At 49.3% G+C, this 286,114-nt stretch overlaps 5 protein-coding genes and 1 long non-coding RNA gene across 14 annotated transcripts; 3 read left to right on the top strand and 3 right to left on the bottom strand.

The window, feature by feature from the left end:
- The first annotated feature begins 23,492 nt into the window (after nucleotides 1–23,492).
- Nucleotides 23,493–35,276, top strand: Tcp11 (t-complex 11). 2 transcript variants are annotated; one of them, XM_037199898.1, is made up of 10 exons: nucleotides 23,493–23,516; nucleotides 24,985–25,113; nucleotides 27,633–27,705; nucleotides 29,460–29,580; nucleotides 31,179–31,399; nucleotides 32,091–32,227; nucleotides 32,552–32,766; nucleotides 32,853–33,034; nucleotides 34,132–34,295; nucleotides 34,859–35,085. In XM_037199898.1, the coding sequence occupies exons 2-10, from the start codon at nucleotides 25,002–25,004 to the stop codon at nucleotides 35,083–35,085; spliced, it is 1,452 nt and encodes a 483-aa protein (XP_037055793.1). In that variant the 5' UTR covers nucleotides 23,493–23,516; nucleotides 24,985–25,001. The 2 variants fall into 2 exon arrangements, with proteins under 2 accessions (XP_037055793.1, XP_028744236.1); XM_028888403.2 differs by lacking the exon at nucleotides 23,493–23,516 and adding an exon at nucleotides 24,629–24,736 and having other exon boundaries at nucleotides 34,859–35,276.
- A 10,139-nt stretch (nucleotides 35,277–45,415) lies between these two features.
- Nucleotides 45,416–206,847, bottom strand: Anks1a (ankyrin repeat and sterile alpha motif domain containing 1A). 7 transcript variants are annotated; one of them, XM_028888431.2, is made up of 26 exons: nucleotides 206,510–206,817; nucleotides 144,075–144,155; nucleotides 142,263–142,419; nucleotides 140,021–140,083; nucleotides 132,893–133,189; nucleotides 132,113–132,188; nucleotides 131,802–131,903; nucleotides 131,602–131,703; nucleotides 126,094–126,290; nucleotides 123,523–123,615; nucleotides 118,806–118,926; nucleotides 107,642–108,216; nucleotides 73,176–73,242; nucleotides 68,367–68,473; nucleotides 58,862–58,960; nucleotides 57,578–57,730; nucleotides 57,393–57,500; nucleotides 56,258–56,422; nucleotides 55,005–55,130; nucleotides 54,653–54,724; nucleotides 54,195–54,281; nucleotides 50,957–51,094; nucleotides 49,710–49,880; nucleotides 49,344–49,442; nucleotides 48,813–48,910; nucleotides 45,416–47,647 (listed from the first exon to the last, which is right to left on the bottom strand). In XM_028888431.2, exons 1-26 carry the CDS (start codon nucleotides 206,692–206,694, stop codon nucleotides 47,644–47,646), a joined length of 3,543 nt encoding a protein of 1,180 aa, XP_028744264.1. In that variant the 5' UTR covers nucleotides 206,695–206,817; the 3' UTR covers nucleotides 45,416–47,643. The 7 variants fall into 7 exon arrangements, with proteins under 7 accessions (XP_028744264.1, XP_028744263.1, XP_028744265.1 ...); XM_028888430.2 differs by having other exon boundaries at nucleotides 45,416–48,910; XM_028888432.2 differs by having other exon boundaries at nucleotides 45,416–48,910; nucleotides 50,957–51,046.
- An 802-nt stretch (nucleotides 206,848–207,649) lies between these two features.
- Nucleotides 207,650–214,793, top strand: Taf11 (TATA-box binding protein associated factor 11). Its single transcript, XM_028888351.2, has 5 exons — nucleotides 207,650–208,603; nucleotides 210,624–210,772; nucleotides 212,934–213,021; nucleotides 213,443–213,539; nucleotides 214,262–214,793. The coding sequence occupies exons 1-5, from the start codon at nucleotides 208,433–208,435 to the stop codon at nucleotides 214,390–214,392; spliced, it is 636 nt and encodes a 211-aa protein (XP_028744184.1). The 5' UTR covers nucleotides 207,650–208,432; the 3' UTR covers nucleotides 214,393–214,793.
- A 918-nt stretch (nucleotides 214,794–215,711) lies between these two features.
- Nucleotides 215,712–262,551, bottom strand: Uhrf1bp1 (UHRF1 binding protein 1). 2 transcript variants are annotated; one of them, XR_005090176.1, is made up of 22 exons: nucleotides 262,329–262,551; nucleotides 244,158–244,320; nucleotides 244,027–244,065; nucleotides 243,565–243,656; nucleotides 240,658–240,847; nucleotides 240,256–240,396; nucleotides 239,733–239,903; nucleotides 238,699–238,891; nucleotides 236,146–236,232; nucleotides 235,509–235,679; nucleotides 235,035–235,174; nucleotides 234,396–234,537; nucleotides 233,153–233,346; nucleotides 231,535–232,985; nucleotides 226,684–226,880; nucleotides 224,250–224,401; nucleotides 224,007–224,157; nucleotides 221,434–221,696; nucleotides 220,258–220,366; nucleotides 220,039–220,139; nucleotides 216,448–219,738; nucleotides 215,712–216,407 (listed from the first exon to the last, which is right to left on the bottom strand). XR_005090176.1 is itself a non-coding variant. In XM_028888349.2 (21 exons), exons 1-21 carry the CDS (start codon nucleotides 262,370–262,372, stop codon nucleotides 219,613–219,615), a joined length of 4,317 nt encoding a protein of 1,438 aa, XP_028744182.1. In that variant the 5' UTR covers nucleotides 262,373–262,551; the 3' UTR covers nucleotides 215,712–219,612. The 2 variants fall into 2 exon arrangements, 1 of the variants encoding a protein (XP_028744182.1); XM_028888349.2 differs by having other exon boundaries at nucleotides 215,712–219,738.
- LOC114706114 lies at nucleotides 261,686–264,161 on the top strand. The gene is made up of 3 exons (XR_003736490.2): nucleotides 261,686–262,028; nucleotides 263,557–263,645; nucleotides 264,016–264,161. It is a non-coding gene; the product is annotated as an uncharacterized LOC114706114 (long non-coding RNA).
- A 5,055-nt stretch (nucleotides 264,162–269,216) lies between these two features.
- On the bottom strand, nucleotides 269,217–282,186 carry Snrpc (small nuclear ribonucleoprotein polypeptide C). The gene is made up of 6 exons (XM_028888423.2): nucleotides 282,096–282,186; nucleotides 281,764–281,806; nucleotides 279,888–279,996; nucleotides 277,528–277,617; nucleotides 274,707–274,811; nucleotides 269,217–269,538 (listed from the first exon to the last, which is right to left on the bottom strand). The coding sequence occupies exons 1-6, from the start codon at nucleotides 282,101–282,103 to the stop codon at nucleotides 269,414–269,416; spliced, it is 480 nt and encodes a 159-aa protein (XP_028744256.1). The 5' UTR covers nucleotides 282,104–282,186; the 3' UTR covers nucleotides 269,217–269,413.
- Nucleotides 282,187–286,114: the final 3,928 nt, after the last annotated feature.

Genomic DNA, 286,114 nt, shown 5'->3' with positions numbered 1-286,114 from the left:
GTCTGATACGGGCATGATTGCTGTTAGCTGTGTTTCTGATGCAAATTCCACACAACCCTACCTGACCCTGGGTGACCATGACACTGTAACCTGCCCAGGCCCTCTGTATAGGTGACAAGAAGGCCTTGAGATCTGGGCTCTCTGACCCTCGAGTCTGGGTCCAGTTCCAGTTCGGCTCCTTGTGCATGTACATTATTACCAGACGACGTGCCAGGAGCCAGGTGGGGGGAGCCAGGATGGATGGAGCCGAGGGAGCTCCGCCCAGGTCTCAGTCGGGCTCCTGCAGCAGGCGCTGGGCTCCGCACAGTTAATCTCCAGCCATCCTTTCTGGCTTCACCTGGCTCATTAAAGCCAGACACGTTTTGAGTTTACTTAGCATCTGCGAAGAGCGTCTTTCATCTTCAAAGGCTTCCCGAAGCACCAACCAATTAATCCTTACAACTGCCTCATCTTGTAGACAAATATTTATCCTCATTTCGTACCCAGGAAAGCTAAGGTGGCGCGAGAGAAAGACCAGACTGTGTGGGAAGAGGAAGAGTGGTCCCTGACCACTTAGCTTCCCAGTCCGTTGGATGCTGGGAAATTGTTCCTGTAATACTCTCTCACGTTCCCTCCCTCCCCCATGCCTCCCTCCCTCCCTCCCTCTCTAAATGGAAACTTTTGCGAGTTCAGATAAATCGCATGTTTTTAATAGTAACCTGAAGGAAACACATTAAAATCATATTCTATCAGTTACAAATCTTCATGTCACCAGCCAAGGATGAGGGAAATAATGCCGGGCCCCGAAACACATCTAGTCAGCAGCTCCTGCACAGGGGCAGGGACGATTTATAGAGTGTGGACTCCGGCCCACTGGAACAGGCCCGGAGCTCAGCAGAATGGAAGCCGGGCTGCTCTCAGATGAGGTGAGGGGGCAGAGGCCGCCGAGGGCGGCTTGGATTTAATCGTTGTTTCTCATTTTTTTTCCACGTAAATTGCCTTTTCCACCCAATGCTATAAGTCAGGTTGAGATTGGTCTCGAAAAGATTGCCTTCATTATCTGAGTTTGTCAAGGGTGGTTTGAAAGTTATCAGCCCCCCCCCCAAGAAATGGTCCCCCCACATGCACATACCGATCCCCACAATGGCAATCAACTCCGAAAGGGGCCATCGAGCAATGAATTGGTTGGGAATCTGGATAGTGTGTAGACAAAATATTTGTATAATTAATATGACTTTATTTCTTCTAACAGTAGGGATTTTTCTTTGCCTTAAAATACCAAAATAAAGCTGGGCAGTGGCACGTGCCTTTAATCCCAGCAGATGTGAATGGATCTGTAAGTTTGAGTCCAGTCTGCTCTACACACTGAGTTTCAGGACAGTCAGGGTTATGTAGAGACCCTGTCCCAGAGAGAAAAACAGTACCGTGTAGCTTAGTGAATCATGGGAAGATAGTCTAGTTCCTGTTGTTGTATGTTTTTGATGCAAGGTTTCATGCATCCCAGGCCGGCCTCACACTCCCTCCGGAGCTGAGGATGACCTTGAATTCAGACTCCTCCTGCCTCAATTAGTGCTGGGACTGCAAATGTGCACCATTATGCCTGCTTTTACCTGCTGCTCAGGATCAGACTTAAGGCCCTGAGTGCTAGACAAGTGCTCTACCTCCTGAGCCACACTCCCAGCTCCCCAGTGGTCTTTTTTGTTTGTTTTTGTTTTCTGAGACAGGGTTTCTCTGTGTAGCCCTGGCTGTCCTGGAACTTACTCTGTAGATCAGGCTGGCCTGGAACTCAGAGATCCAGCTGCCTCTGCCTCCTGAGTGCTGGGATGAGGGGTGTGTGCCACCACCACCTACACAGAAATTTTGAATAGCATGTTCCAGCCAGTCTGAGGACCCGAAGGGCAATAAAGCCCTTTCAGCTTGTCTGGGATTAGCAAGGTAGCATGGACTGTGGCACTAGAGTCTCTGGGACAGTCCTTGGCATGGTGCGACAAGTTGTTCACCCAGCTGGGCTGTGTCTGTGTAGCTGATACTATGACCTTAACTGGTTCATGGGCCCTCATCCAGGAGGGGATGAAAGCGAGAAAGGCGCATGCTCAGCACACATAAGGTCTTGGGTTCCATCTTCAGCATCAAAAAGAAAAGTGAATTAAAAGGGGGGGGGGCACTGAGCCTGGTGTAGTGGAGCACACCTTTAATCCCAGCACTTGGGAGGCAGAGGCAGGTGGGTCTCTGTGACTCTGGGTAAAGGCATTTGCCACCATGTCTGAGGACCAGAGTTTGACCCCAGGTCCCTACACGGTACAGGGAGAGAACAGACTCCTGAAGGTTGTCCTCCAACCTCCAACCACACACACACACACACACACACACACACACACACACACACACACCTTTTTTAAGAAGAGGAAGAAAGACTAGGGACTCAGGCTGTATGAACTGACTTGGAGAACAGTTATTGAAATAATCACATTTTGAGAAATAAGATTCCGATGCCTTTGGCAGCCCTGAGAGTTGAGCCTAGGGCCTCCTGTGTGAGAAGTACCTACCAATGAGCTGTCATTTCAACCCGTCCAAATCTTAGTTGAGCCTATAAGGTAAGAATGCTAGAGCAAGGCAGTGGTGGCGCATGCCTTTAATCCCAACACTCCACTCCGGAGGCAGAAGCAGACGGATCTCTGAGTTCAAGGCCAGCCTGGGCTACAGAGAGAGTTCCAGGACAACCAAGGCTGCACAGAGAAACTCTTTCTCCAGAAAAAGAAAAATAATGTGAGATTAGAATCATTTTTAGAGAGGGAAAACAGGCACAGCGTTCTACATTTTCTTTGAGGCCAAGAGAATAGACCCCAGAAAAGCTTTAGCTTAGCAACCTATGTGGACACTGTTCCCCAAGTTCTTCTCTGGTTGTGAGCTTGGGCTGGCTGCCAGCCCTCGAGGTCTCCCTATTTAATTTTGGGGGGAACGAGGCTGGAACCTTCCTAAATTTGATTCCAAGGACCTCGCTCTTGGCAGGGAACCTCAGCGGGGTCAAGGGAGGATGGGGGCTTGGGAGCGAGGGCGCGGGATGGTCTTCCCCCTCCACCCCCGACAGCGGTGGCTTCTGGGGCAGCGCTCAGACTGCTTCATAAAGAACAGCCCCGACTCGGTGCAGCTGGCCTGCTGCGTGCTGGGAGGACCCTGTGTGTCTGGAATCAGAGCTGGAACCGCTCAGCGCAGGAGCCTGGCTGGCTTTTCAAGCCTGCCCTTCTCTCTCTCTCTCTCTCTCTCTCTCTCTCTCTCTCTCTCTCTCTCTCTCTCTCTCTCTGCTTTAACTGCTTTTTTCTGGCCCCAGGGGATCCCTCGCAAGTTAATAAAACTTACTACATCAAAGGGCGCCACAACCATTACCCAATTAAAACCTACCAGGGCTCCTGAAGCAGGGGGAGCATGATTAACCCCATTTCACGGATGGGGAAACTGAGGTTAAGTGGCTTGAACACCGCCCCCCCACCAAGGAAATGAGGTCCTAGCTGTGTTAGGGATTTATGGCTTGTTCTCCTGGAGGTGGGGGTCGGGGGCTGTTTCTGCGGCACACTGATTTTTATTTTTCAAAAGTACCTTGATTCTTAGAAATTTCTCCCCCCTCCCCCCCCACCCCCCTCCTGCAGGAAATGATTCCTCCGGCCGGGGCTGTGCTGGGCCCCTGAAGAAGGTCACTGATGCTGGCTGTCGCCTGGCTGCAGCTCCTGCCTGCAGTCTAGAGAGGTACCATAAAAACAGATGAAAGCCAGAGGTTCTGGGCAGCAATTTAGGAAACAACCTGGGCCTTTCAGAAATTAATGTTATTTAAAGGTGCAGATCCATCCCCCCACAAACCCCCCCCCCAGCCCTTCTGGGAGCTCAGTCAGCTTCTTTTCTGGCCCCTAATCCTCTGACTTGTGGCGCAGCTCAACCTCCTGGAGGGAAATCAGCAACAAGAATAAACCTAGCCCAACCTGCCCTGTGCCAGCCACCCCTCCTCCTTCCCAAAGCGCATAAAATTCCTAATCCTGTTTATTCTCAGCAGGGCATTAAACTCAGCTTCCAGCAGACGGTGGGTCCCACGGGGGTCTCCACGCGCCCCCCCCCACCCCCACCCTTGTGTCCTCTCTGCTGTGGATGCAGCCAAGGCGATTGGGATCTTTCCTTCCTTCCCGTCCACGGAGCCCTCCAAACCGTGGTGATGCTGGGTGTAAGTTTGCCCCGGCCTGCTGAAGGAGATTATATATTTTGGTTTGGATAACTGCTGTGAGCCACGAGGAAGATTTTAGAGACTCTCGGAGTTTTCCAAAAAGTCTCCAGTGCCGTCCCAACCAATTATAACCCACCGAGGCAGGATGCCGTGTTTATATAAATAATTACCAGATTTCGGGTGGCCAGACGTGTTTCGGCACCCAAGAGGCAAGCCCATAAATTAATTTGGGAAATTAAGGGTCAGATTGATTTTATCTCTGCAAAGTGGGCCAGATTCCGGCAAGCTCCAGGGACATCCGGTCGGCTGAGCCTTAGGAAGTGTGGGCCCAGGAACCAGCGGGCTGGGGGGGGGATGCTGCTTCTCACTACCTGTTCTGCTTCTTCCTGCTCCCCCACCCCCTACTACCCAGATCCTGGGAGGGTGGGTTAGGAAGAGAATTGCCCCGACTTGCTCTCTGCTTACCCTACAGAGGAGGGGTGTGGGAGAGGGGCGTGGACACCAGTCCCCGGTCTGTTTTCTTCGTGGACCACATGTCAACCAGTAGATGAGCCACAGGACGAGCTCTGTGGGGGTCTTCTCCTCACGGGCCGCGTCTCCATATTTTTATTCGGCCAACACACGGGGTGCTGGAGCCCGAGGCAGAGCACTTGCTAGCCTGGGGGCGCTGGGCATCGCGGCTGTGGCCCAGGAACCAGCATGCCTGAGCCTGAATTCTGGCTTCGCTAGCTCTTCTACGAAAGTGACCTAGTCCTCCCGGCCTCGAATTTCTTGTCTGGAAATTGGGATAATGACAATACAGTACCCCTGGGAATGGACAAGGAGTAAAGGGAGCCTTTTTTTTTTTTAAAGGAGAGTTCTGTGGAATTTCATCCTCTGTTGCATGGTCATTACCTTTGTTTGTTTTTGAGACAGGGTTTCTCTGTGTATATTCCTGGCTGTCCTGGAACTCGCTCTGTAGACCAGGCTGTCCTTGAACTCATGGAGATCTACCTGCTTCTGCCTCCCTAGTGCTGGGATTAAAGTCATGCCCCACCACTGCCTGGCTCAGAACTTTTTTTTTTTTTTCTTTTTTTCATTAACCATTTTTTTTTAAAGACCAGACTGGCATTGAACTTGCTATGTAGCTGAGCATGACCTTGGAGCCCTGATCCTCCTACCTTCAGTGCTGGGATTACAAGCGGGCACAAGTTTATATGGTGGTGGGGAATGAAATTAGGGCTTGGTATGCGCTCACCATATCCTGGCTGGCCATGACCATCTTAACCAGAGCAGCCATGATTACCAGCACAAGACTCCAATAAGATCAGGAATGTTGAGGGGGTGGGAAGAGTCCTGGACCCTCACCTGAGATTCCTGCAGGTTCATCCTCTTCTGCACACCCCATCCTTCCCAGCTGCCTGTGGTCTCGGGTGCCTGAGTGGTTAGAGTGTAACTATGCATGCCGCTCAGGCTCTCCACCACACTGGGGGTGCGGGGTGGGGTTTCCTGTGAAGATGCTGTCTGGGGATCACCCCTGCTCCTGTAAACGCGTTGGCACACTCATCTGAACTCGGTAGCACTATTCCTTTGGTGCCTTTTCTGGGGTGACTGGATCTTTGTCTCCATCTCCCCGGCACAGTTCTCACGGAGGTCTTAGGAGAGATCCGGGCACATAGGAAGCATATGGCAGGAACTGGTTGGTTGTGATTACTGTGGCATCTGCAGACCTCACCTCTGAGGGTGGTGATGACCTGGTGGGTGGGGTCGTCACCTGGGGACCCAGAAAGGAAAGGTGGTTCTTGTGAGGAGATGGCCTGAAGGAAGTCAGGCTTAAACCGGCCTTGGCAGGTGGTTAGCCATTTTGTAAAGTGTCTCCGTTTTGGTTAAACAGTGACAAGTCCCAAAACTAAAGCAGTTTTGTTCCCGGCGCTAAAGCACCTTAATTTTCCAGATTCTTCCCTCCTTGCCCTCTTGACCCCAAGTAATGGCTGACCATGAGAGATGTTTATCGTCACTTGGCATTCTTCTCTTTTTCCCCCAGCCTCAGCCAACTGCCGACCCAAAGGGGAGACTTTCCCTCCCCTCCCCCTTTTTCTGCCCTGTAACTGCCCCTGGCTTGTAAGTGGACCCTCGGGGTCCCTTCCGCTGGCCCTCTCCAGAGTAAACTCCATGTCGAGTTCTTCAACAGACCTCAAGATGACGTGCATGGTTGGCCACCAGATGGGGGTCAGGGAGCTTAAGAAAGGCCTCAGGATGCTAGAAGATGGAGGAGGGCATCAGCAGAGTCCGCAGCCTTCACATGAAGAAGCAGCCCAATCCTGTCAAGGCTCACGAGTCAGGGCTGCCCTTTCTGGGAGAGAGAGGAGGAGTTCTGAGTAGAGAGAGCTCACTGAACAGGCGTGGAGCTCACCACTATAGAGAGCATAGCGGCTGGCCAGTGACTCGGGGGATCCGCCCGTCTCCTTCCTGCCCCACCCCACCAGTGCCGGGGTTACAGGGGTGCACCACCACACCTGTCTCCTGTGGGTGCTGGAGATCTGAACCTGGGGTCCCCTGCTTCTGCAGGAGGCGCTTTCCTGACTCAGCCATCTCCCCCAATGGCTCCTAAGCCATCCTTTGAATACGTCCTGAGCTGGGGATGACACTCAATGTGGTTTCTTCTCTGGGTGTGGCAGGCTCTGCCTCCCCTTTCTTTTTTTTAAAAAGATTTATTTATTTATTATGTATACAGCATGTATGACTGCAGGCCAGAAGAGGGCACCAGATCTCATTACAGGTGGTTGTGAGCCACCATGTGGTTGCTGGGAATTGAACTCAGGACCTCCGGAAGAACAGTCAGTGCTCTTAACCTCTGAGCCATCTCTCCAGCCCTATGCCTGTCCTTTCTATAAGTCAGAAAATAGTGAAGGGCTAGGGATGTGGCTCAGGTGGAGGTGGAGTATTTGCCAAGTGCTGGTCAGTTTTTGTCAACTTGACACAAGCCAGGGATACCTGGGAAAAGGAACCCAAGTGGAGGAACTGCCTCTGGCAGATTCATCTATGGGGATGTTTTCTTTGCTTCTCTCTCTCTCTCTCTCTCTCTCTCTCTCTCTCTCTCTCTCTCTCTCTCTCTTTGATACAGGATTTCTCTGTGTAGTCCTGGCTGTCCTGAAACTCTCTTTGTAGACCAGGCTGGCCTCAAACTCACAGAGATCCGCCTGCCTCTGCCTCCCGAGTGCTGGGATTAAAGGTGTGCGCCACTACCGCCCAGCCGCTTTTCTTTATTTATTTTTTTTAATTATGTACAAGTGTTTTGCGGGCATGCATGTCTGTGTACTGTGAGAATACCTGCAGAGGCCAGAAGAGGGCGTCAAATCCCCCAGAACTAGAGTTACAGGTGGTTAGGAGCTGCCCAAAGTAGCAGTTAATTGTTCTCAACACTGAGCATCTCAGTGGGGCATCTTCTTAGTTGCTGATTGATTGTAGGAGGACCCAGGCCGTCCTGGGCGCTACAATCCCTGACCTCCGCTGTATAAGAACGTTGGCAGAGCAAGCCAGCAGGCTGGGCTCCTCCGTGGTTCCTGCTTCCGTTCCTGCCCTGACTTCCCTCAGTGATAGTGATTGCAACCTGGAAGATGGAAGAAATGAATGCTTTCTCCCTAAGGTGACGAACTTTCTCTGGTGTTTTGTCACAGCAACAGAGAAGCCATCTAGGACACCAGCATGCACCAGACCCTGACACCCCCCCCCCAGCACCTCGAAAAACAGGGGGGGGGGTGTTGATGGCTCACACCTGTAGTTCCAGCACTTTGGAAGTGGAGGCAGGGGGATTAGGAATTCAGGGCCATCTCTAGCTATATGCCAAGTTTGTGGCCAGTCTGGGCTACACTAGAACTCTGTCTCAAAAGAAAAAAAAAAAAAAAAAAAAAAAAAAAAATCTGTCCTCAGCACAGATGAGGTTGACCACAGGAAGACTGACCCGAGATCCAGAGGAACAGACATGGCAAGTCCAGACCTGCACGCCTGGAGATACTCCCGCTTCCACTTGGAAGATGGGATAAATATTGCTTGTAATCTTACTGTGTGAATAAATGAGTGTTATACCAAGTCCGAATCAAGAGTGATTATTCCTCCCCCGTAACCGGGGTGTGTGCTTGCCACAGAAATATAAGAATTTATTGTTAACTTTTAAAAAATTATCCTTGCTGGGCAGTGGTGACACAGCAATACTCCCAGCACTCAGGAGGCCGAGGCAGGCAGATCCCTGAGTTCGAAGCCAGCCTGGTCTACACAGAGAGTTCCAGGACAGTCAGGGTTACACAGAGAAACCCTGTCTGAAGGGGGGAAGTGGCCCTAGTCATCCATCTAAAATGGAATTTCTGAAGAAACTTTTGCTTGGATAGCATACCACTTACAAAGATAAATCAACTCAGGAGACAGTCAGCAAATCTGCCAGCCATGGGCCTGGCTTTGCCGTGGTTTCTACAAAAGATAAGAAGGAATCTGAAAAGAAACAAGGATTTTTTTGCTTCCAACTAAAGTGGCACAATGGTGAATGTATTTAGTCTCCTGTCTGGTGAGTGAGAGGGAGGGGGAAGTGGGGAGGGGAGGGGAGGGGAGGGGAGGGGAGGGGAGGGGAGGGGAGGGAGGGGAGGGAGGAAGAAGACAAAGAGGAGGCTGGAGAGCCGGCTCAGTGGTTAAGAGCACTAGCTGCTCTTCCAGAGGACAGGGGTTGGGGTCCCAGCACCCACAAGGCGGTTCACAACTGTCTTTAACTCCAGTTCCTGGGGATCTGACCCTCTTCTGGCCCCTGATGGCAGTGCACTGATGTAGAGCTTGTCTAGACAAATTAACATATACACATAACTAAAAAAATAAGATTATGTTTTTAAAAAGAAAAGAAGATATGATGGAGGAAGGAAAGGAAGAAAGGTAGGAATAAAGAAACCATTGTTTTCTAGAATTTACCAGCGATGGAAAAGCCTTGCTGAGAGGTGGAAAATAAAACATGATCTAGCATCACTCCAGCTGTTTGGAACTCAAAACCTTGCCTTGGCCTCCAATCTATTAACTGCTGTGTGCCACCATACCCAGTAACGAATTGTAAATCTAAATCCAGTAAAACATCACGTGGGTTATGGGATGGCTCAGTGGGTAAGGGAGCTCGGCAGCCTGAGCTCAGTCCCCAGGACCCACATGATAGAGGGACAGAGGACTCCTACAAGCTGTCCTCTGACCTACACGCGCACACACACACACACACACACACACACACACACACACACACTCAACACTTATACACACACGTACACACATGTACATGTATGACACACATGCGTGCACACACAGAGGCCAGTGAGCATGTACATGTTTGCTGCACACATATGCAAAATAAATAAAAATGTAAAAAAGAAATCTTTAAGAATAAAAGTATAATAGCAACCTTTTCAGACATACAAAAGTTGGAGGAATCTGTCAGCAGCAGAACTGCATTGTAGAAAATTGTTAAAATCCCCCAGACAGAGGCAAACGATGCCAGATGGACTGCGGCTCTGCTCAGAAGAACAGGGCAAAGCCACAGGATTTGAAGCAATGGTTTATATCTTTTTCAAAGATAATTGACTACTTAAACCAAAAATTCATGTTGTATTGTGTGGTTTAAAACATGTATATGCAAAACGTATAACAATAAAAGCCAAAAGGTCAGGAGGAGAAATGAATTCATATTGTAGGAAGATTCTTTTATGTGAAATGGGGAAGACAATAGTGATAAGATATATTATATATATATATATATATATATATATATACATCATTTTATATGTCAATAATTATATATGTAGATATATAGATATGGAGTCTGGAGAGAGTGCTCGCTGCTCTTACAGAGGACCAAGTGTGGCTCCCAGAAACCAAGTTGGGCAGCTTAGAAATGACTATAACTCCAGCCCCAGAGGAATCTGACGCCCTCTTCTGGCCTTCTTGGATACCTGCACTCATATACACACACATAGGCACATAAATGAAAAATAAAAACTCGTATTTTTTTAAAGGGATTGGGGGCTGGAGAGATGGCTCAGCAGTTAAGAGCACTGGCTGCTCTTCCAGAGGACCAGGTTCAATTCCCAGCACCCACATGGCAGCTTGTAGCTATACATAACTTCTGTTCCAGAGGATCTGACACCCTCATAGAAACATACCTGCAGGCAAACACCAATGTACACAAAACAAGAATAAATTATAAAAAGAGTTTGGGTATCTTGGCGCACACCTTTGATCCCAGCACTCAGGAGGCAGAGGCGGGTGGATCTCTGTGACTTTGAGGCCAACCTGGTCTACAGAGTGAGATCCAAGACAGCCAGGGCTATATATATATGCACCATATAAATATCAATATATATGTGATTAAACCCTGTAAAAAGCCACTAAAATAGCAGAAGAAAAATAATAGTAACCAAGACAGAGGACAGAATGGAGTCATGGAAACGAACAGAGAAGAAATGGAAGGTAGACTCTGCCTTAGTCTGCAGATAATAACCCTGAAGGTTAATAGTCATGCCAGGCACAGCAGCTTGCGTGTGGCCCGGCTGTTAGGGAGGTCGGCCTGTGCAGTGAGAATCCTTGGTGGAAGAGACCGCAAAGCGCTCAGGCCCGTGCTTTACACAGTGTGAGGAATGAGGGGAGATGCTTGGTCAGTGAGAGGCCATAATCCCAGCACCGGGGAGGGGAGGGGGAGGCTGCCAGATCCCTGGGGATCCTCGGTCGGCCAGCCCAGCCCAGCCCACGTGGTGAGTTCTGGATCAGGAGACCCCACAAGTTTCAGGTTGAATGAAAAAGACCAAAGGACGAGTTAAAGAGCAAGACACAGCTAAGATAAAATCTAAGGCTAGGGCTGGGGGACGCTCAGGGGTAAAGGTCACGAGCCCGGTTATGAGTTCATCCCAGGACCCACACAAGGGAAGGAGAGAACCAGCTCCTACATGTCCTCTCTCCCCATGAGTGCTGTGACGCGTGTGTGCCGCCCACCACCTCCCTAACAAATATAATAGAAGTGTAATACACTTTTTTAAATTGAAGAATAGAGATCCACCATGGCAATCCTCCTCACAGGACGGCGCTGGTGATGATCGCAGCACCTTGAGTTCCTGTGACCCCATCTCACCTGGGGAATTAAGCAGGGGCAGGCTTTGTTAGTACTTGGACGGGAGAAATACAGAAGTGACTTTATTAATATCAAAGATTTCGCCAGGTGGTAGTAGCGCAAGCCTTTAATCCCAGCACTCAGGAGGCAGAGGCAGGTGGATCTCTGTGAGTTCGAGGCCAGCCTGGTCTACAGAGCGAGTTCCAGGACAGGCACCAAAGCTACATAGAGAAAACCTGTCTCAAAAAAACAAACAAACAAACAAAATCAAAGATTTCAGAGCAAAGAATGTTGTTGTATGTTAAGAAAATACTTGGGAGGCAGAGGCAGGCAGATCTCTGAATTGGAGGCCAGCCTGATCTACAGAGTGAGTTCCAGGGCAGCCAGGATTACACAGAGAAACCCTGTCTCGAAAAAACAAAACAAAAAGAACAACAAAAACCTTTAATAATGATAGTCAACCCACTAGAATTATTTTGCTCTGTGCTTGCTTCCTTGTTTCCAGGCTTCATGTAGCCAGTCTGGCTTCCAACTCAGTCTGTAGGCAGGTGTGACCTCGAACTTCTGATCATCCCATGCTGTGCTCACCTCCCCAGTGCTGGGGTCACAGGAGTCACCATCATGCTCTGTTGGAGTGGTGCCGGGGATCAAACCTGCGGCTTTGTGCATGCTTGACAAGCGCTCTGCCCACATCCCGAGCCTCAATTCATCCAAAGTCTAAATGTGTGTGCACCTAATAACAGAACATGAAAGTATATGAGGCAAAAACGGGCAGAACTACAAATATAACAATCACGGCAGATGGCTCACTATTCCGCAATTACTTATGTGGAAAATAAAGAAGGCTATGGAAGACTTGAGCAACACCACCAACCTGACCTCTGTGACCTCCTGGGTCGTCCCATCCAACAGCAGCAGAACACAAATACTTTTCAGACTCCCAGAGAACAGTTACCAAAATAGGCCATATTCTTTCAATAAGGCAAGTCTCAGTATATTTAAAAAGATTCAAGCAATAAAAAAAAAATGTTTTCTCACCACAATGGAATTAAATTAGAAGCTAATAATAAAGATCCTTGGAAAAATCCCCAAATATTCGGGAACTTTGCTTCTAAATAACTATGGGTCGGAGGAGAACGCAAAGAGGAACGCCAATGCATTTTGCGTGGGACTGGAACGCGAGCATGAAGATGTGTTGGCGTCACCAGGCCAGTCCAGGGAGGCTCCTGTTTTAAGTCTCATTTCTCCTGTGATAAAAGCACTCTGACAGAAAGCGGCTGAGGGAGAAAGGTTGATTTTAGCTCACAGTTCCAAGTCACGTACTGTCCGTCTCCCGGGCCAGTCAAGGTGATGGGACTTAACCCATCACATCATCACCACGGACAAGCACAGAGAGAAACGAGCACACCTGTGCTTCCGGTACTCGGCTCTCTCCACCCCTTATACAGCCTAGGATCCCAAGCCTAGGGAATTGTGCCACCCGCCGTGGACTGGGTCCTCCCACACCAGTCAAGGCAATCCTCCATAGACATAGCCACAGGCCAAGCTGATCTAGATGGTCCCTCGTTGAGACTCTGGTCTACATAGCAAGTTCCAGGAAAGCCAGGGATACATAGAAAGATCCTGTCTCCAAAAAGAAAAATAAAATTGAAACTAGAAACAAGATGTGGTAGTGCAGACTTTTAATCCCAGCGCTTGGGAGGCAGAGGCCAGTGGGTCTCTGGGGGTTCGAAGCCAGCCTGGTCTACAGAGTGAGATCCAGGACAGCCAGGGCTACACAGTAAAGAGCCTGCCAAAAACAATAAGAAAAGAAAATTAAAACCAATAACTTAAGCTTTCACCTGAAAGCATTAGGAAAACAAAAACAAACAAGCAAAAAGACTTGTTGACTCGGGCTTAGGATCCCAGCTACTCAGAAGGCTGAGGCAGGAGGATCACAAGTTTAAGATGGACATACTGTTTCAGTGGTGAGAATTACCCAGTATAATATTTCCAAAATTCAGCTTTAAGTGATGGCCCACACCTGTAATCCCAGCACACAGGAGGCAAAGGCAGGCGGATCTCTGTGAGTTCGAGGTCAGCCTGGGCTACATAGTTAGACTATCTCTTAAACCAACAAAAAACAAGAAAGCAGTCGTGGGACTTCTTCCGTGCCTCATTCACCCAACCTGTGTCATGTGCTCAGGGTCCAAAATTTAGTGTAGCTGGAATAAATTAACTTAACTTACCCTCAATAAACTGACACATGGGTTTGAGGCAGCTGGTAACCCCTTAGCAGCTTCCGGAAGCACTGAGTGCAAACACTGGTTCCAACCATAAGGAACCTTATTACAGAGGGACCAGCACCTGCACACTGAAGAGAGGGGGGAGGAGGGAAGAAAGGAGGGAGGGGATGAGAGGGAGGAGGGAGGGGAGGAGGGAGGAGGGAGGGGATGAGAGGGAGGAGGGAGGGGAGGAGGGAGGAGGGAGGGGAGGAGGGGGAGGAGGAGGGGGAGGAGGGAGGGGGAGGAGGGAGGGGAGGAAGGAAAGATCATGTGGGGTGTAGACTGGCTCAGGAGTCACTTGCTGCTCTTTCAGAGGACCTGACCTGGGTTCCCAGCACCTAAGTCAGGAGACTCACAGTCCCTGTAACCTGACACCCTCTTCTGGCCTCCTTGCACACTCACACAGACACAGACACAGACACACACACACACACACCATCTTAAAAAGAATTCCAGATGCCAGAGAGCCCCACTTCCCCTCTTCTCCCCGCAAATTCTCAGAGTTGGGGGGGCACATCATGTGGTCTTGCCCAGCAGAAATGAAGGCTTCTGTCCAGGCACCCCCATTCTGAAATCCAGGGCTTGCTGTCTGACCTGTGGCCTCCTGGCGGGGGGGGGGGGGGGCAGGCTGGCAGTGCTGGACCTGGGGAGGGGTCTGTAGGAAGCCCTAAACAGTTCTTAGAGAAGAGGCCTCCCTTAGACCGAGGTGAGGGTGGGGTCGGAGGCCGATGGCTGAGAGGGTCCAGATGTTGAGCAAAACTGAAGCTGGAGATCAGGAGTCCTCCTGGGCGCCTCTGTGGGCACCAGTGGGCACAGGAGATGGAGATCCTGCGGGGGCCGGAGGTGGCTCAGCTGTGATTTTCTATTTGATTTGTGACTGGGCTGGGAGTGAGCCTGGGCCTGGCTTGTTAGTCAGCACCGTACGGTGGGCTACATTCCCAGCTTTTGCCCCCCAGCCCTCCTTTGCACTCGTGTGTGTGTGTATGTGTGTGTGTGTGTGTGTGTGTGTGTGTGTGTGTGTGTGTGTGAAGGTGCGCACAAGTCCATATACTTGGAGGCTAGAGGTCCACCTCCGGCATCTTCTCATTGCTCATCGGTTTCTGTTAGAGGAGATGTTTACTGACCTTGGAGGCCTTGGTTTGGTCAGGGAACTCCAAGGGTCCTCCGGTCTCTGCCTCCACAGGGCCGGTACTACAGACTCACAGTCACGCTTCACTTTATGTGGGTGCTGGCGTCTGAACTCAGGACACACACACACACACACACACACACACACACCTACACCTACACCTTTTGAGGGAGTTATTGAGACAGGGCCTTGCTGTATACTCCAGGCTGTTCGGCCAGATCTCACAACCCAGGCTGGTCCCATGTTTGCGGCAACCCTCTTGCCTCTGCCTTAGCATCTCAAAGGGGAAATTCCATAGCATGGAGTTCGAGGGTTCCCAGGGAGGCCTCCAAGTCTCTTCCTGTGTCCCCACCTCTTTAGCCCTGTAAATCACAATATAACTGCAAGAACATGGGGCTACACGTGGCCTTGGACCACCAGCTCAGCCTCCAGCCCACCCTGTTCTTGCTCCCTCGGACCATCAGGGTCAGAACATTCTTGCCATTCCTCGGCTAGCAGCAGAGACTCAGCCGCAGTGACCTCCTTTTGTTCTGAGGGCTGCAGACCCTCAGCAAGGTTAAACCTCTCTCCAGCCATCCCCAGTGAGAACAAGCTTGCAGACTGTACTGTACGTGGGGACAGGAATGGGGAGGGGCACTGGGAAGAATCCAGAAGGGAGAAAGAAAAGGGGTGTGTGTGTGTGTGTGTGTGTGTGTGTGTGTGTGTGTGTGTGTGTGTGTGACAGAGAGAGAGAGAGAGAGAGAGAGAGAGAGAGAGAGACAGACAGACAGACAGACAGACAGACAGAGAGAGAGGAGAGAAAGAGAGAGAGAGGAGAGGAGAGAGAGAGGAAAGGAGAGAGGGGAGAGGAGAGAGAGAGAGAGAGGAGAGAGAGGAGAGGAGAGAGAGGGAAGCTCTCTCTCCACTCCCCATTCTCTTGTTGTGGGGAGGGAAAAAGGCCCAAGAGACCCTGGTGTATGAGACTTCTCTCCTATTAGAGATGAAGGCAGGAGAGAGACTGCCTGGTCTGGGAGGAACGCCCGGATGGGGAGCCATTGTCCAGAGGGCACAGAGCTTTTGTTGAGGATGAGAGAAAGGCTTGGGTATAGATAAGTAATGATGTTACCCAACACTGTAATTTTAATTTATTTAACGTCCCTGAATTGTCCCTGTAGGAACGGGTAAAGTGATAAATATTACACTACTCTACCACAATTAAGAACCCCTACAGCCATGTCCCCCGAAACGGCTCAGACATTTCTTTTGAGATTAACTTCAAATAGACTGGCCCTCGAATGCCTCGTCCTTTGTCAGGCCATTATCTTCCGCTCTCAGCACAGATAATTACAGAGGACATGACTGATTGAAACTGATTTATTTCTCCAGCCGGCTTGTGATGCCTTCATGCCTGTCCAGTCCTGGGTGTCCAGTGACTGCTCGCCTTCACCCAAGTCGGGAAAAATAAAACGCAGGCCCCCACCTCAAGGGGGCCCTCATTTAAGGAAATGGCTTATGTGAAATCCAAAGATTTCGAAAACAAAATTGGTGGCTGGTCATTTGCCTTACAAAAGACCGCCTCGCTCAACAAAGGGTTTGCTCACATCTTCCTTCAAGAAGGGAGCCCCCTGGAGCATTTAATGATATTATTGGATTAAAATGAAATCCCGTGGACCATTCAAGGACACCGAGTTGGAAGTATATGAATGCATTGTACTGTGTTGAGAGCGGTCAGGGTTCTTGACAAATGGACCATTTGGGCCCGAAGTAACTAACACAAGAAAAAAACAAAAACAGAACGCGTTTTCTTGGTCTAAAATCCCGGTGGCTTTCTGGAAAGGCTTTGGCAGTTTTCTAAGTGATTTATTTAAGGCCAGTTAGGCCCGAGGCCTGCGATGTGTCCATTTTATGAGAAGGGGCTGGTGTCATATTTAGGGTCAGAGTCACGACTCCTGCTGACCCCTGTCATCCGCCCTAATCAAAACGGGTTCCTGGGACCTGAGCTCAGCGTTGCCCGGCCAAGGCAGAGAGAAAAAAAAAAAAAAAAAAAAAAAAAAAAAACTCTCTCCGCTGCCAGAAAGCAGAAATGAGGCATTATTTATGTCTGCGTATAGGTACATTCTGGGGCCCATAAAGGTTTAATTGTCCCTCCAACTCATTTTTTTTTTTAAACCCACAAAGAGGCTGCCAGCTTTCCCCAGAGTTGAGAACCAACTGAATATGGTTCTTTGGGAGCAGCTTAAGTGTGTAACTCACGCCGTGTCCCAGGCACAAGGAGCAATTGTTTTGGGGACACAAGCTAAGAGAACTTCTCAAGTTGGTGTTTGTGGCTGCTGCCGAGCCTGAGTCACTGGGGAGAGGGGAGGGGAGGGGGAGGGGGAGGAAGGGAGAGGACCGGGGAGGGAGGGAGGGAAGGAGGGAGGGAGGTCTCAAGTTCTCGGGTGACATTCTCGCTGCCCTCTGCTGCCCCCTTCTGGTCGAGGGGACCCCAGTGTCGCAGGGCCCTCCGCGCTCCCCCCCACCCCGTCACCCCTCCCACTCCGCGACCCCCCCATTTCAATAAAGGTTCATGGTAGGATCAAACCTGTGCCTGCAAGTTTCACGACTGCTCTAGACGGAATCTAGCAGCAGGCCCCGGGGTTTCCGAGGAACTGAGGCTGGTAAGCCACGTCCTCAGGGTGAGGGAGCTGGGAAGAGGCCCTGGGGTGGGGACAGCAAAGCCTCTTGAATGATGGTGAAGTCAGGCAGTCACTTCCAGAACCTTCTTTGTCTTCTTTGTCCCCTGCCCTGAGCCTCCTCCCCAGGCCCTGTCACGGTGTCACGGTTACCCGCTCATCACGCTTTCAGGGACCACCTCCAGGCCATCCCCAGATTTCCTCAGCCTTTCTCGTAACCTTGGGGGGGGTCTGTGGAAAGAAGCACATTTGTCAAGAGACTAAAGCAAATAGTTTTGACGTGCGGTTCTGGGTGGAAGAGGGGCCTTGGTGGAGTGGTCCCGGTTTACACTACTCCAACTGGTTCCATTTAAATGTCCCGCCCTGTATTTACGCGTCCCCACCACTTCAGTGGACTGTTTATCTCCCCGTGGCCTTGACTGGCTTGGCCTTCATTTAACTTCAGCCTTTACTTTTTCCATCCCAGGGCCTATCATTTACATTTTTTTCCTTCAGAAATGTAAATATTTATTTACAGTATTAGCATTTACTCTTGCAAAGCTCTATACATCACACGGTAAACAGACTCGGCTATGGGCTTTTCTCTCAAATTTTCCATAAACTGGTGGTGACCTTAACCCAGTCCATTCACCCTCCCGACTCAGGACGACTTTGGTAAAATTAGATGGTTTCTGCCTTTGTTTGGTTTTATCTTCCCCAGCCGCACTGGGGATTTCTTTGAAAATTTGAACTTCTGTGTGCCTGGGGCCACGTAGGACCATTTCCTGAACGTCCTTGCTTTGTATCCAAATGTTCTTTTCAGAACATCCTTGTGCACACGGCCAACCTTCAGTATAATTTGTTTCTGAGAGGTAATGCACACAAAATTTTACCAACGAGAGCAGCACATACTCTTGGGCTGACATTCAGCCTGAGACATGTGGGGACCGTTGAGACACAGGGGGATTGAAGCTGCCAAGGCCTGACATTGGTTTTTTGCTTTGTTTGTCCATTTCTTCCTCCGCCCCCAGCTCCTCTGTCCCTCCCTCTCTCGTTCTTTCTGCAACAGGTTCTCATGTAGCCCAGGCTGGCCTCACTCTCTACATAGTCAAAGATGACCTTGAACTTTTAATCCTCCTGCTTCTACTTCCCAAGTGCTGCTGGGATTGCAGGTGTGAACCATCAGGCTGGGCTTGGACCGAAATATCTGTAGCCTGTTTTCCAGAGTGGGATGAGGGACGCAGGGAGACACAGGCATTCAAATTAGTACAGGTAAGCCTTCCTTCTAGGACAGGAATTCTCAGATAATTGACGAGGAGAGTCGGGTTTGAGTGTTGGAGCAGATGTGGAAGGCAGGTGTGGTGTTGCACACCTGTAACCTAGCACTTGGGAGGCAGACGTATGAGGAAGCCTGGGCTCCATAGCCTGTATGAGGCCAGCCAGGGCTACAGAGTGAGACTCAGCCTCAACAAGTAGATACTATGACCAGAAGATAAAAGTAGAGTGGTGTCGTAGTATAAAAAGTGAACCCTTGGGCTGGAGAGATGGCTCAGAGGTTAAGAGCACTGACTGCTCTTCCAAAGGTCCTGAGTTCAATACCCAGCAACCACATGGTGGCTCACAACCATCTGTAATGAGATACAGGCAGAACACTGTATACATAATAAATAAATAAATCTTTAAAAAAAAAAAGTGAACCCTGAAGTCAGGAGAAACGGTATGTGCATGGCTGTAGTCCCAAGTACTCAGAGGCTGAGGCAGGAGGATCACAGGTTTGAGGTCAGCCTGGGCTATATCCAGAGAGTTCCATCTGAGCCTGAACTACGAAGGAGACCCTACCTGAGTCAGGTGAGCTTTGGGCCGGACCGCTGTGGGCACACCTCAGCGTGAGGACAAGCAAGGCTTACCTCCCACCGTAGGCTGCTTGTGTGTGCAGACACCCCCATCTCTGAGGTTTATTATGCACAGGGTTACGGTGTCAGGGGAGTGAGGAGAGACCATCCTGCTCCCTGGTAGACATATGGAGAATCCCGTCACCACTAGAGTTTAATGGCGGCCTGAGGTGGAGGGCGAGCTAGGCAGACAGCTCCAAAGACAGAGGGCTGTACAGGAAACAGTACATGCTTGGGATCCTGGATAAAGGCTGAAGTTGACCCCATCCTTTCTCTGACCTGCCCTCCTCTTGTACCCCATTGCAGAGTCCACCAGGCCACTGTGAGCTAGACCTCCTTGTATGTAGACAGCTTCTCAACCAGAGTCAGGCAGTCGGTGTGAATTCATGAGAAGCGTATGATCGAGAGTCAAGACCTCGCTGGGCAGGGGTGGCAGCGCACACCTTTAATCTCAGTGCTCAGGAGGCAGAGGCAGGTGGATCTCTCTGAGTTTGAGGCCAGCCTGGTCTACAGAGTGAGTTCCAGGACAGCCAGGGCCAGAAAAAGCCTGTCTCAAAAACAAAAACAGAGTCAAGACCTTGCCCACCAGTGCCTTTGGTTACCCCTGGAAATCACTCTCATCTTGCCTCTTACCTGGGGTCAGTCCAACATGATGCCCACTTTTGCCTACTTGCACGGGTAGGGCGGTGTGGCGGGCGTACGCGTTTGGAATGTAAAAGCACCGAGTAAACCATTAATGGACAAGTCAGCTATTAACGGAGACCCGGAGGCAAGGAGCGCCTATCTCATCTCGTAGCTCTAGCCCCTCGACTCCGACGCTTGCCTGGTTGGTTCTGATAGCTATTAATGATACGGATCGTGGAGTCTGCACCGCGCCTGACCCTGGGAAAACACTTCTTAGTCTCTCTCTGCTGCCCCCATCGTCCCCTCTTCTTCAGCCCCCCCAGCAGCCCCCCACTGCCCGCTCCGCTTCCTCCCACAACCCTCCAAGAGACGTTAGATCTTTCTTTTTTTAGAAGCATAAATATTTATTTGTAACAAAGGAGTTTGTGTACAGTGTTGAAAACCTACAACTTCTTGTTAAATTCACATTTGCACTTCTCCCTTTTAAACAAACATTTATAGTCATTATTTTATACAGATATAGATGTGTAAATACAACATCAACTTCAGCGGACCTTCAGCGTTTTCCACTTAAATGGTTTTTTTTTTCCTTTCTTTTTTTTTTTTTTTTTTTTTTTTTAAATTTTGGAGCTGAGGATCGAACCCAGGGCCTTGCACTTGCTAGGCAAGCGCTCTACCACTGAGCTAAATCCCCAACCCCGGTCTTTTTCTTTAACATAAAAAAAGTTATAATTCTAAAGTCCAGAATTATTTGAAACTGGAAAATATTTTCTCTGTAGAAAATAGTGAAAATGATAACATTTCCCAATAAGCCCTTTTAAGCCAAATAATACATTCTGGGATACAGAAGAGACCTATCTTCATCTGTTCAGAGAGCTATGTTTTACTTAAGTTGTGTGAGATTCCTATTCATCTTCCCCTTCACTGGGCATCTTGATTTATGGCAGACATTTTTCTATAGGCTAATCCATAATCTAAAAAGATTTTAGCCTCCCCTTCTGAAAGTACAGCCAGCATATCCTTTCATCAGCTTGATACGGTACAAATTCTTTTTTTTTTTTGTATTTTATAATTAATTTAATTTTACATATCAACCACAAATTCCTTGTTCTCCCCCCTCCCACCCCCCCACCCCACCCCCGTACAAATTCTTATCCTAATAGTGAAATGTTTCATTGAGGCTTGCCCAGTGATTGGGCAAAACAAAAACTTATTATAAGCCACAGTCATCCTAGGGTCCTCTCTGCTAGGTAGCCTCCCTGGTTCTGTGGGCTGCAGTCTAATTGTCCTTTGCTTTATATCTCGTATCCACTTATGAGTGAGTACATACCATGTCCATCCTTCTGGATTTGGGTTACCTCGCTCAGGATGATATTTTCTAGTTCCATCCATTTGCCTGCAAATTTCATGCTGTCATTGTTTTTCTCTGCCCAGTAATACTCCATTGTGTATATGTACCACATTTTCTTAATCCATTCTTCAGTTGACGGGCATCTAGGTTGTTTCCAGGTTCTGGCTATTATGAAAAGTACTGCTCTGAACATAGTTGAGCATGTTTCTTTGTGGTATGATTGAGCACTCCTTGGGTATATGCCCAAGAACAGTAGGGCTGGGTCTTGAGGTAGATCGATTCCTAATTTTCTGAGAAACCACCATACTGATTTCCACAGTGGTTGTACAAGTTTACATTCCCACCAACAGTGGAGGAGTGTTCCCTTTGTTCCACATCCTCTCCAACATTGACTGTCATTAGTGTTTTTGATCGTAGCCATTCTGACAGGTGTAAGGTGGTATCTCAGAGTCATTTTGATTTGCATTTCTCTGATGATTAAGGATGTTGAGCAATTTCTTAAATATCTTTCAGCCATTTACACTACCAAGTTCAGTGTAACTGGATTTATGTTGATGTCTTTGATCCACTTGGACTTGAGTTTTGTGCATGGTGACAGATGTGGATCTATTTGCAATCTTCTATATTGACATCCAATTATGCCAGCACCATTTGTTGAAGATACTTTTTTCCATTGTGTAGTTTTGGCTTCTTTGTCAGAATCAGGTGTTCATCTGTGTGTGGATTAATGTCAGGGTCTTCAATTCGATTCCATTCATCCGTATGTCGGTTTTTATGCCAGTACCAAGCTGTTTTTATTACTATATCTCTATAGTAGAGCTTGAGGTCAGGGATGGTGATGCCTCCAGAGGTTGCTTTATTATACAGGATTCTTTTAGCTATCCTGGGTTTTTTGCTTTTCCATATGAAGTTGAGTATTGGTTGTTGCAAGTCTGTGAAGAATTGTGTTGGGATTTTGATGGGGATGGCATTAAATTTGTAGATTGCTTTTGGTAAGATTGCAATTTTGTTTTGTTTTGTTTTTTCAAGACAGGGTTTCTCTGTGTAGCTTTCTGCCTTTCCTGGAACTCACTTGGTAGCCCAGGCTGGCCTCAAACTCACAGGGATTCACCTGGCTCTGCCTCCCGAGTGCTGGGACTAAAGGCGTGCGCCACTGCCACCTAGCCTCTAGGGAGATCTTTATAGCAATGCTATTTTTATAGGGGAAAATGTGCTATTATTAAAAAGAAAAAAAACTTTTTTCTCCCAGACATTAAAATGCCCAAACAGCTGTTATGTAGAACTGAATAGTATTGTAAAATAAAATAAAAAAAAAATGCCCAAAGAGAATTGTGGATTTTTCTTTTAAAGATTTCTTTTCTGACTGGTGTGGCGGCGCACGCCTTTAATCCCAACGCCGGGGAGGCAGAAGCAGGCAGATCTCTGAGAGTTTGAGACCAGCCTGGGCTACAGAGTGAGTTCCAGGACAGCTGGGGCTACACAGAGAAACCCTATCTGAAAAATAACAAAACAAAAACAAAAAATATTTTAATTTAAAAATGTTATTTTTTGTGTGTTTTGCCTGCATATGTGTGTATATGTATGTATGTACATCATGTATATGCCTAATGCTCGGAGAGGCCAGAAGGTGGTACTGGCTAACCTGGCACTGGAGTTACAGATGTTTGTAAGCCACCATGTAAGTGGTGGGAACTCAGTGCTGGTCCACTGCAAGAGCAGCAGGCGTCTTAACAGTTGAAATATCTCTATGTGTTTATGTGTGTGTGTGTGTGTGTGTGTGTGTGTGTGTGTGTGTGTGTGTGTGTGCCATGTGCATGCAGGAGCCCTTAGAGGCATAAGAGGGCATCAGGTTTTGACCTGCCGTTTGGGTGGCCTCTTTCCAGGCCTTGCATGTTCCTTTTAAAGGAGAGATCAACAGCAGTCTAAATACGTCGTTATACGACAATGAGACAGTGTGACATCACAGTGCAGCTTCTGTCCACTTTTGAAGGAGAGGCTGCTTCACTTTGACACTGGAGGGGAGCGTCACGGAGCAGGAGGGGGCGGAAGGTTTAGCGTGGTTAATTTGGATGGGTGGTGATGCTTTCTGGATAGCTCTCGCTCTCTTGTTCTTGATGAGCTTTTAGAGTAAAACCTCCGTCTTTTTCACAGTTTTCTGCTTCAAAACTGAGTTGTTCATGAAATTCACACTCTGCATTCACAAGGCAAGAACCCCAGGCAGAGGTTCTTAGAGCTGATGATACAAAGTCTAAGGAAGAAAGGTGTGTTCAGCGCCCTGCCCGGGACTGAGAGCTGGCCAGTGACCAGAGCGCTCTCTCTCTCCTTTCCATCCTTTTAAGTAAGTTCATTTCTCTTTTTGGGAGACATATAGAGTCTCATTTATCCCATGCTGCCTGGGAACTCATGGACTGCCTTCTAATTCTCCTGCTTCCACATCCTGACTACTGGGATTACAGGCACCTGTCGCCAGGCCTGGAGTAAGCAGTGCCGGGAAGCGAACCCAGGGCTACCAACCAAGCTACAGCCCTAATTCATTATTATTATTATTTTATTATTATTATTATTATTATTATTATTATTATTATTATTATTATTATCATCATCTAAGCCGTGGAGGCAGTGACATGTGCCTTTAATCCCAGCACTCTGGAAGCAGAGGCAGGAAAATCTCTGAGTTCCAGGACAGCCTGGTCTACAGAGCGAGTTCCAGGACAGTCAGGACTACACAAAGAAACTCTGTCTCCAAAATCAAAACCAAACCAAACCAAGAAAAAGAAAAAAAAAAGTTGTAATTTCTGTGTATGGGTGTTTGCTTGCATATATATGTAAGCACACCACGTGCCTGCAGTGCCCCAGGAGACCAGAAGAGGGCGTCGGATGCCCTGACACCGGAGTCCCAAACAGAGCCCTTCGTGGGTGATGGGTCTCGAACTGTGGTCCTCTGGAAGAACACCAGTGCTTCTAACCGCCGAGCCATCACTCCAGCCCCTAACGAGGGCTCTGAGGGCTGGGGACTGAGTTCGGCCAGTGGGGACCTAAGGTCCCTTCCATCCCCAGCACATGAGCCCTTCACGGGGGTTCCCACCGGTGACCCCAGCACACAGGCGGAGGCAGGAGGGTTAGACGTTCCAGGCCCGCCCCCGTCCTCCGTGCTCCGCAGGCTACCCCTGAGCCCCAGCCCCTGACCCCGGGAACTCAGGAGGGCTGACGGCAAGCGGCTCGGTGCAGCCCCGGTCCCGCCCCGGTCCCGCCCCGGTCCCGCCCCGATCGGCGGCGGCAGGTGGTCGGCGGCCGGTGGAGGGGGCGGGCTGCGCGCGTGCCGCGTTGCCGGGGCACCCGGGCGGTTTGTTTTCGAATCCCGGGCGCTCCCACTCGGGCCCGGGCCGCGGGGTGGGGTCGGGGGTCCGGGGTTGCGTGACGGCCCAACGAGTCGGCTCAGTGGCTCCGCCCAGCTCCCCGGCCCCGCCCCCGGCCCCGCCCCCAGGTGGTTTAACCGGAGCCGCCTACCCGCCCCGCGCCGGAGAGCCAGCCAGAGTGGGCGGGCCGGCGGAGGAGGAGGTGAGGGGAGGGGAGCACGAAACGGGGAGGGGAGGAGGAGGGGGAGAAGGGGAAGGGGAAGCGGAGGGGAGGGGGAGTGGTGAGGACCGGGTGGGGTGAAGGGCAGGGGGGCGTGGGCCCGGGAAGGCGCCTGGCGGTGGAGGGTAGGTGGGCTCGGCGGCCTCAGTTTCCTCCCTGCGCCAGCGCTGGTCCCTCTGGCCCCGACCGGCCTCCCGCATCTGTCGTCCCCCCATCCACCCCGCACCCAGATACCAGCACCACCGAGATGCCAAACGTGAAGGAGAGGTCGGCCCGGAAGGAAGCCCGAACGGCCGAGGGCGCCTCCCGTGAGCCCCACACGGGACACCCCCGGGAGAGCGCGAGCAGCCACCGATCACGTAGGTTCAACTGTCGCCTGGCCTCCGCCGCCCTCACCCCGGACGTGTGGCCCTTAACCCCGGGCTCGAGGAGCGGCCCGAGGCGGGGTCGGCGGGGCCCCGGACGCCCAGGCTCCCCGCGCGCGCGGGGACCGCGCACCCGCACCGCCCCGGTTCCCGCGCGCCCAGGTTGCCATGGAGCGCCTTGGACGCTCCACAGTTGGGTCTCTGTCCGTGCGGCCACGCGGGGTCGCTGCTGGTCCACGGGAGGACGGGACGGCCCGGGCCCCCGGGGGTCGGGGTTTGTCCCTCCGAACCCTGGGGCGGGTGGCGCGCGCGAGGGTCAGGGTTTGGAAGCCTGGTCTGGAGGCGGTGACGTCCGCAGGAGAAATAACTCCGGGCGGTGTGATCGGTGTGATTCCCGTTTTAAGAGTTCGTGTATTAGGGTTGCTTGGTTTTGCAGTTTTCTGTTTGGGGGCCGTTTGGACTTTTAAGAAGTGTGTTTCTGTCACACTTTGCCCCTCCTTGTCCTGGAGCGCGTTCGCGTTGAACTTCTGGCCGCTTTGTGGCAGTTGGCGCGTTTTAGTGTTTCCCGCAGTTTTTCGAGACGCCTCGCCACTGTCGCTCAGCCCCGCGTTGAAGGCTTCCTTTAACCCTCACGTAGTGCTGTGAGTTAACAGTGGGTCTGCTTACGTCGTGGGCTGTGTGGTACCAGCCACCTTGGCCGGGATGATTCCCAGGGGCGGAAGAGAGGAGCAGCCGCGACAGTTCACCTTGTTTTTGTAAAAGGACATTTAATCTTGTATGCGTGTGCACATGCGTGCTCAGGGCCAGGAGAGGGCGTCAGATCCCCTGCGACTGGACGTGGAAACCGGGAAAGGCAGCCAGTGGGCTTAACCGCCCAGTCACCTCTCTAGTTTGCCTTCTTATAACCCAGACAAGGACTCCGAATTTTCTGTGAAAATCCACAATCACCTTATGTTGAGATAGTTCAGATTTGTTGCAAAGTAAAATCCAGTGACTCCGCATTGTATGTTTTCTTCTTTACTGTCTGAAGGCTACAGTCATGACTTTAAAATTATTCTGAGAGAGCGTTATCCTATGTAATCTGCTCTACAGTTATTTCTTATTTTATTTTTTGGTTTTTTGAGACAGGGTTTCTCTGTGTCGTTTTGGTGCCTGTCCTGGATCTCACTCTGTAGCCCAGGCTGGCCTCGAACTCACAGAGATCTGCCTGGCTCTGCCTCCCGAGTGCTGGGACTAAAAGCGTGTGCCACTGCCACCCGGCTAGTTATTTATTTTTTACATTTTTAATCTCTTACTATAGAAAAGTTCCACTTCTCTGGGCCTGTGAGACTCCTCAGCAGTTGAGCATTCCACACAGGTCTCAGTGGATCCCAGGCACCACAGTAAAGGTGGGAAGCGAGACCCAACCCCACCAGACTGTCCTCTGGCCTTCACACATGCCTGTGCTGTGCAATAGTAACCATTTAAAAAGACACATATTTACAAAGTAGTATGGCCAGCGTCCTGAGTCCCTGTTTACCGGTCCCCTGCTTCATTTGTTACAGACCTAGGTCTGGGTGATCCCAGAGTAGAATTTTTTTTTTGCTTGTCCATACTTCACAACACAAAGAATTGGCAAGTTGTGATTTTTTAAAAATTTTTTAAAATTTATTTATCTATTATGTATACAGTGTTCTGCCTGCACACCAGAAGAGGGCGCCAGATCTCATTACAGATGGTTGTGAGCCACCATGTGGTCACTGGGAATTGAACTCAGGACCTCTGGAAGAGCAGCACAGTGCTTTTAACCTCTGAGCCATCTCTCCAGCCCTGAAAGTTGTGATCTTTAACCTTAAAATCTTCTTGGAAATTTCACTAGTCCGTGAAATCCTAAAATCGGGGAACTGCTGTTTTGGAAAACCAAATAATGTTGGCACTCCACACGGATGTCTGTTAGAGAGAGAGCCCGCTTTGTGGGGCAGCAGAGGCACAGGGAGAACCCTGGCTCAGTTAACAAGTGTGTGTTTGTTTTTGCAAACCATAAGTTGTTTGTTTGTAGCTTTGTGGGTTTGTTTTTGTTTTTAAATTTTCAAGACAGGCTTTCTCTGTGCAGCCCTGCCTGTCCTGAACTTGATCTGTAGACCAGGCTGGCCCCGAACTCAGAGACCCACCTACTTTGTGTTTTTTTTTTAAACTAGTCAGCTTCACCTCACGCTTTCCTGACCTTTCACCTTCCCCATGTTGGACTCCAAGTGTTTCTAGCACTTTCATGGGGAATACAATTGTCTGCTGTCCTTGAGTGGACTCTGACAGCCGTGAGGCCTACAGATGAGTGACCGAATAGTTTCAGATGTATGTGGGTTGATCAGTGTCCACCAGAAGTTCCCTGTGTAGCCCTGGCTGTCCTGGAACTTCCTCTGTAGCCCAGGCTGGCCTCAAACTCACAGAGATCCTCCTGCCTCTGCCTCCCGAGTGCTGGATTAAAGGTGTGCGTCACCTCCGCTCGGCTTCACCAGAAGTTCTTTCAATTTCAGGCCTGACGGAGAGGGCTCATGACACTTCCAAGCTTGATGCTCACTCGGAAGAGAAGACCTTATCTTCAAGCAGGTGTTGGCTTTTATAGTTTTCTCTGTTTGACTTCCTGACATCATTACTTAGTGTTGAGGGGTTCCGTGACTCAGTGGGCAGAGACATTTGCTGCTAAGCCCGACAGCCTGAGCTTAATTCCTGGGACCCACATGTGCCCCTCCCCAATCAATAAATAAGTGAATATCACTGTCTTAGTTATGGTTTCTATTGGTGTGAAGAGGCACCATGACCACGGGAAACTCTTATAAAGGAAAACATTTAATTGGGGTGGCTTACATTTTCAGAGGTTTATCTATTATCATCATGGTGCGACATGGTGGCGTGCAGGCAGATGTGGCTTGCCAGCCTAGCTGAGAGTCCTACATCTTTGATCTGCAGCCTACGGGAAGTGGTCTGAGTGTCACACTGAGTAAAGCTTGAGCAAAGAAGACTTAAAGCCCGCCCCGAGTGACACTTCCTCCAGCAGGCCACCCTCCCTTCAGGGGCCATTTTCTCTCAAACTATTACAGTTATTAAAAATAAACTCAGTGTTGTGTGATGGTACACACACACACACACACACACACACACACACACACACACACACACCCCTGTAATCCTAGGAGGTTGGGAGGCAGATCTGTGAGTTCAAGGCTACCTGGGTCTACACACAGAGTTGCGGCCAGTCAGGGCTACACAGGGAGACCCAACTCTAACAAGCAAAACAACCCAAATTGTTGTTGCCTTGGCAAAGTGTGTTGATTGGAATAGTTCCTGCTTTGATTAATCTATTGAGGGTAGTTATAATGGTTTAGTGTGCACAGTCCAAAAATATGATCCTTTTGTCCACGTAATTTAAATTCAGTTCTCCACATGTGATGTTTAGTAATTCTAACAGCATTTGTTGAAAAGATTCTCTGAGCCAGGCGGTGGTGGCGTACACCTTTAACCCAGCACTCGGGAGACAGAAGCAGGTAGATCTCAGTGAGTTCGAGGCCAGCCTGGTCCACAGAGTGAGATCCAGGACAGCCCGAATGTTACACAGTGAAACCTTGTCTTGAAAAACCAAAAATAAATAAATACATAAAGAAAAGAAAAAAGAAAAAAAATTTCCTTTCTATATTAAATTGCCTCTGTATTTTTTTAGTTTAGACAGGGTCTCATGTAGCCCAGGCTGGTTGGTCCTTCTGCCTCTGCCTCCTGAGTGTGGACATTATTTTAATTTTTTAAAGTTATAACAAAGAACAATAACAAAACGTAGCCTTCCTGACTGGATAGATAATGCTCTCAGAATAGGAATATATGAGGAAGAGGTGGGTGGGGGTAGTCTTTTTTTTTTTGAGATAATTGTGTGTGTGTGTGTGTGTGTGTGTGTGTGTGTGTAGCCCTGGCTGGCCTGGAACTCACAGAGATCCCCCTGCGTCTGCCTCCTGAGGGCTGGGATGCCGTCACACTGGGCTGAGCCAATTTATTTTAAGCCTGACTGATCTGGAGGTGTCTCTGACTTTTGAGTATTGTCAAAAAAAGGAGAATATTTTCCTAGATTTTAGGAGTGAAAGAAAGTGATGAAAAACCTGCTCGATGCAGCAGTGTGTAACCACACACGGTGAGGCCCACAGGGAAGACTCACTGCTACACTCAGGCTTGCTTCTGCTGTTGAAGTCACACCTAGCCTTCAGTGACGGCCCGCTGCGCCCGCCCGTCTGTCGCTCCTGGTGGTGTCTCTGGGGCTCAGATTCTGAGCGAACAGTTTCTCATGCCGGGAGTAACCTGTGTGTTTGACCTTCTTGTAGCCTGGAAAGTAAGGGCAAGGAGACGATGCCCAGTGACTTCTGGGACCACCTGAAAGAGCAGCTGTCCTCTGTGCCCCCCGACTTCAGCTGTGCCCTTGAACTTCTGAAAGAGGTCAGGGAGGTGAGTGCACATCTTCACTTGTAGCTTGGAGGTTCCAAGGCCTGTCTCGACAGGCACCAGTGGGTGGTGGCCGCAAGTCCTAATTGCCAAGGTGACTAGACAGCCCAACCACTGAGTAACTTCAGTGGGGAAGAGGTCCTGTCAATGGCTGCAGCGGACGGGAAAAGGGGGCCATGGCTAAAGACGGAGACTTCTGAAGAACTCCGGAGCGTCCGTCGCTACAAATGTGCTGAGTGAGTTACAGCATCGAGCTGTGTTGGTGTATCCTGCCTTGAAAGTCAAAATCCGGTGAATAATGGGCTCTATTTGGGGTGAGTGATGGGTCTGTCAGAGGCACAGAGACCTGCCTTTTATCTTCGGGGATGACCAGCTTCCTTCAGAGAGCGGGGCAGTGAAGGAGGCCCTTCCTCGTGTAGGATATTTAGCGCCCTGCAGACTACAGAGAGAGCTTGTTGCAACCCCAACAGAGAAACATGGGGGAGCGGGGGAGACGGTGTCAGCCTCTGCTTCCCAGGGCAGGGACCCCGAAGGGCAGATTTGAAACAAAGCAGCTCTGAGTTAGTAACTTTGAAAGCTTGCCGACTGAAATAGGTAACATGAAGCAGTCTTCTGTGTACCACATGGAGCTGGTAACTGGATTCTGCTGAGACAATTTGTATTTGATTACCCTAAATAGGCATGGGTGTGTCCTCCAGCTCCACGTGTTGGGTGTCTTAAGGAGACACAGGGATAAATAAATAAGAGTCAGTTACCAGGAGCTCACGTTTGGGCATCAGAGACCCCATTACAACTCTTCTGATCTGTCTTCTCCCTCTGAAATAATTTAAGAAATAAATAACTGCCCTTCTTAAATTCAGAGCACATTTTCTGGTTCTTTTTCAATTAAGATTTATTTTTAGTCCCAGCACTCGGGAGGCAGAGGCAAACAGATCTCTGAGTTTGAGGCCAGCCTGGTCTACAAAATGAGTTCCAGGACAGCCAGGACTACACAGTTCTCTGTCTTGAAAAACCACAGATAAGGGGTTGGAGAGACGGCTCCGAGGTTAAGAGCATCAACTGCTCTTCCAGAGGACCCGGGTTCAATTTGTAGCAACCACATGGCAGCTCACAACTGTCTGTAACTCCAGTTCCAGGGGATCAACACCCTCACACAGACATACATGCAGGTAAACACTAATGTCCATAAGATAAAAATAAATAAAGTTTTAAAAAACACAAATTGAGTATTTTTATCTTGCGTGTATGGTGTTTTGCCCACATGTGTGACTGTGCATCATGTACATGCAGTGCCCAGGCAGGCCAGAAGAGGGCGCTAGAGCCCCCGTCTAGAGTTATAGATGGCTGTGAGCGCCACGTGGGTGCTGAGAACTGAACCCAAGTGCTTCTAGCCCAGCTCTGTCTGTGTCCTGTGTGCTTTGTGTGGTCCTTGGCCTTATTAAACTCTATCTCACTCTGACCCATTTATCACTAGCTAAGATAAACTCAGTGGAGCATGTCTGCAGCAACTTCCTGATCCTGAAAAGACAGGCTGGTGTGTGTGAAGGCGTGAACATGGGGAATGTGGGACTCAGCAGTGTCTCTTCTGACCTGCCTGGCAGATTCTGTTGTCGCTGTTGTTACCACGCCAGAACCGCTTAAGAAGTGAGATCGAAGAGGCCTTGGACATGGACTTCCTCCATCAGCAAGCTGAGCGTGGGGACTTGGATGTCACCTACCTCTCTAAGTACATTCTCAACATGATGGTCTTGCTGTGTGCACCAGTGCGAGACGAAGCCGTGCAGAAACTGGAGAGCATCACGGATCCTGTCCGGCTGCTGAGGTGGGACACTTGTGGTTAGTCACCTAACCTGCTCCAGGGCCTGAGCTGGGGAGGGCTGGCCGACTCCGGGACAGCCGTTGTCTCGACTCTCTTCCTGCTGGAGGCGACTTGACGCCCTGCTCCTCTCTGGCCTGTTCACATTTCCAAAGTGGACCTTTGGGTCATCCTTAGCTTGACAGGACCTTTGTGTATGACACTGTGGTAGACGGAATTCCAAGGCGTGACAGATATCCTGTCCTAAGTTTTCTCTGGTCTCAGTTCACACACTGTAAGGGACACGGCATGTCTCCTCCTGATGTACGGCATGGCTGTGTGGCATTTAGGAGGTGTGTTCAGGGAGTTAAAATTCAAAAGCCACCCCCACCCCTGGCCTGAGTGGAGAGGAGAAGGCTGCCTTCTGGGCCGAGCTGGTGCGCTGCTTCTCCAGGGCACCCTGGAGCCCTTGCAGGACTTGAACTCATAGACTTCTCTCTTGAGGCCTTGCTGCGCTCCACCCAGCTCAGCAGAGAGAGGGCATGGTGAAAGTGACTTGGCTCACCGTGGGCCTCGGTCTCGGCTGCCTGTCCTTCCATGGATGGAGGACAGAGCTACCGCTAAGCTCCTTCCCGGCGCTAGAGTGCGGGCCTCAGTCACCCTATGGCTGCCCTCCGCTTGGGTCCTCTTGTAGCACGGTTCCTCTCTCCTGCGCTAGGGGCATCTTCCAAGTGCTGGGGCAGATGAAAATGGACATGGTGAACTACACGATCCAGAGCCTCCAGCCCCCCCTGCAGGAACACTCCATCCAGTTTGAGCGGGCCGAGTTCCAGGAGCGCCTCAACAAGGAGCCCAGTATGTGTGACGTGAGGACAGGGGCGGGCGGGCCACGGCTCACACCTGACGCTCTTCACACAGTGAGTGGGAGGGAGAAGGCAGATTAACCAGCATACACTTTTTACATTTTGATTTAGTGATTATTTTAGTGTTTTGAGATAAGGTCTCACTCTTTAGCCTTGGCTATTCTGAAACTCATTGTGTAGCTCAGGCTGGCCCCAAACTCATGGCAGGGCTCCCACCTCAGCTCCACCACGCTCCACAGGAACAGTAGTAGCCGCAGAGAACTGTGGCCTGAAGCTGCAGCGGTAAAGATGCTTACACACTCCTCCTCTGTTGCAGACCTCCTCGATCACACCACCAAGTGGCTGACCCAGGCGGCCGCGGACCTCACCGGGTCTTCTGCAACTTGCCCCGACACCCGGGACTCCTCCAGCTCGCCTGGCTCCTCTTCCAGGGACGCGGCTGCCCCGGAACCTCTCAGTTCTACAATGGTGCTGTCCCAGGGCTTCCTGAACCTCCTCATCTGGGACCCTGAGAATGAAGAGTTTCCCGAGGTGGGAATGGGGGCATTGCCTTGTTTTGGGGTTTGAGCTCGGGCCGGGTCCTCCTGATGCGCCCCCCACCCCCACCCCCTCCTCAGACCCTGCTGATGGACAGAGGCCGGCTGCAGGAGCTGGAGCTGCAGCAGAAACAGCTGACCATCCTTGCCTCCGTCATGCTGGTGGCCAGTAGCTTCTCTGGCAGTGTTCTGTTTGGCTCACCCCAGTTTGTGGACAAACTGAAACGCATAACCAAGTCCCTGGTGGAGGAATTTAACTCCAGGTGAGCTGCAGACATCTTTTTTAAAGGACTAGGAGTGGGGCTGGAGAGATGGCTCAGAGGTTAAGAGCACTGCTCTTAAGAGGACTGCTCTTCCAGAGGTTCTGAGTTCAATTCCCAGCAACCACATGGAGGCTCACAACCATCTGTAATGAGCTACACAGAGAAGCCCTGTCTCTAAAAGGACAAACAGGAAGAAGCCAGACAGGGAGCAGATGTCTGTAACTCCAGCACGTGAGGGGGGTGGGTTGAGGGTCAGCCAGCCTAGTCCACTGGTGAGCTGACTGGGTTCAGTGAGAAAGAAGGTAGGGAGCCACTGAGGAAGAAGCCTGCTGCCAGCCTTAGCCTGTGGTACCGGCATGTGGGCGGGGCGGGCACAGACAGAGGAGTAGGTGGTACAAGGGTCTCAGATACCGGCAGGGCATGAGCTCTTCACCACAAACACAGAGAGAGGCCCTCTAGAACCAGCCACAGTGTTAGTTTATTTCTGTAGTGATACTGGGGCTTGTGGCGGGCGGGAGAGAACTTTCCAGAAAGGGTGTTGTGAGACCTTGAGCTGCTACCAGGCCCATCTCTCACTGGGCGGGCCTGAACATGTGCTGAGCTGTAGTCGATGATGACTGAGGAGATGGAAGAGCCAGATTTGGGCTGGGGATGTAGTTGAGGGTTTCAGCACTTGTTTGGTATGTTCAAGACCCCAGGCTTGATCCTCAGCTCCCCAAAGAAAACAAACAGCAGGCCAGGTTTGTGCTTGGGGGTGGGGTGGGGACATGACCAGGGGCGATGCTTGGGAAGAGTCTCTGTCCTTACAAAGTGCATTGGCCACAGACACCTGCATCCTGGGGAGAGCCAAGCTGTTCTTCGGTCTTGAGAGTGTTTTTACGGTTCAGGACACAGCACCATTTACAGAGGTCGCTGGTGTTCAGAGGGAATCATGAGGACGTGGAACCTATCTGTCGGGCTTTGGTGCTGGGCAGCTGGGATGGGGGACAGGAGTTCCCCAAGTCCCTAACCTCTTAACTTCTGCCTGAGGCTTTGTGGTGTCTGTGCCTCTGCCGAGGCCACCTGCTAGGTGCCAGCTCACCTCTGTTGTGGTCTAGGCCGGAGGAGACCATGCAGACCGTGAGTGAGCAGGTGACCCAGGAAATCCACCAGGGTCTCAAGAGCATGGGCCTCGCCCCTCTGACCAGTGACAACACAGCGTCTCTCATAGCACAGTTCCAGAACATTGCCAAGAAGGAGAACTGTGTCCGCAACGTCATTGGTGAGCGTGCCCACCTGTGGGCAGTGTGGATGCTGGAGGGAGGGGCCCCAGCCATGGGTGTGGGCGAGTTTCCAGGTTCCAGTCAAAGATGAGACGGTCCTCAGGAGGTCTGCACACAGAAATCCTGTCCACCCAACCCAGTTAAGTCACTCAGGAGTCTCACCGTGTGACATCCACACCCACCCACCAGCAAGCAGCCAGCCGACTTGGTTTAGAGACATTTCTCCGTAATACAGACCCCAGCCCCATTTGGAGGAATCAGTTGAAGATGTCTTCTCTAATGTCAAATCCTAGGCCTAACCTTGCAGCCCAGGTCGGCCTGGACACAATATGGACCCTAGGCTGGCCTTACTCGTGGTATTCCCCCTGCCTCTGCCTCCGGGTTCTGGGATTACAGGTGTGAGCCACACCCTGATACTCAGCGGTCTTGAGTACTTGGGCTCAGTGACACCCGGTCCCCGTGAGCTGCTGTTCCCTCCTCTGGAGCATGTGACTCAGACGGCCGTCCAGCGGCCGGACCCCAGGTGCTCAGGGGTTCGGTTGCCTTTTCCTTCTGCTCACAGACCAGCGGATCCACTTGTTCCTCAAATGCTGCTTCGTTCTCGGTGTGCAGCGCTCGCTGTTGGACCTTCCTGGAGGACTCGCTCTCGTCGAAGCCGAGCTGGCGGAACTGGGCCAGAACTTTGTTACCCTGACACATCACAACCAGCAGGTGTTTGGCCCTTACTACACTGAGATCTTAAAACCCATCATCTCCCCAGGCCAGAAATCGAAAGTGGAGTCTGTCTGAGCATGGGCTCAGAGCCCTGGCACCTTGGACCCAGGGGGAAGGTCCACCCTCCTGGCGTGACATCACCAGTGACCAGCAGAGCAGTGAGTCCCCTCCGCACCCCCACAGCCAGCACAGCTGGCTGTAGGGATCAAGTATGTAAACACCAGCTGGCCCAAATCCGCTCCCTAATAAACTATGAACTGCAAGTAGCCGGCCATTCTTCCTGTGACTCAGCAGAGGCCAGGCCCTGTGACTGGGCAGCGCCCTCCGCTCTCAGGCGGTGTGCCCTGTGGTGTCACAGATGTCTGGGGGCTCCCCTCAGGAGGCTCTGAGGAGAAGCGCTTTCCGGAGCCTTCATGTTGCCCAGCCAGCCAGGAGAGGACGTGGAAAGCCAATTAAGTCAGAACTAGAGTCCCCTCGAGGTTCCAAGAGCCCCCCAGGAGGTCGGGACAGCAGGAGCCCCGGCCGGCCCCAATCAGAGCAGCCGCTGCAGGAAAATGATGGTGACCCAAGCAGCCCCCCCAGTCAGCGGGCCCCGGGGTTCTCAGCTCTCACTCCCTCAGGTTATCTAGAGTTCAGGCTGGGACAGGTAGAGTCTGCCTGGTCCAGGCTTCTGTGGCCTCAGCCCTAAGTTCAGTGCGCCCACTCCTCGTGACAGAGGCAGACGTGCGTTCAGATGGGAGCAGACTCCATCTCTCCCTGCTCTGCCAGTGTGGGTGGTTGTGGTGTGAGTGCCCCAACACCACGTGGGACTGTGGGAAAGACCCGGGTCACACTCACTGGTGGCAACTGGCTCCATGAGGAAGTGTCCCATTCAGATCTGGTCCTTTTGTAACAGACAATGTGGGGATTGACTTGTGTGTGTCCTCAAGACAACATAAAGAAAAATGACCCCTTTGAGAAGCTGGGAAAGCTGTCAACACAAGCTGGTGTCTGAGTTCTGTTGGCCTGGGATGGGCCTTTTTTTTTTTTTTTTTCTTTTTTTGGTCTTTCAAGACAGGGTTTCTCTGTGTAGTTTTGGTGCCTGTCCTGGATCTCGCTCTGTAGTCAGGCTGGCCTTGAACTCACAGAGATCCGCCTGGCCCTGCCTCCCGAGTGCTGGGATTAAAGGCGTGCACCACCACAGCCTGGCTGGGATGTGCTTCTAACTGGCAGCCTTTTTAGATAGGTGACATTGTGGTCAACAAAGTTTCCAGGCATAGCTCACTCAAAGTCCTGTCTTGTAACTGTATCGCCTCACTTGGGGCAGCCCAGGAAAAGATATGCGCAAATAAATAGGCTTGGGTGCTTAGAGCTCTGAGTGCAGTTACTTGGTTCAGTTTCCAGAAGTCCACATCTGGGAAGTGCTGGGGGCCCTGTGAACACTGCCTGGGCAGTGGGTTCAGGCACTGGGCTGATGAGAGCCTTGCTTTATGTCATAATTAAAGTCTGGAGTAACCAACACAGTAGATGTTTTGAAATGTTTTTCTTGTTCTTCTATGTGGAGGAGACAGGAACTCTATTTTATATTTACATTTATAATTGAGTCTTGCCCATGGATTTGCGCTGAGAAATAATCCTCTTGTACACTGTAAAGGTCTGTCATTCCAACTGGTTTAATAAAATGCTGATTGGTCAGTAGTCAGGAAGTATAGGCAGGGCGACCAAACAAAGGATGATGGGAAGGAGAATGAGGACAGAGTCAGGAGTCGCCAGCCAGGTGCAGAGAGGGAGCAAAAGAAGACCCTGCCATGCTAATAAAGGTGGCACTATGTGATAGAGCGTAACTTAGGAATATGGGTTAATTAAAATGTAAGAGTTAGCTAGTAACAAGCCTGAGCTACCGACCAAGAATTTATAATTCATATTCAGCCTCTGAGTCGGTTATTTGGGACTGGGCAGTCGGGACAGGAAAAGTGCCATTTACAGGTTTGAGGACGTTGTTGTTGTTGTTTCAAGACAGGATCTCACTATGTAGTCCTGGCTGTCTTGAAACTTACTTGGTAGACCAGGCTGGCCTTGAACTCAGAGAGATCTGCCTGCCTCTGCCTCCCCAGTGCTGGGATTAAAGGTGTGTGCTATGCTATGCCCCTATGCCTGGCTTCAGGGCATTTTTAATTTTTTTGGTTATATTTTAAGTTGTAATAAATACAAAGTTTTCCATTAGTGATTAGAATTTCATTCTTAATGTCATACAAGTATCATGACCTCCCATCCAGTGCCATCACCATAGAAGGAAATACCAGTGACCAGTCATCTCTATCAGCTCCCTTTAACCCGGGTAACCATCACTCTGGGGTGTGTGTGTGTGTGTGTGTGTGTGTGTGTGTGTGTGTGTGTGTATCCTGCAGTGCCCACAGCAGCCAGAAGAGGGCAGTGGCCCTCTAGAAGTGGGAGTTACCGGTGGTTGTGAGCTGCCACGTAGTTGCTGGAGTCTCTGTGGATGGAGCGCCGTGAATAATGTGCATCTCACTCTACTTCTTCACCTGATTTCAGTGGCCTCAAACTGACATCCAGGAGAGCTGCCGTCACATGGCAAGGCCGTGATTTGGTCTTTGTTTTTATGGGGTTTTGTTATTGTTGTTTGGTTGTTTGTTTTGGTTTTGGTTTTTGAAGACAGGGTTTCTCTGTACATAGCCCTGGCTGTCCTGGAACTTGCTCCGTAGACCATGCTGGCCTCAAACTCAGAGATCTGCCTGTCTCTGCCTCCCGAGTGCTGGGATTTGAAGGCGTTCCCCACCATCACCCGGCTCCACGTTTAACTCCTAAAGGATGTAAAGTTTGTACTGTCTGAGGACCGGATGTTATGGAGCAGGGTTATTCTCCTGTGTGGATACAACGTTCTCAGCGCTTCTGCTGGAGGCACTGTCGGGTTCCCATCCATGCTGTCGGTTCCTGGTCAAAAGAGAACTCCCCGGTGGGTGCTGTACTGTAGCTGTTGCCCTAGCTCTTTGGAAGACTGAGGCAGGAGAATCACTTAAGGCCAAGAACAGCTTGGGCAATGTATTAAGACCCCATCTCAAAAGAAAATACTGTATAGGTAAGCGTTCATTTTTGGCGTTTCTAGTCCATTGCTCTATATGTCTTTCCTTAAGCCAGTAAACTAATGTTTTAATTACTATAGTTTTGTAATTAACTTTTGAAATTGGGAGGTATGAGTCTTCAATTTAGCCTGTTTTTAGGATTGATCATTATTTTTTTTTTTCAAGACATCAGGGTTGATTATTGTGGCTACCTCCTGCATTTGGATACAATTTTTAGTATCCAATTTTTAGCCTGTTCATTTCTGCTACAGGGAGTTGGGAAATTAAAAATTTTATGTACATGGATGTTTTACCTGTATGTATGTACATGGATGTTTTACCTGTATGTATGTATGTATGTATGTATGTATGTATACCACGTGTGTGTGCATTGTTGGAGGAAGTGGGAAGAGGACCTCAGATCCCTTGGAACTGGGGTCATTGACAGTTGGGAGCCACCATGTGGGTGCTGGCGATTGAACCCAGGTCCTCTACAGGAGCAGCCGGTGCTCTTAACCTCGGAGCCACCTCTCCAGCCCCTCTTTGATATTTTTCTTCACGGGTTCATGTGGACATCTGGAATAAAAAGTTTATGTTTTCCTTTCCAGTTTCACTGTTTTCTTGCCTAGTTGGTCTGGTTAGGACTCGTAGTGCAGTGTTAAGAAGTGTTAAGAAGTGCTGGGATAGCCAGGCGGTGGTGGCGCACGCCTTTAATCCCAGCACTTGGGAGGCAGAGGCAGGGGGATCTCTGTGAGTTCGAAGCCAACCTGGGCTACAGAGTGAGTTCCAGGAAAAGGCGCAAAGCTACACAGAGATACCCTGCCTCGAACATCCTTTGCTTATTCCTAATGGGGGCTTTTAGGGTTTTTTGCTATTGAGTTTGAGTGCTGGCTAGTTTTACATAACTTGTCACAGTTAGTCATTTGGGAAGAGGGAACCTCAGGTGAGATAATGCCTCCACCAGATTGGCCTGTGGGCATCTTCTCTTCTCTTTTTCTTCTCTCTCTCTCTCTCTCTCTCTCTCTCTCTCTCTCTCTCTCTCTCTCTCTCTTGGTTTTTCAAGACAGGGTTTCTCTGTGTCACTCTGGCCATCCTGGAACTCACTTGGTAGCCCAGGCTGGCCTCGAACTCACAGAGATCTGCTTGCTTCTGCCTCCTGAGTGCTGGGATTAAAGGCGTGCTCCACCGCTGCCCAGCTAGTGGGGCATTTTCTTGATTGATGATTGGTGTGGTATGCCTGGCTTTGGTCACTGGTTTGTTACATGTGCCTGTGAATTGTGCACAGTATATGAAGCTCTCCCTTCGAGGGCTGCAGCCAGTTCATTTCTGTTACTGGTTATCAGGATTTGAATGATGTTCTCAAAGGCCCATGGTTAATGGCTTGGTGCCCGCTCATGGTACTGCTGAGAGGTCATAGGTCATCAGGGGCATGCCTCGGAGGGCCATGGGTGGCTCCGTTCTTTGTGTGAGCGGCTCGCCCCACCTCACTTTGGGAGGAGTGCCGGAGGACAGCTGCTGAGTCGCTGGCTATCCCTCTTTTCTCCTCAGATTTGCTGCAGGTTTTGACCACTGTGTTGAACTTTCTGGAAGACAGCTGTGTGTGTGTGGCTTTAAAATTTCTCGATTTTGGTTTCACTGTCCTCTGACATCTTGCTTTGGGCTTGTTTGTACATCAAGACTCCTCTGTCCCAGTGTGCAGTTAATGCTACAACCCACTCTCCAGCAGCTGCTACCACCCCACCCCCCAGCTCCCCCTTGGCTCCCCCACCCCCACCCCTTGGTGCCCCCACTCTCCCCACCCCCCAGATCCCCCACTCCTGGCTGGTTTTCAGTTCTCTGGAAACTTCTCTCTGCCCCGGCTCATTACCCACTTTAAAGGCTGTCCTGACATTTTGAGAGTGAGATTTCCCTGTCAGGCTGAACACATTCTACACAATTTAAAATCTTCTAAATTTGTGAAGGCTTATTTTGTGGCCCCAGAATCCATTCTCTTTTGGTATGTGGCTCATGGGACACTCAGGACAGGATGCATATTCTGCCCCTGTTGGTTGGAGTGTTGGCTTAGGACAGAGACAGCGTGGTAATTGGTAGTCCATTAGTTTGCAATACCTTGCTTACACCCTACTTTGATCTGTGGCTGATAAAGGGATGTGGAAGTCTCTAGCTATATAATTGTCCTCTAATATTGACAAGAGACTCCAGGGACCCCTTGCAAATAACAAAACCCACAAGTTTGCACAAGCTCACATGTGAAATGGATAGGAACTACATACAACCTACATACATCCTTCTGTGTGCTTTGAACAGTTGTTACATACAGTAACCTATTGGTAAATGTTATGTAAATAATTGTACTGCATTTCTTAGGGAATGGCACAAGTCTGTGTGTTTAGTATAATTTAATAAGGGTTGGACAGGGCTCAGAGGTTGAGAGCTCTGTGCTCTTCCAGAGGACTGAGTTTGATTCCCAGCGCCCATACAATGCTCAAAACCTTTTTTAAACTCCAGTTTCAGGGGATCTGACCTCCTCATCTGTCCTCTGCAGACACCAGGCATGCACATGGTTCACAGACACACATGCAGGCAAAATGCCCATACACGTAGATAAACAAATTAAAAAAATTATTTTCAGGGGCTGGAGAGACAGCTCAACAGTTAAAGGTGCTTGTTGCTCTTCCAGAGGACCTGGGTCTGGCTCCTGGCACCCGTGTTTGGGGGGCTTACAGCCATCTGTAACTCCGGACCCAATGCCTGCTTTTGGCCTCTGCAGACACATGGCATTCACACACACACACACACACACTCTCTCTCTCTCTCTCTCTCTCTCTCTCTCTCTCTCTCTCTCTCTCTCTCATCCACATGTACAGGAATCAAAATTCAATTCACAGTTGTGGGAGCCCACAGCAGATAAGAAGGGAGGGTTCTCACTGTATTATTTTGTATTATTTGCTGTAAATACACAGACCAGGTGAAACAACAGAAGTTTATTTCTCACTTTCTGGAGGCAGGGAAAGTATGGGCAGAGGCCAGGAAGAGTCTGTGGTGAGGGCTCTTTTCCGGGTCATAGTTGGCCACCTTCTCTTGTCTCGGGGAACTCTTCCCTTGGTGGGGGGAGTTGCATGTTTGCGCACATAGGGTGGGAAGGAAAGATGGAGAGAGGCCGTGGTCCAGAGGCATCTTCTATGAAGCACAAAACCCAGGGATGCGGACTTTGAGTCGTCTCTAAAAACCCCACCTTACCATAGCTGCCTCATGAAAACGGCATGGGGATCACGTCGGAGGGCTGGATGTCAGCGCAGTCTGGGTGGGGTTCAGTCCTGGGCATTCATGGACGCTTTGTATTTTTTCTTCAGTCAGTTTTTATTCCATATAGGTCAGGGTTACACTGGGTGGTTCATACACATTTAATGTCCTTATAATCTTCATGTTGTGACCTTTTGTCATTTTGTAATGTGATTCTGTCTTGTAATTGGTTCTGAAGTCTACCTTAGGAGCTACTTCCTTTATATGAATATTTTCTCTACCTTTAGGGTGTTTGTTTTTTGAGACATGGTTTCTTTGTGTAATCTTGGCTGTCCTAGAGCTCGCTTTGTAGACCAGGCTGGCCTTAAACTCAGAGATCCACCTGCCTCTGCCTCCTGAGTGCTGGGATTAAAGATGTGTGCCACCACAGGACAGCGACCTTTAGGATTATTTATTGTGTAGGTATATGTGTAGGCGCACACGTGGTTTCTTGTGAAGAAAGGTCAAAGGACAACTTGTAACAGTCCATTCTCTCCTGGCATTTGGGTTCCAGGGATTGAACCCAGATTGTCAGTCTTGGCGGCAAGAACTTTTATCCCCTGACCCTCCTTAAGTAGCCTCCTCTTTTTACTTTGCCTCAAATGCTACTTGATATGAGTTCCTTGGGGACATATGGTAGATCCTATGCCCATCCTAACCTAACCCAGGCCTTGTGCATGCACGCAGGCAAGGGCCCTTCTATCCAACTGCACTCCTAGCCTTGGCTCACAAGTATCTTTGAAAAGGTTGTTTGTTTAATGTAGAGTGTTTGCCTCATTTAAGTGTGCCATGTGTATGCAGTGCCCAAGGACTCCAGAAGAGGGTGTTGGATCCCCAAGAGCTGGAGTTTAGTTGGCTGTGAGCTGCCCTATGGGTGCTGGGAACCGAACCTGGGTTTCTGCAAGAACAGCTAGTGTTCTTAACCATTGAGCCATCTCTCCAGCCTCTCTGGATCGTATTTTAAAATCTGCTCCACTGATCTTGTATTCCCCTTCTTAGCTGTTTCAAAACAGTGTCAGTATATTGTTGTGTGTATTTTGAATTTAAGACTTCCTCAAGCTGGTCTCAAACTTGATGTGTAGTCTCGAATGGCCTTAAATTCCTGACCCTTGTGTGGGGATTACAGGTGTGTGCTACCACATCTGGCTCATCAGTCTTCTAATTGGTATTTGAAAACAATTTACATTTAATATTATTATGGTTGGATATGAAGCATTTCCCAAAAGGTTCTTGTGTCGAAGGCTTGGACCACAGTTTGGGGATTTGATCAAGTTATCTGGAGGTTGACTAAATCATGAGGGGTATGACCTAACCACTGCTTACCCCACAGAGTGGTTCATGATTTGATGGTTTTGCTGGGAGGGATTGGGATTTCTGCAGGTGAGGCCTGTGGCTGTAGGAAGCAGGCAACTGGACCAGACCTTCTCCTCGGCGCTTTCCTGGCCTCACGAAGCAAGCAGCCCTGCTGAAGCACAGGCTTCCACCTGCTCAGTTCCCCCCAGGCCCCGGAGCAGTGGAGCCCACAGCCAGGACAGCAGGATTTCTTTGTCAGAACACAGATGCTGGGCAGGAAAGTGACCATTAGGGAGGAGGTCTGCTGTTGTTTTTCTAGTGATTGGATTCCCCCCCCCCCCAGAGTTATCTGACTTTTGAGATGGGGTCTTGGTGTTGCACAGGCTAGCCTTGAATTTGTGATCCAAGTGCTGGATTACAGGCACTCACTGCCACACTCTGCACTCACCACATTGTTAAACTCTGATTTTATCCATAGGGTCTTTCCGTAGCTTTTTAAAAAGTAGTTTTGAATTTGTATATAACTTGTCACAGTCATCTTCTACCAGTTCAAGTAGCAGAAACTTTGCCTCCCAGTATTCCCTGCTCTGTACCTGCATCACTGCCTCCTTGGTGAGACGGCGGACCTGGTAGAGGTGCTTGGCACTAAGCCTGGCGGCCTGAGGTTAATTTCTGGTGACAAAGTTCCTGTTTCTTTTCACCCCCAAATGCCCTTATTCTTGTTCATTCCTGAAGAATACTGACGTCTTAAATGAGGTAGGATTGTTGAGGAATATTTGTTTAACTTTGCAAAGGTGTGTTGCATTTGTTTAACTATGTGAAGATGTGTTGCTGTTTTACCTCTGCCTGCCTGAGGCACCTGACTGGTCTAATAAAGAGCTGAACGGCCAATAGTGAGGGAGGAGGTGTAGGTGGGACTTCTGGGCAGGGAGGGTAAGGAGGAGGAGGAATTTAGGCTGGGGATGAAAGAAAAAGAGACGCCAGGGGCCAGACAGACACGGAGGAAGCAGCAAAGTAGGACTTGCAGGATGAAGGAAAGGTAAAAAGCTCAGGTAAAATGTAGATAACCAGAAACAGTTAAGTTAAAAGAGCTAGTGGGACAAGCCTAAGCTAAGGCTGGGCATTCTAAGTCTCTGTGTCTTTATTTGGAAGCTGGTTGGCTAACTGCATAGGATTCTGGTTTGTCCACTCCTCCCATCCAGTCTTCTTCTGAGGTGTAGGGCCTTCCTCTACTCCAGAAACATACTGGAGCTCACGACACAACCCAGAGCAACCTCCTGCCTCAGCTTCCCAAGTTTTGGGGACACATGTGCCACCGTGTGCAGCTGTGTGGACTGAAGACAAGTCCCATGTCATTCAAATTGCTTTTCTTGTGGCGGCAGTGCACACCTTTAATCCCAGCATTGGGAGGCAGAAGCAGGCAGACCTCTGAGTTTGAGGCCAGCCTGGGCTACAGAGGGAGTTCCAGGACAGAGAAGCCCTGTCTCAACACCCCCTCCCCCAAAATGATCTTTCCTTCAGAAATCTGACTGTGCCGTCCTAGTTAGTGTCTTGGCAAGGATTTTTGTGGGCTTATCCGTTTTCAGGTTTGCTCAGCTATCAGCAGGCTTCTGTCTCTTGCCAAAATTGGGATTAAGGCATTTATTTATTAAGCAGTAATTTTCCTTTTTGAAACAGTCCACCAGGGAGTCTGGCTGGCCCACTCATGACCATCCTGCCCTCGCCTCCTGAAAGCTGGGGCTGTAGGCTTGAGGCACCACACAGGACTGACAAGGGTTTTCCTTCTGGAATTTGGACTTGTTAATATCATTTAAAGCTGTTTAGCTGCTGCTGTTTGCCACTGCCCTGCTAGCAAAGGGATGGCATGACTTCCTTGCAGCCATGTTGGGCAGAAATCCAGATCCCTCAGGAATCCTTTGGCCTCAGCCAACACCTGAGGTGAGTGCTCCTCACTGCTGGGCGGGAGCACTCCCCAGTCCTCAGGAAGAGCCTGCTGCTGCTGGGGCATCACACAGCCTGGAGTGGACGGCCAGGCTCCCCTCTGGCAACTGGCTAAAGTAGAGCACAGGCTAGCACTGTCTTCCTTTTGAGGCTGCCTCTTCCCTGGTGCTCATCTAGAAGGCTTTGCTTGCCTTTTTTTCCTGTCCAGTGGGTGTCTCCATTGTTAATTTATCCCTGGTTTAAATTGTACTAGAAAAGGGAAGCAGATGTTCTCTGTTACTTGTGACAACTATTATCAAGCCATCCTTTGTTTCATGTGGTACAAACATTAATTCCAGTTGTTCCTTTTTATGAATGATTGTGCTCTGCTATGCAGAGATGTTTGGCTTTATATACAGCTGAGCACATGAAAATGAATCCAGAGTTTTACAGCATGCTTGAAAGGGCTTTTCACAGCCAGACCCTGCGACAGAGGCTTTGGGCTTGTCCAGCACTAACCTGTGGCCCAGCCAGGCAGCTGGGGTGGAGCGGTTCTTTCAGCTTTAGAGAGACCCTCAGTGGACATCTGTGGGTGAGCCTGGCCCAAGGCGGCTCATTTGTGGCCTGCATCCCTTCTCTGTTCAGTCCTGTCCCTAGGATCCTGCTTCAGACAGGGTTGACTGTTAGGGCTACCTTGGCATCTACCTGCCGAAGACCACGAGTCAGAATTCCAAACCGTTATCCATGCCAAGCAGAGGACACGTGTCCCTGACCTGCAGTGGCATCTAGCCTGTGTCCACACACAACCCCAGAAGAGAAGCTTTCGGATTCAGAGACTCCCAAGCTAAGGCTGGTTTCCAGGCTCTCCTTTATTAGCTCAGTCTGTCCTAAGCTGTACAGCCACGACAATTACAACTGAGCTGGAAGACCAGGGTATGCACACGCTGTAGTGAGGTCAGTCTATGCTGCTGCACAGGTTGGTTACGTTTGGTACCACAAGGTGTTTATAATTCAAAAATCAGACAGATTAACAATTTTATGTACAGGAAAACAAAAGGGAAGTCATTCAAGTATCAAAATACGGAAACAAAGATTAAATAACATTTTCTTATAGTCCAGTCCCACCGTCCGCCATGAGCAACAACTCCCGTGACCTGCAGTATAGGCCCAGGCACCTCACGAGCTGACTGTGAATCATCTTGACGATTGCAGCCATGCCTTCCGAGTGCTCAAACCCGAGGCTTCTCGAGAACTTCCTAAGGGGCAACCTCAGGGGCAGAGCCCAGAGTACCCCGTTGGGATGCAGAGCCTGCTGGTCGGGGCCTCCTGCTCAGGGCAGCCTGCGGCCACGGCGCTGAGGACACCGGGCACATTTTACCACCCTCATCGGAACGGCTCCTTCCCAGCCAGGCACAGCCTTGGTTTTGTCAGAGGACATGACCCTTCCACTTGGCACCTGTCCTGAAGGGAGAGACCCGCCCCGAGGAGAAGAAGAGGAATTTCTTGAATGTCCCCAAACCAATCTTGAAACGAGACCCAGAGCAGCCAAGCCGAAGACTTTCTGGTAGAAACACCCTGAATAAATAAGACGTAGCAGCGTCAAGGGAAGAAGTGCCTGCCTGTGGTTTTAGAACAAAACGCAGCTTGAACTTCTCGTAGTGTCTACAGTGTCCCCAGGCTTTGCACCCACCACTGAGCTCACCAGCTCACCACTGGGAGCAGGGAGGGGTTCAGCACAACCGGTCCAGGAACCAAGGGGAGCTTTCGAGGGCTGAGAGCGCGAGGCAGGGAAAGGAAGTACTTCCGCCAGTACCGGGCAGTGGGGGAGCACTAGCTTCCTCCCAGAGAGGAGCTGTACCTCAGCACACAGCAGACAGCAAGCCCCAGGTCTAGCAGAGGTCAACCCTGCTTCCCACTGACCAGCCACAAGGTGAAGGTGCCCAGGAGCACTCCACACACACGCCCAGGACTGCAGTTCACAGACCGTTCAAGCCTGGCCCACTGTCCCCAGGAAAAGCTGCCAGGAAAGCCTGAAGCCTGCTACTGTCCCCATGGGCTCAGTGCATCTCTTCCGTTTTGCTCTCTCCTCCAGAAACCCTGGGGAGCGCCGGCCTGACTTGGTCCCTTTCGCCTAGCACTCTGCTCCTCATTGTTCCTTAAGCCCAGGAGGAGGACCACCACCCAAGTCACTTTAAAAAGCAAAGCAAGCTGCAGAAGAGGTTAAGGAGCACCAGCCTGTCCTTAAGACCATAGTGGGCAAGTACACCTGACCTAGCCTTTTCCACATCTGGAACAGATGTGTCCAGCACAGAGGATTCAACAGTCAAAAAGCACTAGCGTGAGGTTGGACAGACAAGTCCCCAGCTGGCCAGCCGCAGTCTTAGCGGACATTCCCATTAATGCTCCAAACCAAGTCCCTTCTCCCTTCTGACCTGGCTGCCGCAGCCTGTCAGCAACATGGACAGCTGCCTCGGGCAGTGCTAACGTGCACAGGGGAGTACCAAGGAGTTCCCCACACCAGAAACTACTTGCTCATCCCCATTTGGGACCCCAGAAACTTCTGCTCTGGCCCAAGTGCCATCGGCCCAGCTCTAAAGCAGCTGGGGACCAAAGACTGAAGTCTCAACTCCGGCCAAGCCACTGCCAGGCCGAGACCCCATCCTGAAGGCAGGGGCTGTCCAGGCGAGGCTTCTGCTGGTCTTCCTCTGTCTTCTTGACTGGCAGCTTCACCCAGAAGCTGGAGCCAAGTGTTAAAATTTTATAAAAAAGATTGCTTTTTCCTATGAAAAACACATGTCCTGGACAGGCCACTCCTGGGCCACCCAAAGTTATGGTCCCCTCGGCTAGATGCCTGGTGTCGTCTCTGCCTCCATGGCTGGGTTTGTCCTGCAGGTGGTGGCAGGCCCAGGCCAAGCAGCGGAGAGGAGATCCTGCGGCGGGGCTGGGCCTGGGTCTTCAGCGCTGCAGGTGAGGCTCTCCGCGGCGCTGGGGCACAGGGGCACCGGGGCACCGGGGCACAGGAACCTGTGCCCCCCACCTCCGCGTTTCCGCAGCACAGTGTGGCTGGCTCCTCAGTGGCTCAGCTTGGCAGAAGCAAACAACGGGGGAGGAAAGAGTTAACCAAAGAGCCTGCGCAAAGTGGAGGAAACAGGAAGGACAGAGCAGAACAAAAGGTCCCTGCCTCCCCTGCGCGCCCTCCACAGCCTACAGCCCACGCTGCTCCTGGCCCATCTGCTCAGGAAGGCACACGGAGAGGCAGGCCGCGAGGTGGGCCGGCCCTGCCGGACAGCTCGGGTGCTGACTGCCCCTCTTGCACTGTACTACACTGCTGGCTGGACGGCCACAGCCACCAGATCTTCTGTGTCCTGCCATCTAGACTGGTCTTCCCACGCCAGGACATGCGGGGCTGTCTCCAAGACCCAGCTCCGTGATGCTAGCTGCTGGGGACGGCTGGATGACGGCTGCCTCAGGTCCCCACCACCGTAGGGAGGGTGAGAATGTTGCCAGACACCAGAGAAGCTGCTCGGTCTCCGCCCTGTGCGCGGGCAGCTCCACTTGGAGAAGGAAGAAGGCGCACTTGTGTGCAGGGCGCACCTCGGTGAGCTGGACTCCGGAACCAGGCCCACAGCACAGAAGGGGGCCAGGCACACACAGGTCCCTCAGGAGCCCACTGTTTGGATGTGCCAGGGCATGGCTGGTACCAACCTTGGCCCTTACAGAAAGTCTGTCCCTGGTGAAGCCACTTCACGGGGCCTGACCAGGTGAGGAAGCAGCACCTGAGGGCGGGCGGCTGTGTGCAGGACATCCTGGCACCGGGTAGTCACAGTGGTGGGGGCTCAGGAAAGGTGAAAACTGGTAGCTTTTGGCATCCAGCTGTGACCCAGGAGAGGACAGGAGAGGAGAGCAACCTCGGAGGGGGCTACTGGGGTCCCGCTAGAAGCTACCCCCGCCCCTCGCCTCACAGTGCCTGTTGCAGACTTTGGGGGCCTCAGAGCCCCTCTGGTGCCCCCTTCAAAGGCCAGTCACCCCCCAGCTGTCCTCAGCCCAGGGGAGGATTCACAGTGTTGGGTGGTGTGAGCAGGAGCTGTGTGTGGACAGTGTCTGAGCTGCTGCCGCGAGAGCAGGGCCCACGGAGGTGGGGCCTGGTGGCGCAGCTGTTAGGAGAGTTGAGACAGCAGAAGGGTCGGGTGGTAAAGGCACAGTGGGGTGGTGGAGACAGGGTGGCTTTAGAAGATAGTGGTCTCATACTTGGTGCTGAGGCTCCTCTTAGAGTCTGGCTTTGGGTCCACAATCCAGGAAACACTAGCGTGGGATGGGGCCTCCTGGTCCGAATCAGGCGGTTCCAGCTGCCAAACAAGGAGACAGCGTTAGGACTCAGAGTGGCCTCGCCAAGCAGGACCCAGCACACCTGCCCCTCCTTGAAGGTGAAGGGTGGACACCTCCAGGAACTCTTGGGGACTACTCAGAGGATCCTTGCCCCCCTGGAGTTCACACTCGGAGCTCCAGTCGCGTGGGCAGGAAGGGGACGAACGCTCAGCAGCCCCAGCCCTTGGGCCCCTCTAGTGGGCAGAGAGCTCAGCCTGAGGACGGGCACTGCACTCCTCCAGGCCTTTGCAGAAGACGACAACGACGACACAGGGCAGAGACACAGGGCAGAGCACACAGGGAGGGAAAGAGTGTCACACAGGCAGAGCACGAGGCCGCCGGGACAGGAGACAGACAGCTCACGGGCACCGCAGAGCCTGACACACAGAGCGGGCGGGCGGGAGGCGGAAAGACCTTGACTCCAGGACTAACAGACGGCAGCGGAAGGTAGGAAGGACGGTGGGTGGTGCAGGTGTGACAGTGACAACAGCCAGTGTCGGGGGGCGTCGGCACCTGGGGCGCAGAGCAAAGCAGACAGACGGCGGGGGTCACGGGGCTGGCCGCAGCCATGCACGGCAGCCCCAGGACCATCTTGCCCTGGGCTGGGCCTGACAGGGGAAGACAGCTGCCCTCTCCTGCCCGAGGATCCCAGGGCTGCAGGGAGGGAGCCAAAGGACAGGGCTGCTCTCCTGGGGCAACTGGCAAGCAGTGAGAAGACATTCGGTGTGCCCAGCTCCACCCGGGCCCTGGGGTGCCTTGTGGGTGGGGGAGGGCACATACCGCAGACTTCCTCACGCCGACCCGAGGCTTAGGCACCGGTTTGGAAGATTTTGTCTCAATCATCGCAGCTGCAGAGGCCCCCATGGTCCTGGACTTCTGGGCCTGGAGGGCCAGCTGATAGGCTACCTCAAATGCCTGCCCCAGGGTCAGGATGATCTCATAGGTGAGGTTCTGGGAAGAAGCAGAGTGTGCCCGCTGAGCAGCGCAGATTCCTGCAGACCCCACACTCCTCACAGGGAGTGGGAAACTCTCTCTTTTTGAAAACACAAATTTAAGCCCGGCAGTGGTGACACCCCTTCAATCCTAGTACCCAGAGGCAGGGACTTTAATCTCAGGAGGCAGAGGCAGGTGGATCTCTGTGAGTTCGAGGCCAGTCTGGTCTACAGAGTGAGTTCCAGGACGGCCAGAGATAGACAGAGAAACCCTGTCTTGAAAAAACAACCCCCACTAAATTTGTTTCAAAGTGGTTTCAAGTGAGGCATTTTAGCACATTTAGTTTCCTTAGGCTTCAAACACTAGGTGACTGCCAAACCAGCTAAACCATTCACATCCCAAGAGGAGACACCTGCAGCCCATCCCTAGCATCTCAGGGACATGTCCTCTCCAAGGCTTCTCTGGCTTGCCAGCTAGCCATGGTCTCTTCCCAAGGTGGAGCGCCAGTGACCGGAGGTGCATAAGTGTAGAGTGTGCCCTCAACCCCACGGGCCTAGACACCCCGTGGTCCACTGGACTGTGCGCTATGCAGCAGTGGTGGGTTAGGAGCAGGTGTGCCTCCATGAGCACAGGTGAGGAGCTAACACCACGTCATCTTCAGTACAGCCCAGAAGGGGAACAGGGAACATTTCTAGGTCACCGAGCTACCAGAGGTAAAACTGGGCAGAGAGCTGGACGCAGGAGACTTCCTGCGGGGTGAGCAGGAGAAAGGAAGGAGAATCAAGATCAGAGTGTACTGCTACCAGCAGCTGGGGGAGCTGGGGCAGCGGGCTGACCAAGGACCTGTCCATCCCAGGAAACGTGTAGCTACAAAACCAAGGTGTCACTGACAGCCGGGCCTAGGGTGCTTCTCTCTGAGCTGCCGCTCACGGCTGTGAGAAAGACTGCACTGCATGCCGCCGGCTTCATTCATAGCCAGCCCCCTGCCGGCTAGGGCTAGGCCAGCACCAGTGCCCATCGATGATAGGCCCTCCATGGCCACGGTCACTTCTGCCTTCTCGGACAGAGCCTGCTGCTGTCACGGGGACACTCACCACGTCCACGGTGCTGAAAACGTGGCAGTAGTGGTGACCGGTCTGCAGGTCCTTGGTAATGTAGGCAAATGTACACAGGTCCTCCGGGTCCTGTGCAGCGCAAGAAATGTTCCGGATCTCATGCTCAGCAATGACATTCTGCCAGGAAAAATGTGTTCTGGAACTCACAGTCCCCGGGCATGCCTCTAGGATTGCCGCCCTAGCCTTCTACTAGCCTGGAACTCCACACCCTCCCCCCGCTTTCCTCACTCCTGACCATGGCCAACAGGCAGTGAAAGGTTCCCAGTGCATGCTCCACCTATCCCTACAGGAGGGCAGAGAGCGCTCTGAGGAGGTGGATCCCGGAGCAGTCGGTGGTTCACTGAAGGAACCACCAAGGCCAGGCTGAGGACGAGAGAAGCAACTGTCACTACAGCTGAGACGAACTGGATTCCAGGACAAGGACCAGCAAACCGGAAGGAAGAGTCCCGGGAACCTGACAGTGAGGTGGCTCTGCCCACTGCTGCCCTTTGGACAGGAAGTGCTTCAAAGACTCATGTACTGGACACTTGTTCCCCAGCCTTTGGCAATGTTCTAGAAGGTGCTGGAAACTAAGAGGCGGGCACAGGAAGTGGATTAGTGAGAACATGCTGTGGAAAGTTACACCTGCCTGGGCCCCTCACTGTTTCCTGTCCACCATGAGCAAGCTTCCACTTCTGAAACCATGAGGCACAAACCCTCTGTGCTCTGCCGGTCACGGCCGTGAAAAGGTGACATGGAAGTGAGGCCACCGCAGTGCCTAACCTGCCTGCGGAGATGTCTGTGGAGGAATCTGGAAGTGTGGGACAGACGGAGTGGGAGCTACTGTGCTCATGAGGTCTGGTGGGAGAAGTATCTCCGGGGGACTCGCGTTACACTGTGATGAAGAACTTGGCTGCGTTCTGTCCCTGCCCCGGACTGAAGGTGACAGACAGCTGGTGAGCCCAGGGGAGGAGGTCGCAGGGATGCACTGGGGGGGACTACGGCTCCTGGCTGTTCCAGTCAGGCTTACAGGGAGAACCAGGAACAACAACCAAGGCAGAAAGGTGTGAAAAACATGAAGTTTGGTCAGAAAAACCTGATGAAGCTGGCCCAAGGACAAAATGGTTTCTGAAGAGAGCAGCAGCATAAAAAGGAGTCAAATATTTGCATTAGAGTGATAGGAAAATGACTCTGGAGACAGCTGGGCAGTGGGCAGAGCCTGCCCCAACAAACTCAAGACCATGGAAGAGAACTCTTGTAGAGTGCTCTGCCTGTGCAGGGCCACCTAGAAAGGTGTTTCCCTGGAATTCATTAGACCATGCTCAACCCTGTGGAATATTCCTTTACACTGTGTGAATATATGTCACAGTGATTGGTTTAATAAAGAAGCTGACTGGCCAACAACTGAACAGGATAAGGTTAGGCGGGAGAGCCAAACTGAGAATGCTGGGAGGAAAAAGGGCAGAGTTGGAGGAGTCTGAGAGAAGCAAGATAGGCATGTTGCACTGAGAAAAGGTACCAACCACATGACAAAGCATAGATAAGAAATAGGGGTTAATTTAAATCTCAGAGTTAGCTAGTAACAAGCCTAGGCAATTGGCCAAGCATTTATAATTAATATTAAGCCCCTGTGTGTTTATTTGGGAGCTGCTGGTGGGACAGAAACTTCTGCCTACACGCCACAGCCATGGTCTAAGGGCCCAGCCTCTTCGTTAGTGGATGGCAGACCCTGGCATCACCTATGTGATGCTAGTTTTGCTGGCATGAAGAATGCAGAAGTTACAGTGTCCTAGAGGCTTGCACTCCAATTTCAAAGGAAGGCCTGGGGTCAGGGTGTGTGTGGGGAGTTTGAGAAGCTGTAAAGGGAGAGCAGTAGAGAGACTGACGGTACCAGGAATGTGATGTTTCCAGAGAACAGCTGGGAGCAGTGACCAGAGCCAGCTGAGACTAAAGAGAGGTAAGGGCCGAAACAGCAGGGCTTCCCAAGGCCTCACAGTACCACACCATATGCCCAGATGCCAGACATGGCGCCATGGGCATCGTTGACTTTGCTGGGCTCTGTTTGCTTTGGTCTGATCTTTCTTTGCTATTAATTTCTCCCTTTTAGTGGGAAAATTTTTATTCTGTGCTATTTGTTACCTTGTGAGCATGTAATTTGTTTTCTGATTTTTACTATTTCAAAACTTTATTTATAAAATACTTATTTTATGTGTATGGAGTTTTGCCTGCATGTATGTCTGTGTACCACATGTGTGCCGGATGCTTGTGGAGGCCAGAAGAGGGTATCAGATTTCCCTAGAAGTGGAATTACAAATGGTTTTGTGCCACCATGTGGATATTAAAATTGAACCTGGGACCTCTGGGAGAGTAGTCAATGCTCTTACCCACTTAGCATCTCTCCAGCCCTGGTTTCTGATTTCTTACATTTTTTATTTTATGTGCATTAGTGTTTTTTGCCATGGGTATCAAGTCGCCTGGAACTGGAGTTACAGACAGTTGTGAGCTGCCATGTAGGTGCTGGGAACTGAACCCGGGTCCTCTGGAAGAGCAGTCAATGCTCTTAACCTTTGAGCCATCTTTCCAGCCCCTGGTCTCTGATTTTTATAGGGGCCCACAGTTAACAGTTTGCTTTGAAGCTGGGCATGGTGGAACATGCTTTTAATCCCAGGACTTGGGAGGCAGAGGCAGGCAGATTTCTAGGCCAGCCTGGCCTTTACAGTGAGTTCCAGGACAGCCAAGACTACAGAGTAAGACACCGTCAAAAAAAAAAAAATTGCTTTGAATCTCTGAGGAGACTTTGAACTTGTACTTGTGAAAAGTGCTAGAAGTGTAAGGACTTGGAGGACGCTTGGACGTGGACTAGATGCATCTGTATTATTAGATGGTCATGAGCCATTTGGGGCCAGGGGCAGAATATTATAGTTAAGAAATGAGGTGTCCCCCAAAAGGATCATGTATTGAAGGCTGGTCTTGGCTGGTAAGTGCTATTTTGGGAGGTTCTCGAGGCTCGAGGCTTGTCCCTGGCCTTTCCTGTCTCTGCTTCTTGAGCACCAGGAGGTGAGCAGCCTCTACCATGTGTGTGCCCTCCCCCGGCTGGTGCACTGCCACATCACAGGCCCAGAAACATGGAGGAGGGTGACCCCGGACCAGCCCATCTGAACCCTAGGCTGTTTCCTCTCAGGTGTCTGGTCCCAGGGACAGAGTCTAACACCTGCCAGCAGTCCTCACCAGAGCGTACCTTGTTGGAAGCGTCAATGAACTTGACCCCTTTGTATGTGATGGACAGGATGATGGTGGGGACCTTCTTCATGTGCTCGGTAGATTTCTGTAAGAAAGATGGGGTGAGCTGAGAGTGCCTTCTCTGATTTTACAGCCCTCCCCAGCCCTCCATGGCATGGCCTGGGTAGTTGTGACTGGCATTCCCACTTGCTATTCTAGGCGGCACCTCCCACCTCCCCACATTTTTCCCTTTCCATTTTCATGTCGTGTATACGGTTGTTTTGCCTGTGTACATGCCAGCACACCACATGCCTGCCTGATGCCCATGGAGGCAAGAAGAGGGCATTGGATTCTCCTGGAACTGGAGTTACAGACAGTTGTGAGCTGCCATGTGGGCCCTGGGAATTGAACCTGGGTCCTTGGGAAGGGCAGACAGTGCTCTTAACTGCTGAGCTGTCTGTCTCTCTAACTCCTTACCCGCATTTTGGCACAGGCATCTTGTGTAGATTCTGTCCCTCGAAGATCTTTGATCAGCATAGAGCCCAGATACTGTGGGGATGGGCAGGGGATGGGTTTAGGAACATCTGTGCTGTCGCATAGGTTGACCGAGCCAATGTGGGACCCCCCTGCTGCTAGAGGGTCACCTTTCCCAACACGCTCTTCTCCTGCCCCTTCCCTGTCTTATTCTCGGGCTAGTGTCCCTCCCCTTAGCACAGCAGAGGTTGGCCTGTAGGTCCTGGGTCCAGCCTTGTCAACAGTCTGAGGGCCTGAAGAGGCCCGGGAAGGAAGGGAGGGCGGTGGCCATCTCAGAAGGGGGGGAGTGACTCACATTGGCCTCATAACCACAGGATTCAAAGATGAGTTTTTCCGGCTGGTGCTGCCAGCTCTGTACAGGAGCACAGGGAGCAGCCAGGCTGGGTGGACGGAGGGTCAGCTTGGTCTCACCGGGCTCCTCCTGCAGAACACACACGGCCGGACACTGTTCACCTGCTCCAGAGAGCTCACACACTCACTGTCTGGCTCTAGCACACCCAAGAGTGGGGAAGCCCGTGACCTCAGCAAGGGCAGGGTCAGGTGCAGTGGACAAACAGGCACCTGAGCAGCACTGGGGCCAAGGGACGCGCTCCGGGACAAGTGCAGCCAGAAGAGCTGTGGCGCCGAGACAGGAGCATGCACAGCACCGTGTGTGGGAGACACAAGAACAAGGCTAAAGCTGTGCAACTGAGTCCTTGGCTTCCTCAGCTCCTGGGCAAAGGATGCCTTTTTAAATGGACCCTCGCTGGCAACTGCGTGGTAGGAGGCCACCACAGCTGAGGAGAGTCAATGTGGGGATGGAGGCACAGGCTTCTGCTTCCACCATGTGCAGTCTCCACAGAGGACTGAACACTGGGCAGTGTTCTTCAAGTCTGTAAAATTCTCAGCTGTGCTGTGGGAAGGAGAGGGAATGTGGAGGGGACAGGGAGACAGCTAGTGACCTGGAGTGTGTGCAGGGTGTCAGAGCAGGTGGCAGTGAGGCATCAGCTTTCCCAGAGGGGAAGGGACACCTGCCAGTCTGGGGTCCAGAAGGCTACTTGCAGCAAGGGGCAGAGCCAGGGCCTGGCAAGGCAGGAGGACAGCGAGGCAAGCACTGGACATATGAATAAGAGGGTAAGGGCTCTAAGGCTGAGCCCGGAATGCAAGCCTGCACCAGCCTTGCTGTGGTGAAGCATGAAAACATGTAGCTGTGCCCGCAAGTCTAAGAGCCGCAGGAGAGCACATCGTGACCTGGGCCATGGCTCTGCAGGGCGGAGGGACAGGAGGGCAAGGAGCTTTCAGTACAGAAGGAAGTTCTGGGGACCAAGAGGGGTGAGGGCATGGGATGGCCACGGGGATGAGCAAGGGCCTGCAGGAAGACCACGCCACAGGAGAGCCCCAGATCTAAAGATGGGAGGAAGTGGAGGTCTTGGACGGTGGCTCTCCTCAAAGCTCCTGGAGGTCGAGGGCTTCACCTAGCCCTGGGCAGGGGTGAAGGAGGCAGGCAGCGCTGCCCCCGATGGTGATGGCAGCCGACAGGCAGCCCCTGCAGCTGACGCCCCTGCTCACCTGCACTCGGAAGCGCTCTGCCCGAGAGGTGGCCCCGGGGTCGTACGGGCTGTCGTGACGCCTCCTGCTTGTATCAGCCGAGGGCAGCAGCAGGTCTGCCGACCGCCCTGTACAGGAATCGTTCTGGCTCAGTGGGGACGATGTCTGGGAGATTAAATCCTGGCACTGTTGGGCAAGAAACTGGTGAGATTCCCAGGCTGAAGGTGTCGGCTGTCCTGAGGCTACCTAGGGAGGGTGTGTACGCAGCTGAGGGGTGAACAGCAAGGAGGCGCACAAGTGGCCAAAAGCGGTGGACAGAGGCAACTAGGCCTTGCCCGGTCCAAGGAAGGACCAAATCTCCCAGAGGTCCAGGAGCCCCCAGAACCCCACCCTACAGAGGTCCCCATAAGCCTGTGCTGCAGAGGAACGGGAGCGAGGGCAGAAGCCATGTTCACATTTGTAACAGTGAAATCGTCTGCCACACGCCACCCCGAGCCCTTTCTCAGGAAGAGCCTCAGAGCAGCGGGTGTTCCAGAGGAAACGTGGGCTCCACAGCCCTGAGAGCGGAGCCACGTGTGCTCCGGCCCTGCCTGGCCTGCTCCAGCGTCATCATGGAGGAAAGCAGCAGCTTCTGAGGTTGCTGCCCAGCACAGAGCCACGTGAGGCCCAGCACAGTGGAAGAGCCTCTCCCGACCAGCAGCTCTAAGCTGTTCGCCAGGCCTGCCTGTCTGAGTAGCCTCAGCTCCGAGGTTTTAAGGTGCGGGACTCTACTCTGCCCCAGGACCTGTGGCTCCGAGGCAGGCACCGGGGAGGCCCACGGTCTGTCTGGTCGGGGATTCCCAGCACCGACTCGGACACACTGAGGCACTGGAAGGGTCTCCTCGGTAACTAGGTTCGGAGCTGAGCCTAAGCCCTAGACGTGGTCCCAGCCTGGAGCTGCTCCATTAGCCCCTCTCTGCAGTGAGAGTGGTCCTTCATGAGCAGCCACCTCAGCATCCTGGGATACAGACAGGAGGCCGTCACACTTGCAAAGGACAGAAGCCACTCTCCTGTGCGTGAGTCCAGCAGGAGAGGGCAGGGCTGCTGTCTGCTACCCCGAGCCATGTTGTTACCAACACAAAAAGCACTTGGGGACCTTTCCCCTCCTTGAACTCACTCTTAGCTGGGAAAACCTTGGGGGCTTCTGGGGTGGCTCCTCATAGGGCCTTTCTGCAAGAGAGGCGATGATGCGCTTCCGGTGGCCCAGCAGGTGGACCTTCAGGACCTGGCGGGGAAGCAGAGGGGCGGTGAGTGGCGCTGGGTCCTCGGCCCCCCGGCCCTAGCCTCCCACGACGCACTCACGTTGACAAGCTCCAGCTCCCAGAGGTTCTTCACAGTGTCGATGGAGCTGTAGCCGCTGGACAGGAAGGAGTGGACGTAGTCCTGCAGCCCCAGGGAGTCCAGCCAGGAGGGCACTGACGGGGGGCTGGCCCCGTCACAGCCCAGGGCCTTCACCTGCAGTGGGAGGAGGCAGGAGGGCATCGCTGAGTCACAGAGCAAGAACCTGGGGACCCGGGCCTACCCGAGCCCCTCCCCTGGCACAGTCCATCACAACCCTGAGAGGCAGAGGCTGCTGGATCTGGGGAAGAGGGGCCAGTAGGTGTGGCAAGATGGAGAAGAGGGGGTGACAGAATGCTTCTCTGTAAGCTCTAAGAGGTCACAAGCTTGTGAGGACAAGGATATAGTGTGTGCTTATGAAGCAGTCACTTCCTGAACTCGGGGTGGGTGAAAGGATCAATGGAACACTGGCCATGGAGCTAACAGTCAAGGGGTGGACACCAGCCACAGCACTAACAGTCAAGGGGTGGACACCGGCCACGGCGCTAACAGTCAAGGGGTGGACACCGGCCACGGCGCTAACAGTCAAGGGGTGGACACCGGCTACAGTACTAACAGTCAAGGGGTGGACACCGGCCACGGCGCTAACAGTCAAGGGGTGGACACCGGCTACAGTACTAACGGTCAATGGGTGGCGGCTGTGACCTTAGAGAGGCCAGTGCTGCCTCTCATGTCTGCTCTTCTCAGGCCTCTCTGGGGTTAAGATGGACTAGCCTGGGCTCTAATGAGTCAAAAGAGACCCCAAAGGGGGCTCTAGTGACAGGCCAAGCCTATGGGACCAGGCTCTAAGCCAAGAGGACGCCAAATCCCCCTGGGTCAGTCAGACAAGGTGCTTATGACTCCTGAAGTCCTGCTACTCTCCACGGGCCTGTGGGCTTTACAAGGAAGGAACCAAGACCCGGTACCCTCCTGGGCTCTTATGAGGGCAGACATGGGATGAGATTTGCATGCCTCAGAGCCAGGCTCCTTTCCTGCTCTCTGTCTAGATCAGTGGTTCTCAACTTTCCTCATGCTGCGACCCTTTAATACAGTTCCTGTGTTGTGATCACCCCAACCGTAACATTATTTAGTTGCTACTTTATAGCTGTTCTTTTGCTACTGTTGTGAACTGTAGTGTAAATATCTGATATACAGGATATTTGATATGTGACTCCTGTGAAAGGACCGTTTGATCCCAAGGGGTTAACTCATGTTGAGAACCACTGGTCTAGGCATTCAAGAAGATGGCCCTGGCCTGGGAGGAGTCACCTTGGGCAGGGAGCGTGCAGCCTGCAGCAGCTTCCGCCGGTGCTGTGGGTCACTGATGCCAATCTCCCTCAGGTCTTGCTCTTCCATCACATTAGACCCCTGAGATAGAGAAGAAAACGTTAGGTCCTTCCTACACTGAAGCCTGGTGTCCCATCAAGGCCGCCTGCCAGCATAAGCAGTAAGCAAACCTGTCCGGACCGCCCATCCCCAGAGTGCCTGGAGCTGCCCAGGCCAGGCCAGGACTGCACTCCGGTCCCCACAGACACACCTTTGTCAGCCATGGTTAAGCGTGAGTGGACAAAGCTGACAGACGGGGGTCAGAACTCCTGAACGGACGGAGCTCCCTGCTGCGGGGGGGGCCCAAGCCAAGCCTTTCTCAGCATATTCTCACTGACCCCCTACAGAGGAGCAGTCGGGGTGCAGCAGCTGCAGGGCCAGCCCTGCTCGGCCCTGAGTCTGACAGGGACAGGGGACAGCTGGCGGGCCACGTGCCTGCTTCCTAAGTACTGCTTTGCATGCTCTGTCCAACCTCGCAGCACGATGATGCCAGCGCCTCTGTTAATCTTGGTCGTGCAAGGTGAGAAAACAGAGGCACCTGGCCATCAGAACTTTCCAGAACTTACATATCTAGTGGCAGAGCTTGGAGCTGACCTCAAACAGTGTGACTCCACACCTGTAGCCCATGAGGTTGTCCCACTGACACAGCCATGAGAACTGTTGGTATATTGTTTTGGTTTTTTGAGACAGGTTTCTCTCACTGTGTAGTGCTGGCCTCGAACTCACAGAGACAGCCCTGCCTCTGCTCCCGAGTGCTGGGACTTAAGGCGTGCGCCACCACATCCAGCTGTGAGAGTGTAAATTTTATGGAGTCAAAGCTCATCTGAACTCTGATCTTTCTTCTTCCGTCTCCCTGTGAAGGGCTAATAGGTGTGCAACCCCACGCCAGGATTTCAGGTGCTGGAGCCTGGGGCCAGAGCCTTGTGCATGACAGGCGAGCACTCTGCTCACTGACCCACCCTCCAGCTCTGAGTAAAGTTTAAAAAGAAATTCGTGAGTTTTCCTGCCCTTCTTGAGTCAACTGTCCTGGAACTCCCTCTGTAGACCAGGCTGACCTCGAACTCACAGAGATCCGTCTGCCTCTGCCTCCCGAGTGCTGGGATTAAAGGCATGTGCACCACCAGCGCCTGGCTGAAATCTCTCCTTAATGCTTCCAATTAGCCAGGACAGACCACCTATGCAGGTGCCTTTCTTTGAAGCCAATGGAGTCCCGGGTGGGGGCACGCTCACTCCCAGTGCCTGGAGGAAGAATGCCTAGGTCCAGCTTATTCGCAAATGGTCCCACTAGCATCCTTAGGCGTCAGGCTCCGCTAGGCCGGGGCTGCAGGAGGGCACTGCTTGCTTGAGGGGTACACGTATTTAAGACCCAACAGATGTTTGTCATATCAGTGCTGGGTTCCCTACACTGTCAGAGGCATTGTGCAATGGCTGACCTTTGGCCCCGTTCCAGGGACACCATTCTCAGTAAAATGAGAGCTCTGTGTCCCCGGCAGCGGCAGCGAGGCTGTTGTCTTCTCACTTTGTTTGGGCATCCATGCAGGGGTCCCTGCGTCATGTCCTTCAGGCTTTGCACACACAAACCTTGGTTCCAGGAGCGCTCTCCCAGTCTCTCTCTTTCCCTGTTTGGCTTTGTGTGTGCTCTCCAGGGAGGAAAGAGACCTCTTCTCTGAGCAGGCCAGTTCAGCTACCTCTCCTTGGCTACAGGACACACCCCTTGCCCATCACACACAGAGCCTTGGGTCAGCTTCTAGGTCACCCCACGCCCAGACATCGCCACACTGTGTCTGCAGTTGCTCTGGGTAGCTGTCCCCCGACTGCTCCTTCCAGTGTCCTTGTTGGCTTTGTGGAAGCACTCCTGAGAGCAATCGGCCCTGTGGAGCATCTCGCATGTCGGCTTGGGATCCCTCTCGGGTTGTTCTTTAGTACTGACACTTTCTTTTGTGCATAGCGACGTCCTGGGGTCAGCTTTCCTCCCTTCTAGGCAGAAGCTGTCTGTTTCTTTAGCCAGCTTTGCCCGGGACCTGGAATTATGCCTGTGGGTCTCCTTCGGGGCTGCTTTCTGGATTCTATCTAGAAAGGTGGGTATTTCTACTCCTGCTTTGCACTTGGACATGTTAAATAGCTTGGGGCAGCGAATGAGGACCATGACCTGGTGGCCCACCTCTGCCTCCTCAGCACTGGGTGTGGGACAAATATCCCACAGAGCACACCAGCAGCCTAGGCTTGAGAGCTCTGTGCTAGGCTCTGTGGCTTCTGGGCTGCAGAGTGTACCCTCTGCCTACCATGCAAAGCTCACACAGCCGCCACCACTTCTGGAGTCTGCTGATGGGTAAGGCCACACACCCAGACTGTCCTTCTGCTGATGCCTAAGCAAGGACCTGAGCTGAACCAACACGAACTTCCAGACGCGTGGCCCAACAGCCACTGGCTGGAAGATCCATGTACTCCTTCTACCAGCTCTAATGCCAGGCAGGTTCCATGTGAATCAGACCCTAGTCCAGGGTCAGGAGCTGTAGAGCTGAGAAAGATGAGTGGAACAAATGAAGGGTATGATGGGAAATATGGACACACGGCTCCCAGAGCAGTTCCTGCTGTGTCCCTTCCTCTCCCTGGGACCTTGGCGTCTGAGCCTGCAGGTCAGCTGCCCTGGGAAGGAGACATGTTTGCATGATCAGTGGATCTTGTTGCCCCAGGCGGCCCTCCCTTGACTCGGCTTCCATCTCTAGATTACCTACAAAGCCCAGCAGGATGCAATGCCCCCAAGTTGTTACTGCGTTGTTTTGTGTTTGCATTGTAACACCAGACACTCTTGACCAATGGCTGGATCCACTGCTGTTGGACAGAGAGGGCTGACTGCATTTTATAGAACTATCTGTGCTGAACACTCAGACTTTCTTCTCTTTAGTCCCTAAACAATACAGTGTAACAACTGGTGGTCCAGTGAGTTCTGGGAGCTCGGTGAAGGTAATGGAGGGCTCCCCAGGGAAATAGGGCCCAGCAAGCAAGGTTGGACAGGCAGAGGGCAGAGGAACCAGGATTAGACCAAGTATGAGGTTGTCACTGAAATCAGCACGAGTCACGGTCTGTCCATGCTGGAGGTCTTGGCCCTCTGTGCTCCTGATGTCAGCTGAGCCTAGTGGGGAGCCATGCAACCCTCACGTGCCTTCACAATGGGGTAAAAGACACATTTCAGAGACCAAGGCAGCCAGGCCACTTGCCTAGGTAAACTAGTTCTTGACCGTGAGCCTGCTCCTGCTAGCCAGGCTGAGAGGCCTGTGGAGGGGCAGATTGTGGTGAGGCTGCAGGGGTGGGTACAGGAGGTAGTGCAGACCTCATTTAGAAAGACCGGAGCATGGGGTGGGGTGGTGGTGGTGGTGGCACAAGCCTTTAAGGAGGCAGAGCCAGGCGGATCTCTGTGAGTTCGAGGCCAGCCTAGTCTACAGTGTGAGATCCAGGACAGGCACCAAAACTACACAGAGAAACCCTGTCTCGAAACAAAACAAAACCCAACAAACCAAAAAACAAACAAAAAGAAAGAAAGAAGACAGAAAGACAGACAGAAAGAAAGAAAGATCGGAGCTTTCCAGGCTTAGGGTTTCCAGGGGAGTCCAGCTGAGGGGAGGGAGCTCCCCAGCGCTTGCACACAGCAGGCAGGAAGTCTGGCTTCCACCATTTCCTTGAATCCAAAGGAGGCACAGTCCTGGGCTCTGGCAGGTGCCACATGGGCAGCACCCGACAATCAGGTCCTGGACTACAACAATGTGACCTCCCTGATGGCCCTCCCTCCTGGGGGTGTAAGGAGCAACATCCGTGGGAAGGAACATTCTAGGCAGGAGAGGGGGGCAGAAGGGAAGGATCTCCAACCTGGACACAAGATAGTTGCAGTGCTTTCCAGCCTTTGGGCCAGGGTCGACTGCAGGATGTAAATGACACCCGGGAGCAGGTTACTCATCCCTCCCATCAGTGGGCTGAGCTGTGTTCCCAGGATTGGGTGTCCCGCTCATTCGAGAGCCCTAACAGAAAGACCAGAGCGGAGCGCCTCCCCTCTGCCACCTCTGTGGCTGGGTGTGGTTTGTGTTCACTGAGTCCTGCCTTCTCCACATTAGGAAAATGTTTTCCTTAGTAGAAAACGTACACAGTTTATCCCAGGACATTTTGAAAGTGAAGGGGGCACAAAGAACTGTGAAGGCCACTCGTTTATCCACCCCCGTGTAGGGGACACCGGCATTTCTCTTCTCTGTTTTTTGCTCCAGTGAGTCAATTTTTGTTGTTGTTTTTGAGACAGGATCTTACTATGTTTCTGAGGTTGGCCTGAGGTCACTATGTAGATCGGGCTGAGCAGGAACTCACAGAAATGCACCTGTTTCTGCCTCCAGAGTGCTGGGATTAAAGGCGCGCACCACCACTGCCTGGCTTTAGCCACCTTTCAATAGTGCACACAATCCTGCTGCCCCCTTGAGGAGAGAACTGTGGACGTGCTGGGGCACAGGCCGTGGGTGCTCCCCCCCCCCCCTGCTCTCCCAGGCAGGTTCTTGATGTCCCTGTCCTTTTGATCCGGCAGAGGCGCTGGTTTTGTCCCCACATCTGCAGTATAGTATAGCCTGAGTCAGTCACTCGAGAGTTGATTGGTTTCAAAGCCACGTGTGTCTGCGGGCACTGGCAGGCAAGAGCAGCTCATCCCTGCAGATGCCATTGCTGCCTGCTCCGCTCCAGGGGAAGGCATGCACCACCCAACTGCCCCCAGCCCCACGCAGCAACAGCTGCTCTCCAGGTGTGGTGGTAATGGCATGCTCTCTTCGGAGCTTATGCGAATGCATGGGACCATGAAGGACATTGGTAAAACAACATCTAGAGATGGGAAGGATCTAGAGAATACATTGTCTTCACTTAAGCTCTTTGCCACCAAGCAGAGCTGTAAGTTTTCTCCTGAGCTTTCCCTGTCTACATCATGGTGACCACAACCTGGCTTCCCATGCAGGTGTCATGAGCACACGCCACCACAGGCCAGGCTGCAGAGCACAGAGAAGACAGATTCTCTTCAATTCTCTCATCAACCTTTTAGAGGGTGAGCGGGTAGAACTTGGATCCAGAGTACCCCTAAGGCTCTCAAGCTTGATCAAGGGGCACCTGAGGAGTTTAACTCTCAGTGACAAGACTGATGTAGCCCAGAAAGGAGGACACGGGCCTCTCTGAGAACCCTCCTGTCTGTGCCTCATCTCCACCAATCCTCCTGCTTCGGCCCAGTGTCAACAGGACGGAGAAAATCCCAGCCCAGCAGTTGGCTCACAAAGTGCTGTGCAGAGACAGGAGGCTTGGGGGGAAGCCGGATGCTGCGCAGCTCTGGGCAGCTCTGCTCAAGGTGGCTGTGGTCCTTAGACCAGCAACAGACAGAGGTGAAAGGGAGGGGCACAGGGGCCAGGGCAGGAGATCCAAGACTGCAGCCCATGGGTCAAACAGAGCAGCTTATGGGACTGAAGGAGAGCAGCCTGGGGAACAGGATGGGGACTTTCGGAGCCTGGGGATTTGGTCTGACGGAGGCTAATAAAGAAGGCTCCTGGCTTAAGGGTGCTAAAAGTCAAACACTTGTCAGCCTTCTCCAATAGGAAGCCCAACAACCTCAGAAACAGACAGAAACAGCCCCGTGGGAGCCCAGCGGCCCCTGTAGCAGAAATCCAGCGGAGAAAGAACTTGATGGGAGCTGGAGGCCTCCCAGCTGCGCATAAGAAGCAACTTCCTTCCCATTCATCTGCTCCTGAGCTATTTGGAGCCACTCAGCCCTCCCCCCTCCCGGCTGTCCTGATACCACCTTCAACCACCCTCTGCCGGCCACGGTGGACATGGACTCATGGCTTCTGCCTGGTGGGAGCCATAGGACAAAGGCCCTCAACACAGGGCTCAGAGACATCAGGGCACCTCACATGGCTTCAGGACTCCGGGGTTGGCTCCGGCTCACCCTCCGGCCTCACCAGGCCCTGCTCTCAAGCCAACTTTGCTATCGGTCTCTGGCCCATCACCTGCTCTTCCTCTCTGGACTTGGTTAACACAGTCCAAGTTTGGAGCTGGTGTCTCTGTTGCAACCTTCTCAGCTCTCTGGTCCTCCACTGTCCCACCTGTGATCCTGGGTGATGTTGCTCTGGGTCATGTGTACAGCAGAACATGGTAAACGTGGCCCCTATAGCATCTAGAGCCTCTACTCAGTCCTTAGCAGGGGGTTGCTCCACCATGCTACTGCTTCCTGAACTGCCTATCTGCAGCTGGACCACAAGGTCCCTTCGACCCACACAGGGTCTGCTGGTCCTGCTTCACCTCCATCCGCAGCAGGAGACAGAGAAAATCCATTCTGCCGCCAAGAGAAAACAGAGCTACCAGAGATGGGCACAGGTGTATCCTGGCGCTCCTTACACCTCCCAAGCACAGAGCAACATTTGGGCCATGCATTCCTGTGAGCCACCCCCCCAGCCCCAACAGCCCCATATGAGCAAACTTCCCTCTCTCAGATATCCTTTCACTATATGTCTTCACATCTGTCACAACCCTCTGGCCTCAGGGCCACCATCATATGCGCCATCAACACTTCCACAAGACTGTCAGAGAGTAGCCCAGCATGCTTGGAGGCACAGGTGTGCCAGCCATCAATGACCTCCTTCTGAACTCACTGAGTGCATTTGCTCCTTACTCCCAAGAAAGCCCATTTCCTGTGGACATGGTCTGTGGTGAAGATGAATGGGCTGCAAGGTATGAGGCGGTGTGGTGGCTGCTGGCTGGAAAGGCAGCCACACTCCCTTGCCTGGTTTCCTGGTGCTAAGGTTGGGCCCCTCATCAGGCCCCATCAGCACAAGAGCTCATGCTAGCTCTCATGGCCTTGGCTTGACCCTTTCTTTCTACCTACAGTCAAGAGGGTGTGGAAGAAGTAGTTCAAGCTACAAGGTTTGCTAGCCCAAATCCATCATCATCACTGTGGGAACAGTCAGGATTAACAGCACCGAACCCAGACAATACAGAACCTTCGAGGCCACCGTGAAGTCTTCAATTGTCTAGAGGGCATAAGTGTTCTGTGTGGCCCCAAAGGTGAACCTGGGAGCAGCAGACAGAAGGCATAGGGACTCAATGTAAATATGGGCATTAAAGTAGCCAGAACACCGGGTCCTCTGTCACTGAAAACATCAGGGCAGAGATGATCTGGCATGGTGAAGGCAGATCATCCTGGAATGTGCCTTACCATGCACAGAGCTCCATAATGCTCACAAGTACCCTGACACAGAACTCCACAGTAGCACCTTGACTATGAACATGTGTCCAGATGTTCCCAACAAATCTGGACCTGGGGTTACTGGAGCTAGTTTTCATCTGGTAGAAACATCTCCAGGGAATCTCAGAACCAGGTGAAACATTCACAGTCTACTGTGAACCAAACTGGATGGGCTACACCAGGGCCACGTGCTTAGGGAGTGTTTCGGGAATGGGAACACGCCTCTGCTAAAACTTATTCTTAAGCCCACCTGGCAGTTAACATGCAATTACCCAGGGTGCTGTGCTGGACACTCAGGCCACTCCAGGCACCTGAAGCAACATACTAAACTCAGGTGTGCTCAGCTCACCTCTGGGTGGAGACTTCTGCAGATGCTCCAGACCAAAGAGGCCCTGGAGGAACCAACCAGGGTGGATGGAGCGGCTTTCTGGTATAGGCTCTGCACCTTACATGGGCATCTATCTGGTTCAGGGCCATCTAGCTGTTTTCTGGTTTGGGTCTCAGGTAGGGCCAGGGAGTCCCGGGGTTGCTCAAGGGCTGGAAAACTAAAAGGCTCCCACACTGAATTTAGAGATGTGTACTATGATCCGCAGGCTCAGCTCCTGACCGGCATGGGGGAGGGAGTGTCTGCAGATCTCGACCACTCTTGTTTGACCCACCAGCAGCATGGGGAAGGGAGGACTTAGAAGGCAAGTCCACAAACCCCACAGCCAGGACCAGCTGTCCTTCCCACTGACGGAACCCACCTCCTTCCTAGTTCACGGTCCTTCCTTCATTAAAGAGCGTGGTGAGTCAGAAGTAAGAGCCCAGGAACCATAAACATACACATTTAGCTTCAGTTTTAGAAAGGAAAAACAAACTGCTATTTTAAAACTGGAGACTTTGAAATCCTGAAAAAGCAGCCCGGACCTGGGAGGAGAGGACGGCTTGCTGCAGGCTTCCCAGGAGACAGGGGTGACTTGGTTAAGGCACTCTCCATTGGTCTTTCCTGGGAGCCACAAGCCCCTGAAGACACCAAACCCTGTGCTGACAGAGGAAACCCAGCCATCCACCGAGACGGACGTCAGCTGGGCCCCTGTGCCCGCTCTATAAACCCGGGTCTCACACGAGGCGCAGGGCAGGTGTGCACCAGTGAGAGCGCTCTGCTTCAAGGGGACATTGGAAGCCCCCAGGAAATGGGAGGGACAGGGCAGGTAAGTTTGCTCCCTTACCAAGATGTGCAGCAGACAGATGGTTCTGCCACACCCCAGAATGAGAGGTGGTGACAGTGTTCAGAGAGTGACTTCTTGCCTTGTAACTGCCAAGCACACATTTTCATTTGGCCACTCACCAGCAGTGTGGCCCTGATAAAGACACTTGACCTCTGCACCACACTGGGCATGCGGGAAACAGGTGAAGACGCCAGCACACGCCTCATGGTGCTGGGAGGTCACACAGCGACTGCTGTGACGTCACAGGCCTGCTCCTGTGCATGCCTCGGCTCAGGCACTGTCTTGAATGACCCACGAGGAAGGACACACTGGGCAAGGCTTCTGGGAGGCAGATGACGCGGGACATTCGCTTCTAAGCCCGGAGGCTAAGCTGAGTCCCACTCCCCAGAGAGCAGAGGAGAGGCCCTGGTCATTCCGTTGACCCCTTTATTCTGAGTGCAGACTGAACCTCCGAAAAGCAACCAAGCTGGCACCGAGCCTTTCCCTGACCGTCTGGGGCCCTGGCCTCTATCTCACTTGCAGGGGTGAGACAGGAACCTTTGCTTCAGTGACGACAGCAAAGGTCTGAAAATAAGGAAACTCCTGCTATCCAGCTGAGATGGGACATGGAGTCCCCATGGGGTACCTGGCTGTCCTGTCTGCCAAAGCTGCCGGGGACTGGCTCCACATGCCGGCCAAGATGTCTCAACACACAGCACCCCAGCATCCAGCCTAAGAAGCAGGGCTGGGGCAAGGGTCTGAGTCAAGGGTCCTTCTGAGAGTGCTCCACCTGAACGGCAGCTGGGACAGAGATAGTGGGGCCAGGAATGTCTGCAAAGTTGGCATCGGGCACTCAGCCGACTTCCTAGCACATTCCTTCTGCTAGCTCTTCCCTGGGGTTCGGGATTACATGCCCTTTCCGACTCCAGCTGAGCCCGTGCGGCCAGGGAGGCCAGTTTCCCACCAGCAGCACCAGCGCTGGCCGCTGAAGTGACCTGCGAGCACTCACCAGGAAGCGGACATCATCAAAGCCGTTCAGCAGCAACCTGCTCTCGTACTGCTGCAGGCCCATCGACTCCAGCCACTCCCCGACGCTCTGCTCCAGCGTCCGAGAACCTGACGAGAGAGGAATCGGCAGACGCTTGAAAAGGGACAACCCATTAAGGCGGTAGCAGCGGCACTCAGAGGAAGACAGATGGCACTGCCACATCATAGTCATCACCGTAACGCAGCCAGACTACGGACAGGAGAGAGAGAGCGGGCAGGACGAGCTGCCTGCCTGGCACGGCACACAGGCTAACTTGGGCGGTTGCTGCCCACTCACACCCCACGGTACGCGCTGTCCCGGACCAGGGCCGAGGCTGCACATGCACCATCTGCCCTAGGGTCGGGGGAGCCGACCCCCAGTGGTCTCTGGGTCCACTCCTCTCATCAGCGTCCACACAGAGGCACGGCAGAACGTCTGTCCCCAGAGGCACTGGAGGGGGGCACTAGCTCTCCTAAGTGCCCACCAGCCTGGCGGCTCCTCTCCATGCAACTTCGGGAGCCGCTGTGGGGCTGTGACGAGGGGCTGGTTCTGTGACCTTGCAGCGTAAACCAGTCAGGAGCGAGCGCGGGTCTTCATGCAGCTGAGGGACACAGGCACCCAGCGAGGGCTCCGGGAAGGAAGCAGCGCGGCAGCTGTTCACGGGGACCCAGCACATGCAATACAAGCAGCCCGGAACACGGCAGGGGAGAGAGGGGACTTTTACTTGTTTTCCCCCAGCAGTCCCGGAACAGGCAAACCATGGCCCCAGCTCTATGTGCTCCCAGCTCAGGACAGTCAGGGGGCTGAGTGGGACAGGTGGGTTGCAGTGTGGGGGTCAGGCTGAGATGTGGCTCTGCTGGGTCAATGGCATGGTCTTCTACCGGGCTGAGTGGCCAGCAGACTTGGGCGCCTCCTGGGCTGAGGCACTGCCCGAGGAGCTGCCTTCCCGGCTTGAGTTGGCTCCCAGGAGTGTGGTGTTCATTCTCACCGTCTCCGGCGGCAGTTCCCGTGACCCGCCCGCCCGCCTGCCTGCCCGCCTGCCTGCTTAGGGGAAAGCGGTTGGGCTGTTCAGTTCTTGGTCAAAGAAGACAAAACCCAAGCAGATAAAAGAAAGAGGCGGCACTTGTCCGTCAGGAGCCGGCAGCTTGTCTATTCACACCGCGCTGCTCTCTGGCCGAGGGACGCACACAGCTTTCTTCCTGGGGTCTCTGGTCTCACCATCTCTACCGAGGCACAGACAAGGGGAGTACTTATTCACTGTCTCAGCAGTCAGGACGGGACGGTGGCAGCAAGGAGGACAGAGTCCAGCCGTTCCCGGCAGCCCTTAGATGTTCTGCTCCGGATGCTGTCACACCCACCTTACTTCTTCAGTTCTTGTAGCAAGAATGGGTGAAAGGGGGGGGGTGTAAAGAAGGGGAGGAAGAGAGAGGTTCAAGGCAGGAGGAGGAAGAACCAACTACAGAGACATCACCTCCCGGGGACTCTCCTCCACACGGTGAAAGTCATCCTGCCATTTCTGGCGGTCTCTGCCCTTCAAGGCAGGGCAACGCCAATTTGCTTGTCTTAGGGGCCCTGCTGACCAACTGTGGCGGCCTCCACTGCTCTCCTGTCCTCCGCAGAACAGATGATGGGTGGTGACAGGGTGGTCTCTGGGCGCAGGCTGTAGAAGTACTCCAAAACGCCAAGTCTGGGGGCTCCCAGACTTGCCCTTGAATGGAAAGTCGGCTCCAGGAACCTACGCAGCAGGCTCTTGAATGCTCATGAGCTTGTGTGGCCCCGGCTGCTGATTCATTCCTGCATGTAATCCCAGGGCTGGGCAGCTGTGGTCCAGGCTGCTGCCGGTGGATGTGCACGCTGACGGAGCCGCAGCAGAATGCTTTGTCTAAAGGCTCTGGGGCTCCACACTGCTGGCTGCCGGCTGCCGGCACCACAGTCCTTGCTCACTCTCATGTCTGGCCCTCCCCTTCCTCCCCTCCCACCCTTCCCCCTTCCATGCTCAGGAAAATACATCAGGGATCGGACATCGGAGCAGAAGCTGCTGCTGCTGCTGCTGCTGCTGCTGCTGAGGGGGAGCCAGAGTGAGATGACAGGTTTCCTGAGACTGATGCTTGGCGATGCAGCCGCAGCCGCTAAGGGGGAGACGGCCGCTTCACCTCAGGCTTGGGGGCAGGAAACCTCTTACAGGGCACCGAAGAATCATGCCTGTAACTTGGGCTGGCAGTTTCGAGGACAGCCAGGGGAAGGGACCAAGGGGCAACGCGGCCCACAGTTAAGTGACCCCCGCTTGCTACTTTAGGACGCAGTCTCCTGCTCAGCACCAAGAGAGAACACGGCTACTACACCTGACGCTCCTTAGACGAGAACCCGGGGCCAGGGGAGAAGCTCACCTAGAGCAGGACACTTAGCAAGGGACAGCCAAGGGGGGACCTGATCAACTGCAAGTGCAGCTGGGGAGGGACAGAGTCACAGATATCCAGGAACCACACATCACCCCGGAAATACGCCGGAGGCACCTGCATCTCAATAGGTCTCTACAGGCACGGTGTCCAGAGACCAGGGGCCCAGAGGGGACACTCAGCAGTTACTCAACAGTGAATGGGGAGTTAAACAGGGGAAAGCCAGGCTATCCTAGACAGAGCAGGCCTTTGTTCAAAGAATCCAGAGTGGTTAGTGTGACAGACTTCTGGTAGTCGGCAGAGGTGTGAAGCAGTTGTGAGACCTGTCTTTTGGGGATTTGGGTATCTAGCCCCAGTGTGGACAGCCCAGGGGCCCTTGGGTATCCAAATGGGACTGGACTCCAGTGCTGTGGTCCTGCCCTTCAGGAGAGAACCCTGTGCAGAATTAGTCCCTCTGAGCAGCCGTCGCTTGGCTTGGGACCTGCTGCTGAAGGCTGTGCTCACCTCAAGCTGCCGGTGCCAGAGTCCAGGTATCTCCTCCTTGATTCTTGTGACAGCTGAACCCTGGTACACTGTGATCCTGACCACTCAAAATGCACAATGACTCTGCTTTGGCCTGAGCCAGCCTCTCCAGGCTTCTTAGCCAGGGAGTGGTGCAGACCCCATGCCCTGGGGTTCTCTACATCGCACACATCTTCGCCTGTCCTGGGTGTCCCTAAGCTGGGGTGTAGAAGGTGGCTCAGCAAAGTAAACATGCATACAGGACCGGGTGCTGGGGTCAGAACTGCCCAAGCGGAGAGAAGCCCTCTTGCCAATCCCAAGGGTGGGAGAGGGAAGCAGCAGCTCAGTGCAGACTCCTTCAAGGGCAGGGCTCTTCCTAGGAGGCCTGACTGGATCCAGAGGCAGCGGTCTGCTGACTCCGGCCTCTTGGACATGCTGTGGCTTAGGCTCCTGAGGAGGTATAGGAAAGCAGAATGTGGCCACAACTAAGCTCAATGCTCTTGGTCCCAGCTGTGATCATCCCCAAAGCACAGCCTTGAAAGTGGGATGCGGGTTTGTCTGTCCGTCCTAAATACCTATTCCCTACAAACACCTGACCCATGCAAACGCATGTGCATTCCAGAGGTGCAGGCAACCACTGAGCAGACAGACAGCAAACAGCTGTCTGGAGAAGGGTCCATGGCTTCTCAGCTGGAAAAGCCATCTGTCGACTCCAGCAGTCATCCAAGTCTGACAAGGACCAAGCCCAGCCCAGTCCCTCTACTGGAACCCTGGAACCCGAGAACCGAGGCCTGGAGGGAAGGATGCAAAGCTAAATGCAGAGGGAGCCAAGCCAGGGAGCAGGTGCTCTGCTCCCGGAGTTTATCAGCGTCATAGAAACGGGCACGGCTACTCGAAGCACGGCTTCCATTCACTCAGGCGTGAGTATCTTATTAATTCACTCCAATACCACGAGGTAAGTCACTGGGTGGTGCTGCTAGGAACCTGGCACTCAGGTGGGAAGAAATGAATGACTTACTCTGCAGCCTGTATCTAGAACTGGGACTTGAACTCAGGGCAGTGTGGCTCCAGGAGCACAGACTGCCCAGCAAAGCCCACAGTTCCTCTCTCCCATGTGCACAGCACCCTCCTCCATCAGGGCCACAGGAGCCCAAGACTGGGAAGTGCCACAAGGGAGGCTGCTGGGCCACTGCTGTCGGAGGTACGAACCCCACCCTGGAGAGGTGGCACCCTCATCAGAAAGGGAAGCTGGGATGACATCTTCTCTGAGATGTCATAGTTCTGGGGTCTGAACCAGGACTCCATGAGAGGTGTGAGCACCAGCTCTGAGAGGTACTTTAAGGACATGTCTCCTGAGAAAGAAGCCCAGCATGATGGTCCATTTCACAAAAAGGGAAATCAAGGTAGGCCTTACCCTAACGGCTTATATGAACAGAGTGACCTGTTCTGTAGGGATCTGGGTAACACCAGCAGAGACAGACACCCCTCCAGGAGACTCTGACACACGTTAACAGAGAACATTCATCTAGCCCCACACTGCCACTGTGGTAAACAAGGCATATGAGGGCCATGTTTTCATGACCAGCTGGTGCCAGAGCCTTCTCAGGAACTGGGGAGGGATGTGGCAGTAACTCCAGTTTGGAGCACTGTGATGAAGTCCAACACCACAAGCAGCCTGACAGCTGCTCCCCATTGCAACTCCTTTTCGTAATAAGCAGCCTCAAATTCAATGCATACACTTCCCCAAAATGCACAGTCATTTCTCCAAAAGTGCAGGCCGTGGCCTGGGCTGGCCCCTTTCTCCTCAGATGTTTGTCTTGGGTCAGAGAAGAACCTGAGGCTGCCAGAGCCAGCAGGAGGCCTGTGTTCTACAAGGTGGGGACTAGTACAGTACCTGAGACCTTCTGCTGTTCCTGAGAAAAGTCAATTCCTTCTCCAATCGAGCTCATGATTTTCTCAATCTGAAACAGAAGAAAGAGGACACAAGAGGGGTCAACTTGGGGTCAGCATTGCCAGCTCAAGGCCAGCACCACCTGTCTCTTCTCCCAGGGTCTAACTCAGCCCAGGAAGGTATGGGAAGCCGCTCTGCAGGGCTCCGGATAACAACAGTGTGGGCTGCGGTACAGACGCGACCCCTTTCCTGGACTCGGAAGCCTCACTCCTCAGCCCAGTGGTCTGCACACGTCACTGCTCATGTTAGAACTTAGGTTCCCGGGGAGGACACAGTGCCAGCCTTGCCCTATGTCACGCTCTAAGCACCTAGAGCCATGCCTGGCAGACTGTGAGCACAGTACAGATAGAGCCCTTCCTCTGGACCAGAGCAGAGACAGTGAGCCTCCGAGCATCCAATGGCCTCGGCACAGACCCTGGTATGGACCACCTGTCTCAGCACCTGGCTTTGGTTACTGTGGGCTGGAACCAAGCTGCCCCATCTGCCCCTCAGTCCAGTACGTGTTTGGCCAGGGGTAGGTCCAGACAGCCAGACCAGGATGGCCTGTCCCCCTTCTTGGGCTGCAGTGATAATGAGCTCATTCACAGCTTCTTCCAAAGCCATGAAAAGAGGGACCTTTTGTACCAGCGCTTGGATGCTCTTTCCCCTAAGTGCAAGTAAGGAGCCCGGGCCTGACAATGAGAAAAACAACTCCCCAGCTGGCCTCCAGCTGGCAGACAGGGCGCGCAGCTGACGCCCAGAAGGGCAGAGACTAAGTGCCTTCTCTTTCCGAGGCCAGTGCGGCCCACATCCTTGGCTACAGAGCTCAGCCAAAGCACAGGGACATGCGGAAGACTTGGCGGGGGCGTCTCTGCTTGAGAGGCAGTTCCAGGGCGGGTCTGCACTGCCCCCTGGAGTGAACAGCCACCCACATGCACCCCTCCCCTTGGCTCTGGCCATTTCAGGTGCTTAAGCACTGGCAAAGGACCCCAAGAGTCAGGAAAAGACCACCCACCTCTAAAGTCCGGGATGTAAATACAGATCGTGTTCACACAGCATCTAGTGGATAACATGGCTCACAGTAGATGCTCAATAAAAATTAGCTTGTGCCCATTGTCCTCTGTTGCCCTTTGAGGGCTCCAGCCTACTAAAGCCTAAATTTGAAGTTTAAACAATATTTTTATGTTGGCTGGGTGGTGGTGGTGGTGGTGGTGGTGGTGGCGGCGGCGGCGGCGGCGGCGGCGGCGGCGGCGGTGGCGCACGCCTTTAACTCAGCACTCGGGAGGCAGAGCCAGGTGGATCTCTGTGAATTCGAGCCCAGCCTGGTCTACAGAGTGAGTTCCAGGACAGGCACCAAAGCTACACAGAGAAACCCTGTTTAGCGTATAATTCTGTCTAAGCACCACATGTGTGCCTGGTGCCTGTGACCAGCAGAGGGCATAGCAACCCCTGGAACGGGAGTTACAGATGGTTATGAGCCACCATAAGGGTGCTGGGAATCAAATCAAAGGTCCTCTGCCTTAAGCCCTGAACCATCTCTCCAACCCACTCAAAAGTACTTTGACTCATGTTCTTCTGTTGTTTTTGAGACAGGATCTTACTATGTAACTGTGGCTATAGACCAGGCTAGCCCTGAATTCAGAGATCCTCCTATCTCTGCCTCCTAAGTGCACCACCATGCCTGGCCCTCGATGTCTATTTCTTTACATACATATTACTACTCAAGAACTACAAAACATCGTTCAGGGAACAGTATGCCTCTGGCTTGCCTCCCATTACCGTGTTCTTTCCACTCTTTTAGATCACTTCTTAGACGTGGGCAAATGCAAGGATACCCCCCCCCCTTCTACCCCACAGACATGCCACGTATCTTGCTTTTCCCACTAACTGAGTTATAGAGCTTTTTCACGGTTCATAGCGAACTTAGCCACACTGTCGGTGCAGCTCTCAAATCACGTGTTTAACAGTTGCCTGGCACATATGTGGGTGTTTTCTCATTGCCAGGGCTGCAGTGAGTTCTGTTCCACGTGTTTTTGTGCACATTTACAAGCACATGAGTGGGGTCACTTCTGTGTGTCTGTTGAAGGTCCACCAGGCACTACACAGCGGTGTGATCAGAGGAGGTAGCTGGGCGGGCAAAGTGCTTGTCCTGCACATGTGTGGCCCTGAGTAAGGATCCCACAAACTCACATGAAGACGGATGTGGTAGCTGCACCTTTAACCGACTGTGAGAGGGAGGGAGGGACAAGAGATTCCCCAGGAGCTCAGCGGCTAACTAGGCTGGGGTGCACAGTGGCAAACAAGAAACCCTGCCTTAAAGAGAGTGGGAGGTGAAGCTGTTCTCTGACCTCCACGTATGCGCCGTGACGAGGCATGCCAGTGCCTGCTGCACTTATACACGTGAACACCTGTGTGCACATGTAGACAGAACCAGTGGCAGGTCATGGAATCCCTCCTCCCATGCACGTTGATTTTGCTGAAGGTCTTCCAGAAATGGTGCTCACCATCTCACACTGACAGTTCATTCTATGCAGTGACGTTTGTCTTTTCACAGAGTTACAGCTTTCCTGTAACTTCAACACAGGGGCTGCTGCCCCTCCAGACCACGCCCTCTTCCCCTGGAGAGGCTTAACGAGGCCCGCCTAGAAGACACCTCCGGGCCAGTCCCCAAAGCCTGGGTTGCCTGATCTAATTACAGAAGCCTCACAGCCGGGCAAAGAGCAGATACTCAATAAACCCTGCTCCCCTGCCTGCCTTTTCCTTTCTAGAACATCTGTAGGAAGAGAGAGGTGCTCAAGGCGGGAGACTTTTCCCCACATGGGGGAGAATGGCCTGCGTTCCAGGGGTGGTGCCTGGTTGGGAAGATGGGGGCATCTACGGCAGACTCCCCAAGGGCAAAGTCCAGTGCATTTCATCGCCTGAGAACGGCACATGGTAAATAAGTGAACAGATGTATGAAAAGGCACTTTCCGTTACGCTGGCCTAGCAATGAAAAGTTGTTTTCCAAGGCCATGGTCCACACCATGGGCAGAGAGAGCAAAACTGGGTGATGGTCCCGTGTGTTCTCTCATTCCTGATTTCCCACAGGGCCATTTGAGTGCTGCTGGTCCCCAGAACCCCCCCATGCGCCTGGAGGCCTGCACAAGCCAGTGTTTCTACAGCCTGCCCTGCGTTCCTATGGTAGTGGACAGACACCCCCAGGAGGGTTGCCCAAACGTTTTACTGTTCTGTAAAGCTGCCTCAGCCAGGCCAAGCGGAAGAGCCTAGTGTCCAGAGGAGCTGAAGGAACGTGCCAGTCTTCTGCTAGCGTGTGGCCCAGGACCCCTTCTGTGGCCGCTGGAACCTACAGAGGTGACATGGGGTGGCTGGGAGGGGTTTCCGGGCAGCCCTTGGGGAGGGCTGTGGAGTCACAGGCGGCTGCCCTCCCTGCCTCCACTCGCAGCCCAGAAGCAGCAGACCCTACACTCCACAGCTCGGGTGTGCAAGGTGAGGCAAGCAGCAGGCAGACACTACTCGCATGCACACAGCGCAGTTTAACCGAACGGGGCAAGCCGACAAACAAGCGTGTTCCCAGAAGTCTGTTCCGAGGGGAGGGAGGGAGGTGTGACAGGAGGGCAGGGCTTTCTTTTTCTGCTGCTCAGATGAGTGACAGTTTTGGAGCGATGGCTAGTACTGCACTCCTCATGAGCTGTAACTCAAAATGTGTGTCTGTGTTAGTTAAGATAAGGCCCTGGAAGCGATCACAGTGAATTCTTGTGTTAAAAAAGATTTTGAAGCCTGGCGGTGGTAGCGCACGCCTTTAATCCCAGCACTTAAGAGACAGAGGTGGGCAGATCTCTTGTGATTTGAGGCCAGCCTGGTCTACAGAGTGAGTTCCAAGATAGCCAGGGCTGTTACACAGAGAAACCTCGTCTGAACAAAACAAAACAAAACAACAAAATGGAAATGATCCATCAGCAAGTGTTCAGGATGCTTCTGTTCGGGTGGCTCCCCTGCCAGGGCTGCATGAAACATACTCCCCACATGGCCGGGAGCAAACCCTGGTTATGCTGCAGACCTCTGGGTAGAGCCCCCAGGATCCTGCCGCTGTCCATGGAGGTGGGCCCATCCAGTCATGGGGATGGTACTATGCTTTTCAAGTAACCACTGGAGTGGAAGGGAAACCCCCACGTTCTGAGGAGGGTGGCGTGTGCCAGGAAGTGTGCGAGGTGCAGGCAGTCCCTGGGCCCCCTGGGGGGTCAGTGCACTCCGGCCCCTAGGCCTTCGGGAAACTCCCCTTTTGGGCGGAGGACAAGTTAGAAGCCACACTGTCCAGAGCTTCCATTTGGGACCAAGCCACCAGTCAGGGGTGTGCCTAGACGCTGGGGCTTCATGGGGAGGAGAGGAACCGCCTTCCTCCTCCGCTTCTAAGTGTAAATATTAAAGGCCATGTTCCTGGAGAGTCTCAGAGTTGACTACTGACATCCTCCAGCTCCTTCCTCCTGCCCGGGGAGCATCCCCACACTCCTGGGATTCCCTGGAGTTGGAAAGCTCACGCTAGTGTCCTCAGGTCTGTCCTACAGAGCAGGAGATGCTCACCTCCCTCCTCCATCCCCACTTACAAACTTACCCAGAAACCTGTCTGGCTCTGTTGCTTTAACAATTTTAATGCTGTGTCCCAGCAATGCCGAGAACCATCAAGGGAGAAGGCCTGGCTCAGGGCCTTTGATCTCAGCCTGTGTCTTCTACAGAGCTGCTGTCTTGATGACGCTCTGGCCTGGTGATAAGCAGTGACAACTACTACTCAGTGCTCTCACCAGGCTGGTCACTGAAACTTGAATCACATTTATATAAATGGAGGAAGCAGGGAGGGTGGTCTACACTGCGGCTTCTGGGTCCGTCTGGATCCTCTGGAGTGCCTTCCCTTATTTTTACACCCTGCCCAACTCCTCACCAGCCCCGCAGACCTCAGCTCACGTGGAGCAGGCACGGAACCCCACAGTCCGGGAGGAATCTTTTTTTTTTTTTTTTTTTGTTTTTTCGAGACAGGGTTTCTCTGTGTAGCTTTGCGCCTTTCCTGGAACTCACTTGGTAGCCCAGGCTGGCCTCGAACTCACAAAGATACGCCTGCCTCTGCCTCCCGAGTGCTGGGATTAAAGGCGTGCGCCACCACCGCCCGGCAGCCGGGAGGAATCTGAAGTGCACCTTGGCAGATCCTTAAATGTGCCAGCAGCCTAGCTCGCTCCTGGGCCCAAGAGGCACCAAGCCTGAGCTGAGTGTTTCTGGGAGAATGAGGTGCTGAGGATCTGGCAACATCCTTTCAGCCTGCCAGAGGCTCACCCAACCCTATCATGTGATCACTGATGCTGTCAGGGAACCCAAAGGATGCTGACAGAGCCACATGAGAACTTATGGTCCTCTCTGCATCTGCTCGGCTGCCTCTCAGAGCAGACAGGCACTCAGCCGTGAGTGGGCTCTGACTCACGTCTGAAAAAGGGTCAGTGACCAGGAGCTACGGCAGCTTTCTTCCCCTTTCAGACTGAGTTGCAAAAGGCCTCAGGGAAGACAAAGATGGATTGAAGTAAATGGTTTGTCTGATTTTCTAATCTTGTCAATGGCTTTTAGAAGAGGCCAGGATGGCGTGGAGAAGCGGGGGAGGGAGGGTGGGGATGAATAAGATCTGCCAGTGGGTTCAGGGCCTCTTCTCAAGCAGGCCAGACCAGCAGCTCTGGGAACAATGGGCAGCTTCTCCTCACAGCAGACTGTTAGTCTCAGCTTAATTTGTCTCATCACAGGAGAGCACACAGGTTGATACCATATTTATTGTGGTACCCCCTCACTCCAATTTCCTTTCCCTCACTTCTCTCAAGGTCCCCTTTTCTTCCAGGCTGAGGGGTAGGGAACAGAGCTGTTTCATTTCAAAAGTGCTTTGTCCGACCTGACAAGATGCCTACCCCTCTGTGGTTGCCCCAGACACAGAGGGGCAGCCTAGTAGAGAGGAAAGCCAAGCATGCCCAGTCCTAGGCCATGTCTCTTTGCCCCTCAGCCTGCACCTTTGGGCTGCAGATACCGGCTCTTGCAGCCTCGGAAAACCTCCAGTCACACAACCACCAACTGGGTCCCTTCTCCACCCAGGGGCAGGGCTTGTGATCCTTAACTTCTCTGTCAGTCTGACTGGATTTGGAATCATGTGAGACACACTCTGTGAGGGTGTTTTCATAGAGGTTTAAGCAGAAGACACCCCTGAATGTGCCCAGAGACATCCCACAGGCTGGGCTGGACTGAAGAGGGAGGAAAATGAGCTGGGCAGCAGTGCCCATCTGTCTCCGCATCCTGACTGTGATGCAGTGTGACCAGCAGCCGCCTCCACCGCCTCCACCGCCTCCACCGCCTCCACCACCTCCACCGCCTCCACCACCTCCACCACCTCCACCGCCTCCACCGCCTCCACCACCACCACACTCCCCCTGTCCTCGGGGACTGCACCCTCACACTGTGACTGCTTTTGTCACAGTAACAGGAAAACAGAAAGGAAATATGTAGATATGACAGGAACATGACAGAAGAAGCCCCATGGAAACAGGCAACTATTGCCGGGTGGCCTCCTCCTGCCTGGACGGCCCACTCTGAAAGCAGTCTTTGACTCCAAGTGCCTGGAAACTGCTGAAAAGAGAAAAATCGGGAGACCTGGATTCCAATTAACTTTATTATTGCTTGCCACATAACTCTGGGGTGTGTGCCAGGTTTTGGCTTTAAAAAGTGGGACAACTATCTAAAAGATTAATGAAACTCCGTATTTGGGTTCTGGTCCAGTTTATGCTTATGTCTGGCGCATGGAGGAGGACAAAGGTACGTCACAGCCTCGGGGGGGGGGGGGGGCCACAGGCCCTGGCTGCGGGGTCCTGCTTCTACTGCCACCTTCATTCCAACCCGCCGGGGTGGGGGACCAGCATCTGCTCCTCAGGCCTACAGCCAACAGCTGTCTGCAGTACAGGCAGTTAGAGGACACCATGCATGCCATCAAGAGTCAGCACACTGGCACACCCATCAGCGCCCCTCAGGGATCCGCAGCCTGCCACCCCTAATTACTGCTGAACAGGGAGAAGTCGTAGAAACGATCTGGAACCCCAAACTTTATTTCCAGACGTGAAAGTCTTCAGCTAACACACAAGGCACATCCTGCACGACTGCCATTCAGGTGAAGTAATAGGTCAGGCAAACAACTACCACAGAAAAGTCCAGAAGAAGAGGTGCCCGGCAGGCTCTGGGGTGGGGTTGGGTAGGGACTGACTGGCAAGGGCAGGAGGGAACATTCTGGGGTCACAGTAGTCTTCTGCATCCTAATGGAATTCAGGGTTACACAAATGTAGGTATCTGTCAGAGATTATGCAACGACAGCTATGATCGAACCTTGTCTTTGAGTATGCATCACCCCACTTTCACGACCCAGACTATAAACAAGTATTGAACTCTAGTTAATGACACAGCTCTTTTTCTTCTCTCTGTAGCCCAGGCTGTCCTGGAACTCACAGGGATCCACCTGCCTCTGCCTCCTGAGTGCTGGGATCAAGGGTATGCGCCACCACACACGGCTAACGACACAGGTTTTTGAAGTTTTGGGATGAAATGTACTGATGCTTGCAGCTTCCCCGAGACACACCAAAAACCAGCACAGCTTGCTGGATGGACAGAGGGATGAAGGAGCTGAGACACAGAGCAGGCTGAGCAAGACAGTAGTTAGAGAGTCCAGGCCGAGTCCTGGGCACCAGGGGTTTTCTATTCCAACCCACTCAAGTTTCTCTAGTTCAAAACTCAAAACAAAATCCTGGGAAAAAAATGTTTTAGGAGAAAGTCTTTTAGAAAATATCAAATTATACAGCCAACACAGGTTTGTGTTTTCTCTGTTAAGAGTTCTGCTCAGCTAGGCGGTGGCACATCTTTAATCCCAGCACTCGGGAGGCAGAGCCAGTTGGATCTCTGTGAGTTCGAGGCCAGCCTGGTCTACAGAGCAAGATCCAGGACAGGCACCAAAACAACACGGAGAAACCCTGTCTTGAAAAACAAAACAAAACAAAACAAAACAAAAAAACCCAGCAGCAGCAACAACAACAACAACAAAACTCTGCTCAACATGCCACACCAAAGCCATGCCCAGCAGAGGCCGTGCGAAGAAAAGGATGTGGGACACTGGCATCCCTGTCCTTCCCAGCACACAGCGTGGGCTGAGGGCTCTCCCATGGCTTGTGTTGTGCTGTGTTATCTCCATTCTGGAACCAGACAAACCCAGGCCCTGCAGTCTGAAAACCCAATTACTAGTGTTCTCAACAAAGCAGAGGCTAGGAGACAGGTCATACCCATGAGACCCCAAAGGGCCGATCCCTGAGTTGGGAGTGACAAGACCAGAGGAAGCAGCATGCTGGAATGCTCAGCTCTTAGCATGTTCACATCCCTGACAGCCTGGAATCAATAACATCAGGGCCTCAAACACTCCAGAACATAGAGGGGACAGGGAGCCTGTGTGGGTATGCTAAAGCTTGTTAGGCTCGCCCCTTCCTACTTTAGGAGGTCAGATATCCTTGGAAACATTACAACTCAAGCCTTGCACACTGCTCGTTCAGTGGATCAGGAGGACTGGCCACCAGCAGGGCCTCTTCCTTACAGCCATCAGTGACATCCTGCTCCCAGAGCTTCAAATCTGTGGCTCTGATGATCATTTCCTACTAACTTCCTGTCCAGCTTATTTTATGGCTAGCCTCTGCTTCTGTGAAAGCTCAGGGTAAAGTCTCAGATCTATCAGATGGACGTCACTAAAGGCACAATCAGGTACAGGCAGAGCAGACCTCAGAATAAAAATTTGAATCCTGAGTTCAAATTCTGCTTCTCTCCATTGTGAGCAGAATCTTGGAGAAGCCATTCAATGTTTCTGAGCTTTAATACACTTCCAAAAAATGTGAGAAAATCCTTCACCTGCCAGATCACTGCCATGGCCAACAACTTTTCTTCCCCCTCCCTGCTTCCCTGAGCCAGTCTCACGGTGCAGCCCAAACTGACTTCGACCTCAAGCTCCCTCTGCCTTAGTTTCCCCAGTGCTGGGATTTGGGGCATGCACCAGCATGCCCTGCTATTTCCTTTTCTGAGCCCTAGTTTCCTCAAAGGCTGCTGGGAAAGTCTGAGCTGTTGTACGAAGCATGGTGGGGAAACAGCCTGTGCCCTCCAGACCGAGTGCGTGGGGCCTGTGGACTGGCGCCGATCCTCCATTCCCGATGACATCACTGCCGTGGAACATTACTTTAACTAGGTAAAGATGTGTCACATTTGCTTAATTGTGTAAAGATGTGTTGCTTTGCCTGCCTAAGGCACCTGATTGATCTAATAAAAAGCTGAAGGGCCAATAGCTAGGCAGGAGAGGGACAGGCAGGGCTGGTGGGCAGAGAGAAAAGAGAACAACGGAGGAGGAGAGGGAGATGCCAGGGACCAGCCAGCCAGCCATGGAGTAAGCAAGAAAGTAAGACAAATGAAGGAAAGAAAGAAAAGTAAAAGCCCCGAGGCAAAACGTAGATGAGGAGAAACAGGTTAAACTAAGTTATAAGAGCTAGCTGGACGAGCCTAAGGTAACCGAGCACTCATAATTGATAATAGGTCTCTGTGTCTTTATTTGGGAGCTGGCTGGTGGTCCAAGAGAGCCTGCTACACATCACCCTGGAAGATGAGGTTCTGCAGCTTTTCCTCCAGAGGTGGGTTTGTCTGCACCACCTAGGAAGCTCCAGCCTAGGCCTTCCCGGGCCGGAGCAGGAAGTCCTAAGGGCCTCCTTAGCCCAATCCTTAAAAATGTGGGCTGGAGCTGAATCATAATCTACTTCCTGCTCTGTGACCCACCTGAGCAGATGCCAACCTTCTTGCTCTGGGAAACATCTGTAGTCTTCGTAAACTGCGTATGCCAGGCAAGCTGTCCAACACCCCTCCCTCCTCATTCATTTACACTGGTTAGAAAGGCTGCCATGGTATACATTCATCTCATCCTAAAATAAACAGAATTCCACCTAAAAACAGTTAGAAGCCAGGTCCTTTAGAGATAAACCTGACGGAAAGGGCTGAAAATGTTCACCACCCCAGTGAACAATAGCTCACTTCCTGGACACAGCTGCTGGTGGCTTCTGCATTCAGGACAGAGCGTCCCAGTGAGGGAGGTCTTCCTGGTAAGGACTTTGGGACAGGACAGAGGTGAGGACTGCTGTATCTGCCCTCTCCACCCTTAGGAGAGGGTTGGTCCCCGGGAGCTGCACAGTAGGTCACAAAACAGGCACATTTTGATGGAGTCTGCTCTTAGTTCCTGGCCACTGTGAGCCTGTACTCGACAGCAACTTTCACTGACAACGGTGTTAGTGTTAGTCAGAGTCGGTGCCTAGCATACGCTGCCTCTCTAGCCCCACCCCCACCCCCACAGGGAGGACAAAGAAGAAAATGTAACCACATGTTACAAAAGTAATGGGACAGGTGAAAATGCTGTTTCTGTAACAACCGAGTGGATAGTTCCAAGAGAATAAAGGGGAGATTTTGAAAATGTGTTCTTGAATGAAGTGTAGTTGGTAAAATAAGTTTGAGAAATTCTGAGAGAATTCTATACTCAGATTGTTTTACAAGTGGCTTCATTCTGGCTTTACTTATAAGAAAGTCAAACTGTTAACTCCAGTCAACAGAGCATCATGGATGGCATCGTAAAGAAGGGCAGAGAACACAAAATAAAGAGAGCCACACTGAGAGAATGACTCAGGTTTCTTTCAAAGAGCGAGCGCGCACGCGCGCGTGCGCACGCACACACACACACACACACACACACACACACACACACACACACATCCTGTAGTTCAAAGTAAATTGATGTTTGTACCTCTTTCTTTAACAGGCCTTGTAATTAACATAAGAACCCCCTTGCATACGGTTATTCCAGAGGCTCTCACTAAACAGCAGGACATGGAGAAGAAAGTCCCTGGGGAAGCTGGGGCCTGAAGAACACAGCAGCACTGACTTTCCCCCCCTTTGTATCAAGCATGCCCCACCTCCCAGGGCAAAGTCCCGCTCTTGATGCTTTTTCTCAGAAGTCTCTCCACTGACCAGAGAACACTAGGCGGTGGTCGTCTCCTCCTTTATACAAGATCTGTTTGAACAATGTCCTAACGTTTGCTGATCACTACCTTGAGTCGGTACAAACAGCCACAGTTTGGCCTTTCTGAGCTCCCCATCAGAGCCCAGAGGCTGCTGTACTACTAATTCCAGCCTCCATCCACACACATGGCAGGTGGGAGCCAGAACTGCCTTCAGCCAGCTCAGGGCCCAAGCAGGGAGCACAGAAACAGGTTATTAAGCTAAGCCCTTTTCAACATGTGGAGCCCGCCCTACAGGCAGACCATAGGACAGAAGGCAAAAGCAATTCTAAGTCTCAAAGACATTCTAAAGATTAAAGACACCCAAGACTATCTAAGAGGAAAAGGTTAAGCTACGAGGTCGGAGCTAAACCATGCCCAGCCTGGCCTCTGACCCATCGGGAATGCAAGAACCCACAGAAATGGCATCTGTGTGCTCCCCAAAGGCAATCCTGGAGAAGTCTCCAAACATGAGAATTCCGAGAACAGCAGAGGTCAGGAATGGGGCGGAAGCAGGGAAGCCTGGCTTTGATGGAAGACATCCTCATTCCTGCTGATGCAGAAGGTCTCTGGTTGGGCCGAAGCCTCTGCTCCTCTGCAGTCACCCGCTCTTCACTCTCTATCTAATGCCTCTTAGGACCAGTCCGGGCTGCTCTTCCCTGATGCAGTAAATTTTCAGTCAGAGCAAGGCTTCTTGCTTGGCTGGCCCTTTCAGCTAGCTATAACTCACCTAAACTTAATCCATGCATGGGAGCCAAGACCCCTTCATGCAGGCAGCAAGGTAAAATGGAGCGGCTGGCACTCAGCACACACTTTCTGGTTTTGACGAGCGGAGAGAAGCTCTCTTGCTGGGTCTCCAGCCAAAGAGTCAGCTGGTTGCTTCCCGGCTTCTCTGATGGAGCAGGTTTTCAACCTAGCGATATCTGACTCCCGAGTCTTTACTGGTAAACAGAACAACACTCCACATCATCACAGCCGGGGCCAGGGGAAAGGGAAAAGGAAAAAGGAGGGTTTCCTAGGTTCCAAACAGCACATCAGCACAGCAGGCCTTTCATGACCTCCACGGCAGTGACGGTGTCCACCCAGGGCCACCTGCACGCCCTTCTTCTCCACACCTCCTTCCCTGCTCACCACCACTATCCTGAAGACAGTGTTTCTGACCTCTGGCTTTCCTTCATCTTACCACCTCAGCCACTGTTCCTACAGAACACAGGGTTCCTATGATTGCATGTCTCCAGGGCTCCTGGAGCCACAGCTCGGGGCCAGAGACTCTTCTGGCTGGGGAGGGAACAGGAGGCCAAAGAAGGACCAAGGCCAAAAGAAATGCAGCCCTGTACAGGAGGCACAGAAAGCCAGCTTCACGGGCCACTGTGTGTAGGGGGAGACACATGCAAAGGTGGGGGTGAGCTCCCCACTGACAAAGAAGCACAGAGACAAGCATAGGAACCCACTCCTAGGAAAGGCTCTGTGACCTACGTCTGTGGTTCACTGACAAGGGAGCCGCAAGGCGGAACTATGAAATGATCATTGTCTCAGGAAGAACATTAAGATAAACAGCACACAGGGCGGGGAAGGCAGGAGAAATGGCCACATAACCACTCTGATATCTTTGTGCTGGGAGACGCCGAGGCTGTCCGACCCATGAGCTGACAACGCTCTGCAGCTGCATGAAGACCCCACGGCAGCATCGCCCCCAAGCCAGCCGCTCTGCAATGAGGGTCAGTGCCAAGGCCAGGTCTCCAGGGCTTTGTGTGTGTCTGGGCTCTTCAGAAAAAGAGAAGGTCTGCTGGAGGAGCCAAGAAAGACCCACTTTATTAATGAGAGTAAGACCCAGGACAACTGTTTCTCTTAGTCTTTCTCCTAATTTTATAAGAGCCCCACTTCTGGTTACTTAGTGGATTTCTGCCAACCCCTGTGCTTCCCACTTTTGTTCCAATCATCAATAAAGACTTAGGATGGGAATGTGTGCTCATTTCAGGTGCAGCAAAACCAAGGCTAGGCTGCTTTGTTCCTTCCTGAGTTCTAGGGCAACAGGAAAGAGGGGAAGACTGGGCAGGTGGCCTGTCAGGTTAGACACAAAGGGGAGGCTTGCTGGGATCCCAGAGCAGCCTGGCAGAGGGGCCCAGCTCCTTGTAACTGGGGTGCAGCTTGTCTTCTGAGACACCCCTTTTGCATGATCAGTGAGTGAGCTGCTGCACAGTGATCCAGAAACTCACTCTTCTTGCTCTCTGAGCCCAGGCTATGTGCACAGATCAGAATCTCAAATAAGCTCCTGCCGGGTTGAAAAATAAGCAGGATGGCTCTAATCTAAACAGTGAAGCATGCTGGGGATGGTGGTGCACACCTTTAATCCCAACAATCAGGAGGCAGGGATCTGAGTTTGAGGCCAGCGTGGTCTACAGAGTGAGTTCCAGGATAACCAGGGCTACACAGAGAAACCCTGTCTCAAAAACCAACGAACAACAACAGAAAACTATGATGCATGGAACTTCTAGACCCCCCACCCCCCACCCCACCCCACCCCACCTGCTCCCAGAAGTGGGTGTGAGATTGGCTGGGGCAGGTAGCACAGGAGCGTGAGGACACAGGGACCCCTGTGAGTCTCTAGGTCAATCACTGCAACATGGAGACCCAGAGACACTCAATAATTTCGAAATAACTGAACCAGGCACTGCACTGGCTAAATCTCGATGCTTGCCTTCTAACCCCCCACTAACTCTGTCACAGGAAGTGGTAGATATGGAGCAGTCCTTGGTGAAGATACCCTGAATGGTGTCCCTCCAATTCAGATGCTGGAAGATGAAAAAGTGTGCGGCACTGAGGCCTTTGCCACAGGAATGTGGTGTCTATAAGCCAGGAGGAGAACCCTCATGAGGGGTGCTCATGTGACGCTGGACGCCCTCAGTGCCTCTAAGCCACCTGGTCTGGTGTTCTTGCTCCAGAAGCCCACACTGACTCCTACCATGCCTGAATGTCCACAGGAGCCCAAAGATGAAGAGCAGTGAGCATACTCATCCTTTCTCCACACCCTAAAGCAGAAGCAGACACCAGCCTCTCGGACAAGGCAGCCTCCAGCCAGGGCACAGCATGCCCCAGATGGAGACATGGGGCAATGACCCTGTACTTGGCCAAGACCTAGCCATGCCTCCACTTCGCTGGAGGAACGGAATGTTAAGCTGTCAACTTTTCATGGCACACAGGAATGAAGTAGAGACCTGGGGCCAGATGAGGGCAACTCTGTGGTGCCCCAGTGCGGGATGCTGCGGTGGTGTGGTAGGGCTGTCTGTATCAGTTACAGGCAGAAACTGGGGAATTGCACCAAACACAGGACCACCTGGAACCATTCTGTAACTTCTTGTGAATACACAACTATTCAAAATAAAACATTTGGGTAAAGACAGAGAGTGCGAAATCAACCATGCCTTTCTTTTTATAGAAGAAAGGCCAACTGAGTCCAAACACTGGGCAGGGCAGACATAAGAGAACCAAGTGCTGACAGACACACTTCTGGCCGTCTGTCCTGAGTTCTCTCCTCCTGTGGCCCCACTGCGCTGCAGGGAGGCAGTCTCCATCCTCACCAGTCGGGCAGCACCCACCCCAAGGGAGGCTGGTGTTGAGGAAACGAGGCTGGTGAGTCTGCCTGTGAGAACCCAAGCACGGGCTCTGCTTTCTACTGTCCCCAGAGCCCCTACTCTCCTTTACCTCTCCCGAGAAAGGGACGCGACGTCAGCTGTTTGCACTACTCAGTTTTGTTTTTTACTCACTGACCCCGTTCTCCCTGGCTGACCCTGCCTCCTGCACCAGGCAGCCCCAGCTTGGGGCAAGCCTTCCTTGGCAGGAGGGCAGGGGCAGGGTTCCTCTAAGACCCCAGGGCGGCCAGCACACAGGGTGAAAGGGGGGGAAGCCGTCGCTGAGAGGCTGCCCAGAACAGCACCTCCCACCCCGCCGCCCTCCGCACTTGCACCATTAGCCCCTGGGGGGGTCACCTTAAGTGTTAGTGATGTGTGTCGCCCCCCCCCCGCCCCAGCAGCTCACATTGTAACTCTTTAACCCTAGCTCCACCCCAGAGTCTAAGGAGGTCTGTGCCCTGCTGCCCAGGATGTCACTGGACCCCTCCTCGGCTCCTATCAGCACTCCCTGGAGTCACCTCCAAATAAGCATTTAATTCCTGCTCTTGGAGAACTCAACCTAAGATAGGTGCTCACAGGGGAACGAAGGTCAGAAGTCAAATAGAGTGCGTATACATGAGGATGTGTGAAGAAAATCGCCACCAAAAGTAAGGTGACTAGCAGGCACCCAAAAGCCTGGGCAGGGTGGGAGGACGTGCGTTTACAATGTGAACGTGACGGCCACATGCATGAACTACTTTCACCCTGGCACGGTAACAGCCACACCTATGGAATGTGTTAGCCAAAACCTGCATTCGATTTCACTGGACTGCCAGTGGTAAGGAACGCCATGCTTGAGTCCCAAGGCACTCTGGGAGCATGAGAACCCCGGAGGGCTGGTCAGAGCCAGAGCACTGCTAAAGCCCAGGTTTCTAATTACGAAGGACGGGAAGCATCAGGAGCACCTCCCACGGCTCTTCTGTGGAGCTGTGGTACTGGCCGCCGCCGACCACACTTCGGACAGAGACAAGGCAGAACTGCAGGGTAGGCTGGCCCCACACGATGACCAGTCTACAGGTGGCAGAGAAACAGGCGGACTATCCCATCCCGGACACCGGTCGCTGGCTCATGTCAGGTTTGCACAATGACAGCTTACATCCAAAAAAGGTGACATTATCTCTGCTCCTCAGACAGATGCCAGGAGGCCCGGGCTTACTCAGGCCCTCAACAAGTGCCCTGCCTGTGTCATGATGTTGCTTAGCAACAGAGACTTGGGCTTTGTCAAAGGTCAGGTGAGACTCTGAGGTTACCTCCTGTGTGGGCCTCGGTTGCTCACATTTAAGGCCTTAAAGCAAAGCTGCATAAGCATGCTGCCTGCTGCTACCGGCCGACCACGGTGGTGGGCAGCCCAAGGACTGCCAAGGACTGCCAGTGTCTGGGTCCAGGGGCCTTCCTGGGTGGCTGGAGTCCAACGTGGTTCAGTGAACGCCAATTAAAGGTGTTGCCCAGGTGAGATAGCACTATGCCCAACGGCAACCCCAAACGCAGCAGCACCCGGCATGAGCTCACGCCCTTAACTGGCACTCCCCTGGTGTATCATGTCGGTTAATCACAGCACCGCTGAAGGAAAGTAGGTGCACCCTGGAACTGAAAACGCTGTCGTAACCTCAACTGGGTCTCATCGAGCCCTCCTGCTTGGAATGCAAAGCAGGCATGAGGGAGGGAGCTGGAGCAGCCACCTGTGAAGGGCACCCAGCCACGCACGCGCTCAGGGAGGGCTGGGGCGGCAGGAAGCCACCAAGCCCTGACCTTGCAGGCCCCACGGGAAATAGGCAGGGAATATTCTTGTCCTTTTTTGTGTTATAAAGAGTGAAACCCGCGAACAGCAGCAGAACTGTGGGCGGCTCTCTACTGACAGGCCAGGAAGGCCCCGGGCACTGAGCAGCCAGGCGGCAGGCAGGGAAGAATTCTGTCCCAACAAGCACACACTCTGAGACCTAATGTCACTGTGGCATTAGAGCTGAAAGGGTGGAAGCAGAGTCCCCAGGGCGGGCCAACTTGAGTCTTGCCCTTTTCCGACAAGTTTCAGCCTTAAATAGAGAAGGGACCCAGAAAGCTATTCTTGTCCTAACGCACAAATGTAAGTCAACAAGGAAACCACTGAGACAAGTCCTAGCCCCAGCCTTAACAGCTCTGCTCTCAAAGTTCTTCCTGTGGCATCAGGAATGACCCCTGCAGGCTACAAGCCTAGACTGTCCTGCCCTTCAGCTCCACCCCCTTGCTCAAGGGCATCCCGCACAGCCTTCAACAGTGGGCACCATAAATACCTGTTGGAAAGGCCAAGGGCTCTGTCCCAGCCAGCCTGGTCAGCCGCTGGCAGTGAGGCTGAAAACAGGGCTCGGGGAGGCCAGCCAGTGCCGTTCGCCTGTTCTTCAGGGAGAGCCTGTTCCTAAGCCAACCTGTTCCACTCCTCACGTAGCAACGAGTCCCTCGGGTTCACGGCGCCTGTGTTGGCTGAGCTGCTTGTTTATGAGTTTTATGAAACTCGGCATCTGAGTTTCAGCTGCCGAGGCCAGGATTCAAGATCGTGGCTAAGCTCACATGGCCTTGGTGTCACACCTGTCAACCACTGCTCTACTTGGACTCAGTTTTGTGGCTTTGTTAGTTCCAGACAATCTCAGTTCAGATTTGTGTTGTTTCATTTCCTTTTCTAGATCAATGCTGAAGACATTTAATTACTTTATTACATAAAATTCATCAAATGATGCCACGATATTGGCTCAAGCCATTTTCTTTCTTTCCTTCCTTCCTTCCCCCCTTATTTTTGAATATTTGAGACAAGGTCTCACTGTGTAGCTCTGGCTGTCCTGGAACTCACTCTGTAGACCAGACTGGACTTGAACTCAGAGATCCACCTACCTCTGCCTCCCAAGTGCTGGGATTAAAAACATGCGCCATTGCCCGGCTTGGAAATGTATCTTAATTAGCACAATAAGAAATATGGTCTAAACTAAGCAATCGAAGGGCACAGCACAGACTTGACTGGAGTACACATGCTCCCAAATGCAGAAAGAACTTCCCACAGGCTTGGGTCTGATCCAGGAATGTTGTCATTTACTTACTTCATACTCTCTGACCCAAGTCATTAAGTGGCCTTCATACACACCTGCTCACCTCATGCCACTTGGTATGTCTCTGAGAAACATGCTGGGTGGGGCTGGGGGCCATCTGCTCCCACCCCATTCACCTTCCCAGTGTGCCTCAGGTTTGACTCCAGGGAGAAAAGGTGACACCCATGGTGAAGTCAAACAGGAACCCACGCCAGAGCTGGTCTACACCCTGCCATGGACTGCCAGCCGTGAAACACACACGGCACTGTCTGCTTGGGACAGGAAGAGCAAAGGCAGGTGGTAACGGACAGTGAAGCAGCAATGAACTCGGGCAGCCCCCAGCCCAGGTCAAGAGCAAACCTCAGAGGTCATGGCAAGGGGCTGTTCTTACCAAGCAAGTGTGCAGCCCGGCCAGGCCCACCCGGGAAGGAGACCTGGACAGGAGGAGAGACTGCAGGCCTCGCTGCAGGGGCACCAGCCCGCCCTGACTCCACCCTCAAAGACAGACATCTGAGCTCTTGTCCAGGGGAGCAACGAATGCAGGAAACCACAGTTCTTGTTCAGAGTGAAAAAGGGCCAGATGGAATCGAGCCTTCAGGAGAAGGGAGCAGGAAAAAGCACTCCCTTGAACGGCGCAGGGCCAAGCCAGGGCTCATACTCTACCAAGGACACTCATTAAGACTGATTTCTACACCAGCAGCAATGTTCTGATTTAAACAGACAGACAAATGGGTTTGAAAGACTTAACTACACCGATGCCATCAGCATGTCAGTGTATGTCAGTGACGTGGGCCCTGCTTTGTTGACTACACTCCTGGGAAGCCATCCGCAGATGGCTGTAAACATGGCACTGGCTGGGGACGTGCTGAGCAGTGCACGAGCTGGATTGGACTTCTGGGGACTGATGGGGACAGATGAAGTCACCTGGGCCGGAGCCAGCGTGTTTCTCTCAAGGTGCTGCATACCACTGGTGTTGTTTCTCCTTTCAATCTAACGAACCTGCCCAACTGATTTTTTGCTCTGGACTTACTTTTGGGTCCTTGAAAACAAAGGACTGTAACACAGGGTGGTTTTTCCAAGGGGCTTCTGTGTTCCCTTTCTTCAGAAATGGTGATTACATTATTTGTGGGAAAAGGGCAGAGAATGGAGTTAAATTAAAACTTTCTGGGCTGAGCATGACGGCTTAGATCTTTAATCCTAGCACTTGGGAGGCTGAGGCAGGAGGACCGTCAAGAGTTCCAGGCCAGCCTGAGCGCTACAGTGCATTTCAGTCCAGCCAGGGCTACAGAGTAAGACCCTGTCTGAACAACAACAAGTTAAATAGACATTTAAATGTTAAGTTCATTCTCATCTTTTCAAGCTAGCATGTTGGAGCAAAACATTTTAAACTTTAAAAGAAGGAGGGAAGGAGGGGTAAACCTATGAAATCACACGGGAACCCGCTCCTGAAATCTGACACCTCTGTGTCCCATCTCTGAAGCTGTGAGTCTCAGATTCCCTCATAACCTGTGCTGTGGAATGAAGGAGCAACTGCTTATACCAGGGAATGAAAAAGCAAATGTAAAACGGAACGCCCTGGAGACGAAAGATTCCCATCAGGCCGGAGTGCATGACAAGGTTTTGAGAGCTTTTAGAGGGACAGTGGCATTTTAAGGACTGAGACATCCAGTGTCCTTCCCATCCTTCCGGGTCCTTAACCACTGACTCAAATTCTCATTCATTCTCTCTCTCTCTCTCTCTCTCTCTCTCTCTCTCTCTCTCTCTCTCTCTCTCTCTCTCCCCTCCCCCATCTCTTCTCCAAGACAGGGTTTCTCTGTGTAGCCCTGGCTGTCCTGGAACTTGCTCTGTAGACCTGGCTCTGCTTTCTAAATGACTGTGGCTACTACCTTGGAAGGGCTCTCATCTGACTGGGAAGACAGGTCCTGCTCACATAACCAAGACCAACCGCACGCAGGCTGCCCAAGCAGCCTGCGGACCCAGGGTGGGAGGGGCGTCAGGCAGACAGAGTGGACGCACCCTCACTGTCTTTCTCAAGGTCTCGGCAGCTTGTCAGACTGGCAGGGCCTCCCACCCCGCCACTCACACAGCTCCCAAGCCTCTTCAAGAGCATTTATTTCATTTGTGATCATCTCACTAGTCTGAACTGGTTTAACATTAGTCTCCCTTTAAACGCTTAAGTGCCTCAGAAGTGGCTTGTCTTTTACCCTGCTGTTGTTAATGGCAGCAGGCATAGAACCGGGGGCTCAGGCATGCTAGACAAGCACTCTATACCACTGCGCTAGCATCTGGCCTTTAGCTCTGCGGTCCAGTCAGGCCTTGAGTTTGTGCTCCCCCTGCCTCAGCCTCCTGAGCAGCTGGGAGCACAGGCCTAGGCCGCCAGGCCCAGCCAAAGCTGGGTGTTTCTCACACTTATATTTTCGTTTGCATGACCAACTCTCAGAGCAATGCTAGGTATGCAGCAGGCTTTTGATAACTGTGGGGAACTGGTACTGGGAGGCAGCTCACTGGTATGGTGCTTGCTGCACATGCCTAGGAACCTGAATTCAGACCCCAAGCAGCTATATAGAAAGGCAGGTGCCATGGCATGCATATAAAACCCTAAAGCTGGGGGCAGGGGAGACAGGTGGCCCCTCGGAGCTTGCTGGCCAACCAGTTTAGACAATCCCTCCAAGTTCAGTGAAAGCCTCCCCATCAAAAAGTAGTAGCCGGACAGTGGAGGCGCACACCTTTGGTCCCAGCATTCAGGAGGCAGAGGCAGGCGGATCTCTGAGTTTGAGGCCAGCCTGGGCTGTTACACAGAGAAACCCTGTCTGTCTTGAAAACAAAACAAAACAAAAAAGCAGTAAGGTGACAAGTGACAAAGGAAAATGCATATGAACTACACAGGTGGGCACACCTGCAAACACATGCTCACACACACACAATGTAGGGAAGAAATGATAGAGCGAGCTCTTAATGAAGGGTGAACTTCAACACAGGAAATAGAGAAAGGAAACCTTAGTGAGCATATGGCATAAACTGAGTAAGTGAGGCAGAGTAAGGGAACCGCCCAGGGCCAGAAAACATGACGTCAGAGGGCGGTGACAGGCCACACCAGATACTCTTACACGGAGACTGTCTAGCCCCAGCTGAGGAGTCTACGCTCTGCTCTGCAGCACCAGGGGGTGCAGGAGGGGGCTTGTGCTGGGACAGTGATGTGAAATGGTTAGGGAAATGAAGAGGGAGCCGCAGCGGGAGCCTGGAGAAGCCCAGCGGTTGTACCTGTCCCGACAATGCAGGAGGAGGTGGGGTAATGGAGAGGGAGGGGAAGAGATGAAGAAGGAAACCTTGGTAAATGACAAACCGGCTGTAGTTCCCCTCCAGGCTCTGGCTCAGGGACATCTATAACACAAGGCTTTCCCAGTCTTCATCCGTCCTATTGATTTCAAATGAAAAATTGGTACAAAGGTATCTACGCTGCAAATTAAGGTCACAGGGAGTGCCGCTGCTATTAAAATTGGCCTGAGAAAGTCTCCCTGACCCAGAGCAGGCCAAGCTCACCACCGGGGAGACCAGCCAGAACCACTGTCACATTGTGGGTCACAAGGGAGACCTGTTTTGAGTGTGCCAAAGGTGACAGGAAGAGGTGCCATGTACTTCTCAGGCAGGAGTCACAGGAGGAAGAGTTAGAAGAGTGCCAGGTGGCTGCCGATGTAGGTCAGTGACAGAGCTGGAGCAGGCTGTGTGTGGGGGTTCCTGTGTTCAAGGCTCCAGCACCAGAGAAGAAAGAAAAAAAACAAAACAAAAACAAACAAACAAAAAATCCCCCCAAAACCAAAAAAGCCATGTGCATGTACACAGCATAGCAACTTCCACCGCAGCCTCGGATGGGAAGGGCATCAATCAAGTGGCCGTCACTGCCTGGGCTCCCCGACAGACTGGTCTCTCCGCTTCTGAGAAGGGGAGACACATGCAATTCCTGGATAAAGCAGGATACGGGGACCTCCCCGCGGTGCAACGTGCAGCATGCATCCCCACCCGCTCTTCTGCCTTGTGGCTCAGCAAAGAAGAGCAGCTGGAAAACAGAGAGGAGGGAGAAGCAGGGACTTGGGCTGAAAATGAGAAAGCACTTGCCGGATCTCACTGGGTGACAGAGAGGAATGTGGAGTGTCTGAACTAAAGCTGCAGACACTTTAGAGAACAGTGATTCCGTTCATGAAGAGCGGGGCTACACTGAACTTGAGAATTTGATGGAAATCACGACTTCACTTTGAACAGTCTGTCTGTCATGCTGAGCCTCCTGGGACTGGGACGGCGCTGCTCCCAGGAGGCTCTCGGCTGATGACCTGAGTTCCATCCCCAGAGCCCACACGGGGGAAGGAGAGAACTGACTCCTGCAAGCTGTCCTCTGATCTCCACGTGTGCACAGTACAACGTGCACACATCCACACTAAGTAAATGTAACACTCAAAAGTTTTCTAATAATTGAAACAAGAGCAGGCAAAAACAAAAAAACAAAGAAAAAAATCGAGCTCCCCTAACTTGAAATCAATCACGTTAAAGGCACTGCCTCCTCCATTTATCAACGCCGAGGCCTTAGGCCAGGTTTTTCAGCTCCCAAAGCTCTAGTTTCCTCGTCTCAAAACTGAACTAAACTGTGGATTAGATCAGGTCACCGCTACAAACCAGAGAGCTCACCAACGAAAAAGAAACTCCAGAAGAACCCAAGGCTGAAAAACAAAGCCATAAAGTTCAGTGGAAAAACAGTGCTGCTTTTAGAAAACATTGCATTGGGAAGGTCTTTTTAACAGAAGACACAAATTAGGAGGCTGCTGGAGAGAAGATAGATAACTACATAAAGATGTTCATTTTCTGGGGCTAGAGAGATGGCAGTTAAGAGCTTGAGAGATGCTCTTGCAGAGGATGGAGTGCTGTTCCCAGCTCCCCTATCCCCAGGGGAACTGAGGTTCTCTTCCGGTCTCTGCAGGCACCTGCATTCACATGTACACACACACACACACACACACACACACACACACACACACACCCGCCCCAATAGGCAAGTAATTAAGATAAAATCTTAAAATTCACTTTAAAATGGCTCATGCATTTAATCCCAGCACTCGGGAGGCAGAGGAAGAAGGATCTCTGAGTTTGAGGCCAACCTGGTCCCAGGACCGCCAAGGCTACCTGGAGAAACCATGTCTAGAAAAACAAACAAACAAAACAAAATAAATTAAAATTTTTTTTTGCATGTTGAAAAGAAGAAGAAGAGGAGGAGGAGGTGGAGGAGGAGGAATAGGGTGCGGGCACCGAGAACTCTGCGGGCACCGAGAACTCAGCCCAGCAATGGAGCACTTCCCAGGGTGCACAGGGTCTTGGGCCCCATGGCCAGCAGGAGAAACAAACCCAAAAAGCAGCTGAAAACACAGAGCTTCTACAGTAGGTAAGGAAGAACACTTCAACAGCCAAGGAGAGAAAAAGGACGCAGGAAACAATGTTTCTTCTGTCTCCCGCCCCCACCCCAGACAGGGTTTCTCTGTGTAGCTTTGGCACCTGTCCTGGATCTCGCTCAGTAGACCAGGCTGGCCTCGAACTCACAGAGATCTGCCTGGCTCTGTGCTGGGATTAAAGGTGTGCGCCACCACCGCCTGGCTTCTTGTTTCTATCTTTTGTTTCTGAGATAGGGACTCATCTAGCACAGGCTAGCCAGAACCTATTTTGTAGCTGAGGATGACCCTGAACATCTCATCTTCATACCTCTACCTCCCAAGGACTGAGATTCATGTTACACCACAGCTGGCTACAATGTCTGCTGCTGTTGTTTTTAAACATCTTTTTAAACAACTGGAAAAAATGCCAACCTCATTCCTAAGGAGACATATTGGAATGTTTTACCAAGACAGCGGTGTTGGTCTGTGAGTGGTGGTGCATGCCTGTAATTCCAGCATTGGAGAGGCCGAGAAAGAGAAACTTTTAAGTTCAAGACATTCTGGACTACATATTTGTCTTTTAAAAAAAGAAAAGGTAATACTGCCAATCTGCTAACCAAAATGATGGACGTGTTGAACACCCTATGCCAGGGAGTGTAAAAAACCAGCTTTCTCTGTGTGTTCTGAATGGGAGAGCAAGTTTAAGGTGAACCCAGCCATTCAGCTTCTGGAAATGCACAAGGATCTGCCAATGCGGTGATACTTTTAATTAGCAAGAGCTGTATAACAACTGCCAGTCCATCAGCAAGAAACTTCTGACGTGACCAACAGTGTGTGCATGCCACAGGGTCTTAAGACGAAGCTATGCATGTTCTTAGTTATAATCATCAGAAAAACTATCATCAAGTGAAAAAAGATTTGCACAGCACCGCTTTCATCTTAGAGATCATGTTTGCTGTGTTGGAGATGCTCACACATGTGCAGGGTGTTTCTGGAAGGATACTTCGAGACCAGAGAGGGGAACTGGGGTGTAAGAAAGCAGGGGAGACACTTCTCACTCCACGTTCCTCACTGAGTACTTCTGACTTTGCAGGCACACGGCTGCCTGTGGTGGTGTGTACTCGAAATCCCAGTAACCCAGGAGCTGAGGACATAGGGCAGAGCATCCAAGGTCAACCTGGCTCACACAGCAAGACCTCCTTCTACCAAGGAGAAAAACATTTCTTTCTGGCCATTGGCTGGCATTAAATAAAAAATAAAAAAAATCCCCAGGGTATAAACATTCCACTTTCAGAGTTGGCTCTGCCTAGATTTCCATAGACAGTTGGGCAGGAAGGGGCTGGTTAAGACACAAAGCCCCTCCAGAGGCACAGAAACAGCTCCAAGATTTGGGGTTGGGGGGCTCTACCCCGAGAGGCATGCCTTTGTCATGACCACGGAGTTTCTGAGCTGCACAGTGGGCAGGGCTGGTGGCCGAGGAGAACGCTCCCCAGCAGAGACTCTAGGGCCTTTCCCTGCCCAACAGACGCGGCCTCACTGGGCTAGAGCGTGGTCTGCTGAACCAAGGCCTCTTACAGTGGAAGGGAGGTGAGCACAGGGGCGCATGCCTGTGACCTTCAACCCAGGAAACTCACCAAGAGCTCCAGACCAGCCTGATCTATGAGTGACACCCTGGCTCAACACCCCTCCTTCACCCCACCCCCTGAGAAATCCCCAACAAAACAAGAACATGGAAAGAAACCAGAATGTTTGCACACAGCACACGTTTCTTTGGGTTTACAATAGCTTCTCGGCTGTTTAAATCAGGACGGCCGGGAACAGACTGCCGGGCAAACTGTCATCTGCAAGCCCCTACTGAGCACAGACAGTTTCCCACCTGTCCAGACAGACAAACAGGCTGCCTACAGCTATGGGCAGGTGGGTCCTGTGGTGCCGGACACTGGGTCATTAGTGTTCGCGAAACCCAGCAGAAGAGCAGCCGCTTAGCAGCTACAGGCTCAGGCTTCCTCCTCACCCACTTGCTTGGAGGTACAGAACGGGAACATCACTGGGGAAGGCACAAGAATAGAGTGACAGGAACCCTGAGCTGGAAGGGCATCTGCTACAAGTCTGGAGCTGAGACCTGAGACTGTAACAGCCCCCCACCCCCACCCCACCACCAGGGGGTGGCTCTGTGCTGCCTGAAGGTTGCAGATTCCCAAGGAAGCCAAAATGAGCTCCATGAATTGCTTTCCTGGAGTTGTACAAAATCAAAGGCTTGTCCCCTCACTATCCGGCCAGGTAATGATTTAGCTGCCACGTCAGCCACAGAGTACCAATTAAACTTGTCTGAGGACAGTATCCTCTGCCTTCACATCCGGTGCCCAGGAAACTCCTGCTATACTAACCTACCAACTCCACCCAAGGCCAGCCATGCCTGAAGTCCCTACATTTCATTCTCTAACTGGCTGTGGTGAAATTTGCAACTCATGTACCAGCCTCCTGGGAGTACGTGTCTAAAATGTATCATGCCCCAGGCTCCTGGAGGGAAGCCTGTAAGACACACCAGGCGAGTTCTTTACATGGCCGCTCACCACCTTGGATGTCCTTTATACCGGATCTGCCCCTGGCTCCTCTCACCGCACCTCAGTAATTCTGAACCCCTCCCTTGTCTTAGAATCCTGGAATTTAGGTTTCCTCTCTACTGATCACGTGATAAGCTCATGGAAACTTCCTTCCTGAGACAGTGATGCGGAAGTCCGTCTCTCCAGCAGAACTCACTCAGGGATCCTAGCCAGTGGAAAGCATGATGAACCCGAGGCAGCCTCAGGGATTCGGATGTCATCATAGCCCCACAACTCAGAAATACAATGCATGAGCAGTTAAAAGGCGCCAACACCATCTAAAGGAAAAACAACCAACCCAACCCAGAGAAAACAGACCAGGAAAGGCAGGCAGCAGCATGACATGCAGGAAATGGGAAGGAGAGCTAAGTTACAGGGTCGTCTCTGACTTGTGAGTGTGGAATGGAATCTGAAATTTCTTTACAGAGAGACGAACACAAAGTAACTGAATAATGCTGCTGGCTCCCTTCTCCTGTCCTGTCCCGCCACAGGCCAGCTCAGTCGCATCCTTTGTCCCACCCTTTACCCTAGCCTTCTGCGGACTAACAACAAGCACACAGGCAACCTGCTTACTTACCCTTTCCTTTCTGTCTCCCGGTGAGCTTTCTAGAACGCCCATGCTGTGAGAGCAAGAGGCTCTGTCATTTTGAACAATGCTGCTTTCCCAGCATCTACAACAGTGCCTGGGACACAGCAGGCACTCAACAAACTAGCTTGATGAATAATTGCAAAGAAGAAAAAACAAAAAAGACTCCTATTGTGTCTCAGATGCAACTGTTTTAGAATCATCTAAGGCAAATTACCATTGCCCAAATCATGCAAAACCTCTCCATCCACAGCCTGGTGGTGCTCTGACTACAAACTAGAGTCAGAGTGTACATGTCCAGAATTGTCCTGGAATGTGAAAGCAGGCATGACGGTGCACTCCTCATATTTCAGTGTTGCAGTCTGAGGCCAGTGTTGCTACATAGGAAGACCCTAAAGTACCCCCACCCCAAAAGTCAGAGACAATGTTTCCGTGATTCTCAGCTCTGGAATAAAGACTACAGTTTAATCATCTACTCACTAACTTTCATGTATCACCAGAGCTGGTTTTTTTTTGTTTTTGTTTTTTGAGACAGGGTTTCTCTGTGTAGCCCTGGCTGTCCTAGAACTCACTCTGTAGATCAGGCTGGCCTCCAACTCACAGAGATCTACCTGCCTTTGCCTCCCAAAGGAATGTACCACCACTGCCCAGCTTCACCAGAGTTTTTGGTTGAATGTTTAAAAACAAATGTTGGGAGGCTGGGGAGATGGCTCAGAGGTTATGAGCACTGACTGCTCTTCCAGAGGACCTTGGGTGCCTAGGTTCAATTCCCAGTTCCCACATGGTGCTTACAGTCTGTAACTCCAATTCCAGGGGATCTGATGCCTTCTTTAGTTCTCCATGGGCACCAGGTATACATGTATACATGCAGACAAAACATCCATGCACACAAATTTCTAAAAAAATACATGGTAATTCACACCTTTAACCCCAGCACTTGGGAGGCAGGGGCAGATAGATCTCAGTGAGCTTCATGCTACCTTGGTCTACATAGTGAGTTCCAGGACAACCAGAGCTACATAGTGAGATGTACACTTTAGTGCTCATGCTTGTTCATGCACCCCCTCTCCTACCACACACACAGGAAGGAAGGAAGGAAGGAAGGAAGGAAGGAAGGAAGGAAGGAAGGAAGGAAGGAAGGAAGGAAGGAAGGAAGGAAAGGAAGGTAGGCAGGCAAAGGAAATTCTTACTTGGCTGGCAAATTCCCTAACAGCACAGAACCTTCACCCTGTTATGTATGCTGTACCCAATGCCCCCACATGGTGCTACTGCCCCCTCCTGCCGCAGATGAGTGGGGCGAAGTCATTTATAAAGGAAGGGAAGGCTGTGCAGGAGGTGGTATGGGAGACAACGAGAGGCACAGAGGCCTCTAAAGAATGCAAACATTGCCACAAACACTAGAAAGAGAAAATAGAAGACAATTCCCTGTGCTGGAATACAGGATGAGAGAGAGGCCAAGAAAGCCTAGCACTGATGCCACCCTGGAAGCGGGACATGAAATGAGCAGAGGGAGAGCACAGGTGAGGGAGGGCAGGATCGAAGCAGGGCTGGGAAAGAAGGCAGACAGCGGCAGGAGGCGAGGGGAGAGGCTGAAACTGGAGAAGGCAGGCCCAAACTTCCAGGCTGAGAGCTGCAGCAGGGACACCTTCCAGGCCAGGTGCCCAGCTCCCTGCTTCCCCAGAATGCCGCCAAGATGGTCCAGGAAGGCCAGCGGGAGGTGTGGTCAGTGTGGAGCCAGGACTTAGAAGGCTGTGAGTGCAGGTGCAGAGGAAGGTGTGCAGGCAATTCGTCAGTCTGGCTAACAAGAGTTCCCAGATCTGACACAAAGCCCAAGATGCAGAGCTGCCTGGAAACAAGAGTGACTTAAGCAGTGTGAACAACTGCCTTCAACCTAAAACCAATGGAATCGGCGAGGATAAAGCTGCGACTCCAGCGTGTGCCAGGAAGCAACTTAAATAGGCATTCCAGGCTGTCCCCAGAGGTGGGAGTGCCACATTCTTGTTTAGAGTGGGAGGGCTGGGCTCAGTATAAAATATGCCCGCTTACGTGCCAAGAAGAATGCACACTGCAGACCTGTGGCAAGCTTAGGGTCTTCCGTGGAAGCGCAGCCCTCCTGCGCAGCCCATGCCACCTCCCGACTTCTCAGGGGTTAAGGCAGACAAAGCCTCTGTGGAGCTGCACCAATCATCTCCCCTCTTGATGACATCATGCTAGCTCTAAGGGACAGTGCTGGAAAACGGGAAGCTTGGGGACTTGGCCTGGAAGGGCACTCTTCCTGCCACCACTTCAAGAAGGGACTGGCTGAGGGTCCCTCGGTCACCGCTTCAGACTAAAGCACAGCTCCCCACACGGACATTCCTAAGCAGGAATCATGCTCGGACTACGCAGAAGGCATCCCGAGCACGTTCCTGCTCTCTTCCATCTCCCACTTGTTTAATATTTATGAAAGCTGATTACAAAACACAGATTTATCACTTAAGCCTTCAGCCAAGTGTTCCCTGACTCAGATGTTTATGCTAAGTAGACAAGCAGCCTTCTGTGGTTTTCTCCTTCATAATCTTCGATCCCATTCAAAAGCAGGCATGGGGGAGACCTAGCTGACCTCACAGACATTTATACCTCAGACACAACCTGCCCGGGCAGCTGCTTTTCTGACAGTCAGCATCCACTTCTCAGAGGCCTACAGCTGCAGGTTCAACAACTACATGGTGAAAAGTTACGGAAAGGAAGAAGCTGATGCCTGTATTCTATATACACTGATGGTTCTCACCGTCTACATTACAGAGTCAAACACCTGGTCACACAGCACTTCACTCTATTAGTCACCGTAAGTAATCCAGAAATGAAAGGACGCACGCACCGGTGTGTGAACAGGCTGTAAGTGCTCCACCATCTTACGCAAAAGGCTTTAGGATCCTTGGGACTCGCCTGTCACGGCAGCGCTGGTTTACAGACACTGGTGTGCAAAACAGTTAATTCTGGCATTAATTGTCGCTGCCTATGTGACTGTGTGCAGGGGGCAGGCTAGGAGTTTACCTAGAGACTCAGATACCACTGAAACCGACACCTCGGCACAGCAGAGCACCAGAGCCTTTCCTATGGATGAAGTGGGAAAAGCTTTGAGTTCTGAGTCCCCAACCCCCATCCCCGTCTCCCAGCATCCCTCATCCCCGTCTCTCAGCATCCCTCATCCCCGTCTCCCAGCATCCCTCATCCCCGTCTCCCAGCATCCCTCATCCCCGTCTCCCAGCATCCCTCATCCCCGTCTCTCAGCATTCCCCATCCCCGTCTCTCAGCATCCTGAACACTCAAGCAAGCATTGCAGACAAAAATGAGTTTGGAGAGCTGTGTTCTTTGTTCCAGCACAAAGCCATCGACACTTGCTTAGGGGTGACACAAATAAGGTCCCCTTGAGAAAGATGTCACAATCCACTGAAGAGACTTGATAATGGCATTATTGCTGGGCACAGTGGCACGCCCCTGTAATCCCAGGACCTCACAGGCACACTCTAGCAGGAGGACTACTGTGAGTTCAAGGCCAGCATGGACTACCAAATGAGATGCTCAAACGAACAAAAAGCCGGCACTTATTTATGCCAACAGTGCCAATAGTAAGCTTCTTGGTGGGAGGTAGGCCGCAGGGATAGTGACCAGTCCCAGTGGGGAACCCAGGCTCGAGGGTAAAGGAGGGACTAGAACCTGGGCAGAACTTCCACTGGAAAAGGCCCCTCATAGGAAGGGTGGCCTTTGCTAGAAGGACACAGCCCGCCCAGCTCTCCCTGGGACTGTCAATGCAGAGCACACAGGCTGGTTGAGGCAAGGGAACGGACTTGAAAGGTAGGAGGAATATGGTCGGCACAGCATCTCGGACGCCCAGCGATGTTAGCACAGCTCCACCACACAACATTGAGCCTTCAGATGCGAGGGGACCGAAACACCCTGATGGCAGAGGACTGGAGGAGCACACTCCGGGGCCTGGGGTAGAGTCCTAGCAGCATATATACACGGGCAAGGGGCGACATGGAGCTCCAGCTCCACATTCTACCTTGTCATGGAAAGGTGTCTACAATGTGCAGTTATTGGGTAAGAAAAGTAAATTATAAATCAGTAAGCATTCAAACCAAATTGGGCTAGGTAACAAATATTCATCTAGGTTACCTATATGGGAGGTGCATGTGGTTCCCCCCTCTCCTTGATACCTAAGCTTCTGTCATACACAGCTTCTCACTTTACCCTCCAGTGAGCTACAGGGGTCAAGACAACATGCTCTAACTTGACTGGAGAACTCAGACAACATCTCCTGGACTTTGGAATCAGCAGCCCTCTTAGGCAGAGCACTTTAGTGAGCAAACTCCATTACTTCTTGGTTAGCAAGACTCTAGTAGGACATGAGAAAAAGGCTAATGTCGCTAATGGATGCTCTTTTGGAGGCTGACCTTCACCAGGCCAGCACTCAGAAGTCATCTTGCCCAGGGCAGTTCATCAAGGGCTGCATCACCAGAAGTAATCAGCATAACCGAAACCTAGGAGCTGAGCATGCTCCCAGCCAAAGCGCCTCAGCCATCAGCCATCCAGGTTCAAAGATAGTCTATGTTCAGTCCTGTTTCTCCAAAGCTCCAGGAAGTGACAATATTAGAATCTGCCATGTAGCTACCTCCTTGGGCATGCCAGGAACTGTGTTAGGTACTTACACGTCCCTACTTGGGCCTGTTTCACAATAAAGAACAATGACCCTGAGGATGTATGAGAGCATCCATGGGATGTGGAGTGGATGGTGGCAATGGCTTCCGAGGCATTACAGAGGCCCAAAATGTCTCCACCTTGCACTGTCTTTTAGAAGTACCAGCCAGACTCACTGCAACTCCATCAGTGCTGAAGTCACAGCTGCCCTAGACCTTTGCCTCCCCCTCCCAGGCCTCAATGAGGAGCTGCCTGTTCTCTATCTTCTTCAGAGCCGCTTCCCCAAGACCGTGGATCCAAGTTCACCAAGGAAAAGCTCGGCAAGCACAGGATGTGGTGATGCAGCCTTCAGACCTTGACTAGGGTGGGGTGGGCACAGTCAGCACCAAGGCCCTCATCTGGGACAGCCTGCCAGAGGCTTGGGTTCAGGACTAGTCCAAGGGACACTTCTGAAAGTTTTGCAGAGAGGAATCCACAAAAACAAGCAAATTACGGCTCAAAAGCAATGCTGAGGGGCTGGGGCTGTAGCTCAGTGGCACAGGACTCACCTGGCATGAGTTCCATCCTCAATGCTGTAAAAAAGACTGTCACAGGACCACCCAGTGTGTGTCCACCCCCACATAGCACAGGATGGTCGCAGGACCACCCAGTGTGTGTCCATCCCACACAGCACACGATGGTCGCAGGACCACCAAATGTGTGTCCATCCCACATAGCACACGATGGTCGCAGGACCACCCAGTGTGTGTCCATCCCACATAGCACACGATGGTCGAGGGACCACCCAGTGTGTGTCCACCCCACATAGCACACGATGGTCGCAGGACCACCCAGTGTGTGTCCACCCCACATAGCACACGATGGTCGCAGGACCACCCAGTGTGTGTCCACCCCACATAGCACATGATGGTCGCAGGACCACCCAGTGTGTGTCCATCCCACATAGCACACGATGGTTGCAGGACCACCCAGTGTGTGTCCATCCCACATAGCACACGATGGTTGCAGGACCACCAAATGTGTGTCCATCCCCACACAGCACACGATGGTCGCAGGACCACCCAGTGTGTGTCCATCCCACATAGCACACGATAGTTGCGGGACTATCTATGATGGTCACAGGGTCACCCACGATGGTTGTGGGACTACCTTCGGCATGCCTGTGATTTTGCAAGCAGGGTTAAATGTATGAATGCTTTCGTAATGGCTCAACCACCTTCAATTTTCTTTCAGATTTAAAATACAGCAGTGTAGCCTGGCATGGTGGTGAACATCTACAACTCCAGGACTGCAAGTTCAAAGTCAGCCTGGGCTACATGATGAGACCAACCAACCAATAAACAAACAAACTTGTGAAATACAGCAGAGCTTCTGCCCAGCATGGTGGCTCACACCTGTGATCCAAACACTCAAGGGCCATGGGAGACAGGCGACTTAAATTTGAGGCCAGCCTATGCCACATAGTAGAACCCCATCTTGGAAAAATGTGTGTGTGTGTGTGTGTGTGTGTGTGTGTGTGTGTGTGTGTGTGTATGCGCAAGGGTGGTAACAGCACAAAAACCTCATCACGTTATAAAAGCAGAGAAACCTTGTACAGGTGCTATGGTGATCTGGCTTGTTCTCCAGGAGGAAATACGAAGTGAAAATACATAAGACTGCCTGGCAATGCCACACCTGAGCAGTGTGTGAATGTGCTTGTCCAACATTATGGACATCCTAGGATGAGGATGCCTAGGAAGACAGCCATGAAGAGGAAGCGGTTCAGAGTCAGCCAAGTTGCCTTCTAGCACATCTGAACAGTCCTGCTCACTGGCTTCACGCAGTTCCCATCTCGCCTCATCTTCTGGGCCTCCCTGCGTTTGGTCCACTTTCTACCCTGACCACACTTGCACTCTCTAGGAACCCAATGCCCCTCTTTCCCAGCTCCAGCAAACTATCTGTTCGTGTTGTCTCTTCACTGTGTTAGCGTCAATCTGGTTTGAACCAAAGGAGTACGAATTCCTTGGTTCCAATCTAACTCCACTTCTCCGTGGAAGCTCTCTCCCACACTGGTGCCCCGTCTACAGACCTACTGCTCGACTATGTCCCCACCCCATTCCGGTGCTATCCTAAAGGTGTTCTGAGGGACATCTTCTTACACATACTCTGCAGTGTAAGCCGGGGGACCCAGGAGCAACCTCACAACAGTGACTTCCCTCTAGTGCCTGGCACCTCTCTGGAACAGGTCCACCAAGGCTTTGAGTAAGCAATGAGAGATCTTTTGCACAGGGATTCCTGTGTCTGTTTAAACAGTCCTAAGACCGGTCTTATCTGAAGATAAGGAGCAGAAGGAGCTGCCCCCGCCCTGCCCACACTGGGAATGGGATGGGCTTCGGTTTACATAACTCTGCAGCAGCAGGGCCATCGGGCTGGGTTGGGTGTAAGGACTACAGAATGCTCACAGGCACATGGCAGCTGTGCTGCCCCTCCTTTTAGAGAGCTAAATGCATCCCCAGATTGTTCCTGGGAGACTGGCTAAGTCCACTTCAAAGATAGCAAGCAGATTGTGAGCGGGCACTTTAACATTCCCAGGGTATTTGCCAGTCTTTCAGACACATGTTCTTCTGCCCAGTAGGACACTCCAAAGGTCTCTGGGAAATTGTCGGTTCTACCTCCAAATGTTCAGTAACAGTGGTTAAGAAGAACCCGAGGTCTCACACCAGAAATGCGTTCTCCTCACCACGCTTTGATTCTTGAGCCTCCAAAGCCTCTGCCTAACTGAGCTGGGAATGTGGGACCGGCTGCGTGCATCTGCTGGGAGAGGCTTCTGGGTCTCAGGAACATGGCAAGAATAGACAGGAGGAACGCCGGATAGAGCACCCTCCCCTGGAAGCCCTCCTCACAGCTTCTTCCCAAGCACTCCCCACCCTCTCCCCACCTGCTGCCCCTGCTAAGCCTGGCCTTCCCTCTGCCTCTCCAAAGACTCGCAGGAAGTGCCATGGCTCTTCTGAAGTAACTCCAGAATGAGACAGGCAGATGGGCTCCAAATGTTTCCAAACACATGTCATTTCTAGGAACTGTCCTTCCCTCAGCCCTGCCCTGCCCTGCTAGGCCTCCACCCTCAGGTTTAACTATTCGGGGCCATGTCCTCTAGGACCCGGCTTCTTGGAGCTTGCCACAGTAACCACCATCAGAAACATTCTCAGCACGGTGCTGAGGAACGGGGCAGTCCTGGCCCGGATCCTGGTCCCAGAAGCCAGCACACGGGGAGCTGGAGTGGGCTGCAGCCAGGTCAGCCAGCCCACATTCTCTGTGACATCAGGACAGCCTTACCTCATCCCACTCCGAGGCAAATGAAGGTGACTTCTCCAGCCGCTTCTTCCCGATGCTGCAGTTGGACAGAGACTCGCTACGACTCCCCATGGTGGTGTCCTCCGTGGGGGAGCAGGTCAGAAGGTCGGAGTCAGACTTAGACAAACTGCGGCTGAGTTTGAGCTCCGCTTTGGGCTTGCTGGTGGGAGGGGCTCTGCCCCTGTCGTCCTCTTCCTCAGCACCGGCAGGGTGCAGAGGCACTGTGTGAGTCCACGGCTGGAGGTGTGCTCGGCTGCCCGGGGCAGGCAGGCCTGCTGGGAAGCCCACTCTCTTGCTTTGGTCCAGGACGCCGGGCTGTGGGCTTCCAGTGCCTTGCACACCAGGCTCCTCTAGCTGCATGCTGGCCTCGTGGCAGGCGTCCTGCTGGGGGGACTCGGGGTGGTTCTGGCTGGGGGCAGTAAGCAGCTGGAAAGGGTCCTGCCCCACCTCACACACTGGGGAGGAGCCGTGGAGGAGACCTGAGAACTGCTCCGGGACCTGCCCGTCCTGCCCCTCCACAGAGTCCTGGCTCCGGCTGCTGCTGCTCTGCCTGTGGTCTTGGAGTGGACAGAGAGAAATAAAAAATTAAACGTGGCGAAAATCAACAGAGTTCCTACGCAGCGCGTGATGGCAGAGCAGAGTTCACAACAGAGAGAAGAAAGAGGTTGGGTAGGCTGAGGGGAGGGAGAGGACAGAAGAGGAGGAGGAGGAGGAGGAGGAGGAGAACAGTTTCATATTGTTCATGTTCAATTTGTACCCAAAGTCAGGGCATTTATGAAATCCCAAACACTGGCCTGATTAATGCTGCCTGGCAGCCATCCCCGTGTCAGACCTCTGTTAACATTAGCGACCAGACCTTGCTATATAAGGCCAGGAGAAGCACTAACTACAGACAGGAAGGACACACAGAAGGACAGAGTGAGGACAGAACGAGGGACAGGGAGCAAGAGTGTGCCAGCAAAAGCGACTCCGGGGACACTGGATACATTTCCATAAAGGCCACAGTGTTATTTAGAGCCGCCCGCCCGCCCTTCCTCTGGCAAGCAGCTAGGAGGGGAAAAGGGAGGTCATGATCACAACCTGCGACTTCTGGAATTCCTTAACTGAAAGTGCAAAACAGAACGGCGGGGGAAGTAACTGCTTCCTTTCTCCTCGGGGCCACTCAGATCCACATCCACGCCTCGTCCTTCCGCAGGAACAGACTTTTCCCTTTCTTTTTTTTTTTTTTTTGAGAATGTGTGTGCCTCACTCCTGCCAAGGCCTCCCAGCTGCTCATATTTGTTTAAGTTTAACCTTAGCTGATCCACTAGAAAAGGAAACAGTCTAGTTTGTCATGCCAGGAGGCAGCTGCTGCTCTCTGGAGACCTCCCTCACACCGCAGAAATCTGACACTGTCAGTTCCCGAGGCCAACTACCACCATACTCTCAAAAACGTCTGCCATGAAGTAGCGTCAATAATCGGCCAAGTCCACGTCTCACGTCAGTGCCACCCTGGGACACCCTGTGGGAACTCAGTCCTATCACAGATTTTCACCCACGCCGTCAGCTGAGGCAACACCACACCCGGCAGTGATCACATCCAAAGCTAATGTTCAGGCGTATCGTCTACATGCGTGGAAGTGGTACTATTCTACATGCGTGCACACAAAGAATCCCCTGATCTGCCCAAACGGCCCAAGAACTGTTCATGAGGCCGAGCACCACAGAACGGAGTGTGTGGTTCCAGTGTTTTCACAGATGAGTACTCTGTGGCCCCAGGCATGGTCTGCTTTGCCCAGGGTGGTTGGGCAGAGGTTTACCCAGGAGGAAGTACTGGCTCTGCTCCTCTCCAGCTGTGTGGCCTCTGCAGACTGGACTGCATGGTGCTTAAAAATCCCTTTACCGCCACGACAGTGACGAGACTCCCAGTCCCCACATTCGGTGGATGGCACCTGTCCCTTGGGTGCTGTACAGTGCTACCTGGTGTCTCTTTTGCTGCAGAGTACAGCCCCCACTCCAAACTTTGTTATACACTGGCAGCTGCAAGGTCCCTAAGGAAGCTCAGTACACAACACAGAGAAGTTGGGGGGAAGGGGGGCAGATGACCAGCGTGCCTACATGAGGTGCTAAAATAGTCTCCACAAGGTGATGCCAGGGTGGTTCTCACAGTGCTGGTTCTTCTGAGAAAGCCTCTACGGGCCCCAACACCCAGCTCACCCCAGGCGCCTGCACCGCTCAGCTCTGGGCAGCTCTGCAGGGCAGAGGAGGGGCAGCCAACTCTCATTACAGGCTCTGATTACTAATCCATGGGAACCCCGAAGTATGAACTCCAGTGCCTCCCTCCTTTGCATCTGACCACTCTGGAGCTTTCACATCCTTCATTCACTAACCCTGTACCCTACAGGGCAGTGAACAAGGCATCAACAACTTGAATGAGTTCCTCAAGTAGAAAAAACAGAGGTGAGCAAGTGAGAAAGCGAGTTCCATTCAGCATAACTGGGGCCTGAGGAAGTCATGACTTCACAGCTGCAAAGGGCCGCTGTGACAGTGGGTCCCCAGGACGAGGCTGCCTGGTGACTCTGTATGTAGAGGCTACAGAGAGGACAATACAGGACCACCGAAGGGAGGTTCGGGTCAGTAGTGCTTTCCCCGGAGAGGCTGATGGATCTGCCGACTGTCCAATGCTCCTGCCCAGGCTGCACTATCCTTGCTGATATTCAGGAAGGGGCCTGGGTTACTCCTCTGCATCAGCTCCAGGCTCTCAGGTGAAGGAGCAACAGAAAGAGAACTCCACAGCCCAGCACTGGGAGACTTCTTGGCTCACCGGACTGGTAGGGGCTCAAAACCCAAGTCAGGGAAGGTTCTGGCTGCTTGCTGGGGAGCTGACAATGAAGGCCCTTAGACAGCCACCCACTCGTGCCAGCCATCAATGAAGAAAGGGAGGCAGATGCCAACACCAGGGGGATGCCGGGGAAGGCTGTGGGTGGAGACAAGGGATAGGAGCTTGTGGAGGATGGAGGTCTGTGGAGGATGGAGGTCTGTGGAGGATGGAGGTCTGTGGAGGATGGAGGTCTGTGGAGGGTGGAGGTCTGTGGAGGATGGAGGTCTGTGGAGGATGGAGAGGTCTGTGGAGGATGGAGGTCTGTGGAGGATGGAGGTCTGTGGAGGATGGAGGTCTGTGGAGGATGGAGGTCTGTGGAGGAAGGCACCTCTGTGAGTCACAGAAAGTCCAACCTGCAAATCTCACACAGGGAAGAAGCCTCGGCACCTGAAGAGCTAGATCATCAAGGCACAGGAACGTTAGTGTGTCTGTCTGTCTGACCCTTTCTCCCTCCCTCTCTCCATACAGAGACAGTGTCTTGCTAGACAGTCCTGGCTAGCTTAGAACTCTAGTCCAGGCTGGCTTCAAACTAGCCATCCTGCTCCTCAGTGCTGAGACTACAACTGCATGCCCCCTTCCTTGGCTGAAACTGGGATCTTAAGAAGTTCGTGCACTGTCTGTCCCTAAAAAAACTGTACCTACCCTAAGCATGGTGGCTTAAGTTACTTTTCTATTTCTGGAATAAACCACCATGACCAAGGCAACTAATAGAAAAAACTGAGGACTTACATTTTGAACTACAAGCATGAAGGAGAGGGAATGAACCAGAAATGGTGTGAATCTTTACACTTTCAAAGCTGCCCCTAGTGCCAAACCTCCTCCAACACGGCCATACCTAAGCTTCCCAAACAGTGTTACCAACTGGGGACCAAGTACTCCCACGTTCAAGGCGATGAAGGACATCTTATTCAAACCATCACATGGCTCAAATCTATAATTCAATTCAGGATTCTGAGGCAGGAGGACTGCTCTGAATTCAAGACCAGTTAGGCTACATAGCAAGATTCTGTCTCAAAAAAGAGCAAGAAAGAACATACTGAAGACAGCAGGCCCCGCACAAGACTGCACTGTTCTCAGAGGGCACGTGCGCGCTCAAGGAGAAAGGTCCTGACCAGGTGACCCGGTCACTACTACAGACCATGATCTCAAAGAGTCCAGTCCAGTCCACAGCAACCTGAGAACAGAACAGAGGATGGATTGGGAGTCGAGAGGTCCAAGTGACAGTCCATTCCAGTGGCTTTCCCTCTTGGGATCTTTTTCTGAACATGAACAGCTGGGATGTATGAGGTCTATCAGAGACACTCTGGTCTGAGGGTGTGATTACCTCTGTCTCTGCAGCCCCTCCCAGTGATGAAATGGTTCCAGTCATGGGCAAAGATGTGGGTCTGGATTCAGTGGACTAGAGCTTAAGTCCTAGCTCTAACACCAACACTGGGCATTCATAGCCATTGGTTTTCTCTCCTGTAAGCTGCTGCAATGCTAAGCCTGTTCAAGACTCAAGAGACAACTAACCTATTCCTCCATAAATTCACCTCGCCCTGCTGGCTCCCCCAGACTCCCCCTGCTCATCCTACCAGCTTCCCCAGACTCCCTCTGCTCACTCTGCCTGCTCCCCCAGGTTCCCCCTGCTCACCCTGCTGGCTCCCTGAGGTTCTCTTGGTCAACTCTGCTCACCCTGCTGGTTCCTGAGTCTTCCCTTTAGGAAGCTCTGGTCTCTGTGTTCCTGGCACTTTAGAATTCCCACCAACCATGAAGAACTGGTGTCCTATTTACACAGAAGCTGAAGTTTCAAGAAGGTAAGTGACCCTGAAGGTCACCGAATACAAGGAAGCGAGCAAGAGTTCAAACGCGAGCCTCTGCATCTGGCCTGGCCAACTTCATTCTGTCTTGCTCCTTTCTGAAAACTCTGTTGTCCCCATGAGAGCGACTGTCCCTCCTGTTCTTCCAAATCATCATCTTTACCCACAGGCACGTTCTGGAGGACATGACACAGTCTCCTGAGAGGATTGCAACACACGTCATAACTGTTCCATCCTGTCACCATATCAAAATCCAGGGAGTTTCATTTCTTCCCATTTGTCTCAGAGAGGCACCTGCACCATCTGGATTGACCAACAGCCTTCCAACCACCTGACACTTTCTAGTCTTCATCCTCCAGCTCGGAGTCCCTGGAACCTGTGTTAGTAGTGGTAGCCACATGCTCATCTTCCTCTGCTTCCTTGACCTGGCATTTTTAGACAGTTGCAGCCACCTGGGATAAAGGCTGCAGTTGCTGCTTAGGACAGCTTCACTCTGCTGTCCGTCCAGGTTGGTGTGAAACTTGTGACCCTCTTGTCCTGCCCGCTCCCACATCAGGTTTTAAGGCTGTTCTTTTTCAAATGCGCACCTCAGCATAACCACACAACTGAAGAGTCACACACTCAGTGTTCAGGGACTTTCTTTAAAATGCCTTCTGCTTCCCATGCTAACGACTCGAAAGTGAAGAGCCACCAGGACTGTGACTAACAGGAAGCAACAGGTCCCTGAAAACACCAACTTCCACCCTGCCCCGTGCTCATTTCTGCAGGCAGCATGCAGCTTGCTGAGGCTTCCTGTTCTTTCCTCTTTGGCTCACTCAGCTCCTCTTCTAACCTCAGGTCTCTCCTAATCCTCAGATCCACGTTTCTGGGTGTTACGGCACATCCACACACGTGCTCTCCTGGGACACAGAACTCTAGATTTAGCGTCTTCCCTCAATCCTAGCCTTTCCGACTCCCCACGTTTTACTGGTTACATAAGACTTTCTCAGCCAGGCTAGACACCTCCCAGTCTCCCTCAGCACTCAGCCCTTGCTCATCCACACTTGGCGACACCCTCCTGTCATCCCACCCCTTCCTCCTCCCCAGGGCTTCTTCTCCTCCCTCCAGGACAGTTCTAGTTACCCTCAGAGACTCCCGAAGGTCCTGGCTGCCAGCTACCCTGCCTCCGGCCTCTCCCGGCCAAGACTCCCAAGTTCTCTCTTTCTAAAGGGCGGCTCCTGTGCTGTCCACCCTCCTAACAGTACTGCTCTGTCCCTGGAATAAAGACTGACATTTGAGAGCCAACACTCTATGACAAGTTCCCTTTGTTCCAGCCAAACTGGAGTGCTGGCCGAGCTCCAGGCAACACTCCCCTCCCCCCCCCTCCGCCCCACCGTTAAGTGTGCCACGCCCCTGCCTGGAACCTCTGCTCAGCTCCTTCCCCAGTCTTGCCTACTGAGTTGAATCCTCAACTTCAGGGCTTAGCTCAGACCTTCTCTTTGTAAAACTATCTCTGATTTCTTACAGGGACATAATTTGTCTCCCTTTTGAACGTCAAACTGCTTTTCTTTTTTTATCTCTTTCATAGGAATTTAACACATTCTGCCCCTTTCAACTGTTTTCTGTATTTATCACACATGTCCACGTCTATAAACAGCTGTCAAAGCATCGCGTGGAAGGAAATACAGGCGCCATGTTCACAAGGCTCAGTCAACTGTTCTAACCCCAAAGCAGCGGCCGTGGGAGGCACGTGGTCCCAGCCTGGCTGTGTCAGGGGCCTAAGTTAGAGGCCGGGGAGCAGCTGCCGCTGTGGCTCTGCCACGCTGCCTGTTTACACACTCAGTCATGCACACTTCTGCCGGGAAAAGCTGCCTGGACTCTGAGGTAAAGGTAGGGACTGAACACTGGCATTATTTTCTCTTTCTGAACTCTGACTTAACCAACAGCAGTAAGGCCATGTGAGAATGGGAGAGGCCAGGAGCAGAGGGACGGAGGGGACAGGCCCCTCCCCTTCAGGGATCAGTCTTCTAAGGCAAGTGCGCCCCCCGCCCCCCCCCTACACAGGCCCCCCTGCCTGCTCATGCTAAGCCTCACTTCACAGCTCACGGTGAGCCCTCCTGGCTCCTTGCTCTGTGCTATCAAGCCTGGAAAGCAGTCGCTGCACTTGTCAGTGATCACACGCCTGGATATCAGTGCACAGAGTCAAAGACTGACAGAAACGCACAGAGAGCGGTCAAACAGAATGCCTCGGTCACACTGGCCCCGTGTTTGAGACACCTGAACCACAGAGGGATATCCCTAAAGCTATCATAAATGCCGTGTAGGCCTTCCGCTTTGGGGGGACATGTGTTTTCTGCCTCAAGGATCTGCTAACACTCTCTCCGACGGCTGGGTTTTTCCAGTTCCGTGGGTGTGAACAACGTCTCTGGTGGAAATTCTCCTGTGCTGCTGCAACAGGCTCAGCTTTCCTGCTCTCCAAGACCGAGGCCCATTTTAGGCGAGTAAGGATCCTTTGTGATTCAAACTGTCTCAAACACAGGACCAGTGTGACTGGGCCGTGGCTGTGCTTCCCATCAGTGTTTGACCCCGCAACTCCAGACGCCCCCCAGTATTCGGAATGCTCCCAAGGGGTGGTGGCACCCTGCTTATCAAACAAGATTTCTTACAGCGTTTTACAATCACTGAAGGTCAGGCTACCTACCCGTTGCTGGCATCACTCCCACATGCTGCTTGTGATTAAGTCTGTCGCTTTCTTGCTGCTGAGTTTCCTCCTTCAGATGAAGTGTAAGAGCTGCACAGAGCCGGAGGCTACACCAGAGGCCGTGCGTGCCATGCTCTACCCACTCCGGCTGCTGCTCCCTCCGCTGCCTCAGTGACTTCAAATGCCTCCCCTCTCAGGCCACTGTGCCGCACCACACGGACTTACAAGAAGTGTTTCTTTTTCTTTCTTTTTTTTTTTTTTTTAGAGACAGGGTTCGAGGCTGGCCTCAAACTCACAGAGATCCGCCTGCCTCTGCCTCTCGAGTGCCGGGATTAAAGGTGTGCACCACCACCGCCTGACACAAGAAGCATTTCTACTGCCACTATTTTCTTTTCTTTTTTGAGATGGGGGTGGTCCCTACATTACATCTGGGATGCTCTAAGGACTCCTGGACTTAAAAGACCCTCCTGCCTCTGCCTTCCAAATGATGGGACTACAGTGTGTACCACCTCACCCAGACACCATTAATTTTAATGTAAAGAAGAAAAACAAAAACATAGGCAACTTAGGAACTAAATACACAAGAATATAGATCTTCAGACGTTAAAGCATTTGCCAATTTTGCTTTTTCAAGTGTTATCAGCCAGGTGCTGTTCCAGGACCGCCAGGGCTACACAGAGAAACCCTGTCTCAAAAATAAATAAATAAATAAATAAATAAAACAAAACCAAAGAACAAAGAAAGGAAAAAATTCATGTTCATGTCCCGTGTTTGGCCTCGGGCTTGCAAGGCATGTGCTGACTGACCCAGCCCCCACTGCTAATTTTATTTTTTTTCTTGAAGAACTGTCTTTTAATTTATATATGTGTATCTTTATGAGTATATGCCATGTGTATGCAGGTGCTCAAAAGGGCAGAAGAGGGTACTGGACCCCTGGAACTGATAAGGTGGTTGTGAGCAGGCTGATGTGGGTTCCAGGAAGCACAGTCTTAACCAGGAGCCTCTCCAGCCCCACTGTCTGGCGGGGTCCCCGCGACTGTGACAGTGCACGGCGGGGCAGGCGCAGGCTGGCGGGGTTGGGCTAGCTCACAGCCACCCCTGCATGAAGACAGCGCATGTCTGAGGCGGCCACGCCTCCACAACTCTGAGAACGGAGTCGGCCTCAGCCCGACCTCTCTGTATTCTTGTGATGCTTGCTTCCTTTTCCTTCTTGGTGAGTATAAACCAATATCATTAACAAGGCAATTCAAAAGGACCCCCTGTTCCACCCCACACTACAGGCTAAGGTAGGCCAAGTTCTGTCTCATTAACATAAACATAACCTTCGGAAAACAGATCAATTAGTTCATGAAAGCTGCATCCGAAAATGACATTAATGGAAAGGGGAAAGGACTGGTTTGAATGAAGCACCGTAGGCTGCCGATTGCTTCCCTTCTGGGGACACCACAGTCAGGGCTTCTGAGAGACCAGCAAGTCCGTTTCGTAGTTAATGCCTCGCCCCTGTCTGAAAGCTCCAGTGAGCCACACCAAAGGGCGAGCCTGTAGGCAGTGCCCCCGCCACACACTATGGTTCAATTAAACAGGCTGCCCACAGCACTCACTCTCACCAGCCAAACAGGGCAGAGCAACAAGGAACAGAGGGGCAGGCATGAGATTATAAGTCTTCTTTCGAAGCTTCCAGAACTGGGAGAACTCCTGACCTTGGGACAGAAAATCCCTATCAGGGACACCGGGCAGCCAGGAGACAGGCCCACTGGGAAAGCCTTCGTTCCTTCCCGCTCACGTGAAAGGCTGAGCTAGCTGTGTGCAGTCATCCCACCTGAAGCTGCTCAAAGCATCACCCTCTTCCTTCACGGAGCACCAGCTTCAAATGCAACCTGAGAGTACAGGCCTGTTTGGCCAAAGTTAATTTCCATGATTTTTTTTTCAGAAAGGGGCTCACACTATAGCCCCACCCCGACTTGAACTCTGGAGCTCATAGTAATCCCCTGCCTCAGTCTCCAGAGCACTGGGATCACAGGCGTGAATGGCTATGCATGGCTTGTGTCATTTCAGACGCTAGAGAAGGCACCAGAGCTGTGCCCGCTCTAAATTAAGGATGTACCCACAGGACGGGCAAACTCATACAGCCAAGGCACCAGAGCGTCCCAAACGGTGGGATTCGACACCAAAATGAGGATCTTAGGGTGAGAGAAAAGACATCCAAAGAAAAGCACATTCGATAAAGAAGTTGTCAACAGAGTGTGGTGACACAGGCCTGCAAGCCTAGCTAGCACCTGAGAGGTTGAGACAGGGGAATCACGGAGAGTTCAAGACCAACTTGGGCTATAATGATAAGACCCTGTCTCAAACTCTTAGAAAACAAAAACAAACATGTTCAAAACAAGTGAATAAGAAAAGAAAGTAATTTCAATTCAGCCAGGCAGGGCGACGCACATACGTAATGCCAGCACTGGGAGGCTGAGGCAGGAGAACTGCCATGAGTTAGAAGCCAGTCTGAGCTACACCTTGTCTCAAAAAAGACAAGAAGGAACTTAAGCCAATAATACCCAGAGACCTCAGACCTCGGTAACAGACGGAGACGACCCACTTTTGAAAGGAGCAGCAGGTGCTGGCGGACACTTCACGGAGAACTGGCTCACACAGCAGCTCAGTCGGGAAGGCAGAGGCCCTCCTCTCCTAGGATGACACCGACGCGGGTGTGTGTGTGTGTGTGTGTGTGTGTGTGTGTGTGTGTGTGTGTGTGTGTGTGTGACAGCACACCGCAGGGGACCCAGAACGGCGAGTCACTGCACAGTGGCTGAGTGGCTTCTCTGAGAAGAGTGCTGCGCCCGGGACCCTGAACCCCGAACCCCCCTACAGTGACATGCTTATCCCAGGGAATGAGAACCTCTGCCTGCATGAAAAATGGAAACAGAGTAAGTAGTTGTACCTGCCACTGGGGAAAACTGAAAATGACTCCCTGTCCCTGGGTGGGAAAGGATAAACTGGCACACCTCTCTCTATAAAGGAACGTCACCCAGCAGTGAAGAGGAACAAATGACTGAAGACCAGCACAGATGGTTCCCAGATGCACTGCACAAGTCAGAGGTGCACGCTGAATGACTCCATTCACGGAACGTTCGGAAAGGGCAGATCACTGGGACAGACAGACATCCGAGGAGAGGGACAGAGGAAAGCCCTCTGTAGTGCTCAGACTGCCCGTTTTGGTCCTGGCTGGCAGTCACTCACAGACTGCGCACAGACACAGATGCATCTCATTGCATCTGAAGTGCAACCTTTTAGAGGGGTTCCCAGTGGAAACTACAGGACACAAACAGCTGCTATGAGGAGGAAGACAGTTCCTACACGCCCAGGGGAGGCCTCCGAACAGGATGAGAGGCAGTGTGCTGGGGTACCTGACCAAGGTGGGAGTGACAGAACCAACTGGAGACAGTGGGCATGCGCGGTGAAGGACCTCATAGCTCCACGTGTGGGGAGCAGGGACAGGCAGGTTCCCTCCAGACACCGCCCTTCAGTCAGCCCGGTGCCCGTGCATCCCCCTCTCTGCAGGGCTGGAACTTATATCCGGAATGGATTTTGCTGAAGCAATACAAGCGAGCCACAGTGACAAAGCACCGTAGTTACAGGTGACAGCCCGTCATGACCCTGACAAGGAGCACACTGCCCTGAGGTCAGGAACCACAGAGTCCACCCCGCGACCATGAGGCCCCAGACTTAACCTTAGTGTCGCGACTCCATCTTCAGCACCTGCCCTCCCTCCCGCCACCCTTTCCTGTGCCCTGGAGGGAAGCAGGGAGGGAGTACCTTTAGTCCTTCCGGCGGGGGCCCCCAGCTTCTTGGTCTCTGCCGTGAGCAGCAGCTCATACGGGTGCTCGTCCTCCTCCCGGGGGACACCGCTCTGAATCCGGGGTCTCAAAGCCAGGCCCTAGGAGACAGAAACACCCAGAATCCGTTGGGCACAGAGACGGGAGGAACGTAGCAAAGCTCCCATTCCCGCTACCTTGCAGGGCAGGCCAAGGCAGGGAAAGAGTCGGGCACCCTGTGGACTCAGGTGCTTTTCTAGTCCTCCATGCGTTCTGGCTCATTCCCCAAGGTTACCATGCCAGAAGCTCGATGTCCAGTGCAGCCGGGATGGGAGACAACACACCAGAGATGAGGCATGGTGGGTGGGTGGTCCTCTAGACTCCTCTCCTAACAAACCCACTCCTGAGTGGGGTCACTGCAGCATGTGAGCCCGGCACCCCATGCTCGGCCCCGCTGTGACGCAGCTGAGGCTGCCCTAACCAGAAGCTAATGAACAGATGGAGCAGCTTCACGGGACTTTTGGCATCCCACCTGTGAGTCAGATAAACCCCTTTTCTTGATAAACCCAGACTCAGCAACAGAAAAACCGAAAACAATTCCTGTATATGAAATCTCCACAGTGTGACTAAACCATTTTATCCTCCAAAAAATGGTAAAAATCCAAGCCTTTCTTCTCTGCCCTCTCCCCACAGTGTTTCTATGAGAAACTTTTCTAGTAGTTGTTATCTGAGCTGTACTGTTACTGCCAACCTTCTCCATGCTTCTTCTCTGACATGCACATATTCTACCCACAGGCTAGTATCCACCTCAAAAGAAAACAAAATACTCTTGCCACTTAAATGGCCTGTTCTTGTCCTCCTCTTCCCTCTCCTCTGCTGCTGCAGCCCTGGCTAGCCTGGAACTTGCTGTGTAGACCGGGCTGATCCTCAACAGGCAGATCCTTCTGTCTCTGCCTTCCCAGGGCTAGGATTAAAGGCATGAACCACCAGAGCCAGCTTGTAACTATCCTCTTCACAGATCCCAAGAGCTGTGGGAACAGATCCCCTGAAAGCTAACTTTCTGCTGAATTATAATGTGACTTCAGATGCCTCCAACAGTTTTGAGAGTCAGTAACTAGCAATGTGAGTTTCTGTGGGAGAACAGTAGCTTTGTCCACTGAGAAGGTCTTGATTCAAGCAGGTAAGCACCTCCCATACAGGGAAGGTGAGCATCAGGGGCTCCTCAGCTAGTCCTGGCATTAGAGCCAAGATGGTCAAACCACAGTGCTGGAGACACAGGGAAGAGTTGTGGAGACTCCTGCCCTGATAATTCTACTCATCTGCCCTGATGCAGATGTGTCTTAAAGACAAGTTAAGAATAATCACATACCAGCTACCGCAATCAAGCCAGAGCACAAAACTTCCAGAGCTGTTTGAAGTGGTAAGTACAGCCTGGGAGTGAAGTGGGGGTAGCTGGGATTCCCACTTATGCCTAACAGAACAGCAGATCCTACAAGGGAAGCTCCTTTACACATACAGACACCTCCTACCACTCACTGGAAAAGCACCAGGTTAGTGATTCACCAGAGTCCGCCTCTGTGGGGACAGCTCACTGTAAGCAGCAGGGCTTATAAGTCCTCCAGAAGAGAGGACAGCACTCCCAGTCTTATTAACAAGGCTGCCTCTCTGATGGCAGAACAATGGTCTCACTCTAAAACTGCTGAGCACAGCAGGTACCCGACCTGGAACTAAAGGTGCCTTTACTCTGGGAGCCCTGGGCATCATTTACTGGTCTGTTTTCACAGGAACACAATTAAGGGGACAAAGAGGGACCATTAAGTAGTTCACACCGTGTCAACTTAACACCACAGGCTTCACTGACAGGAATTTGTGCTCTGCAGGTTTCCATCCATATGACCCCTCACGCAGAGCCCTGGAAATCTGATTCCCAGTATTACAGCCTCAGCAAGAGTTCTCACCCAGGCCCAGGCATGCTTCCCTGAAAAGTAGCTGACAGCCAGGATGCCAAGCCTATAAACAGGGCAGGATAGAAGACTTCAGTGGCAAATGAGTCCACCAGGCAGGGCAGATGTGAGCAGAAAGCATCCACCACCACAGCTGGGACACCAGTCACAGCCAGGGGACCTGATTCTGGCCATTTATCTGCAAACTCAGACAGGGCCAGGGACCTGTCCACGGTTAATGCAAAGGCCGCAGCAGAGCTACTGTCATTAAATGCAGTTCCTCGGGTTCTATTCCAGTTTGGCCCCACCTTCCTCCAGCCAATGGGCTGTCTTCCCTTCTTCAACTGCTAATGAGAGCCCCTGCTTGGGCCCAGACAATAAACGGGGGTGTTCCTTTCCTCTTGTTCTGGCCCTGACCAAACTAAGGGGTTAAACCTTGACAGTCAGCAAGAAACTTTTCTTCCAGACATCCTTGCTCCCACAGAAGTGGCCCTGTGTTACAGTGACTATGGCAAGAACTGGTTGTCAAAAGAAAGGATTCTGTTTTCTACTAAAGTATTTCTTCATCTTCTTTCCCTTTTCCTCCAGGGCTGGCAATGACTCAAAGCTAAAGAATCTCTGTGGAGAGCAGCATTGCTTGGGCACAGAAGGGTTGCAAGCAGCCAGCCATCACCCAGCTGTGGCTTGGAGAATCCATGGGGTGTGGGTAGCTCAGAAGCCTCATCACAGAGGAGACCAGGGCCAGCCCATGGCAGCTGGTAGCCCATCAGGAGGAGTAAAAACTTTTCCTGTGTGGGTGTGTGTGGGTGTGTGCACGAGCACGTGTGTGATGTCTCATGTCTGGCATCATGATGAGATCATTGCTTGAATAAGCTCTTCTATGGGCAAATCCTGGGTCACATGATTGACATGTACACAGCCCTCAGATTTGGCTTGGTCACAAAGCCTTCCTTAGCACCAGAGACAAGTACTATAAACAAAACACATCGGCAGCAGGTTTCTTGACATCACTGTCTCAATGTGAGGTTTAGTTTTAGAGCTTTGAGAGAGCTGGAAACTAAGATGGTGGGCTGGACTTCTTACTGTTCCTGCAAAAGACCAGAGTGGAGGTTCCAGGACCCACACTGGGCAGCTCACAATCCTCTGAAACTCCAGTTCCAGGGGATCTGATGCCCTTTTCAGCCTCTCAGGATCCCAAGCACAGTTCTGAGTCACAGACAGACAGATATGCCCGAAAAAACTACCCATGTACATAAAATAAAATAATAAAGATCCTGTCTGGATCATCAAGAGAATGATGATCCAGGCCATGTCTCCTCTATATTTATGCACCCATAATAACAGCAAATAGGCAAGTTTAGGGCTCTGGTTGTCACGGTCTCCCCAAAACCAACTGTGTTGGTTCAACTAGTTTAGAATTCCAGGTTGTTAGGAAACATTTCCAAAGGATGAACCTCACACACTGACATCCCACCAAGCAGGATGGCCCAGCAGACAAAGGTGTTGTCTCTACACCTGACAACCTGTGTTCAATTTCCTGAACTACATGACGACGGAAGGAAAGAACTCTGTCCTCTGAAAACACACATACACACACACACACACACACACACACACACACACACACACACACACTAACATAATAAAGTCTTTTTTGTTTTGTTTTGTTTTTCAAATATTTTTTTTTTTCAAATTGTTTATGTCCAATAGCCTGGCCATAAAAACATTTTTTAAAAAGGTAGACTGGAGGCCAGGTGGTAGTGGTGCACACCTTTAATCCCAGCACTCGGGAGGCAGAGGCAGGCAGATCTCTGAGTTCAAGGACAGCCTGGTCTACAGAGTGATTTTCAGGACAGCCAGGATTGTTACACAGAGAAACCCTGTCTTGAAAGACAAAAAGAAAAGAAAAAAAGGAAAACTGTAGCTGAACACAGTGGCACAGGCCTTTAATCCCAGCACCTGGGAGACAGAGGCAAGTGGCTCTCTGAGTTCGAAGCCAGCGTGGTCTACATAGTGAGTTCCAAGACATACAGAGCTACTTAGTGAGACTGTGTCTTGAAAAAAAAAAAGTAGACTGTTTCAAATAACCACCTCTTTCCTTCCCACCCACCTCCTTTATCTTTTATTTTATAGACTTGATTATTTACTAAACTTGAAAATAAAAGATCATGCAGCAAAAGTAACCAGACCAAAGCCTATCTTTTCCACTTGTCATCTGTAACCTGATTCATGTTTGGATACAGTCTTTACAGGAAGCAGTGAGAGGGTTAAAACAGAAAGCAGCCCCCTGGGGCCCAACCACCAAAACCTGATAACACTGTACTGTTCGTACAATGGCAAGGACTCGGAACCTCCTCGTATCAGGACACTCACGTATATGCCCCACACTCAGACACGAATGCAACAATCCTTTCCTCCCCAAAGAGTACAGGCTGGGGAAATGGCTTAGTGACAGAGTGCTTGCTTGGCACACAAGGCTCTGGGTTCAATGCCCAGGGGCTGGGGAGACGGCTCAGCAGTTAAGAGCACCAGCTGCTCTTCCAGAGGCCCTGGACCCAGACCAGCACCGACACAGCGGCTCACAACCACCGCTAATTCCAGTTCCAGGGGATCTGACACCCTCATCCTACTTCCACGGGCACCAGGCAGGCATGTCGTGCATATACATACATGCACAAACAAACAAAAAAAAAATCTTAAAAGCCTCCTTTGGAGCTCACACATCTACCATTTAACAAATGCTATGTCAGTGATGGGGTGACCCCAACTCTCTACCTCAGAGGCTGTCAAGGGCAAATACTTCTTATCTACGCGCTCTTCCTCCTCTTCATCAGGTGGCGGCTTTGCTGGAGGCGGTGGGCGTTCCCTCTGCAGAAGAAAAACAAATATTCTACCATTTCTCCTTTTCAATATTTAAATGTTTGGCTTCCCCTTATTTTAGTTCTTGGAAATAAAAAGAACTATGTAAAGAATTCCCCCAGGAGCCTAAAGTTACGTCCAGTCTCTGAGCAGATGAAGGACCCCACACCCAGACACAATTCAATCAGCTGTGCTATCTGATGTCTGCAGCACAGATCATAAACACCTCCTTCCGGGCCACCAGGAGAACAGCAGGGAGAGCTCACAACTGCCTCGCTGGCACAAATACTCCACACGACAGACACGAAAACCTGACAGCAAAGGCAGAGGATCAACTTTCAGTCTACACTGAAAAGAAGAAACTTGAGATGAAAAGACCCAGCTCCGGAGCTCTTCTAAAGCCAAGACTCTCCGGGAGGCAACGGGAAAAGCAACCAAAGACGAAATATTTGTCTTCGCTCAGACTCTAACGCTGTGCTGCAGGTCATCCCTACTCATCAGGAAAAGTTCCACACCAATCTCTTAGCACCTGTAGTTTCAGCGAGTCAGGGGACTGAGGCAGGAGGATCACCCAAGCCCAGGAGTTTGGGGTTATCCTCAACTCAAAACAAAACATCTCTTGGTTTTGGGGTTATTTTGTTTTTGTTTTTTTTGAGATAGGGTCTCACCATGTAGCCCTGGCTGTCACAGGACTTGCTATGCAGACCAGATTGGCTGCACAGAAATCCTCCTGTCTCTGCCTCTGGGTGCTGGGATTAGCAGCATGTGCCACCACACCCAGCCCCACATCTCCTGTTTTTAATCACCCCCTTCAGTGATAAATACAGGACATGGGTCCCTCCAGTTCATCTGGACAGGAGCATGAGCACCAGGCTCCCTAGGGCGGGGCTGGCAAGCTTGCTCTGAAAGGACCTAAAGCAACTATACCAGGCTTCACAGTCAGTTCCACCACAGACGCCAGGCAGATGGTGCGTGTGACTAGATCCAAAACAACCTCAGTCAAACACACGGGCTCCTGCCAGTGGGCTGTGGTTTTCCAACCCTCTCCCATGGTAAGGAACTCCCTGGAGGGGACGTTGGACAGGTGAATGAAGGGTGGACAACTTCAGGAACGTGTATGACCCTGGTGTGGCAAAGCTGGAGTCGGGGACCATTTCACCTGTGCCTTTCCCACTGTTTGCTGCAGGCCTGGGCCCTACTCAGGGGAGGGTCAGCTTGCCTGGCCCCACGCTCAGCCCCAGGCTTGCCGGTCAGCTCTTTGTTGCTAAAGTAGGTGGAGCTTGGAATGCTGAATGGTAGAGATTTCCAGAGAAATTTGCAAAGACGCTGCTCTGGATTTTGGCACCCAAGACCTTTCTGTTCAAACATGCTTCTCTACTGCACACCAGCCTCCATCACTCAGTCCTTCTGTGAGGCCAGAAAACGAAAACAAGAGCGGCCACACAACACAAGCGTGCACGCCAAGATGCTCTGGCTTTATATCACAACCAGCAGAGGCTGGCCTTCAAAGGTTACTCAGCTCTTTTCTGGCCTGTGTGGCTTCTAGCAAAGGCACTGGCGCCCCCTACTGGGAGACAACTGTAAGCCGCACTTAAAGCAAAGCCTTCACACACAGGTTAGAGAGTGCAGGGAAGGGAAACACCACACTCGCTCTGCAAAGGCTCCCTTCCACCGCTCAGAGGGTGTGCCTGCAGCTCTTGCTCACACCTCCGCTGCTAGGCCGCCACACTAGAGGGCTCCCTGGAACGCACACTCAAACACGGCTACTGCATCAGGGCAGGGCAAGGAGACCACCAACGAAGAACACTCCATGAAGTTCTAGGCCTTTCCCAGGCCAGTTAGAAAGGTCAAGGACAACCCTGTCCCCTGCCAGAACTGGGCCAGAGGGAAGGCCAACAGGAAAAAACCCACATATGCCCCCTATGTGTCTCAAGGTGGTCAGCCAGCCAGGTCAGCCAACCACCAGGGTATGAAAACTGAGGACAACGTGTGGAGATGGGAAGAAGTGGGGGCAGGGCTGCAGACAGGGCATACTGACTCTGGGGGTGAAGGGGGAGGAGGGGTCTGGAGGCCCGGGAACAAAGCAGGGCCAGGGCAGAGCACAGACCAAGGGGAAACAGCGCTGCCGCGTGGGACAGGGCTAATAAATAAGTGCACACACCGTCTGACTACGTCTTGCGGTGCCCCCCCCCCCCCCCCCCCCCCCCCCCGGGCAGGACACCCCATCCGCACGGCTGGTGAGGCAGGCAGGACTGGGAGCAGCCGGCCACTCCTGTCACTGCATAGTTCTGCTCTCAAGGCTACACCAGAGCAGAGACGCAAACAGGCTGCGCTGAGCTTGAAGAAACAAAGCTCTGCCTCAGTGTGACCTCAAGTTTTACCACACGGAACCAGAGAGACAAGACAGAGGCCCCAAGAACAGCGGGGGCTCCGGCAGACCTCCTCTGGCCAGCACAGCCCCCAGGAGGCTCGGCCCTGGCCACGTACAGGCCTCACTCCAGCAGGTCTTGCTCCGGTGGCCTCGGCCTCCTTGTTCACGGAGTCGCGGTCAGACGACGGTCCGCTGGCCGTGCTGTCCAGGGACTGGCAGGACACGGCGTTGTACAGCGCCTCGTAGGGACCCTCCTCCTCAGCATGGGTATTCAGGTCAACGATCAGTTCACTCACTGCTTTCTCCACATTCCCTGGAGAAGAGGACAGGGCACGCTCGTTAGTGAAAGGGGGCAGAGCCCTGGGTTCGAGACACTCGGGCTGAGCAAAGAGTCCTCCTCAGCAATATGAACCATAATGAACACTAACCCACAGGGAACATGGTCACTTTGAGAAGGACAAGGGCTGATTGTCTCTGATTCAATATAGAAGAGTGCAGCACAGTGGTAGAACTCCAGCTTAGCATGCACGTAGCCCTGGGTCCAATTCCCCAAGAAAAGAAACTACTTTAAATACGGAATTCCCATGTCCTTTGTAAGACTCCAGTATCTCAATACCATGTGAATGAGAACTTAGTCTGAAATGCAGCAATGTGTGACTGAAAATTAAAAGTAATGCTTTAAGTTATGGTTGATTTTTTTTTTTTTTTTTGCTTTCTTGTTTTTTGTTTTTTTGAGGCAGGATTTCTTTGTGTAGCTTTGGCTGTCCTGGAACTTGCTTTGAAGACCAGACTGTCCTCAAACTCACAGAAATTTACCTGCCTCTGAACTCACTATGTAGAAAAGGCTGTCCTTGAATTCACAGAGATCTGTCTGCCTCTGTTTCCCCGAGTGCTGGGATTAAAGGAGTGTGCATGAGGCAGGGCTTCTCTTTGGACCCGGAGCCTACTTTAAATGATTTAATGAAAGCCACACACACTCCGAGAAAAGCAAACCTTCCTGAGACAAGGTGCTATATGACTTGAGGCTGTCTCCTCAGCACCGTTAGAAATGGCATCCCTGAGTGGCCTGTAATAGCCACAAATATCAGCGTGAGCTCCTGGAAGGCTAAGAGCTCAGTGAAGCCAGGGGATTCCAAAATCAAGTAAAAGTTTGGAGTGGGGGTCAGCGGGGGCTGAAGAAGCCAGCACAGACAGGCCGGGAGCCGAGGCCCTCCTGCTTCTGCTCTACCCCTCCCTTTTTATGTTGCTTTACTGTTTCTTTATTTCCATCTCCATTTGGGGGGTGCTGTTGCTGTCGATTAGGATTTATTTGTCTTTGTCTTTTATCATCCCACAGGCTGTTCAGTAAACCAGAAAGGGTTCTATGGGGGAATGTTAGTTGAAGATGTGTTACATTTGTTTATGCTGTGGAACATTTGTTTAATGATGCAAAGACGAGTTAGTCTTTTATGTTGCATTTGTTTAACTCTGTGAAGCTGTGTTACTGTGTCTACAACACCTGACTGGTCTAATAAAGAGCTGCATGGCCAATAGCAAGGCAGGAGAAAGAATAGGTGGGGCTGCCAGGCAGAGAGATTAAATAGGAGGAAAACTCTAGGCTTGAAAGAAGAGGGAGGATTGAGAAAAAGAGAAGGAGAAGATGCCAGGGGTAAGCTGCCCAGCCACAGAGTAAGAAGGAAAGAAAGATACAGAATAAAGAGAGGTATAAAGTCCAAAGGCAAAACATAGTTAAAGAGAAACAGGATAATTTAAGTTAGTAAAGCTGGCTAGAAACAAGCCAAGCTAAGGCTGGGCATCCATAAGTAAGAATAAGTCTCTCTGTGTATTTATTTGGGAGCTGGGTGGCAGGCCCCAAAGAGCAAAAAACCAACTACATTGTGACGTACCAATGCGAGGCTTAAATATCCACCTAGGGCCTGAGAAAGCTGAAAAAAAAAAAAGGGAGGGGGTAGGAGGAGATACCGTTCCTTTAAGAAACTCTGCTAGCAGGGCAGTGGTGGCACATGCAGAAGCAGGCATATCACAGTGAGTTTGAGGCCAGAGTCTGGTCTACAGAGTGAGTTCCAAGACAGCCAGGACAAAGAAACCCTGTCTCAAAAAACCAAAAAAAAAAAAAAAAAAAAAAAAAAAAAAGAAAGAAGAAAAAGAAAAAAGAAACCTGATGTACAGCAGAGCACTTCAACAGCCTTTTTCACACTAAGTAGAAATAAAAAATAAGTAAAAAACACCTGCCACAGTGCAGAGCTTGGGGGTAGGGGTGGGGGCTGAATGCAGTTCTCAGTCACCCACCTCTAGGGCCCAAGGCTTGGCTCTCAGAGACCCTAAAAACAGGCAGAGCCAGCTGCTGAAGCTGTGGCAGAGGTCCTAGCCATGTCACTTAGCAGTTTAAAGGCTCATGTGGTCAGAAGAGGACAGGGATACACAGTAAAGACAGATTCAGAAAAAAAAAAAAACAACTCTAAACGGATTACAGTGTTTAACAATGTGCATAGACTTAAGACAGAAAAGAGAAAGGATATAGACAGTCATAGAAAAAAAGTAAGTGGTTTTAAATAATAATAAAAGTTTTTTTTAAAGATTTATTTATTTATTATGTATACAACATTTATGACTGTATGCCACAAGAGGGCACCAGATCTCATTACAGATGGTTGTGAGCCACCATGTGGTTGCTGGGAATTGAACTCAGTACCTCTGGGAGAGCAGTCAGTGCTCTTAACCTTTGAGTTATCTCTCCAGCCCTAATAAAGGTTTTTAAAGAAAGAAGTAATATAAAAAAAGAATAAGCCACATAGAGATGGGAAATACACAGTGAGTCTGGATTCTGAATTTTTGATTGCTGATAAGCAAATGACAGCTGCTGAGAGACCTGGGATTGAAAAAGGGACAGCTGAAATAAACCAGCCTAGATATTTTAAGAATGCCTTAACTTTAAAATGGAACTAAAAAAACACATTGCTTTGAGAAGAGGTTTTGTTTGCTTTTGTTTCTACAGGAAACAAGAGGCTGGAGAGTCCTTCCAGGTTGATATGGATCAGGTTTGATGGGGAAGACCTCCTGAATCTTGACAGGTGATCTATATCAACAAAGGTTGCAGCTGGTCTTCCCAGGACTTGGACATTATCTCAATTTCCTTAGGGACCCCTAAAGATGCCTTCACCCACAGACAACAGGAAGCAGTCTAGAGAATGACACCCACATTCTCAAGAGGTTATTTGGTGGGTTATAGATGTTGGTTATCATTTAGGGGAATATAAGAATATAGGATAAAAAGACAACTATTAATCTCAGACATTTAGCACTGGCATGGATTTTAGTATATTGATATAAATTTACAGTTATTTTTGTTTTACTGTATACATGTTTCTACTCTTGTTTGGGGCATTGTGCTTATGTAGCTCATTTAAAAATGCAATGTATAATTAAGAAATGAGGTTAGTAGTTAATCTACAATAATCAGTGTTGTAGTCACATTAGGTATGCTTTCAAGGTTAAACAGGCATATTTTAGACAGGTGATTTTCAAACACTTCAAAGACCTACATAATATGGCATTTAAGATGTTTAATAACCTAAGGTTTTTCATGACAATGAGACATATCTGCTCCTGGCAGCACCAATTTACTTCATAAAAAGATAATGGTCATCAAAGAAACTCCATATGGAGTTTGCTTTCAATGTGGCAAGGCTAGCCATTTGGGAAAGAAACTGTTCTTGCCTTGACTGCTGTAGAGACTGGACATGCAGGACACATAGGAAAAAGACCACTGAAGTTTGCTAAGACAAGGCAGGACAGTCCTTTGAGAGTCCTGCTCCACAGAAGAGTCTGCCAGATATTCTGCAGGACAGAGAGGAAAGTGACTGCTGAACTTTGCCAAAACAAGGTAGGACAGTCCTTCAAATTTCCTGCTTCACTGCAGGCAAAAAATGGATACCTCAATGGTGCAGAGAAACTTTGGGTGACTGTCCAGACAACCAAATGTCTCTGTTACATCCTACTGGAGTCTTTGATGGAGTTAAAGACTAAATAGTTATAGTTGTAGTTTTCCCTAGTTATGATAGAAAGTAAATTAGGTATAGAACTTTGGAATCACTAAGATAAGATAGATTATGAAGTATTTTCTGACTTTCACAAATACAAATGGACTGAATATTGTAAATGTAATTTAATTCTTGATAACTGTTTTTGTGGTATATAGTTTTCTACTATGTTAAAGTTAAAACTTTTCATTTTTGTTTAGACAAATAGGGGGAAATGTGGAATATTAGTTTAAGATGTGCTACATTTGTTTATGCTGTGGAATATTTGTTTAATGATGCAAAGATGTGTTACATTCTTTTATGTTGCAGTTGTTTAACTCTGTAAAGCTGTGTTACTGTGCCTGTTTAAAACACTTGACTGGTCTGATGAAGAGCTACATGGCCAATAGCTAGGCAGGAGAGAGATAGGTGGGGCTGCCAGGCAGAGAGAATAAATAGGAGTGATCCAAGCTCAAAGAAGGGGGTGGAGAAAAGGAGGAGAGAAGGACACCAGGGGTCAGCCACCCAGCCACCCAGCCAGCCATGGAATGAGACGGAAAGGAAGATATATAGAATAATGAAAGGTAAAAAGTCCAGAGGCAAAACATAGTTAAAGAGAAACGGGATAATTTAAGTTAGAAAAGCTGGCTAGACACAAGCCAAGAAAAGGCCAGGCATTCATAAGAATAAGTCTCTGTATTTATTTGGGAACTGGGTGGCGGGCCCCCAAAGAGTAAAAAGACCAACCAACAGAATTCTGCTGCTGCTGAACACCTACCACCCAGACCACCTCCAAACCAACGATTTATTGCCATAATTGCCATGTATGCAAGGACTAGCCAGCAGACCCTCATTGGCCCAACTGTTCCCAAAGTGCTGCCATGTGTTTTGGTATAGAAAGAGACACTAAACACAAGTTCTAAGTTGATCTTAAGATGATCCTGCCAATTACACATCCCTACAGAAGCAGAGGCCAAAATAAAGCAGACATGGGCTGAGTTAAGAGCGCTGACTGTTATTGTAGAGGAGCCAGGCTCAGTTCCCAGCACCCACACAGCAGCTCACAACCGTCTATAGAGCCCGACACCCTCTCCTGACCTTTATGGGCTCCCGCATGCATGCCGGGCACTTAAACACACCCGGCCATATGCATAAAATGTATACTGTCTTTTTCTTTCTTTCTTTCTCTTCCTTTCTCTCTCTCTCTCTCTCTCTCTCTCTCTCTCTCTCTCTTTAAAAGACAGGGTCTTACTCTGTAGCCCTGGCTAGCCTGGAACTAGCTATGTAGATTAGGCTGGTCTGGAACTCACAGAGAGCTGCCTGCCTCTGTCTTTCAAGTGCTGGGGTTAAAACACATGCCTGGCTTAATTAAAAAAAAAAAAAAAATTTTAATGAAAAGGGAAAAGTAGGACAGATAATACCTATAGCAAAAGCTACGTCGTGCCTGCTAAAATTTCATATAGCATGGAGACAATTGAACTGAGTAAGTCTTAATAATGCCCTGCAACTATTATTTGAATTAAGACCTTCCCATTTTGCCTGAGAATGACTGACTCTCCTCAGGCTGCACCTCTTTCCTGGCTGTGACTTTGTGACTTTCCTCACCCTGAGACTTTGGTGCTATGGCATCTGTGCCGGAGAGGAGAGGTAGCTGGGCTGTGGAGGCCTTATCACCTTCTTTCACGCTTCTTTTTCCAGTCATGTGATCTGTAAGGGAAGACGGTAAAAAAAAACTAGAGGCTACCCCAAGCACAGTGCACTGTAGGTTAGCCGTCCCTGGTCCCCGGATGTGCGGTGACCCATACCTTCTATCAGTGCGGCTATCTGCTGGCTCTTCTGCGAAGGCAGGTCCCGCACAGTATCCAGGGCAGTCAGTCCACGATTGTCCTTTATGTTGACATCGATTCCTGGAAAGGACAGCAGGTGGTGGACCAGGAAAGTGAGCATTTTTAGCAAGCCCAAGGCTGCCCATAGCTCTCAAGCAGCACAACCAACATTCTTCACCCACAGTCACCAACAGGCTAGTGTTCCAGGACCAAGTCACACAGTTCTAACCACACACATATGCTGGGCTCAGACAGCGCCTGGCACATGGGATCAGCGCTGCCGACCTCACCTGCAGCCAGCAGAATTTGCACCACATCGGTCTTGCCAAACAAAGCAGCCTCATGCAAAGCGCTGCCCATCTCCGTCTGGAAGGCAAACAAGAGCGCAGCGGCACGTCATGAGAACAGTCGGGTGTGTCACATGACAAATGGGACACGGATGAGGAGGGCTGGCAACTAAGCTACACAGAGCCTCTGGGGCTCCTCTTCCCACCATTTCTTGTGTGGGTTCTAACACCACCAGGGTCCACACAGCAAGACCGCTTGTGTGCTATCGCAGGCCGGCCACAGGCATGAGTCCCCACTGCTTGTAGGGATGCTGACCACGAAAACTCGACCAAGCTCCACCTTCCTGGGGAGAGGAATAAAAGCCCCTCATGGCCCCCGTGGAGAGTCAACGCCAAGCTTAAGGACTGAGAGAAGCCTGCCATCACAGAGGAGCGCTAAAGCACACGGGCAGTTGAGGCTTTGGCAGCGCAAAAAGATGGCCCTGGGTGGGTGGGGCACATATGGGAAGATAATGAACCTTTCTGTTTTTGGGATGGCCACAAGCACTTCTTTTCAGGGTTTAAAGGCCGGATCTCACACCCTGAAAAGAAACAAGCAAAAACACTAGACTCACTCCGCAGAGCTCATCTGCCTCTAAGATGTCACAGCAGAATCAAGTGACAAACAGAGAAGCCCGTGAATGTGATGTGAAACGTGCTAAACACACACAGCCCAGCAGCACGGTGCTCGTGCCTCTTCCGCCAGCTAAGTCCCTGTGCCAGGCGAGATGCCTGCCTTGCTACCTGGTAGTTGCTGTCCATGCCGGCGTCCAGCAGCACCTGCACCACAGCCTTGTGGCCGTTCCTCGCTGCCAGGTGCAAGGGGGTGTGCTTCCTCGTGCTGCAGCTCAGGAGGTTGGGGTGCGCGCTCAGCAGCATCTTCACCACCTCCAGCCGCCCGTACAGCGCTGCCAAGTCCAGGGGGGTTTCGAACTTGTTGTTGCGCATGGTGGGGTCTGTGAGCTCCTCCAGCAGGGCCTTCACCACCTCCGTGTGGCCGTACTGCGCTGCACAATGCAGGGCCGTCTCGTTGTCGTTGTTCTGAGGGCGGACAAGCACAGCCCATCAGAAAGGGGTGGGTGGGGACTGACATCGGCCTGTATCCTCACCCGTAAAACCACTGAAATTTAAATGAGAAAAACAGCAGCAATACTTGGGAACTTACAGGAGTCGGAACCCGGGCACCGCCCCCAACAATCAAGCCTGATTGCTCCCATTGGCCACATCTGCCCCCAGCCCCTGAGGAGGGGAGCATCCCCTGAACATCTGCAGTCCCTGTGTGCCTTCAGGGGTGCAGCTCCATATTGAAGGAGAGGGAAAAAGGGAATTTGGCAGGCACTTGGCAGACACCCTGGCATGTCTGAATACTATATTACTGCCATTGTCTCATTCAACTTCAGCTGGCTTTACAAGCATTTCTTTGTTCAACCCTGTGGTTCCGATTCGGGGTTTGTCCACCAACCGCAGCCTTCCACACAGCCTTTTAAAAGGAGGTTGTCATCTGTAGCTTCTGGCATGCACATCAATCAGCCAGCAGAGAAAGTAACAGAGCAGAGCACCGCACACCACTCTCAAGGCAGCAGCCGGCAGCCATTTCTGAGGAGGAAGGCACAGGCTCAGGCCTGAGAGAATTCGGGACCCTATCCTGCCCTCAGGCCTACTGCAGAAGGGCACGTGGGGCAATGCATGCAGCTTCTACTGCATAAGACAGTGAGCACGTTGGGGAAGCCTTCTCATGTAAGAAAGGGACAGGCTCTGGGATGCTTGGTGTGAGAGGTGCAAAATATTCCAATGCAACATTGCCCTCCATTCAACTCCAAGTCTGAAGGCCTCGGTTGCCAATTTTGTCTCAAGGATAGAGTCTGGAGCAAAATTAGGGAACTTTGTGCTTTTTCAACTGTCAAAAGTAAAATGTGAGTCATGTCAATCATGCTCTTCGTTGAGACTGATGACATACAATTGAAGCAGACAGTTTTTCACAACCTCTCTTTTCGGAGAAGCACTGATGAGAGTAAGGCTCTCACACGTCTCCGAGTCCTCAGTTTACCCAGGCAGCTTCTGCTACTGTGGGGAAGACAAGGCTTGAGAGGGCCTGTCTTGAGTCAATACTGTGCACCTTTCAGTCGCCAAGAGTTAAACACTGACTACGTCTACCGTTGTTTTAATTCTGTTAGTGACGTTAAAGTGAACGGAGGAAGAGTTACCCAAACATGCATCAATTCCATCTGCTTTTGACTGCATCGTTTTGGTTCTTTTTCCCAGCTACACAAAAATGGATGAGAAAGATTCAGAGCTGCTGAGACCAAGGCCCCAGGGGCCAGAGTGACAGCAAAGAGCTGTTTTAAGTGGCAGCAGGGGCACATGCGAAGATAAAAACAAATAAACAAGACATAGACGACAGTGCCAGGGTGTGAGCACAGCTCAGCAAAGGCAGCCACAGGACAGTTTTCAGTGGCCAACGACGGAAGGCAAACTCACGGGGCTCCCTGTGGCCACTGGGCATGCCCACCTCCTACCAAGCTAGGGCCCAAGGCCCCTGAGCAAACTCAGGGATGTCACTTCAATTCCTTGTGACAAAACATATCTACTTCAACAGAGCTCACAGGGGCTTTCTGGAAAGCGCAACCCAAAGAAGTCTAAGAAAAGTCTCTGAGTTTTCTACCTCAACTTCCGCATGCCAACCAGAGCCAAAAAGTCAGCTTATTCTCAACAAAACTCCATTCAATAAAACCTGTTGTGACTCTGAATCAAATCCTTATAGCCATGGTGCCTCCTAATATCCAGAATTATGTGTCCTTGACTTTGTAAAATTATAGAGACTTAGAGACTGAAAAAACTATAAACACACACACACACACACACACACACACACACACACACACACACACACACGACAAGATTATCCAGCAAGGGAGGAAGGGAAGGGGGTGGGTAGGACAGAGGGAGAGAGAGATATAAAGACATGCTGGAAATACGGTTCGGTGGTAGAACACAGGCTTAGCACACTGGGCCCTGGGTTTAGTCCCTAATGTGTCCCACCAAAATGATGAAGCAGAAAGACAGAGCCAGAGCTTTTTAGGTGTGTTTATTGGTTCTTCTCTGGCTTTTGTTAGAATGAAGACAGCTGTCCCAAAGCTGCCCTGTTAAGGTACAATCTTGGTCAGCTCTGGCACACTGCCTGCCTGGTGGTAAACACCATCTAACCACACCTTGCTGGCACAGTGTGGAAGCATCCGAGAGTGTATTGATTTTGCCAGACACGGGTTGGTGGTTAGCTTTCTTGAGCTTGTCTGTGGTGACCCACCACCATGGCTGGGCACCGGCCACCACCACATGCTCTCCTGGTTTGTTGGAGCTGAGCCCTGTCAGGTTAAGGATTCCTCTGATTCATGGACCCTGGAGAGGGGCAGGGATCCCATGGAGAGCACAGATCGCAGTCATGGGGCACACTTCCCTTTTACCCCTCTGAACAACACTGCGGTAATCATCTTACTCTGAACGAGGGGAAGGTCACGTGGCCCAGGCTAGCCTTGAACTTGATACTAAAGCCTTTTACTAGCCCTCCATCCCCACTCATCTTGAGATTAAGTTTTCCCTGCTACAGTCAGTAGGTCTAAGAAAACGGGGGTCTACTCCTCTCTGCAGATTCCACTGAACTTCGGATCCCCTATGCGATTCACAGATCTACACCTTCGTAAGCGAGCAGAGAAAATCATGCAGAGTGTGTCCACGGGGAGTATCCCATCACGGTCAGGCTCACGTGTCCCCTGTGGACAGTCTGTGTAAGGAGCCAGAGCTGGCGCTGTCTCCCACTGTGGTGCAGGTTCTGGAGACCTGACTGGGAAGAAAGGCAAAACCGCTGGTACAAAATTAAGAAGATGGGAAAGAGAAGACTGACCCCAGGACAGCAAAGGAGGGTTCAGCTCCCTCCTGCGGCATGGAACTGGACAAGTGGACAGGAGAAAGACAAGCCAGCCCAGCTAGAAACTGCAACCAGCAGCCCAGGGACACATGCTGGGCAGCAGGTAATTCTGGGACACTGGGAAAACATGGAAAGAAAATGGAGCACCATCTGTGCAGGTAACAGCAAGGACCCCTCCAGGTGGAAAGCTGGTTCAGACGAGCACATCTCAAGACTCATCTGGGAACCACATGGAGCTTAAAACTAACTAGTCACGGGCCCACCCTCAGACCTGGCCAAGAAAGCTGATAGAGCAGAAGGGCATACTAAACTATTATTTAAAACCCTGCTGGTATGTAGGACACGCCTATAATCCCAGCACTCAGGAGACTAAGGGAGGAGGATGGAGGATCGTGAGTTCAAGACCAGCCTGGACTTTATGGCCAGAACTTGTCTCAAAACAAGGCCTGGGGGTATTTTACTCAGTGGCAGAGTGGTTGCCTAGCACGTGAGACTCTCCTGAGCTGCACCTTCAGTCCCCATTTCCCTAAGGAGCAAAACTACCTGCAACGCCACTGTCCTTAAGGAGACAGTCTGTGACCTGATGACACACTGACAAGGGTATCAAGTCTATGGCACCCTGTCCCACACAAGCAACCGGACGGAACCTACCCATGAGAGTAACAGCTTCATCATGGCTGGAGGGTGGTAAGAATGACAGATGGGAGGGGAGAGAAGGGGAGGGAGGGAGGGGAGAGAGGAGGAGAGAAGGGGAGGGAGGGAGGGAAGGGGAAGGGAAAAGACAAGGAAATGACTAATTGACATCACGAAGACAAGTAACAGAATGTGAACATGGGCAACATATTAGGAAACTTTGAATTTTCTGAATTCAGTGACTGTATCAGGGTCTCCTTACTGTTTTCAGACAAGGTCCCACCACGCTCTGTGGCTGGCCTGTCACTTGCTACAGAGCCCAGGCTAGCCTCAGACTTTCAGTAATTCTTCTGCCTCAGCCTGAGTGCCAGGATACAGCGGTGCCCCACCATATTCAGCTTTATAAGTGAATGTCTTTGTTCTCAGATCTCAATTAATACTAAAGCCAATTAATACTAAATCCCAATTAATAGTAAACCTAAGTTTTTGGAACCAAGATGCGAACAGCTTAATCTCACACACATCACCACCAGCGATGGCCACTACTGCAGAGGGACAGAGACGAGGCAGAGGGCGGGACAGTCACTGCTCCGCCCACGCTGCCAGCGCCGCCAAAGTCCAGAGCCCGCCTGGTCCAAGCCCTCCCTAGCTGGAAGTCCTTCCAATGGGGAGCTCCCTGACAGCTTCTGGTGCCCCTGATGCAGTCAGGTCAGTCAGGTTCAAGGTCCCCCCAGCACTGGGACGTGAATGGTCAGAAAAACTCATCTACCCCAAACGAGTCTGCCTACACTGCTCGCTTTGTGAAAGAACGCCCGGCAAGGGGAAGCTGTCTTAGGAGGGGTGCCTGGGTCTCACAGTCCCACCATGGCCACGGCTCAGCTTCACTTCTCCTGACTCACGATGATGACGGAAGTGTTGAAAGGGAACAGGAGAGCTTGAGAACTCCACGTCTGCTCCTGAAATGGTGCCCGAGACGTCTACGTTTGTACTTGAGCCAGATAGGATTGAGCACTCACATACACTCCAGTAAAGCAATCCCTAGCCATGGGCCAGGCCAGTCAAACCCGCTTAAGTCAGGAAAAGACCGAGGGGTGTGGAACCAAGTCAGCTCCAGAAGGGTCTGCATCCTCAGCACACACAACCCAACTCAGCCCTCGGTGCTGTGTGCTCACCCGAGGGAAGGAAGCACTGGGAAGCACTTCCAGACACGAGTGTTCACTGACTGACAACCTATTTTCTTTTCTGTCCACGGAAGCAAACGCTGGGGAAAGCACTTCCAGGAACTAAAGGCCCAGCATTAATCCAAGCTCTCGAAGCCAGCTGAATGACAAGTGGAGACAGTTACCGCAGGCCGCTCCTCACCAAACCAAAGCTTGAGCACACTGAGCGATGCTTCACTAATCACCCAGCAGCACTGGAAACAGACCACATGGTGCCTTTTCAGAACAGCACAGGTAGCGAGGCATCGTGGTGGCGTACACCTGTAAGCCCAACACTTGGGAGGCAGAGGAAGAAGGGTCTCTGTAGTTCAGGGCCACCCTGGTCTACAGCTAGAACTCCATAGTGAGAACCTGTCTCCATAAACAACAACAACAACAAAACCCACAGATTGCACAGGATTTCAGAACATCTCCTATATTGTTAGTTACCAGATCCTTTATCAACCTGACTCCAAAACAGCCCCACAGGGAAGGGAGTAACATCCCATTCTATAAAAGAGGAAACTGAGGCTCAGAGAAAACACATTTCCTCGGGTTAGCAGTCCAGAACTCAAGGCCCGGGGAGCAAGCCTGGCTGGCAAGTCTCTGCTCCAGTGCTCTGCTCCAATAAAGGGTCCCTATTTGATTCTGAGAGCACAGAAAGAATACACCAGAACAGAGTGCATGTATCGGCTGCCTCAGATCAAACCGCTTCTCTACCAGCAATGGTCCAACAAAATCATCCCATGACGTGTCTGATGAAAGGGACGATGCCCCTGCCTGTCACATCACACACGGAAGCAGGACAGATGCGTTCTGAGCAAGCCGAGAGCACCAACCAGGACAATTTAGCATCCGGAACAAACTCCAGACTGCGCTCAGAGAGCAGCTTAGAGCCTGGAAGACAGCACAGCCGACAGAGTGCTGCCCCCCCCCCACACACACAAGGGCACCCATCGGGCGGGCTCTCCAGCGTCCACGCTACAAGCAGGGCAGTAAGCACTCCAGCACTGGGAGGCGAATCCTGGGGAGTCCCTGCCAACCAATCGAGCCAAATCGGCAAGCTCCAGGTTCAGTGAGAGACCTGACTCAAGAGTTAAGGTAGAGAGTGACCGAGGAAGACATTGACCTCTGGCCTTCACCCTGTGGGCGCGCGCGCGCACACGCACACACACACACACACACACACACACACACACACACACATGCACACACACTCACATGGGGGTTGGGGGGTTAGAAGGATGGGGAGCTGGATCAGAGAGACAGAGACAGAGACTGGGGAGAGACAGAGACAGAGGAGAAAAAGCATGTACGTGCGCATCAGCCCAAAATTCATCTGAGTAAAACTCAGCGATAAAAATTTAGCATGTGAGGACAACAAGAAGCCATACCCACCACCTCCTAAGCTCTGTCTCTTTATGGAGAAGTCTCCTGGTGAGATAGTGGCTGGTCATGTAGGTCTAGCAAACCACTGCTGCTCCCAGTCACCAGGCCCGTGCCCCGCAGCTCAATTTCAGAGCCCTCAGGGTCAACAGTGACGAAGCAGAAAGAGAAGAGATGCTAGAGACTGGACTGAGCTAGGAAGCGCCATGCAGAAAGGCACACCCCCAGGAAGAGAGGGCGGCAGCCAGCAACAGCTTCTGAAAGAATGAGGTGCGGTCACCTATGTCCCCCACACCACTGTGGCCACGGAAACCTGAAAGAAAGTCAGATTCGACTTCAAAAGAAATGCGAGAGCAGATGAAAAGGAAAAAGCTTTCATTTCAAGAAGTACACTCCAATCATTTTCTGTGCTTATGGCAAGCGAGCGGACTTGTTGGATGGGCCTCTCTGCCGACTTCCCATGACCTTACGAGTTGCAAGCATACAGCAGCAGGCTTACGGTGAGGTCCTAGTTCTTATTCCTGCTGCTTCAGATGTTCCCAACCTCTCCTGGATGGGATGGTTTTAAAAATAAAGCCTCGGCCCCTGTGCTGTGCTTTCCCTAGACAAGCCAAAAGCAGATGGGCTGAGGCAGGCAGCTGGAGGGTGATGAAGAGGAGCCTGGGCAGGCGGACAGAGGCGCAGCATGGAGAAACACAGGACGATGTGGGGTCCTGGCCGTGATGTACACACCTTGGCATTGATATAAGGGTCAAAGGGGCCGTACTTTTTGAGTTCTCTGATCTCAAGAGCATTCTATAAAAAGGAGAGGAAAAGACAATGTGATGATAAATGGATGAAATATATCAAAGCAATATGTAGCCCCGGGGACCCAAGGCTAAACAACCTAGATCTGAGCTCAGGGGGCCCGAGAGAGTTACAGGGGGGCCGCTCCAGGGGTGCTCACTCTTATCCAGCGGAGCCGCATTAATGGCTTTAAAATCACTGTCATGTCTGTAACTGCCTGGATCCATTCGGTTCTTCCAGCTCCTTTGGACATCCTGCCCAGCCCCCGCCTGCGATACTCAAGCACAGGGCTGGCATCCACCTATTTTTGCCTACTCTAGGCGGGAGGCAGCCGTGAGCAAGACAAGCTAGCATACTCAAGTGGCTCAAAAACCCAAGCAGCTGTGTTTCAAGGCAAAGTGGGCGAAGACAGGATTAGAAATGATTGCTGAAAATTGCTGAAGTGAGAAGGAATGACTTCAATGGGTGGGCAGTTTTTCAACATTGAAGAATGTTAGCTATAAGCAAGCTTCTCTGCGCACTTCTTTCCGAGAGGAGAGAAAACTGTTGTTTCAATCAGGAGAATTGCACTTGGGTTCTAGAGAGGCAAGCGCACTGTCATCCTCATGGCAGACACGGGCATCTGTGTCTGCGCCTCTGCTGCTTACCTACCTGGGAGCCCCCCCCCCCCCCCCCCCCCCCGCGAGGGGATGGCAGGCTGACAGCTACCAACACCCAGTCTCCAAATGGAGGCACCTGGAGCTCTGACAGTGTCCCTCCCTCCTCAGACAGAGCTGCCCTTCTCAGAATCAAGCCACCATGCTCTGGCAGCTCAGTGGAAACCTGTGTGGGCCTTGCTGATGAGTGGACTTGTCAGATGGCGCCCTAAGTTTTGAGGAAGAAGCTGACATTCCAGAGAGCTGAACAACCTCCTGAGAGCTGTCGCTAGGAAGCCAGCCCTGCGCTCCCTGAGAAGGAGCAGCACAGTGCACACCGCAGGGGCAGGGCCGACAGACAAACCTCCCCTCCCCAGAGGACCTGCATCCCGGGACCCCAACTAGAGGTGGGAGTCACAGAGCCTTCGTAAGGAAGTCTCTCCAAAGAACAAAGACGCTGTCCTAAGCCTTCAATGCAGAGGCCTTGTGAGGTTTCACTGATTCTGTTCTCTCTCTCTTTTCAGATTAGGGTCTCATGGTGGGGTCTAGGCTTACCTGGAACTTCTCAACTTTCCGCCTCAGCCTTCTGAGTGTGGCGATGCAGGCTGTACACCAACCACCATAGCTAGCTTAGGTAAATCTTCCTTCCTTCCTTCCCTCCTCCTCTCCCTCCTCCTCTCCCTTCCTCCCTCCCTCCCTCTCTGCCTTCCCAAGGCAAGGTCTCATGTAGCCCAGGCTGTCCTCTAAGTAGTCAAAGATGACCTTGAAACACTTGATCCTTCGGTCTGCACTTTCCAAGTGCTGAGATTACAGGCATGTGTTAACAAATCTAGCTGGGTAGTTTTCCTTTCTAATAACTGTGTTTTTTCAAAGTATGCTCACTCTTAAGGCAGCCTCAGAGGACATCATGAAAATGATCTTCATGCCGCTGGATCACCTCTGCCCTGCATCTCCATGGTTTTGAGTTGTGAGCTCATTTTTTCAGTACTAGCACACATACTTTTACTTCTGCACATTCTGATGTATGTAAAATAACAAGACAGCTCACAAGGCACTGACAAACACCAGGAATACTGTGCTGCATGTTGATGGCATAAGCACAAATTGTAATTATGTAATCCCTTGAGTTTGAAACTACATCATTTTAAAAGATTTGCATCAAATTGGATACTGTGAGACTGTGCATGTATGTATCTGTGCACGTGTAAAATTCTAGTTCAAATCTGCATGCAAATCCAGTTCAACTGCATATAAAATGTATCCTCCAGGCCTGGCATGGTGGTGCATGCTTTTGATCCCAGTGGATCTCTAAATTCAAGGACAGCGTGAGTCTACAGATCAAGTTCCATGACAGCTAGGACCACACAGAGAAACCCTGTCTTGAAAAACAAAACAAAACAAAAATGCAACCTCCAGAACACAATCTCCCCACTACTCGCAATGAGGGGGTCATGCCTAGGGAATGGAGGAACTATGTCCTGAGCTAGATATGCCCCGGGACTGAGTGAGGCACAGTCTGGCCACAGCTGAGGGAGGACAGTCTCTCTCCCGACCTGTTCGTTGACTCTGGTGTGCGAGGGCCCTTGGTGGATGAGCAAGCGCACGATCTGGGCGTCTCCTTTCCATGCTGCCAAGTGCAGTGGGTAGCAGCCTTTCGAGTCAGCAACATTGGTCAGTGCATCATTCCTCAGAAGAACCTCGACCACATCCCTAGAAAGCAAAAAATCAGCATGAGCTTACAGAACCAGAGGTCTTTCCAGGGGTGTACTGCAGAGTCCCCTCTGACATCATCTCTCCATGCGGCTCACCTCCTCCTCTGAGCTCACTGCCAGATAGATCTTCTTCTAAAGCCCCACAGCCACTGATGTGGCTTTAGGTGGCTGACTCACGTGAACAATGACTAACCTGCCGTGAGCCTTTCTGGATAACTCATCTATTTCCCACTGCTTTGAAACTGCCTGGACTCCGTGTGGAACCGTGCAGCGTTCCCTAGTTTGTGATGTTTAAATAGCATTCAGCGTTTACACAAAGGCAGGCAGACAGGGCGAAGCGACATCCTCACCACCTGTTCCAGTGCCTTGGGGATGTGGGAGCTGAAGGGACGGAGCAAAATCAAGGCCACAGACACAAGGCAGATGTACAGAGCATCGTCTCAGAGCTCCAAAAAGAAGACTCTGGCTTTCTTCTAGGTGACATTGCTAATGAAGCAGATTCAAATGTGTAATTACCCCCAGGCACACAAGGCCAAAGAAAATCCTCCCTGTGAACACAAACAGGCTCTGGAGAGGAACCTGGCTAGCAAACTGCCACCTTTGAGTTGAGGAGTCACCTTAACTCGGACTTTCCCACCACTGGAGAGGGTCCCAATCTCTTTCTACTTTCTTTGTGGATACACCACGTGCCATGGAGCACGTACGGAGGGAGTCAATTCTCCACGTGTACCATGTGGGTCCCAGGGATAAAAGTCGGGTCACTGGGCATGCATGCATTATGGGCTTTACCCTCGGAACCATTGCGCCGGCCCCGGATTTTAGCTTTAAAGTCATTTTAGAAAAGAAATGTTATCCACACTCAGCTTGAGAAGAGTTCGGTTCTGCAGCAAACCATCAAGTGACCACACACTGGACAAGGGACAGAACCTGCAGAGTGTGTGGTCTGTTCCGTGCTTGTGTAAACTGAGGACTGAGGGTATGGGTTAGTGGCGAAGCATGAGGTCAGCACCAAAGAGAAAGGGCAGGAAAACATTGGGGAGCGTCTGGTCCCTGCTCCCCAGAACTACCCCCACACAGCTCCTCTTCCTAGGACTTTGCTTCCGACTCCCAACACCATCTCTCCTTCCTGGTCGTTTCAGTTCTTCCACAGCTGAGCAAACTCACCCCACACTCATGATGGCACCTGTGCTGCATCGAGCCTCTGATGCTGTCCACTGATGACTCTCAACTCCCCTGAGTTCATCGTCTCCAGAAAACTTTCCACACTCACCTTCTAATAACCTCCTTAGACTCACGAGGGTTAAGTGGGCCACACAGGTCTTTTCTGTCTCTTTTAGGGATGGTTCACGGTGTTCACAAGGCTGCTCTTACGAGGGAAGAGTGCCGGCTATGCGGACAGAAAGCCAGCCTCTCATCACCCCCCCACCCCCCTACCTCCCCACCCCATCTGTGTTCATCAGGGACAGACACCTGTGGGCCAGGATCTTTATGATCTGGCTGCCCCGAGTCTGGTCTTCACAGTTACCACCATCGTGTGATGCTGGATCACTCCAGACAGGAAGGGATCATCAGGAGAAAAGGTGAAATTCACTTCTGTCTAAAGATCTTTCTAGGGTGGGGCAGGGTGGGCAGGGGAGGGGCCCTGGCACTCACCTGTGGCCATTCAGAGCAGCGTGGTGTAGGGGAGTGTAGCCGGTGCTATCGACGCAGTTCACGTTTGGCCCTCTCCACATGCTGGTAAGAAAAAAGAGAGATTTCAAAGGCTGAAGAGACACCTGGGTACTGGTGTAGTAGATAATCAAACCAGAAGCTTCCACAGACTTTGGACAGTGGTGCCTAGCACCCAGAGTGGCCTACTGAGCAAGGACCTTAATGAGAAGGCCACAGTGTCAACCCAAGGACCAGTTTACCTGGGCTGCATCACTTACTCAGTTTTGATCTTAGGACTCTGAGGGCTCCCAGCTCACAGAGATGTCACCCAAAGAGCACAAAACCAAACCACCCAGCTAGACATGGGTGCTGAGCATCACCCTGTTCTGGTGAGTGAAGCCAGGAACTACTTCAACACAGATCACAGACCAAGGTAGCACCCGACAGTGTCAAATATGCATCAGGATACATGAGTTGAGACACAAACCAGACTGTGTCCCCTTCCTTCAAAAGGACAGTTGGCTGAGGGGAACAGGAGATTCTGAATTCACAGATTCAACTATGGGTTGAAATGGGCATTGAAAATGCACCTCTACCAAACACACACAGCTCCCTTTCTTATCATTGTAACCCAAACAACACAGTCTAAAACCTGTTTGCATAAGGCTGGGTGTGGTGGCCCATGCCTCTGATCCCAGCACTCCAGAGGCAAGTTGATCTCTGTGTTTTTGAGGCCAGCCTGGTCTATATAGTGAGTTCCAGGACATCCAGAGCTACACAGAGATACCCTGTCTCAAACAGAGCAAAAGAAAAGAAAAGCTATGCATAGCAGTCACGCTGTAGTAGTCAGGGGCAATCAGGAAGCGGCTGCAAGCACGTGGGAGTGTGCATGTGGAGAACACCAGGCGGATACACACCGTTTTACACGGAGGTTCCTGGAGTTAACCTCCTGTGGACGGATAAACTACTCCATCTTATCTGTGGATGTCTGTACGCCCACTGACAGAATCTACAGCCTGAAGGTCTCACCTCCACGAGAAACACTGAAGAGGAAAGCAATGTCATCTCCGTCAACCCCCAAAGCCCTAATTCCGACTTGTCTCCCATCTCCCTGCACAGGCCACAGCCTCAAGAGTCAAGCCCTCGCTTGTTTCTAATCCCGCCAGCACTGGAGGTTGAAAGCACCCCTCTAATGTTTCGGTTTTTTTTATGGTTTTGGGGATCAAGCCCAGGGCCTCACTCAAGCTGCCAGGCAATCATTCTGTCAGGGAGCTACATCCTGCCCTTTCCTTTTTAAAATGTTATCAGGGAGAGCTGTTTAATCAAAATGCATTTTCAGCGTCCATAAAAATAACTGGCTTTCATGTCCGACGACCCAAGCGCCCTATTGCCGCAGCGACTATATTAAGCTACTCGCGTTCTTGGAGTGACCTCATCTGTTGCCACCTGTGAGAGCCCGGCCGGGACATACTGTGCGGGGTGTCTGCTTTGGAACACAATACTTGAATTTTCACATCTGTGTTTGTGAGGCCAGCCCAAAGGTTCTGCCTCTTAACGCCACTGTAAGTGGTAGTGTTGGTGCTCAGTTTGGGTCGGAAGTCAGCTTGGCTGCTGTCCACTCATATAAAAAGTCATTAATTGTTTTAGATTTGTTTGCATGTGCATGGGTGTCTTGCCTGTGTGTACATCTATGCATCACCTGTACTCCTGGTGCCTGCAGAGGTCAGGAGAGTTATCAGGTTCCCTGGAACTGGAGTGATGGATGGCTGTGAGACATCATGTGTGTGCTGGGAACTGAACACAGGTCCTCTGCAGGAGCAAATGCTCTTAACCACTGAGCATCTCTCCATTCCTATTCGATTTTTTATTTGGGAACCAGCGCTCAGTAGTGGAACCATCTGGGCACAGAGCCTTCAAGCTTGGGTGCTAGAAGCAGGATCACTCCAGGAACATCTTAGAAACAAGTGCCATCACTACAGCCTAGGCAGAGCAGTCCATCATCCAGCTCCCCAGCTCTGAATGGGGCAGGGAAAAGACCACAGCCAGAGTCACAGCGGTCAGAACCACACACGGCAGGTTTGCTCATGAAGACACTGAAACAGAGAACTCATCACACACTTTTCATTTCATCTTAAAGTTAAAAAAAAAAAGTTAAATTACGTTGGAGGCTGGGGCACATGAGCCACAGCACACCTGTGGAGGTTGGAGGACAACTTTTGGATGTTGCTTCTCTCCTTCCTCCTGGTGGACAAACTCACTCACTGGGCTTGGTGACAAGTACTCCACCTGCTGAGACACTTCACAGACGCCCCCCCGCCCCTATACACACCACCCCAAAGTTTAATGAACTGACAGGAAAAAAATCTTATACCTCACACACAGACTGATTCAGCCCTAGCAAGTAAGGACAGATCTCGCCACCTAACTATCAAAATTGAGATTTTTTTTCCCCCTTTGCTTTCTTTTTTTTTGGGGGGGTGGCGGGGTGGCAGGTTCTCATTATGTAGTCCAGGCTGGCCTCAAACTCACAATTGCCCTGCCTCAACCTCCTAAGTACTGGGATTACACAAACCACATTTAGCTTTTTGAGAAATTCGTAGAGGGGAGACAAAGAGGCCAACCTTCAACGTTTCCCTCGGGCGCTGTCTTTTTCTCTGGAGACAAGGTCTCTCACTAGGATCTGAAGTTCACCAACTAAACCAGAAAGGCTGGCCAGCAAGCCCAGTGACCCGCCTATCAATCCTCCCCGCTGGAATTGTGTGTGAGTGTGCATGTCATTCAGTGCCAGGGACTGAGTACAGCGCCTGGTGAGTGCATGCCCAGGCACTTCACTGATCCGAACCAACCCCTCAGCCCTTTAGAAGACAGTCTTAAAAGGTAGAACGTTGATGCAGCCAAAGAGAATACAAAGTATACCCATCATGTATGACTTTCCACCTAGCTGATCAACCAAAACGAATGGAGTTACCAAGTGTTGGTGAGAGCAGCACACCCCGGGAACGAGTTTAAGTTAGTCAGTCCCCTTGGGAAGACAATTTGGCAGCGTTTATCAAAACCAAAAATAGCATTCCCTGGGAGCCGGCACCTTCACTTCCAGGCGACTCTCCAAGAGAAACATTTGTGCATGTGCACTAAGCACATGCTTACACAGGACCACTTCACTAGAGGAGTAAGATTCCAGAGGCCCAAGCACACCAATGCACAAGCAGTCAGGATGCTGGTGTACCCGCAACACGAAATACGACACAGCCATTAACAATAACAACGGGAAGCTGGGCTTGTATGCCGGGACTTGGTGCTGACAGCATGTTGAAAGGACCTCACTGAAACATAAGTGCCCCGTTTTACAACACACAGGACACGGAGGCTCTGAAAACGGGTCGAAGTAGAAGAGTGCTCACCAAGAGCTGCTCAGTGCAGCCCTGGGGCACGGCAAAGGGTGCCCGACACTTCCACGTGGACGCGGTGTTGTGCCACGGCGGTCAGAACGTGGGCAGCCACGTGCTCTCACAGCAATGGCTTTCACATGGAAGAACCGATACAGGGAAACAAAGGCACCAAGGTGTTCCTAACGAGGGGCTGAGTGTGTGGCAGGCCTCTCCAGGAAGCCCGGTACTGACTCAGAACCCTGAGGAAGGAAGGAAGTGTTCTGGAAGAGCCGACTGAGCAGCCACAGAGACAAGCTGCAGAGAAAGAGCCTAAGGAATGCGAGAAACACCTGTCAGTCATGGGCCTGAGAAGAAGCTAACATCTGAGACACACACGGACTCAACGGAGTGCCAGAGAACAAACGCAGTTAAAGATGGGCAAAGGACACAAAAACACATCTTCACCATTGTGACAGGGCCTCACGCAGCCCAGAACGGCCCTGGACTCTTGGTCATTCTGCTTCTACTTCCCAAGAGCTGGGAAACAGGCTATTCCCAACTCTGTAAAGATATTCTATACAAGACGTACCGATGGTCCACAGGTAACTGAAAAAGCCTGTTCGATGTCACCAATTATTAAGAAAGTGCAAACCCAAACCTATGTGGTAAGGGCGGTGAAGGATGTAAAGGACACCCTTGACACCGCTGGTGGGGTGCAAACTCGCACAGCCGTATGGACTAGAAATAATGTGAGAATTCCCCAGGACCCAGCAACCCCACTGCCATGCACGAGCATCTATCCAGAGCAATGAACTGGGAGTGCAGGTGAGACACGTGTACTCCATTCTTGGTGCCACGCTACAGAAGCCAAGGCACAGATTCAACAGGAGGCTCCATTAACAGTGATCAGGAAAAGAAAGTGGAATGCTATTCAGCCCAGAGAAAGGAGGAGATCCGACATTTACAACAGAATAAACAAACCTGGAGGACACTGTGCTGGGTGAAAAGGGCCAACTACCAATACCAGGCGAACTCATTTAGACACAGACTCTGAAGTGGAACTCAGAAGCTTTTCAAGTCCTTCCACAGCATGTGCATTTCAAAACAGACACAGCACTTGGGAGGCAGAGCCAGGCAGATCTCTGTGAGTTCGAGGCCAGCCTGGACTACAGAGTAAGTTCCAGGAAAGGCGCAAAGCTACACAGAGAAACTCTGTCTCAAAAAACAAACAAAAATTAACAAAATATAAACATCCATTCACATTGTGCTTGTCAGTTAAAAGCTGAAATAAGAGGAAGTGAAGAGCGTGGGATCTGTGTGAGCTGACATTGGGGCTCTTCTTCACTAGCGAGCCTGAGGCACATCCCGACACTCTCCACGTGAGGTCTGGATCCCTCAGCACCTCCCAAATGAGGAGCCACCAGCAATTACAGCTCACCTCTCCTAGCCATTTTTAATAGCAAACTTGCCTGCCTGTGTTTGATGATGAGAAGAGGATGGGAAGGCAATGACCTGGGAGAGCTGGGAGAGACGGTGCTCATGTAAGAGATTCCAGCATAAATTAGCAGAGCCGTTAGAGTCCAACATCAAGCCACAGGCACATCAGTGAGAGATGAGAACCACTGGTGAGGCAGCTCTTGGCACCCCTCCAGAAGGACTCTGAGTCTTCCTGGAACACCGAGAAGGAGCTGGGAAGGCAGCATCACACAGCCACACTAGCTTAGCAACCTACCAGGCGCCAGCCCCTACGAAACTCAGGGTCAAGCTGCCCTTCATTTTAGCAAGGGTTCTCCTCCTCCACAACTGCAGAGGCAAGCACGTTTGGACATCCTACAGCACGTTCAACTCCCCCAAACTAGACAAAATGATGACGACGAGGCACACGCCCAGCCCTCTCCAGCCCCCTCCCTCCACCAGCATCTCCTCAAAAGGTCCATCTAGAGATTTCGGGGTCCAGGGAACAGACCAGGCAAACTCGAATACTGAAGGAGACCTGTGATCTCCCTGTTTGGAGTTTAGCTCTGGACAGGATGGCAGTGACATCCTCCCCACCCAACGTTCTTCCTTTTTGGCAGCTCAAGAAAAGAGCTATTTACAAATCCTGGTCTTCCTCCCTGTCGCAGCTGTCTCAAACAGTGAGCACTGAGCGCCGCTCACCCACAAACACAGCACAGAATAGAATGGGGGTGGGGAGGGGACCTAAAACCAGTCCAGAAGATTCCTAAACAAGGCTTCATGGGAAGGTTGAGCCAGATTCACAACACTAGGGTTGGGGGCCATTTCACTGCTTCCGCATGCTGTTGGAGCAGCCATGTCCGATGCCTCGGAAGCACCTACGTTTAGAGATGGCCTCTAAAAACTGCACAGGGCAAGGGAGAACACGCAGGCGCGGCCCTCCTTCGGCTCCGTCCCTGTTCCTCACAGCACAGTCACACCTGCAGGCACTGAACTGCACTTGCCGGGCAGAGGGAGAATAGACACATAACACAACGCACTGCATCTGTGAGTCAGGTCTGGCCAACGGGGTCCTGGGCAGGGGGTGACTCACACATGTGTCCAACAGCATGTGAGGTGCGGCCCACACAGAAGGCATGCCAGGAGCTGGAAAGGTCCTGAATGAAAGACTTCATTTTGTGTGGACACATGCATGAGCGTGTATGTGCACAGGGAGACCAGAGGCCCACATCAGGTATCTCTCCTGTGCTCCACCTTCCTGTTTTGAGACAGGGTCTCTCCCTGGACCTGGAACCCAGTTGCAGGTGTGCACCAACACATCCAGCTTGTATGTGGCTGCTGGGAATCGGAACTCAGGTCCCATGTTAGCCACTGAGCCATCCTCCTAGAGAAAGCCTTCATCTCAAAGGATAGGACCCTGACCCATGGCCCACTTGGCCTTCTCCAAATCCAAACCGGAAACTACAAGATTCCTTCCTGGAGACACAATGACTCCACAGTAAAGGTCAGCAGAAGCTGATTTGGGGGCTCTATCACCCTGTATCATGATAAGGAGTATCCCTGACAAGCTCTTCTTGCCTTTGCATAGTGTCCAATCAGCTTTAGTCTCAGACTTACACAAGTAGATGACAGCCAGGGATCCTGGGCACTGAGGAAACCTTCAGTATGGGAAGATAGATAAGGAGCCAATAACCCCCAAAAACGTCACACCACGAGGGCACAGGTCAGGAGAAAAACAGGAAATAACCAGTGAAAAGTTCTTGGAAACTAGAAATGATTGCAAAAGTTTAAAATATAAAGCACAAATGACAAAGCTGAATAAATCACAAAGAAAAACCAAGACAGAAATAGGAAAGACAAGATCAGAAGACTCAGAGTTCTAGAAAAAAGAGACAAAAGAAAAAAAAAATCAGAGAAGTAAGAAACTGGTCGGGAGTAGTGTCACACACTTTAATCCCAGCACTCAGGAGGCAAGGCAGGCAGATCTCGCATCTGAGGAGTGAGGAACAGAGTGAGTTCCAAGCCAGCCGAGGCTGCACATTGAGACCCTGTCTCTAAACGACAGCAAAAAGGTGTAGAAGGCAGGAGGGCTAGGCTCGGTGGTGGGGTGCTTTCCAGCCTGCCGGATGCTCTCAATTCAGTCCCCAGTGACACACATCCACTCACCCAAGTTTTTGAATTTTGAATACATAAGACAACACTGACCATGATTCTAGAGGGAAAATGGCAGCTCACACATGCAATTTCTTCTCGGTATTTCTGGGAGCCCTAAGTCCGAGAACAATGTCTCCTAACTTCTGAGGTGAAATCAGTCCCACCTTAGACCTCTCCAACAGACACACTATTGTCAACGCTCAGAGCAAGACATTCATAGACACCCAAGATCTCAAATTTGACCTCCCACACTTCTTGGGAAGAGAGTTGGAGGATGGGCTGCTCAACCAAACACAGGCAACGAGAAAAGGGAAGAGAGGCATCAGGAAGCTGGGCCCAGGGACTCAGATGAACCAGGGCGAGCATGGGGGTCAGGGGCTCAGACTGCAGAAACAGAATGTCCACAGGAGACAGTGACAGCAGTGTGAACACCCGCCTGGGATGTGGGAGACCTTAAGAGATTTAACAAGTAGAGTCAGTGGTTTTGGATGTAAACTCAGAAAACCGAGGCAATCAAAAAGTCATTAATAAATCATACAAGAAGAAGACAGGATTGCTGTATTCTAACTGGCTCAGCAGATAACCCCCTGTGACAGCCACAGTAGCACAATCCACACTGACCACCAGGGCACCATCTTCAGGACACAGCGACAAGGAAGGCAGCTGCAGCCTCTCCTCCACAGCCCCGACTACTGAATGACAGCCACGCTTTGAGAACGGAGAAGCAGTTGGAGCGAAGGCTCTGCAAGCCTGAGGACCAGGCTCAGATTCCCAGCACCCATGCACAAGGCAGGCGTGGCGGCAAGCACTGCTAACCGCAGGTGGGAGACGGGATCCCTGAGGCTCACTTGTCAGTTAGTCTGGCTAACTCAGTGAGCCCCAGGTTCAGTGAGAGACCCTGCCTCAAAATCTACGGTGGAGAGTGACAGGGAGGGGTATGTATGCATACACACAGAAGGGGAAGAGAAGGAGAGAGGGAGGACCACCACAGCAATAATTATTACTGTGGAGGGAAGGGCAGTAGAAAATACGGGACAGATGAGAATAGAGGACTAGCCGGGCGGTGGTGGCACACGCCTTTAATCCCAGCACTTGGGAGGCAGAGGCAGGCGGATCTCTGTGAGTTCGAGGCCAGCCTGGGCTACCAAGTGAGTTCCAGGGAAGGCGCAAAGCTACACAGAGAAACCCTGTCTCGAAAAACCAAAAAAAAAAAAAAAAAAAAAAAAAAAAGAGAATAGAGGACTAAGGACTCGGCTAGAGGAGCCCTAGTCAACTTTGAAATGTCCAAGTCTGGCTACCCGGGAGTTTTGTGTCAGACACGTCACGGGTAGCTCCAACACCGAAGGGCTTTTCCCTCCGGAGGGAGACACAGCAGGAAAGGCAGTGCTCCACCCACCTGTGCACACACACTCCACACACAGCCTGGAGGGGAGGGCGGGCCAACGGGCAGACATACAGGTGACACCCATTCTGTTCGGCACCTTCTTTCCAGTTGGCAGTGTGGGGAGACAATCACACAGTGAACCAGGCAGGCTTTTGGGGGGTCATGACCACCCGGAAACTCCTGGAGCCTCTTCTTGGGCCTGCTGTTTTCACCACTGAGTCAGGCAGGTGAAGCCTCGTGCCCTGTGCCCTGCTTGTCCATGGTGATGGACAGGGAAGCCAGGGAAGCCTGTGGACCACACCCACGGGGTGAGTGCCAAGAAGCCCCGACTGCATCAAGATGCCCCATGAGGATTCAAAAACAGACGCGTGTGTGTGAGCCGCCCCTCCCCACTGGTTCGCACCACGATTTGGGGCATCCCTCTTTGTTTGGCTGAACCTCTCTCCTAAAAACTTCCTGACCCTCAAACGTTCAGTGCTCAGCTGTGAGGAGGGCAGGGCAGAGGGAAAGGCTACTGCTTTATTCTGGGGTTTTATTAAAAAAGATACCACCACCACCACCCCGCAAAGGAAATTCGCCCAGCCAACGTGAGGCATCCTGCTGAAGGAGCACGTGGTGGAGGACTGGATCTCACTGGGAAGGAGAGGCGCACCAGAGTGACGGGGTAACAGAGCCTTCACCGGATGCTTTACAGGTTTCTGTAGTTCCTGGAACACCTACTCTCCTCGCTTCTCCCTGCCACACCCGTCAGCCCCTGCCCAGGGCTGAGCAGAAGTGACTCCTCAGGGCACCTACACTACCTCCTCTGGCCAGCCAGGCTGCCCCATAAAGAGCAGGGCCCTTGTCCTTGGCCACCCTCAAGGCCGTCCATCTCACTTCAGAGCTGTTAATCATTATTGACTGCCTCTTTCGCCAGGCCACCAACAGTTCAGGGCAAACTCAAGTGAGTGTTATTTCCCACTGTATTCTCATTGCCAGTGAAGTGTGTACACAGTACCTTCAGTTCTTTAAGAATGAAGGCTAGAGGTGGCTCAGTGGTTAGGGGCACTGGCTGCTCTTCCAGAGGACCGGGGTTCAACGCCCAGCACATCTCTCTCCCATCTTGCTCTTCTTGTTTCTCCCCAGGGTCACAGGAAAGCCGCGCAGAGTGCTGAGGGTGAGAGCCATGGTGTTCCAGGCACAGACTGGGTCCCAGAGGGAAATGCAAAGGTGTCTAACTGAAGATCCACTAACATTTCCAGAAACCCACTTTGACTTCCGTACCTAAGAAGTACCGATGCTATACTGAAAGGTATCAACTGATCCATGTCATCTTAAGGCAGTAAGGTAAGAATGTTTGGAGGAAATTCAGACGACAACAAATTCACTACAGAAACAACTCATGAAAACAGGACTAGCATGTCCAAGTTATTACCAGACTCAGGGCCTTCAGACATCCAGATCCCTCAAAGGGCCACAGACTAAAGCAGGATTGTGACTGTGGCTAATAAGTGGGATGTCAGGGGTCTAGAGTCACTGTTCACACTCCCACGGAACCAGTGGGAGCCTGGATAGACACATCAGCTGCAGAGTCTCCGGCCAAGTGCAGGGTGATTTTCATCTGATAACTGAGATCTCCATGAACAATGGCAAGGAAGCCCTCGGAGCTGTTCTACGGAGTAAGTGGAACAATAAATGTGAAACTAAAACCGCAGGCTCAAATGGAAGTACTTACATTTTAAATAACTTCAGTTGACAATTCTTGACTCTGGACGTGGTGTTTACTCAGACCAGTGTGTGCGGACGCCTCAGTCTGGAGAGTGACCTTACTCACGCCAACACAGCAGTCGGCCCTGACTATTCTGGGCATGCGGCGTGCATTACTTCTGCAATAAAACATGCACTGTGGTCCCGTCCCTGACTGGAGTCCAGTCAGCCTTCTTAGAGCCCCATAGGTCTGCTCAGCAGGCTGAGGAAGAAACCTGCCAATTAAGCTTACAAGCCCCTGAGCCCCTGATACCTGGCCAAGTTTCCGGTCTCCTTCCGGGGATAGCTAAGCCTGTACTGTATCTTCAGAATCCTGCTAGTCAGTTCTATGCCCTAAGCTAGAGGCCTCCACTATGGAATTTTCCGTCCCTACCACTTCCACCCTGTTGACAGACTGTACGTGGAGTGAAGGCCATATCTACCTATCCCTGTCTCCCTGCCCCACCACCACAGAAGCCAGGTCTATTCCAGAGAGAGATGGGCTTCCACTTAGGAGCGTCATGGCAGAGTATGCACAGAAACGGGTCAAGGGACATTCATGTCTGCATCTTGTTAAGGGCCACTGTGGTCCCTGATTTTCAGCCCCTGGAGGGTAAACATCAATCACTCTCCGTCCTTCTGAAAGGAGTCCCTGAATCACAGCGGTCGTGAAAATAACTTGCTCTGGAGACTTTAGCCACAGGGGAGGTGACCGGAGGGGTCAGTGAGTTCAAAGGCTATTGGCTTGAGAAGCCCTGCAGGAACTGAGAGACAGCTGAGGTTAGGAGAGGTGAATGGCAGGTCAACACGGGTGCTTGTCTCAGTTAGGGTGTCGACTGCAGTGAAGAGACACCATGACCACAGCAGCTCTTAGAAAGGAAAGCATTTAACTGGGATGGCTTACAGTTCAGAGGTTCAGTCCATTATCATCACGGCAGGAAGCATGGCCGCATGCAGGCAGACATGGTGCTGCAGAGGAGTTAAGAATTCTACACCCAGATTGGCAGGCAGCAGGAAGAGAGGGAGGCACTGGGTCTGGCTTGAGCATCTGACATCTCAAAGCCCACCCCCAGTGACACACCTCCTCCAACAAAGCCACACCCACTCCAAGGCCACACCTCCGAATAGCTCCATTCCCTATAGCCTATGGGGCCATTTCTATTCAAACCAGCAGTGTCCAAACCAAGATGCTTTCCTCTCTGAGACAGTTTCATTTTCAAAGTCACCTTCTTAGTCTTGAAATCACCCCAAATGATCAAGATTGCCTTGACTAGGCAACAACATTCTACAGAGGCTGTAACTATCTCAAGGGCTCGTCCAGTCAGGTTTTGCTCAGAGCTTTCCAGGCTGCTCTCTATGGAACAGCTCCTCAGCCTGCCACACAAGAGCCACCAACCCCAGCACCACCCGCCACCCTCCTGCAGACCCTGGGTATCAGCTGTGTGTCTATGTATACACACTGCTCTCTCAACCTCAAACTCTGAAATCCCAAAATCCTTCAAAGCCCTGCTACAGTGTTACCCCACTTTCCAGGCTGAGTTAACAAGGGAGTCCCCAGCCTTCACACGACTCTACCCACAGCCTCTCTAAGGCCACCTTTCCTTGTCTTCACTGTCTCAAGGGCAGAGTCTGCTCAGACTCATTTCCTTATCCCTGGGACCTGCATGATACCTAAAATACCTGTCCAGTGTCTTGTCTTTACAGATGGGAATGGCCACAGAGGACAGCGGGCACAGCTCTTAAATGGTTGAGCCACACTGGAAGCCAGGTTTCTTGTTTTCCAGGAATGTTCTTTCCATTACACTAGCTGTATTCAGTTTGGGAGAGAAACATGGTCATTATTTCTGAAATGGCTGTACAGGTTATACAGATCAAATTCTGCTGCCTTAAGCTCTTCTGTTTAAACTAATTTTTCAAGAAGTTATTTCTCCACAATTTAGTAAGTCATCTAGCTGTAACTTCCGTTAGTGAAAACAGCTGAACAAGGCAAATTACTTTGGAACAACAAAACCGGATTTGGCTTTAACCAAGTCCAGGTTTTTCTCACTCTCTTTGTTTCTATTTGTAATGTGTTTAAATTTAGCTTAATCCCAGGCCCTGTCTCAGGAACTCTAAGATCTGTCTTTAATCAGTGTTCCAAATCTGCTCTGCTGTCAAATTCTTCATCCAGCTTTTAGAAGTGTAGCGCTTTGCCTTGGAATCTTTCAAAAGTGACCCCCGCTTGGATGGCCGAGGCTTGGCAGACAAGGCCTGAAGCAGCATCACTGTGTGGAACATCTGCTCTTGGAGGACTAAGAGACCTTGTCACATGGCTAAAGAGGAAACCAGCTTCCTGACGAGATGGTGTCCCTACAAATAGCCATTTTGCTTCCAGATTATAATTTTACAGGAAGTAACTAGCCAGGACCCAACCATAAGGAACCCAATAAAGCTTCGTAAACAAGAACTGAGGGAGGCCATCTCGGCTGTTGAGCTGGACAGGTAAAGGAACTCCATCTTCAGTGACTGTGCCCCGTGTGCTAGAGACACAAGATGGCCACACTCCCCTGGGGACTAGACTGTCACAGCAGGTACCTAATCAACTCCAATTTTCACACCAAATAGGAAAATAAGAATTTGTATTATACAAATGTTAGCATGTTCAGTGGTGTGACGTGACCTCAAGGAGGGCACACGGTTACCCTGGATGCTTCCTGCCCACCTTGTTAATTCTACATGACCCCCTCTGGTTCACTACCTACTCAAGCTACAATTTGAGACTTAAGTGTAAGTTCCTAAAACTTCTGAAAACCTTACAAATCTACGGATGCCACAACGACCTATGGTGTGTCTGTGTCAGCAGCTAATCCCTGTGCCTCTAAGCACACAAGTCTAACAGTGACTGGTTAGCCAGGACGTCATGTTCTAAATTATAATATGCATCACTTCTTGGCCTTTTAGCTAAGAGCAAGTGTAAACTATAACATGAACTAAAATCTCACACTCCAGATTATTGCTCCGAAAAGAAAAAAAAAAAAATCAGTCAATCTGATAAACATAATCCCAGGCTAACAATGAAAACACAACACTAGCAAACAGGGATCAGAGGCCACCACTGAGCTGGCAGACAGGAAGAGAACAGAGGAGTATGATAAATGACTATGCCCACACACCTGAGAACTTCCAAGAAGTGAGCAAACTCCTTAAAACTAAAAGCCTCAACCTACCAAATTCACTGAAGAAAAAAACAGATATAAATAGGTGCTGTGGATATTGCTCTATATAAATAAAATACTGATGGCCAGTGACCAGGCAGGAAGTAGGTGGGACAAGGAGAGAGGAGAATTCTGGTAAGCGGAAGGCTGAGGGAGGAGACACTGCAGCCACCGCCAGGACAAGCAGCATGTAAAGACTCTGGTAAGCCACCAGCCACGTGGCAAGGTATAGATTTATAAAAATGGGTTAATTTAAGATAAAAGAACAGTTAGCAAGAAGCCTGCCATGGCCATACAGTTTATAAGTGATATAAGCGTCTGAGTGATTATTTTAGAAGTAGATTTTGGGACTGCGGGGCTTGGGGAACCTGGAGAGAAGCCCTCCAGCAACAAATAGGTCTGGACCTATTAAAGAAATTGAGCCCTCAATTCCTTCCCTCAATAAAATGCAAATGCCAGGCATTTAGAGGAAACAGAACCAGCTGCTTGTCTTCCCTCCCAGAATAGGGAAGCAGAGAGAACCCGGCTAACTCATTCTGTAGGGCTGGCAGCATGCTAATGCCCAAACCAGAAAGTAATTTAGGGGAAAGGAACAGCAGGCATGGCGGCACGTGCCTGTGAGCCTAGCGCTTGGGAGGCTGAAGCAGGAGGAACATGTGTTTGAGGCCAGCCTGGGACACAAAGTGGGACCCTGTCTCAAAGAAAAGAAAAAAGAGAACAGAAGACAGAGAAAGAAAAGGGACAAAAGGAAAATAAAGGACCTCTATCTTCAACCACACAAATACAAAAGGCAAGCCAAACAAAACACAAAGAACTGCACACCACAGCTGAGTCATTTACTGTAGATATTGAGAACAGGTTCAGACTGGATCCCTTACGCTCTACCTTATTTAGACGAGCCTCTCACTGAACCCAGACTCACGAACCTGGCCTGACTGGCTGGTCACCAAGCTCTGCGGGTCCTCCTGTCTTCTCCTCCCCAGGAGAGCTATGAACCCAGCCCAGCAAAATTGTAAACCACTTAAAACAAAGTTGGGTTTTTGTTTGTTTTTCTGAGATTTATTAAATGGTCACTGGATGATGTAGCTCCTGAGAATCAACTTCATAGATGGCCATGTGATGTTGCAATGTCCACGTCTGGACACACCTTTGAGAGAGCTAATGGAGGAATTTCACTTCCTCCAGAGGGGCCTGCCACCAAAAGCTATGCAGATACGGCAAAGAGGAACCTACCCCGAGTTACAGCCAGGACAACTGTATTCAAAAGCCAATACTTGGTGGCTGATACTCCTGCTTTCTACCCCTCACCTAGAAAAGATCTGAAATGAGGTTCTCCTTGGGGTTCCCTACCATGTTGTACTCTGCCCTCGGTGACAACCCTGGTTTTTTTAAAGGAGCAGCTTGGGTCAAATCTTAGAACTGAGTCAGGATTGTCAAGAGTGTCAAACATCAGAGAACCCAATCCATCTATTATTAAAGAAGAAAGGTCAAGTGCTCCTTTAGTTAAAAAATACCTGGTGCTGAGGTGAGTGTTCCAACTGCAATCCCAACACTTGAGAGGGGAAGACACACTGACCTTCAAAGTCTGGGCTACAGAGAGAGATCCTTGTCAAAAAAGAAAATAATCTTGACAAGTAAACGCGCTTGCACTATATATAATAATATATAAAGTTTTTTTTCTTTCTTTTTTTTTTTTTGGTATTTTAAGACAAGGTCTCTCTACATAACCCTGGCCATTCTGGAACTTACTCTGTAGATCAGGCTGGTCTGGAACTCACAGAGATCCGCCTGCCTCTGTCTCCTGAGTGTTGGGATTAAGGTGTGCACCACCACCACCCAGCTCCTCGTGATTTTTAAAGAAAACCAACCCAAGAGGCTGGAAAGGTAGCTCAGCAATTAAGAGTGCAACTGTCCTTGCAAAGGACCAGGTTTGGTTCCTGGCACCCATGTTTGGGCATCCCACAACTGTGTATAACTTCAACTCCAGGGGATCCACTGACCCTGGTCTCCATTTATATCCACAGGAATAAACAGTTACAAAAAAATCATATCAGTAAAAACATCAACAATGCATTAAATGTAAAAAACATAAAGGCAGGTCAGCTTCACCACTGAAACAAATATGGACTGTATCTGTATATGTAGGGAAAAATTTTAATTTCTTAAAATGTTAAAGAGATCCAAAGAATAGATATATTTTGTAAATTTTATAGTTTGACTTTTTTTTTTACTGAGAGGGCATATTACATAAGTACTTTTAAATAAGTTTTATATTTTTTGAAAATTTCAAATCAACAACACTTCTATCTTGGTTCATTTGATTTTATATAAAACATGTACAAAAGACAATCTTATGAAGAATCATCAGAAAAAATATTTCTGCGTTCTACAGACTTGCAAATTGAATCATGTCCCACTTCTGTTTTTCCTCCAAAGGTGTCCTTATCATGTGTCACGTGTAGATTCCCATCGGTGCTTCAAGGACAAAGGCCTCCTGAGGCACTGCCTAGAACATCCTAACCCTGATTAAATGCGTGTTTTGAGAGAGTCATGGAAACAGCACACTGCAGGCTGCCCTGCTCACCTCCGGGTCATCCGGCTGCACTGCTCAGCCCGGCAAGGAGTGCACTCGGCAGCTCGGCCTTCACTATTACATCTCCAGGCAGTGCTTTTCCAGGGCTCACTGCATGGAACCAACTTTACAGACACAATGTGCTCATCAGCACAGACGTTCTCTTCTTAGACCCACCTGGCTGCTGATGTTGCAACTGTTCTTGGTGTGAAAAGCAACTCAACAGTGTGAGATGCCAGCTCTGGAAATGAACTCTTTTGTGGCCATCTCTCCAGGACCCAGATAACAGGCTTGGGCCTGAGCCACACACAGGGCTTCCTCCAAACCTTAAGTATCTTCAGCTACTCCCTACAGGCTGGAACACAAGGTGAAAAGGCCACAGGAGAGAAAATGTCCTGGCTCCCACAGCTTGCTGGGGCTGATTTCTGTCCCATCTTCTAAGCAGAATGGGGAACCATTAGGAAATACTACATGAATGAATGAAGAGCATCAACCGCCCTTAGGCATTTCCAAAGACTTTTTTTTTTTTCCTGAGGCAAGGTTTCTTAGTGCACTGGCTTCCTGGAGACCAGGCTGGCCTCTGCCTCCCTCCCAGGTGCTGGGATTACCAGTGTGCGCTGCTACCACCCAGCTCCAAATACTTTTTACTTCTGATTACTTGAAAGCAAAAAGAAGACAACTAATGGCGTCCTCACAGCTCAGGTCAGGATAGTGCTAGGACAAACCGTGCAAGTTCACAATAATACTCACTAAATGCCCACTGCAACACGCTCTAAGAGATGACATTCTGATTGGCTCCTGCCTGTGGGATGAGGGGCCTGCCCCGGGAGGAAGGGCTCTGGAGACACTGGGGTCAATGACTGCTCTGCAATCGTCAAGATGCCAAGAGCTAGGAAGCTCAGCTGGCTGCAGATGGGTCAAGGCACCATCATTAACACTCTCACTTCTGTTTCCACTGGACTATTCCAGTCTCCTTTGAGTTGTTTGTGAAACGACTGTATTTATTAAATAAAAAAGCCCCAAATCAGTACCCTGGGCCCTTATGTCACCTAAAAACCAAATAGTTTTAAGGACAAAAATTCATAAACTGGGTTTGAAGGTACTCAGGCAGGAAGATAGAGAGTTCAACCTGGCCTGAACTATACAGTGAGATACAATCTCAAAAAGTAATACGTATACATTTACACACACACACACACACATACATAGTCAGGACAACTACTAAATATTTGAATACTGTAATGCTTAGGAGCTTTCAAGACACACTTGTTTTTCTGTTTGTTTCAGACAGGATAATACTACATAGTTCTGGCTGGCCTGGAACTAACAAAGAATGACTGAGTGCTGGGATCAGAGGATTCTGTGCCTGACCTCACACTTGTTTTTATACCAAAGGTTTTCAAAATTGTGGGCTAAAACCATGTGCAGTCCCGTACCTGAGCGTGGGAATTGCAGTAAGAAGAACTAGTAGTAATGGTAAGGTATTTCTGGATGTACAACAACCAAGAACTAATTCAGAATCAAGTGTGTAACAGCCGGAGTTGTTTCTGGCTGCATGCGACTAACTGTGCTGCATCACGCCACTCCACCACCGCCTTAGCTGCACTCTGCAACACTGAACAAGGCTGCCTACAGCAGCCAGGCTGACACCCAGCGCTAACCACTGTATGTCACCAATGGTTCGTTACAGAGAGCAGGGACTTCCAGAGAGTGGTTTCATAGTCGCCGAGTAGGTTTCATGAGGCATTCCATACATACATTGTTCTTACTCACCCTCCTCCCCCATGCCCCTCCCCTCCCCTCCAGTCCCCCCTGCTGGCCCTGTTCCCCCACAGCCTCCACTCTGCTTCCATGTCACGTATACTCCGTGACCCTCTCTCTCCTCCTCCTCCTCCACTAAGATCACATCTTCCCTCTCGGGCCCCTGTCCAGGTTCACCACACAGATACTCTCACCTAACATAGCCATGCCCACCGTTTCCCCGCAGACCTCATGCTCACATTTGTATTCCAAGCGGAAAAGGAGCCCACTGTGTGTGCACATCACATGTTCTTCATCCATCCATCTGCTGGCCAGCACCTAGGCGACTTCCGTTTCTCAGCTCCTGTGACAACTGCTGCCACATACGTATCTCTGAGGACACTGAGAGTCCTTAAGGGACACTGCCAGTCGTGGTAAAGTGGTAGTTTTTGTTGTCCTGGCCTTTTGAGACATGCAGCCCAGGATGGCTCCATTTCCCAAGAGCTAGAATTACAGGTGCGCCCCACCACAGCCATCTCTGGGTTTCTAAGGAACCTCCATTCATTTCCTCACTGGCTGCACCAGTCTGCATTCCCATCAGCAGCAACTAAGTAACACACACACACACACACACACACACACACACACGCGCGCACGCACGCACGCACGCACGCGCACACACACACCATCCTTGCAAGACCTACTCTGTCTTGTTTCCTCACTGCTAGCCATGACTTAGTGAGATGGAGTTGCAAGAGTAGTTTGCATTTCGTTTCCCTGGTGACCAAGGATATTGAGAGCTTTTTCAAGTATTTATCGGCTGTTTGTGTTTGCTTTGAGAAGTGAGCGTTTAAACCACTAGCCTGCTGACTGGAGATCCACTGTGGGGTGTTGGGTGTGCATTCTCTGCATCAGCCCTGTCTGGTGGAGACTCTCTCCCATTCTGTAGCACCGTCTCACGCTGGTGGTTGCTTCCTTTGCTGGGCATGAACTTCCAAAGTTCACATAAGCACATCTGTCAACTCCTAGGATAGTCGGCTGTGCAGCTGGGTTTTTCCAGAAGATTCTTGCTCAGACCTATGTCTTCAGGAGTCTTTCTCTAGCAGTTTCAAAGCTTTATGTCTTATGTTTAGGGCACTGATCCATGCCGAACTGATTTCTCTGCAGAGTGAAAGGCAGGGACCAAGTTCCACTTGTCCACAGATAGCTTTGCTCAGCACTGGTTGTTAGAGAGGTGGTCTTTTTAATCCAGTATATTTTGTAATAACTTTGCCAAAAAATTCAGTAGCTCAGGTCAGCAAGATGGTGCAGTGGGTAAAGGCACTTGCCCATAAGCCTGGCAACCTGTGTGGAGTCCCTGGAGTGCATGTGAGGTGACAAGAGAACCAACTCCACGAAGCGTCCTCTGACCCCCACACACCCAGCATTAATTTTAAAACTCAGGTAGCTGTAGCCATGTGGGTTTCTGGGTCCTCCACTGGAGTCCACTGGTCTGCATGTCTGTGTGTCAGCTCCTTGTCACTTTGGCTCTACAGTACAATTTGAGACTAGTTATTGTGATACCTCCAGCACTGTTCTATCTGTTTAGGATCAGGCTTCGTATTTTTACAGAATTTCTGCTTTTCTGAAGGGGATGGCTACTTTTGGTAATACAGCCATTTCACTATGTTAAGCTGCCAGCCCATAAACACAGGAGGGCTTTCAGCTTTTTCTACAGTATCCTAAAGGACCATAGGAGTCTTTTACTGCCTTAGGCTTAGTCCTGTTTTGTTTTGTTTTTTAACTATTGTGAACAGGATAAGTTCCTAAGTTTTGTTCTCAGTGGGTTTGTTATTTTATGTAGAAAAAAAATAATATGCCAATTTCATAACCTGAAAGTGTTTATCAGCCCTAAGAGTTTTTTGGTGACGGCTTGAGGATCTTTTAAACATAGGGTCAAGTTGTCTGCCAGTTGATCTGATGTCATCCCTTCCTCAACTTGTCAGTGCCATACTGAAGAGGAGTGGAGAGTGGAAACGTCATCTCAGTCCAGATCTTAAATACATTTATTATCATGCCGGCTATGGTTTATCATACACAGACCTCATAATACTCAGAGGAGTTCCTTCTGGAACTATTGCTTCATGACTTTACTACAAAGGGATACTGAACTCAAGTACCTTTTCTGCATCTCCTGAGATGATGATGTCACTTCTTTCTGTCAGTCTGCATGTATTTAATACACAGTGAGTGGTGGTCAGTTTTTGTTTTTTATTTTGTTTTTTGGTTTTTCTAGACAGGGTTTCTCTGTGTAGTTTTGATGCCTGAGCTCACTCTGTAGACCAGGCTGGCTTCGAACTCACAGAGATCTGCCTGCCTCTGCCTCCTGAGTGCTGGGATTAAAGGAGTGTGCCACCACCACCCGACCTGTGAGTGGTCTTCTTTATCTCTCTGACTAAATGTGGTCTGAAAAAGTTGCAGCTTGTTTTGGGTTTGTATTTGCTTGGCAGGTTGGTTTCCATTTCCTGGCTCTCGGTTTGTGGGCATCTTTACCAGTAAGGTATGTTTTAAATAACCTGGTCTTGGAAAACAAACAATTTAAATATTTTCCTGTTGTTATTACTTATCATGTAATAACACATCAATGTATCATCAGATTGACTTGTAGTAGACACACAAGCACGTCCAACTTGTTAGTGTGCAAATTTTCTTTCATTTATGATGTGACAAATTTACATGTTTTAATTGTAAATTGTTTTAAATAAATTTCTTTATGCGTTACTGTTAAAAAATTTTAATTTGTATGCCTATTTTATGTGTTTATATATTTTGAATCATATGAAAAGTCTTTGTGGGTAAAGGGGCTGTGAAAGAAAACGCCTGAGAAGCTGTTTTGTGTGACTCTTCCACTCAAAGGGAGGAAACCAAAGTAAGTACCCCAGGGATGCAGAGACCACAGCCCAGACCCAGTCTTATCAAATGTTCAGTTGGACAGAGATCGGCCTGGGCAGGGTGATGTGCTGCTGATGTGCCAAGTGCAGCTGTAGGGCAAACACCAGCACATATGTCCAGTAGGAGCAGGAAGACCAAGCAAGGCAGAGACACTGGCATCCTCTACAGCTGTTTACCTGTTCCTCAAGGGAGAAGACAGCTCTCTCTGGGGGAGGTGTGGAGCCGCCCCTGCCTTCTGAAAAAGCCGCAGGGAGACTGAATTGTTTAATGCCAGGTCTACAGAGTACTCCCAATCTGCTTGGTTCTGGGAATTCTTCTAAGGAAAAAAAAGGTCTTTAAAACTGCAATTCAGGGGCTGGAGAGATGGCTCAGAGGTTAAGAGCACTGACTGCTCTTCCAGAGGTCGTGAGTTCAATTCCCAGCAACCACATGGTGGCTCACAACCATCTGTAATGAGATCTGGCGCCCTCTTCTGTATACATAATAAATAAATAAATCTTTTTTTTTTTTTTTAAAAAAAAAACTGCAATTCAAAATAAATGGCTTAATGCTGGGCACGCCTTTAATCTTAGCACTCAGGAGGCAGAGGCAGGTGGATCTCTGTGAGTTCGAGACCAGCGTGGTCTACAAAGCAAGTTCCAGGACAGCCAGGGCTACACAGAGAAACCCTGTCTCAAATAAACAAAAACCAAAAACCAACAAACAACCCAACAACAACAGAAAGAGAGGGGGGCTTGAAATGTACTTAAAATGGATAAAATGTCCAAGGCATCTACTCTGACTGCACTACAATGACGACATGTTTGCCAGTTCAACAGCAAAGGACAAGGGTACAGTCAAAGTGCCATGGGAGCTATGAGGCTATGAATGTGCTCAGGTCCCAGCCCTCAAAAATTTCTCTTAGGAACAGAGGAAACCACCTTACCAGAGTCCACACATCACTAGCAAGCTACTGGTCCTTCAGAATGAGGTCAAATCAAGCCAGGGGAAGAACCAATGCCTTGGCTGAGCCAACCACAACTTAATTTTCCCAGTGTTAACACCTTTACCAGACCTCACACAACACTGACATTTGTGCACCACTTACGACTTCCTCCTCTGCCTTTCCCTACTGCCTCATGCTCCAAGTTGCCATGGCCACGTTAGAGGAGCAACAGACGTCAACTCAAGTGGAGGGCGTCAGGCCACCAGGAGGAAAGTCCCTGATGGGTGAATCTTAGTCAGGCAAGGCCCCAAGACCACAGACCCCAGAAGGAACGTGCCTTTACACGTTTGCTGCTGCCATCTTTTCTCAGGTGTCTGGCCTGGTGGGAATGGCTGTGGGAGATCCCCACTACTGCAATGTATTGTGTTGATCTCATGGAAGCATCCCGTCTTACTGGACATTTTTACCTGTGGATTATTCTGAAGATGATTTCTTCCTAAGCTGAACTGTCAAAAATGACAATAATAATGTTAGTTTAAATAGAGTTTTGATGATTAAAAATATGAACAAGAAAGTGTCACACAGCTACAACTGATAAGTTTCTATTGAGCCTTATAGACTGTGGCTTAGGTTAATGATTAAGAAAAACAATTGAGTCCCAGTAGCCCAGCTAGCTTAAATTCTTTTAATCTTAATGTTGGGATATGTGTTCACAGGTTTCAGAGTGCATCACAGCTGAAACAAAGCTTTGAGAAGAACTTAAAGTTAGACTAAAAGGCACATAATTGAGTGAGAAACTCTTTAAGCTCAGGGAACAAGAACAAAGCAGCCCAATTATCATTAGCTGACGTGCCTTTCTTGCCAGCATTGGTTGATGACCAAAGGTGATGATTAATTCCTTGTACCCATTTCTGCCCTCAGTCTCCTGATATAAAAACTATTGATGAGTGAGTATGCACCCTGAAGATTTAAAGTAGAGCTGACTGGTTCTTTTTCATATATAAAATTTAGGTTTGTGATTCCTTTAAAATTCCTTATAAGATTGCCTTTCAAGATAAGTAATAAAGTAATTGGCCCTTTCTTTGTAACTGCAAAATGCAGCCTGACAGTAAAAGACCTGACTAAGAAGAATACCTTGCTTGCCCACACGGTTAATTTATAACAAGTTGCTTGGATATAAATGTGCATGGGTTCTTGAGATAATTTGTTTTCCACCTGTAATACGTAAAATGTTTAATCATGTAAGGGATATGCTGTTTTTTTTACTGTTTGTTTCGTATTCATTGTAATCATTCACTTGAAAAACAGAATGTAACCACATTGTAATTCCTATATTGCATGAAAAATTTTGATGGGGTATATAAGCTGTGGAAAAAAAGTACACAGTAGAAAGAACACAAGAAAGAATACAGAAGAATAGAGAATGAAGAAGGAAGCCATCCAGAGAGAGTGTGAGTCTCTTTTCCCTCAAGCCCCTCCGATAGAAACGTCTAGTGTGCCCCACTCTGTGGCTTCCCTCTGAGCCCTGCACTGCTGGGGGATGTAGGCCCACATTTCCTTTCTCATCCTCCACCACAGAAACGAGGCCTACTAACCATCAGCAGGCTGAGGCTGTCCCCACATTACAATGGCCCCTGTATCTGTCGGGGGATGTGTCCCACCCACAACCATGTTGTAATGCCCACAATGACGGACGGCAGTCAGCCCCTTTTATGTCACGTCCCCTACGTATGCATGTACAAGGTAAGAATTAGTCAGGGTAAGAGATTCACAGTAACTCCTAAGATCATACTGTAGTAAAAGTTACTTAAAACTTAGATGCCAGTAGCCCAGGGAATGAGGCAGGGCAGTCACAGACTCAAGACCAGCCTCAGCAATAAAGAAACCCTATCTTAACTATATAATAAAACAACAAAAATAAAAAATGACTGTAAATAGCTTACTTCTGGAATTTTCCATTTAATTTTTTGGACTGCAGTTGACTGCAGGCAACTAAAACTATGAAAAGCAACTGCATAAGCGGTTGCTTCATTGCTGCAACTACCCTGTGAGGTAATTCCTTCTGCTGCAGTCTCATGATGGCCACCGTGCCATGAGGCAACAAGGACTTTCAACTCCGTCACAAACCTTACTGGGCCATCAATGGCTCTGTGGTTCCTTGTTGACTAAACAGGAGGCTCTGGCCTGGACCTGTACTAACTAGTGTCTGAGTCCAGGTCCCGAGTTCTGAGTGTAAGCCCAACCATCACTGTTCCTCATAAATGTAGTATCTTCTCTCTTCAGAACTCTCACTGGCCTTCACCCAATAAGAAAAAAGAATAAAATAAATAGGAACTTGATGTGTCTATACATGCATGTCTTTGTCTTTCTAGGCAAGTGTTTTTTATTTTCAATTTTGTTTTGAGAATGGGTCTCACTGTGTTGCCCCTGGCTGACTTAGAACTCACCATGTAGAACAGGCCACTCAAATTCACAGAGTTCACCTGCCTCTGCCTCTGCCTCCGAGTGCTGGGAGTAACGGCATGCATCATCACACCTGGAGACACTAAGCTGCTTAAGTCAGCTTCAGCCCTGGGAGTCTCACCTCTGTACTGACATGGTCCTCAGCACAAGCTTCACACACAGAGCAGATGGGAGACGAAATGTTCCACGAGGGGCTGGAGAGATGGCTCAGCAGTTAAGAGTTCATTCTGCTCTTGCAAGGAATACAGGAAATCTAGGAAGGTGCGATGGTCCAGTAGGTAAGGAATTTGCTGTGCAACCATGAGGAACTGAGTGTGGATCCCCAGCACCCACATTACCCAGCAGCTCACCACTTAGGCAGCTGCCAAGATAGATCCACAGGTGAGAGCACTCTTCACCAGCCTGACAGCCTCAGTTCGAGCCCCAGAACCCACAGAACGGAAACAGAACATCAACTCCTACAGGTTGCCTTTCATATACGCACAGCAGCATGCATGTGCACGCAAACAAGTATAAACTTAAAATAAAAATGGAAAGCTGCCAGGTGTGCACACCTACAATCCTGGTCCTGGGAGGTGGAGATGGGGATCCCTGGAGCTCACTGGCCAGCCAGACTGGCTAATCATTGAACTCCAGGTTCTATGAGAGATAATGTCTGAAAAAATAAGACAGAGGGCAATAAAGGAAGACATGTGATGCAAAGGTCTAGCCTTCAGGCACCCATAACCACACAGACACACTACTCACTGTGTGAACACACACACACACACACACACACACACACACACACACACACACACACACACCCCAATACATACAGAAATACAGAAAGGTGAAGAGAATGACCTTGGTCCTATATCCTGAGGGCAGGCTGGCCAGTACCTCACAATTCTGGCCCCAGTCTGATTCACCACACTGGAGGTGAGGGCTGGCTTGCCTGAGTCCTCCTTCAGTCAACAATACAGATCAGGGGTTGCTAGTACTTAAAACAAATTCCCAAGTCTCCCTCAGCGGCCCTGCTTTGAGGGACGTGAGAAATGGTCATCACTGCTCCAAAGGGGTAGTTCTACTCAGGAAATATACCATCCCCTTTCTTTCAAGGGTCTCCTGAACAGCCAGTGGCCAGACATAGGAATTATTATTAATGAAACCTCTCTCACCCCTGCTCAGTGCTGGGGATCAAACCCAGGGCCTAGAATACACATGACAATCATCTCCAGCCTGAAACGTGTGATGTTATGATGTGGATGGCCAGGTCACCCACTGGGCCTTTTTGGCTGTGGTGGTTGTTGTGATGCTTTTTGTTTTCCAAACAGGGTTTCTCTGTGGAACAGTCCTGGCTGTCCTGGAACTAGATTTGTAGACCAGGTTGGCCTCGAACTCAGAGATCCGTCTGCCTCTGCCTGCCTCTATCTTCCAAGTGCTGGGATTCAAGGTCTGCACTACTACCCCGGCCCCACTGGGCTTTTTAATGGCAGGCAATAATTGCGAACGTTTATGTCTTAGGGTTTGGAGAAGAAGACAGTGAAGGCTACGGGAAACGAGCACAGATACTGCATGCCATCCCAGTCCTCAACGTTTGTCACAGTCACGTGTAAATGACAAAGTCTAACATCAGCAAGTCTGGGCTCCATCTCATCTCAGCAGGTTTTAATGCAGGCTGGCATCGAGGCATCAGTTTTCATGTGACAGCTAAAGACTGAAGAATGGAGCACGGGCTGAGGGGACAGCTCAGTCCCTTGCACGCACGAGAGCCTGAGTTCAATTCACAGAACCCACCCAAAGAGCCAAGTGTGGGAGACAGGCAGGTGGATCCCTGGGGCTCACTCACTAGCCAGCCTGGTCAGCAGGGACAGCAGCACACTGTCTCACAAAAAGGTGGCTCCCAGCTGAGGAACACTCAGACTGTCTTCTGAACACCACACATAGGCACACGTGTGCATGCAAGGAAAACAGCCCACTCCTGTCCAGAAAAGTGAAAGGCTTTTCTATTCGAGTGAGCAGGAACACCGGCCTCTCATGGCCACTGCTCGCAGAGAAACCAAGGAAAGGAGAGACCTGGGCAATCACCTAGAGCAAAATGGGAGGGAAGAGAGAAGAAAAGGCAAGGCTGTTTCTGCTGGGAGGTGCAGGGTATTTTCTTTACATGTCTCGGCCAAAACAAACAGGTTCACATATGCAAGAGCGAGGCCGCCTGGAGCAGAGCCAGCCTGTCATGAGGCCCAGTGCCTCACACTAGGCAGGAGGCAAAGCTTCAAGGACTGTAGTCTTGCAAAGGTTCCGTGAAAAGGACGTAGGCAAGACTCCTGAGCTACATGCAACTGCCATTGAGAAAATAGACGATAACCAGGCAGGGGTCTGGAGCGAAGCCAAAGTAAAGCTCACCAGACCCCAGGCAAGCTCCAGAGACCAGTGATGAAAACCCACTTTCACCTAGTCCACATGTGTCCTGGGAACAAAGTGAAGGCTTCCTTCCCCTCAGCTCTCTGCAAAAGGTTTCCATTTATGAGAGATACACAGCAAAAACAGCCTTCAGCTCTCCAACATATACAGTCAGTCAGCTGGGTGTATACTCTCCCTTTCATACCAGTTCTTCTGCAGCCTTGGTGTCCTGGTCCAAGGCCCAGTCTTCAGAATGACAGCCCTAAAATGTCAACTCCAGGCCACCATATTCACAGAAAACTAACAGCTCTCAAACAAAAATGATGGGGTTTTGTTGTTTTTTCTGTGCGGCAGATTAAACTTGGAGCTTTACATGCATGCCAGGCAAGTGCTCTACAACTGAGCCGCATCTCCAGCCCCGAAAATAATTTAAAGTCACATTACGTTAATCCAATCTTTCAGCATTTTTTCAAAGACACCATCCTTGACAGGCCTTTTGGAAGATGTCAATCAAAGCCACAAAAGAACTGGAAGAAATCAGAGACTCCAAAGACGTTAACGTCTAAGGAGAGCAGCCCTTGGGGAGGGCCCTGCAGTTCTGCCGTGTGCGGTCCATGCAGCTATCTCCCCTCACACGCGAAGGGCCCTCTGCCAGCCTGAACGTCACATCTTTTCAGCCTTCCACTGCTAATCACTGATTTCAAAACATCTACTTAGACGGTGATGTTTAGTCTACACAAACAGCGATGGAATGACCAATGACAGGAATTAAGTTCCAGACTGTCGAATGAAACCTTCAAAAAGAATCTACACATTATAACTCAATAATTAAAAAATAGACCAACTCCAATATGACCATGAGTTTAAAACAACATTTATCTTCCAAGAAGTAATGCAAATGGCTGATAAGCCTGTGAAAAGATGTTTGGTATCATTACCTATGAAATAAATGTAAAAATTTTAAAAATCACTGTATATGGTCACTTTGTAGTCCCTCCCAGTTACACCAAAGACTGAGGCAGGAGGATTTCTGGGCTGAGAAGTTTAGAGCCATGGTGGGGAACAAAGTAAGAGCTCATCTTCGGAGGAAAAAAGAAACAGCCACTTAAAACAGCTAAAGTAAAAACAGACAAACAGTAACAAGTGTGTGAGGATGCTGAAGTACCAAGACCTACACAGACAAGAAGGTAGGACAAGAAAATGATGAAGCCACTTAGGAAAAACTTGGCAGGTCTTCAAAAAGTTAAATATAGAATTACCACATAATTCAGCACCTCACTATGAGAAAAATGCAGGCGCAGGCATATCTCCACACAAAACCCTGTGTCTCGATGTTCAAAGAAGTATCAGTCATAACCACTCAAAGGCTTTAAGAACCTAAATGTCCATGAACTAATAAAAAAAATGGACAAAATACAGCATACCGATGCACAGTATCACTTGACAATGCCAAAGAGGAACAGCTGCATCCTGACAACACTGACAACAGATCCACTCACACGGGCAGCACCCTACAGGGGTTTTTGTGGGGGTGATTAAAAATTAGAATATGGTGATACACGTCTGTGGGTGTGCTATAAACTGCCCAACTGTGTCCTTAAGGGCGGGGGTGGCTGGGAATACAACTCAGTTGGAGAGTACTTGCCTAGCATATGTGAGGCCCTAAGTTCAATTCCCAGCAACACACACACACACACACACACACACACACTACATCACATCAAAATAGCAGATACAATCTGATCAAACACCAAAATAACATCTGCACAGGAATCTGTATCACAGGATTAGGAAGAATTAGGAACCAGACACTTTGGTGAGAAGGGATCCAAAAGCATCCAGTGCCTGTGTTCTACAGATGAAGAGACTATGTTCGAAGGAGCCACTGTACCCAAGGCAGAATGGAAGCTAGACTGAAGTTAAGCTAGGAGCAGAGGCACTGGTGGAGCACAGGCCTAGCATGTGCCCAGGGCTTGGGTGTGGCACCACCACCACCACCAAAACCACCTACTCGGGTGCAGGATCTTCCTACCTCTGTTCTGTTCTCTCGAGACATATTCTCCTTATGTAGCTCAGGCTGGTCCCAAAAGCCAAATCCTCCTGCCACAAACCTGACTCAGGGTCCTCCAGTCTCTGAACCTTAAAATGTAGGCATTGGGGGCCCGGTGAGATGGCTCAGCAGGTAAAGGTGTTTGCCACCAAGCCTGATGACCTGAGTTCAATGCCAGGACCCATATGGTGGAAGGCAACTCCTCTAAGTTGTCCTCTGACCTCCACAGGTGCACCTATCACACGTGAGCAGTCTCAGGGAGGCCACGTAACCATGCTGTGCCTCAGCTGCAAAGCGGGTACACAACACACAGTATAGATGTGTATGAAGATGCCCCAAGTCGGGCGGTGGTGGCGCATGCCTTTAATTCCAGCACTTGGGAGGCCGAGGCAGGAGAATCTCTGTGAGTATGAGGCCAGCCTGGGCTACAGAGTGAGTTCCAGGACAGCCAGGGCTGTTACACAAAGAAACCGTGTCTGGAAAAACCAACCAACGAAAAACCCAAAAGAGCTAAGTACCACAGGACCGTGTGCAGCGAACACATAACAGTGAAAGAGAGTTGGCGCACAGTCGATGGGGGTGGGAGGCGGTAACACAACTGTGGCCATGAGAACAGTGTGAGGAGGCACACAGTAGTGAGTAAAGATGGGGGGGGGCTGTTCTAAAATAATAACCATGAGACAGAGACTCGGACTTGGATGCAGCTTCAGCCCAGCCTCCTGTTATGAGAGCATACTTCTCAGAGCGCTTAGCTAATGCCTTGGCCCAGGGACACCAGGGTGCTTATCGCACCATTACGGCTCGCCTGTGACAGAGTACTCCTGACAGGGTGATCCCAAGCATGAAATCCCAGTCCCTCCAATGACCCCGGAGGCTCTCGGCTGTAAGCCCCTCTTCTCCCCTTCCACTGTGGGGCATCCTTCACAGTCCCAAATGTGATCTCTTGATGGCAGCCTGACCAGGCGAGCAAGGCCAGGCATGGAAGGCAGGAGCAGCAGCCTCTGCATGCGGACTGGAAGACAGCATTCCCAGGCTCTCTGGAGGCACAGAGGCTCCCATGGAAGGACTCAAATCCAACGAGAAGCCTGGGGTCAAGAGGATGCAGGCAGGAGCAAAGCCAGATGGCAGCCATGGGGATGCAAACACTTGACAGGCTTGACAGTACAAAGCAGACATCTGGATGCACAGGAACACATCAGCTGTCTCTCCCTGCTTCTCGATTCTCACCACAGACCAAAGATCCAGCTCAGGTTGGAGACTGGCCTGCTCAGTTATAAGGAACAAACACATCAGGTCTTGTTCTCTTGTTCTAATAACTTGTCCCCACCCCCAGCCCCCCTTCCTCTCTCAGATGTTCCCCCCCCCACCGCCACCGCCACCCCCAACACACAGTGCGCTGTGTGGCTCTGGAGATTTGGAGCACCCCGCACTGACCCCCGTGCCTCATCAGTCCTCAAACTCTGGACACGTGGAGTTGTTTCAATGCTATCCTCCTTCCTCTAGCCCACGGCTGTCACTGTCGCTAACTCCTGACCCAAAGACGGTCACCATCAGAGCAGCTTCCTGGCCGACCTCCACCCTGTCACTGTCCTCTTTCAACACTTGACTCATCAATTTGGACTTCAACTTCCTTTTGCGGTTCCAGAGTGTAGAGCCCTGGTGTTCTAAGTGGCACTCTACTGTTTCCCTGTTGGGTCAGTGTCGGGGATCCACCTGGGGCCTTACTTATGGGAAGTACTCTACCACCGAGCTACAACCCCAGATCTCATTTTAAAACTGTGACACAATCTCACTTAAGTTCATCAGGCTGGCCTTGAACTCATTCTGTAGTCTCAGCAGGCCTTGAACGCATGATCCTGGCTCAGCCTCCAAGCAGCTGAGATATAAGCCTACATGAACAGAGCAGTCTTGCAGAAGCTAACATTTGGTGCCTATTTATGAATGAATCAATTTCCTAGCCTCCAAACCACATACCCAATCTAACTCTCCATTACCCGTCAATTTCCTGGTGGCTTCTCAGATACATCAAGACCCGTCTCCCATTGGAACCCTAATGCACAGTGTCTCTTTGCTTGGACACCATCTGCAGATATCCTTAGCCAACTCAGACCTTCAGCTCACTGCTAGCCCCTAAAAGGATGTCTTTCCCGCCCAAACACACCCTCCCCTCTGGCTTTGCCTCCTCTGCTTCAGCCCTCCTCCAGCAGGTGGTCTGAGTCAACCCACTAAATGTGCTAAGAGGAGAAATACTGATCAGTTCTTGTGTGCCATGGACATTCCAAGCCATATGTGATTACCTAATCCTTATAACCACCGCATGCAATTATCCAAGGAGACAAACTAAGTCACAGGCTAACTGGCATAAGGTCACAAAGCAGGAACAACCTGGTGCCAGAACCCACACCACTTGTAAACACCATACAGTAATTACAGCCTGCTTTATGATGCACTGAGATCATAAACTGCTCTACATGCTTCCACTACCCACAGCCATGCCCAAGTGGCACAGCTGGAAGCAAGGTCAAGCCCCTAGCCAGGGACTGGTTACGGTGCCTCGCAGCAGCTCACACAGTTCTCCTCCTCCTGGGAGCTCTAGGGAAGGGCCAAGTACCAGGGCAACAAGGCTGGGAACAGCCTTTAAATAACACAGACTGAGTGTCCTCACATGGAATATATCTCATGGACATGGACAGAACACGTTTTGTGTCTCCACAGCCCGGGAATTGTTTTAAGGTACACTTCATATTGGAGGGGGTCACAAAACAACTAATAAGGTTCTTTCTGGCAACACCAAGACAAGGCAGTTGGGACAGCTGTGCTCTCCAAATCCTCTGAAGAAGCTGCTGTGGGAGTCTCTGCAAACACATCTCATCGCAGGCCTGATGTTGTCACTTGAGAACAGAGCTTTGCCCCACCTTAAACTGTTTTCTTTTCTTTCTTTTTTTTTTTTTCCGAGACAGGGTTTCTGTGTAGTTTTGGTGCCTGTCCTGGATCTTACTCTGTAGACCAAGCTGGCCTCGAACTCACAGAGATATGCCAGGCTTTCTTCCCGAAGGCATGCGCCACCACCACCCGGCAAACTGTTTCCTTAGAACTATGCAAACAAGCTAGGCCTGGCGATACTCACACGCCTTCCTTTAATCCCAGCACTCCGGAGGCAGAGGCAGGAAGAGCTCTGAATTGGAGGTCAGCCTGACCTACAGAGTTCCAGAACAGCCAGGGCTATCTTGGAAAAAAAAAAAAAAGGAAAATAAAAATATACACTCAGAAGTTTGTGCGGCGGTTCAGGCTGTGACTCCATCACTTGGGGAGGTGGATGCAGAAGGATCAAGGGTTGAAGATCACCCTGCACTACTTAAGGTCCTTTTTGAAAAAAAGAAGCCGGGCGGTGGTGGCGCACGCCTTTAATCCTCGGGAGGCAGAGGCAGGCGGATCTCTGTGAGTTCGAGGCCAGCCTGGGCTTCCAAGTGAGTTCCAGGAAAGGCGCAAAGCTACACAGAGAAACCCTGTTTCGAAAAACAAAAAACAAAAAACAAAAAAAAAAAAAAAAAAAGAAAAGAAAAAAGAAAAAGAAAGAAATAGAAAAACTATAATGCAAATAGAAAATTAAAATGTAGTGACGTTAAAAGGCTGGGACCCTGGGGGGCTGGAGAGATGGCTCAGAGGTTAAGAGCACTGGCTCTTCTCCAAGAGATCTTGAGTTCAATTCCCAGCAACCACATGGTGGCTCACAACCATCTGTAGTGAGATCTGGTACCCTCTTCTGGCCTGCAGGCACACATTGTATACATAATAAATAAATAAATCTTAAAAAAAAAAAAGAAAAGAAAAAAAAAAAAAGGCTGGGACCCTAGTGATTCATGGGTAAACAGCAGACTTTCCACTGTTTTGACTAACTAACATAGCCTGCTTCTTTCAAAGCCAGATTGTCACGGTAAACCCTAGTTTCTAATCCCGTGTGTTTTCTTATTTGAAAAACAATCAGAAGAAAATGTGTTTTACCCAACAGTGTAGTTCTGACAGAAAGTCTGACACAGACTAGCCTTTGTGTGTACTCTGTACTGCTCTGAGATGGGGAGGGGGGAACCCACAGGGCAAGATGAACTATTTTTAACTTTTGGAAAAGAAGCCATTAAAATAGATGTTTCTGGGCTTTCTCTCCTCCCACAGTTCCCATGCTAGCTGGCTGTCCACATCCTTATCATATGGCAGTTATGCTACTGAAACATTCCAACTGCAGAAGCCTCAACGACACAGGAGGGCAGGCCAATGGAGGGCAGACCACGGTCCTGTTAGAGACAACGGTCCTCAGGGGACCTTCACCAGGGACTAATTCCCAAGTTTTCCTTACAGGACTGGGAGCAGTACAGTTTACCAACTACACTGATCCTTTTTCTTTACAGTGGTGATGAGGATGGAACCAGTGAATGCCTTGCACATAGTAGTCAAGAGTCCTGCCACTGAACTACATCTGCACCGTGGGAATCAACAGTATATAAACTTCAAAACTAGGAGCAACTTATCAGATTCACAATCAGAGTGCTTTCATGGTAATCTATAAAAAGGGCACATTTTCATTTACTTTGTACTTCAACAAGTCAGAAAGCAGCAGAACACTTTCAACTGGGCTGTAAAATCCAGGAAGCAGCAGCCCTCTGTGGAGACTGACAGGTCATGCTATATGGGATGGCTTCTATCTTCCCCAGATGCTTCCTGCTACCTCCTCTCCTTCTAAGTCTCTCCAGAGAGTGAGTGCAAGGGTGGGGGCTGGAGGCGGGGTACTGGCTGGCAGCATACTGGCCCAGCACAGCCCAACAGCTATAAAACAAGCACTTAACAAGCACCAACCACATGCCGAGCTCTGCCAGAAACCCTATCAAATGAGAGAGCCTTTGCTCCTCACATCAACTGCATGGGGCAGTGAGGAAACTGAGGCAGAGTGTATAAAACTTTGTGCTGAGGGGGATATGGCTCAAGAACAAAAACTCCTAGCCACCACCCACTGCGCTCCCAAGCAGCACTTGATTTTCAATCAGAAGCCCCACACCAAAGCCTCAACATTGTGATTCCTGATGGTCAGACTCAGTCTCTAGATGGAACAGCAGGGAACTGCAGTCAGGACAGGTGGTGGGACGGGCATTTCTGGAGAGAGCCTGAGGTAGGAATGGAGGGAAAAGTCAGGCTCTATAGGAGTCCTCAAGTGTGAGAAGCAAGGAGAGCCTCTTCTCCAAGCCCACAGTCCTACAAGTTGCTCAACAGCCCCCAGGGCTCCATGTTTCCTATATATGCCAGCCATGGGCCAGCTAGGCCAGGGCCCTCTTGGCCTTAGGTCTAAAGGAGAGGCCAGGCCAGAAGCAGGGTGTGTACTCTGCATTAACAGGATGTCCCCTCCTGCTGAAAAAAAGCAAAGAGCCTCTACTCACAAAGACCCTTCTGCCAGGTGTGGTGGCTCACACCTGAAATCACACCACTCAGGAAGCTGAGACAGGAAGGTAGTTCATGAACTGGAGGCCAACCTGGGCTACACAGTGAGTACTAGGCTAGCCTAGACTAAATAAGACTCTCTTGGGAGAAAGAGAGACAAATGGAAGTGTGTGTATGGGGGGGGGAGACAGAGAAAGAGACAAAGAGAGAAAGAGGAGACACAAGGAGACACAGGGAGAAGCAAGATGGACATGTCGTACTGAGAAAAGGTACCAAGCCACGTGGCAAAGCATAGACAAGAAATATGGGTTAATTTAAATGTAAGAGTTAATTTAAATGTAACAAGCCTGAGCTATTGGCTGAGCATTTATAATTTTTATGAAGTCTCTGAGTTGGTTATTTGGGAAGTGGCTGCTGGGACAGGAAAACTTCCACTAACATCAACTGACCAACCAATCACAACATAGTTAGTGTAATAGAGAAATGTGGAGTAAAACTGGACATGACATTTCACTTGCAATGCAAGTTCTTCTCACAAAAGTGTAATTCTCTCCACTCAGCGGTTATAGGAATTTCAGCAGGTCATTTGGAACTCAGGGTGGGGCTGCAGAGTTCACGTGGGTTTGAGGAGTAGAGATTACCACACTGAAAAGTGCTGGAAGAAAAGGCCCCTGTCATGCAACAGCCTCCTCCCTCAGCTGAGGGGCAGCCTCCATCCTGCCCCAGCAACTCTGTCCTCCCACACCCAGGTAGGAAAGCTATCAGCATGTTGCTGAGATTGCTCCTCTGAGCCCTCCTCCTCTCCCGGATCCTCCCCTGCCAGGAACAGGCAGTGGCACTGTATGATTTGTCCTGGCTAGTTTTGTCAACCTGACCCAAGCTAAAGTTATCTTGAGAGGAGGGAACATCAATTAGGAAAATGACTCCATAAAGTTGGTCTGTAGGCAAGCCTGTAGGGCATTTTCTCAATTAGTGATTGATGGGGAGGGCCCAGCCCATTGTGGGTGGGGCCATCCCTGGGCTTGTGTCTTGGGTTCTATAAGAAAGCAGGCTGAGCAAGTCATGAGGAGCTAGTCAGTCAGCAGCACTCTCCTTGGCCTCTGCATCAGCTCCTGCCTCCAGGTTCCTGCCCTGCTTCAGTTCCTGTCCTGACCTCCTTTGATAATGAAACTGTGATATGGAAGCATGAGCTTCCCTTTTCTCCCCAAGTTGCTTTAGTCATGGAGTTTCATCACAGAAATAGAAACCACAGCTAAGACAATGATGGTCCAAAAACAGAGATGTCCAGGGAAGGCCCTGTGTCTATCTGAAAAAGGGAAAGGCCCCTTCTCTAGTACAACCAGCAAGGCAGGAGGGGGCATTTGTCAGGTCTTTGTTACTGCGGCTGCAGGACCTTATAAGGAAATGTTTGTCTAGTATATGATTCCTGAAGGTTTAAGGAGATGATGCTGGCACCAGCACCTCACAACACAGAGCAACATGGCAGGAATGTATGTGAAAGAGATATCACAGTGTGAGACATGATGCCAGGCAGTGAGGCCGCAGTCAATCTCACTCCATTTTAACAACACGCTCTTAAGAGAATTCATAGGTCCCACCTTTACACTCCAGGACAAATCTTCAGCCTGGACTCCTGACAAGCCAACCACATCCAACCACAGCAGAGGGCTCCGGGGTAGAGACCCTGCAGGACAAGCACTTTCCAGGCAGTGCTGATCTACGGTACGGCTGCCTTAGAGAACAGGGGCTGTTTGTTCACAGCAAGTGATCAACCAATGTGAGGGAAGATCCAGGACACACCAAATGACCTAAGGAGAGTTCTCCAAACTCAAGAGTCAAAGAATGTGGTGTCTTCTGCCTTTATTGTGATGCAGTGCAATTCCCAAGAGAACTGCCCAGAATTACAAACCCAATGCAGATGGGACTCTGAACAGTCAAAATATGTTTATTTTTAAATTACGTGGGCGCAGAGCATATTTCAGAGCAAAGGGAAACTTTTCCAATAGACCAAATGAGGAAATGTTTCCTTAAGATGAGACATCTGGAAAACCTGGCAATCCACTTGTTGATGTAAGTTTCTGAAACCCAGGTTCTCTCTGCATTATTTTTAAAGCAGAGACTTCACAGAAGTATGTGTGTGTGCATGTGCGTGTGTAGACCAGAGAACAATCTTAGGAGTCATTCTTCTATTGACCTCATTTGCTGTTTTTAAAATACGGTCTCACTATGTAGCCCTGGCTGGCCTGGAACTTGCTATATAACCAGGGTGGCTCCAAACTCACAGCTAGCTCCACATCTGTAATCTTAGCCTCTGGAATGCTGCAGGTGTGAGCCACACACCCAGCCCTCTCCAGCATATTTTTGAGACACAGTCTCTCAGTGAACTTGGAGCTTGCCTTAGGCTAGGCTGGCCGGCCTGTGAGCTCCCAGAACTCTCTGTCCAGAGCTCTGTCTTCGTGCTGAGTGACAAGCACTTTACCCAGGGAGCCATCCCCCAGGCCCCACAGAAAACACTCTGTCTGACAATACAGAGGAAGCAACTGCTATCCAAAGCAGTTCCACTTTCACAGTTTGATTCAGCAATACTTAGTAAAAAGCATGCTGTGGCAAGAGGCTCAGCAGGTAAAAGCATGTGCTCCCACACCTGCGGACTGAGCGTGCTCCTTGGGTCCTACATGGTGGAAGAGGACTGACTGTTGAAAACTTTCCTCTGACCTCCACATGCATGCCATGGTACGTGTGTACCCATATACAATACATAAATTAATGAATGCAATTTAAAAAAAAAAAAGCACACTGTGAACATGTCTTTAATCCTAGCACTCAGGAAGCAGAGGCAGGAGGAGCTTTGTGAGTTTGAGGGCAGCCTGGTCTACACAGAGAAACCTTGTCTCAAAAAACAATCAACAACAACAACAACACTAATAAGTGCGCTGTGGCCCAGCTTCCTTCCCACAGACACACAGCCTTCCCCTAGATCCCTCCCAGGCTCTGCCAGGCTCCCGGATGCAGAACCAGTACTTTCTCTCAGAGGTCAGGACAGGAGGACTGGCTCAGGCTCTGGGATGGACCCGGGGCAGAACAGAGACAAGGTAGAGTCCAGAGCCCCGCTGGCCTACCCCAGAACAAAGTCTTCCTAAGTCCTCCCTCCCTCACCTTACTGGTCTTGAGAAAGGCTCACTCACTCCGCCTGGAGCCCACCAACTGGGCTAGACTAGCTGGCTGGCCAGTGAGATCTCTGGCCCTGCTGCTCTGCCTCCCCAGGCTGACGTTACAGGGCAGGTGCTGTGGATCGGAACTCGGGCCACCACGCCATCACAGCAAGCACTTTAGCAACTGGGCCACCCCCTGCATCTCTATTTCACTCCTACGGTTTCATCCGTCAGGCTCAGTAAAGGAAAGACCTCTGGAAATCTTGTAAAGCGTACACGGCCCCTATAAGCCAAGCCCTTGGGAGGAAGACTGCAGGAGAGTTCTGAGTTGTGGCTTGCCCAGGCTACACAGCAAGACTCTGCCTAAAAAGAAAAAAGAAACACCACCATACAAGCTAGAAACCACAATATGTTACTAAATCCAGATCTGTGCTACAGGACAAATGTCCCTATACAACACACACACACACACACACACACCATGCAAGACAAGCCACAGTGCTATCCAGGACTGAGGACATCCTAAGTGTGACTTGCCACAGGGGCAGCAAACCCATTTGTTTATACCCTAGAGCGGTGGTTCTCAACCTTCCTAAAATTCCGACCCTCTACTGCAGTTCCTCTTGGTGTGATGACTCCCAACCATAAAATTATTTCATTGCTACTGTAACTTTGCTATTGTTGTGAATCCTAATGAAAATATCTGATATGCAGAACACCCAATATGTGAATAGTTAATACTTAGTGCTTCAAACAGGACTCTTATACATGACATGACAAAAATTCCATTTTAGAGTAAAACAGCCCCACTTCAGAGCTGAAAAAATACGAATAAAGGGACAAGTGGGATGGCTTGACAGGTAAGGTGTTGGTTGAGCAAGCCTGGCAACCGAGTTCAATCCCCAGAAGGCACAAAAGGTGGAAAGGGAGGACCAACTCCACAGTTTCCCTCTGGCTCCCACACTCATGTCGCCCCCAGACACTCACACATAATAATACATAACCGTATGTTAAAAAATTAGATGCATCAAACCATTTGCCAGAGGTCATGCAACTGACGGTTTTCGATAGGCGACATTTCTAAGTCATGTTCTCCTCTCACAGACAGCTCTGCCTCTCACTGCTGCTCCCAGAAGCCCTCAGCAAAACCGCCAGGAAGAAACAACCATACGACTGAGTCTGTGGGAGAACTGAACGGAGCCTCGGGATGGGCCTGGGCGCAATGTCCACGGTACAGTGCTAAGGTCTCGATTTCCTTGAGGAAGTTTCCTCCTAGAGCTCTTAGGAAACTGAGCAGAGCTGTGACAGGGGAAGACTGCCTTTCACAGTCTGGTCACTGCACCTGGAGAGTAGATGTGTGCATCAGGAAACGGGCAGCACACTGCTGTGTTCCTCTCAGCCTGTCCAACCCAGCATTGGTCGAGACTTGTAAAAAACAAAATCCTTGAAACTGTCCCTTTCTCACTTTTAGAAAAATCTGACTACTTCCCTAACTAATTTTAAAATATACAATGAGCTGGAGGTATAGATCAATGAGAGAGTACTTGCCTAGCATTTCAGTACTGCAAACACAAACCACCACTAAAAAGCAAAGGGTGAGCAGGGCATGGTGGCGCAGACCTTTAATCCCCGTACTCAGGAGGCTGAGGCAGGAGGATCTCTGTGAGTTCGAGGCCAGCCTGCTCTACAAAGCAAGTTCCAGGACAGTCAGGCCGGACCTCTGTTACACAGAGAAACCCTGTCTTGGGAAAAAAAAAAAAAAAAAAAACAAAGGGTGAAAGCTACATCATTCCAGGCTCACTCACTAAGTGACTTACTACATGGTGAATATTTTGTCAGACAATGTATGAGCCTTTAATTAATACTGTGTCTGTGTCTTGGTGTTTCTGTTATTGCTTAGATTTATTTTATTTGTGTGAGTACTTTGCCTACCTGTATATATGGACACCACACCACGTGCATGCCTGGTGCCTAAGTAGGTCAGAAGAGGGCGCTGTATCCCCTGGAACCGGAGTTACAGGTGATTGGGAGCCACCATATGAGTACTGGGAATCAAATGCAGGTCCTCTGTGGGAACAAGTGCTCTTAACTACTGAGCCATCTCTCCAGCCCTGAGGAAAGTATTACTTTTTTTTCCTTTTGGTTTTTTGAGACAGGGTTTCTCTGTGTAGCCCTTGCTGTCCAGAAACTCGCTCTGTACACAAGTCTAGTCTTGAACTCAGAGATCTGCCTGCCTCTGCCTCCCATGTGCTGGGATTGAAGGCCTAGCTGAGAGAAGTATTACTTAAGCACAGCTATTTGATGTTCCAATGTTCTGCATCTGACTGCGAGGACAGGTACCAACACACACAAAAATACATTAAGACATGTATAAAAATACATGAACATGGTGGAGCTGCCAGTACTTGGGAGGTGAAGGAGGGTGGATGAGAAGTTCAAAGTCATCCTCAGTTACATAGTAAGTTCAAGGCCAGCCTGGAATATATGAGATCATGTCTGAAAAGATAAATAAATAAGGGTCTGGGGAAATGGCTCAGTCAGTAGGGTACTCACCATGCAATCATGAGGACCTGACTTTGGTCCCCTAGCACCCACAAAAAAAATCTCAGCAAGGTGGCAAGTGTCTGTAATCCCAGCAGTGGGGAGGCAGAGACAGTGTGGATCTCTGAGGCTTGCTGGTCATCCAGTCTAGCCAAACCCATGATCTCCAGGTTTAGTGAGAGACTGTCTCAAAAGAGTTGAGGATGATTGAGGAAGACTTAACATTAACTTCTGGCTTCCACATGCACATGAACACACATGCAAATGAACACGTGCACATACATGAAGAAGCAAAAATATTACTCAAAATCATTTTAATTTCTCAGTCCAAAATATACCATGTTCTTTTCAACGGTCCTCTGAGCACAGTGTCAGAGTGTTCTTCCTAGTGCTCCCTCTAACTAACGTCAGCTCTGCAGCAGAGGGAGGCAGTTCTCCAAGCAGATGCCTCTCCGGTCCTTTCTAGCTAACCAGCTATTTCCACCACCCTCTCTCAAGACATGCTGCCAACTCTTTCCTAGAGACTGGAGGGGCTTTCTTGGGATAGAGAGATGAATCAGCAATTAAGAGTACTTGTTGCTCTTGTGGAGGGCCCAGTTCCTATGTCAGAACCTACATGAAAGCTCACAACAGTCTGTAACTCCAGTTCCAGGGGATCCTACTCACCCTCATTGACCTCTGAGAGCACCAAACACATAAGTGATGCACATATATATACACACATACACGCAGGCAAAATACTCCTGGAAAAAAAAAAAAGGGTCTTTCTCTCCCAACCAGCACGCTGTCCTACCCCCAGAGGGCCACTTGGTCTCAGAATCTACAGCACTTATCCCCTAAAGACCCTAGGCCTTCACAAAAGCCAAGGTTTGAGAGAAGCCCATCCGCTGCCGGGGAGGAGAGTCTTGAGGTGCTGTCCTCGGAGGGTGCACCCCTCTCAGGCGGTGAGGACCAGTCTACACCTGGATCTGAGAAATCCCGACACTAAGTGATACAAGCAACAAGGGGACAACAAGCTGAGACTGGGAGCTGGCCACCTCAGCAGTTCCCAGGAGAGCCACCTCCCTAATTACCACCGACTCCTGGCATGCTTGTCATTAGTGGTGGTTCCATCACAACATGGAGCTCAGACTGGACATGCTCAGCTCTGTCTTCACTGCTCACGCAGCATGCCTGTTTCCTGGCAACACACGACTCAAACCAACACTCCTGAGCAGAAAGGACGTGCTGCTGCAGGGGCGCCGTCCTGGTACTCAGGCCACAGCCTAGAACGCAGGTACTCCTCGGCACACAACACCGATTCCAAGGACAGGAAATGTGTCCTGTCGCTCGGGGCCTACGCTGACACTGGTCTACTCACCTGAGGATTCTCAGCCCTGCACGCCACTGTCAGTTTTCTGAGCTGTCAGGGATTCATGGTAACAGGAAATCTGAAGATGGGGTAGGGATGTCTGACTATGGCTGACTGGAGAGAACAGACTCCCTTCTGCATGAAGGGTATGGCCTATGTTTTTTAGTTGCCTCTCAGAGTCAGGGCTGTTGGGATCACTAATCACAAAGCCCTGGGAACTTGTTCTGCCTCTTTTCTTTCTTTTGTAAACTAAAACTAGTTTTTGGTTTGGGTTTTTATTTTTTTAAATTGTGTGTGTGTGTGTGTGTGTGTGTGTGTGTGTGTGTGTGTCTACGTGGGTATGAGAAGATACCCACAGACGCCAAAGCATCAGATGCCCCTGGAGCTCCCAGGTCCTCTGCAAAAGCAGTAAGTGCTCTTTATCCAGCCTCCCTCCAGCCCTTGTTTTGCCTTCTAGATGTCCTCAGTGCCACCTGCACAGTCCTTATGAGTGACAGTCTAGCACGAGGGTGGGAGCATGGGCCGTGACAGCCAATGGTACCCGACTCCCACGCCCACCCTGCTGTGATCCTGTGTGTGAGGAAGGAGCTATTCCAACAGAGCTCAGACCGAAGAAAAGGCAGAGCGAGCTGTAAGCCTCATAAGCCTCAGAATCCACATGCTAAGCCGGTCCACAGGAAGCGCTGACTGGGCTTTTTGCACATGTCAGTGAGCAAGTAACTGTGTCAGGTCCTGAAGGCGAAGGAAGGCGAAGGAAGGCGAGCCTCTTCTGCCAGCTCCCACTTGGCCTAGGGGCTCACAGGGCTTCTCTGTGGAACAGCCACTTAAGATGCAGCTTCTGCCATAATAAACAAAGAATGAGGAAATCAAACTAAAAGACCGACTCATTTGTCTGTTTTAAAAGGTTATCATTGAGCCAGTGTGGTGGCGCACGCCTTTAATCCCAGCACTTGGGAGGCAGAGGCAGGTGGATCTCTGTGAGTTTGGGGCCAGCCTGGGCTACAGAGCGAGTTCCAGGCCAGCCAGACTCTGTCTCAAACAAAACAAAAAGTTATCATTCAACTCTTGGCCTTAGCGACAAACTCCCACGCACATCAAACAAACGGAGGTGTCTGAAAGCAAGAACTGCCCCCTCACGAAGGAAAAGCATTTTGTTTGACCTATGACCCACAAAAATCCAGTCCTTCCTTCCATAGGGTCCCACTCAGCAGTTTCACACCTGATGCTAACTCACAGGAGAGATGAACTTCTCAGTGCAAATCAGCAGTCACAAGATCCTGTTCATTCCACCTCCAAACAACGAACGCTCTCGAGGGACTTCTTCATGCCTCCAGCAGGGCATTTATCATTTTACAACCCCTAGCCCACAAATTCATTTTGTTAAAAAAAAAAAAAAGAATCAATCTCCCCAATGGGCATGCCCATCATTACCATCGCTGTAGAACCCAGCACCAGGCCACCTAATGGCATCGTCAGCTCGGCCTCCTGCCCAACTCTCTATCCCACAGCCCAGGCCTTGTGCTGACACCCTGCGCAGCTGCAGGCAGGCAGTTTTCTCAATGTGCCCCGCTCTAGCCTGAGGCAGCTCTCGCTCCCCCGCCCCCCCTTGCCTGTACAGCTCCTTCGCCCGAAGACTGTCCCAGGTCTTTCCTGTTCTGGAAGGGAAACTCATCCTTGGTTTCTTGAGAGCCCTCAGCATCCTTCCATCCCGTAGCACTCATCACAGGATTATTGCTTCTCCACTCTCTCCCCAGCACATGATCAAGTGGCTGAACAGAGACTTCTTTTCTGTGACTCCTCTAGGCAGCAAGGTGATCTGGCACAGGCAAGGCACTCATCAAATGAAGAAACCGCCAATTGTCCTTTGGCTCCAAATCAGCACGATTCCCCCGACTTCCCCAGAGAGCAGCATGCGTTTGGATCACTTAAGTGCACTTAGAAATGTGAATCAGGTGCTAACTACTGCTACTGGCCCCATGTGAACCACGGACGGCTCTAAGCCAGCTCTGTACTTGTCTGCTCAGGACACAGAATGGGGTGCAATGGAGGAGTCTTGGGGGGATGAGCTTGAACAGTTACATGAGTACATGGAGGAGTAATAGACGTGTTTCTGGAGATTCCCCAGTGCCAGAGGACAAGACAGTAGCTACCTCAGGAAGAGGTAGTCCGGGCTGCGGCGTTGGAATACACTCGTGAGGACACAGATACACTCACAGGTAAGAACACATCGATCTGTACCTGTAATATGCATGCCTCCAACTCCATCTATTCTTCTTTTTCTTTTGTCGCACTGGACATCAAACCCAGGACCTTGCACATAAGGTAAGTGCTCTGCCACTGCACTCCAAGCCAGAAGGAAGCGTAAAAGATAAGGCTTGGGGGGCTGGAGAGATGGCTCAGTGGTTAAGGGCACTGGCTTTTCTTCCAGAGGACCCAGGTTTTCCAGGCACTCATTTGGAGGTTCACAACATCTGTGACTCCAGTTCCAAGGGATCCATTGTCCTCCTCTGGCCTGTGAGAACACCAGGCACACCAGTGATACACATACATACACTCAAGCAAAACACCCTACACATTAAAATAAATGAATCGAATTCTAAAAGTAGGCTGTGCAGTCGTGACGCACGCCTTTAATGTCAGCACTCAGGAAGCAGAGGCGGGTGGATCTCTGTGAGTTCGAGGCCAGCCTGGGCTACAGAGTGAGTTCCAGTTCCAGGGCTATACAGTGACACCTGCTCTCAAGAAACAAAACAAAACAGGCTTGGAAGTCAGTGACTGGGCCTGAGCCCAGTGTTTCTGTAATGGGCAGTGGACAACCCCCAGGGCAGGGCAGCAGCCTACAGAATAGTGCACAACAGCACTGAGGAGCTTCTTTACTTAATATAAAATTCATTTCAGAAAGTTACTAGGTCCGTAGTCACTTGATTGTAGTGCATCTTTCCCAACAAAGGGGACCAAAGGACTCTACAGTCCTGCTGAGACTAAATAGGTTTCTGGACTATTTGAATTCATCAGTTCTCTCCCAAAGTCTATATACTCCCTGAGGCCCAGCATTCAAGCCTCAAGCCTGGACAATCTGGTGCCAGCCAACCCAGCAGCCTCACCTCAACTGACTGTGTAGGAGCCTCCATGGCGCCAGCTGGGCCAACAGGTCTAGTCCATTCCAGCCTCTCCACTTTCACCCCTGCAGCTCCCCTCCCCCTCCCCCTTCTCAGCTGTCTGGATCCTGCAAAGGCAGGGTCCAGACTCTACTTCCTCAGAGAACACCACATGGTGGAGAAAGGGCTTCCAGACTACCCTCACCCAACTGCCATCTCCTCCTCCACACTCCCCAGTCCTGACAATTTACACCCACAACTACATGGCTCAGTGCCCAGAAGGAGGCTGGATTTCCTCTGTAAATATTAACAGTCTTCGGCTGCCCTGCTATGTTCTAGCCACCTTTAAGCATTTGCACACATTTCATGACTGAACCTTCATAAAACCTCTTAGGAGAGCTCTTCCTTTCTTGTTTTTGTTTGTTTTGTTTTGTTTTTTTTTTTGGGGGGGGGGCTTATTTTAGAATTCACCATGTAGCAAAAGGTAACCTTGAATTCCTGATCCTGCAGCCCGGCCCCACTTCCTAAGTCCTGGAATTACAGCTCGTGCCACCATACCTGGCTGAAGTTCTACTATCACAGACATGGAAATGAGACAAGGAAAAGAGATAAGAAAGCCGTGTCAACCGGCAGGTGGGAAAGACAAGACCCAAACAGGCATCCCAAAGACAGCATATATGCCTCCACAGTCGTTAACGCTTGTAGATTCGTTTTATTTTTATGTGTATGGTTACTTTGCCACCAGCATGGATGTCTGTGTACTGTGAGTACCTGGGTCCTTGGAGGTCGAAAGAAGGTGTCGGGTCCCCTGGAACTGGAGTTACAGACAGTTGTAAGCTGCCATGGGAGGGCTGGGAATCAAACCTGGGTCCGCTGGAAGAGCAGCCAGTGCTTTTTTGTGTATTTTTGAAGCAGGGTCTTACTCTGTGGCCTAGGCTAGCCTGGAATTCCCTATGTAGCCTAGGCTGGCTCCAACCTTCAGCAATCCTCCTCCTGGGTGTGAGGCTTACGGATGTGCCATCACACTGGCATAATTTTAAAAGCATTTCAAAGAAGCAGGAAGAGTTCTTGTCCCCCCATCCCCACCCCTCCCTGGTTCTGAGTATCACAGTGACAGTCTACGTCCATCACAAGCCACCGGAAAGCACCCATCGTAAGAGGAAAGCAGACATTTTAAGAAGTCATTACTAGAGGCTGTAGAGAGAGCTCAGCTGCTGGCTGCTCTTCCAGAGGCCCAAGTTCAGTTCCCAGCACCCACATCAGGCAGCCCACACCTGTCTACAACTTCAGCTCCAGGGGATCTGATGCCTCCTAGGGCACCTGCACTCACATGCACATACCCACAGGGCACACACACACACACACACACACACACAATTTAAAACATTTTTAAACAAATCTTTAAAAAATAAATCAGTCTGAGGCCATTGAGATGGGTCTGGAGGTAAAGATACTTGACACACAAGACTAGAGTTCTGAGTCTGATTCCCATAACCCACATAAAGGTTGAAGGGAAGAATGGACTACACAAAGATGTCCTCTGACCCCACACATGCAGTGCAGCATGTGCATCCACACACATGCATCATACACACAATAATGATTTCTAAGGAGAAGAAATCCGCTCGTATACTCTTCCCACAAAGACAACCTTGGGGTTTGCTTCAACACTGTCCCTTTAGTGCTCATGACAACCTACAGCCACACACGTGTTCCTCCGGGAAACCGAAGACATGTACAAATGACTGTGGAATGTCACTCCAAAAACATCAAGTTTTCCTGAGTGTCTGACGAGGGAATGAGAAGCGGTTACGTACTTGTACCACAGATGTTCTCTCTGTAAAAGAACTGCAAAGTCGTTGACGGCCTCATTGTCAGTGTGTAGGACACATAACTGCTAGGGAGGAATGATTAAATGTTCAAGCCCAGCCTGTACTACAGCATTCAGCCTACATGGGTCAGGCTAAACTACAGAGCTTCTGAGTGTGTTTCTCTCTCTCTCTCTCTCTCTCTCTCTCTCTCTCTCTCTCTCTCTCTCTCTCTCTCCCTCCCTCTTTCTTTTCTCCCCTCCCCCACACAAACAAGCAAAAAACAACTATACATTAGAGAGGGGTAACTGGAATGATGGGAACTAAAAGCAACAATGAGACTAACAGGTTGTAAGGAGTAAAGAGAAGACACTGAATACATAGTTCATTCTTATCAATCTGTCCAATGACATAAAGTTTTACACACACACACACACACACACACACACACACACACACACTGATCCTCCTAGTTGGACACAGTGCACACCTATAACCCCAGCTCTGGGGAGGCTGACAGTAGGATTTGGGAAGGTCAGCATGGCTGAAGAGTAAAACAGTGAGACCCTATCTGAAAACAAACCTGAGTCTGATTTCTTATGCACTCTTCAAAAAGAGAAAACTGCTAAACAGTAAAGCAAAGCCATAAATACCGAGCTATTTACTTAAAAAACCTTTCTGAAGATGTGCTCTGTGCCTGATAATGATGGCAAAATGAACAGCTGAAGAGTGACTAGCAAGAAAACGAGTCTCCAGCTGGATCTTATATGGACAATTATGTCACTTGCAACAGATTACAAGTGACAAATCCAGACTCTCTGCCAATTTCCACATCTGAGCTGCTCTTATTGCTAGGTAAAGTAATAGCGAGTCCCACGACTGCTAGCCACATAGGACCCAGGGCTGCTCCACAGCCTCTGAGCCAGGCTCCTCTGCACTTCCATCACTAGGCTGCAGACCACTGGAGCCGTGAGCTCCACACACAACAGACCCTAAGGGCCACATGGGGAGGAGGGCCGCAATCCCAGTAAGATGGACACTAATACTCTCATTGAAGAATCTTATTATGGAAAACAACATTTCCCATCTCACAAACCCAGGCTTCAACTACTAGCCACAGTCATTTGACCCAGGCAGATCAGAGTCTCTGAAAATCTCTTTCTGGAAAAACTATGATTTGAGAAAGCAAGATCTAGTTGTGAAGCACTAAGAAAAGTGGGTGAGAACTGAAAAGGGGGAGCTGAAGGCAACAGCTGGACATGAGCACACAGCGGTGTTCAGCTACAAGAGCATACACATGCACACAAAAGCACACATGGGGGCTGGAGAGACAGCTCAGAGGTTAGGAGCACTGGCTGCTCTTCCAGAGGACCTGGGTTCAATTCCCAGCACCACAAGGCAGCTCACAACTGTCTATAACTCCAGTTCCAGGGGACCCGACACCGCCACACAGACATACATGAAAGCAAAACACCAATGCACATAAAATAAAAAAGCACACATGGTACATGGGTATGAGCGTGTGTACACATACAGATACACATTCACACATACCTGCACACAGTGCACAGTTATGAGCATGTGCATACATTCACACACATGCATGCAAGCATGCATGCATGCCTCCAGCTTCTCATTAGCTGTTCAGACTCACTTTCCTGAACCCACTATGGCCACAACAATGTACCTGGCATTTCATTCATCCAAAAATCTTTACCACTTTCACCTGATGGAGGAGTCTGGCTTTTCTCACAGGTAAAATTCATGGTTCCATGAACCTGTCTTAAGGAAGCTAAGACTTTTCTGAGAGGCATATGGGAGGCTTCTACCTCTTCACGGGCCACACGAGCTTCATGTCCCACATGCTCCAAACCACTGACAGCTGGCGTACATTTAAAGACATCTCTCTATCCAACTTTCCTATACTTCAGAGAAATGACCAATGACTAGAAAGAAATGAACCTGATTTTATGTAATCAACATGCTCCACAGGGATTCTGTGTTCCAATCTTAGGAAAAAGAAAGAATTCCCAGTTGCTTAGTAACTATAACTAAGCAAGAAGGCTGGAGCCAGTCTGCCTGGGTTCAAAACCAAGCCTCACACTCCCCAGCAGCTTGCTACCTGGACTGTATTGCACATGCCCTTCCCCAGTGAGTTGTTACAAAGATAAAATGCATTAATGTTAGAGAAACGTGCAGCATAGAGTAAGGTATCTAAAAGCAACTATTGTAGGAAATTAAGTAAAGCTGTAATGAATTCTCCAAGTGTTCCAACAGGTGCTGGAATCCAGAGTCTGGGAGTTGCAGGGACTCCTGGCTCTGCCCTCTCCTGTGTGGCCCTGGGCTGGCCATATTAACCCCCTCTAAACCTTTGTCTTTTCATCTGTAAAGTGGGAATAACACCTACTGAGCAGGTGAGCTATAAAGGCAAACACAAAATAGGGATGCAGAGCCAAGTACCAAGAGTGCAAAGGTGCCCCACGGACACACCCACCTGCTGACACACCCACCTGCTGACACACCCACCTGCAGCGGTCAGGAGAGCTGACAACCATAAACACTACAGGGTGGGCCAGGCTTTGCACTGGCTTCCCAGGGAAGAAGGCCGGGCACCCTGCCACTGCACCCAGTGAAAACAAGAGTCACCAAAGCATAGCCTTCTTCAGGCTGGACCCAAGGACCAAGATATCGACGGTTAGGGACAGAGCCTGACTGAAGCTGGGAGTGGCAGTGCACACCTAAAACTGCAGCATTCAAAAGGTAGAGACAGGAAGGTCAGTCCAAAGTCCTTCAGCTGCATAAGTTCCAGGCCAGGCTACCTGAGACCATATCTCAACAGAAACAAAGTAAGGTGGAAAGAAACTACCGGGACGTCTAAGAGGCTGTCAGCTACTCAGCTAAGTGGCCTGAGCTGATCAGTCTGTAAGCTTGTTTGCTACAGGACTTTTCATAAGTAGGTCTCAACTTTACAGGAAAAGCAAGCTGAGGAATGAATGTGTTTCAAGGAAACCACATGACTGTGCTCAGGTAAAGGGAAACAAAGCAAGGCTGTTCTATGTGGATGAACAGAGCCGGGATGCAGAGGCACTGTGTCCGGTTAAAGTGTCATCTCCCGATAAACTGGGCTCCACTTTCTGCTCATCTGACACCTCAACAGTACCACTTTGCCCACCTTTTCACAGATAAGAGGAACAATTTCCATCTTTAAGTCATTTTGGTTTTTGAGTTTTTTTATTTGTTTGGTTTTTGTTTGTTTGTTTGTTTGTTTGTTTGTTTGAGACAGGGTTTCTCTGTGTAGCTTTGCACCTTTCCTGAAACTCACTCTGTAGCCCAGGCTGGCCTCGAACTCAGAGATCCGTTTGCCTCTGCCTCCCGAGTGCTGGGATTAAAGGCGTGCTGTTATTTTTAATGAAGGGTTCCTAGGCTGGGGATGGACCTCATCAGTAGAGCGTTTACCAAGAACACATGGGATCCTGGGTTCCATGGGGGGGGGGGGCGCGTTGGTTGTTAATTATGTCCCTAAATGAAATTAGCATTGTTGACATTTTAAACTTTCTATACAACTGAAAGGAATGAAAGAGTTGAAACTCATGAAATACCCAAAAGAAAGCCGGGCGGTGGTGGCGCATGCCTTTAATCCCAGCACTTGGGAGGCAGAGCCAGGCGGATCTCTGTGAGTTCAAGGCCAGCCTGGTCTACAGAGTGAAATACCCAAAAGAAGTAACATGAATCAGGCATGCATGGTGGTGGCACATGCCTATAACCCAAGCTCTTGGGAGGTGGAGGCAGGAGGATCACAGGTTCAAGATCAGGCTCTGTGAGTTAGAGGCTACAAGAGACCCTGTCTCCCTCCATAAATAAATAAATAAATAAATAAATAAATAAATAAATAAATAATAAAATTTGAAGGGACAGTAATTAAAAAGTTACTTTACTTATCCTAGTGAGCAAATACTTCCTGCCTGGCAAACTTAACCCTACAATTCGGCAACCAGTGAACACTCAATAAAGGCCTGAGTGGTCTCCTGGCCACCACCAAGAAGAGGTAAGAGCAATAGACAGCCAGGACAGATGATGGCTCCACTGCACGGAATCAAAATGCTGCAGGTGTGTAACTGCCCGTTTTAAAAGCTGGAACAGCAGCAAGAGAGAGCTACTGTGTCCCCGTGGTTTCACTTAGACTACGTGCTCCATGCATGTTATTCACGTGAGCCTCTGGGTTGACCACTAAAACTCTATGTTTGGCTAAAGAGATGGCTTGATGCTTAAGAGTGCATAATGCATCATCATGAGGACCAGGGCCTAGAGAGACAGCTCAGCTGCTAAGAGCACTGGCTACTCTTCCAGAGGACCCAGGTTCAATGCCCACCACCCACACGGTGCCTCACAACCAGTTACGATTCCAGTTCCAAGAGATCCAATGCCCTCCTCCGGCCTTTATGGGCACCAGGCATTCATGTGGTGCACAGACATACATGCAGGCAAAACACCCATGCACATGAAATAATTTTAAATGAAAAATTTTAATCATAAGGACTTAATTTCAGATCCCAGTACCCACTGTAACAAGCTGGGCATCCTGCAAACTCCTGTAAATCTAGCTCCAAGGACCCTCTGCTCAAAACAACAGAAACACCTTTTATTTTCAGTATAAGTACACATGTATGTCCACACATGTATGTCCATGTGGGGATATGTGCATGGCTGCAGTCCTAGGAGTCCAGAAGACGGTGTTGGGTCTCCTGAGCTGCAGCTATGAGCGGCTGGGCGCTGCCCAGTACTGTACTGAGAACTGAACTGGATCCCTTGCAAAAGCAACAAGAATTCTTACACACTGAACCTCTCTCTCCATATCCTCTTGCCTCTACAAATGCAGAGGTACAGGAACCCTCATACATGCACAGGCAGACACACGCACACAAATAGTTTTTTAGGAAAAAACAAAAACCCTGTTCTCGGGACAGATATGGCTGAGTGGGTGAAGTTGCTTGCTGCTGAGCACAAGCCTGATGACCTGAGTTCTATTCCTGGGTCTCACACAGGGGAAGGAGAGAGCCCACTCTTACAAGTTGTTCTCTGAGGTAGGATGGTGGCACACACCTTTAATCCCAGCACACAGGAGGCAGAGACAGGCAGATTTCTGTGAGTCCAAGTCCAGCATGATCTACATAGCAAGTTCCAGACCAGCCAGAGGCCTGCACACAGTGAAACCCTGTCTCAAAAGAACAAAAAAGAAAACAGCAACGAAAGTTTTCCTCTGACCCCCACACACAAATAAATAAATAAATGCAATAAAAAATTTTAAATTCCATGTTTATAAAAGGCAACACTCTGAACACGAGAAGCACCTGACAGCCATAGACCAGGCATTTCCCCCTCCACATGGACCCAAGAAACAGACAGCAGGATCTCAGAATTATTTCATAAGCGGTATCAATTTCAGTTGCACAGTTATGATTTGGGCAATGATTGAATATTCAGTTTGCATCTGCCGTTCTACTGAGTTTACAAATGTTGTAATCATGAGTGCATAAAAAACTCATCTACAAGAACAACTTTGGTTGACAACCACTAAGTATTTGAAAACAGCTAGCAAGGCCAACACAAGACTGTCAAGTGTCATCAGGACGGAGTGTATGTATGCACTGAAATTTCAGACTACTCCTCACATACATATACAATGACTCTGCCAATTAAAAATAAAAACACAGACTGAAGATGGCTCAGAGCATTAGTTGTTCTTCCAGAGGACCCAGGTTCTATTCCTAAAACCTAAATGGTAGCTCACAACCATCTGTAATTCCAGTTCTAGGGATCTGACACTCTCTCTGGCCTCTGCATTGTTCAGAGATATTCTTGCAGGCAAAGCATCCCCACACCACAAAATAAAAATAAAAGAATCTTTTTAAGAATAAACATAACATATTACTGAAACAAATTTTTTTCAAAGTTTTAAACCTACCTACAAAGATATGCATCATGCATCTGTCCTAAACAGAAAACTAAAAAGAAACTCATGTCTCACAGCAGGCAAGGGGTTAAATAAATGACAGTTCCTAAATACCATAGCTATCACTAAGGCTCTCAAAACAAGGCTGAACAGTATAGAAAAGGGACCTTTTTTGTTTTGTTTTTGTTTTTGTTTTTCAAGACAGGGTTTCTCTGTAGTCCTGGCTGTCCTGGAACTCTCCTTGTAGACCAGGCTGGCCTAAAACTTACAGAGATCACCTATCTCTGCCTCCCGAGTGCTGAGATTAAAGGCATGTGCTGCCCCACCACCCGGCCACAGGGACATTTTCCTAACACATTATGTTAAAGTTTGACACAAGTTACTAACAGAATGCTGTCAACTCCTGTAGCAGGAATCTTAAGAGGTCTTATTAATAAAATCAAACCTGAGGCCAGTTATTGGGGTGAATGCTGGAAGATGAGAGAAGCAAAACAAGCCACAGCTTCCTCACCTCGACAGTTCCTCAGCTGATCCTGTTTCCTCAGACTAGAAGCTTCTGTGTCCTCATCCCAATGGCTCTCAGCTGAACTGCTGCTCGAAAGCCTGAAGTTTAACCAGCTAAAAGCTTCTAGTTCTTGGTCTTCATGCCTTATATACCTTTCTGCTTTCTACCATCACTCCCTGGAATTAAAGACTCACTTCTTGGGATTAAAGGCGTGTGTCACCATGCCTAGCTGTTTCCAATGTGGCCTTGAACTCACAGAGATCCAGGCGGATTTCTGCCTCTGGAATGCTAGGATTAATGGTGTGAATGCCACCATTTTCTAGCCTCTGTATCTAGTGGCTGTCCTGTTCTCTGACCCCAGATAAGTTTATTAGGGTGCACAATATTTTGGGGAACACAATACCACCACCAACTCCATTTTTAAAAAAAGATTTGCACAGGAAAAAAATCTAAATATGTACAGCACAATTGCAACAGTTACATCTTTAGGTGGTAGAATTATAATCTGTGTATGTGTTCTTGTGTTTTGAGACTTTCCTACGACAAGGAAGGTGTCTACAACTCCCAAATAAAACAAGCTCTAAGCCAAGCGTAGTGGCACATGCCTTTACTCCCAGCATTAAATTGGAGGCAGCCTGGACTACACAGTGAGACCCTGTCTCAAAAAAAAAAAAAAAAAAAAAAACAGCTGTGACATTATATTTCCTAAGTCAGCAGCAAACTAGTGTACTGCAAAACCTGACCGTGACCAGAATGAAGCTGCTTTGTCCCTGCCACAGTTAGCGTGAACAGTCACAGGATTTACAGAGAAACAGGCTGTTCTAGGGATGTCGCAACCCCACTAAGGGGCTCACATCACTCTCCTTGTATCTTAGTCAGGGTTTCTATTGCTGTTATGAACTCCATGACCAAAAGCAACTGGGGAGGAAAAGGTTTATCTTAGCTTACACTTCCATGTCACATTCCATCATCCAGGGAAGTCAGGGCAGGAACCTGGGGGCAGAGACTGAAGCAGAGGCCATGGGGTGGGAGGTGGGGGGTGGGGAGTGGGGGGATGTTGCTTACTGGCCTGCTCAGCCTATTTTCATTACAACCCAGGACAACCTGCCCAGGAGAGGTACCACCCATAGCGAGTTAGGCCCTCTCAAATTAATCATCAATCAATTGTCCACAGGCCAATCTGATGGAGGCATTTTCTCAGTTAAGGTTCCGTCTTCCCAGATGACTCTAGCCTGTGTCACGTTGACTTAAAACTAGCCAGCACACTCCACAACCCCAAAGCTCCATAGATTCTGAACATTAAGCAAGAGACTGAAGAGCTGGCTTAGCTTTGCCACTCTTATGTTTTAAAAATAAGATCCCTAGGATGGGTATGGAAGTACACATCCTTAAACGTATCACTTGGGAGGCAGGAGCAGCCAATCTCTGTGAGTTGGAGGCCAGCCTGGTCTACATAATGAATTTCAGGCTAGCCAGGGCTACACAGAGCAATGATGTTAGGGGGTGGGCTGTAGATTGAGATTCCTCTCCTGTGAAAGAATCAAGAGCCTGTATTATCAATTACTATCAACTTAAAACGGTAACAGAGAAAAGACAAGTCCCTCACAAGCAGGCTCATGGGGCCAACTCATCAAAGGTGGGAACATCTGGCTCCCATGGATGATCCTAGCAGCCACGGTCTGTTAACCTCTGGACACGTGCTAGACCATACATGCCTTGCATATTTTGTTTCGACTCATCTGATTTTAGAGAGATGGAGACCAGTCCAGGATGCCTCTACCTATGAGAAGATGCAGGCTTGGAGAAGTTTCCTGAGTTGCTTTCGTCACAAGCTATGACTGATATCCTGAGCTCCAGGGCAGCGGCCTGAAGGTGGCTCTGCCTCCTAAGTCACTTCCGCCCCCACCGGCTCAGTAACTGCAGTGACAGGGCCAGCAGACACAGCTGGTTTTAAGACAGACAACTGACTTATTTCAAAAACTCCTTTTTGATTTGTAAACTAAATGGACTTGATCTATAAATTACCGAGGAAGGATAAATTGGAAGCCCTACCATATAATTTCTTGTGCTGCTACCACTAACCCTAACCACACCAAAATTATTTGAGGATGTTCTATGGATGCAACATATTACACGATATAATTTTCTACACCACAGAAAATCTCCCCGTAATCTTTTGGAAATCAATGTGGGAAACATCTTCCCGGGACACTCCAGAAATGAGCTCTTCCTTCTATCCGCCGGGGAGCATGGCTTCCAAAAACAAGCCTTCTACTGTCTGGTTTGGGGGTTTCCTTGGTGCCTGTGCACTACAGAACCCGTATTTACTTTCCTACCAAGAACAAGGGCAGAAATGACCCTGGACTTCCTTCTCGAAAACTCCAATTCAAAGCTGTTTGGGGTGAACAAACTCAGGAAGGGGACTGAAGGGGTTTTTCCTGGAAAGGATGCGGCGTCTACTAGTCCCTAAGCTCTTCTGACAAGTGGGCAGGCTGAAGCTGACCAGGGCACAAATCAAACCACGCCACAAGGCTCTTTCACCGTCCATATAGTGAAAACTGAACTCAACTGGGGAATCTGGAGAAAGGGGAGCACAGAGTTACTAAATACATAAACTGTCTTCTGCTACATATACTATCCTACTTAAGAATGACACACTCGGGTGGCCAGTGGTGTCACACACCTTTAATCCCAGCACCCAGGATGCAGAGGCAGGCAAATCTCTGGGTTCGAGGCCACTGGTCCAGGACTAGTTCCAGGACCACCAGGGCTAAACAAAGAAACCCTGCCTCGAAAAACAAAACAAAACAAAGAGAGGTACTCTCTAGATTGTTTTTCCTCCTAGTGAAGATCCAAGTCAAGCCTAGGCCTGATAGGCACCAGCAAACTCCAGCTCTGCCCTCCTTCCAAAACAAAGACTCTGGATATGAAGTAACACAGAGTGACAGGTTTGCTACCTTGTTTTCTTTTTTCTTTATTGTTTTGAACGAAGTAGCCATTCTCCTTTAGAGAAAACTGTAACATATGGCAATTCCAAACTTAAGGAAGAGGACTTCCAGACAATAAAATCATACTTAAAAAAAAAAAAAGTATCCTAGAAGTTCTCGGAACTGGAAAGACTGCTCGGTCATTAAGAACACTGACTGTTCTTGCACAGAACCCGGGTTCAGTTCCCAGCACCCACACAGTGGCTCACAACCACTAGTAACTCCAGCTCTGGGAATCCCACACCCCCTTCCGGCCTCCAGTGGGAAGCCAGCATGCACTGGTACAGACACACACAGGCAGAACACTCCGGTGAAAGTTCTTTAAGAATGGTTGGCTGGGGCTGTAATGGCAGAGCACCTGCCTCACACATGCACCACCCTGGACTCAGTGTTACCCTAGCACCTGAAAAAGGCTTTCTAAATGAAGCTAGTTTAGTGAAAGAACAGGGTGAGGGGTGTGTGTGTGTGTGTGTGTGTGTGTGTGTGTGTGTGTGTGTGTGTGTGTGTGTATGGTTTATCCTAGGGGACGGCTGTGTCCTGCTTGGAATTGTGGGCATGGTGGGTTTTATTGGTTTGTATTCGGGGATCTTTTTTCTGTTTGCCTTTGTGGGGACTGAACAGGAACTTAAATCAGGCAAATTCACAAGATCATACCACATCACCCTTCTGCCGACTTACACAGTCAGCGTGTTCCTCTTAGGATATTAAAAGCATTTCATGTCATTTGTGTTTTTTTTTTCCCCTTGTTTGTTTGTTTGTTTCCACAAGATGGCAGAGTAAAGGGCTTAAAACCACATCTACTGGTACTGTCCATAGGTTCTCAGACCTCTTCAGAAGCCTCTGTGACGACAGAATTGCCCTGGACTGTGACAAAGCCCCCTCTGACTTTATTCCTCTGCACAAGCCCCGAGGGCACCTGACTTCACCTTTCCTTTCACGTACACTAATTCAAGGCTCGGGACTCAACTTACCTGACAAGTTTCTTTTTATATTCCATATTCTCTAACCTTGGGCCTTTTAACCTAAATCGTACTGTATTCTCAGATATAGATTGCTTTCCTAGAAATCAGTAGTTTCATTATAAACCTAAACACAGCCACCTCCATTTCAGGAATATTTCGCATCAATGTGCTTGGGGCTGAAAGCATCCTAAGTAAAAAGTTTAAAGGCTGCCTTGTCCCCAGTTCTCAAGCTATCGTGTGTATCCAGGGAACAGAAAATGAGTCTATCCCAAACCAAATATACTTCATGCGGTGCAGAATCTCCATCGCACTGGACACTTTGGAGAATTAGCTCATCTACTGATTATTAGTAAAGTAACAAACATTATATTTGCATCACTTTGGGTAGAAAATTGAACATCTACTGAACATAATCTTTATTTAACGGCTAAAACTCATAATAGACAGCACTAAGACACCGTACAAGAGGGCTTTGGGCCTACTGAGGTCTGGGGAGCTACAAACCTCTGTATCCACAGCCTCAACGGACCAAGAGGTGGGTGCGTACATCTGCCTACACGCTCCGTCTTGTCAGTTTGTCACAGGCATACTATACCACTGCAAACTCTCTAGGCAAACTGCGCACGACAGTGAGAAGGGCGGATTCTGACATGGCGCCTACTATGTGTAAGTGCTGAGATAAATTCCGCAGAGCATCTAGCAATCACTTGGCTGGAACAAAGCAGATGATGGGTAAAACAGTCATGAGTGGCATTCACATGTCTGCCTAAGCAGATCCACACCCTTATGGACAGTTTCTAATCCACCACCACGCAAAGAAGAGATCACCAAGCATGAAAGAAACCACTTAAAATGTGTCTGAGCGGGGAAACAGTGGAGCACACCTGTAATAGAGCAGCACTCAGGACTTGGAAGATGGAGAATCAAAGTTCAAAGTCATCCTTGGCTACCTTTGAGTTCAAAGCCAGTCTTGACTACATTAGACCCTGTCTCTAAAATAAATGAATAAACTTAAAATGAATCATGTCTCACATAAGAATCTGCACTTAACAAGTGCAACATGACAGACTGTGTGATAAGCTAAGGCTAGCTCACAGTGAGCGCACAGGATGTGTTAGGAATTGTGGTGCAATGTGCTCACTGCATTTATTACCCAAGGCAGCATCTATACGGCAGGTAATATTGTCTTCATCTTACAGAGAGTGGGGATCAAAGTAGTTAACGTCTACAAGTCTAGTGGCCAGCCAGTGGTGCAGCAGACTGTGAAGTCAGACAACCTGACTCCATCGGTGACTTCAGTCTGGTGTCCTATGCTGCAGTGAGGGGACAGTAACTACATACACGGGAGTCAGGAGGACACGGTGCCTGTCAGCGCTTTTCTAGCAGGTCTTAGGACATTAGGATTCCGATATACTCAGTGAATGAGGACTGCAGCATGAAAACATTACAGCGACAGACTGTCTTCTTCGTTAGGGTTTCTAGTCCTGTGATCAGCACCACGACCAAAAGCAACATAGGGAGGAAAGAGTTTATTTCAGCTTAGAACTCTCAGGTCACACTTGATCGATCACTGAGGGATGCCGGGGCAGGAACTGGAGGCAGGAGCACGGAGGAAGAAACTGAAGCAGAAGCCATGGAGAAGCGCCGCTTACTGGCTTATTCCATATGGATCGCTCAACCTGCTTTCTTACCATCCGGGGGGCACAGCTCACAACGGGCTGGGCCCTCCACATCAATCAGGGGCCTTTTCTCAACTGAGGTTCTCTTCTCTCAGGTGACTCTAGCTTGTGTCAGTTGACAAAAAACTAGCGAGCACACAGACCAAAGAGAGGAATTCTGAAGGGAGGTAAGTGAAGGGTTATATACTACAGGATGTGTCCCCCAAACCTGCCAAGACCTGTGTCTATATATTACAGGATGTGCCCCCAAACCCCAAGACCTGTGTCTATATATTACAGGATATGCTCCCAAACCCCAAGACCTGTGTCTATATATTACAGGATGTGCCCCCAAACCCCAAGACCTGTGTCTATATATTACAGGATGTGCCCCCAAACCCCAAGACCTGTGTCTATATATTACAGGATGTGCCCCCAAACCCCAAGACCTGTGTCTATATATTACAGGATGTGTCCCCAAACCCCAAGACCTGTGTCTATATACTACAGGATGTGCCCCCAAACCCCAAGACCTGTGTCTATATATTACAGGATGTGCCCCCAAACCCCAAGACCTGTGTGTATGAGGCCCTCACGAGCTGTGCGAGGTTAAGACCCGAGTAGAAGATGCTCTATAAGAAACAAGGATGCAAGGAGAGGAGGGAGAGTTCCCAACTTCAGAATACACAAAAGGGGCTGGAGGGACAGCTCAGCTGGTAAAGCGCTTGCCCTGCAGGCATGAGGCCTCAAGTTCAATTCCCTAGGACCCATATAAAAATGCCAGGAGTAGTGGTGTCTGCTTGTAAATCCAGGGCTGTGGAGAAGGAAACAAGAAGAATCCTGAAAGACAGTCTCCCCGCCCTACCCCACCCCCGACAAAAAAAGGGGGGAGACCAGCACCTAAAATAATGACATCCAAGGTTGACCCCTGGCTTTCACATATGTATACATGCAGCCTCATGCACACACACACACACACACACACACACACACACACACACACACACAGAATACATACAAAACCTCTGTGGAGCTGGGCGGCGGTGGCGCACACCTTTAATCCCAGCACCCGGGAGGCAGAGCCAGGAGAATCTCTGTGAGTTCGAGGCCAGCCTGGTCTACAGAGCGAGGTCCAGGACAGGCACCAAAACTACACAGAGAAACCCTGTCTTGAAAAACCAAAAAGAAAAAAGAAGAAGAAGAAAAAAAAAAAACACCTCTGTGGCATGAACAGTGGTGGTGGGGTCATAAACACATGAGGAAACAAACACAGAGTGTGATTTGCAACACTATATCCACTGCAGCCATAAGCTCCTCAAACTGGGAGAGAAAGGTAGGCTACGGTGTGCAGTACTAATGAGCTGGGATACGTCTGTGGACACAAGTCAAGGTGCCAAACTAGGGTCCACAGCTTCCAATAATAACTCAGGGTTCCTGGCAAGAAAAAGGCTGGATACGTAAGGGACTCATCCCCATCTCACCATCTCCAAACCTGCAGAGGGGACATGCTGACCTAGTGGTTATTCAAATGCATGGCCTCGACCTCTTTCATAGGTTAACCAGAGTCATCCCTAATTAGTGACACACCCGGTGTAACAAGGGTCTAAATGTCCTCCCCGCCTCTAAGAGTCACAAGAGTGGGAGAATAGGAAGCTCATAGACATCTGCAGCCTCGACTAGACACGGGAGCCAATGAGGAGTCCGGCAGTTTTGTGACTCCAGGAAAAGGAGACACCACTCATGGTACTACGGCAGAAACTGGAAACACCGTCAGGAAAACCAAAGTAAAACCACTGTCATGCTTAACTACAAGGCAGCTAGATCTCAGCAACGTTTCATCCGCCCCTGAGGGAACACCAAGAACTTGACCTGTATTTGAGGGCAGAAGATGTAAGAGAGTCTATACTCTTCCAGCAGAATAGTCTAGGGGTTAAGGCATTCCTGGCAAATCTCCAAGTCCTACATCATCAGTTCATTAGAGCGACTTCCAAACTCGCGTAGTTTTCCCGTACCTCTCAGATATCAAAACTGCAGGATGCCAAAACAGTACAGATGGAATTAAAAACCAGGTCTGTTGGTGCACATTTTTAATCCCAGTACTTGGGAGGCAGAGGCAGGCAGGTATCTGCTAGTTAAAGGCCAGCCTGGCCTACATAACAATTTCCAGGCTAGCCAAGGCCACATAGTGAGGCACTGTTAAAAAAAAGAAGAAAAAGGAAGAGGAGGAGGAGGAGAAGGAGGTGAAGAAGAAAGGAATGGAGGAAAGGAGGAAGGAAAGAAGGAAGGAAGGAAGGGAGGGAGGGAAAAATGCATTCAATGTTGGTTTTCTGCCAACTTGACACAAGCTGGAGCCATCTGAAAGGAGGGAACCTCAATTGAGAAAATGCCCCCAGTAAGATCAGACTGTGGGGGCATATTCTTTTTTTTTTTTTTTTTGGGGGGGGGGGGTTTCCAGACAAAGTTTCTCTGTGTAGTTTTGGATCTCGCCCTGTAGACCAGGCTGGCGTCAAACTCACAGAGATCCGCCTGGCTCTGGCTCCAGAGTGCTGGGATTAAAGGTGTGCACCACTGCTGCCCGGCTGTGAGGTATATTCTTAGTGACTGATGAGGGAAGGAAGGCCCAGCCCACTGTGGGTGGTGCCATCCTGGGCTGGTGGTCCTGGGTTCTATAAGAAAGCAGGCTGAGCAGGCCATGAGGAGCAAGCCAGTAAGCAGCACTCCGCCATGGCTCCACGTCAGCTCCTGCCTCCAGGTTCTTGCCCTGTGTGATTTCCTACGCTGACTTCCTTCAATGATGGACTACGATGTGGAAGTGTAAGCCATTAAATAAACTCTTTCCTCCCCAAGTTGCTTTTGGTCATGGTGTTCATCACAGTAACAGTAACCCTAACTAAGACAATCTGTGACTCTGTCTCCAGGCACTAACATAGGGACTGAGAACGTAAGTGTGAGGAAGACTGTCACTATGAGAGGCAACAGTGTACCAATCCATTCTTATTTACCTTTAAGGGGCCCAACTACTCAAGATCCCAAGCAGGAAGTTCCCTGAACAGCCCACAGACACCAAGTAAGTCTCCCTTCTGTGCCTCTGAGCAGGGTGTGCTTACCTGGAACATTCTCACTATATATGACCTGTCAAAGTCAGCCTAAGCACACCTTCCCCTGAGGCTCTGCCTCCCAACCTATCCCAAAGTGATATCTATACTCTGAAGTACCAACCGCTAACAGTGTGGACCACCAACACTTTATTTAGAGATGGATGATCCCCTAAGGAGACGGCGCAGTCTGTAAAGAGCTTGTTCAGCAAACAGGAGCCCCCGGATTTGATCCCTAGCACCCATGTTTAAAGGAAGGGGGGTAAAGAGCCAACATGGCTGTATGTGCCTGTAACCCTAGTACTGGGAAGGCATAGGCAGGGGGAATCCCTGGGAACTCGCTGGCCGGCCGGTCTAGCACAGTCAGCAAACTCCAGGTTTGGCGAGGGACACAGTCTCAAAGAAAGACGATGGTGAGCAATGGAGGAAGACACCCAATGTCAAGTTCTAGCCTTCATCATGCACTCACACAATGATCATTCTCCAATCAGTACTTCAATCTATTCAACAAATCTTGAGTAGCTACTATGAGCCAGTACTGTTCAAGGGACTGGAGAAATAGCAGCCAACAGAATGAGGTTTTTCTTCCCCAAAGGAAGGGGAAGGTTCTTCTGTAGTGCTTTTTAAAATCTTGCTGAGAAGATGTGGATCAGTACCCAGTACTGAATACCTGTTTGTTAGAGTCTTGGGTTTCTTTGGTGCAAGCTCTCCAAGCAGACTCAAACTGAAGGTACATAAACTAATAGGGAACGGAAGCTAACGAAGCCACTTCTAAATGAACTTCCACTTCTTAAAAACCTCAAAAGAACAAGGAAGGAAAAGAAAACAGCTACGAAAGCGCTGCTGACCCAACATATTTTGTGCACTCTGACAAAGCATTCCAATCCCCCTTGTAAGCGACAAAGAGTGACCACCACCATCACCACCCCCAAGCCTTGCAGCCCCAGATTCAAGTGTCTAACAGATCTGAGAAAGTTGAACGCACGTCAGTTTCCTAAACAAGTCTTCCCAAACCTTATCGAGTAAGTCCCTGGGAGAAATGAGCATACGCCACTTGGACGAACCCAGCGAGGTTTGACTACAAGGAAACTGACGACAAATTGAGCGTCAAGCCCAAGAGAGGCTCAAAGACTGAAACACCTCGTGCGCGATCAATGCAGAAGCAATTTTAAAAACAAACAAAAGCCGGGTCCCGCACAGCCCGGTGGCACGTTCCAAGTTCCTAAGAGAAGGAAATGAGGAGAATGTGCTCCAGGGGAGTCGCGAGGCTCTGCCCGGCGTGGGAGTTGCTGCAGGATGTGAGAGGGATTCCGCGAATTCGGTCTGCTCTGAAGTGGCTTTTGTGAGAAGCGACAGCTGGCACCCCACGGCGGGCGAGGGGGACGCCGGGCTGTGCCATGAGGCGCGGGCTGCCACCTGGGCACTCCCCCCATTCTCCGCAGCGGCGACGCCAGACGCGAGAGCCTGGCCTGCGCCGCGCGCGCCCCAGGAGCCGCGACCTCTCGAGGGAGCCCGCGCCGTCCAGGCTGCGAGCCGATCCGCGCCGCGCCGCGCGCGCACTCACCTCAGCAGGCTGGAAAGCGGGTGGCTGGAGGAACCGAGGCCGCCGCCCCCGGAGCCGCCGCCGCCCCCGGAGCCGCCGCCGCCGCCGCCGAAGCCGGAGGAGAGCCGCTTCCCGGACAGCAGCTTCTCCACGGCCGGGAGGTGCCCGGTGCGGGCCGCCTCCAGCAGCTCCTGCTCCTTCCCCATCCCCAGGACCGCCACTCCTCGGACCCCGACCCGGGGCCACGCAAGAGCCTGCTGCGGCTCCCAAACTTTCCGTCTCCGGGCAACGCACCCCTCAAACCGGCCGGGGACGCCACCCCCTCTACACCCCCCCCCCGCCTCTTTAGCCTCCCCCCCCGCGGCGCGTCACTTCCGGGATCCGGCGTCACGCGTCACCGCGCCCCCGCGCCCCGCCTCCTTGCCCACCTAGTGGGCGGGGCTGGCGCCGCCGCGCAGGTGACTGAGCGCAGCCGAGACGCGCGGAGCGGAGCCTTGCGGAGAGCCGGTCCACGCCCAGCGCTCCGGCCCATTCCACAGGTGGGGGAGAAGAAGACGCGCGGCGGCACACCTGTGGGGAGCGCCTGACGTGCTCGCCTTCCCAAAGGTTTGGTACCTCATGGGCCTGGAAAGACGGTCATTTGTTCAGGCACGGTAGGAACCAAAGAGAGATTTGGTAACGCGCCCACGTTACGTTTTCGGTTCCATTCAAGACTCAGATCAAACAGGGAAAAGGCGCGGAGACCTAGAACCAGACATGAGGAATCCCGCCCTCTGGTGCCTCCTTGAGGGAAGACCGAGGAGATGTAAAATCGCTGGGCGTGGTGGCACGTGCCATCCCATCATTCGGGAGGCAGAAGCAGGTGTACCTCTGAGTTTAAGGCCAGCCTGATCTGCATAGCAAGTTCTAGGCCGGCCAAGGCTACATAGTGAGAACCTGTCTCAAAAAAAAAAAAAAAAAAAAGGTGGTGGGGGACGGGAGTGGCTGGGGAGATGGTGGAGGGTTAAGAGCGCGGGTTGCTCTTTCAGAGAACTTGGATTTGATTCCCATCACCCACATGGCGCCTCCCAACACAGTCTGTTAACTCCAGTTCCAGAGGATCCGACACCCTCTCTGGCCTCCCAGGGTACCATGAACGCATGTGGTGCACAGACATACATGCAGCCAAAACACCCATACCTATGAAATGATTTAAAAGGAAAAACAACAACTTTTCCTCGCACTCCATCCTAAACAGCTTCAGTGAAACGGTCAGGAGAGACCTCTCTCTCTTAGTTGTCGTGAGATTAACCAAACATATTTTTAAAATCAGATTTAGAAAACCAGTCCCGATTTTGGGTACTGGTGGGCGACTGACTCAAGCCAGGTTACCAATAATTGAGGCGTTGAATGAGAGCGTTGGAAATAGTCTGCTGGAGTTAGAGATTCTTGCGGAACCGAGAGGAAGCCCTAGCCATTCCCTGGTGAACACAAGCCCGCGGTCTCGGTTCTTTCGAAAATTACGAGGTTGGGTCCCTGCCGAAAGTTGTTCAGTCCAAGGCAGCACTATTCCTTGACGCCACCAAGCAGCGGGACTGCGTTTTGTCCGCTTTCCCCGACTTTGCTCTGAAGGAGTCAAGTTAAAGAAGGATTAATTGTCATTGCATTTCCAGAAATGAGAAGAAAAAGAAGTCTCTCAGCAAACGAATGTACACTCTTTCAAAAACGCTTCTTCCCTAAAGCGGAAGATCCACACTTCTAAATTTCTTTCTTGTTAAAACAAACTCGAGTTTAAGTGAATCCCCGAGCTAGCAACGCGCTTCTGAAACTGACCCTTCCGAGGAGCAGTGGGATGACGTCATCGCGGCGCGACGACAAACCAAAGCCCCGGCTCCGCTGTATGGCTAGTCGTCTCGCTTCTTCACCTGGCGGCGCTGCCATCGCCTCTGTCCTGCTTCTACCGTGATGGACAACCCTGGGGAGTCGCCCACAGACAAAGGCGGAGAGCCAGCGGAGTCAGAGGAGGTGAGGGCTACTCCTGGGGTCCCGGCGGCCGCCGACACTGAGGGAATCCCAGAGGAAACCGACGGAGATGGAGACGCAGACGTGAAAGAAGCCGCGGCGGAGGAAAGCGAGGTACGTGGAACTTTGTGGGTAAGGCTGCAGGAGCACCCGGTCGCGTTACTGTCTGCTTCCTGGCTTCCATAGCCAGAACTAGAACTCACCACGAGTCATTGTTCAGTCCGCAACCTTGGGGGGCAGGGGAGAGGCCGTGGACGGGAAGGTGCTGCTTCGGTTCCAGGGGCCAAGCACTGCGCTCAGTCTGCTCTTGTCTTCAGTGGACATTGAACCAGTGTCTTGTCTGCTCAATTCCAGGGGTCTCGGAACCTCATTAAAACCATCGACTGTGCCACTTCAAAAGCTAAACACTGTTGCCTAGTTGAACCTTAAGTGTTCTTTAGGTTCCATTTCTGCAGATAGCATCTCGAAGTTTTAGAGCTGGAACTGGCTTTGAGAAATCATGGAGGGAACCGTAGATAAGATGGAGATGGGGCTTTCCAAGAGCAGCTGCCACTTCAAGACGTTCTGAAGTAATAACTTTTAGGGGGAAAAAACATAGCAAAACTTGATGGGATTTTGCTGTCCTCTTTATGAGGAGCATCTCCCTAACACAGGCTGGCCTTGAGCTTGTGACCCTCCTGTCACAGGTCAGCAGCAAAACTTGCCAGAAGAAAATTTTAAGCTGAATGTCTCATGCAAGCAGCTGAAGTAGAAGGAATAAATTACAGGACTTTATGAGCTACAAAATGAAACCTGCTTCTACCCCAACTCCCTCAAAAAGGAGGGGAGGAGGAGAAAGGAAGAGGGGAAAGAAGGAAAGTTAATGCCTTCACTCCCCCTCTCTGAATTTCTGAATGAGTTTAAATATGAATCCCTTTTTAAAGGAACCATTATATCTCAATAAGTTTTGATGTACTAAGATTCCATAGTAAGTTGGTCGGGACAGAGTTTGGATTACACCTGTCATGAGTAAAACTGATGAGTGCTTATGTGGAGAAATGTAAATAATAAACATCCTTAAAAAGATTTTAGTGTAGGGCAAGCAGAATGGCTCAGCAGGTAAAGGTGCTTGCCATGAATGCCTGGGAACTGGAGTGTGATCCCCAGAGCCCACATAAAGGTAGAGGAGCACCAACTCCACAAAGTTGCCCTGTGATCAACATTTGCAAGTCCACACATACTGTGCATGAATGTGCATAATAATTTAAAGTTTGGGCTTTTTAAATATTTTTATTGTGTGGATGTGTTACCATGTATGTGTCTGGTTTCTGTGGAAGTCAGAAGGCAACATCAGATCCCCTGAAACTGGAGTCGCAAATGACTGTGAGCTGTCACGTGAGTGTTGGTCATAGAACATAGATCCTCTGCAAGAGCTCTTAACCTCTGAGCCATCTGTTTTTAGTTTAAATTCAGTATGGTGGTACAAGTCTATAATCATAGCAAGGAGCCTGAGGAAGGGCAATTTCCACAATTTGAAGACCAGGGAGTGTTGAGCCACCAGCCTAGGATACAAAATGAGACTTTGAAAGTCTTAAATGACAAAAAAAAAAAAAAAGTGTGTGGGGGGGTCCAAACTGGGTGTGATGGCGCAGCCCTTTAATCCCAGCACTCGGGAGGCAGAGCCAGGCAGATCTCTGTGAGGCCAACCTGATCTACAGAATGAGTTCCAGGACAGCCAGGACTATGTAAAGACTGTTTCTAGTAGCAGGAAGGGTCAGAACACTGCAGGCAGTGGTGTTCCCCAGGCGCAAATGCGGTGGATGGAGGACTGCTGGCATCCGGAGGGTGAGGGTGAGGGTGTGGTAATTTGGCTCTTTGGCATTTCTCCTTTACCTTGGTAAACAGATACAGGACCTCTATATGACCATGGCTCAGCTGGAAAAGTGTATTATTGATCTTCTTCTCCAGCTGGGCTATAATCTTCCTTTGGGAGATAGGTGGCCTCTTAATGCTGATGGTACAGGCAGTGCCTAGAAGCAGACAGCTACTGCATAAACAGATTTCCTGAGCTGGAAAGAACAGGGCATTTGCTGTCTTTGCCCAAACCTGAAAAGTGTACTAAATATGTAGTCAAAGTTTCTGTCCATCTTCCCAGCTCAAGAGTCAGGATGTCTCCGATTTAACAACAGTGGAGAGGGAAGACTCATCATTACTTACTCCTGCAGCCAAAAAGCTGAAACTGGACACCAAAGAGAAGAGAGAAAAGAAACAGAAAGTAGACGAAGATGAAATTCAGAAGATGCAGTGAGTCTCTTCTAACTTTTCCATTTCAAGGTTCTGACTCAGCTCTATACACTCATTCTTACTTGCTTTTTGTTTGAGATAGGGTCTAATGAGGTTTAAGTTAGTCTTGACCTCCAGATCCTCCTGCCTCAGCCTCCTTAGTGCTGAGATTACAGGCATGAGCCACTATGCCTAGGTATAATTTCAAGCCAGCAAGCTACCAGGTAAATTTGTTTGCCACCAAGCCTTATGACCTGAGATTGATCCTGGAAAATCACATGGTGGGAAGAGAGACTGGAAATTGTCCTATAACCTCCAAATATAGGCATACCCCTACGCATACACAAAATAAATGCATAAATGTAAGGATATTAAATAATTTGTTTAAAAATGCTTTGTTTTTAACATTACATTTGGCCAGTGTTTCCCATATCAGTCATCATTTTCTTCAAAAAGCTCAATTTTATTTTGTGGTTGCAATAATATGGGCTCATTGCAAATGACTCAGAATACCCAAAAAAAAAAAAAAAAAAAAAAAAGTAAAATGTCCCAAATCCGGCAGCTAGGTCCTATTCCAAGAATGTATATCTGGGTCTATTTGTGCATATAATATTCTCGTAAGTATCAGTGTTTCCTGGTTGTACTGCATCTTATCTATGTGATCTATCTATCAACCCTTTACCTATTATGAGTAGAGTTTTAACATTTTTTGTTTGTTTTAACAACACTGTTACATCTTTGGACATATCTCTACACCTCATCCATTTCTAAGATAAACCAGCTGTATAAATGCTAGTATAACACCTTTCAAAGGCTTTTCAGCATATCTCCAGATTTATGAAAATTGTGATCTTGTTTTAGTTGATCACTTCAAGTTCCTTGATTAATACTTAAGGTTCATTTTTTTTTCTCCATCTTGATTGGCCATTGGTATTTCTGTGAATTTCCTATTTAAGTCTTTAGTTCATCTTCTAAAACTGGTTCAGCCATCTTTTTCTTTATTTAAAAGAATTAACTATAAAGAATATAGGGGGCTAGAAAGACTGCTCAGAGGTTAAGAGCCATCTGCACTAACAAGACCAGTGAGGTCCCAGCACTCACCTCAAGCTGCTCATAAATGTAACTCGTTCCAAGGATCTGGCACTCCCTTCTGGCTTCCATGGGCACCTGCACACACATGTGCACAGATAGACACACACAAGCAAACATACTCACATAGATTAAGTTTAAGAAAGAGGGAGGGGGGGAGAGAGAGAGAGAGAGAGAAGAAAGAAAGAGAGAGAGAGAGAAAGAAAAGAAAAGAAAGAAAGAAAGAAAGAAAGAAAGAAAGAAAGAAAGAAAGAAAGAGAGAGAGAGAGAGAGAGAGAGAGAAAGAAAGAAAGAAAGAAGAGAAAAAGAAAAGATGGGGCCTAGCAGGTAAGGCACTTATCATCAAGCCCAACAACCTGAGATTGATGCCCATGACCTACATGATGGAAGGAGAGAACTGCTTACTTCAAGTTGTCTTTCATGTGTTCCCCCACACATACATACACCACACAGGCATAGCAAATAGATTCAATAATTTGAAATATTAGGGCTGAGGCTACTGTAGATTGCAGAGCATGCAAGAAGTCCTATGATTGATCCAGCAGTAAAACCAGATGTGGTGGCACATCTGTAATCCCACTCTCTGGAAGGTGGAGCCAGGAGGATCAGAAGTTCAAGTTTATTCTTGATAACACAAGTTTGAGGCTAGCCGGAGGTATATCATGTCTCAAATTTTCTAAAGAACATGCATATTTTTAATGTTTCCCTCTAAACTTGTTACTATTGAAAAACCCTGATTTGAGCAGACATTCTGTATTAGAGGTTTACTGTCAGTGTGAAATACAGTTGGCACAGAATACAGTATTTTGTCGTCATACTGCTGTAAGTCTTTTAGGAGGAGCAGAACGGGCTCCCACTCCTGGGCAGGCATGCACCCCACACCCAGCAGCCTTTGTCTTTAAGGAAAGGAAACTGTGTTTCCTTTTTCTCTTTCCAGAGTTCCTTAGGAGTGGAAATGCCATTAATGCCTCAACAGCACTGGGCCTAAAGCCAGCGACTCCTCAAAACACATTTTTTTTTGTCCGGGGCTTGCTTTTGTTGACTTATATGCCTTTAGTATTCATTCTCATTAACCAACTCAATCTTTGTCTAGAATCCTGGTTTCTTCTTTTTCTGAGGAGCAGCTGAACCGTTATGAAATGTATCGCCGGTCAGCTTTCCCTAAGGCAGCCATTAAAAGGGTAAGGATGGACTGCCCCAGTGTGTCCCCACCATGTTAGGAAGATGCCGGACTCCACACCCCTCCCTCTCATCACCTGGCCAACTCCAACTCTGTAGGCCATGTGTAGCCAGCCACAACACACCATCCTTGGGGCTTTGTTTTTTATTGATATAGTTGTAAATATATGTGTATGGGTGCCCATGAAAGCCAGAAAAGGGCATCAGATACCCTTGGCTAGTCACAGGCGGTTGTGAGCCAGCCAGTGTGAGTGCTGGGAACTGAACTCCAGTCCTCTGCAGGAGCAGCCAACATCTTACTCTAGTAGTCTGTTTTGGCACACAGCCTGCAATGTGGCGTGCACCACTGAACTGCACTGCATTCCAACGCCAGTCACCGACCATCTTAACACAGTCTTTCTTTCTTTCTTTCTTTCTTCCAAGCTGATCCAGTCCATCACCGGCACCTCTGTGTCCCAGAATGTGGTGATTGCCATGTCTGGCATTTCTAAAGTTTTTGTGGGGGAGGTAGTAGAAGAAGGTAAGTGTCATTGGTTACACAACATGTGTTACTCTCGTGGGGATCTTACTTTCTAGAGTGTCTACACCAGGGCACTTAAGGGGCTGTGTGAGTTTCCAGCCACACTACAGTAGATCCTATAGGGAGCCTTGTCTTGAGGACAGCATGGCTACTCTTGTAGTTTTTATCACTGAGCGGTGGGCAGGGTTGGGGGATGGGGATGAGACCATCTAGGGACTCCCTCTCCTTAGCCCAGGGTGACCAAGACAGTTGTGTATTTCTCCTTAGCAGACTTTGCCTCTGCTGTTGAGTGTAAGAAGACAGTGTCCTGACAGCGGTACCCCGCTGAGAGCGGTACCCCGCTGAGAGCGGTACCCCGCTGAGAGCGGTACCCCGCTGAGAGCGGTACCCCGCTGAGAGCGGTACCCCGCTGAGAGCGGTACCCCGCTGAGAGCGGTACCCCGCTGAGAGCGGTACCCCGCTGAGAGCTGTCCCTCCATCAAGTAGAAAGCCTTGCTACTTCTCAATGCTCCTCTACAGCTCGTGATGTCATTTTCTTTCCTTAAGCTGAGATACAGTCCCTGTGGGGAATAACTAAAGCCAGTGTGACGGACTTTATAACATTTTCTTAAGAAAAACATCTTGGTTTGTTTCTTTGGCGAGTTTCACACAAGCCAGAATTTTGACTTGAGTTATGGTCAGTAAATCTCATGTTAACGATGCTGTCTCCTTTCCCACGCCAGCCCTGGACGTGTGTGAGAAGTGGGGAGAAATGCCACCCCTGCAGCCCAAGCACATGCGGGAGGCTGTTCGGAGGCTCAAGTCCAAGGGGCAGATCCCCAACTCTAAGCACAAGAAAATCATCTTCTTCTAGATCTGACCGAGAGTGGTCCAGACTTGTCGTAGTCGGGCTTCCGCACTGGTGCTCTGCTGTCGGTGCTCCAAGGGCCCCTGACGGTGATTTTAATGTATCGGCACACCTACAAGGCACACCAGAAAGACAGACGACTCTGGTGGTTTCACTTTGGAGCTTAAAGTTGCAAAGACACAGGTTGTTTCTTACATCTGGTTTTCAGAACTGCACTTGGGATCATCTGCCATGAAGACAGTCACAAGGGTGAAATACTTCATGCTGTTAACATTTCAGATTCTCCTGTGGATTTTGTGAGTTATCACTAAACTTTTCCGACTTGGGTGGAAAAGTTTATTTTATTTTGTTGCAGGTAAAAGTCCTCATCCTTCCAGTGTCTAAATAAAACTAACTAGTCTTGGCTTTTTTTCTTTTTGGTTTCTGGAGACAGGGTTTCACCACATAGCCCTATCTGGCATGGAATTCACCATGTAGGTCAGGCTGGCCGAAAACACGAGATCCACCTGCCTCTGCCTCCTGAGTGCTGATTGGTGTTTTTTTTTTTTTTTTTTTTTTTTTTTTTAAACAGGGTCTCACTATGTAGCTCTGGCTGTCCTGGAACTCACTATGTAGAGCAGGTTGGCCTCAAGCTCTCAGAATGCCACTACTAGAGCCTGGCACTAGTCTTGGCCTTTTCGTGAAAAAAAAAAAAAAATCTATTTTTGGGACAGGGTCTCACTATGTGGCCCTGGCTGGTCTAGAACTCCCTATGTAAACTAGGCTGGACTCCCTGTGGCTCCCGAGTTCTGACATGGTCACACGTGGCCCTTTTTCCTGAAAAGAAACAAGCAAGAACCTTATCCTTGGGCCTGGAGCAGTTCAGAACAGAGGACCCAAGTTCAGTTCCCAGCCCCTATCAGGGCACTCACAATTTCCCGTAACTCCAGCATTAGAGGATGCAGTACCTCTTCTGGCCTTCACAGGCATGGACATATATTCACACACATATACAAAAACAACTAAAAATGAGTATTTACGTAGCCAAAGAAATAACTTGAACTTATGGTCTTCCTGTCTTTACCTCCCCAGTACTAGGATTACATGAGTGCCACCATACTCAGTTTATACAGTGCTGGAAATTGGACTCCATGCATACTAGGCAAGCATTAAAATAACCTAGGCTTAGTCCCAGCATCCAGCACTGTTTACAGCCATGTAAATCCCAGGAGAATCATGTGTTTGAAGCCAAATGGGTACAAAGCAAAAATAACCTATCTTAACAAAACAAAAACGTGTAAAAGCTTATCTACTTCAGCTCCTATAAACAGATATACGAGGACCAATACTATTTAATAGTATTTTTTTAATTTGCTTTTCAGGTGGTTCACAGAACCAGTACACTCAGAGTTTGATTAGATATTGCAACATTAAAATTCCCCAATACTGACTAGGATTCCAGTTCATTGTATACATTCTCGCTGCTTTCCTCAGAGAATGAAGTGACTTTTTATTGACAGTGATTAGCAGTAGTAAGGCTACCTGATATAATTGGCAATCCACTGACCTGCTTCCCATTCACTGTTGAGTGTCACAGGAAGGAGGGTTGGAAGCTGTTCTCTTCCGAAGCTTTCCTGAGCAAGTCTTGTTTTTAGCACCCTGAGTTAGGGAAATAGCTCAGACTCACGTAATTAGACAGATCTTTTAGTAACTTACATTAAAATTCATCAGCTTAGCCAAAGCAGAAGACACTTCAGTGGAGCACTCCACAAAGAGTGCTGTAAGACTCAGGCTAAATATTGACCAAAAACTAGTAAACTGACCAAAAAAAAAAAATTCCCTCTCAACTCTAATAGGAAATCTTAACGTGTAGGAACTAATCCTATTTCGATAAAGAATACTGGATAAGGCAGGAATATAATAACAGGACAGGAAGCTCAAATCTCAAGTCTGGCCACTTAGAAAGGCCTCACTGTTAACAGTAAGAGTACTTCCCTGTGCCACGGGGAAAGTGCCTCTTCATTAACAGCCATTCTCCATACCTACCCTGGGGGAATGGAAAGGCCCTAAGTTTCTCCATACCTACCCTGGGGGAATGGAAAGGCCCTATGTTTCCCGTGTGTGGCCTCTGAATCTCCAAGAGTTCGTCACTTAAGTCACGGCTGTCATAGCTCTCAACCAGATGTTACTCTACTAGCTTAGGTAGTAAATATCTGTTTTCAGTCCTGTGGCTTGATGTCACTGATGTTAGAAATTTAGGCATAAAGATGAAAGGAGTTTGGAATAGAAAGTTCCCGCCCAGGAGAACTCACACTACCTTCTTTGCAGGGCTCAATCTCTTGAGCCCCTAAGGGAAAACTGACATCAATTCACAGCAGACATTTGAGTTAGAGGGTCTGTGAGAGGTGGTATCATCCCTTGCTATTTCATACACGACTACCATTCCTTCAGAGCAGAGACACGAAGATTATGGCCCAGGGCACAGCAAGGGTCAGGAAATACACAGTAAGAACAGCTCATAGGGGAAGAGAACCCATGTTGGCTTCCCATCAGAGACTCAGTCTTCTCAGTGAAGTAGACACTGACAGCCATCTGCAGCCCGGCTAGAGGACTAGATCTAGTCTACACACACCAACACATATTCCCAGTACATGCATGTAAACAGGAACTCGAGGCAATCCCAGCAATACGCAGCTGCAGTAAGTGCTTTACTGCTGAGAGGGCAATGTGCAGGGGCTGCAGTCTCTGAGGGACAGTGCTGCTGTCCCTCCAGAAGTTTTCGTGAGGTATTATTTCTTGTTACAAATCACAACTTCACAGCAAAACTCCCAAAGAACTGCCCTGCTCTCCATTCTCTTCTTTTACCCTTATCCTGAAGATCCACACAGCCAGTTCACATCTCATGACAGTTTCTCCTGTTGATCCCCCAAAGAAGGGAATTGAATTACAAAAGATGACATCATTGGGATCCCATGAAAAATAATTTTACCATCTTTTCTGAGGGATGACTCCCAGACACAAAGGCCAAAGCCACCACATAAGCCAAGACTATGTCTCCATTTGCACATGGACAAGAACTCCAGAGCCCCTCAGCTCAGAAACACTCTGGCCATTAAGGCATTATCCTTGACAAAGTATGTTTCTACTGCAAGCCTGAAGGAGAAGCACACCAAGTGTTTGCTAGACATCTTCTCATGGAGGGATGAGGTGGGCAAAGAGGAAGGGTGTGATTTTACACTAACTGAAGTGACCCTGATCCATGATTCTATTTTCTAGTTACTGGCTCTCCCTTTCCCTCCAAGAATCTTACAAACACAGATGCCGCTTCTCAAACAAGCTCTTCAAGTTTCTGACTTTATTAAAAGTGCTTTCTTTTCCCTGAGGCAGTGACAGAGCCCTAAAACTAGTGTTTCAAGATTGGGTTCCCCCTACTCTTGACTGTGGGTGTGGTCATCTGCTCCCCTCCACTTTCATCTCTGAGAACAGAGTCTCCGTTTTCAATGCACATCCCCAATCGTTCTCCCTGTTCTCTGAACCTCCGTTCCCTTCTCTACGTCCTAGATAAATAAAGCCAATAGAAATGCCCAGTGGCTGGATGAAGTCACTCCACAGTTCTACCTGAGACGCTGCTCCTGCCAGCCAGGAGTGCCTTCCTAATGGTGTTGGGAGCACAGCCAGGTACAGCAGCGCCACACAGTCCCTCCTCCCTAAGCAAGGCTCTGGATTCTTTTCTGAGTATTTTTTAGTGGTAGTAGTTAAAATAGACATAATCTTTATTTTGTTGTGTTTCTAATGCTGGGGGTGAGTCCAGGTCCTCACATATGCCACTCAAATGCTACTACTGAGCCACATCCCAGGCCTTCCCTGTGCTGAACTTCACCTGTCATGTTTCGTATTCACAACCCTGCTCACTGTGACTTTTCTATGGCTGTGTTTCTCTTGTCTGGCCTGCTTTTCATTGTCTGGAAGCAGCAACATTTAACTGCATTTAAAGTTCTAGGTCATTTATAAAAATCTGAAACAAGGGAACATCACCTGCTAACAGTGTCTCCAGATGGTGTTCTCAAGTCTGTAATGTGTCTCCTCAGTGGAACAAACCACAATCCTGTAAGAACTGGTGTTTGGAAATTTGCCTTAGTGAAGAACATGACTGAGTCCTGCAAGTCTGAACAAATGCAACCTCCTCCTTTCATATTTTTCGTCTACCCTCAGAACACAGGGCATCGCCTGGCTCACAACCAACCATCTCGTCCCGTAGGTGAGTTAGTGATGCTTCTGTTTGGCCAGCACTATTGGAGACGGCCCAGAGCTGTGCTCATTCACAGGGACAGGAGGAAGCCTAGCCTAGGAACCTAAGTTGAAATCACATGATTTTAAAAAGCCATAGTAACAGGGAGTGAGGCAGCATACTGAGGTGTTTACGACTAAGTTTAGAGCACGTTTATCTCCCAAACTACCAAGTGCTGAAGTTAGCAAAGGCGGAAAGACATAGTGCTGGGAAAGCAGGAGCCCAGGGACTCCTATAGAGAGAGAAGATGGTCAGGTACAGCTGTAGAAACAGGCAGAACTGTACCCCTGCCTCCTCATGCCCTCAGCCAAGCACTATTTCTCTTGATTTAAATCTCAAACCAATTGTTGTGCCGGGAAAGACAATCTGGCTGAGTCACAGTCAAAGCATCACAATGAAGAAATTCAACAGAAAAGAAACAAGACCCAAGGCTATCGGCCAAGATGGTATGAGCCTAGCCCCTGTTCCAGGACAGACAGTCTATGGCTCCCTGACCTCAGGCCTCCTCTGTCCTAACCCAAAGCTGGGCTATTTCCTGATCTACTCCAAAACTCAGGCCAAGGACTTCAGGTATGCCATAGGAAGCACTGGGTCATGGGATCTTTGGTGGCTGTGTGCATGACTCAGGTGGACACTTGTTCACACAGGCCATAAAGAAGCAAACACCACTACCATGAAACCAGGAGCTGAAATGCTCTACAGTGTAGAGAGGATCCCTCTAGTATGCAGAGGGCTACAAGGCTACATAACGGCAAGATAAGGTGCAGGGCCAGGTACACAGCTATCCCAGTTCCTGGATGCAGCCATGCTCTCCTTGTCCTCCACCAGGCTAGCAGCCAGTAGGAAGCACACAGAGTGACCTGGTGCTCCCGGCCCTGCTGGCTCCTCGGCACCTCTGTCCTAGGTGGCGCTGTTGCTGGTGATATCGTCTCTCCTTGGCACAGATGGCTGAGCTGCTGTCAGAGCTCAAAGAGAGGGTCATATTTCCTAATCTCCTGGAGAAGTTTTTCTTTGTCCTGGTTGGCATTGGCCAGTGCTTGTTTGGTGTCCATCAGTTCTTGCTGTAGGGTAGGTAATTCTTTCTCCTGAGGGATAAGTAGTTCACCATTAGGAACACCACAGTAAGGAGGCTGGGGAGGGAGAATTCACAGAAGCACCAGTAGGGCAAGGATTAGAACCCAAACAGTTTTCCCAGGGTCCAGTTCCCTCGCTGAGCTCATCAGCTCATGTCTACAGTCTCTAGCCTTTTTCCCAGAAGCTGCTGCTGGCCACAGGAGCCCATACCACCCGCTGCACACACAGATGACCTTTGAGACCTCTGAGTTTTATTGCTCTCAAATTACAACCCCCTAGAGGTTTATGGGGAGGTTAGGTCAGGTCCTCACCTGCAGTCCCAAACCCTGTCCTTCGGGCACCAGGAGCACCTGTTCTTTTGGGACTTGATGCTTCTCAGGTACTTCAGCCAATGGTGTGTCCTGAGCAGGAGCTGGAGAAATAAGCATTTTCAGTGACAGACAGCTGCCAACAGTCAGACAGACCGACTTGTCAACTCTATTGACTCATCAGAGAAAGGCAGAACAGAGAAGCCGAGAAGCCTAACTCACCGCCAAGGTGAAACACACCATCGTCACTCCGCTTCAGCACAAGATGCTCCACCGCCAAAGTGATGGGGCCAGGGCCAGGGGACGTTGGATAGATAGGAGGGATATCATCCTGGAGGACAGAGGGACCACATGACTACCCACCCAGCTCAGCACATATCCACGCTTCTACCACCCAGTTCAAGGCATTTGACGCCACTGATTCTCCAGATACTCTTTTGTTTATAATTACATTTATTTATTATTTGTGTGTCTGTTTGTGTCTGTGTCTGCATGTCAGGGCTCTCATGTGGAGGTCAGAAGACAATTTGTAAGAGTAGATTCTCACCTTCTACCATGAGAGTCCCGGGGATTGAACTCGGGTCCTCAGGCGTGGCAGCAAGTGCTTTACCCACTGACCCATCTTGCAAGCTCGCCCACACATTCCTGTAAGGTACAAGAGGCATAACCAAGCCTCGCCCGTCCTAGAGATGGTGAGACTGAGATTCACAGAGCCAGGAGCTTGGCATGGTTACACAGAATTCCAAATGGCCTAGGCTTTGTGAGAGTGTGTGCATGCATGTGTGTTCACATTCATGTGTTCATGTGCATGTTCATGTGTGTACACGTGGAGGCCAAGGTGTCTTACCTCAACCATGTTCTTCCTTTTAAGGTTTATTTTGTGTATAAATGTTTTATATTCGTGTTTTTATATGTATCACCTGCATGCCTGGTGCCTGCAGAGGTCAGAAGAGGAAGTCAGATCCCCTGGAACTAGAGTAACAGATGGTTGTGACCCACCAAGTGGATGCTGGGAGAGAAACTCTAGAAGGTGCTCTGAACCACGGAGCGATGCTGCAGCCTTCTTTCACCCTATCTGTGAGATGGCTTCTCACTCAACCTGAAGCTCACTGGACAGCCAGCCCCTGGAACGCTCTGTCTCCACCTCCACGGAATGGGTCTTTCTAACGTCTGAGGAGCAGCTCACACCTGAGCGTGTGCTTGAGCAGCGAGTCCTTCATTCCCTGCAGAACCATCTTCTACCCCCGTTCAGGCTCTGACCCGTGCCGCCCATGCCCATGCTACTGAAATACTGGAGACAGTGCTGGACCACCTTTTCACTGCCTCACCGAGCTATGAGGGGACAGGACAGGAGACACTGTCACTACGGAGGCCAGGCAAACACAAAGTCCCTCTCACCTTGAGGGTAATACTGGAGTTCAGGAGCTCAATCTGCATCGGGACTACCACTGGCACTTCCTCATCCTCCAAGAAAGGCCCCAGACCATTGAGCACTGAGGTGAACAGCTCCAGGTCACAGCCCCGAAGTAAGAACCGTAGGAAGCCATTTTGTGTGGCCAGTGGAGAATGAACAGCTGCACCAGGCCCCACCTCAAAGCGCAGACCTACAGCAGGCCTGATGTGGCCAGTCTTCAGATTTGAGGATTCCTGGAAGCTTGTACCTTTGAGAAGAGAGCCGAGGAAAACATATTAACACAGAGACTGTTGTAAACACTTCCCCTATGCCAGCATATTAGCACCATCCCATCTCAGAGGCCTGAACTAAGTCACAGAGAATAACTTGCCCCAAGTTACACAGTTTAGATAGTGGAGGTGAGATCTGAAGTCAGGCAGTCTGAGCTTAGGCTCTTCATTAGAATGCCTCAAGATAGAGGAGCGGTAGAACACCTTGTATGAACTGAGGCACTGGACTAACGGTGCAGGGAAAGTGCTTCCAAAAAGACCCACAATACCCAAACCCAAGCATCTTTTCCTTCTCTAAAGTGGTGGCCTTCACATCCGTCACTCACCCCATGCTAACCCCTCCACAGTGCCATCGAGAAACACCTGGAGTGGACCTGCACAGAGAAGAGTGTGCCAGAGTGACTGGAAAGCAACACCCCGAGAAGCTGAAGCACCCCACTTTAGTGATCGAGAGTCGCCACCTAGGGTAGATCCTCAGGGGTACAAACCCCACGGAAACTCCTGATCATGTGCACCAGGGAAGGTATGCATGGGAGCTCACAGTGCCTCTACTTCACAGTCACAAACGGTGGTGTGCGGCACATGCCAGTGAACCCAGAACTCAGGAGGCACAGGAAGAACAGTCAGGAAATCAAGGCCAGTCGGAGGCACATAGCTGAGTTGCAAGTCAGCATGACTGCATAGAAGAGATCAAGCCTATGACAAACCGCAAACAAGCCGAAGCCTCAGAGTGAGTAGGTCATGGACACAAGAAAAATTTTATATGTGACAGAAATGGGTTATGATGGTGACTGCACAACTATGAATTTATAGTATTCAAATTATAACTGAAAAACAGGGGAGGGAGTAGACACACCCAAAAAGGAAGAATACTGTAAAAATGAACTGATCTCACTTTAGAACCTGGAGCAACAAGCAGATAAGGTTTGAGCCAGGCATGTGGTAGTATGAGACAATAATCCTAGCATGGGGGAAGCTGAAGCGGATCAGGAGTTCAAAACCATCCTCAAATACATGCCAATTTCTAGTCCAGCCTGGTCTATATGAGACCCAGACTCAAAATAAATAGGGGCTGGAGGGATGGCTCAGTGGTTAGGAGCACTGGATGCTCTTGCAGAAGAGACAACCCCAACATGGTGGCTCACACCATCTGTTAGTCCAGTTCCAGGGGATAAAACACCCTCTTCTGGGTTGGGGATTTAGCTCGGTGGTAGAGCGCTTGCCCAGCAAGCGCAAGGCCCTGGGTTCGGTCCTCAGCTCTGAAAAAAAAAAAAAAGAAAGAAAGAAAAACAAAACAAAACAAACAAACAAACAAAAACCCACCCTCTTCTGGCCTCTGCAGGCACAAAGCATGAACCTGGTGTACACACATCTATTCAAGCAAAATGTGAAAAATAAAAGCAATCTTTAAGATTTGTTAATAAAGCCTGGCGTAGTGGCAAACACCTTTAATCCCAGCACTTGGGAGGCAGAGGCGGGTAGATCTCTGTGAGTTCCAGGCCAGCCTGGTCTACAGAGTGAGTTCCAGGACAGCCGGGACTACACAGTGAGATCTTGACTTGAAACAACAACAACAAAAAAAATCCCAAAACAAAAATTTGTCAATAAAAACAATGTTTTGTGAAAAAAATCAAATCACAAAATATTAACTATGATTCTATTTAGGAAAATATCCAAAATTAAGTAACATTCTGATGGAAACAGATGGAAAAGTTACAATGTAATGCAAGAGAATGGTTGCTTAGGGCAGCGGAGGGTGGGCCTGAGGCCGTGGGGAGAGAGTCTGGCAGGCTGCAGTGCTCACTGACCAGGTGGAAAGTATGAGGTATATATACAGTAAGGAAGGCATAAGGATCCACCGCAGTGCTGTTATTTTACGTGTAATCTATAAATATTCTTTGGTAACGACTTAAGATTTTTAAAAATATGAAATGAAGCCTATGACATAAGCCAGAGTATCCTGCCCTCTGATGAACATGAATGACACAAGTTCCTGTCAGATACAGCTTTTTTGGCAGCCACAAGACAAAGGCGAGGACACTCTTCCAGGTTAAACCCAGGGGGTCTGGAGGTGAGGATGGGCACCACCCAGTGAGTGTGAAGAGCTCCCATCCCCCACAAAGAGCTTCCGCAGGCCTCCTGTCAGGCAGGGCCTCGCTGGAGATTCCCCACAGCTGCTAGAGAAAAGCGCCCAGTGCCTGGCACTGGAGCTTACAACACAGGGCGGTGCCAGCTACCCTCGCCGGCTCGGAGAAACCCCACTTTTCTGGAATGGCCGTCGTCTGTACCTGGGCACTGTCCATGTAAAAACTGCCAGAGCCCCACAGTGCCCAGCTGTTGCAGGGCCAGGTCTTCTGCTTGCAAGGCTACTGCCAGGTCCTCACCCCGAACTTCAATCCCAAATGACACTTCCTTCACCTTCAGGACCAAAACTGACACCTGTCAAAAGAGATTCTCTTAGTTTTGATTCCCAACTTGGTGCCTGACCCAGAGCCTATCCCCCAACAGAAGAAAAAAGCTTGGCAGCTGACCGAGTGAAGGACGAGGTCACCACTAGCTGACACTGAGCTGTTGGTCTCTGGCAACCCCTGGCCACAATTATCCAGAACAGGGATTCCTTGAACACCACTGTCATCCAAGACACTTGTCACAGGCACTGGTGGGACAGACTCTGGACCAGATTCTGCATGAAGAAGGTAATGAAAAAGGTCAAAGGTCAGAAAGGTCTGTTCACATCTATCCTCTAAAAACAGCAACAAACTAAAAAACAAATATAACAGCTGGGCATTTGATATCTAACTAGAGAGCTGGTGAATTTAAGGACTGTTGTTTTTTAAAGTGCAATACTGTATTTGGTCAACAGATAATCAGAATATGGTATAGATATACAAAGAACAATATCTGAACTTAAAATGAAAGGAAATTCTACATTATACACATTAAAACCTAGAGTCTTGCATACACTGTATCAAATAGAATACACAAATCATAAAAAGACAAGCAAGTGGAGTATGGTAACACATGCCTAAAATCCAAGCACACAGGAGACCTAGAGAGGATCATAGGTTGGAGGCCAACCTGGTCTGCACAGTGAGACCCTGAATCAAAAAGCAAAACCAGGAACTGAAGAGATGGCTCAGTGGTTAACAGCACTCACTGGCTGCTCTTGCAGAGGACTTGGTTCTGTTCTCAGTGGCTCACAACTGTCTATAATTTCAGCTCCAGAGGATCTCATGCCGCCTTCTGGCTTCTGAGGGCACTTATCCTCACATACACATACACATACCCATATACACACACACAATTAAAAACAAGTATCTTTTTAAAAAGCCAAAACTACGCCGCCGCCCCCCCCCCTGCAAAAAATAAAAATAGAGAACAAGTGTTGGCAAGAATGTGGAGAAGAGATGAGTGGTGGTGGTGGCGGCAGTGCACGCCTTTAATCCCAGCACTCAGGAGGCAAAGGCAGGAGGATCTCTGTGAGTTTGAGGCCAGCCTGGTCTACAGAGTGAATTATAGTGAGTTCCAGGAGAGCCAGGGATACACAGAGAACCCATCTTGAAATACCAAAAAGAAAAAAAAAAAGAGACTGTGGAGAAAAGCAAACCCACTCTAGCTCTGTTCAAAGGAAATAGAGTAGTATAGTCAAGGAATGTGCACACTGCCTTGTTTATTGTAGCCCAGCCACAATTACCAAGCTGCACAAACAACATGTATCCATTATGCAGTGAATAAAGAAAAGTTTGTGTGAGTGTGCAGGCAATATGGACAGAGGCACAAACCACATACTGTCACTTATATGTGGCATAGGAAACAATCAGACATATTGCAAAGAATAGAATGATGGTTACCATGGAGAGAATATAAAGGTGTTGGCCAGAGGGTATAATCATTCAGCTGGACAGGAAGAGTAGATGGAATATATGTGAGATGACATCTATTACCACATAAACACACACATCACACTTTGTCACTCTCCAGTGAAAAATAAAGGGAAAGAAGGGACCAGTGGTACGACTCGGTGTCAGAGCACTTGCCCAGCACACTGAGCCTCGATTAGAGCAACACCAAAACCAATAATTATAATAGTATCAAAAGGAAAGACATAAACATGTTCTTCAAATATTCTGAAGGAATCATTTAATAAGTTTCTATTTTGATAAGCTAAGAGCATGTGACTTCCAAAAGTGATAAATTTAATTCCTGAAAGTTAACCATTGTATGGAGATAAAGAGATGGCTCAGCGGTTAAGAGCACTGACTGTTCCTACAGAGGAACCGGGTTCAATTCCCAGCACCCACAGAGCAGTTTACAACAGTCCAGGACTCTAGTTCTAGGGGGTCCAGCATACTCTTCTGTCCTAAAAGGGCACCAGGGATGCACACAGTATACTTACATAATTCAGACTAAACACTCATACACATAGTAAATATAAAAATTAATATAACTAAACATAATAAATAATAAATAAATAAATCTTTCAAAAATTAAAAATACCCAGGCAAAACAAAGCCCAGACCACAAAGCATGTACCACTGAGAACAGATACAAAATCAACTCTGGTCCACTGGTCTTGTGGCTCAAAGAACTCCTTTGACTTGAATATTTTTCTGTAATAAATGTTAAGTATTAAACAATAACGTGTAGGAGAGATGGGAGTGATGGTACATACTTGTAATCCCAGCACTTAGGAGAGTTAGGAGAACAGGGAGGGAGTTCAAGGCTAGTCTGGGTTACACGAGACCCCCCACCCAAAACAACAACAACAAAGAAATAAACATAAAAATAATCTAGGAGATGTGGAAATAAAGCCATAAAAACATGAACTGAATTTTCTCTCTTTTGTTTTGGTTAGGAAAAATACCTATTTCCTCCTGTCTCAGCTGCACTGGAATCCTGCTGGGGGAAGCATTAGCTAGAGAGCGAGCACACTCTCTGGACTAATGCAAATTTCCTCTTACATACCGGACTCCAAGAGCATCACAAAGCTATCACTGCCATCGCTGTCTACTGAAATCCGGTCTTCAGGGCCACTGCTGTCCACTGAGACACCATCAAATGACTGCTGAGAGACTGTCCTCTTCATGGAGAAAAATCGGAGCCGGGCAGCACCTCCACTCACTGGGGCTGCTACCCCCTCATCTGACTTGGCCATGGCTTCCCTATATTTAAAAAAAAAAGTAAAAAAAAAATCACCAATTCAGCTTTGAGGACCTGCTTGTCCCCTCTCAACTCACCCAGCCTCAGGCTGATACATTTCCCTAGCTCAGACAGTTAATGCGAACACACACTTGCTGTTTGAGCATTTTAACTACCTAAACATCTAATAACATAAAATCTCAAGGTTATTCAGGGTCATGCCATTCACAGAAGAGGCTGACTACCTACCACCCTAGTGATAATGAGTAGTGCCAAAGCCCCTGCATGCACTTCACAAGTCTTGTTTTTATGAACTTGTGTATGGGGGTACACGCACATGTATACACATGCACAGATGCATGGTTTCTGAGGTAGCCAGAAGAGGGTGTCAGGTTCCCCGGAGCTGAGTTACAGAAACAAGGTTGTGAGCTTTCTGATTCGAGTCCTGCAAGAGCAGCAAGAGCTCTTAAAGGCTGAACCATCTCTGCAGCCCCATCCCACAAGTCTTGACTCAACTGCTCTGGAGAGACGAGAGTACAGGGTGGGTAGGCTGATGAAGGCACATCCCCTATCCTCAGAAGACAGACTGATAAATAGGTATGTTTTATGAGACTGAGTCACACATGCCCTAAGAGGCCAGAGGAAAAATGGTCAAGAATGGCACTTCAGGAAATGACATTTCCTTTGGTTTTGAAACTAAAGTTTTGCCTTGCAGCCCTGGCTGGCCTGGACCTTGGCATCCTGAGTTCCAGCATACTAGGTTCAGGAGCCAGCACCGAAGCATGTCCTTGAAGGACTATGGGAGAGCCAAAGCAGACAGCACCCCAAGAGGAGAAGAGCCCAAGCCAAGGTGCTCGGCACAAGGTGAGTGCGTGAGCAGCGCCACCTGGCTCGGCTCAGGTGCGGTGGGGGCTGGGGAGGAAAGGGGACAAGGCTAAGACAGATGGATGAAGAGAAGGCTAAAGCCCGCCCTTCCAGCTCCACTCTCAGAGGTGAGTCAACAGCTGAAGTGGGATGAAGAAAGACCCAAGTCCTCCAACCACCATTAAGTGCTTCTCACAACCACACAGACTGCATCCAGATCATACAAAAAGTCAAAGTTGTGTTTTTCAAACTTGGTGGAGGCGATGTCTTTTTAAGACAGTGTCTCAAACTCCTGCAGTTCTTCTAGACTCCCAAAGAGCTGGGATTCCACAAATGTGTGGCTGTAAAAATTCTTAAAAATGGAGCTGGAGAAAGCTTGGTGGGTAAGAGCACTGGCTACTCTTCCAGAGGCCCTGGGTTCAGTTCCCAACACTCACATGGCAGCTCACAGCCACCTGTAACTCCAGTTTTGAAGAATCCAACATCCTTCTGGCCTTTTCAGATGCTGTGTTCACGTGGTTCACAGACATAATGCAGACAAAACACTGAACACTAAAATTAACACAAAATAAATCTTTAAAAAGTTAAAAAAAAAAAAAGAAAGAAAGAAAGAAAGAAGGAGACCAGGTATTGGGGAATATTACTTTAAACTAGGCAAAGATGTGTTATATTCATTTATGCTGCATTTGTTTAATTATGTAAAGTTGTATTGCTAGCCAGGCAATGGTGGCACATGCTTTTAATCCCAGCACTCAGGAGGCAGAGGCAGGTGGATCTCTGAGTTCAAAGCCAGCCTGGTCTACAGAGTGAGATCCAGGACAGGCACCAAAGCTACACAGAGAAACCCTGTCTCGAAAAAACAAAAACAAACAAATAAAGATGTATTGCTGTTTCACTTTGCCTGCCTAAGGCACCTCATTGGTCTAATAAAAAACTGAAGGGCCAGGAGAAGGAAAAGGAGCCTGGCTTTCAACCTTTATCCCACCACTCAGGAGTTACATGACATTTTTTTCTTTTTGACACTTTTAATAAAATAGTAATAACTCATGTTCCAGAGGAGCTGTATGATCCTCAGCAAGTTTTTGCCTTGCTGAGCTGTTTCCTATTAAATGAGGCCTGCTGGGATGGAGAGATGGCTCAGGGGTTAAGAGCACTGACTCTTCTTCCAGAGGACTTGAGTTCAATTCCCAGCACCCACATGGCAGCTCACACCTGTCTGTAACTCCTGTTTCAGGGGACCCTGACTCCCATAGTAAAACCACAAATGCATATAAAAATAAAGTAAAATATATTAAAATGAGGCCTGCTGTCAGTGTGTCCCATAGGATTACAGGAATCCAGTAGGTAAATACCACACTAAAGGCAGAACCGGACACACAGGAACTTTCAGTCTAGTATTATTACACACTGGTCCCTTTTTGCATATGTGTGTGCTTATGTGTATTCACATGTACATATGTGTCTACAGATGCATGTGGAGACCAGAGGTCAACAGAGGTCAACATCAGGTGTCTTCCTCAACTGCTTCATCACATTATATTTTGAGACAGGGTCTCTCAGTTAACCTGGAGCTCCCCAACTCAGTTAGAAATGGTGGCCAGCAAGTCCAAAGGGTCCTCTGTCTCTTCCTCACTAGCTTTAAGATTACAGGCAGATGTCCAGCTTTCTTTTATGTTAGCGCTGGGTATACCAACTAAGCCATCTATCTCCCCAGCCTGCCAAGGACCCCTGTGAGGTTTCCTCCCCTTCCTCCCTGGCTGACTACCCTAGCAGGCACTGTACACACAGGCACTGCTTAGAGACCCACTTAGGACAGTTCATACAGAAAAGGCTCCAAGGAGCTGGGGAGATGGCTCCTCAGCTAAAGCATCTGCCAGGCAAGGATGAGGACCAGAGTCTGGATCCCTAGAACCCACAAAAAGCTGGTGGACATGGCATCCACCTGTAATTCAGGTTTGGAAGGCAGAGACAGGCAAGCTAGCTAGCTAGACTAGATGCATAGGTGAGTTCTTGCCTCAGTGAGTAAAGTGGAAGAGGAATCCAGAACGAATAACAACATCAACCTTGGCCCTCCACAAACATGCACACCACATAAAAATGGGGAAAGAGGGCCTGGAGAGCCAGCTCAGTGGTTAAGAGCGCTGGCTGCTCTTCCAGCAGACCTGAGTTTAATTCCCAGAATCCCCCTGGTGGCTCACAACCATCTGTAATCCCAATCCCAGAGGATTTGATACCTTGGGCACTGCACTTATATGCAGATAAAACATCTATACACAAATTTATTTAATGGAAAAGAAAAAAATTCCTTGACTGTAATGCCATGGTCTGTGAACCACCAAATGTCCCAGAAGAGACTTCATCATGCCACATTTTCTTTCTTTCTTTTTCCTTTGGTTTTTGAGACAAGGTTTCTCTGTATAGCCCTGGCAGTCCTGGAACTTGATCTGTAGACCAGGCTGGCCTCGAACTCATAAGAGATTCACCTGCTTCTGCCTCCCAAGTGCCAGGATTAAAGGGATGCATGACCATGCCCAGCTGTCCCATTATCTTTCTAAAAGCTCGAAAAATTCACAGAAAAAGCCATCATTTCCAACCTCCTGACTATGCCTTTCGGTTTTTCTTTCATCCTATTATATCCTCGATGCTTGGCACAGGACCTACCACACAGTAAGAGTTCAACACTATTTCCCTTCTCCACTGCCCCGGCAGATGCTAATGCGGCACTGCCAGGGAGAGCACAGGCCAAGGCATAGCTCTTTTGTTCATCAGGTCTGGGTCAAAGAGCAGGACCTGTCTCAAGCATTACTCTCCTCAGCTATGAACGAGAAGTACACAGTTCTGCAGCTACTTTACTGGGCTGTTATGGGGATCAAACTAATCAAAGAGATTACAAGATAACCCAGTGCAATGACTATTACACCAGAGTCAGGCGCACTGGCACACACCTGTAATGCCAAGACTCAAGAAGGTGAGGCCAGAACACACAAAGTTACATTTAAAAGAAAAAAAAAAAACCTGTTTCAGCGCTAATAAAAATTTTGTTCCTGTGTGAGGGGAAAAAAAAAAAAAAACCCACACAAACAGAGAAAGTTTGTTCCAGACCAGCCTGGGATATATAGTAAGACAGTGTCTTGTCTTCAAACACAAGCAAACAGTATTTGGGCTAGGAGTATGGCTCAGTGCTAACAGAACTTGCCTAGCATTTGTGAGGTCTTGGTTTCCTTAGCAACAAGAACAGAATACAGATGCCAGGTACTGTTATTCTGATACAGCCTAATCTGTGTTGACAATTGTAAGGCTACACATCCTGAAAAGCTACAAATGTTGAGTTGAAGCCTTCCCATTCAACCAGCCTTTCTTCCCCCTTGGTAATTTATTTTTTATTTATTTATTTTTGGGTTTTTTTCAAGGCAGGGTTTCTTTGTGTAACAGCCTTGGCTGTCCTGGAACTGGCTTTTTTAGACCAGGCTGGCCTCAAACTCACAGAGATCCACCTTAAAAGTGTGTGCTGCCACCACCCGGCCTATAATTTATTTTTATTTTATGTTCATTGGTGTTTTGCCGGCATTTAAGTCTATGTGAGGGTGTCAGAAACCCTGAAACTGGAGTTACAGACAGACATGAGTTGCCATGTGGGTGCTGAGAACTGAACCCAGGTCTCTACAAGAGCAGCCAGTGCTCTAACCCCTGAGCCATCTCTCCAGCCCCCACCAGCCATTCTTTCTCTAAGGGTACACACGGTAGGTAGCCTTGAGCCCAACGGTCAGAACTGGAGGAAAAAGCAGTAACTGGAGGAGGCTGAGGACCACTCACTTGGTGGGAGGCAGGGACAACATCTTGTGCATGGTGGAGGTCATTCGATCTCTACCCAAACTGAAGGCATCCCTAGTCAAGGACACAGCTTCCTTGGTGAGGTCCATGGTGGCATGGAGAGCCTCTTTTGTGGCATCCTTGGTCATGTGAATAGCACTGGACAACTCCCCCTCAACGTTCCTCAAGGGTCTGGGCTCCCCTTGTCCATTCATAGCAGCACCCCTACCAGCTGGGTCCTTCAACACAGCCGCCGGTGAGCTGACGGTCTGCGCTCTGCTCCACTTCTTGGCCTGGAGAGACTCCACTGCCTCATGGCTCTTCCCTGCTGGCTGCTGTGCAGGCGAACCAAAGTCCTGTGGCGCTCCATCATCATGCAGCCTGTCCTGGGATGCATCCAGATTTTCAATGCTGCCGACCTTCGGGACTTTCTCAGGGCTTACTGGGCCCTGGTCTGAGGAGGCATCAGACTTCAGTTCCCGATCCTCCGACGGAGACAGCTCTGAGTCTATGAGGCTGGTGGTATCTGAGCCTGCAGAGTCGGCTTCAGCAGTCGCAGGGGTAGGATGCATGAGGAGAGCCACCTCAGCACTGGGGAAGAGGACACCCACACAAGCTGTCTGGTCCTGCAGGGGAGACCCAGTCATGGCCTCTGTGTCCTTGGCCAGCTGCTCCTGAAGCCCCTGAAGCACTTCCTTGAGGCGAAGCAGAGCCAAGTACTGGTAGTGGTCGAGCCTCACTCGGACGTGGGCAGGGGAGTGCACAAGCATGTGAACATCCGCCACACCCTCCAGCTCTGCCACGAGCCCTCTGTGGTCCACACCAGCATCACCTTCTCTCATAACCTCTGGGGTTTCAGTAAAGCCTGACAGGCTTTTCAAGTCTCGTTCAGTCTTCGACCTCTGATGGGACACAGACTCAGGGGCAAGAGCTTCAGAATGCACAGGACTGCCAAAGCTGGCCGACGGTTTGAGCCTTCCCTCTGAAGCCAAAAGGAGCCTCCGTGCCTGGGCTTGCTGCCAGCGGAGAGGAAGGCAGACCCAAATGGACAAGGGGAAGGGGGCCACAAAATTCAAGCTATGGCCTTTGAAGTTCTCTGTGCCTTCAAAGTCCAAGGAGATCTCGGTGAAGTGCAGAGACCAAAGATCCTGGGAGGCTGCAGGCCTCTGAGGAGGGAGGGAGCTAGGCTGAGCTGGGAGGGAATCCATCTGGAAAGCATGGTGCAGGAAGAGCATGTGCAGAAGGCTAAAGCCCCCTGGAACCTTAGGAAAGTGACAATAACTAGAACGAAAGAACTCAGCAGCAGCAAAACCCCGGAAGAGACTCTGGAGGTCTGGACAACCGCAGTGCGGGGCATGCCGAGTATTGGTGGCGACCATGCCTGACATGGAGAAGACGAGTGCCTGGGGACGATGCAGCTTCGCCTGCTCTCTCTTCTCCAGCGGGAAGCTCACCTTCAGAGAGAAAACAAAACACAGTTAGTTAAGGCTATCTGGGCAGACGTGGGCATCTGTAGGTGATTTTCTTTCTTCTATCAAGTGGACACAGTAGGACTGTCGATTACAACCTTGAAAAACAGCTGTGTCTACCAACAAGTGCCAAAGTCCACCTCCACCCCTACCTTCAACCAGAATGCATCCAGTCGAATGTCCAAGTGTTCATCTTTTTGCCTTGAATCTTCCAGCTTATAGATAGCTTTGAACTGCTCCAAGCTGCGGTATAAATCTAGGCAAAAGAGGTTTCCCCAAAGCAAGCTGACGGGATCCATGGTAAATGTCAGACCATTTAACTGGATGTAGAGATTAGGACAGGGGACTGGAAGCAGAGAAAACAAGGATAGTCATTACAGTGTAGCAGCTAGACTCTTCCAACCAGCTAACGTTTCACTATCATAACAGCAAAGAGACACCCTCGTATACCGCAGTTTGTTTGTGTTGTTTTTCAGACAGGATCTCACATATCTCAGATACCCCAGACTGATCTCAAACTTACCATGTAGCCATGACCTTCTGCCTCCACTCCCAGAGTGCTAAATTTAGTTGTGTACCTCCACAATCAATCTAAATGGTGTTGGTGATGAAGCATGGGGCTTCATGCATGTCAGGAAAGAACTCTCAACTGAGCTCAACTGCAGCCCCAGCCCCAGGCAGAGTTTTTTTGTTTTTGTTTTTGTTTTTGTTTTGTTTTGTTTTCCGAGACAGGGTTTCTCTGTGTAGCTTTGTATGGTGATATTTTATTTGTACTGAAATGTAATTTTAATTTTATGTTAATAAAGTTGCCCTGGGGTCAGAGCTATTAGAGCCATAGCAAGAGCGTGGTGGTTAGAAGAGCTAGGTAGATTTCTGTGTGTTCAGGGATACAGCCAGTATTGGAGACATACGCCTTTAAGACCTGGAGGGCGGTACTTACAGGCAGTGATGAGGCAGTCATGTGGTTGGGTTTACAACCAATGAGAAGGTAGAACAGAAAGACTATTTAAACACAGACAAACAGGAAGTAGCTCTCTCGCGGGGAAGTTAGGAGCACTGCAGGAGGTAAGATTTTATCTCTGAGCTCTGACCTCTCGGCTTTCTCTTTTACATTGGCTCTGTGTTTCTTATTTTAATAAGACGATTGGTTACATCTACATCTTTGCGCCTTTCCTGGAACTCACTTGGTAGTCCAGGCTGGCCTTGAACTCACAGAGATCCGCCTGGCTCTGCCTCCGAGTGCTGGGATTAAAGGCGTGCGCCACCACCGCCCGGCCCAGAGTTTTTAACTTGGACACATAACACTCCTAACCACAAGTGAGACTGTATACTCTGCTCTCAGAGCTGACAAAGGGAAGGGCATCATTGGAAGAAATGGCGAGGCCAGACGCTTACCTGGAAGCTCCTGATTATCTGGGAAGTAATACTCTGTGAACTGTACATGGATGGCAGCCACCTGAGTCGGGAGGTGGTGGCGTTTGCGGCTGCAGGAGAGCAGAGTGGATGGCTTCTTACTTGGCTGTCCTGCTGTAGAAACCTAAGTAACCACAAGTCACTGTTAGCTGGCCACAGCAGCCAGAACACGACCGTTTCCTAAGGAATACAGGCCTCTGCTATCCCCCACATCCTTCCCTGAGACTCCGGAGCAAAGAGTTTTCCACACGTTCCAGACACAGTCACAATGGTTCTGTACTATTCCCAAGCTGCTGTTCTGTTTGGTTTGGGGGATGGGTCTCACATAGTTTAGGCTGGTCTCAAACTGGCAATGTAGCAGAGGATGGCCTTGAACTCCTGCCTCCACCTCCAAAGTGCTAGGATTATAGCACCTCAACCAGTCCAAGTTCCTTTCAGCAGGAGGTTGTAATACAGCATTCTGAGACCATCCCAAGGGCTTTCTCAGAGGCCATGCTCAACAGAAACTGACCAAACTATCCATCTCCTCAGAAGAGAGGCCAACAGACCCTGGCTTCCATATCTAGGTTCACACTGTTCCTAAACTATCCCACACCCTCCAATGTCTTCCTGTGCCTTCACCTGGTGGATGTCCAGGTCATCCACTCGCACAACCAGGCAGCTAGAGCGTAAACGATTCCATGCTGGAGGCCCAAAGGCAGCCTGCCAGCCCTGAGCAGGGCTTTTGTCAAGAGGGCTCTTTCCAGGATTAGAGAAAGAATCTAAATAAAAAGGAAAAGGAAAAAGGAAGTAGACACATTCATTATTAATAGAATTTAGAAATTAAAAACCCAAGATCATTAATAGCATGAAGCACAAAGAGAGCTCACACTGGTGGCAACTTGTTAACAGTCCCCGAGTGCAGGACAAGCCTGCTGACAGCCCTGTCACTGCAGCCACTGCTGCAGCCGCTGCTGACAAAGGGACTCCACACTGGCATGACACTGTGGGATGCAGCTAGGTGAGCAGAGCCTCCACTGCTTCACCTCCTGCAGCTAGCCAGAGCCAGAGAGCAGAAGGTTCAACAACTAGAACCTCCAGGTCCTCAGCACCCACCTGCTTTCTTCCTGAAGGCAGAGTCGACCCCCAGGTGCCATGGCGGCTTCACACTGCTCTCCTCATGCCACTTCTCCATCCTACTCTGAAACTCCATCTGCAGTTCCTGGGCCCAGTGGCTTCGGGTCTCCATGGCCTCACAGTGCCGCACCCAGTGTTTACAGCTGTCACCTGTGGGGTAAAGAAGAAAAGGATTTGGGCCCAATGTCACAGACCAGTGTTCCAATGTTTTCTTACTGTCCAGGATAGTCAGAGTTCAGATTAGAAACCAACTCCAACCCAGAAGTTCCCGGGGTAAGAGGAAAATGCCCGCTAAGAGCACCCATCTTCTTCTAAACCCCATGTGTAATTCTCGTTTCCCAAGGGCCTCAAAAGGGCTCTTTTTGACTATGGACTACTAGACGGTTTTAAACCTAATGATCTTGAGGGTCTGGGAGCAGAATCCAAAGCACCACCCACTTCCTCCAGTCATCAGCAACAGTACACCACAAAGCCTGCAGATGTCCTCACAGGAAGAGACTCCCAGCAGCCCTCTGAGCACATGTAGCAATATCTAGCACCCTTTTGCTGGCTGGTCATGTGTGAACCCAGAAATCAATTATCTGAGCCATGTCAGAACACGTTAAATGTCTCTAACCTGCCCAGTGAAAGGGATAGTAGTCAAATGCCATCTTGCGGAAGGTAAGCTGCATGGCACCACCTGTGAGTCTGTTTGCAGAGACACCTATGAAAGAAAGACACAGGTAAACAGCACTGAGGAGCAAAGAAACCTAAGCATCACTTGAACCACCACCAAGTCCTCTGGAGGGTGGAACGCAATGCTCTTGGCAAGAGCAACCAGAGTTCTGAACGAATGGGCCCAGATCTATGCTTTATACTACAGAATATACAAATACTCCTTTGTTCCATTAATGGATAAGAAACAATAATAACTGTTTTAAATTAGCTATTTTAAAGCTATTAGTACTTAAAATTTAAAACTATAATTGCTGATAATGTTTGGGGATTTTTATTGTTGTTTTTTAGGCAAAGTCTCAAACTCAGGCTAGTCTCAAACTTATTAATCATCTAAGAGTGACCTTGAGCTTCTGATCCTCCTGCCTCCACCTCCCAACTGCTAGAATATAATACGTACAACTACAATAATGCATTCTTTTTGTCTGGGGAAAGGATTTTTTTTTTTTCAAGACAATGTATCTCTCTATGTAGCCCTCACTCCTAGACCAGGCTAGCCTCAAACTCACAGAGATCCGTCTGCCTCTGCCTCCTGAGTGCTGGGACTAAAGGTGTGTGCCACCACAGCCAGGCTTGCTTTTTTTTTTTTTTTTTTTTTTTTTGGCAGGGGGAGATATAGGAGAGGGGGTGGCTATTCTTGAGACAGGGTCTTGCTATGTGGCACAAGGTGCCTCAAACTCATGACAGCACTTCGCTATAGCCTCCAGAGAGAGCACTAAGATCACATGTATGCACCACCACAACCAGCAAGTGCACTACGTGGCCCTGGCTGGCCTCAAACCCAAGAGACCCATCCAGGACCAAAGGCATTCACCCCCACACCAAGTCCCTCAAACTCAAGACCCATCCAGGACCAAAGGCATTCACCCCACTCCAAGTCCCTCAAACTCGAGACCCATCCAGGACCAAAGGCATTCACCCCACTCCAAGTCCCTAAGCAACGCTGGGAAGAACTTACTAAATACTTCCTCTGATGGAAGATGCCCTATCTACTCTGTCATTCCTCATGTCTCGTCTTCGTATGGAAGGGGGTCACTGCAAGACCAAGGAGTAACAAACTAGAAAGGCAGCGTGGCTTGGTGGCCCAGGGAAAAGACAAAAACAACTATGTACCCCTGAAACAATTCAAGGGGCAAGTCTACAGCAGGAGTTGTAGCTCAGTGGTACAGCAGCTGCTCAGCACTCACCAAGCCCTGGGTTCAAACCCTCAGCACCACCTAAATAAGGACGTAAGTAAGAGGCAGACAGCAAACAGGGCCACAGAGAAGCTAAAGCACGAGAGAGAACCGTCACATGTGAGCACCGGAGAGCACGAGAGAGAACCGGCACGTGTGAACACCAGAGAGCACAAGGGAGCAAAGGAACGAAGACAGGGCAGGAGTAAGCATGAGTCAAAACCCCGTGCAATGACTGTCAGGGGTCCCCAAAGTCAGCAGGTCATCTCACTTGAGCCTGACAATGGCTTTGAGGACAATAAGCAAAGACTGATTTCACTCAATTTCATAAATGAGGTTATTCCAAAAAGTTAAGCAGGGCTCATAAAGAAATGTCAATCATTCTGAATAAATAGAAATACACGCCGGGCAGTGGTGGCGCATGCCTTTAATCCCAGCACTCGGGAGGCAGAGGCAGGAGGATCTCTGTGAGTTCGAGGCCAGCCTGTTCTCCAAAGCGAGTTCCAGGAAAAGCGCAAAGCTATACAGAGAAACCCCATACACATGTGCGATACTATGTTAAGCATGCCATTAACATAACCTCCCTACACATATAAATACAAATTATATAATTGAGGGAGGGATTGAGACAGGGTCTCACTATATAGCCCTGGCTGTCCTAGAACTCACTGTGCAGACCAGAATGGCCTTGCACTCACAGAGATCCACCTGCCTCTGTCTCCAGAGTGCTGGGATTAAAGGCGTGTGCACCACCACATCTGACCACCACAACATAATAAATATAAAACATAATAAAACGACTTCAAACTGAACGTTCTGGCTCTAGGGAAAGCTGCGGTGGAGCACTGTTTGTTTAGTACACACATGAGGTCTGGGCTCGATCCTCAACTCCAAAAACGAGGAGAGAAATCTGAAAACTCTGAGTTTCCTACGATTGAATTTACTTTTCCTAAAATCCCCCAGCAGTGGTTCTCAACCTCTGGCAAACACCAGCACTTCTCAGGGGACTTGGGGAGGAAAACAGTCTGATGCTGGTTGGGAAAAGGGCCTGCCACATGTCCTGTGGGACAGGTGGCTCCAGCACACCCTACAGGCTGGCGAGCACTGCTTCAAGCCAACACAGAGCTACCGCAGGAGGGCTGGGGCCTAAGCAACACCTGTGATTAAGGGAGCTAACTGAAGGCTGGATGCCACAGTGTCTGTGGGAAGAAACCTTCCTCCTAGGCTCTGCCAAGACAGACAATGATGTGCAAGCAGCCAGGCGCAGCCCCCATGGGTACCTGGCTCCCGGGACTGGCTGTCATCACAGATGTGCAGGTCCAGGCGGGAGATGAGGAGATGGTAGGAAGACTCCTTCACATCAAACTTCTCAAAGTACTGGCTGAGGCGGCTACTACTGCTGCTGCTGTTGCCCTGGCTGCCACCAAATGCCTGGGCCCAGGTCTGCTGGGCACTGGGGGCAGGCGGAGTGATCTACATGGGACAGAGACAAAAACACCATGGGCTGGAGAGACAGCTCAGGGGTTGAGAGCACTGACTGCTCTTTTGATTCCCAGCACCCACATGGCGGCTCACAACTGCCTGTAACTCCAGTTCCAGGGCTTCAAACACCCTCACACGGGCATACATGCAGGCAAAACAGCAAGGCACACAAACTAAAAGTAAATTATGTATTTAGACAGACAGACAGACATCAAGTCCATGCTGAGAGGCTCCTTCTGATGCTTCCTGAAGCGTAAGTCCGAATGAATCAAACCACAATTTAACACATCCCTTCTGTCTCCCATCTTCCGTCTAATCTCGCACTCAGCACGACCCGAGGAAGCAGCCCAAACTCCCAAAAGCCTGCCTATGACAAGTAACTGTCCCAGTGTGTCCTCAGGTTTGAGCTGCCCTGCAAGTTCTCACCCACTGGGACTGAGCTGAGCCCAGTCGTCTCTAGAATGCCCTCCCTGGGGCACTGCCGTGCTGGGTGGGCAGTGCCCCTTCTCCATGCTCCTGCAGCACAGGGTCTGCCTGTTATAGCCCCTGGCAAACCGTGCACTAACAACTTGTCTACTGTCTATCCTCCAAGACAGAGCAAGACCCACGGGCAGGAATGAAAGGCCACACCGCCTCCCTTCTTTGGAGACTAGTTCCATCTGACATACGGGAGGAAGCCAGTGAACACAGCAAATGAAAGAGGTCAGGAGCAGGCACCACCACAACCAGTGACCTCCATAAGCAAGCCAGTAAGCCTTCAGCCCCCCCACTGGCACAAATCAGGGCTGGCCAACTGCCTCCCAGCTCCACAAGATGTCCAGTCATCTCTAACCTGCACAGGCTCGGGAGCCAGGCTCTTCCTCTGCTGGGCTGACTTCTCCATGGCCTCACTCAGCGACTCAGCGTACTTCATCATTGCCTTGAGCTGTGAGTCAGTCAGCACCCAGAGCAGGTCATCCAGCAGGAACGTCAACTTGGAGGCCACCACATTGCAATCTTTGGTCTGAGGGGCCACAGAGAACACAGTTTAGCACCTTGTATCTTCCAAGGCCTTAAAGTGACTGTGGCCTGGTTTTCAAAGGTAGCTTTTCACCTTCCAGGAGGTAAAAAAGAATCACCAAGCACTTTGGAAAGCCTACTTCTTACAAAAAAAAACTCAGGTTTACTTGATTAAGAAAAAGCACCAGTCAACCTCGAGATACTTAGACCAGTGTGTACATAATAAAACTGTGGTTTCTAAAAGTACCAAAACGATGAAAAAAAGCTTCTCTCATGCTGATGGGGCCAAAAACCATGTGGACAGAGGAGAATATCAACTTGCAGAAGTATTCTTGGCATGGGGAGCACACACTCACTCTTCTCTTGAGGGCTATCTGGATCCGGCCTTGGTTGGTAATGAGCCTCAGTGGAGTGGTAACTGGGTCCTGATCACCATTATCCGTGGCATCTGCCTCAATTCGAAGTGTCTGCCAAGTTATTTCCTTAAATGTTAAAACCTGGAAGGAGAGAAAACAAAACCCCTGATTCTATGGCTCCAATGAACCAAGAGACGAAAGAACCGAGGGGACACTCTCAGCCAGCATCCTAACTGAAGGCAGTGGGACCAGATCTGTGCCTGAGCACTAACATTGGTCAGAAAGGATCCCAGCTTTCCCAAGAGTGGGGAGGGCTCCAACCAGGAGCAGCATCCTCCAGGGGTTTCTCCTACTTCAAATCCCTCCACTCACTCCCCTCAGAATGCTAAGGCTGTCTGTCACCTCGCCTCGCCGGGGATCAGTGATGCGGGTCAGACGCAGGTCACTCTGCTGCCAGAGGGGGTTGACACTATAGCCCTGGAGCTGCCACAGTTCAAAAGAAGCGTGGAAGGCCTTGGAGTGGATCTTGATGGTGATGGAATTGACGATGATGAACATCCCCTCCACCACCTTCTCAGCAAAGCCATACTCACTGCAAACAATGAGGGAGACGGTCGTTAGAACCAGCAGGCTGCGGGCACGACACTGCTCCCGGAAGACAGCAGATCCAGCTACAGATGTGACTACTTGTCTTTCTTCTTCTTGGTTGGGTTTTTTTTTTTTTTGTTTATGTGTATTAGTGTACTGCCTGCATATATGCCTGTTATATATCACATGCTTGCAGTGCCTGGAGTCCAAAAGAGGGAGTTGGATCCCTGAAACTGGAGTTACATACAGATGGTAACAGTTGCTGTATGGGTGTTAAGGACCAAACCCAGATCTGCTGAAAGAGCAGCCAGTGCTTTTAACCTCAGAGTCATCTCTCCAGCCCCCTAAGTTTATATAAAATCTTCAAAGACACAGAATACTTTAAAAGGGAATAGGAAGAAGAAAAAAATACAGACAGGTCAGGGGTTAATAGTGTCAACTCTACTCAAGAATGCTTCCACCTCCACCCTGCCTAGTACAGCCAGAGAGTTCCTTCCCTCTGAGAAGCCAGAAATGGCAGAGAGAGAGAGAGAGAGAGAGAGAGAGAGAGAGAGAGAGAGAGAGAGAGAGAGAGATGCCTAGAAGTCCTCAGGCTGTGAAAAACACATTGTATTTTATTTATTCTTTGACCATTTCATCCATGTACATGATGCATTTTGGACACTTTCACACCCCTTACCTCTCTTACCCCTCCCCTACTCTCTCAGCCTCTGCTCTTCAGGAGTCCTCTTCCTACTCTAATGAAACAGACATTCTTGAAATGGAATTCCTTTTCTTCTGTCTTCTTTATTTTTATAAGGACTAGAAGCCATCAAAAGAACTCAACCCACATATAAGAGGTGTGGTTGTAAACTGCATTGTTGACTTGGCCAAAGAATTGTTGAGTTAAAACCAATTCTGAAACCATTTCTCATTACAAGAAACAAACAAGATATCTAGAGCCAGATGGTGGTGGCACATGCCTTTAATGCCAGCGCTCAGAGGCAGAGGCAGGCAGATCTCTGTGAATTTGAGGCCAGCCTTCTCTACAGAGCAAGTTCCAGGACAGCCATAGCTACACAGAAAAATCCTGTCTCAAAAAAACAGGACACGGGGTGTGTGTGTGTGTGTGTGTGTGTCTAGAAATTATAGCTGAAAGTACACACTTATATGCAATTTAGTCACATAGGATAATAAAAGGTCCAAGAGCCCAATAAAAATAGAACAAAGTATACATAGTTCACAGAAAAAGACATCATCAAACCTTACACATAAATCAGAACTACAGTGACACCTTGGAGTACAGCTAAGTGACCAATCACTTGCCTGCCATGGAACAAGCCCTGGATTCATCCCTAACATAATAATAATGAAAAAAGCTGTGACTCACACCTCTAATCTCAGCATTCAAAAAATAGAGGCAAGGGGTTGGGGATTTAGCTCAGTGGTAGAGCGCTTGCCTAGCAAGCACAAGGCCCTGGGTTCGATCCTCAGCTCAAAAAAAAAAAAAAAAAAAGTAGAGACAGGCAAATGGTCATGAATCCCAGCTTGCTCTGGGGATCTCTTTTCCACCTCCAGAGCTGAGATTACAAGTGGACCCCACACCCCTCTGGCATGACATGAATGCTGGTGATCTGAACTGCAGGCCTCATGCTCACAAAGCATGTGCTTTACCCGCTCACCCATCTGTGCAGCACCTACAGATACTTCTTTAAGGAAAAAATAAATTAAAAAAGTAAAAAATGCTGTGCCGGTGGACCACACCTTTAGTTCCAGCATTAGAGAAACAGAGGAGGCAGGATCTCTGTGAGTTTGAGGCCAGCAAGTTCCAGACCAGTTACACAGTGAGAACATGTCTTGAAATAAGAAAGACAGAAAAGAAAAAAAATGAGAAGTTATATTCCTTTAAAAAAGGAAAAAGAACCCCCCACCCCTCTCCAAAAAAGAAATATGAATATAGGACATGAAAAAAGTATATAAAATGTTAAAAAGCAGATACAATTTGGTCAACTGTTGGGAAGAATTTGACAGTTTCCTCCAAAATCAAAACTCCCCATACCATTATTACCCAAACATTTCCCTCCCTCAGTGTTCCTCGAGAGAACAACAGCACACCACCACACAAACACACCTGAACGGGTGTTCACAAAAGCCTGAGAGCACAGCGCAAACGACAACAAGTGAGGGAAAGGGGCATGCCAGCACAGCCTGGAATCCCAGCTCTTGGGAGGTAGAGGCAGAAGGGTCAGGAGTGCAAGGCCAGCCTGAGCTACCTATAGTGAGTTCAAAGGCATCGTGGGCTAGTAAGACCTTTCTGGAGTTTGGGGAGGGTTGTATTGTACCATATCATAGAATGTAACTCCAGTTCGAAGCTCTGTGTCCCCCATGTTCACACTGCAGTAACATAATAACATAGACTGTGGAGGTACAATACGGCACCTAGGATTTGCTTTCAGGTCCTGGAGCACATAGGAAAAAGACTGGCAAAATGCTGGTAATTATTGAGGTTTGATATTTGAAACACAGAGATTTGACATACTAGCCTATCCGCTTTAGGTGTGTTTGAAATTTTCAATAATCAAAGTTTTATTTTGAGCCAGGAAAGTGTGGCACACTTATAATCCCAGTGTTCATAGACGGATGTAGGAGGATCATAAGTTTGAAACCAGCCTGGACTATAGTGAAAGACAATCAATCAATCAATCAATCAATCAGTCCTTTCACTGGGCTCAAGTAACTAACCTCTGTCCTGAAGCAAGGGCAATGGGAGACTGTCCATTGGGGGGGCGAGGATCTTCACAGGTTTTCATCTCCACCTCCACCTTATCTAGACACTGAAATAAAAGTCACACAGAACTAAGCATCCATACAAACCTCACACCTCACCAGCAAGACAGCACAGGCTGTGCTATAGCCACCCACAGCCAACACAAACCACACTTCTTTCTGTCTGGATCCCAAAGGAAATGTAAAGATAGAGCTTGAGAAGTAAAACTCATTATTTTAAAAAACTAACAAAGCTTGGCAGTGGTGGCACATGCCTTTAATCCCAGAACTTGGGAGGCAGAGGCAGGCAGATCTGAGTCCAAAGCCAGCCTGGTCTACGTAGTGAGTTCTAGAATTGCCAAGGCTATTTTAGAAAGACCTTGTGTCTCAAAAAGCAAAAAAGACAAACAATTACTTTCAAGTATGAAAGGCCATTACCAAGCAAATTGGATGTGTCTTCAACTTGGTCCACTGGATCTGAAAGAAGAAAGCAAAGACACAGGCCTGTGACCTCAAGAAAACAAGCCTCCTGTCCCAAGACAGCCACAGCACTTGGACCCCATTCTCACCCGGATGGAGGCCCTGTTGCAGTAGACTCTGGTAATGGCTAGCCAGGTGGGCAGTTCCAGCACATTCTGCAGAACCTCTTCATCCAGCTCCAGGTTGGTCAACTGACCCTCCCCTTTCAGGGTGCTCAAGTTGATCTTGTCCGGGGAAAGATTCTTAGTGAACCTGCAAAGAGTGATAGGAAAACACCACTGTTTCTAGGGCAACATGATAAACTGTCACTTACAGTCAATCGTCCCACAATCTCCACATCACAAAAGGTATGAGGTGAGACTTCTCATTCTTCTATGATAGTCACCATCCTACTGACGGAGTGTGGTGGGGAGTCTGGGGAAATGCCCACAGGAAAGTCCTCTAAAAACAGAGCTGCTGGGCCCACCCCCCTCACTGTGGCACCATGCTCTGCAAGGTCAGGATGCTTAAAAGCCAGGAGACTAAACCACTTGCTTTCCAGAATCAGTAAGTGATGACGACTTAGTTCAACTCTCAACCTACTATATTCAACTAGTGAAGACCTACTAGATTCAATCACTGACCTACTACTAGACTCAACCAGTGACCATCCAGATCAAATAGTGACACAGTAGAATTGACTATTAATCCAGAGACTTTTTTTTATTTCCGAGACAAGGTTTCTCTGTGTAACAGCTCAGGCTGTCCTGGAACTCATTTTGCAGAACAGGCAGTGGTGGTGCACACCTTTAATCCGAGAACTCAGGAGGCAGAGGCAGGCAAATCTCTGAGTTCAAGGCTAGCCTGGTCTACAGAGTAGGTTCCTGGACAGCCAGGGCTACACAGAGAAACCCTGTCTCAAAACAACAAAAGCAGAAGAAAAAGAAAGGAAAAGAAAACTAGAAAATGAAGCTTCCTCACAGGTCCTTCAAAGTCTGTACATGGAAACAGGCAGATGGGTGAGAAAAGACAGCCAAGAATGTTCTCAGCAAGGGTTCAGAACAAAGCAAAGGGGTACAAAAAGGCACCCCATAAATCCAAGAACAGAGGAACGCCTAGGATTCAGTGAAAACCCAAGGGGACTAATTTGAGAAGAGCAAGTACACTGGGAGGGCCCTGCAGCTACAAGGGCCAGAGAGAACCCGAGCAAGCAGAGCAGTCCAGTCTGTCCACTCCGGAGACCGGCCTTCTCAGTGCCTTTGGAGGCCACAGGGAAGAATCAAAACAAACGGGACAGATTTGGGAGAGAGGTGGTCTAAAGCAGTGGTTCTCAACCTTCCTAACCCTGTAGCCCTTTAATATAGTTCCTCATGTTGTGGTGACCCCCAACCATAACATTATTTTCGTTGCTACTTCATAATTTTGCTACTGTTCTGAATTGTAATATAAATATCTGTGTTTTCCAATGGTTTTAGGTGTCCCATGAAAGGGTTGTTCTACCCACAAAGGGGTCACAACCCACAGGTTTAGCACTGCTGGTCTAAATCATGGTAGGGATGGAGGAACAGACCAGCAACTGGGAAAGCAAACGATTATACTTTTTCATAGCACAACAGCAACAGACACCTTTGTAGACTCTGAAACAGTGACAAGCTGATTACCTTACTGATGGGATCCGAGAACAAACCAACACCTGTGGTCTTCCCTAAGGGACTGATCCTGATTCACATTGAGACATGGAGTCTAAATACTAAAGGAATCACACAACAGAACTGCTACCTCGGAGTATGCCATCAACAGAATCCAGACTGGGAGACTCCAGACTCATGGCAGGCCAGTCTTCTCACTGGCCCACACTCTCGGCTCTCATCCTCACTCCCTTTCCTGGAGCATCCATCAGCAATCCACTTTGCTCCCTAACCACTGAAGCTCCTAGCCTGCCTGCCCTTCTCCCCATTCCCGGAGTCTGTAACACACATTCTTGTCACAATCCCAGCAGCCTCTGATGTGCAGCCATGCCTGCTCAATTTGCTCTTCCACCTAAGACGGAAGCTTAGTTTACACATTCTTCCCAAGCGGTGACTGTGACTGAACAAACTTCTCTGCTAGCTAACAACTCCCAAATCCTTTCTCATCTTTTTGGCTGGATCAACTTAAGCCTGCTCTTCTGTGTGACAAGAAAAGCAGATGAACCTCATCTTGCTACTGCATCTCAGGGTTGCTATCTTCTGTCGAAATAAGCAATGTGTTTTGCCCTCCAACACTAACTATTCTTGTGTTTACGTTTATTCTTGTCTTAAATGCTAACAGTTTAGACCCAAGTTTATACTTAAGAGCTTTGCCTCCACAGGTCCCTCTCTTTCTCTAAGCTATGTCTCAATCAATGTCTTTCCTTTTCCATAAAAATCACAATGTGCACTTTTTTCGTACATTATTTTTTCATTGTGTGTATGTGTGTGAGTATGGTAGGTGCACTCACGTCAAGGCAAGTTGTTGGGACCCTTGTGGGTCCCAGATGGGGCGCAGGTTGTCAGGTAGCAAATACAGTTACTCTCTGACCTTTCGTACAAATAAAATCAGGATGAGAACCAGCAAGAAACACTGCTCTTCCTTACAATCAGGAGGCCCCAGGCTGGCCCCAAACTGGCAATCCTGCAGCCTTCACGGCACGAGTTCTAGAATTGCAGGTACATGCCGCCATGCTCAGTGGGAAGATCTTTAAAAGAAGAAGAGGAGGAGGAGGAGGACTGGAGAGCTAGATCAGAGGTAAAAACACTCATGGAACCCCAGTGACAGGAGAGCCAACTCCCACAAGTTATATATACACACATACACATATACATATATATATATACACACACACACAGAGACCAAAGTGTTTTTTAAAGAAGAATATAAACCTTACAACTGATGCTCTGACAAGATAAACTCTAAACACAATAAGCTATATATTGTTAGCACTGAGGAGTGATTATACAATGAGATGTAACATAACTAATTTCTATATTGTGTTCTTTACAAAATATCTCTCTAGAGTTTGATAGAAAATAAATGGCATTTCTCAGGGCTGGAGAGATGACTTGGTGGGTAAGAATGCTTGCTGCTCTTGCAAAGGACTAATTTCGGTTCTCAGCATCTACATCAGGCAGCTCACAACTGCCTGTAATTCTATCTCCAGGAGACACAGTATCCTCTTCTGGCTTCTGTGGGCACCCATACATATGCCCCCCCCACACACACACACACAAATTTTAACAACAGCTTCAATCGTGTTGCTTATAACTTATTTTGTTGTTTAAGTGACTTATATCAGGCCCTCCCAGCTTTATTCTGACACTCCTTTATCTGCAATCAAGCCTGCAGGTATGGGTTCCAGGATCCACAAAATCTGTGGGTGCTCATCTTTTAAATAAAATGGCCTATTTGGGGCTGGAGAGATGGCTCAGAGGTTAAGAGCACCGACTGCTCTTCCAGAGGTCCTGAGTTCAATTCCCAGCAACCACATGGTGGCTCACAACCATCTGTAATGAGATCTGGTGCCCTCTTCTGTATACATAATAAATAAATAAATCTTTAAAAAAAATAAAATGGCCTATTTGTTTATAACATTTACACATCCTCCCATGTATCTGGTTTCCTGAAGATGGGTCTTGCTGTGTAGTCCAGGCTGGCCTTGAACTCATGACCCTTCTGCCTCAGCCTAACAAGTGTTGGGATTACAAATGTATCATCACACATGGCTCCTTTTTTCCTAATATTATTAACAGTTACCTCAAAACACACCTGGTGGGCTGGAGAGATGGCTCAGTGGTTAAGAGCACTGGTTGCTCTTCCAGAGGACCTGGGTTCAATTCCTAGCAGTCACATGTCAGCTCACATCTGTCTGAAACTCCAGTTTGAGGGGACCTGACATCCATGGCAAAACACCAATGCACATAAAGTTGAATAAAAAAAAAAAAAATTGTTTTTGTTTTTATTTTTTTTCAGACAGGGTTTCTCTGTGTAGCTTTGGAGCCTGTCCTGGATGTCGCTCTGTAGACCAGGCTGGCCTTGAACTCACAGAGATCCACCTGGCTCTGCCTCCTGAGTGAATCAAAGGCGTGCGCCACCACCGCCTGGCCAAAAAAAAAAAAAGTAGGGCGTGGTGACACACGAATTCCAGGACAGGCTCCAAACCTACACAGAGAAACCCTGTCTTGAAAAAAAAACAAAAACACCTGGCATAAAATGCACTTAGAAGCTTCTCAGAAATGTTTAGAGAAAGATTGGGGATACAGCTAGTGGTATAGAACTTGCCTGGCATAATGAAGGCCAAAGAAAAGAAAATGTAAGGATATCCCCCTTTGCAGTCACCCATAGCCTGCTGAACCTGTGTAAGTAGAATAAACTTACATAAACCTTTTTATGTAAGGTTATAGTGTAATATCATCAGAAATCTTTCTGAACTTCACTATCCCAAATGAAATTAGCAAAACCCTTCTTGAGAATGCCAGGGCTAATTCATGTCCCTCCTAGCAGCAACCCCCACCAAGACGCTGACTGGTGAGCACAGGAGGCACTAGCTGGATGATCCAGTACAAAAGCAAACAGCATTCATCAAACATCAAAAGCGGAACACTGCTACTGAAAGTTCTTCAAGTTGGGGGTGGGGATTTAGCTCAGTGGTACAGTGTTTGCCTAGCAAGTATAAGGTCCTAGGCTTGGTCCTCCTCACCAGAAAAGTCTTTGGTACATTACCAGGACTGCAAACAGGCTTTCCCTACAACAGTAATGATTGTGACAGTAGGCATCACTTACAACAACAACAGGGATACTGCCTGAGTGATGTATCCTTAGGTAATTATCACTGGGCATACTTACATGAATCTAGATATAATGGCACACTGCACACCTAGGTAGAGACATGTGCAAGCACACTGTATATCTGGTCAGTCACTGACCAAAATACAATACGAAAATGCATAACTGCATCTTCTTCATCAATAATAAAAAGGATACCACCTTAAGCTTCTCCAAAAAGGAAGTAAAGGTTCCTTACAAATAAAGCACATGCCTAACACACATGAAACCCCAACCAGACCCCCTGGGACTACAAACAAGTAAGAATTCAGTAGGACATGTTGGCACCTTTAATCCCAGAACTTGGGAGGCAGAGGCAGGTGGATCTCTGAATTCAAGGGCAGCCTGTTCTACACAGTGAGTTCCAGCCCCAGCCAGAACTACTTAGTGAGAACATCTTTAAAACAAACAAAAATTCCCTGAACTAGTATTTCCTAAATTTTACAGCAATGATAAAGAATAGGTTTTTAAAGGTGATCAGCCGGGCGGTGGTGGCGCACGCCTTTAATCCCAGCACTCGGGGGAGGCAGAGGCAGGCGGATCTCTGTGAGTTCAAGGCCAGCCTGGACTACCAAGTGAGTCCCTACACAGAGAAACCATGTCTCGGAAAAACCAAAAAAAAAAAAAAAAAGGTGATCAATGGAGCCAGTTGTTATGGGGGAGGGGCAGAGGTTTCCTGAACTGAGGCTCCTTGAATGCCAGGAGATGTCCAAGTGGCCCTCTCATTAACTACACAAGGAATTCCAGCATAAACCCTGAGTCAATCATGGAGTCCAACTGGATTAGACTGATGCTATGATGAAGTCAACTGTCCCACATCAGCCTCAGAAGCCAGATGAAACTCTCAAGGAATAAAAGGAATCTGAATTCTTGAGAAGAACCTTGCTGTGTACATCTCTATCCTCTATAGTCCCTGGCACAAACTTTATTCAGCATTTGTGTTCTAACTGAACACAGTATCTATGATGCCTCATAGGCCAAGGGTGGCTAAAAAGGCTAATGGCAGTCTGGTATTTGTTCCAGTCGAGTATATGGGGAAACATTTTCAGGCCATCTGTTACTATTACTGACTACAGACGCTTAGATGAAATCAAGTTGGAAAAACACACTGATGAACTTCATCTCTGCCAGAGAAACACAATCTGCCAAAGAGGCAATAGAAAGGCTCTCAATCATCTTTGCAGAACTGTAACATGATGTTAGGAAGCCAGAGTTTTTAAACCTGCAGACTCAAAGAGCCAGAAATTTTCTTTAAGTCAGGGTCTCAAGTAGCCCAGGCTGCCCTTGAACTCAGTACTTGGGAGGCTTGCCTTGAATTCCTGATCCTCCTGCCTCAGATACCCTAGTGCTAGGGTGGCAGGTATGTGCCAACACGCCCAACCAAAAAGGATTTTAAATAACCATTAATTCAAGCTGGGCAATGGTGACCCACGCCTTTAGTCCCAGCACTGAGGAGGCAGAGGCAGGTGAATCTCTGAGTTTGAGGCAAGCCTAGTCTACAAATCAAGTTCCAGGACAACCAGGGCTACATAGAGAAACCCTGTCTTGGAGTTAATTAATTAATAGCCATTAATTAAAATTCTATAATTTGCAGATGAAGACATAAATCATCAGAAATGAGAAAGGGCTGCCCAAAAGTCATAGCTAGCTGGTGGTTAAACTAAGCACACCACAGAAACGGAACAGAACCCAGCATTCACTCCACTCACTCTACTACCCTGCCCCTGGACACGCAGACAGCCGAACTTGCAGTAACTCCTCCCTGTGCTCCAGATCCACAAATGCGCTCTGCTCTTTCACTAAGATGTATAACAAGACCCAGTCTCAGAAATCCAAAACCAATGGGACTGGAGAGATGGCTCAAAGGTTAAGAGCTCTGGCTGCTCTTCCAGGGGATCCAGGTTCAATTTCTAACACCCACATGGCCGCTCACTATGTATATAACTCCAGTTCCAGAGGATCTGACACTCTTTTGGCCTCCTCCAGCACTGTATGCACATGATACACAGACATACATTCAGGTAACAATTGTACAAAAAAATGTAATAAAATAAACCCCCAAATGCTGAAGACTTTTTTCTAGTTAGTGTTTTCTAATTCAATTCCACTATGGTCAAGGAACCTAATACATTTTTTATATCATTAATTGTTTTATTTTTTTATGTGTATGGGTGTTTAGTTGCATGTATGTATATGCATCACATAAATGTCTGCTACCCACAGAGGCCAGAAGAGGCTATCAGATCTAGAACTGGAATTACAGTGTGAGCAGCCATGTGGGTGCTGGGAATCAAATCCTGGTCCTCCAGAAGTACAACCAGTACTCAGAACTGCAGAGTCATCCCTCTAGCTACTCAATATCTTGAAAATGATTGAAAGAATTTACTGATCAGGATACGGTCTACCTGGTGGACTTTTCTTGTGCATTTGAAGTAAAAATTCTGCAGTTGTCATGTGTGGTATTCTAGGAATGTGCGTATATACTACATAAATATAAAGCCTCTACATATGGCTTGGATCATAAAACAGTCACCAGTGTGGTCTTTTAAGGAAGGAGGAGAACTACGCAGTCTTTTATACTTCCATTGCTTGTCATTCTTTCCTGTAGGCCTGTTTTCATTTCCTCTTCAATCTGAAGAACGTCCTTTAGTAAGTATACCTTGTACTGGGGTTAGAATCCTCAGTTTTGTTATCTAAAAAATGTCTCTATCTCATCTTGTATTTTGCCTCAGTTACTTTTCTATTACCAGGATAAAACACTATGATCAAGGCAACTTACAGAAGGCGGGGTTATTCTGGGGTTTACAGCTCGAGGGTTAGAGTCTACAATAGGATCAGTTGAGCAGCAGCTCAGATCCTCACATCTCAAGCCACAGGCAGCAGGCAGAGACTAACTTGAAATGGCATGAGTCTTCTGAAACCTCAAAGCTTGCCCCAGTGACATTACTTCCTCCAGTAAGGCCACACCTCCTAATCCTCCCCAAACAGCACCAACTAGGGACCAAGTATTCAAATGCCCAAGACTTATGGAGGACATCATTTAAACTACCACATACTTTTAAAGGACATTTTAGCCGGGTATGAAATTTGTTGACTTTCTTTCAGTGTTTAAAGTTCCGTCCACCACCTTCTGCTGTTGGAGTAAAATCACCCGTGCTGTGGAAGCACTTTTATCTGCAGCTGCTTTTGTTTTTAACCTTTAATTTCACCAATATGAACATTATGTCTCCAGCGATTTTGTCATTAGTTTGAGGTAGTTTCTCATATAGCCAGGCTGGCCTTGAGATTGCTATGTAGCTAGAGATGACTTTGAGCTGATCCTCCTGCTTCCACACACAGACAGCATGAGCGTGGACGGGAAAAACAACCTGCCGCTGTTCTCTCCTTCTACCAAACCCAGCTCCTCAGGCTTGCCGGCACGAACCTTTATCTACTAAGCCATCTTACTGGCCAAGAGGCACAGTCCCTTCTGCCGTGGAGGCCACTACCAGCTGGCAGAAAGAGCTGGGTTGTGATTAAAATCATACTCACTGATTATTCTTTAACCAGGTTCTATAAAGTGAAGATAACTAAATGCCCTCTAATGCTTAAGTAAATTCTCTAAGGGATTAATCCAGTGTACACACTCTGGCTGCGTCACCTGGTGGTGATCTGAATGAAAATGGTCCCTATAGGCTCATATGTATCAATGTTTGGTGCCTAGCTAATAAACTGTTTGGGAACAATTAAGAGGTGTGTTCTTGTTAGAGTAGGTATGTCTCTGGGGAATGGGATTTGAGGTTTCAAAAGTCCACACCAGGCCCAGTCTCTCTCTCTCTCTGCCTGTGAATCTGGATGCAAAGCTCTCATTTACTGCTCCAGCACTGTGCCTGTCTGCTTCGCACAATGGATCACTGTCTAACCCTCTGATTAAATGTGTTCTTTTATAAGAGTTGTCTTAGTCATGCTGTCTTCACAGCAACAGGACAGTAACTAAGACACACCTATACTAAGGTCCCAGTCTCCCCATGTCATGAGAGGATGTTTCCTTCCTTCTTTAAACCCAAGCATGTATCCCCGATCTGCAGTAAATGTCTAGAAATGTAATATTAGAAGCTAAGGAAATTGCTCAGTGGTTAAAGTTCTTACCACACAAGCATAACAACCAGAGTTCAGATCCCCCCAAACCCATGTAAATGCCAGGCAGAGTGACAGCCTTCCTGTAATTCCAGTCTTAGAAGGTATAAACAGGGGAACCTCAGAACAAGCTGGCCACTGAGGTGAGTCATACTGGGGGTCCTGGCTTTGACTGAGATAGTCTGCCTCAATGAGTTAAGTCTGGAGAACATGGAGGATGACCCCCAATATCAACATTGAGCCCCCACATACATACACACGAACCCATACCCACACATATGCAAAATCATGCACGTATAACATGCACAACACACACAGGAATATGAGAAATGAGAACAATGTGACTGAGGCAGGAGAAATGGTGCAGCAGGTAAACACTTGCCACACAAGGCTGATGCCCCGAGTTTGGTACCCGGAGTCCACAAGGAGAAAACTGACTCCACAGATTTGTCCTCTGATCTCCACACATGCGGACACACACACACCTCTACAATAAATGTATTGGTTTTATGTTATTTATTTTTATTTCTTCAAGACAGGGGTTCTCTGCGTACCCCCAGTTGTCCTGGAACTCACTCTGTAGATCTGCCTGCTTTGCACTACAAATGCTGGAGTGCCTCAGAGAAGAGCAGCAAGCCCCCCCCCCCACCCTCCATGCAAAGATGACAGAGGGAAGCAGCCATGTTATTTTTAAAATGTAATTCTTACCCTAGAGTGGTAGTGAACACATATAATCTCAGCACTCGGGAGGCTAAGGCAGGAGAACTGTAAATTCAAGGCTACACAGTAAGGTTATGTTTCAACAGACTCACACCGTGTAGGCTGGCCAAGCAGCTCGGTTGCGGGGCACTCGTCTAGCCTGTACAATGCCCAGATTTAATGCCTGGCACCTGTGGAGAAGAGCCAAGTGCAAAACAACATGTGTGTATTTTATAGATGAGAAAACTAAAAGTTCAAGAAGCTACACTGCTTGCTAAACACAGAGCTTTTAAACTCATAGAAACTGAGTCCTAGCTCTTTCAGCTACACCAACATGCTCTCCACTGATCTCTCAAACAAGTGCTTCTCACTGCTTAGATCCATCTGTGTCTGTGCCACTGGGGCCACAGCAGGCCCTTGCATGTGCTAGCCACAGCAGCACATGTGATAGACCACTAAGCTACTCAGATAGACACTCAGCCCCCAATTTTTCTTTAAAATTTTTTTAGATTTATTTTACTCCATGTGTTTGAGTGTTTTGCTAGATTGTATGTCTATGTACCAACTGTATGCCTAGTGCCCTCAGAGGTCAGAAGAGGACATTGAAACTGCAGTTATGGATGTTTATGAACATTACATGGGTGCCAGTAACTAAAGCCAGGTCCTTGGCAGGAACAATAATTGCTCTTAACTGTTGAGTCATCTCCAGCCCCAAATTTTCTGCTTCTAAAAAAATGTTATCAGAAAAAGAGTCCATGGCCAGGCAGTGATGGCGCATACCTTTAATCCCAGCACTTGGGAGGTAGAGCCAGGCAGCCTGGTCTACAGAGCGAGCTCCAGGACAGGCACCAAAACAAAACAGAAAAACCCTGCCTTGAAAAAAAAAAAGAAAAAAAAAAAAGAGAGAGAGAGAGAGAGAGAGTCCATGAATTTGAAAGAGAGCAAGAGGCTGGGGTGTGCAAGAGAGTTTGGAGGGAGGAAAGGGCAGAAAGAAATTATGTAATTATGATATCAAAAATTTAAATTTATTTAAAAAAATTAAAGTGCTTCCTATAATCCATCATAAGCCTGACATAGTGGCACATACATTTAAGCCCGGCATTTGAGAGGCAGAGGCAGGCAGATGTCTATGAGTTCAAGGCCAGTCTGGTCTACTTGAGTTTCAGGTCAGTGAGGGCTACAGAGACCCTGTCTCTTTAAAAAAAAAAAAAAAAAAAAAAAAAAAAAAGTGACTTTTTGCCAGGCATACTGGCTCACCCCTGAAATCCTACCACTCAAGAAATACAGGCAGAAGGACTGCAATTTTGTGGCGCGCGCGCGCACACACACACACACACACACACACACACACTTTAACACACACAAATGTAAGACAGAGAGACCCTGTCTTTTTTTGTTGTTTTGTTTGTTTGTTTGTTTGTTTGTTTGTTTGTTTTTCGAGACAGGGTCTCTCTGTGTAGCTTTGCACCTTTTCTGGAACTCACTCTATAGCCCAGGCTGGCCTCGAACTCACGGAGATCCACCTGCCTCTGCCTCCAGAGTGCTGGGATTAAAGGCGTGCGCCACCACCGCCCGGCGAGACCCTGTCTTAAAAAGTTGTAGGAAAGCTACGCAATTCAAATTTCTATTTCTGTAAGAAAAATGAAATGATATGTCAATGGGCTGCTAAGATTACAGAACAGATGACCAAATATTTAGAGAACAACACCTTTACTCCTTTACTATGTAACAGTTATTCTGACATGTGTTGTGTGATGGCTGGAAACATCCTTATCTCCACTGTCCCTTTGTAATTTGAACATTATTCTCCAATGACATTATATGTTCTCAAGATTAGGACATCAGAATCTGAAAACTGACCAGACTAGGGAGCTCAGCTCAGTGACAGCATGTGCTAAGCAGTGCACAGTCATGGGTTCAATCCTTCGCATCACAAACACCCTGAGCAGACAGCAAAACAAAGTGTTCACTGGTTTATCACAAGTAAGGGTTGTTTTTTTAATTTATTGTTTCCTGTGGGTTTTGAGACAAGGCCCCATACTATAACCCAGCCTGTCCTTAAACTTGTAGGCAATCCTCCTGCTTCAGCCTCCTAACTGTTGGGAGCTACCACATCCACCCTTTTAAAATAAAATTATATACATCTTCCAGAATGGCTGCAATGAAAAGGACAGAAAATGCCAAGCGCTGTCAAGGATCCAGAATCAAAGTTCCCACACACTTCAGTAGCAGACATGCCAATTAGCACACCATGTAGGACTGTATTCATGAAAACCCACACATTCTACAACCCCAAAAATCCCAAGCCCTGGTCTTAAAGAGACTCCCAATAGGCATGTGCACATTTGTCCCTAAATAAACATGTACTAGAACATTCCTAGTATCTCACTATTATTTATAATGGCTCTGAGAAAATACATAATATTCACCAACAGCAAGTATAAGGAAATTGAGTTATATTCCCATTAACAGAATAGCCTACAATGATGAGGTCAACACGATGCAGCATGATCATGCCCTGAACAGCCAGACGAGGGCTAGGGAGCTGGCTCAATGGTAAAACGCTAGCTGTGCCATGAGGACCTGAGTGCAGTCCTCAAAACCCACATAAGAAGTTGGCTGTGGCGGTGTACGTTTCCGGTCCTAGCTCTAGGCAGGCAGAGATAGGAGGATCTCAGGAGCTCATTGCCAGCTAGCCTTGCCTTAATCAGTGAGTTCCAGGTCCCAAGGAGGTAACTGACAAACAGCTACTGAGAAATGATATATGAACACATGCACACACATATACAAGACACAAAAAAATGTTTAAGCCAAACAGAAGCCAGATACAGTAGTGTAAACCTGTAACACATACACAGGCAGTAAATAAAATGCCTAAAATATGTATGTGAATAAATACACACATTGGGCAGTATTTACGGTCCACGCACAGGCACTGGGCTCAGTCTCTAGGACCACAGGGTGGGAAGTGGGAGAGCCACTGTGGTGCACACCTGTAATCCCAGTCCTTGTGAGACTGAGGCAAGAAGACTGTAGAGACTCTGTCTCAAAAATGAAAAATTTGGGGGCTGGGGATACAGCTCAGTGGCAGAGCACTTGTCTTAAGCACACAAAGCCCTGAGTTCTATCCCAGCACAAACCAAAACAGAATATGAATCTAAAGATTTTGTTTGTTTGTTTCTCTTTATTTTTGCGACAGGGTTTCTCTGTGTAGCCCTGACTGTCCTGGAACTCACTCTGTAGCCCTGGCTGGTACATACACTGTGCAATAACATTTATATAAAACAGGACAGCGGTTCCATTTTGATGGAGGGGTAATTACTGAAAGAAGGTATGGGTGGTGCAAGAAGTCTCAGTGCTGGGAATATTGCTTCTCCACCAGGTGCTTCAAGTGGGGGCCGTGTTCTGCCTGAAACATGCAATAGATGCAGAGCATTTTGGCAGCAGAGGTTAAAGGGCAGCTCCAGAATGCAGCCTGCACTTGAATCTCCTTCCGTTACTTACTAGCTGTGATTCTGGGCAAGTTCCTTAACCCTTCGGCTGCAATTCTTCATCTACAACGCAAGCTTCCGCCTCCAGTTATAATCTCAGTTACAACAAGACGGAAGATGCTTGTTAGTAGAGATGGCCATCACTAAATGTTTGCTGAACAACATTTACAAGTTAATACAAGAGGTTTATTCTAAAGCAACATTAGAAAATGAGAAAGGAAACAGGAACAGGGTTTGAGTGTTACTAGAAAACAGAATAATTACTAGAGAAGCGATGGTGTTAATAACTAGTCTAGCTGATGCAGTGGTACAAGTCTTTAATCCCAACACTCAGGAGGCTGAGATGATTCTCTATGAGTTCAAGGCCAGCCTGGTCTACAGAGCAAGTTCCAGGACAGCCAAGGCTACCCAGAGAAACCCTGTCTTGAAAAAACAAAAACAAACAAACAAAAAACTAGTGTAGCACAAAGGAAGGAATTTAACCTACAAGTTGAGACTAGTCTTACAGATTTCCACCCAAAGGCCCTGACAGTAAGCCTCTGAGAGCAGAGGTCTGCACGGCCCATGGCGGTGGGGTGGGGTGACCTGGTGATCTCCAACATCTTTCCAGTGCTTTGACACTCTGGAGCACCAGGAGGCCCGGTCAAGAACTGCAACAGCTCAACTCAGGCTCTCTTGCTCTCCAAAAGGAATTCTGAACCTTCCCACGCCTCTGAGGTCCATCACCTATGTTTATAAAAAACTCAGGTTGACATTTTCTACAGTCACTTAAGAGTAAATAACTGGCTGGGCGGTGGTGGTGCACGCCTTTAATCTCAGCACTCAGGAGGCAGAGGCTCGCTGATCTCTGTGAGTTCGAGGCCAGCCTGGTCTATAGAGTGAGATCCAGGACAGGCACCAAAACTACACAGAGAAACCCTGTCTCAAAAAACAAAAAAAAGGTCGGGCAGTGGTGGCGTACGCCTTTAATCCCAGCACTCGGGAGGCAGAGCCAGGTGGATCTCTGTGAGTTCGAGGCCAGCCTGGGCTACCAAGTGAGTTCCAGGAAAGGCGCAAAGCTACACAAGAGAAACCCTGTCTCGAAAAACCAAAAAAAAAAGAAAAAGAAAAAAAAAGAGTAAATAAATAAGATTTCCAATGGATTTCTGAAATAGGCAGCGAGTGTTCTATCATCCATACTATGACCCTGTCCCTAACACCTTTGGCCATATTTTACAACTACTCTTTACTAAACACTATTTATATGTCAAGCACTGTAACAAATACCATATTCCCAATCCTCAAAAACATTCCGCTAGCCCCTATTACTCTTTCCTATTCTTTTTTTTTTTTTAAGATTTATTTATTTATTATGTAGACAGTGTTCTGCCTGCATTGTGTCCCTGCATGCCAGCAGAGGACACCAGATCTCATTAAGGATGGTTGTGAGCCACCATGTGGTTGCTGGGAACTGAACTCAGGTCCTCTGGAAGAGCTCTTAACCTCTGAGCCATTTATTCTCCAGCCCTCTTCCCTGTTCTTATCACTTACCCCCAAGGACAGCTCGGCTGGGGAAAGACTGCCCTGGTCAACAATGGCAGAGTTAGAAGATGGATCTGTTTTGTCTGGATCCAAAGCCTATGCTCTCCCCCTCAACAGAGTCCCCTGACTGACTTCACATCCTATCATATACCTTCTTTCTTGTCAATCCAAGGTCATTAGTTGAGGTGATCAGGCAAGAAGAAAAGCCAGACACAGTGCCGTTATACCAATAATACCAATACTTCAAAGGCTGAAATAGACAGGCAGGGTTCTCAAGAAGAGGGGGAGAGGAAAAAAAAGAAAAGGAAACAAACAAAAACCACTAATAACCTAATTTAGTGAAAAATCTATTTTAGCATTTATGTATAAAACAGGGTCTCAATAAATGGCCCAAACTGGCCTCAAATTTAAGACCTTGCTGCCACAATTTCCCAAGGGCTGGGATTACAGGACTGCACCCCACACACAGCTAATTCTGACTGTTTTTAAAGGAAATCATATTACTTCCCATTGCTAAGTAAAGCTCTTTTCATGGGTCCATTTCAATGAACATTTAATGGTGTATTAAATTTCTGCAGAGTAGACAATGGTCACCCAAACCATGGGTGAAATTCCTGAGACATTTAATCCCCACTGCCTTTCCAGTGCCCAGATCAATATCTAGCATAGAGAAAGCATTTAAAATAAATAGCTGAAATTAATAAAATGACCAGAATGCACATTCTCATCACTGGTCTGTCCTCTCTGCTCTAGGGCACGGTCCCTGAAGTCAAACGGCCCTGCCAGACAGACACCTGCCACAGTAACAGAGGAACTCTGCAAACCTCCCCAGCTTTCCATCCCCATCGGGTTCCACACGCCACAGAGCCACAGCTCTTCTCCTGCTGTGGGAGTGGATGCAATACCATCATGGCATACATGATTAAACAGTGAGTCCAAAGTAAACAAAGGCCCCGGGAGTCTGGCCTTTCCAACCAGACCTATAGCCCACTCCTCTGCAGGGGCACCTGAAGTTGTAGCTTTAAGTAACCTCTTCCTCCTCCCAGACCCACACCCAGGAAATCAGAAATGGCCCTCCATGCCGAGCATACTATTTCTACTTTATTTAAAGCAAAAAAAAGGCTTTCTTCTCCCAGGACTCACCAACTGTATCAGGGAATACAGAGTTAGCTGCCAGCTTGAGTTACATGACACCATGCCTGGGGGGGGGGGGGGCGTGGGGCCAAAGGCTTCAGCATGTATCATTAAAATTGATATTCACAGAAGGTGATGAAACGTGTGTGCACTACAGGAAAAGTGCATAGCATGTGTGTGTGTACTCTGGGGAATATGCCCCAGAGTTGGGAAGCTGGTTCTGCCACACCCCTTTATCTTCTGGACATGTCACTCATCCTTGCTGGGCTTCTTGCTTCCTCAGTCAAAAGTGAGGGGTTGAAGTCAGGCATGGGGACATATGCCTTTAACTCCAGCAATTGGGAAGCAGAGGCAGGAGGATTGAAGTCAGCCTGGTGTACATATGAAGTTTCAGAACAGCTGGACTACACATACTGAAATCTTGTCTCAAAAGAAAGAGACAGAAGGAAAAGAAAGAAAAGGGGAGGGGAGGGAAGGGGAGGGGAGGGGAGGGGAGGGAGGGGAGGGGAGGGGAGGGGAGGGGAGGGGAGGGGAGGGGAGGGGAGCAGGGCAGAGAGGCTGGACTACATCAAGAATTATTCACTTATTCCAGAATGCTCTGAGAGATTCAGGTACGTGCATTAGGCATTCACAACTCCCACAAGAACGTCTACAATGGCAAATGTCAATTATTCCAGCACTTGGAGGCTGAGGCAGGAAACCCACTCCAGGCTACCTTGGGCTACCTTGAGGCACTGTCTCAAGAGAAAGACAGACAGAGACGCCAAGAGAGAAAGAAAAGGTCAACAACACAGCTCAGCAGGTACAAGCATTTGCCATACAAGCCTGACGACCTGAGCTTGATTCACAGAATCCACGTGAATGTGAAATGAGAAGCGACTCCCCAAAGTTGTCCTGCAACTTCCACATGCACGCTGTGGCATTCCTGCACCTCCACAAACACCCACAACACACACATACCCAGTAGTGACAATCATTTTTTAAAACTGTCAGTATATATGAATTTATCTAGGCAGGTCTATGAACGGTACTAAACTGTCACACGTTATGACCCCAAAATAAAAACATCCTTCGTCCTCCCGAGCACTTACTACGTGTGAGGCTCTGTTGTAAGTCTTTACATATAACAACTCACTGTAGTCTTCTCACTAACTTCTCTAGACCGGCTCAACATGTAGTCCCAGTGGGCTTGGAACTCTGCGTTCTCCAGGCTGGCCTCAAAATCCCACTCCTACGTCCGCCTCCAAAACGCCAGGACGGCAGGCAGGTGCCACCACAGCAGCCTACAACAATCTTTCAGTACTAAAGCTATCCTCAGTCTGAAGATCGTCACAGTGGATGAGGAAGTGCTCAGGCTCTAGGAGGAGCCCTTGAGCTCAGGCGTGTGTAACATAGCTAACCCAAAGACAGATCTGAATCTAGCTGATGAAGTCTAAGATCACATAAGCCGTGTCAGTCAGGAAAAGGGGAACACCATGTCAGGAATAGACTCACACACCATTTGCTAAATACAAGGAGAAAGGACTGAAAGGCTACATCAGCACAAGCCCGGGTGTTCCATGTTGACTGGCAACACACGCAACACACACACACACACACACACACACACACACACACACACACACCCCTCTTTTAAACTACTATCCACTGTGCAGACAAACTGCATCCCTAGAGGTACTTGAGACCACCTAAATGAACAACCATCACCGACCCCAGGTTAGAAAAAGGAAAGAAAACAAACTGCAAAGCTAGCTCCCAATTTTTTTGCAGCCACCAGTTCGAACAAGTTGCACCATCACGTGGAGACCAGGAAGGAGTCCTTCAGATACAGCTGAAAGTCGTCTTGCTGGTCAATCCCTCCTGCCCCAAATACCGAGCCACAGAACGGCTTAACAGAAGGCTACAAAGCCCAAGTGGACACTGGCTGTCAAAAAAACTTCCACGGCATCTTAAAGGGAAGGCTGCTGAAACTTTATCCCCAACTCCGCCGACCTTTCTCCAATTAGTCTGTGTAATGAGAAGAAAGCGGGAAGAGAAAGGAGGGAGGTCCGAAAGGAGGACGAGCCTCGGGTGGAGGGCTTACATCTCTGCAAGGGTGATGCAACAGGGTCAGACAGAAGAGGAGGAGCTCGCTGCACAGAAGCCAGCCAGCGTCGCCGCTGCAAATCTAAGGGGACGCGGGTAATGCAGCACCGGGCGGCAGAGCGAGCAATGGAGCGGGGGCCGGGCGGCTCCCGGGGCGGCAAGAGGCCTGGAGGGCTGGGCAGCGGTGCCCGGGAGGAACCGGCTGGCCCGGCTGGGCTCCGTGCGGGTCCTGGGCCACGAGAGAGCCCGGTGACCCGCGCAGGGGGAGGAGGGGCGGGGGAGGAACGCAGCGCCGACAACGGCCGGCGACGGTCGGACCGGGGCCGGCCGGCCGGGCGCGGCCTGAGAGAGACGGGGTTTCGGGAAGGGCCCGGGTCCGCGGGGTGTAGCTCTCACCGGGACAGGTGCTTCAAGATCTGCTTCTTAATGATCCCGGCCATGCCGCAGCGGCGGCCCGCCTGCAGGGCGGGCAGGCAGCCGTGGCCTCCTCAGCTGTGGCGAAGAGGCGCCCCCTCACCTCGCCGCGGCGCGGGCACCGGCTGCCGTAACCACAGCGGCCGCCATGGCGCTCTGTCGCCCCCGCCGCGGCGCCCGGAGTTCCGCCACGTTCCCACCCACCCGCGCGCGCGCGCGCCGCGCCGCAGCCTCCCGCGGAGACGAGCCGCGACCGCGCCGTGCCGCACGCCGTCCTCCCGGCTCCCCGTGGCGAAGGCGCGCGGCGAGGGGCGGGGACGCGCGCGGCGGCACAGGCGCACGGGCTGAGACGCCCGGGGAGCCGAGGCTCACGAGGCGAAAGGCGAGGCGGCGAGGGGCGGGGACTACGGGGAGGGGGAGGGCCTACGCGCCGAGGGGCGGGGTTCTCCCCGCCCGGAGCTGGCCAGTGGCGCGGGGCTTTGCTCCCAACACTCCCGGAGGCAGAGGCAGGCAGATCTGTGAGTTAGAGGCCAGCCTGGTCTACATAGGGAGTTCCAGGACAGCCAGGGCTACATTGAGAGACCTAAATCCAAACAAATAAAAATTGGGCCGGGCGGTGGTGGCGCACGCCTTTAATCCCAGCACTCAGGAGGCAGAGGCAGGCGGATCTCTGTGAGTTCGAGGCCAGCCTGGTCTCCAGAGCGAGTTCCAGGAAAGGCGCAAAGCTACGCAGAGAAACCCTGTCTCAAAAAACCAAAAAATAAAAAATTAAAATTAAAATACGCAAGTGTCCTCTGGACGGTTCTTGCAACCTCTAAGTCTGAAATCTCACGCTGAGGACTATGTGCAAGGCCCTGAGTTCCATCCACAGTACCAAAGGAAAGCGCCTCAAACCCCGAAGAGCAAGGACAATAAGGGACAATAAGAAATGTTTCCAGTGACCCTGTCTGACATACTATTCTAGTGATTTTGTGCCAAGAAATCTGACCGTTAGTGCTTCCAGTTTCAAGAAAAGAAGTCTCCGCAGTTATTAAACATCTATCAAATACATAAGGTCTTTGTGGTAAAATGTCAGACGAGCCTTCAGGGCTCTGTTAAACACAGGTGGAGCAGGCTTGCTCCACACGTCACCACTATATCTAGGAGTCTAAGATACCATCTGACCAAAGCTATACAACTGGGACAAGGACTGAATCCTGTTTCCATGTAGGACGATGGCTCAGTGCAAGGATCTCATTTCCCAATGCAGCATTCTGACAAACTGCTGAGAAGTCAGGACTCCAACCTACCACACCAAAGGTAAACAACATACTTTGCATAAGGTTTTAAAAAAAGAAAGAAACCCAATCTCCCTATTGACCAGTATTATATATGATTCAAATGAAGGGGGGGGGGGAGACCCGGCATACTCAGCAATGGCTTCCAGCTGCCCTTGGAGAAAGAAACAGGCATGCAGATGAGTGCTACTGTCTTCAATTGTTCTTTAGTGTGGTTAGTTGGTTAGTTGAGGTTTTGTTGGTAGTAGTGGGTATTAAACTGAGTGCCTAGTGCAAATGAGGTAAGCACTCCACCACTGACCTACAGCTCCCGACACCCCCTTTTAAAGATGTATTGTTTTTATTTATCTGTGTGTTCCTATGTGAGTTTATGTGCACTATGGGCAATGCAGGTACCTGCAGAGGCCAGAAGCTGTCAGGATCCTTTGGAACTGGACCTACAAGCAGTTGTGAGTGCTGGGAATTGAACCAGGGTCCTCCAGAGCGGTAAGCACCTAAATGCCATGGCTCCACCCCACAGCCCTTCTAGTTTACTCTTGACTTGATGTTTTTTTTAAGATTTATTTATTTATTTATTTAATTTATTTATTATGTATACAGTGTTCTGCCTGCATGTATGCCTGCAGACCAGAAGAGGGCACCAGATCTCATTACAGATGGTTGTGAGCCACCATGTGGTTGCTGGGAATTGAACCTCTGGAAGAACAGCCAGTGCTCTTAACCACTGAGCCATCTTTCCAGCACCACTTGACTTGATGTTTTGAGACAAGGTATCCATATACAGCCCTAGATGGCCCAGAATTTGCTTTGTAGATAGACCAGGATGGCATCAAACTTACAGCAATCCTCCTGCCTCTGCCTCCTGAGTGTCAAGATTACAGCTGTGCATACACCTGGCTATACTGTTTTATTCACTCCAATTAAAATTCATTGAACTTTCACCAATTGTCATAAGTTTTTCCAAAACTTTATTCCAAGACTAGCTAGCGGTGTTTCCAGGATGGATTTTTGTTTTGTTTTGTTTTGTTTTTCGAGACAGGGTTTCTCTGTGTAGCTTTGCGCCTTTCCTGGAACTTGCTTTGGAGACCAGGCTGGCCTCTGAACTCACAGAGATCCGCCTGCCTCTGCCTCCCAAGTGCTGGGATTAAAGACGTGCGCCACCACCGCCCGGCTTCCAGGATGGATTTTTAATTAAAAACAGTTTGGGCTTGCTCTTCCTGCTGCCTGCCAATCCAAATGTAGAATTTTTTTCCCCAGCACCATATCCGCCAGTGCACTGCCATGCTTCCCACCATGATGATAATGAACTAAACCTCTGAACCTGTAAGCCAGCCCCAATTAAATATTTTCCTTATAAGAAAGAAAAGGGGGGTGGGGCTGGAGAGATAGCTCAGAGGCTAAGAACATTAGCTGCTCTTCCGGAGGTCCTGAGTTCAATTCCCAGCAAATGTGTGGCTCACAACCATCTGTAATAAGATCTGGTGCCCTCTTCTGGCACGTGGGCATGCATGCCGGCAGAACACTGCATGCATAATAAATAAAAATAAATCTTTAAGAAAGAAGGGAGGGAGGGAGGGAGGGAGGGAGGGAGGGAGGGAGGAAGGAAGGAAGGAAGGAAGGAAGGAAGGAAGGAAGGAAGGAAGGAAGGAAGGAAGGAAGGAAGGGGGGAAGGAAGGGGGGACACTTTGGATCAGACACAGTAGTACAGTCTGTAGTACTGGCTACTCGGGAGGCTGAAAAAGAAAGATATTGAACCCAACGATCCAAAGTCAACATGGCCAGCAAAGGAGACCCTGTCTCTAAAACAAAACAGAGTGGCACATGCCTATAATCAAAGCACACAGGAGCATGAAGCAGGGGATCAGAATTTGAGATCAGACTACATGAAACCATATATATAAATATATATTGCTCAGGAGTTAGGAGGCTTGCTGCTATTTCAGTGGACTGGAGTTTGGTTCCTAGTACATGTTAGGCAGTTCAACCACCTGAAATCCAGCTCCAGAAGATCTAACATCATCTCCTGGCCTCTGAGACTAACCCCCCTACACACACACACAGCAGACATGCAGACACATATACACATAAATTAAAATTTTTTTAATTTTAGTAAATTAAATAAAATTAAAATTCTACATCAGAGGTGGTGGTGCACATCTTTAATCCCAGCACTCAGGAGGCAGAGGCAGGTGGATCTCTAGAAATTAGAGGCCGGCCTGGTCTACAGAGTGAGTTCCAGGACAGCCAAAGGCTACACAGAGACTCTGTCTCAAAAATCTAAATAAGACAAAATTCCAGCCTGGCCCATGGCTTTAATTCTAGTGCTAAGGAGACAGAGGCAGGCAGATCTCTGTGAGTAGGGATCAGCCTGGTCTACAGAGCCAGTTCCAGAACACCAGGTTTGTAGAGACCCTATCTCCAAAAGAATTAAAAAAAAAAAAAAATGAAAACTAAAAATAAACGTAACTAAAATACATACTTTGGACAAAGCCTCCCTTTTGAAGGATGGGTATCAGGTACCTCACCTGCTCTAGCTCCTCACACAATGCAATGGCACCTGGAAAGAACAATGGGTCCCAGGGGACTGAGAATCCACAGGAAGAGTAGGGAGAGGTGGACTGTAGAACTGGCCATAGGAAAAGGCAGCAAGGCAAACCTTAGGCTTATCTGGAAGTTATTTAAAAACCTAACTGGTTCTACAGGCTTTCTCTGCATACTCCAAGAGCGGAAGAGCCAAACCAGAAACCTGCTGCATCTATGTGAAACTGAGGGAGAGCAGGCAAGGTGGTTCATGACTCATCCCAGCACTTGGGAAGCTAAGGAAGGATCATGAGTTCAAGGGCAAGTTGAGGTATATGATGAGACTCGGTTGGAAAAATAATGAAAAAAGCCTGACAAGATAGTGCACTCTTAAAATCCCAGGACTCACAAGGCTGAGGTAGAACTGCTGTGAGCTCAAGGTCAGGCTGGGCTACACAGCAAGTTTCAAGCCAGCCTAGGCTCTACAGCACATCACTAGCTCAGAACCGCAGCCAGACAGGGAGCAACTCTGCGATATCAGCATATGGAAGGCTGAAACAGGACTATTAGAAATTCAAGGTCAACCTCAGCTACATAGCAAGTTCTAGGACAACCTGGGTTACGAGACCCTATCTAAAAAAAAAAAAAAAAAGAGGGACTGGAGAGATGGCTCAGCAGTTAAGAGCACTGGCTGCCCCGGTTCACTTCCCAGAACCCACCTGGCAGCTCACAACTATCTGTAACTCCCATTCCAAGGCACAACACCAATACACATAAAATAAAATATATTAAATATATAAATATAAATATATAAATATAAATAAAATATATTAAAAAATAAAAATGTTTAGTAGCAAATTTCCCAGTCCCAGATCTATTAATCCCAATAGATCTCTGAGTCTGAGTCCAGTCTGAGAGAGAGAGAGAGAGAGAGAGAGAGAGAGAGAGAGAGAGAGAGAGAGAAACCCAGCTTCATACCACAAAAAACAAACAGCAAACCACTATGTAAAGCCAGGCTTGGTGGTACATGCCTTTAATACCAGCTTTCAGGAGGCAGAGACAGGCAGTCCAGCTTTTTAAGCCTGGAGACAGAAATGGTATGCCTTCTATACCTGCATATTGGCCAAGCTATTTCTCCATGGCTGCCTGTGAAGGTGGAAGCAGTCATGTGTCTAGGAGTGTGGTTGGCCTGACCAAAAAGTAGTTCCAGAGCTGGGGAGGTGACTGGATGGATAAAGTGGTAGCTTTGTAAGCATGACAGGAATTTGGAACTTCAGCACCCACATGAAAGCAGGGCTGGTATAATGGCTGACTGTGTCCCTGTACTGAGAACGGAGATAGAATCCCGGATGCAAACTGGCTAGCTAGCCTAAGCAAATCATTGAGCTCTGGGTTCAACAGGAAATCCTGCTTAGTAAACAAAGAACAGTGATTGAGGAAGACATCTGACATCAACCTGACTTCCACATGTGTCCACTTACACATGTACACAAACAAATGCAACAAGGGAAAGTTCCAGATTGACAGCCAGCAAAGACAGAAATCTGTTTTATAGAAGCAGGGAATTAAATTCTTGCACATCATGAGCTGAGAAATGGATGTGAGCTTCAGAGGAAACAGCCCATCTGACACCTGCTCTGTACTCTCAGAAGACTGACCAAAGTTAGTGTGCTCGATGTCTGAGCTACAGAGCTGTCTCGAACAGCATGCCCCTTTTGCTAACTGGATTTGGGGACCTGTGTTGAGGCAGCCTGAACTTGGAATTCATTCACCTCTGCACAGATGCCAAATCAAGTGGCCTAGAGTACAGAAAACCTAAAGCGGGGAATTAGTAAACTAACCTCTCAGTGCTGTGCTGGCTTAGTTAAGTCCTGTTGTTTTCCCAGGCTGATTCCAGATACTGTGAAGTTGACAATATTAACCACATCTAGAAATATGTACTGTTTTAACTACTGAAACTTTTCAGAATTAAATACACCAAGTTAAATTAACTCAGAAAAAGAACCTGCATAATTTTACAAACCTTGTAGCTATCAAGCCACTTACTGGCAAGAAAGCTGGAAGTGGTAGCGCACACCTGTCATCCAGCACTAGGAGGTGGAAGTAGATAGGGTCAAGGGCAGCCTTAGCTGTACAGTTGGTACAACATGGACTACATGAGACCCTTTCCTACACTGGGCCCCCACCACCACCACCACAGCAAAAGACTAAGGCGGGGACCTGAGAAAAATGAGTAAATGGCTAAAATGGGTAGAATAATTTACAGGCGTGGCTAATATGATTATTATATGATGAGTTCAATCTTGGGGAGTCAGATGGTAGAGAGGACCAATTCTCAAAAGTTGTCTTCTCACCTCCACTACTCACCACATACATATACAAATGAATGTAACAAACAAATGTTTGGTTTTTGAGACAGGGTTTCTCTGTATATAGCCTTGGCTGTCCTGGAACTTACTCTGGAGACCAGACTGGCCTCGAACTCAGAGATCCACCTGCCTCTGCCTCCTAAATGCTGGGATTAAAGGCGTGCACCACCATCGTCTTCTAGCCATGAAATAAAATAAAATAAAAAAACCGTATTGATGTCCAAGCCAGGTATGGTAGTACACACCCACAATCCTAGCATCAAGACTAGCCTGAGCTTCTAAGATCCTATCTCAGCCAGGCATGGTGATGTCAACATCATCCTCCTCTACACACTAACTAAGATCAGCTTGGGCCACTTGAAAAATAGGTCTCAAAAATCAAATAGGTAAAGCTGGGCAGTGGTGGTGCAAGCCTTTAATCTCAGCACAGGAGGCAGAGGCAAGCAGATCTCTAAGTTCAAGATCAGCCTGATCTACAGAGCAAGTCCAAAAACAGCCAGGACTACACAGAGAAACCCTGTTTCAAAAGAAAAAAGAAATAAAAAAATCCTATCTGAGCATCCAAAAGAAAAGTTTTCCAAAGTCCCGAATGAGGAAATCTAACTAAACAGACAGGCAAGCACTCACACCATGGCCAAAGACTCGCACGTGGGACATGCTGGAGAACAAGCTAGCAGCACATGGCTGGAAGGAAAAGGACACGCTTTTAACTAAAACAGCTGACGATTTTATTTTCACATTTCACAATATCAGTGAAAGCTGCACTTTTTTTGCCCCACTTCTCTCTGTTCGGAAGGGGAAGCCTTCCTGTCATGCAGCTAGAAAATAGTCAGGCTCAGCACCGTCATCTCCTGGTGAAACAGAACAAGAAGTACAAAAGTGATCACGAGCCTTTCTGCTCTTATCTGTCTGGCCGAGTCATGCCAGGCCGAGTGGGCACCATCATAGGTCGAGCCGGAGGTCTCATCATTGGAGGCCCAGGCATCATGGGCATGTGGCCTCCCATGGGTGGCCTCATTCCAGGAGCTATAGACAAAACAAAGGAAAGAGGAATGAGAAATGACATTCATGAGACAGTACTATGGGATTTCTTTCTTTCTTTTTTTTTTTTTTTTTTGGTTTTTCGAGACAGGGTTTCTCTGTGTAGCTTTGCGCCTTCCTGGAACTTACTTGGTAGCCCAGGCTGGCCTCAAACTCACAAAGATCCTCCTGCCTCTGCCTTCAACTGAGCTGGGCGGTTGTGGCACACACCTTTAATCCCAGCACTTGGGAGGCAGAGACAGGACAGATCTCTGAGTTCGAGGCCAGCCTGGTCTACAGAGCAAGTCCCAGGACAGTCAGGGCTGCATAGAGAAACAATGTGAAGAAAAAAAACAAAAAAACTGAAACTTGGACCCTGAAAAATACTAGAAAAAGACATGACAGAAAAAAAATGCAACAAATTAATCAAATTTTAAGTTACTTAAGACATCAAACTAAGATAAAAGTCAGCACAGAAAGCTCTGGGAACCCTGATCTAGTGACAGCAGTGGTTATAAATAGACCACTGGTCACAAGGCACCAGGGACACTAGTTCTGCCTTGCTCAGTTGTTTGTTTGGTTCATTTTTTTGTGTTTTTTGTTTTTTTGCTCTTGTTGCTATTGCTGTTATTTTTGGTTCAAACAGGGTCTCTCTATTATATAGCCCTGGCTGTCCTGGAACTGGCTATGCAGACCAGGATGGCCTCAACCCCTCTGCCAGCCAAGTCACTGAGATTAAAGGCATGTGCCACCACAATTAGCCTGCTCAGCTTTTTTAGTCAATTATTTCCACTATGTAACAGGAGCTGTCTCCTCCATGTCCAGTCACAGAGGACAGTCTTCCCATTAAGTGACTGCTGGGAACTATGGGAAGGTGATCAGACCCAGGCTGAAAATCTGATAGTAACTGCAGAGGACAGTCTTCCCATTAAGTGACTGCTGGGAACTATGGGAAGGTGATCAGACCCAGGCTGAAAATCTGATAGTAACTGCAGTTAGCCCAAATCACGAAAAATAGCAGGCCATCAGGAATTATACCAAATGGAATACACAGAATTTCATTTTGCAAATGCAGTTTAGAAACTATTAGTCAATTCTGTATGTGTCTGTGTGCCAGGGAGGAAAAGGCAGACAGCAGAGGGCAGGGAAGCAACATGGCAGCCTCAGTGACTGTTTAGTGACTGACTACTCCTCATCTGGATGTGGGCTCATCAATATTCATTTTGCTATTATGCTCTATAATTTTTCAGCTGTATAAATTCTTTTATAAATTTAACTTTATTTTATGTGCATTGGTGTGAGGGTGTTGGATCCCCTGGAACTGGAGTTACAGACAGTTTGGAGCTGCCATGTGGGTGCTGGGAATTGAACCCTGGTCTTCTAGAAGAGCAGCCAGTGCTCCAAACCGCTGAGCCATCTCTCCAGCTCCTATATAAATTCTTTAAGCCGGGCGGTGGTGGCGCACGCCTTTAATCCCAGCACTCGGGAGGCAGAGCCAGGCGGATCTCTGTGAGTTCGAGGCCAGCCTGGGCTACCAAGTGAGTTCCAGGAAAGGCGCAAAGCTACACAGAGAAACTCTGTCTCAAAAAACCAAAAAAAAGAAAAAAAAAAATTCTTTATAAATATCGAATTCTGCAAGCATAGTCGCACTTGCCAGTAATGTCAGCACTTGGGTGGCAAAGGCAAAATGAGCAAGTTTGAGGCCAGCCTGGCTACTTAAGCTCCAGGCCAGCCAGGGTTACACACTGAGCCTTTATCTCAAAAAGGGAAGTAAAATAGTAAGTTGGGGGCAGGGTCCACTGAAATTACAAATGGATCCTGTAATTGTTTAAGTAACTAATTTTGATTAAAGCTTGTGTTATAAATGGCTCAAGAGGGGGCTGGAGAGATGGCTCAGAGGCTAAGAGCACTGACTACTCTTCCAGAGGTCCTGAGTTCAATTCCCAGCAACCACATGGTGGCTCACAACCATCTGTAATGAGATCTGGTGCCCTCTTCTGGCCTGCAGTCATACATACTGTATACATAAAAAATAAATGTGTCTTTAAAAAAGGCCCTCACAAAGCTACACAGAGAAACCCTGTCTCGAAAAAACAAAACAAACAAAACAAAACAAACAAAAAAAAAGGCCCTCTGAATAGGTGAGACAGTTGATTGGCTTGATCAGTTTGGGAGGCAACTAGGCAGTGGGACCAAGTCCTGTGCTCATTGCATGAGTTGGCTGTTTGAAACCTGGAGCTTATGCAGGGACACTTGGCTCAGTCTGGGAGGAAGGGACTGGACCTCCCTGGATTGAGTCTACCAGGATGATTGCAGTCCTCGGGGGAGGACTTGTCCTGGAGGAGGTGGGAATGGAGGGTAGGCTGGGGGTAAGGGGAGGGGGTGGGAGGGGGGGAGAATAGGGGAACCCATGGCTGATATGTAGAACTGAATGGTATTGTAAAAAATATATATAAAGCTTCCCAGGAAGATGGAGCCAATTCACAACACTGGCCATTCACTAAAATATAAATAAATAAATAAATAAATAAATAAATAAATAAATAAATAAATAAATAAATAAGCAAGCAAGCAAGCAAACAAACGGCTCAGGATATAACCATATTCAAAGTTGGATGAGGGTACAAGCCTGTAATGCCAGCACTCTGAAGAGACAGAGGGTTCCTGAGTTCAAGGCCATCCTGGGTTACAAGAGTAAAACTATTTTTCAAAAGTCAGCATATACTTTTCCCCACCATAGGAAGGTGGTTGATATAACAAGCACTCCAGCACACACAGACACACACGCTCACAGATAAATGTGAGGAATGACAGTAGGTACAGAAGCTGTAAGGACCAGTGTCGATGGCAGCATGTTCTCTGTACTCTGAGGCCCACGAGCACACGCACACTTGGCAATCTGGGTATGTGTGTCTACAAGAAACTGCTCCAGATCAAACATTACACACTGGGCACCTGAGGATTTGTTCTCTTTGCTGTCCACAGTGGACTGAATTCAGATTTGCCAATAATGTGATTTCATACAGAAATCGTAGGCTCCTTTCATCTTTAACTTTACTATAAAGTCTGGGAACACACATAGGGTAGTAAGATGGGTGTGATAGCCATCCATGTCTTTAGACCCAGCTTCAACATGTACACACCATGAAAACCAGCCCCTGGAAACCTTCTTTCCCTTTCCCCATCATTTGTTTTTATTGTTTTGTTTGTGTGTTTTAAATAGGGCCTGTTACAATGCCTATAGTGCCTCAAAATATTCTCGAGTAATTAGGATCACTCAAGAAGGATTACAGGCATGTGCCACCATGCCCAGGTAGATCTCTTTCTTTTTTTTTTTTTTTTTTTTTTTTTTGGTTTTTCGAGACAGGGTTTCTCTGTGTAGCTTTGCACCTTTCCTGGAGCTCACTTGGTAGCCCAGGTTGGCCTCGAACTCACAGAGATCCGCCTGGCTCTGCCTCCCAAGTGCTGGGATTAAAGGCGTGTGCCACCAACGGCCCGGCGGTAGATCTCTTTCTATGGCTCATTCATTCCCAGTTCCCAACTCTTTAAACTAAGTATGTTATTTTGTGACACTAATTTAAAGAACAAGCAGGTCACAGTGGCACATGTCTTTTTTTTGGGGGGGAAGGGGGGTTTCGAGACAGGGTTTCTCTGTGTAGTTTTGGTCCCTGTCCTGGAACTCGCTCTGTAGACCAGGCTGGCCTCGAACTCAGAGATCCTGCCTCCCGAGTGCTAGTATTAAAGGAGTCCGACACCGCCACTCGGCGACATGTGTCTTTAATTCCAGCATTGCAGAGGAAGAGGCAAGTAGATCTCCACGAGTTCTAGGCAGCCTAGTTTACATAGTGAGACTCTGTCTCAGAAATATTAAATAAACAATAACTGCATCTAAATCACCTGGTTATGTTTTGAGTTCCTAAGCCAGTAAATCTGTTCTCTATATTCTCCACCCTCTAACTAACATCTACACGGGCCCACAGCTACACTCCTGGTCAGAAAGCTGTTTTACTTTACACCTCTGTGCACCTTGTTTCTCCAGTTGAGTTGGAGGCACCACTCATCTATTTTCAAACCATGTTATGCCTGCCATTTTTAATATTGTAATTAGACAATTTAACTATTCCAAAACCAGTAAAATGTTTGAAAACTTGTGAGGCAGTAGTGGCGCACACTTTTTAATCCCAGCACATAGGAGGCAGAGGCAGGTAGATCTCTGTGAGTTCCAGGGCAGCCTGGTCTACAGAGCAAATTCCAGGACAGCCAGAGCTACACAGAGAAATTGTCTCAAAAAAACCAAAAGAAAGGGGGGTAGGGGATCAGAGGTAGCTGGAAGGCTCCAGGCTAGATGACCAGAACATTCATTCCCTCCCTAGCAAGGAAGACTCCAGGAACTAGATTATATTGCAGTCTCCAACCACTTCAAGGAAATTGAAATTCCAGCTGAGGTGAGCACTGAGGAGGCAGAGGCAGGCAAATCGCTGTGAGTTCGAAATTAGCCAAGGATACATACATATTCCTTTTCATATTTAACAATCCGCAAGGCCTTGGGTGCACTCCCAGGCTCTGGCAAAAAAAAGAACTCTAAATAGGAGGTTTGTGGCTGTGGCTAAGAGGTAGAACTTGTAAGCACATCAAAGCACAAGGTTCAATCCCTGGCTACAAAAATAAAAAATAGTTCTCCTAAGTTAATTTTATGATAAATTAAAAACATAAACAAAGGAATGCTGGGCATGGTGGCACAATCCCAGCAGAGGGAGGCAGAGGCAGGCAGATCTCAAGGCCGGCCTGGTCTACCTACTAAGCCAATGGTTTCTAATCTACTGATTAGGTAGTTAAATCTTTGAGAGTGTATCTGCACTAGGAGGCAGCTATGCACCAAACAAAACAGAAGCCAACCTTCCTCTGCCCCAAGACACAACAAGCTCATCGACCTCATCGCAAGTGGCCACAAGGCAAACCAAAAAAACAGGAGGGAGGGATAAGAGGGGCAGCCTCATCCTGCTTTCATAGCACAAGGCCATTAAATACTATTCGATCCTATTGACAGATCAAGTCTTTATCATTAAACGCTGACCAAGTCAACATTACAATACTTACAGCTAACAAAGAATGCCCCTTAATGCAGAACTAAAACTCACTGCGCCGCAACCAAAATGTGACACATTCCAACTCACCAGGTCCCACGGGCATCATCCCAGGAGGAGGAGGGCCCATCATCGGCATCATGGGAGGGCCTCCCATGTGGGGTGCAGGCATCATGCCAGGGCGAGGAGGACCCGCTAAAATAGACAATGGAGGCTGTGGTTAAGCAGGTTTGCATGCTGACACTCTATAGAATAAACTTCCTATAGTTTCTTATTCTAACAGTAGAATCACAAATATAACATGTCATAACTTTTACTTTGTGATTAAAAAGCAGTAACAAAATCCCAGCAGTCAGGAGGCAGTGAAATGTGGATCATGTGGATAGCTGTGAGCTCAAGGCCAACATGGTGTACTTAGCAAGTTCCAAAACAACCAGGGCTACACAGAGAGACCCTGTTTCCAATAACAAAACAAAACATAAAAGTAGTAACAAGCCTGACTAGACAAAAATGTAAAAATAAAGTGAGCCCCAACATTTGAGATGCTCTGGAACTCAGTATGCAGCTCAGTGGCAGAACATGTGCTTAGCTTGTCCAAGGCCCCTAGGCTCAATCCCCAGGACATTCACCTCTAAGAAAAACAAATCCCAGAGGCTAGAGCAATCACTCAGAACACTTGACTCATCTTCCAGAGGCCCCAGCACCCACATGGCAGCTTACAATCACCTTTAACTAAAGATCTAGGGGACCTTTTTGTTTGTTTTTCGAGACAGGATTTCTCTGTGCAGCCCTGGCTGTTCTGGAACTCACTCAATAGATCAAGCTGGCCTCAAACTCAAGAGAGTCTCAGCCTCCCGAGTGCTGGGATTAAAAGCATGCACCAACATGCCTGGCATAAGTAAGTTCCAGGGGATCTACTACCATCTTCCGGTCTCTTCTGGCACCAGACACACACACACACACACACACACACACACACACACACACACACACACACACACACACACACACACACGGCACACTTAGATACATGTAGGCAAACTACTCATTCACATAAAATAAAATTTTAAGAATTCTACAAAATGTGTTTGTTGTTTGTTTTGAGATAGGGACTCACTCTGTAAAAAGATGCAGACCAGACTCAAAGCTAGAAAACAAAGAGGAGGAAAAATGTGGAGGCTTCAGTGACCTGGAGGCTGCACAAGCACCCGGAGGGTCTGACCGGCCATCCGTGGGCGACTCCTCTGAGCAGCCCAGTTCTTTGTTCACACCCATAATATACAAGATGTTTAGTCTCTTGGTCCAAGTCCAGTCTGACCCTCGCAGGGGAGCAAAAGGACAATGAGCTAGAGACCCTCCTGTCCACTCCATGAACAGCAAGCCTCCCCGAGGACACAGGCTCGTGGCCCACTCCTCCGTCAATGTCCAGTCCTGACCCTTCACGGGCTGAGGTGTGCTGTGGGATGTTTGCACACTGGGTGAAGGGGCTGCTGTGACTGGTGTACTGAAGAGCACAACGGCCAAGAGCGAGGCAGGAGGCACAGGCAGGACATCTGGGCAGAGACAAAGGAGGAGGAATCTAGGTGGGGGGGAGATGCAAAGGAGACATGGAGAAAGCAGAATGGGTGGTATGTGACAGAAAACAGATTAACAGAAATGGGTTAATTTAAGTTTTAAGAGCAACTGGGTCAAGCCTAAGCTAAGGCCAAGCTTTCATAATTAATAAGTCTGGCAGGGTGGCCTGAAGAAAAATCTGAATACATAGGTAAGTTAGAAATTGGGGCCGGGCAGTGGTGGCACACGCCTTTAATCCCAGCACTCGAGAGGCAGAGCCAGGCGGATCTCTGTGAGTTCGAGGCCAGCCTGGGCTACCAAGTGAACTCCAGGAAAGGCGCAAAGCCACACAGAGAAAATCTGTCTCTAAAAAACCAAAAAAAAAAAAAAAAAAAAAAGAAAAGAAAAGAAATTGGGAAAAGACTGAGTTTATCAGTTACTTAGGTCTTCTGGTATTGTGCTCATACCAATAAAGAATTTAATTTGTTCAATAATATCTATTCCTTTTGAGATCTCCAGACCTGGGGAGTCACAGAAACATTACAACTGAAAGTTACCCTGAGGTAGGCACTGTGATAATCCTAGTGCTTGGGCGGCTGGGGCTAGAAAGACTACTGAGTTTCACAACAGCCTGTGCTACACATTAACACACTGCCAGCCTGGTGTAGTGGCGCACACCTTTAATCCCAGCACTCGGGAGGCAGGTGGATCTCTGAGTTTGAGGCCAGCCTGGTATAGAGAAGAGAGTTCCAGGACAGCCAGGGCTACACAGAGAAACCCTGTCTCAGAAAATGGAGAAGAAAAAAAAAAAGAGAGAGAAACTGAGTTCAAGTTCAGTTCCCATGTAAAGTCAGGCAGGGTGTGTGCAGCTGTAACCCAGGCACTGGGGAAGCGAAGACAACTGGATCCCTGGGGCTCACTGGTCAGACTATCTGCCTAGTTATAAAGCCCTAGATCCCAGGGAGAAACTGTCTCGAAAACTAAAGGCCAGGAAGATGGCTCAATGGCTAAGGTCACTTGCTGCCAGGCCTGACAAACTGAGCTCTATCTCTCCATCCACAAAGCAGCAAGCAAGGACTCAGTCCTCCAAGTTTCCTCTGACTCCGCATACATGCCACAACATACACACACAATAAAACACCAACATCACAAGGTGGATGACTCCACGGTCAGCCTCTAGTCTCCACGTGAACACACGCACTTTCACACTCACACAGAGGAAACTGCACTGCTAAAGCTAATTCCATTTAGTCAACTACCTATAGTCAACAGTATTTGGAAGCCTACTACGTGACAAGCTAATAATCAAAGGATAATCTGAGCAGCTGCACACTTTAGCATAGAATTTTAAACTTACGGAGACTGGGGGGAGGTGGGATCATGGCCCCTGCAGGAGGAGGAGCAGAGAATGGAGCTGGAGGTATCTTTCCTTGTTGAAATGCAGCCGCTTAAAATAAGCAAGAAAACAAAAAATAATGTGTTAGGTGAATGCAGCAACTTGTTTACTAAAATATCCACCTTCTTTCTCTGAAATCTTTACTTCATTCGAGAGCATTCTTTAGTTCCTACAGGTGGCACTACAGTTTGAAAACCACGGAGATACTCCATTGTTACAACTGCGATGGACTGATTTACGGATTTAGGTAATTATGGAATGGCACTTTGTGCTCCTCACTTCTACGGCTAAGATAACCGTTACTGGCGAGTTGGTGCACACACCTATGAGCCCAGCATTCAAGTCATGCTGTTGGAGGACCTGAGCACGGGAGTTAGAGACCAACTTAGGCAACATAACGAGACTAGTCTTCACATTTAAAAATTTAGTTTATAACCAATTCAAGTCATCAGTTTTATTTGGAAAATGTACAATCCATACACAAAGGCCAGGCTCTAAAACATGTCTCCTCCCACACCCTGAGTAAACACAATATACTTTCCTTGATTACTTCTACTGAAACAAATGCACTGAACCGGATGAGGAAGAAATAAATATCTGGAGTCAAAAGACACTGCACTAAAGGAGATTATCATCTTAACAGAAGCCTACCACAATCAACTTCTTTATTTTTAGGGTTTTTTTTCCTTTCTTTTTTTAACTTTTTTCCTTAGAGTACACGAGGCAAAAGGGAAAACAAAAGAAAATGAATGGAAATTGTCTGGGCCAGACGGTGGTGGCGCATGCCTTTATTCCCAGCACTCAGGAGGCAGAGGCAGGTGGATCTCTGTAAGACCAGCCTGGTCTACAGAGTGAGTTCCAAGACAGCTAGGACTACACAGAGAAATCCTGTCTCTAAAACCAGAAAAGAAAAAAAAAAAAAGAATGCCTCTACACCCTTTCTGACTTCCACATGTGCATGCATGGGCAGACACCCACACATACAAAGGAAAAAACAAAAACAACTACCTAAACAAAACACACCAGGCAAATGTGTCAGGGACTTGAGAATCTGAGACAGAGGATCCAGAACTTAAGTTCATCCTCCACCACCCCCAGCAAGCTGGAGGCCCACCTGTGCCACATGACACTAAGGGAATTTTTTGAAAAAGCTATGTTTCAAATATACCCCCATGATCTACAGTAAATGCAGTCTTAGACCCAAAACACAGAAATGAACAAAAAGAATATGGCAGATAAACAGTTGTCCAGAACACATCCAGACTGTTTTTTCCCAACAGTTAAGGTTTCTTTTGACTTTTCTGCTTCTTTTTTTTGTTTGTTTGTTTTGTTTTGTTTTGTTTTCCCAGATAGGTTTTCTCTGTGCAACCCTGGCTGTTTTGTTTTGTTTTGTTTTCCCAGATAGGTTTTCTCTGTGCAACCCTGGCTGTAATGGACCTTTATTTATAGACCAGGCCGGCCTCTGCCTCTCAAGTGCTGGGATTAAAGGTGTGCATTGCGACCACCACCTGTCTCTACTTTTTTCCAGAGCTACAAATATGAAAGCCAAAATAAAGTCTTTCAAACCCACTTCTACATTTTCCAATTATTATGGAAAAATCTCAAAATTGTCAATTGCAGGGGCTGGAGAGATGGCTCAGCAGTTAAGAGAATTGGCTGCGCTTCCAGAGGGCCCAGGTTCAATTCCCAGCACCCACATGGCAGCTCACAACTGTCTGTTCCAGGAGACCTGACACTCTCACATCGACATACACAGGTAAAACTGCAACTCACATAAAAGTAAATAAATCTTTAAAAGAAAAAATTGTGGATTGTAATTTTGCAAAGATAGGTTCACATAAATGTGCTACAAAATCTTGTTGCCATTAACAGGAAAATCCTAGGCAACTCCATTTTCTCTACCCCACCTCCCAGTCTAACCAGACTGCACACAACTGTTTTCTAATGCAGTACCTCGATGATTAATATTAATGTGTTCCTATATTCCTGGGATTCCTAGGAAACAAGTGATCTTCTACTCTGCTCATTCAACACAAGCAAATAGCCCTGTGTATCATACAGAGCGAGTTGCTACTGTGGAAAACAGAGACGAGGATAAAAAAAGAATGGGAGCCGGGAGGTGGTGGCGCACGCCTTTAATCCCAGCACTCGGGAGGCAGAGCCAGGCGGATCTCTGAGTTTGAGGCCAGCCTGGGCTACCAAGTGAGTTCCAGGAAAGGTGCAAAGCTACACAGAGAAACCCTGTCTCAAAAAACCAAAAAAAAAAAAAAAAAAAAAGAATGGGACCATTCTATTACATCGGGACAGAGACTGAGACATACTTGTTTTGTCAATCAGGCTCTGGGCCTGCTCTTCCATCCATTTCTGGTAGTAGTCTTTCACATTCTCTTTGTGTTTCCGACCACTGCAGTGTGTCTTTCTCACAGATGGCTGTAAAACAAAAAGGTGATGTCAGATACAGAAACAAAATTCCAAAACGAAAAAGCTGAAAAGCTTTGGCTCTGCATGGGTGGCCTGGCTAAGATGTTAAAGTGCCTTTTACAAACACTGCCCTGCAGTGTACATCTTTACTAGACTTATTACCTAGAACAGGCCAGCACACTGTGGCCTGTGAGTCAAGCACCTGCTTTTGAGCACTGGAACACAGACACAGGCCCTTTCCTCCTTGCCCTTCTCCACTCCACTCCGAACTAGGAATGGAACTCAGAGCTTCTGCATTCTAGCCAGTTGCTCTACCACTGGGCTACACATCAGCCCCAACAATACAGTATTCATTGACTTACTGTCTAAGGCTTCTCTCTACAACAACAGACTTGGATATCATAGAGACTCCACATTTACAAATCTAAAATACAATCTGCTACTTTAGAAAAAGTGTACGTGCCCCTGGTCTGAACCATAGTGCTATTTTTTATTTATTTATTTATTTATTTATTTTATTTTTTGGTTTTTCGAGACAGGGTTTCTCTGTGTAGCTTTGCGCCTTTCTTGGAACTCACTTTGTAGACCAGGCTGGCCTCGAACTCACAGAGATCCGCCTGGCTCTGCCTCCTAAGTGCTGGGATTAAAGGCATGCGCCACCACCACCCGGCCTATCATAATGCTATTTTAATGCCCTCGGGTTTATCCACAAGAAAATAGTAGCTTCAATACACTTAAGCAACACTGTTATGAGAATACAGTACTTTAGGGTGGTCATAGTGATGCACGCCTTCAATTCCAGCACTCAAGCTGGATAGTCTGGTCTACATATCAAGTTCTAGGCCAGCCAGGGCTATATAATGAGACCCTGTCTAAAAATAAAGAAATAATTTTCATTCAGAGAAACTATAAACACCAAATTTTGTTGTTGCTAAAGGGTTTGTTTTGGTTTGGCTTTTCGAGATAGGGTCTCCCATCTTAGCCAAAAATTCACCACCTCAGGCTCTCAAACGCTGGGAAAACAGGCCTGAGTCACTAAATGCACCTACCTTTCTTGCTGTTTTTATTTTTCCCAAGGCCTTGTGAATTCTAAACAGCAGTCTACACTGAACTACATTTCATTAGGTTCTTACACTTATTATTCCTGCTGATGAATAGTTGAGTTCCCACAGAAGCAGAGATGGAGCTGCAATTCTATAAACTAAGACATTTCTTTCCATTTTAATAAAACTTTTGAATAATATGATATAATCAAATATTTGAGTTGTAAGAGCACACTCCTAGGTTTTGGGGAAGTTATTTTGACAAGGCCTCAATATGTATCCTACACTAACTTGGAATTCACCATCTTCCTGATTTAGCCTCTCAAGTACTGAGATTACAGGCAAATGCAGCTTCTGCACATGCAAATATTTTCATCCTCAAGCCCGTTAAAGCTTTATCGTTCTGCAAATATCTTCAAATTACAAGGACCATCACTGGAAGGGTCTTATTTTTCAAGACAGGGTTTCTATGTATACCTCTGGCCATTCTGGAACTCACGCTAGACCAGGCTGGCCTCGAACTCACCCGAGATCGGCCTGCCTCTGCCTCCCAAGGGCTGGAATTAAAAAACGTGCACCACCATCCCCGGCCCGCAATTACTTTCTGTGAACAGTAGTAGTAAAATTTCCAGCAGGCTGTAAAGCACGTACCTGGACCTAAATTAGTTTAAAAAAAGAAAAGAAAAAGAATCTTATTTTTGCATACAAGATTATGAAAAGACGCGCCACTTACAGAATCATGGGTCAGGTACGTATCACAGTAGTCACAATAAAACCTGAAAAGACAAGAATATGACAATACTTAGCAGGTGTCCAAACAAACACAACCCCTCAAACTCAGATTCTAAGGCGTCAAACAAAGCGTTCTGACAGAATCCGGGGCTGCGTGCGGGGGGGCCGGGCCCACTCTGGAGGGGCGGCAAGAGCGCCTCGTCTCCCACCCGGCACCTCACCAAGACGCCCGCCTTCCCCGGGAAGCGCCAAGAACCAGGACCCGCGGGCGGCCGCCTTCACGGAGGCCCGACTGACCACCCCAGCGCCGCCAGACCTCAGGCCGGCACTCACTTCGGCATGTTGCTCCGCAGGCCGTTGGCTGCCCGGTTCCGCGCCGCCGGGAAATGACGCACACAACCCGCGCCGACACGGCCTTAGGACGGAAAAAAAAAACGAGGGCGGGACTTCCGCTACGGATCTTTGCTTTACTGAGGACGGCCAGGGAGTGTGCTATGAGTGCCTGTGAGGGTCAATCCGCGCCCACTTACTCGTGATTGGTTGTTCGCTCGCGGAAGTGCATTATTTCATTCTTTGAACGAAAGGTTCCAAAAAGCAGATTCTCTAGTATGCTCCCTGATCTGCTGTAAGTGCTGGGAAAACAGCAGAACCGAAGCAGGTAGGTGAAATAGAGCAAATCAGTGGATAGTGATCAAAGTCTTACGCTTGGGAAAAAGAAGCAGGACGAGGGGAGCTCAACTTCAAAGAAGACGGAGAAAACTTATTGGACTACCACTGAAAAAAATAATTAAATTTTTCCAAGCAATAAAGCCAAATGTGACCTGCTTTTTATTACCATCCCTTTCTGGAAAAATGGCTCAGGTTGGTTAAGAGCACTAACTGCTCTTCAGAGGACCCGAGTTCTATTTCCAGAACCCCTTTTTCGAGACACGGTTTCTCTGTGTAGCCTTGGCCGTCCTGAAACTCACTCTGTAGACCAGGCTGGCCTCGAACTCAGAGATCTGCCTGCCCCGGCCTAGAGTCCCCAGTTTTAAAACTGTCTCTTTTTTTTTTTTTTTTTTTTTGGTTTTTGGTTTTTCGAGACAGGGTTTCTCTGTGTAGCTTTGTGCCTTTCCTGGGACTCACTTGGTAGCCCAGGCCAGCCTCGAACTCACAGAGATCCTCCTGCCTCTGCCTCCTCACTGCAACCATGGTGGCGCACGCCTTTAATCATTGCACTCGGGAGGCAGAGGCAGGCGGATCTCTGTGAGTTCGAGGCCAGCCTGGTCTACAGAGCAAGTTCCAGGATAGGCTCCAAAGCTACACGGAGAAACTCTGTCTCGAAAATAAACAAACAAAAAACTGTCTAACTGCTTCCTAGCTATGCTTTCTCTGAGCTTTCAATTTCCGGGGATTTGAGGAAGAACTGTAAAAATGCTCATTTAGATTGAAGCGTTGGCTTGGCGGTTAAGGGCATCTGTTGCTTTGATCCCCAGTATCCACATGGTGGCTCAAAGCCATCTGTGGCTAAAGTCCCAGGTGATCTGACAACCTTTTCTTTTTTCTTTTCTTTCTTTTTTGGTTTTTCGAGACAGGGTTTCTCTCTGTAGCTTTTGGAGCCTATCCTGGAACTCGCTCTGTAGACCAGGCTGGCCTCAGACTCAGAGAGATCCGCCTGGCTCTGCCTCCCGAGTGCTGGGATTAAAGGCGTGGGCCACCACCGCCCAGCTCTGACAACCTTTTCTGACCAGGCACACACATGGTATGCTTACATACATGCAAGCAAAACACTCGCACATAATAATATGTATAATATTAATAATATCAAAAAATAAATTTAAAAATTGTTTTTAAAGCTCATACAGTGTCTAGTGCAATGTCTGCACACTTAGGCCGCTATCACTGGGAGCTACTCCCTAGGAAGAAGCTGACAGCAGTCCCTTGCCCACTAACAGTCAGGTGTTTGACCTCTCAGTGACACAGTGAATTGCCTTTTAACTTGAGCTCCTGAGAATGAGGGAGGAGTACCCAAAACTTGGAGTTATACTGCTGTCAAAGAAATACAGAAAAGCTACCGTACCTCGGACAGTTTGTAAAACCCAATTCCAATGTGATGCCACGTTAAGGTAGTGATTTCCACTGTTACCTTCAGATAACTTGGGTCTTTACTAGTTCCTTTATAACCTAAACATTCCCTCAACCTCCTCTATTCTTCTCCAATACTAAAGTTTCAGAATGTAATGCCTGGTTTACATAGGAAGTTACAACCTGAAACTGCCTCAAAAAGCCAAAATAAGGGACTGGAGAGATGGCTCAGCCGTTAAGGGCACTGGCTGCCCTTCCAAACAACCCAGGTTCAATTCCCAGCACCCACATGGCAGCTCACAACTGTTTGTAACTCCAGTCGAAGGGGATCCAAAGCCCTCTTCTGGCCTCTGGGCACTAGGTATACATGTACACAGACATGCATACAGACAAAACACCCATACACATAAATAAATATTAAAGCCAGTCCAGGGTACATGAGATTTTGTCCAAATATATATATACTGGGACTACAATTACCTTGTCCATCTGGCTACCAGGTGGCAGTACACACTATCTATCCTTGGCAAGTGAGAAGGAAAGAATGATTCATTAGTTCTGTGAATGTTTTGCCTCCCTGTAGTAAACAAAGAGTTTACGGCTAAGAATAGAAAAGGCTAAAGTCCCAGGCCTGGAGAATGTGTTGTCCTTTGAACCTCTTTATTAATCTAAAGCTATTAGAGCAACAGGTTTGGAAACAAGGAGGAAGCCAGGGAGGAACTAATGGCCAAGGCAGAAGAACAGGTTTAGCGGGTAGGCTCTGAGTAATGCTTACTGAGAAGGAGTTATTACTCACTAATGGGATGGCTCTCTTTGCATAGGCAGGATAGCTTCTCTCAGCATAGTTTATTAGCACAGGATATTCTAAGTCTAACTCAAAGGGTGCCCTGCTAGAAAGCTAAGACAGGAACAGCCTTTGTATGGTGTAACACTCCGTGACTTGAGGGTGTGGGAAGAAAACACACACACACACACACACACACACACACACACACACACACACAAACACACACACACACACACACACACACACACACACACACACACACACACACACACACACACACACACACCTAAAGTGCACAAGTGTTCTGTTGCCCTGGGGTAAATTGTCTTGGCTCTTGAATGGAAAAACAAGCAAACAAACAGGAAATCACTAGGTATTAAGCACCTAGTTGGTGTCAGAGTTAGATAAGGAGTTTTCATTGTTGTCTGATGGGATTGGGTTCAAGTTTTTTTTAACTAATCATGAAACTGAGCCCCAAAGAGGTGACATAATCTTGTTGCTGTCAAGTTAGTAAGTGGTAAAGTCAGTGCTTGAGCTCAAACAGCCCGAGTCCAGTGCTAACCTCTCCGCGGAACACACAGCCCGTGGATGAGAACCTTTGACATCTCAGCCGAGTGGAGCCTCAACACCTTTGATGCGATTGGAGAGCCTTATTTTTTCAGATAGGTCCTTCAAAGCACCAAGGTGTAGCCTCAGACAGACTGAGTTCCACAAGTAAGAGATGATGCCTAAAATGCCTCTGAATGATGTTCATGACTGGGAAGTTCCTGAGGCAGGAGGACCAGAAATTCAAATAACGTGTGTAGAACGTGAAAACTGATTCCCACACATGGTCTTCTGACCTCCACAGGAACATCTTGGCACTCATGTGTGCATACTAACATACAGAATTAAATTAAAATGTTTAAATATATCAGGGAGCATGCATTTAATCCCAGCACTTGGGCGGCAGAGGCAGGTGGATCCCTGAGTTCAAGGCCAGCCTGGTCTACAAAGTGAGTTCCAATACAGCCAGGACTATTACACAGAGAAACCCTGTATTTAAAAAAAAAAAAAAAAGTTTAATTATCAGGTATAGTGGTACATACCCATAATCCCAACACTCAGGAGGAAAGAGGCAGGAACGTTAGCGTAGTTCAAGGACAGCCTGGACTACATAGCAAGACTCTGACTAAAATGGGGGGGAGGGGTTCAACATTTTTGCTCATGGGCCTGAAAGATGACTCAATGGGTAAAGGCGTTTGCACCAAAATCCTGATGCTCTGAGTTTGACCCCTGGACTAACATGGTACAAGGGGAGAACTGTGGACCACAGGTCATCCTTTGACCTTCACACACACACACATACACACAAAATCTTTTTTAACTTAACAGGCTGGAGAGATGGCTCAGTGGTTAAAGAGCACTGGTTGCTCTTGCAAAGGACCCGATTCAGTTCCCAGAACCCACATCAGTGGCCCACACTGTAACTCAATTCCAGGGCATCTAACGTCCTTTGCTG

Source organism: Peromyscus leucopus, chromosome 16_21 (assembly GCF_004664715.2).
Source record: "Peromyscus leucopus breed LL Stock chromosome 16_21, UCI_PerLeu_2.1, whole genome shotgun sequence".
Classification (NCBI taxonomy): Eukaryota; Metazoa; Chordata; class Mammalia; order Rodentia; family Cricetidae; genus Peromyscus; species Peromyscus leucopus.
The sequence above is the reverse complement of the archived record's forward strand: the minus strand, read 5'-3'. Positions and strand labels throughout refer to the sequence as shown.

Coding starts and splice junctions, on each gene's coding strand:
- Anks1a (XM_028888430.2), bottom strand. CDS start 206,694: ATGGGGAAGGAGCAGGAGCTGCTGGAGGCGGCCCGCACCGGGCACCTC. Junction 126,291..131,601: donor CATAGCACCAAAGTCTCAGG/GTGAGGAAAGTC, acceptor CCTCTTCTCCAG/GGAATGTGGAGAAAGCAGTG. Junction 48,911..49,343: donor CTGTTAGTCCTGGAGTCAAG/GTCTTTCCGCCT, acceptor CTTGTTTGGCAG/CTGGAACCGCCTGATTCGGA.
- Uhrf1bp1 (XM_028888349.2), bottom strand. CDS start 262,372: ATGGCCGGGATCATTAAGAAGCAGATCTTGAAGCACCTGTCCCG. Junction 236,233..238,698: donor CAGCCAGTCCCGGGAGCCAG/GTACCCATGGGG, acceptor TTTCTTTCATAG/GTGTCTCTGCAAACAGACTC. Junction 220,140..220,257: donor TGGTGTGTTTCACCTTGGCG/GTGAGTTAGGCT, acceptor TTATTTCTCCAG/CTCCTGCTCAGGACACACCA.
- Tcp11 (XM_028888403.2), top strand. CDS start 25,002: ATGCCAAACGTGAAGGAGAGGTCGGCCCGGAAGGAAGCCCGAACGGCC. Junction 33,035..34,131: donor GTGGAGGAATTTAACTCCAG/GTGAGCTGCAGA, acceptor GTTGTGGTCTAG/GCCGGAGGAGACCATGCAGA. Junction 34,296..34,858: donor CTGTGTCCGCAACGTCATTG/GTGAGCGTGCCC, acceptor TTCTGCTCACAG/ACCAGCGGATCCACTTGTTC.
- Snrpc (XM_028888423.2), bottom strand. Junction 279,997..281,763: donor CGTACCTGACCCATGATTCT/GTAAGTGGCGCG, acceptor TTTGTTTTACAG/CCATCTGTGAGAAAGACACA. Junction 269,539..274,706: donor GATGATGCCCGTGGGACCTG/GTGAGTTGGAAT, acceptor TTTTGTCTATAG/CTCCTGGAATGAGGCCACCC.
- Taf11 (XM_028888351.2), top strand. CDS start 208,433: ATGGACAACCCTGGGGAGTCGCCCACAGACAAAGGCGGAGAGCCAGCG. Junction 210,773..212,933: donor GATGAAATTCAGAAGATGCA/GTGAGTCTCTTC, acceptor ATCTTTGTCTAG/AATCCTGGTTTCTTCTTTTT. Junction 213,022..213,442: donor CTAAGGCAGCCATTAAAAGG/GTAAGGATGGAC, acceptor CTTTCTTCCAAG/CTGATCCAGTCCATCACCGG.